General features: G+C 52.1%; 7 protein-coding genes across 9 annotated transcripts; 3 read left to right on the top strand and 4 right to left on the bottom strand.

The window, feature by feature from the left end:
• The first annotated feature begins 26,379 nt into the window (after positions 1 to 26,379).
• Positions 26,380 to 99,177, top strand: CPAMD8 (C3 and PZP like alpha-2-macroglobulin domain containing 8). Its single transcript, XM_048227178.2, is given in 44 exon segments — positions 26,380 to 26,598; positions 30,626 to 30,777; positions 32,337 to 32,359; positions 34,339 to 34,504; positions 34,586 to 34,638; positions 34,909 to 34,926; positions 35,341 to 35,395; positions 37,304 to 37,417; positions 38,857 to 38,941; positions 40,242 to 40,350; positions 41,998 to 42,225; positions 44,696 to 44,866; positions 47,775 to 47,903; positions 52,566 to 52,749; positions 53,833 to 54,005; positions 54,582 to 54,731; positions 55,110 to 55,271; positions 57,093 to 57,235; positions 60,809 to 60,871; positions 66,178 to 66,409; positions 70,344 to 70,497; positions 70,873 to 71,003; positions 72,851 to 72,902; positions 78,262 to 78,560; positions 79,157 to 79,382; positions 80,973 to 81,149; positions 84,709 to 84,762; positions 84,765 to 84,789; positions 88,010 to 88,115; positions 88,117 to 88,167; positions 88,281 to 88,355; positions 89,502 to 89,667; positions 90,591 to 90,677; positions 90,754 to 90,890; positions 91,322 to 91,477; positions 91,578 to 91,640; positions 92,423 to 92,607; positions 94,226 to 94,313; positions 95,226 to 95,300; positions 95,939 to 96,044; positions 96,133 to 96,243; positions 97,048 to 97,257; positions 97,825 to 97,948; positions 98,087 to 99,177. Coding segments are annotated over 44 exon segments (5,511 nt in total). The 5' UTR covers positions 26,380 to 26,509; the 3' UTR covers positions 98,241 to 99,177.
• Positions 99,178 to 101,688: 2,511 nt separating this feature from the next.
• On the bottom strand, positions 101,689 to 106,754 carry F2RL3 (F2R like thrombin or trypsin receptor 3). The gene is made up of 2 exons (XM_026500450.4): positions 103,451 to 106,754; positions 101,689 to 103,170 (listed from the first exon to the last, which is right to left on the bottom strand). The coding sequence occupies exons 1-2, from the start codon at positions 103,728 to 103,730 to the stop codon at positions 102,101 to 102,103; spliced, it is 1,350 nt and encodes a 449-aa protein (XP_026356235.1). The 5' UTR covers positions 103,731 to 106,754; the 3' UTR covers positions 101,689 to 102,100.
• Positions 106,755 to 108,377: 1,623 nt separating this feature from the next.
• On the bottom strand, positions 108,378 to 144,349 carry SIN3B (SIN3 transcription regulator family member B). 2 transcript variants are annotated; one of them, XM_026500449.4, is made up of 19 exons: positions 144,225 to 144,349; positions 143,873 to 143,979; positions 142,455 to 142,608; positions 135,965 to 136,165; positions 133,880 to 134,023; positions 127,119 to 127,241; positions 125,923 to 126,012; positions 125,363 to 125,481; positions 121,102 to 121,309; positions 120,154 to 120,270; positions 118,794 to 119,032; positions 117,867 to 118,050; positions 115,087 to 115,690; positions 114,727 to 114,896; positions 112,288 to 112,461; positions 111,939 to 112,031; positions 110,843 to 110,937; positions 110,410 to 110,614; positions 108,378 to 110,320 (listed from the first exon to the last, which is right to left on the bottom strand). In XM_026500449.4, exons 1-19 carry the CDS (start codon positions 144,339 to 144,341, stop codon positions 110,090 to 110,092), a joined length of 3,375 nt encoding a protein of 1,124 aa, XP_026356234.2. In that variant the 5' UTR covers positions 144,342 to 144,349; the 3' UTR covers positions 108,378 to 110,089. The 2 variants fall into 2 exon arrangements, with proteins under 2 accessions (XP_026356234.2, XP_044240701.3); XM_044384766.3 differs by having other exon boundaries at positions 125,923 to 126,009.
• Positions 144,350 to 148,579: 4,230 nt separating this feature from the next.
• Positions 148,580 to 230,096, bottom strand: NWD1 (NACHT and WD repeat domain containing 1). Its single transcript, XM_026500448.4, has 22 exons — positions 229,997 to 230,096; positions 229,197 to 229,242; positions 215,067 to 216,898; positions 213,206 to 213,336; positions 209,389 to 209,474; positions 207,290 to 207,406; positions 202,716 to 203,013; positions 196,110 to 197,382; positions 189,999 to 190,202; positions 188,836 to 188,995; positions 188,109 to 188,226; positions 187,295 to 187,453; positions 182,581 to 182,778; positions 179,667 to 179,789; positions 173,176 to 173,384; positions 169,163 to 169,435; positions 167,756 to 167,846; positions 163,495 to 163,649; positions 161,495 to 161,771; positions 159,448 to 159,998; positions 156,901 to 157,006; positions 148,580 to 155,352 (listed from the first exon to the last, which is right to left on the bottom strand). Exons 5-22 carry the CDS (start codon positions 209,470 to 209,472, stop codon positions 155,051 to 155,053), a joined length of 4,698 nt encoding a protein of 1,565 aa, XP_026356233.4. The 5' UTR covers positions 209,473 to 209,474; positions 213,206 to 213,336; positions 215,067 to 216,898; positions 229,197 to 229,242; positions 229,997 to 230,096; the 3' UTR covers positions 148,580 to 155,050.
• A 2,556-nt stretch (positions 230,097 to 232,652) lies between these two features.
• On the bottom strand, positions 232,653 to 253,507 carry TMEM38A (transmembrane protein 38A). The gene is made up of 6 exons (XM_026500447.4): positions 253,298 to 253,507; positions 239,395 to 239,551; positions 238,945 to 239,129; positions 236,597 to 236,684; positions 235,064 to 235,181; positions 232,653 to 234,251 (listed from the first exon to the last, which is right to left on the bottom strand). Exons 1-6 carry the CDS (start codon positions 253,419 to 253,421, stop codon positions 234,024 to 234,026), a joined length of 900 nt encoding a protein of 299 aa, XP_026356232.1. The 5' UTR covers positions 253,422 to 253,507; the 3' UTR covers positions 232,653 to 234,023.
• LOC130543602 (uncharacterized) lies at positions 243,376 to 249,372 on the top strand. The gene is made up of 2 exons (XM_057311614.1): positions 243,376 to 243,467; positions 246,502 to 249,372. The coding sequence occupies exon 2, from the start codon at positions 248,353 to 248,355 to the stop codon at positions 249,292 to 249,294; it is 942 nt and encodes a 313-aa protein (XP_057167597.1). The 5' UTR covers positions 243,376 to 243,467; positions 246,502 to 248,352; the 3' UTR covers positions 249,295 to 249,372.
• Positions 253,508 to 253,635: 128 nt separating the features above from the next.
• On the top strand, positions 253,636 to 265,040 carry SMIM7 (small integral membrane protein 7). 2 transcript variants are annotated; one of them, XM_026500445.4, is made up of 5 exons: positions 253,636 to 254,554; positions 254,638 to 254,679; positions 255,163 to 255,215; positions 259,007 to 259,097; positions 263,924 to 265,040. In XM_026500445.4, exons 1-5 carry the CDS (start codon positions 254,529 to 254,531, stop codon positions 263,937 to 263,939), a joined length of 228 nt encoding a protein of 75 aa, XP_026356230.1. In that variant the 5' UTR covers positions 253,636 to 254,528; the 3' UTR covers positions 263,940 to 265,040. The 2 variants fall into 2 exon arrangements, with proteins under 2 accessions (XP_026356230.1, XP_057167598.1); XM_057311615.1 differs by lacking the exons at positions 253,636 to 254,554; positions 254,638 to 254,679 and adding an exon at positions 254,701 to 255,064 and having other exon boundaries at positions 255,137 to 255,215.
• Positions 265,041 to 279,289: the final 14,249 nt, after the last annotated feature.

The raw sequence follows: 279,289 nt of genomic DNA, 5'->3' as shown, positions 1-279,289 counted from the left end.
AGGCTCCCTGCTCATGCGTATCTCCTTTCATTCCCCCAGTAGCACAGTTGCACATTGTTATCGTGGAAGTCTGGGCATTGCTGTCACAAATGGAGTGTCTCTGACACCATCAAAAGCGTGATGGATATGGCGGCTTTCGAGAATATTTTCTATCCTTTAGTTACAGAGGCAGACTTAATTAACCAAGAGGTCTGGGAAGAGAACAAGGAGGTCCATTAGTATTTCAAGGGAGAGGGCACCACTGGGAAATCTCGGGGAGAGCTTAAGAGCTTGCTCCTCTCGGGTGACAACAAGCTTCGTGCGTCCTAAATCCACACCCAGACCGTGCTCACAAACCCAGGCGACGAGCTTCCTGCAGACAGCTGGGAAGAGCTTCTGCTACGCCTCTTGTTCGGGGAGGGGTTTTCAGTGATCCCTTTATCCACTTGTCATAGGCAGTTTCGTATGATCGTTTGGTTTGATATTTTAAAAATAATCCTGTTCTGTGATTGAAGTCTTGTTTCTTTTGTGTACTGGGGACAGCTGAAAGTCATGTTACAATATCGTGACTCACAGTAAGCAATGTGTTTGGTCTTCACCTGCGTTTCTGGCAGAGCCCCTAAAACCCTTGGAATTTACTAAGTGACGAGAACGATAAAGGTGTATTTTGCTGTTAATGAGGCAACTTTGGGAAAGACCCTGGGTAACCTAAGGATGGAGACAACCAACCATGTGGTTAGAGGGGTTGGAAATTTGAGGGCCCCTAACCCCCCACGGGGTCCCCCCACTTCTGGGAGAGGTGGGGGGCTGGTGATTGAGTTCAGTTGCCAGGGGCCAATGTCTTCATCAGTCATGCCTGTGTCGTGAAGCCTCCATAAAAGCCCAAACAATGGGGTTCAGAGAGCATCTGGTGACCTCATGGAGGTACTGGGAGGGTGCACATCCAGGGAGGACATGGAAGCCCCATGCCTTTCCCCTATACCTTGCCCGATGCAGCTGTTCTATTGGGCTGTCCCGGAGCCCTGTCCTTTTAGAATAAATTAGTAACTTCATGAGTAAACTGTTCTCCTTAGTTCTGTGACTCACTCTAGCAAATTAGTGGAACTCAAGGAAGGGGGTCAGGGGAACCTCTGATTTATAGCCCATCAGTCAGAGGCACAGGGGATAACCTGGACTTGTGGTTGGCGTCTGAAGCGGAGGGCAGCCTTTTGGGACTGAACGCTTAGGCAGTGTATCTGATGCCGTTTCCGTGTAGATAGTGTCCGAATTGAGTTGAATTGTAGGACACCCAGCTGGTATCCTAGAATTGCTTGGTATTGTGCAGGGAAAACCCACACATTACAATTGGTATCAGAGTAAGTCTTGTGTTGTCTGACATTTTTCTGACCAGCCGGTCCTGAGCCTTGGGTGTAGGGCTTGCTACGCAGCTTCCGTGTACCATGGGACCTATGTGCTCAGAAAAGCTTTCTATTGGAGGAGGATTAAGAGGTAGACAGCGTGTCGTGAATGCGCTGACTGAACTTATCTTTTCCTCGTTCCCACTTCAAATACTGTTAGGCTGAGGGTAAAGTAAAAAAGGAGGTTTTTCAACAATGGTTTTTCAAACAAAATTTATTTATTTCAAACAAATAAAACCACATGATTATATGAATTGATGCAGAAAAACCATTTGGCAAAATGCAACACCCTTTCATGATAGAAGCACTCAACAAGCTGAGGGAAACTACCTTAATATAATAAAGGCCGTCTATGAAGAACCCACAGGTGACATCATACTCAACAGTGAAAGACTGAAAGCTTTTCTTTCTTTTTTTAAAAGTAGGCTCCATGCACAGCGTGGAGCCCAGTGTGGGGCTTGAACTAACAACCCTGATCAAGACCTGAGCTGAGATCAAGAGTCAGATGCTTAACCAACTGAGCCACTCAGGCAGCCCCCGAAATCTTTTCCTTTAAGATCAGAAACAAGGATGTCCACTTTCATCGCTTTCATTACATGTAGTACTATGGAAGTCTCAGCCAGGGCAAACAGGGAAGAGAAAGAAAAGACATCCTGAGAGGAATTGAGGAATTAAAATCATGGCTATTCACAGATGACATGATGGTATACATAGAAAATCCTAAAGGTTCCACACACCAAAAAAAAACCTGTTAGAGCTAATACATGAATTCAGCAAAGTTGCAGGATACAAAACTGACTCAGAATTCAGTTGTGTTTCTGTTCACTAACAATGAACAAAAGGGGAATTAAGAAAACAATTCCATTTGCAGTAGCACAACGAGAAATACTTAAGAATGAACTTAACTAAGAAAGCAAAAGATTTGTAAACTGAAAACTATAAAATATTACTGAAAGAAGATACAAATAAATGGAAAGACATCCCATGTTCATAGACTGGAAATCTTAATGTTATTAAGATGTCAATATTACCTTAAGTGATCTATAGATTTAATGCAATCCTTGTCAAAAGCCCAACAGCATTTTTTAGAGAAGTAGTAAAATCCATCCCAAAAGCATATGGAACCTCAAGGGACCCCAAATAGCCAAAATAATCTTGAAAAAGAATAACAAATTTGGAGGTCTCGATTTTCTGATTTCAAAACTTACTATGAAGCTAAAATAATCAACAGTATTGTACTGCATAAAGACAAACATGTAAAACAATGGAATAGAACAGAGACCCCAGAAATAAGCCCTCACATGCATAGTCAAATGATTTTCAATAAGGATGCCCAGACCATTCAGTGGGGCAAGGACAGTCTCTTCAACAAATGGTACCGGGAAAACTGGATATCCACTTGTAGAAGAATGAAGTTGAACACTTGCACCATATACAAATAGTAGCTTAAAATGATCAAAGACCTAAACGTAAGACCTAAAACGATAAAACTCTTAGAAGAAACCAGAGGGAAAAGCTTCATTGGATTTGGCAAGGAGTTCCTGGATGTGACATCAAAATCACGTAACAGAAGTAAAAGCAGACAAAGTGGACTGCGTCAAAGTGTAAAACTTCTGTGCATCAAAGGGCATGATGAACAGTGCAAAGGCACCCTATGAAACAGTAAAAAATATTCGTTGAACATATATCTGATAAGGGACTAATATCCAGAATATATAAAGAACACCTATAACTCAACAGCAAAGACCCCCAAATAACCTAAGTAAGAAATAGACAAAAGACTTGAATTGACAGTTCTCCAAAGGTGATCTACAAATGGCCAACAAACATACGAAGATGCCCAGCCCACTCATCATCAGGGCAATGCAAATCAAAACCACAGGGAGATACCCCCTCACACCCTTCAGGTGGCTACTATCAAAATAACAAGTGCTGGCGAGGATGTGGAGAAGTTGGAACCCTACTGGAACGCTGTGGGTGGGAATGTAAAATGGTGCAGCCACTGTGAAAAACAGTATGGTGGTTCCTCAAAAATTGTAAAATATAAAAACCATAGAGTCAGCAGTTCCACTTTTGGATATCTATCCAAAGGAGATGAAAGGAGGAACTTAAGATTTTTGCATACCCATGTTCACAGCAACATTAGTCACACTAGCCAACAGGTGGAAGCAATCCACGTGTCCATCGATAGATGATTGGATAACCAAAATGTGGCCTTTCTACACAAAGGAATATTCAGTCTTAAAAAGGAAGGAGCTTCTGACACATACCACGGTATGGATGAACCTTGAGGACATTATGCTGAGTGAAACAAACCAGCCACAAAAGAATAAATACTTTGTGATTCCACTTATACGAGGCCCCTAAAGGAGTCAAATGCAAAGAGACAGAAAGTAGAATGGCGGGGGGGCAGGGCCTGGGGGAGGAGGACTGGGGAGTCAGTGTTCAGTGGGGACACAGTTCCAGCTTTGCAAAATGGTAGTGATGGCTGTATAACAATGTGAACATACTTCACACCACTGAACTATGTGCTTAGAAACGGCTAAGATGGTAAATTTTTTGCATTTCTTACCACAATAAAAATTTTAAACAATGTGGGAAGGGTAATTATTCACACTCCAAGAGGGAGATAGAAAAAGTAACAGAACAAACTCTGCCAGGATGTGTGTGGTGAAGAGTTAACCTTGCCTAAGAGAGGTTGGCCTTTGCTCTCGGCTCCTGGGAGGTGACCGCTAGCTCTGGAAAGTTCTGCCTGACAGGAGTGTGTGTTTGTCTGAGGGCTTTGGCCCACAGCGTTTCAGTACTGCCTCTGGAAGAGAATGGAGACTAAATGTCAGCCATGTGAGCCGCGTATGACTAATCTCCAACAAAACCCTGAGCACCAAGGGTCAGGCAAGATCTTTTGGTTGGCAAGATGGGTGCGTATTGCCACACAGTGTGGTTGGGAGGAGGAATTGCCATCTGTGACTCCCCTGGGAGAGGGTAACTGGGGCGGGGGCTCCACGTTTGGACCCCCTCTGCACCCTGCCCCATGTGTCTTTTTCCTAGGCTGGTTTTACCCTATCCTTTCACTGTAATAAACTGTAACCATTAGTATAAGCTTCCGGTGAGCTCTGTGAGTCCTTCTAGAGAATGCTCAAACCTGACAGTGGTTTCGGGAACCATTGCGGGAGGCGTCAGAAATAGGGACAGTGATGCTGCCTCTGTTGAAAGCAGAGTAGCAGTTCCTCAAAAAGCTAAACGTAGAGCTACCGTGTGGCTCGGCCATCCCACTCCTAGGTATGGCCCTCGAAGAACTGGAAGCAGAGACTCAGATACATGAGCACGTCGTTTGTAGCAGGACCATTCACAGTAGCCAAAATGTGCAAACAGCCCAAGTGCCGATCGGTGGGTGAATGGATGAACAGAACGGGGTGCATCCAAACAATGGCAGATTAGTCATACGAAATAAAGCCCGGATACACGCCAGCACATGGGTGAACCTGGAAAATGTCATGCTGAGTAAAAGCAGCCAGACACAAAGGCCACAGATTCGTACGATTCCATCTTAACCTTTCTACAAAGTGTCCAGAGTAGGTAAATTCATAGAGACAGAAAGCAGATTACTGGTCAGGGGCTGAGGGGGAAGGGGGCGTAGGATGGGGAATGACTGCTCATGGGGATGGGATTTCCTTTGGGGTAATGAAATATTTTGACACTAGATAGAGGTGATGGTTGCACAACTCTGTAAATACACTAAAAACCACTTGTAGGGGGTGACATTGTGTCCCCGACAAGATACATTCATCCGGACTCATGATGAGACCTAATTTGGAGTAAGTCTTTGCAGATGTAACTAACATAAGGAGTTCAAGGTGAGATCATCTGGGGTTGGCAGTGGGCCCTGAATCCAATAACAGGTGACTTTATACGAAAACATAAGGGGAAACAGACACAAGACGCAGAAGAGAAGGCTGTGAGATGACAGAGGCAGAGGCTGGAGACACATAGCCAAGGGCTGTCGGTGGCCGCCAGGAGCCGGGAGAGAGGCACAGGACAATTCTCCCTTGGAGCCTCCAGAAAGAATCAACCCTGCCCACACTTTGATTTTCATTTTTGGCCTCCAGATTAGTAAATTTCAGTTGTTTTCAGTCTCTCATTGTGTTAATTTGTTGTGACAGCCTTAGGAAACAATACATCACTGAATGATACAATTTATAATGGTAAGCACACACACATAAGCGCACACGTGTGTGCATACAGAGGCACACACACACACACACACACACACACACACGCACACACACTCTGCTCCTCCCGCAGCCTTCCGCGTCCCCACCAGTGACAATCCAGACTTCCGGCATCCAGGGCAAACCCTGTTGCTGCCCTATATGCGGGATGTAGGAGTCCGATACTCCGCCATATACGTGTTCTTCCTTCTGCTCTTCTTCCTTTCTCGGGCAGCTTTTGGACTATTCATCTTTCCTGGAGTTCCCTTCATCTTGTGGGCTCTACTTATAATCGTGAAACTGTGCCTCCCACCGTGTAAAACGGGCAGTGGCGTACTGCATGCTTCAATTAAGCCAGGGCTCCGGACCACCACCAAATGAACAGATGGTACACAAAATACGCTCTGTCGTGTTGGAAACTAAACTTTTAAGTATTTAAGGAGCAACTGTGCGTTGTGACAATGAATCATGGGGAAAGATTGCCGTATTTCTTACATGGAAACAGAAAGGTCAAAATAATGTATAAGCTATAGAACAATTGGTGTTGACATTTCTAAAAAAACCTGGAAAGATAAATGAAAATGCGTTGGGAGAAGCCGTGTCCAAGGTTGGGGGCTGGGGGCTCCGAGGGAGGAGGGAGGGGTGCTCTCTTGTTATTCTTGTTCCATTTTACATTCCCTAAGCATTTCAGTCCAACCTTTCCTCCTCTGCGTGTATCCCATTTCCCCAAGGAATCCATGCAGCGGAACGCGGGCAAGCTGGCTTTTTGATTACATTTTGACTGTTCTGGTGGGGGTCAGGTGATATCTCCTTGTGGGTTTGGTTTGTGGTTCCTTAATCGTTGGTGATGGTGAGCATCTTTTCAAGTGTGTATCGTCCACTTGTATATCTTCTTTGGCGAAATGTTGTGTTAGTTTGGGTTGCTACAACCAATAAGCCATAAACTGGGTGGAAGGAGGGGGACTTAAACAACAAAGAGTTATTTCTCACGGTCCTGGAGGCTGGGGAGCTCGAGATCATGGTTCGCTTCTTGATGAAGGCCCTCTTCCTGATCTACAGATAGTCCTTTTCTAGTTGTATCCTCCCAAGGCAGAATGGAGAGAGAGCATCTCTCTGATGTCTTATAAGGGCACCAATCACATTCAAGAGGCTCCACTGTCATGGCCTAGTCACTTCCTAAAGGCCCTGCCTCTTCATACCATCCCATGGGGGATTTAAATTTCAACCCATGACTTTTGGGGGGACACAAACATGCAGGCCATAGCAAATATCTCTTCAGATCTTTTGTCCATGTTTCTAAAGATTCCACATATAAGTGAGATCGTACAGTATTTGTCTTTCTCTCTCCGACCTGGTTCACTTAGCATAATGCCCTCAGGGTCCATCCACATTGTATCAATGGCAGGGTTTCCTTTTTTATAGCTGAATAATATTCCATTATATATAATATATATAATAATATATATAAATAATAAATAATAGGTACATACATATTATACCACGATTATATATATGGATGTGTGTGCATCACATCTTCTTTATCCATTCATCTGCCAGTGGACACTTAGGTCGTTTCCATTCTTGGCTCTTGTAAATAATGCTGTGGTGAACACAAAGGAGCAGATACCTTTTTGAGTTAGTGATTTTGTTTCCTTTGGGTAGATACCCAGAAGCAGGATTGCTGGTTCATATGGATGTTCCGTTTCGAATTTTTTGAGGAACGTGCATGCTGTTTTCTGGCTTTACCCATTGACATTTGCACTATCGAAGGTTCAAAATAGCCAAAGTGAAGCCAATGAATCACTGAAGTAGTGTTTGGTAAACATTTGTTGTACACACGCCGAAAAGACGGTTTGCAAGCCGGGAGCACTCAAACCAGAACGTGGGATGAGGCTCGGGGACGTGCAGGCTCTGGTGCAGCACATGCAGTGAGAACGCAGTGACTGCTGATTCCTCGCGGTGACTGGTTACACTGTTATAGTCTTCAGGGGTTATCTCATGTCAACCTTGGGAAACAGTTCAAGTTTTACTTGTTATCTCCAGAGGCACAAGCGAAACGATCCAGGTCGAGTTAGCCTTGCAAAGGAAGCTAAATTAAGCTTTGCCTCCACGACTAGACTGGTTTTGTCTCAGGGAATCTTCAAGGCCGGTCTCTGTCCTTGATTTTAATGCTGCAAACAGTGCACAGAGCTTCCCTTTTCTCCACATCCTCACCAATGCTTATTATTTCTTATCTTTTTGATAATGTGGTTTTGGTTTGCATTTCCCTGATGGTGAGTGACATTGAGCATCTTTGCATGCCTCTGTCCACTTTTATTTATTTATTTATTTATTTATTTATTTATTTATTTGTTTATTTTTAAAGATTTTATTTATTAATTTGACAGAGAGAAACAGCCAGTGAGAGAGGGAACACAAGCAGGGGGAGTGGGAGAGGAAGAAGCAGGCTCCCAGCGGAGGAGCCTGATGTGGGGCTCGATCCCAGAACGCTGGGATCACGCCCTGAGCCGAAGGCAGACGCTTAACGACTGCGCCACCCAGGCGCCCCTCTGTCCACTTTTAAATCATGTTGTCCTCTTATTACTGAGTCATAAAAGTTCTTTATGTATTCTAGATAGAAATACTTTCTCAGGTGTGTGATTTGCAAATATTTTCTGCCTTCCATCGGTTGTCGTCTTTTGACTTTCTTGCTGGTGTCCTTTGAAGTGCAAAGATTTTAAATTTGGGGAAGTCTGGTTTCCTATCATCTATGTGCTTTATACAACCTGGGGCAGGTATGGTGCATTTCACAATAGAAACATAGGGACCTAGTGGAGACTCTATGGAGACTTCATTGTATAGGCTGGAACAACACCAGCCTGGAAGAGCCACAAAGCAGAGCTGCGTGGCCACCTTTGTCTGCCTGGAGACAGACAGACTCTAAGTGTCCTCCAGCCATTCAAGGGCCACCTCCTCTGAATATCACATCTTCCAGTTCCAGTGTGGTGGAGTGGGTGCTGCTGTAGGCTCTGGGTTCTCTCAGGAGTTCCCAGTGAGCTGTCCTCAAGGTATGACCCCTGGGGACACACACAGCAAGTCACACGCAGGAGTGAAAGATCCTTGAGCACCGCCTGGAGCCCGTGAGTCCGTTCGGATTCCTCCATTGCCTCCCATCATGAATACAGGGCTCCAGCTTGGACTTCTGAGGTCCTGACCCAAAGCAAAGCCTGCCGCCTATACCAGAGGCTGGGGGTGTTTCGGAGCGGGGGGGCAGTACTGGGGGCGGGCTGTGCTCTGCTCTGTGCACAGCCCCTGTTCATTTCAGGCAGTGGTTCTCAACCAGAACGGTTCTCCGCCCCGACCCCCAGGGATAGGGGTGATGGGCAGGGAATTTTTGGTTGTCGGCTCTGGGGTGGGGGATGTTATTGGCTCCTAGTGGGTCGTCCCAGAGATACTGCCCAACATCCTACAATACACAGGGTGGGCCCCAGCCGCCACCTGCAAAGAATGATCCCGGCCCCAGATGTCTGTAGTACCCAGCTCGGGAACTGCTGATTTAAGGTAATTCCGGCTGAGTGAAGCCCAGTAATTGCTGGGTATCAGGAGGCCTGATGAAGGCTGTAATTGGTCAGCACAGCGGGGACTGAAGCAGGCAGAGGAGATGAGACCCAAAGGAAGACGTCACAGAGAGGCAGCTTTGAGATCCCTTGTGCCTCAGATTGTCCCAGGCACCTGGGCTGGGCGGTGAGATGGCGCCTCTGCTCCCTACCAAGTCCTTCTCGGCCGGGCGGCTGGCAGCTGAGAGGTGAACAGGCGGCCCAGGGGGAGGGGAGCACAACACCCCCAAGGGGCCACTGCCCAGCCAAGTCTTCATGGAGATCAAATCAGGGCACTCTACAGAGGGGTCTTCCACAGCCTTGCCGCCTGGCTCCAAGGAACCTTCCGTCGTCTGTTCCCATTCTCTGCCAGAGATTCTCCCAGAGGACTCTAGGGGGCAGCAAGTGCCCGGCTTGCCAGCGTCCACGGTTCACGGCCCTCTGGCCAGTTCCACCCGCCGCTGCCACCACCCATCAATTCAGATGAAAGGGTTAGTGTCTTTGCAAGCTTTGGAGAAAAAGAAAAATCAATGCTCACAGATTATATTAGTGTTTTAGTATGTCTTAGATCTTAGTGGACTTCTTTTGACAGGCCTATTGCAGAAAATTGAGATAATCAAGGAAAGAGTTCTCAGTCATCTGGAATTGTGACCAGTCAGGTCAGCACGATGCACATTCTGGAACATATAATTCCAATCGAATTTCAGACAAAAACAGAGTGGAAGTGGAAACATTTGTAACCTGCCTCTCCTTTATCTGTAATATCATGGGCATCTTTTTGTGTCAAGTATCCTTGCATGACATCACTCTTAAAGACATAATGTGCTTTATTTTGCATTTTGGTGCTGAATGGCGTCGTCCCAGGTAAGATGTGAGCCCCAGCCCTCTCCTGGAACCCCTCAGTTGAGCACTTCAAGCACTGAGTCCTGGCCTTGCCTGGACTGTCCAGCTCTGTAATGCGGAACATTGGTTACTATGGTGGTTTTGATCCCGGGGTTGTCAATCTTCATAGAGACCTCCACGTCATGAGATTAGGTCTGTTTGGAACACCACCAGGAAGGGAGATAAAACCCAAGATTTGCCCAAAGAAGGGATAAGGCTCAGACAGACACCCGGTCTTGAGGAAGAATGTGCTTGGGGGCCATAGTGGGGTGAATGGCAGCCCCCCAAAATTACATCCACATCCCGACACCTGGAACCTGTGACTGTGACCTGATTTGGAAAAGGGTCTTTGCAGATAAAATTAGGTGGAGGATCTCGAGATGAGATCATCCTGGGTTATCCGTGTGGGCCCTAACTCTGATGCCGGGGTCCTTAAAGGAGAGGCAGAGAGAGATTTGAGATGGAGAGAAGTCTCTGTGGAGGTGGAGGCAGAGACTGGGGGGACACGGCCCCAAGCCAAGGATGCCAGAAGCCACTCCCCCCACCCCGAGTTGGGAAAGGCCAGGAACGACCCTCCCCTAAAGCCTTCCAGGGGAGCACAGCCCTGCTGACACCTTGCTTTCAGACTCTTTGGCGTCTAGAACTGTGAGATAGTAAGTTTCGTTGTTTTAAGTCACCAGTCTGTGGTTATCTGTTTCAACAGCCCTAGGAATCTAATACAGGATCCAGTCAGAGACACAGAGGGACTTCCTTAGGAAAATGGGTGCCGTGGCCTTGGTCATGCTTCTCAGTCAGCTCCTAAGGACTCCACTGCCCCCTGAGCTGACTCCCTTGCTGCACAGATTTGGGGCTGGGGTCCTCTGGCTTAAGATTGTTTAGTGAATTTGAACAGGAAGCAGTTTTCAAACCCCTCCCCAGGCTGCCTCGATTCTAGAACAGGAGCTGCAGCCACCGGTGCAGGCACTGGCATGAACTAGGAGCCTCGGGGAAGAAATGGCCCCCACCTGCGAGAATGCCCTGACCTGACCAGTTAGAGCTGGAGGAAGGCCGTTATTGGGACAGGGTAGAATGACGGATGTCCTTACTCTCTGAATCTGGACTGTCTCACCTCCCGTCACTCAGATTTAGACACTCCTTCCTGAGCACTTGCCTTGGCCGGGGCGCTGGAATTGTCCCTAGCAGGCAAATGGCAGGCTCCACTTGACCCCGAGGTGGGGCGGTAGACGCGGACGGGGGATCAGGGACCGCGGAGCCGGAGGCTGCACTCAGATGCTTGCCCACGGTGCTCAGGGGTGACCACGGGATACATGCTGCTGTCCCCCTGGACCGCACATTTGTCCCCGACATGTGAAGATGGTGACAGCCACTTTCAAGGAAGCCAGCTTTTCTATGCAAGCATCCGGTTTGTTTTTCATTTTGTTTTCCTTTACTGAATGCAGTGTGATAGACTTGACACATAACATATTTGTCACTTTTCTCCTTTTTAAGTGTACAGTTAGGTGGCATTAATGCATTTACAAGGTGTGTAAGCACTATCTGCACCCCCAATTTTTCATCATCTCTGCCGTAAACTCCCTGCTCATTAAACAGTAACGCCCCCTCCCCCCAGCCCCCAGCCCCTGGTAAGTTCTCTTCTACCTTCTGACTCTACGGATTTGCCGATTCTAGGGACCTTGCATTAGGTGGAATCATGCAGTATTTGTCCTTCTCTGGTTTACTGAAACGTAGCTTATGAATGAACAAAGGAACCGTAAAGGGTGGTGTTGCTAAGTCCCCGGCAGCCCCCACTGACCACAAGGCCTGGGTTCCCTCCCTTCCTCCCTGTGCCTGTTTCCATGGGGCAGCCCCCAGGCTGGGCCTCATCTCCTGTAGAGAAGCCCTTCCACCCCTGCTCTGTCTCCAGCCCACATTCCTGCCTTTTTTGGCTAATTGGAACTGATTGGGTTCCAGAGAGTTCCGGAAGCCCCCCTTAGCGATCGGAGAGACCCCTGCAGTGTCCCAAGGATTTGCTCAATGAACTGCTGACCCTGAACAATTAAGAGCATTTGCTGGGATTGTGAGCAGACGCTGCGGACCAGACCTCGGGCCAGATGCCCTCTCTGTGGACCCAGATTGCTTATGGCTTTGTGAACCCAGCATCCAGCTCATTCCCCCTTCCAAAGGACCCAGGCTGATGTTCATCTTTTGTCTTTTTTTTTTTTTTTAAGATTTTATTCATTTATTTTTGTGAGAGAGAGAATTCATTATCCCACGGTTCTGGAGGCCAGAAGTCCAGAACCAAGGTGTCAGCAGGGCCGTGCTCCTTCCGAGGATCTAGGGAGGATCCTTCCTGGTCTCTTGCAGCTCCTGGGGGCTCTGGCGTTCCCTGATTTGTGCCATGTGACCCCAGTCTCTGCCTTGTCTCCTTTTTCCTCCATCTCTTTACACTGTCTTCTCTCTGTGCATGTCTCTGTGTCCAAATCCCCCCCCTTTTAAAGATCTTATTTGTCAGAGAGAGAGAGAGTGAACGTGCATGAGCAGGGGGAGGGTTAGAGGGCAGAGGGAGAAGCAGACTTCCCTCTGAGCGGGGAGCCTAACGCGGGGCTGGAACCCAGGACCCCAGGATCATGACCCGAGCTGAAGACAGACGCTTAAGCGACTGAGTCACCCAGGCACCCTGAATTCTTATTGTTTTATGCCCCCAGTTTGTGGTACTTTGTGCAGCAGGTGACAAAGACACTCAGAGCAGGTAAAAGCAAATGCATCCGAAGTAGCTGACCTTGTATGTCTTACTAAGAAGGTGGTGAGGAGGTTTGCTGTGATGGTATCCAGCTGAAGTGTGTTCCAGGCAGGGGAAACAGGCAGTGCAAAGGCTCTGAGGCATGAATGTCCGGGTGGGATGCGGAGCTTCTGGGAGGTGTGAGTGCTCTGCCATCTGTTTGCAGGATGGGGGCTGGAAGTCTTGTGGGGGGCCGTGTCATCTAGGCAGGTGATGGTGGGGCTGACCTGAGCAGGACAGGGGAGGCGAGGAGAAATGGGCACATTCTGGAAACTTCTTTACAGAGAGAGGCTGCATGACTACCTCAGACGCAGCAGGGGGCTGCCGCCGCACTGTAATCCCGCAGCTTTTGTCCAGTTCTTCAGTTTCCATACCAAAACAGAATGATCATCTTCAGATTGTGTGGTAAACTACAGCTCCCAGGCCAAATCCAACCCACAGCCTGTTCGTGTAAATAAAGTTTTATTGGCACACAGCTGCGCTCATTCACGGACGCATCGTGGCCGCTTTCATTCTCCAATGGCAGCGTGGAGTGGTGAGTTTCCCGTACGGACATACGTCATTTTAGCGTGCCTCACTTATGGCGCTCTGTGGATACTGTGTTTTTTACAGATTGAAGGTTTGTGGCAACCCTGTGTCAAGAAAGTCTGTCAGTGCTGTTTTTCCAACAGCATTTGCTCATTTTCTATCTGGCTGTCACATTTGGGTAATTCTCACAATATTTCAGACTTTTTCGTGTTATTATGTTGGTTATGGTGATCTGTGATCAGTGATTAGGACTCACTGAAAACTCAGATATAGTTAGCATGTTCTAGGGCAAAGTATCTTTAAACTTAGGTATGTACATTGTTTTTTAGACACCGTGCTGTTGCACGCCTGATAGACTACGGTATGGAGTAAACATGGCTTTTAAATCCACTGGGAAACCAAAAAATTCATATGCAGTTTGGCACTGAACCCACAATATCTCTGAGGTGTGCCTCTATCTTTCTGTTCAAAGACCTCAAGTGGCTTCTGTTCTCCCCCCTTGATCCCTGACTGATACACTATGTTATGATACGTAATACATTCCGACACATCCGTAAAACCAGACACGATTTCAGTCACCCTGAAGGAGGAACGTGGTAGGCTGAATAATGTACCTCCCAGTCCGGAGAAATCCGTGTCCTCATCCTTGGAACCTACAAATGTTCTGTCTGTGGCCAAAGGGACTTTGCCGGTGGATGACGTTAAGGACCTTGAGCTGACGGTGAGATTGTCCTGGATTTGCAGGTGGGTCCTGAACGTGATGCCAAGTGTCCTTATGAGAGGGAAGTGGAGGGCGGTCTCACCCAGCGTAGGAGATGAGGCCACAGAAGCCTGAGCTTGGAGTAAGGAGGATGGGGTCACGAGCTGTTTCTACCTCCAAATGCTGGGAAAGGCAAGGACGTGACTTCTCCTCTGGAGCCTCCGGAAGCAGCCAGCCTTGCCAACACCTTGCCTGTAGCTTTGTGCCACTAACTGGGGACTTCTGGCCTCTAGACGGTAAGGGAGTAAGTTTGTGTTGTTTAAGCCCTTAGGTTGGTGGCACTTGTTACAGCAGCCAGAGGAAGCAACTGTAGTTGACCCTTGAACGGGGGGGTTAGGACGGCTGACTGTCATCAAAAGTCTACCGATAGCATTTGACTTCCCAAAGACTTAACTGCTAGTAGCTTCCTCAGAAGCCTTACCAGTAACATACATGGTCCATTAACACACACCTTGTATGTTACATGTATTCTATTCTGTATTCTTTTTTTTTTTAAGATTTTATGTATTTATTTATTTTAGAGAGGGGGAGAGAGAGAGAGAGAATGCGAAGGGGGGAGGTGGAACAGAGGGAGAGGGGGAGACTCACAAGCAGACCCCTCACTGAGTGCAGAGCCTGACCCAGCTCGATCTTCAACCCTGAGGTCATGACCTGAGCTGAAGCCAAGAGGTGGAGGCTCAACTGACTGAACCACCCAGGTGCCCCTGTATTCCGTGTTCTTACAATGAATTCAGCTACAAAAAAAGAAAAGGCTATTAAGAAAATCAAAAGGAAAGGAAAATACATGTCTCGTCCTGTACTGTATGGATGGACCCGCGCATTTGAAATCCACATTGTTCAAGGTCAACCATACAGATTGTTCTGGAAGTCGTTCCTTTGTTTAACAGTCTATCCCTTATCTTTCCATGTCAGCGTATCTGACCCAGGTTGGCTCTTTTTATCAGCTACCTGACTTCTCATCCTGCGGACCAACCTTGTTGACTTAGTCCTTCTCCCCTCCTGATGGACATTTAAGGTCCCTCCACGATTTTGAGGTCGCCCCCATCCGGTCCCAGCGTGGTATGTGAGCGCTCATTAAGTGCATTTGGTCTTTTCCCCTCTTCTTGACTGATTAAAAATGACTCATGTGTGTTCCTGATGAAAAGGGCCCTGGGGCTCCTCCGCCCCCTGCCCCACCCCCACCCCTGGCTGCGCTCCCTCCACGACCGCCTGGGACCCGTTCCCAAACAGCTCACTCAGCAGATATTTGATGATTTCAGAAAGCGAGAGGGTCGCAGGTCACGTCCGTCAGCTCCGTGCAGAGCCCCCCAGGACCGCACCTGCCCTGTTGCCTGGCGAAGCTGAGGCGGGAGCCTTCCCAACATCGTGACCACACGGGTTTCTATCTTTATTGTCTCTTCAATCACTTCCATAGCGGGTTAGCTCGACTTACAACCCCAACAAATATTTTCCTGTCGGCACCACACTTTTCCCCGGGAGAGCTGAAGGCTTCTGGACTCTGGGTCCAGGGGCTGCCCTGGCCCTGGGCCAATGATTCGTGGGCTCACACAGCAGCATCCGATCCTCACCAGCCTCCCTGAGCTGCTGGGAGAGGCGCAGGGACACCGGGCCGTTGGGGTCCACCTCCTAGTCTGTCCTGTTCGCAGATTTGGTGTCAGGAATGAACCAGGGTGGGGGGGGGTGGAGGTGTGGAGTTCCAAGGGGAACCAGGGCAGTGGCCGAGCCAAAGTGCTTTGCACTTATCCTGCAATTATGAAGCAGAATAAGACGTTTCTTTCTTTCTTTTTTTTTTTAAGATTTTATTTATTTATTCGACAGAGATAGAGACAGCCAGCGAGAGAGGGAACACAAGCAGGGGGAGTGGGAGAGGAAGAAGCAGGCTCCTAGCGGAGGAGCCTGATGTGGGGCTCGATCCCATAACGCCGGGATCACGCCCTGAGCCGATGGCAGACGCTTAACCGCTGTGCCACCCAGGCGCCCCAGAATAAGACGTTTCTTATAGAGCTTTGGAGACATTTTAGACAAAAAGATGTGTGAAATGACACGGTGTCCATTGTAGAGAGAGACAAGGCTTTCTATGCTCTCCTTTCTAAACGCCCGTGACCTAATCCCTGGAGAGAAGACACGTGGGGAAGTTATGTGGGGTGCAGCCTGGTCTTCTGCTCTTTCCAGTACCTCTTTGTCACCCCCGTGAATGTCTTGGCATCTCACGTCTCCCTGCGTCTCCTTTGATAACGAGGCATGCAGATGAGATGTGAGCGCTGGGGCCTGAAGACCCTATTTCCAAATAAGGTCACATTTGCCCATTCCAGGGCAGAGATTAGGACCTGGACATAATATTTTTGGAGGGACACACTTCAACTCACTGCAGAGGCCAAGCTCTTTCTTTCCCAATTTTTTTTTTTTAAGATTTTATTTATTTATTTATTTGACAGAGAGATAGCCAGCGAGAGAGGGAACACAAGCAGGGGGAGTGGGAGAGGAAGAAGCAGGCTCCCAGCAGAGGAGCCTGATGCGGAGCTCGATCCCATAACGCCGGGATCACGCCCTGAGCTGCAGGCAGATGCTTAACGACTGCGCTACCCAGGCGCCCCTCTTTCCCAGTCTTAACAGCGCTCAACTTTTTCCTGACAAAACTCTCATAATGTCAAATTAAACAATCGTGATATTATAAAATAGATCATTTGTAGATTATGAATGGTAAATGGTATTTTTTCTCAGAGATTTGATTCTTAGTGGAAGTATCATAGATTTAAATTGGGAACTCAGGGGGTGCCTGGCTGGCTCCGACAGGGGAGCATGTGACTCTTGATCTCGGGTTTATGAGTTTGAGCCCCACATCAGGTGTAGACGTTACTAAAATAAATAAATAAACTTCATAAAAAATAAATTAAATAGATTGGGAACCCAGTTATACTCTCCTAGTATAGTAAACAGTCGGAGGATGACTTAAATTGCTTGTGAGATGCAAAATGTAGTCAGGACACCGATACCAATAAGATTTAAACTTTTTTTGAGATCCTCACAGATTAGTGCACTGAAAGCACTTTCTTTCTTTTTTTTGTTGTTTTTTTTTCCCTTTCTCTCTTCCCTTCTTCCCTCCTTCCTTCTTCCTTCCTTCCTCCTTCCCTTCCCTTCCCTTCCCTTCCCTTCCCTTCCCTCCCTTCCCTTCCCTTCTCTCTCCTCCCCTCGCCCCTTCCCTTCCCCTCCCTTCCCTTCCCTTCTCTCTCCTCCCCTCGCCCCTTCCCTTCCCCTCCCTTCCCTTCCCTTCCCTTCCCTTCCCTTCCCTTCCCTTCCCTTCCCTCCCTTCCCTTCCCTTCTGTCCCCTCCCCCTCCCCTCCCCTCCCCTCCCCTCCCCTCCCCTTCCCTTCCCTTTTCTCTTCTTTCTCTCTTACTTTGTTGAGAACATTCAAGTTGGGGGACAAGTTCTTTGCCTGGTGCACAGTCCCAAGGCTGCTGTGTTGGGGAACACCACAGGTGCAGGGCAGCCAACAGCCTCCCGTCCCCCCACCAGGATAGAACTGGCCATGCAAAGGCTTCTGGGAGCAGTGTTCCCCGCTGAGAGAGCAGGGCCAGGGGCAGAAGGGCAGAGTGTGGCTGGAGGGTGTGGGCGAGATGGGGGGTACGGAGATCCCGCTCTGTCACTGGGCAGCCAGTGTCTCTGGTTTGCAGCCTCCTTGGCTGAGGACTGGGGACAACAGCCCTTCTTGCTGAAGGTGGTTAGGAGAAAAAAAATGCCCTGATTCTTTCCCGGTGCATGGTGCTCACGAGGTGAAGGCCGGCCGCTATTGTGACTGCTGGTTTTATTGTTGCTGCTGTCAGTCTGATTCTTGTCAGGGACTCGAGGGCCCTTGCCTGTCCTCAGCAGAGCCACGAGTGGCTCTCTCCACCAGTTTGCAAGGCTGTGAAGAGGGCCTCAGGAATGAGCCTTGGAGCGTCGTGCTGGGCAAGGGAAGCCAGTCCCAAAAGGCCACACAGTGTGTGATCCCACTGACATGAAACGTCCAGAACAGAACAATCCATAGAGACAGAGGCAGATGGGGGATTGCAGGGGCCGGGGGAAGGGGGTGGGGGGTGACTGCTCATGGGGACAGGGTCTCGTGTTGGAGTGATGGAAATGTTCTAGAATTAGGTTATGGTGATGGTGGCATAGCTCTGTAGGTACATTAAAAACGGTTGAATTGTACATTTTAAATGGATGAAATTTACGGGAAGTAAATGATATCTTGATAAATTATTAAAACCAAAAAAAAAAAAAAAAAAAAAAGAAAGGAAAGAGTGCCATGGGAGAGGTGGAGGGTGGTGAGGCCTGGAGTCTGCCCCCCTAGCGCTGAAGCCGTTGGAGACAAGGCAGGTGATGAGAGATAGGCTGGGGAGGTGGAATGACAGCCCCGGCTCACAGGACAGCAGGAGCTGAGTGCCCAGGTTGGGCTGAGACATGGGCCTGGGGAGCCAGCATGGCGAGGAAGCCTTGGAAGGTTTGCATGGAAACATCTCCTCCCGCAACACCCCCCACCCTCCTGGGAGCTGGTTCCTCCTGCTCCCAGGCTACCTGGCCCCTGGGTCACACCTGGGAGGCCTCTTCCCCCCACTAAGAGGTACCCTTTATGGACACTGAATTCATCCTGGGCTTAGAGCTGGCCTTGCATTCCCAGTTCTAGTCCCTACTGGTCCCCTGTGAGGTGAGTTCTGCTGTCAGAGGTTCTGGAACTCACCTGTTTAGAGCTGATCTGAGGGCGGGGCTGGTATGGTCCACCTCTGAGCACCTGGTTCACTGGCCTAGTGGGTGGTGTCCATAGACACTTGATGAGAGAAGAAGGGGAAGAAGTAGTCACCTTACCTGAGGGCTGTCTGCACCTGCCCACCCGACCCAGGGGGCCTTGTCCCTTGCCCACCTCAACTGGGTCAGGCATGCCATTGGCCAAGGTGGCTGTCTTGGGCTCTGTTCCCCGCAGACCCAATCCCCTGCAAGGCTGGGTGAATCCACCCACAGGGCGCAGAGGGCGCCCAGAGCTTCTGGCAGCCTGGTGCCGCTTCAGTGCCTCCTGGCCCAGGGTGTGTCCGGAATATTCCTGGCACCGAGCTGGCATCTTCCGCAGGACAGAAGTGGCCGGCAGAGCCGAGACGGGCCAGGGCATTCACTGTGGTGCTTTTATTTCCAGCCTGTTTGCCCAGAAGGCAGAACCAGCCAGGGCGCCCATTGGGGGCTGAATTGTCCGGCCCTCAGTGTTCTCATCCACCAAAGCTCAGAGCTGGCCTGAGTGCTGCCTGAGGCTGGTCCCTGCTCTCCTCTCGCTGGAGTCTCCAAGAATGAACGTTGGGCCCTTGGGGCAGCCTAAGGGACAGATTAAGGTGCCTGGTGTTGGTAAGAAGGGTTGTCGATGGGGACGCCTGGGTGGCTCAGTCAGTTACACGTCTGTCCTTGGCTCAGGTCATGATTCCAGGGTCCTGGGATCGAGTCCCGCGTCGGGCTCCCTGCTCAGCAGAGATCCTGCTTCTCCCTCTCTCTGCCACTCCCCCTGCTTGTGTTCTCGCTCTCTCTCTCTCTGACAAATAAATAAATAAAATCTTAAAAAAAAAATAGGGCTGTCGATGGCACCTCTACCCTCCTCCCAGGACAGACACACACATTCCAGCGCCACACTCCTCCCAGGTGAGCATACATTATAGGGATTCAAGTGGAGACACAGCCACGCAGCTGAGGAGCCCCCCCGGGAGGGGCTTCACAATGTCGAAGCACCGGGACAGGATCTAGAAGATGAGAATGAGCCGTGGGAGTGCAGAGGGCACATCACTGAGTGGCCTCCTGAGGGTGGCCTGCGGGGGAGATGCCTGGGGTCCGTCCAGGGGACTGTGGGGCCCAAAGATCATGGAGGGTATAGCGCTTGCCCTTGAAGTGAAAACCTGGAAATTGGGGTCTCAAGGAAGTGATTCTGGGGACATCCGACCCGATCATTCTGCTGCCAAGCCTGGAGTAGCAAGGCTGGTGCGTGTTCCCAGAAACGGAGGCAAGGCAGCAGCAGGCCCCCCAAGACCACCCCAGCGGCCCACGGCTGACCTGAGAGCTGATAGTGTGGCCATGCCTGGCCCGGGGACCCCCTGCCCAGCACTCCCTCACCAGGGCCTGCATCCACGCCCAGCCCCGAGGACACAGGGTAGGACCTGTAGGGCAAGGAGAGGAGCCTGGCTTGATCTCTGGGTCCCTCCACCCCAAGAGGGCCCACTGCAGCTGGATTCAACCTTCCCCATCTCCCCATGCTCCTTGGAGCGGGCACGAGCTCCTTCCTGGAGACAGGAAGCTGTGGACATTGCTATGCCCACGGCAGCCTCAGGGGGCTGCTAGCTTCTCCCCAACCCAGAGCAGGCAGAGGCCAAGAGTCCACGTCAGGCCCACGCACCCCACTTGGCAGAGTTCTGAGATACCTCTGCCTCCTTGGAAGGTCCTGGTCCTGCGACACTTTCTCCTGCCGTATCTCTTGAATCTAAAAAAATTATGTTTCTGGGGTGCCGGGTGGCTCAGTTGGTTAAGCGTCTGCCTCCGGCTCAGGTCATGATCCCAGGGTCCTGGGATCGAGGCCCCTCGGTCTCCTTGCTCAGCGAGAAGCCTACTTCTCCCTCTCCCTCTGCCTGCTGCTTCCCCTGCTCGTTCTCTCTTTCTGGCAAATAAATAAGTAAAATATTTAAAAAATTTAAAAAAAGAAATGAAACCCCATACCCATTAGCAGTCACTGCTCATTCCTCCTTGAATCCTGAAAGTAACCAGCAATTAGATTTCCAGTGTGACCCCCCAGATCTGTACTTGTTGCAAAGGCCAAGGGGTGGTACACCTGCCTGCCCCTCCCCGGCAGGGCTCCCTGTGCTGGGGGGCAGTGGAAGAAGGTACTCAGGCTCTGTGTGTCAGCTCTCAACACCCCAGCCCCACTCATAACTGCAGCGAGAGAGGAAATCCCAGGTCGTGCCCTAAGATTTCCACTTCCCAGCGATCCCCCATGTCTGCAGGGCCACGCTGGCCTGGAGCCAACTCTTCTGCTCAGCACAGACCAGCACAGTCCCCCACGGCCTGTCCACATTCATATGATGCTGAACACCTCAGCGAGATGTTCCCCAAGGGGACGAGCAGAGCCTGTGACCCTTGGAACAACGCCACAGAGAAAAACTTTGGCATTCTGGGGGCGGTGGGGGCCGGAGATTGGGGAGCAAGGCGCTGGGGGTGTGGTGGGGGGAGCTGCTCCAAGCACAGGGATCTGGAGCACGATGGACTTTCTAGCTCCAAATTTCCAAAGCAAATTCGACAGCTCGCACTTGGCCTTCAAGTTGCTGCCCAGGAGGCACATGGGGCCCGGGTGTGGCCGGCAGCGCCAGGCACTCCCAGCCAGCCACGCTCCCGCTGAAGAGCCACGCCCGGGGCTGCTGCTTCTTGAGCGACGGCTTTATTGAGATAATACCTCACATCTCAAACAATTCACCTTTTCAAAGGGTCCAGTTCACTGGTTTTTAGTATATTCACAGTCGTGCAGCTGTCACCATGGTCCATTCTAGAACATTTCCATCACCCCCAAAGGAGACCCTGTCTGCATCAGACTCACTCCTCATCCCCCTGCCCCAGCCCCTGGCAACCACACATCTCCTTGTCGCCCTGGATTCGCCTGTTCTTGGTAGTTCATGGACATGGAATCACCCACTATTTGTCTGTTTGTGTCTGGCTTCTGTCTCGCAGCGTGATGACCAAGATTCAGGCCTTCGTTCCTCTTACAGCTAATACTCCGTTGCACGGGTGGACCTCACCGCTTACCGTGAAGCCTTGGGAGTGGGCTCACGCTGGCAGTGGGGACAGACCACTGACCCTCTGCAGAGCCAGCACCCCTGGTCCTCCCATCTCCTGGCAGAGAGAACACGAGATGCAGGAATTCTCCCCTCCTAGTCTGGACCTCCCCCCACCACCTCAGGAAGTGAAAGTGCTCAGGTCTTGTCGAATTTGCCTTCCTACACCCTCTCCCTGGCTGCTGTTTTCCCCCACACCCTACCTTCCCTGCTTTGGGGGAGGGGGATCGAACGTGGCACCTCCTTCCTTCAACAGCGTGTCCCTCATCGCCTGGATGAACACGTAGGCTGCTCCTGGTTATTCACTGCCCCTTACAGGGCTGCTGGGAACGTTCTTCCCTGGAGCACCTTGGCGTCTGTGTCCTTCCAGTAGGGTCAGAGGTCACATGCAGTTTCGGCTTTGTGAGTATGGCCAGCGGCTGCCCTGGTTCTGTCTCTGCTGTGCCCCCCTGGGCAGCCAACATCATGCCCCCCAGCTGCTCCCACACACAGGCATGCCCTGTTGCTGTCCTGGCTTCGGTGTCCCTGCCATGCTGTGCTAAAACCCTCTACGTTGCGGGCCATGAGTCTGCACGTCTGTCTTCCCGCGCCACGTCCAGACGTCCAGACTCCGGCCCCTCAGCAGGTCTAGGAGCTGGAGGCTCCACGAAAGAACAAATGGCTTTTTAACAATAAGACCATCTCCCTCGCCCGCCCACCCAGACCCGGCCCGGCCCGCTATGCAGTGCATCTCTGGCCCTCTAAGAGATGTTTAATTATCTCCCGGTGGGACACACCCCGTCAGTCCTGCCTTGACCTGACGTTCCTAAAAATGACCATGCCCTGCAAACTGGCACCAACCACAGGGTGTATGGGAAGACGGGGTCAGGGCACCACCCAGAAACTGTGTCATTGACACATTAGAAAAAGGCACCTACTAAAAATGGCAGGACTGCTGTACACACGTTAAGTGGCTTAGAGAGATGTGACTACAACAGCAAACACAGCACTTGACCTTCGGAAGGGACCTGAGATTCACAGGTGGACATGGTGTGGGGAGGTTGTAGCCGGGTTTCCAGGTGGGGCCTGGCATGGTAACTCCTAACAGCTGGGGAAGCCTGTAGATGGTGAGGCGGGGGTGTGTGTGGTGGTGGCAGTGGGGAGGTTGTACGTTCCCACGCACCTCGGGTCAGCCCGGCGCAGCTTTCCGCATTCATCCAGCGTTGCCCCTGGACAAAATCCTGCGCAGGCAACACCATGTTCGAGCTCATCGTGCTCAAACCCATCTCTGACGTACCCACCATGTTGGAACAAATTTGTGCTTTCAAAGCAAATTAGAGCAGAATTGATGGGACTCCCCCCACCCCCGCCCCACCAGTTTGAAGCTACCAGCAGGAAGTCACTAAATATGACCTGGGGAGGGATGTGTAGTATGACAGTCACTTCACCATCAGATACAAACAAGAGTCAGGGATATCCTCAGGAGCACAGAGAATAGTAAGATGTGGGGGAAATGAGGAAGTGATCACTTTAGAGTACTTACAACTTTTATTTTGGTTTATTTTGTTTTATTTTTTAAGATTTTATTTATTTGACAGAGCACAAGCAGGGGGAGCAGCAGGCAGAGGGGGAGGAAGAAGCAGACTCCCTGCTGAGCAGAGAGCCTGACGTGGGACTTGATCCCACGACCCTGGGATCCCGACCTGAGCCAAAGGCAGACCTTTAACCGACTTAACCACCCAGGTGCCCACAACTTTTATTTTTAATACCATATATTTAACTGCAAGTTTGTACAACTCAACTTTTAGCAATGACCCTATGAAACAAGAGCTCACACGCTTCCTAGAAATGGATCAACTGGCTCTTCCCCAGGGCCCCACAGCAGCTTGGGGGCCCGGTGAGGATGTCAGCACAGGTGTACTGCGTGCCCACTTGGAGCCAGGGACCCGGTGTCCAGCAGCGAATGGGGCTGCTACCCCAGGGGGGACAGACAGGCAGCAAGTGTCCCTGGGATAATACGTCATGGCTCCTGTGCAGAGCACCAGAGAGTCCAACTGGGTGATGAGGGCATGGTGGTGTCTGGTCGCCTCCCTCTCACCCCATCAGTGAAGGAGGGATCGATCTCCTGTCCTGAACAGTTTGAGATGGCCAAACACACAACACCCAACACTGGTCTGATGAGACGGACAGCAGTCAGTCATATACTCACAGCCCTGGGTCGGGGGGAGGACCCAGCTGGCCACACAAGACCATGTGGGGGTTGCCCTTGGGAGGGGAGTGAACCGCCCGAGGCTGCAGGAGGCAGACTTTGTAGTAACAGGAGGGTGGGGTGCCCTTGGTTCCCAGGGGAGGATGTGATTGGCTTGTTTGAAACAAGGAGGTGAGATCTGCTGGGTTGAGGCTGTGTGGGGTGTAATTGGTCAGGCTAACAGGGGAACAGGTGGGGAACAGCCTCTTCTGATGAGTGGGGGGCATACCTGGTGAGAGCAGGGAGCTCACAGTTAGGCCTTTGGGGACCTGGAAGGGCAGCCCATCACATCTGAGGCCTTACAACACCGGCAGTCAGGGAAGGAGGGACAGTGGGGCTAGCCATGAAGCGTCGGGGCGGGGGGGCAGCAGCCTTGTGACTCCAGGAGGAAGACCATCCCAGGAAGAGGGGACAGCTGGCTTCTTGGTGGTGGTGGTGGGTGGCAGTCCATGGAATCATGGAGACTAGTGTGGCCAGAGCCCAAAGGAGGAGGGAGCGAAGGGAGGGGCAGGAGGCTGGCTTCGAGGCTGGAGCTGTGGGGCCCAGTTTACCGAAGGGCAAGAGGAGGAGTGGCAGGACAGATGGCTATCAGGAGGGTTATACTAGAAGGCCCTGCCTGATGCCGGAGTGGGCTGAGATCAGAGGCCGGCACCTCTTCCTGGGCTCAGCACCCTCCTGTGCCTGCTGCCTCCCCCTTCCCCCCAGGCTCCTGCAGGGCCCCTCCCACATCTGCTGGGCAAGCCCTGTCTGCCCTCCTGTCCCCTGCCCATGGCTTGGCCTAAAGCCAAGAGAGGGCTGGTGGGGAGGCCACCTAAAGGACCCAGGGTGCCTGGGAACAGGGAGGGTTCAAAGGAAGCTTCCAGGAGGAGCAGGAGTCGGGCAGCCAAAGGAAAAGGGTAGAAGAGCAGAGTTTAAGAGCTCAGCACAAAGCATCTGAGGAGCCAGGGTGAGGCCGAGCCATTAGGGCAGCCTGGAGTTTGGACTTGGTCCCAATGAACAGGGATCCCCAAAGATTTGGGGCAGGAGGGAAGTGTGGTCAGCACTAGAGTTTTAGGAGGGCCCTGGTAGTTGGAGTGGTCCTCCTAGAGGGGCCAATGGTGCCAGTTGGGGGGGGGTGATGCTGGAAGGAGGGGGAACAGGACTTGGACATGATATAGAAGGGAGGTGCGCCCCCCCCCCAGGAACCTATGACAATGGGGCCATTGCTCAATTGGGGGCACTCTGAGGGGTCCAACCCTGCTGTATGTCAGAGGGGAAAGGGAGGCTCAGAGAGGGAGGGGCCTGGCCAAGGGGATTTGTGGACAGCGGCAGGGGTGCGGAAAGGGTAGAAGAGAGGACCCGCAGTCAGGGGCACCCGCAGTCAGGGGCACCGGCAGTCAGGGGCCCAGGGGCAGCTGCGCATCTGGAAGTTTCACCCCTTGGCCAGCCTGTCTCCCCAAAGGGCTCCGCTCCTGAGGCCACGTGCACTGCACAGGTCGCCGGGCCCTGGCTGGAGTGGGCGCCCTGCCGGGTCGGGGCTTGAAGGCGGCACCGAGAGGCAGCTCCCTCCCGGGAGGCCGAGGCGGGGCGAGTCCGCAGAGGGGGCCAGGCGGGGGCGACTAGGGAGGAAGGCTGGAGAGGAGGCAGGGGATGTCGGGTAGGGGGGCAGCCCCAGGAGGAGGTGGGTCCCAGGAGGTTGACAACCCGGGGAGACGGGAGCGCGGAAGATCGGGGGAGAAGGAAAGGACAGCTTGGGTCCGAGGAAGGGGGAGGACTTGGGCCTGGCCTGGGGGTGGGTCCAGGGTGGGGTCCGGCCCGGGCAGGGGGTGGGGCGAGTCCGGAGAGAGTCCTCGGAGGGGATGAGTCCCGAGAAGGGAGCGGGGGCGGGTCGGGGTCCGGAAAGGGGGCGGGGCGGGCTGCCGAGCTGGGAGGATGGAGAGAGCAGTGCAGGGAGGGGGCGGGGGGCATAGGGGCCCAGTCGGGTCCGAGGAGCGGGGAGGGCGTGGTCAGGGTCGGTGGGTGATCCACCGAGGGGTCCGGGCAGGGGGCGGGGAGGGCCCGGGAGCGGGTTGGGGAGAGTGAGTGCAGGGGCTGAGTCCCGGGAAAGGAGCGGGGCGGGGCGGGCGGGTCCGGGAGGGGGCGAGCGGGGCGGGGCGCACCCGGGCTGGGGCGGGGCGGGCCCGGGGACGAGGCGGGTCCAGGGAGGGGGCTGGTCCGGGGCTGCCCCAGCTTGGCCGGCCACGGAGCGGGGCGCATGGCGCCGTGCGCACGGCGCGGGGGCTGCGAACAAAGGGCCCCCGGTGGCGCAGGGGGCACCGCAGCGCGCGGACCCCGACCCTGGCCCAGCCCCAGCCCGGCCCCATCCCTGGGCGCGGCGCCCCCGCGGAGCCGAAAAATGTGGGGCGCCCTGCTCTGCCCGTTGCTCGGGCGCCTGCTTCTGCTTCTGTCGCCGCGGGACGGCTTGTGCGCCGCGCCCCAGGCCCCGTGAGTTGCCCCGGGCGACGGAGGAGGTTGGCTGTCCTCGGGGAGGGGGTCCCGGGGACCGGCTCAGAGAGGTGTAGCGACTTGTCCAAAGCTACACAGCCTCCGCACTGGGCGGGACCTGGAGTCTTGTCCCCTGACTCCTAGGGGTCGGACTGGGAAGGGGGTGCCCTGACCTTCAGAGGTAACCCACGGAGGTACAGGGAGTCCCCAGAGCTAAGGCTGCGAGGCCAGCTCCTCCTCCCCACCTTGCCCCTTTGGTGTGACGGGGGCTGTCGTCCTGGGTGGCGATTTCGAGTTGTCCGTGGCATGGAGGTAAGAGGTGCGCGTCTTGGCCGGGAAACCGGAGGAGAGCCCTACCGTTCCGTTTTCCTTGGGAGGGCGTGGTGGCGGGGAGGGAGTGTTTGTTTGGCTTCCACATTTTTCTTGAAGTTTGACTACAGAGCTTCTGCTGAGGAGGTGAATTAACTAGCTGCTAAGGAGAATTTCCCAGGAGTTGGCTTCACCGGGAGTATTCCCAGACCTGCCAAGTTGGGGTGAGCCCTGCAAGGCTGTGGGTTCAGGGGGGCCGCCCGGAGCTGCCGGAGCTCAGCCGTGTAGTCCGGCCTCAGCCTTGATGAGGTGGCTTGTTCCAGCAGCGCTTGCTTAGGAGTTCCGAGAAAACAGGTCAACCGTGGGATGAAGTGGGTGGTGTCGCTTCCAGCCACGGTGCCTTTGGGATCACAGTTTGAAAAGTAAGACACCATCCTGGGCTTTGAGCAGTGGGATTTACCTCCCCTGGGCCTTGTGACATTGGAATCCAGCAAATTTTTGTCCGGATCTTAAGGCATTCCTTAAAATAGAGGTCTTCAGCCAGGGGGAGATGATTTTTGCTTCCCTGGGGTCATTGGGTAATACTAGGGGCATTTTTGGTCCACATCGAGGGGGAAGCAATGCTGCCCAAATCTACTAAGTGAAGGCTGGGGGTGCTGAGAAACATTTGGCCATGCACAGGTCCACCCCACCACACAGCTCGACTGGGCCCTAAAGTACAGACCCTGCCTTATACAGACCAAGTGTCTCTGGGTTGCAGAGTTTCAAGCTGTTCTCAAGAGTGTTTGCCTCTGACTAAAGTCATCCTGGGATATTACCTTCTGTCAAGGAAAATGGAATCCCTGTGTGGGGCTCGAAGTGCTAGGAAGTGAAGTTGCAAAATTACTGACCTGGAGTTCTAGATTAGTCGGCCTCTAAGCCAGAGCCGTGGCCTAACCCACTAGAGTGATTGGGGTTTAGGAATAGCCCTGGATACCCACTTCTGTGACCCATGTGATTTTTTCTTTAAAGATTTTATTTATTTACTTGAGAGAGAGTGAGAGAGAGAGCGCGCATAAGCAGGGGGATGGGCAGAGGGAGAGGGAGAAGCAGGCTCCCTGCTGAGCAGGGAGCCCAATGCAGGGCTCAATCCCAGGACCCTGGGATCATGACCTGAGCCGAGGGCAGATGCTTAACTGACTGAGGCGCCCTGACCCATGTGATCCTTGAATGAGGAATCCCTGACCCCAGAAAGCAGCACGGATTTGCACATTGTCCTAAGACCAGTACTGTTGAGGGCACCTGGGTGGCTTGGTCCATTGGGGATCTGCCTTCTGCTCAGGTCATTAACCCAGAGTCCTGGGATTGAGCCCTACATCGGGCTTGCTGCTCAGTGGGGAGCCTGCTTCTCCCTCTGCCCTTCACCCTGCTTGTGCTCTCTCCTGCTCACTCCCTCTCTCAAAGAAATAAATAAAATCTAAAAAAAAAAAGACCAGTACTGTCTACTCTTTACCAAACACCACCCTTCCCAGGCCGGGACCTTCTGAGACCTTCTGAGACTGAAACCAGTGTCAGTCCTGATGCCGGGGGGCGGGGGGGGGGGGGGGCGTGTGTGTGCATCAGGTCACCAATGCTTGGCTGGCAAGCATCCCAACAGCTGCAACTCCTGAACCTCAGGGAGAGTTAATTTGGTTCTGTCGGGTTCTCTAGGCCCTTTGGGTGAAAAATCTAACTGAGATCTGGATACAGGCTTTAAGACGTGACCAAGGAACATGAACGTGTGGCTTGTCTATTCCCTGAATTTTCTTCCATGGTCTGCGTGTGCTATGTGGGAGGTCCTGGGGATCAGCTGGGAGCTAGATGGAAAGATTATTCCTAGAGGGGCCTGAGGTCCTGCTGCAGCGGGCAGGACACGTAGGAAGCCAGAGGCCTTGCACACCCGGGCCAGTGTTGGGATTAGATAATACACGGCACTACCTAGTGTGACTGGGATCGCTGTTCGCTGTGTGAACTGCTGAGGCCGGACACTGCGCGTGGGAGCTCAGGGAGCTCCCTGCACGCTCTGGTGGGTGCTGGAGCCAGCAAGACACTACACAGCACGTACAGAACAAGAGTTCCCATGCTTGAGGCAGTATATGTCTCCCCCACTGTCACTGCTTGCACACCCCATTGGCATGAGAATCCGAGAGAACACCTAAGACCCAGGATCCGTCCACCTTCTGGTCAGTGCTGGACCTGGACAGTGCCTTCACGAACCCCAGGGTCACTGATGCCCCAGATGATGCAGTCACATGCCCAGGATGAATGCATGCTCTGTGCACAGCTGAGGCCAGACGCTGCACGTAGAAACCCGGTCATTGTGGGTGGTGGGTGGTGCTGGAGTCGGTCGGAACACTGGACCCCCGGGTCGTTACTGGTTCCAGTCATTGCTGGATGTGGGCTGCGTGCTTACAAAAGTAGGGTCTTGGCACATTGTCATCAGTGCTGGAGTTACATAGGAAGTACATGGTATGTCCCGAGGTTCTTGCAGGCTCCGGTCAGTCCTGAAGTGGGACAGTCCATGTAGGAAGCCAGAGTGCGTGAGCTCTGGCCACCGTTCAAGCTGGACAAAGCATGGTGGGCTCCCAGGGTCAGTGCTGCGGCCGGACGGTACCCAACAGGAGCCCAGTGTGTCTTTTAAAATGCCAGATTTTTCATGAAGTTTTAATGAAGTCCAGTTTATCAATGATTTCTTTGATGGATCGTGCATCAGTACCTTATGCATGAAATCTTTGCCTAACCCAGGCTCCCGAAGCCATTTCTCCTGCTTTCTTCCAGCGCTCTTTTAGTTTTATACTTGCTAGATCTCTGACCCAGTTTGAGTTCACCTCAGTGTATGGCGTTCCGTCAGGGTCTAAATTCATCTCTGTGTGTGTGGACATCCGGTTGTCCCAGAAAGGATTTTTGAGACACGCAAATCTCTCCTACTCTCATTGCCTGGCTTAGTGTTTTCCCTTTTGCCTGTTTCCTCCTGGTGCCTGTAGTTCTCTGCATAGCTGGGTTTGTGCTGCCTTTGCTGTCTGGGCTCTTGGTGCTTGCTTTTGCGTTGTGAGCAGTTTTCACGGTCAGAGATGAATGAGACTTTCTGATTATCCGTGGAAAGTTGTAGAACACCAGGGGCGGGAGCTCAGGTGGGGAGGACCTGTGTGCCTCTGGTCAGGTGCCCTACGGGCACCCCAAGGTTCTCCCCTGTCTGTGGGATCTGCGGCATATTCCTTCTCCTTCTGAAGCGACAGCTTGCCCATCTGGAAAGTAAGATAATGTTCTCTACCTTCCAGGAGTATCTTCACAGTTGGTGAAGCTGAGGATTTTCAGGAAGAGAGGCCTGTTTTGGTGCCACTGTTCACAGAGCTCTTCCTGTTTCCGGCCATTTAGTTTATTTTCAGGGTTTTGTTCTTATGATTAATGCTGCAGGAAGCTCCTTGTTTCTTTCCACTGAGTTCTGGAATCTGGCTGCCTGGGTTTGAATCCTGGTCTCTTACTGGCTCGGGCACGTGGCTTGGCTTTCCAGGGCTTAATTTCTGACTCTGTAAATGGCTTTTTGGCGCTTGTCACAGGGTGGCTGTGAGGATGAAGTGGGATCCTGCCAGTTACTCAGGAGAGTGGTTCACAGTGTTGGTGCGGCATTCGCAAAGGTCCTGTGGCAGAATGCACTGACTGCAAACTGAGTGACCTTCACTGAGGCTCTCCTTTCCTACAGGGCCTACTTGATTGCTGCGCCCTCTGTCTTCCGCTCCGGAGTGGAGGAAGTCATCAGTGTGACCATCTTTAACTCCCCCCGGGAAGTCATGGTCCAGGCTCAGCTGGTGGCCCAGGGCGAGGCGGTGGCGTGGAGCCAGGGAGCCATCTTGGGTAGGTCCCTGGGGTGCCTGACCAGGGCTTCCTCTCCCTTGGCAAAGTGGCCTTCGTGGCTCAGGCAGTGTGGGCATTGCTTTGCTTCTCTTCCATCCCACCTCCCATCAGGGGAAGGAAAGCAGATTTCTTTTCCCCCCACTTTTCAGATGGGGAGAGTGAGACCCAGTAGAGGCAGCAACTTGCCCTGTCTAGGAAATCAGGGTGCATCGTTTCTCTGCAGCCCAGGTTCTGTGGGTGCAGATCTGGATGGAGTCGGGCATCCTTCTGGTTGGAGGTGGGCCTGGGGCCCAGAGGGACTCTCAGGACCTCTTCAGACCTTTGGTCGAGCTTCTAGCGCCCCTGTGGTGTTAGGTGCCAGATAACAACAGTGAGGGCCTCCTGGACACAGGTGGTGAGAGTAGGGAGCTGCCTCAGGGCCTGTAGTCCAGCAGGGAGACACCTGATTCCTCGCGCAGAATGTGATTTGGCCACAGGAGACACAGACGGACGATGTCGGGGTCCTAAGGCCAGCGAGGCAGCACCTATCCCCCAGTGAGATGAGGGAGAGGCTGGCCTGGAGGGGAAACCAGGAGAGGGCTTGGGTAGGCAGGAGTGCAGGCAGTCCTGACTCTGTGGGTCGCCCCAAAACTCACATCAAGTTGGCTTCAGCAACCAAGTGTTTATGGGCTGTCATAACTCGGCAAGTCCACTGGCATCCCTGGCTGTCGTCTCCCAGCCCCACTTCCGAACCGGCCTGCGTCTCCCCCAAGCTGAGAGAATAACAGGTTCTCCAACCCGCTGAGGATGTCCCAGCATTCTCTCTGATTGGCCTAACTTGGGTCATGTATTCAATCCTGACCCAACCCCTCTGTCCAGGGGGGAGGCCTATGCTGATTGGCCCATTTGGGGTCATGTGCTCAACTCTGAACCAATCACTGTGACTGGGGGAAGGCCTATGTAGATTTTCGCAGAGCCCCAAGAGAGATGGGCGGAGCCGCACCAAACCTCCTGAGCTGGGAGCTGGGCAGGTCTCTCCCCCCAAGGAAATTGGGGTTCTGCTAGTAAAAAATGGGGAATGGATACTGGGAGGCAAAAACAGTAAATCAAGTCTTAGAAAGCCCGGACAGGTGTCACAATGGTAAATATTTCGGCTTGGGTCAAGAGAAAGGTGATGGGAAAACATCTACTGGAGGGAGGTCTACTGGGGACCTCAGTCTCCTGTTCTTTCTCTCTACCCTTCTTGTTCCACTGCCCTGGACTCTTCTCTTTGCTCCCCTTACAGCACACCTTGGGCATGGGGCCAGGGGTGAAGTGAATTATTAAGTATGCGGGCTGGCCAGCTTTCCCCTGAATAGTTCGGTTTTGTCCATCCCCTCTGGCCTTCAGGCTCTCACCAGCTTGGAGGAAACCTCTCACTTTTCCCAATCCCAGCCCAGACCGGCATGACCCAGTGTGTGTGTCCGTCCACAGACAATTCCTCTGGGTTGAGAAGGCCCCCAGTTATAAGGCTGCAGCTCAGGGAGGTAGGCAAACCCAGCTTCCAATTTAACTGTTTTCATTTAATTTTTATTTTTTAGATAAAGGGACAATCAAACTGAAGGTAAGCTATGAATTTTTAACATCTTACCGAGCCCTACCTTGGAAGTAACTGATTTGGAATGGAACAAGAGAAGTTTCATGTGTGGTGAGAAAAATCATTAGTGGTGATGTCAGCAATGAATAATGAAGAAAAAATTGAGAAAAGGAGAAAACTCATCCATAATCCCATCCCCCCATACTTTTCACTTTCTCATGTTTCCCATAAATCCTCATCCACATAAAGACATTTCTTTCATAGCTGCAATTAAAGGGTAGACCCCCTTTCACTTCCTGCTATTTTCTCTTAACGCGCTGTGTAAACATAATTCCATGTGTTCAAATCTCTATAATAGTAATTTGCCTCCTATTGTTAACCTCATCCTATCCCATCTCTTTTATGTACTAATTTATTAACCCTCTCCACCTTGTACATGGTTAGATTTTTTAAAAGATTGTTTTCAGGGTTTTGATAACATAATCCAAACATTGCAGGCATCTTTGCACATAAAGATGTCTTAGCATTCTTTTTTTTAAAAGATTTTATTTATCTGAGAGAGTGAGAGAGAGTGCGCGCACATGCGCGTGCATGTGTGGGCATCTGTGGGGGTGGGAGGTAAAGGGGGAGGGAGAAGCAGGCTCCCCGCTGAACAGGGAGCCCGATGTGGGCCTCGATCCTGGGACTTCGGGATCATGACGTGAGCTGAAGGCAGGTGCTTCACTGACTGAACCACTCAGGTGCCCCCAAGATGTCTTAGCATTCTGAATGCCTGCCTTGGGCTGAACACCCCGAAAGAAGAATGACCAGGTTAGGAACCAAGCCTCGTGCTTGGTCCTGCTTTGTCTTTCAAGACACAGCAGTCCCCCTGCACGGCACCACCTGTGACGTAGTAGAGACCAAACTTCCCACAGCTTCACCGGCATTGAATATTATTATTTTAAAATTATTTTGTGAACCAGACCACACCGTAGGTAATTCTCTGATGTGGGTTTTTGAACTGGAGTCTTTGGATTTCAAGGGGTTCACAAGCCCTGAAATTGTCAGTATTTTCTGGGTTAGCTGTTCCTTAACTTTTATCAGGCACTCAGAGGAGTCCCGGAATGAATGGGTGACATCGAGAGTCATTCTGAATTACAGTGTGCCCTCCCCCAGTGATCCGTACCAAGTCTGAAGTGGTTCCTCTCCTCTGCAGGGTGTCCCTAGTGCCTGAGCGCTGCGGGACAGAGGCCTTCCTGCCTTCCTGACAACAGTAGAACCTTTTCTCTAAGGCAGCAGCTCCCACCTGGTGGGGATGTTTGCCCTACCCCCCGCCCCCGGCCCCAGGACATCAGTGTCTAGAGACCATTTTGGTTGTCACAACAGGGGAGGGCACCTCCTGGGTGCTCAGGACAGCCTCCATGTGCTGGGGACAGTGCAGAGGACAGCCTCCATGACCAAGAAAGAGCCAGCCCCAGATGTCAATAGTTGGGAAGCCCTTGATAAGTCTCCCAGAGCTGCCCTTTGAGCAGATCGGCTTTCTTGTGAATCAGAAAGCCGGGCCACACTGGACAGGGGTTAAGATTATGCATGATCCTTGCCCACTGCTCCTCAGAAGGGACACTTCACAGGATCGGTGCTGCGGCTTTGTAGAAGAGACCAGTGAAGGGCTGTATAATTCTAGGAGAGAAGGGGCCAGGGGAATCTTCAGACTAGACTAGAGACTCCAAAAAAAGGTCTTGGGATCCTTAACTCTTAGAATAGCTCCTGAAGAGCAATGCTCAGCTTGGGCAGGGAGGATTCTGGCCCCTCAGGGAACACTGGCAGTGGCTGGAGACATTTCTGGTTGTCCTAACGAGGGGGGGGGGGGGCTACTGGCATCTGGTGGGTGGAGGCCAGGGATGCTGCTCAATGCTGTGAAATGATGGGGTGCCCTGCCCTGCAAAGAATGATCCAGTCCTAAGTGTCATTGGTGCCAACGTTGAGAAACACTCTGTCGTTCGCAAAGCTCTGTGGTCTGCCTGCAGGTGCCCACGGAAGTCCGGGGCCAGGCCCTCCTGCAGGTGTGGGGCCGCGGCTGGCGGGCGGAGGAGGGCCCCCTCTTCCACAACCAGACCTCCGTGACTGTGGACGGCCGGGGCGCCTCCGTGTTCATCCAGACCGACAAGCCGGTGTACAAGCCCCGGCACCGAGGTGGGCGGCTCGCGCAGGCTGGGGGGAGGGGAGGGCCAGCCATGGCCAGAGCTGCCACACGACGGTGTCCTTCCCTTCCAGTGCTCATAAGCATCTTCACTGTCACCCCAAACCTGAGGCCCGTCAGCCAGAAGGTGAGATCGGCTTCTAAAACCCTGTGCCTGGAACACACCCGCCTGGGACCACCTGGCCAGGGGCACTGCCAGCCTCTGGTCTTTTCCCCCCATTCTTTCCAGTTTCGACCTCCGTTCTGGGTTTTGTCCTGTGGCTCCGAGTCCCCTGGGGAGCCAGGGGGAGGTCTGTGGGACAGAGGGAGGCCAGAGCACTGCGGGCGTGTGGCACATGCTCAGAGGGCTGGGGGCCTGCAGGGGGCTGCGCTCACTGCCTGTCTGTCTGTGTTGCAGCTGGAAGCCTACATTCTGGTGAGTGGCATGTGACCCCCTCCGCTCTGACTCGGGGCCCGGTAGCCTGCTCTCTGTCTTCCCCGACCGTCTGCTGCCGAGGTAGTCCCTGCCTGTCCCAGCGCCTCACGAGGCGGGCACGGGGTCCATCGCGGGCCCTAGACCTGCCCTGGGGCAGGCTAAGCGTGTGTCTGTTTGCCTCTCTAGATTTGCACCCAGCTCCTTAAATGGGGACAGATCCGGCCCCTTTGTCCCTGTGTCCTCAGACCAGTGGCTTCTGTGCCCCGAGCTTTCATTTGCTCCCGTGTAAATGGCTCCTCTGGGGGCCTGCCCTCCACGCTTGTCCCACCCTAGAGAGAGGGCTTGGAGGGTGCACACGTGTGCCGGGCACACACCGGCTGGCCTGAGTTGACTACGGGTGTTTGTCCGCCGCAGGACCCCAGGGGCTCGAGGATGACGGAATGGAGACACTTGGAGCCATTCTGCTGTGGTAAGCCTCTTCCCATCCCCTCCCCTTTCTCCTTCTGCAGTTTTGGGGGGCAGATGCAATAAATCTCCAGGGAAACTAGATTGTGCCCTCAGTGCACCCGCTCCCTGCAGCATCACAACCCACCCGTGCTTCTCTGGCCCCGGCATCCAGCTGGGGCTCCTGCACATAACTTGAGGCCTTTGGGGGAACATCAGGGTCTTGTTTGCTGGCACCTCCCGTCTTCCTCCCACTGCAGATCTTCCGCCTCGTCATCCCCTTGAGGGGTCCTGGACCCCAAGTGCCTCTGTGAGTGCAGGGCCTAGATCTAGGAGGCAGGTGGATTGTGGTGGTTTATGCAGTGTTACACTTCCGGGTCCCCTGGTCTGGCCTTGAGCCCTCTTTCCTGTTCTGAGATACTCGGGGAGGGCTGACAAGCAGGGACAGGGCTTCCGTGACTGTCCTTCCTTGAGTTCCGAGCCTGGGGCTGCAGGGGCCACGTGGAGCCAAGGGCAGGACACCTGGACTCTCTTGGTGACCCATCCTGCCTTCTTGCCTGGCACTCGGCCTGCTTTCCTCTACTCTACCCTCCCCATCGGGCCCTTTCGCTCCCTCTCACTGACTGTCTTCCTACCAGCAGATACCTGCTGGGCACTGAAGTAGATGCTGACAAAGGGTGAACTTTCTGCCCAGTGGGGGAAACAGACATTAAACCGCGGATAACATCTGCCATGATGAGTGCTAGCAAGGAGAAGTACAAACTCAGAGAGGGCAAAACAGGGTTCTTGCCCAGCCTGGGGAAGCAGAGACAATCCTGGAAGGCTGCCTGGAGGAAAAGCCTTTCCAGCAACAAAGTGGAGAAGGAGCAGAGTTAGCCAGGCCAAACGAGGGGCCAGGGAATGTGTTCCAGACAGAGGCCCAGCATGCAGGAGGCCCGGTGGATGGCAGGGAGAGTGAGGCCGGGCACAGGAGGGAGGCCCTACGTGTCAGGAGTGCTGACGCCAGAAGCAGCAGTGAGCCCAGGGGGCCTCTCGGGCTGCAAGGAGGTGTACGGACTTGATCTTCAGAACACAGGGGAAGGGAATGACTGGGCCCCCATTTAAAAAGCTCCTTGAGATATGTGTAGACCAGGGGTTCTCAACTGGTGCAGTTTTGCTCCCGTCCTGGGGAGTGACTGGTAATGTTGACCACGGACTAATGAGGCCCCATAGAAAAGGTATGTTGGTGACATGCACCCCCAAACATCCTCTGACCTTCGAAGGCTCAGAATATGTGAGGAAAGAGACCTTTTGCCGTCACGTTTGCCAATTCCACAGTGACGGAGAGGGGCGGTGGGGGCTGTGTAGTCTCTGGGTTTTCCCCGGAGTCCCGCTGAGCTGCCCTCACGGTGTCACTGTTGGGGACAGGCAGAGCAAGTGCCACTCGGGAGTGACCGATACCCACGCGGCATTTGGAGTTTTTGCGCCATTGAGATTCCTCCCTTGGAGCCTCGTGGAAAATCCCAACTCTCCTCCCAGCGTGAAAACAGCTCCTGTCGGGGTTCCGAGGAACGGACCCAAAGCCAAAGCTGCCTTGTCTGTCTGAGGCTGGTGGCATTTTGGGGGGCCCATTTGCAGGGAGAGCGGTGCTCCGTCTTGAAGCCTGTTCAGAATCTGCTCAGCTTGGGCAGCAGTAACCGCCTGGTGGGCGGGGGCAGCGGGGGGGGGGGGGGCGGGATTCTGCCCCCAGGGAACCTTAGCATTATGTGGGAATATGTGGGGTTGCCGTGACTTGGGGGGAGGAGCTACTGGCATCTAGTGCGTGCAGGCCAGCGATGCCGCGTGATGTCTTGGGATGGACAGGGCAGCCCCCAACCATGGAGTATGGTCGGGCCTGGCTGGCTCTCTGCACACGCTCTTGCCCCAGGATGACCGGTCGTCTCTCCGTGCACAGGTGTGGCCAACATGACCTTCCCCCTGTCTGACCAGCCGGTGCTGGGAGAATGGTTCATTTTTGTTGAAATGCAAGGTCACGTGTACAACAAGTCCTTCGAAGTTCAGAAGTATGGTAAGCTGGAGAATCTTACGATCTTAGGATTTCACATCTGGGCGAAACCACAGACCCGGTGACATCGCCGGTGATGGGGGAGCACGGCGGCAGCCCCATGGGCTGGGGCTCCGGGCAGAGAGCTGGGCACTTTGTCATTTCCCTTTTGGAAGAATTATCATAAACCACACGTTACAAAATTTGCCCTCTTCACTATTTGTAAGTGTACAGTTGTGTGGTATTAAGGACATTCGTGTTGTTGGGTAGACATCACCACCCTCCATTTCCAGAACATTTTCATCGTCCTGGACTGAAACTTGGACCCCAGGAAACACTAACTCCCGTCCCCTTCCCCAGCCCCTGGCCCGCCCGCTGTCCTGCTTCCTGTTTCTATGACCGACTCGCCCAGGGGCTTTGTGGTATATGTGCTTTTGGGTCTGGCATATTTCACTCAGCATCATGTCCTCCAGGTCCATCCATGTCGTAGCCTGGGTCAGAATTCCCTTCCTTTTTATTTTTTATTTTTATTATTTTTAAAAGATTTTATTTGTTTATTTGACAGAGAGAGAGACCACAGGCAGGGGGAGCAGCAGGCAGAGGGAGAGGGAGAAGCAGGCTCCCCGCTGAGCAGGGAGCTCGATGCCGGGTCTCAGTCCCAGGACCCTGAGATCATGACCCGAGCGGAAGGCAGGCGCTTCACCGACTGAGCCACCCAGGCGACCCCTCCCTTCCTTTTTAAGTCCATTTCTTTTGGTTCCTTCGTCGTCATCCTGACCCTGTGCACAGATGGGGGAGCTGAGACCTTGAGAGCCATTCAGGAAATGGCTCCAGTAACAGGAGCTGGGGACCGATCATGGACCAGAGCCACTTACTCTGCTTCTGTGCTGAAATTCTCCCTTAACCTGGTCAGGGGTTTCTCTGTTCAAGAAGAAGTCCCCAGAAGGAAAGGGTGTAGAGGGCAGGGCTGTTGGTTGCAAGTGGCAGAAGCCCAGTGCAAGCTCTGGAAGTAAAAGGAAAGGAATTTATGGCCTTGTGTCGTAAGCTGGAAGGACCAGCTTTTTCCCGTTTCCTCCGTGCAGCTTCCCGGTGTTGGGGGTGTTCGTCCCTCCTCTCCAAGCTGCCCAGGGTGACCAGATGGCTGGCCGCTCCCTGGGCTGAGCCACTTGCGCACCTCTGGGCCGGGCTGCACGCAGAGCAAATGGCCTAAAAATGATGAGATGTGGGCCTCTCAGGAGAAAAAGAGTGTGCGTCCCCCCAAAGTAGGAAATAGATGCGGGTCAGCAAAATCCCCAGAATGCTGCCCGTGCTCAACGAAGGGTGGGGGTGTGGATTCCTGTGGTGTTGGCCTCGTGGTGGCCCCGGGCTGCGGCTTTGCTGTTATCCCTCCTACAGCTCCAGGACTTTCTGAGGCCACCCCCGCGGTGGAAGCCGCCCTTCCCTCTCTCTGCTCTCTCCTTCAGTGTTGCCGAAATTTGAGCTCCTTATTGACCCGCCCCCGTATATCCGGGACCTGGACACATGCGAGAAGGGCACTGTGCGGGCCAGGTGAGAAAGAGGGGGTCAGCAGGGGCGAGCCCCTTCCCTTGTAGACACGCCCCCTCCCGGGACACGCCCCCTCCCGGGACACGCCCCCTCCCGGGACACGCCCCCTCCCGGGACACGCCCCCTCCCGGGACACGCCCCCTCCCGGGACACGCCCCCACGGGCAGGCCTCTTCTCCCTCAGACGCGCCCCTCTTGGGGGAGTAGCCCCCTTTTCCCGCCCTTGCTCCCCTCCTCCTGGGGCACACCCCTCTCTCTCCTCTTCCAGTGTCCCCCCTCTTCCTTGCAGACAGTACCCACAACAAATGGGCTGACCCGCAAGGGAGTTCTTGAAGGGGTTGCCTGTCTCATGACCAGGCTAATAACCAGCTCCAAAGTGAGGGTTGACCAGGTGTCCTGTCCCTTTCCGCGGGCCCCCCAGGGAGAGTCCTCCAAGGCTTGTGTTCCTGCCCAGCTCTGCCACGTACTAGAGCTTATGGTGGAGGTTGGCTCTCCTGCCCTCAGCTCCTCTAGCTGTGTGGTTTTTTTGTTTCTTTTTGGGTGTTTTTTTTTTTTTTTTAAGTAATCTCGCCTGTTAACATGGGGCTCGAACTCATGACCCTGAGATCAAGAGTGCCCCCGCTCTACTGACTGAGCCAGCCAGGTGCCCCAGCTACGTGTTTTAAAATTGAAGGATGTTGTCAACTATACTCAAATAAGATTTTGAAAAGCAAAATAAAATCCAAAGATATGTTGGGTAGACACACCTTTTTTATAGTTTAGAAAATACTATCAAAACGCCTGGTGTTACTTTTTAATTCACTGTGATCTGCCATCTTGCTCCCGGGCCCCTGTAAGCAGGTGTCCCCTCTGCATAAGGCATGACAAATGTACACTTAAGTTTTACCAGCATTCTCTGAGAGGATCGTTTTATTCCCACTCTCTGGGTGAGGAAACCAAGCGGTCTGATCCCTGGTTCAAAGTTGAATTCACCAGAGCACTTAGGCCCAGGCTTCCCTGGTGCCCATGGTTATTAGATCCTCTGTACTGTCCTGCTTCAACAAGTGCCAGGCTCTCTGACCCTTGGTCTCTTTTTCTGTCAAATACAAGTCTTGGTGCAGAGGATTGCAGGCCCCTATGCTCACCTATCTATGCTGACTCTGGGCTATGGGAAGGGCTATAGGCACAGAATGTAGGATGGGGAAGCACCCCTGTATCAGCTGACCACACCACGGTGGGGGGGGGGGCTTGGCCTTCCTGAGGCTGACCCCTCCCCTCCCCTGCTGCTCCGTGTGCGATTAACCCCTTTTGTCCTTTTGTTTCAGGTATACCTTTGGGAAACCTGTCTCAGGGACCTTAGCCATCAATATGACTGTAAATGGCGTGGGGTACTACAGCCAGGAGGTGGGGCGCCCCGTCCTCAGAACCACAAAGGTGAGGAGCAGAGACCCCATGCTGCTTACCCAATGGATCCCTTCCTGCAGGGCCTGCCCTTGGCTTCAACTCCATGATCGTTTATTTTATTTTAGTGTACCCGTTCCCTGCAGCACCTAACTAGAAGGGGAGCATCCCGTAATTGGTTAGGGGTGCATATTTGGCTTTCTCAGTTGGTTCTAAGAAGTAAGGGCAGAATGGGACACCTGGGTGGCTCGGTAGGTAGACCGTGAGACTCTTGATCTTGGTGTCATGAGTTTGAGCCTCACCGTGGGGGTAGAGTTTACTTAAAATTTTTTTTCCTTAAAAAGTGGCACCTGGGAGCACCTGGATAGCACTGTGGGTTGGGCATCCGACTCTTGGTTTAGGCTCAGGTCAGAATCTCATGGTCGTGGAATCGAGCCCCACGTCGGGCTCTGCACTCAGCAGAGTCGGCTTGAGATGCTCTCTCCCTCTCCCTCTGCCCCTTCCGCTCATGCACGCACACACTCTCTCTCTTTCTGAAATTAAATACATAAATCTTTAATAAAATAAAGGAAAAGGGGTACCTGGCTGGCTTAGTCAGTAGTGAGTCAGCAACTCTTGATCTCGGGCTTGTGAGTTTGAGCCCCACGTGGTGTGTAACGATTACTTAAATAAATAAATATTTTAAAACATTTTTTAAAAATTTAAAAAATCTTAAAAAAAAAGAAGTAAGGACAAAAATCAGAGAAGTTGTCAGTATTTTTTTTTAAAGATTTTATTTATTTATTTGACAGAGAGAGAGAGAGCACAAGCAGGGGGAGGAGCAGAGGGAGAAGCAGGCTCCCCAATGAGCAGGGAGCCTGATGGGGGACTCAATCCCAGGACCCTGGGATCGTAACTTGAGCCAAAGGCAGATGCTTAACTGACTGAGCCACCCAGGCGCCTGAAGTTGTCAGTTATTAATCAAGTCCCAGCCATTTGGGGCTGGTTGTTACAGGGGTTTGTCTTCCTACTGGTTGCTAGACATGGGGGTCAGACGTCCTTCGAGGCTGGCTCGTAGAGAATGGGTCGGCCATTTTTCTATATGGTCCTGCCATGGTCTGTTTGTATATTCAGGGGTAACTAAGTTTAGCCATTTGAGAAACTCCCAGACTGTTTTCCAAAGTGGCTGCATGACTTCACGTTCCCAAGTATGTAGAGTCTGGGGGTCCTCTGTCTCTGTGGGGCCTCTAGCCCTGGACCCTGTCATCCCTTCTGCTGGTGGTGTCCCTTGCCTTATTCTCTGATTTGTTGAGTAATGTTCTCCGAAGCTGTTTCTGCAAGTGGCTTGTTTGCCAGGCCCCCGGTTGGGTCCTGAGATAGGGATCGAATGGGGGCGTTCTGTGCCCCAGGAGTGGGAGCGGAGTGAGTGTTCCAAAGTGGGGGTGACCCGGTTCAAATCACTGCCCCGCTGTCTGCTGGCGGGCAATCATCTTACTCCAGGGGACATCTTACTCCCCGGGACATTGCTGCATCTCCAGCAAGGGATCCAGTGACCCCCAGTGCAGGTCGGCCGTGTCACTGCGTGTCCCTCTGGCCCTCCAGCCCGTGGAGTGTCCTGCACTTCAGATGTGTTTTTGAGAGTCGTTCCTCGAAGCCACTCCAACCCTGAGTGAACACATTCTGTGCGCTTCCTGCCTCCAGATCCACGGCTTCCAGGACTTCGACATCTGTGTGAAGGACATGATCCCCGCCGATGTCCCCGAGCACTTCCGGGGCACCGTCAGCATCTGGGCCACGGTGACCAGTGTGGACGGGAGCCAGCAGGTGGCGTTTGACGCCTCCACCCCTGTGCAGAGGCAGCTGGTAGATGTCCGCTACTCCAGGGACACCAGGAAGCAGTTCAAGCCGGGTCTGTCCTACGTGGGGAAGGTAAGCGCTGGGGATGGGGCCTGGGGCGGGGGTGGGGGGCATCCGAGGGCGCAGGCTCCACACTGCCTCCCGCCCCAACTCCGCTCGAGGACCACCATGAAACCACTGTGGTGGCATCGTGGGTCCGCAGTGGGGACCCTGCTGAAGACGGCGTCCTTTAATTGCACCGTGTAACCTTTGCTCTCGGGGGACCGAGGGCTGCATTGCTGTGTGTGGCAAGAGCCGGTACCCCAGGGGGAGAGGCACTGGACACTTTGCTCCATCTAGAAGGATGGTCCGCTTTATTCAACATAGACAGACATGCCCGTACCTACCAAGACCCTGGTGTATCCATTTATTAAGTCAGTTTCTCTAAGGCAATGTGTTTCTTATTTCGGTTGACTTTATTTCTGGAGGAACTAGCATCCAAAGGAATGCCCGCAGAGGCAGATCTCCTGCTCCGAGACAGACTGAGTCAGGCCCCCGGGGAACGTGGCATTTTGAATAGGCCTCCACCTCCTACCCACCCACCGTGCCATTCTTAGACAGGGTCAGGTTTTAGGTGACTACAAACCCAAGATCCTTGTCTTAATTGCTGAACTGGGCATTTGTGTCCTGTGGGGGCAAGGCCAGTGACACCCGGTGTTACCCCAGAGGGAAGCTGGCTGCACCCCTGACCCCAGCTCTGCCCGCCACCCACATCCCTGGCCCCACTTACCTTCCGTGGGTCACTCATAGGATCCTGGTGGCCTGTCCTCATGCTGCATCCTGCTACTCCCCCTCTGTTCTGAGACCTCCTTCCTCTCTGTGCCCGGATCCCAGCCCCTACTTGTCTGCGCACAGACACACACCTGTGTGCCCCTGGATTTGAGGGTCCCAGCTTGTATAGAAGCTAAAGCACAAGGAGTGGGGTCGGAATGTGCATGAAGAAGGGGCTTGGGCTGTCAGATCAATGAATGGGAGAGCATTTCACGTAGGGTCGAGACATTACCCACCGTCTGCATTAAGAAACAGAGCTGTAAGTGGGGATTATGTAGTCTGAAGCCCCCGTCACCTGTCACAAGATTTCTGCACAGGCGAGGGACTACTCTAGGGTCCTTCGGGGCCCACAGACCATATTTCTTTCACACCATCCCTGTCTTCTTCTTCTTTTTCTTCTTTTTTTTAAAGATTTTATTTATTTGAGAGAGAGAGAGAGAGAGCACACACATGCACACTTGCGGAGGGGAGGGGCAGAGAGAGAGAGGGAGAAGCAGGCTTCCTACTGAGCAGGAATCCTGTTGTGGGGCTCCATCCCAGGGTCCTGGGATCATGACCTGAGCCGAAGGCAGACGCTTAACCCACTGAGCCACCCAGGCGCCCCACAATCCCTGTCTTCTGAATCCCTTGTTCTGACTGCCTTTTCTACCTGTCTGAATGAGGTCTGAGCATCACACGGAACTATTTGTAGCATTGCCCGTTCTGTTCCTACCTCAGCGTGGCACCAGGCCAATGGCCAACACGTGGTGATTCCTACACTGTGATTTGAACATGGGGACCGTTGGGATAGAATTCAGAGTGCAGAAATAAATCCACACCCTGGTTGGATACTGAGTCCCTGTGTGCTCCCCTAACCGATTGCCTGGGATACCTGCTTCCAGTTAGCCACTTACAGCTTCTCTAGACCAGTAGCCTCCAACTGGGACACACCTGACACCTTCCCTGTTTCTCGCTGTAAGGCTTTCCCACTTCACCTGCATTTGAGCCTCTGCCAAACACCAGTGATGGTGGCTGTGACTCCCTTGCTACAGCAAGCTCGGAATAAATAGCCTTTGCTCATTCTTTTTCAGGTGGTCTTCATTTAATTCCACACCACGTGGCCCAGGAGGTCCAGTTCTCCATGCAGCACCAGGCTAACGGCCAGCACCTGGTGACTCCTACCTTGTGACTTATTTGCCAAGTCCAAGGTCGTGAAGGTCCCCCACTCCGCCCCCCATCGTCTAAGTGTTTCAAAGTTTTAGCTCTTAACTTTAGGTCTGTGATCCATTTTTAACTTTTGTAGATGGTGTGAGGTAGGGGTTCACCTTCATTCTTTTGCGTGTAGGCACCCAGTCCCATTCGTTGAGGAAATTTGTTGAGGAAACTGTTCTTTCCCCCATTGAATGGTCTTAGCACCCTTATTGAAACCAGTTTGCCACGGATGTGTGCGTTTCCATCTGGACTCTCAGTTCTATCCCATCATCGATCTCCCTGTCTCTCCTATGGCAGTACCATATTGTCTTGAGTATTGTAGCTTCTCAGTGAGACTTGAAATTGGGATATGTGAGTTCTCCTTTGTTCCTCTTTTTCATGATTATTTTGGTTATTTGGGGGTCCTTGCAATTCCTTGTGAATTTTAGGATCAGCTTGTCAATTTCTGTGAAGAAGTTGGCTGGGATTCTGATGGGGGATTAGATCAGTTTGGGGAGTGGTGCTGCCCTGACCGTGTTGAATCTTTGGTGACTCCTTCCAGGTGGAGCTGTCCTACCCGGATGGCAGCCCAGCCGAGGGGGTGACGGTCCAGATCAGGGCAGAATTGACACCGAAGGACAACATCTACACCATCGAATCTGTGTCCCGGGGAGGGCTGGTGGGGTTTGAAATCCCCTTCATCCCCATGTCAGCCCAACACGTGTGGCTGGAGGTGGGTGAGTTGCTTGGACCCTTGTCATTCAGCCACCAGATACGGCCTTGGTGCCTTTCCCAGTCCATGCTTGGGCACCACCTTGGTGGACCTGTGGCCTACTGCTGCCCTGAGGGAGTTTACAGTCTTTGATGGGGAGTTTGGGGGATGGATAACCAGCCCAACCCAGGGCAAGATGGGAGGTCATGGAGAGGTGAGGGCTCCGGGCTCTGTCATGCTGAAGGAGGCTGGCCCGAAAGGATCTCATCATGTGGACTCCTGACCCTAGGGAGTGTCATCCAGGCTGCTTCCAGGAAGGTGGAACAGCATGCAGAGGCCCAGAGGCCTCTGTGTAATTGGGTCCTGCAAGGCCCAGCCAGGCTGAGCCCTTCAGGAAGATACAGAAGAGGGAGCTGGAAGGGTGCACCTGACCTCACAGGGGTGCTTGGGGTTTACCCAGTAGGCAGCATTGGGGGACAGAGTGGTCTGATTTTGGATACCCAGCAGTTGCTCCAGTGACTATAATGGGAGAGTACTGGGGGAGGGGGCCACAGGTGGGCAGACAGGAGGTGATGACGGAGAGGCCACCGAGCCTGGAGCTGTGAAGGTAGATTGGGCAGGACATAGGGTCCCATTGTCAGGGGAGGGAAGAGTGGGAGTGATAGAAGAGAGTGTCCCAGCACCCCTCATCTTGTCTCTGTGACGGCCCCACAGATGCTGGATGGCAGGGAAGGGGTGGGGGGCAGCCTAGAGTAAATGTGTAGGTGGGAGCTGAGGACACTTGGGGTGACAATGGCCTCTGTGGGGTGGCATGTCCTTAAAGACTTTTAACCATCCACACTGCAGGCTCAAGAGTCTCCAGGCTACAGCCCTTCACCGGGCTACAAATCCATTATTACAGTTACAGCTTTTTTCCCTTAATGATTGAAAGACATTCCTTCATTTCCATTAGTCCCCTAGCAATTAAGTAGCAGCAAAGCCTCGAAATGACTACAAATACCAGAATTAGCTGAATAATTTTTTATTTCATAGATACATGTCTAAAAACGAGATTTTCTCAAAAATGTCACTTTAGTAGGAAGATGTTCTGTTTCTGTGACTAAATATGGTTAGGAAAAGGCCTTTTACTCTTTTAAAAGCAAAACTAATTGTAAATGTGAATTATTTTTAATTTTTTATTTTTTTAAAGATGTGTTTATTTATTTTAGAGACAGAGCATGAGCTGGGGGGAGGAGCAGAGGGAGAGGGACAAGCCGACTCCGCGCTGAGTGCAGAGCCCGACGTGGGGCTGGAGCCCAGGACCCTGAGATCACGACCTGAGCTGAAATCAATTCGGACGCTTAAGTGGCGGTGCCACCCCGGCGGCCCTAATTATTTTTTAACTGAGGGGTAATTGACACATTGCTGTATGTTCCTTTCAGGTGGACGACGTGAGTCCATATTTGCACGTGTCGTGAAACAGTCACCAAGTGAGCGTGGTCAAAGCTGGCACCACACGTAGTTACACGTTTTTCTTCTCTTATCCTGAGAAATTTTGGAGATCTACTCTTAGCAGCTTTCGAATATACAGTACAGTTGTGTTAACTGGTCACCACGCTGGACGTGCCATCCGGGGCTTACTTTTTAACTGGAAGTTTGTATCTTTGGCAAACACAATTTTATTACAGTGACATGGCAAATTAGGACTAGCCAAAGAGAGCGGGGCAGGGGCGCCTGGGTGGCTCAGTCAGTGAAGCGGCTGCCTTCGGCTCAGGTCACGATCCCAGGGTCCTGGGATCGAGTCCCATACTGGGCTCTGCTCAGCGGGGAGTCTGCTTCTCCCTCTGCTGCTTCCCCTGCTTCTGCTCACAAATAAATAAATAAAATCTTAAAAAAACCAAAGAGAGCAAGGCAGAGGGTAAGAGCTGGGAGGGTCCCCCATTTGAAGCTTCTCGTGCTGTCCCTGTGGAGTCCCTGGGACACACTGCCCTCCCGGCTCGTGACGTGTGACATGTGACTGTAGCCACAGAGAACTGTCAGCCAGGGGTGCACACTCGAGCCCCGGTGTCCATCGGGGTCCATAAGGTAGGCGTGATATAGGCATGAATCGTTGGCTCTGCGCCTCAGCTCTGGTTCTAGCCAGAGCTCCCTCCCTCGGAGGTCCGGCTGGTAGCACAGATCTCAAAGCCCCAGCCCCTTGTCCCTGCCCTGAGTCAGCCTGGTAGCACAGGTTACCAGGACACAACGTGCATAACAGAGATACTCTCATCCCTTCAGAGATCCCAGGGCTTTAGAGGCTACCTCCCAGAAACTGGGCACAAAATGGGCCAACTTCTTTATTCTTGATCTCACAGAAGTCTTTGATCTGCACCTCTGGCCTCTCCCTTGTGTGGCCCTATAGTCTTTCAGCAGCAAGTGAAGGGAACAGGCTCCAACCCCAAGGGAACAAAAGCAGTATAACCACCCCGCATGGCGCACGCGGAGGGGGAGGGCTTGAGCTCAGGGAGCAGCAGGGTCCAGAGCCCCGCGGATGCTCTCCCGCACCGCCGCTCCTTCTCCTGACCACCTTCTCCGTGGTCACTTCCCAGGCCTGTTATCCCCTCTGAGAAGCCACCAGGGCCACTGGCAAGCCAGAGAGAGAGAGAAAGAGAGAGAGAAAGAAAGAAAGGGGGTTGGGGAGGGCTTCCTAATACGCCTGTGATAGAACGGTCTCTTGGTGACCACCCCCGAACACCCTGTGACCAGTCTTGGCCACTTGCTCCCTGGAGCGGAGGAACAGTGCGTTAAGGCACATTGCACCCTGGTCTCTGAGAACTGGGGACGGGGGTCCCCAAAGGCAAACTGGAACATGAGAGGGTCTTGCTGCAGGCCAGGGCAGGCCGAAGCATCGCCAAGACCCCATTCTTCCACCAAGCACCCAGGCCTTGACCAAGTACCCTCTTTTCTTCAGACCAAGGTGACGGCACTCAGTGGAAAGCCCGTGGGGGCCCAGTACCTGCCCAGCTACCTGTCTCTCAGCAGCTGGTACTCGCCCAGCCAGTGCTATCTGCAGCTGCAACTGCCTTCCCGCCCTCTGCAGGTAAGGCTTTCAGGTGTGTGCCTAGGAAGCCGTGAGCTCGTACCTTTGGGGGGATCTGCGCATGCCCCAGCAGGGTTGCTGCTGGTACTGATGCTGGAGCCCCTGTCCCTCCAGCAAGGGGCGATTCCTCGGAATGAACGCCCGTGCTTTAATTATGGTGAACATTTAGGCTGTAGCCCGGCGTTTGCTGTGATAAACCTGGCCCTCAGTGTGCTGTTGTTTGCTCCCAGGCCTTAGGCGGGACCCCTGCTGTTGGCCCAGGTTCCCCCCGTCTGCAGGCTGGCACTTGCTGGGCGCAGACACCGGGTTTCCCCAGTTGACGCTTGTAGACATGGTACAGAGATGAGACAGCCGCGGAGCTGGGTCTCGTGATCCTTCTTCCCAGTCTCTTCAAAGATCCCAATTAAGTAAGATGCTCGGAGATGCGTGTGGAGATAGGGAGCTGTAAACACGGAGCAGAAAGTGCGGAGAGTTCCTCTGGATCTCCTCTCCCCTGCGTGCAGTGTCCCTGAAGATTAGCAGCTTGCCTTAGGGTGTCACGCCTGGTACGATTGGCGAGCCAGTGTCCACGTGTCGTTATTAACTACAAAGTCTGCAGGGTACGTTAGGGGCCTCTCCTGGTATTGCCGATTCCGTGGGTTTGGACAAGCATATAACAGCATGCATCCAGCAGTATAGCCTATCGTACAGAATTATTTCGCTGCCCTAAAAATCCTCTGGGTTCCCCCCACCTGTTCATTCATTCCTTCCCTCCCCGCTAGCCCCTGGCGACTACCAATCTTTTCACTGTTTTGATCCTTCTGCCTTTTCCAGAATGTCTCATCGTGTTGGGAGAAGTGAAAACGGGTTGTTTGGATTGGAGGCACAATTTCAATACACATGCGCAAAAGGAAGTCACGTCATGGCATTTATTTACAGATCTGGGAGGGGGGTGGGCGGGTGCCCAGTGCCCCGGGGGAAGAGCAGTCCTCCGTCCCAGGTCTCAAGCAAGCAGGAGACAGACAGCAGGGCAGCAAGCACCTGTGACTCATAAGGTGGTTGAAGAGGAGGTCACTAATATTTTGGGGGTCAGTGCTAAGTGCTTATTTTCTTTTAAAGGTTTTATTTGTTTACTTCTCAGAGCAAGCGCATGAGGAGGGGGCGAGGCAGGCTCCCCACTAATCAGGGAGCCTAATGCGGGGGTTGATCCCAGAACCCTGGGATCACAACCTGAGCCGAAGGCAGACGCTTAACTGACGGAGCCACCCAGGCGCCTCTAAGTAGTTATTTTAAAAGACACGCAGGGAAAAGTGAGGCAGGAACTTGTAAACTTATGGCCGGAATCCTAAGCTCGGGTCGTCCTATAAACGCCCAGACTCTGGGAGCAGCTTGTCAGGCCATCACATGCCCAGGCAGCAACTCAAAATAGCTGTTTTCCCATCCCACGTATACAGTCGTCCCCCCTTATCCAGGGGGATACATCCCTATATCCCCGGTGCTGCCGGAAACCGCGCATAGTACCAAACCCTACCTGTTCGTTCTTCCCTGTCCGTACATACCTATGACGCAGATTGACGTACAAACCAGGCACAGGAAGAGATTACCAACAATAATTCAAAATAAAATAGAACCACCCTAATAATATACTGTAATAAGAGTCATGTGACTGTGGTTTCTCTCTCTCAAAATACACAGTCCTGTGCTCACAAGGTGGTGTAATGTCTGCGTGAGGGGCTAAAGTAAGGTGAATGGTGCAGGCGTTCAGACGCGGAGTCAGGCTGCCCCTGACCTTCTTATGATATGTCACGAGGAGCATCGGCTTCCAGACCGCCCTGGATGGCGGGTCACCGAGACCACGGAGAAGGGGGACTGCTGTAGTTGGAACCACACGGCACGTGGCTTTTTCACATTACTTCCATCGCTGATCATGCATCGAAGTTTCCGCCTTGCCTTTCCGTCGTATGGCATGGACAGACTGTGGTTTGCCTACCCCCTCATCTGTAGAAGGATGGATGTATGATAGAGCACCCTGTTAGCTCCCTTAGCTGAGAGGCCCAAGGGCAGAGCCTGGCTGCCGTGAGTGGGGGCGGGCTCCCCGACCTTGCTGCCAGGCCTCACCAGCCCCGTAAACCTCTGGCACTCCCTTTCCGAGAGCCGATGCCCAGACCCGAGGCTGCCAGGGGCCCCTGGGAGGCAGCTCAGAGGAATCCTGGCGCCGGGGCTGCCCGTTTTGGGGGCTTAATGGCCCGCTGCAGGGGTTATGAGAATGAGAAACTCGGATGAGATTGTGTCTGGCTTGGCTGAACACGCCGTTCCTGTTGTAATGCTATTCAACCAGCCCCGCGTTGTGGGGATGCTGGCCTTGGCTGCCGTCCCACGGGGGCGGGAAGGAGCCCTGTGTCCCCAGCCGCCGGCACCGCAGTTCCCAGTAGGCAAGGACTTGGCTGGGCCACTCAGACTTTCCTCTTGGAGGGACATGTCCATCCTGCCTGGGTCGGGTCAGCAGGCTCCAGCCAGCCCCTCCCCCAGCGACTGTCACAAGGGGCCCTGGGTGCAACCTCAGGCCTTTGAGACAAGAGTGGCCATTCTGGGTCCAGCCTGGGCTCTGTGTCAGGGTCCTTTCCCCTTCCTCTAGCTCCCAGGCGCATGCAGCGGGGAGCTGCTCTGTAAACGGGGGCTGTCAAGCCAGTCTTTTAGGGTTGCTGTGATGTCATGGGATTCATGCGTGAAGGGGAGAAAGGTTTTGCTCTTTTCTTTTTTCCAACATCTGAAACTCAAGGGGACTTTTGATTAGGTGTCTTTTTATAAGGTGGATATTTACAAACTTAAAAATCATAAAAAACGGTATAATCGTATGCTTTTTACCTAGATTTATGAATTAACATTTTGCCTCTATCCATACGGTCTCCCACTCAACCCGCCTACTTGTCCAATTACCCACCCATCCAACCACCCAGCCATCCATCTATTCCTTCAGATTTTTTTTTTTTTTGCTGCAACATTGGAAAATAAGTTACAGATATCATGATGCTTCACTCTTTAATACTTGACCATAACATGTCCTAAAAATAAGGGCATTCCTCAGCATGATCTCAAGGCTACTGTCCCAGCTAAGAAAATTATGTTAACTCAAGATACCGTTTAATTCACAGGCAATATTCCGATTTTCAAAGATGGCCCCCAGATGTAACTTACATCTTGCGTGTGAACACCCATGCACGACTACACAATCTCGTGCACACACGCGTAAGCATGCAACCACCTGTGTGTGCCTGTGGGAACGCGCATGTGTGCGTGCGTGTGCGTGCGCATGCGTGCAATTCGGAATCACTTCACGTTCTGCATTTGGCTCTTCTGTGTCCATAGTTGCTCTTGCTCTGCAGCAGTCCCTGCCTCTGCCTTTTCATCGCCGTGACTTTCGTGAAGAATCCAGGCCTGTGGTCTTGTAGATGATCCCACATTCTGAACTAGAATCAGGCAAAATTGCTCCGTGCGTGTCGCTCCGGCCGCGCTGACGAAAGGCACAGACTTAGGAGGCCCCGCTGTTGCTGGAGCCGATCTTATCCTTGCGTTGGGTCTGATGCCTACCAGCGCTTTCCCCTTGTAGGTGAGACTGCCAAATAATCGGGTGACAATCCGAGGCCCGTGCCGCAGTGTCCTGACCCCCAACAACCTTTCCCGCGTGGCCTTTGGCATCACTGACCGTTCCTGCTGTAATCCGTTACCGCCATAGGGGCTGCGTGACGGCCGTTCTGAATGCTGTCATTCCTTCTGTGTTTATTAGCTGGGATCCCCCTGGAAAAAAGAAAGAACTTTCCAGTTCTCCTCCCTCCTGTTATTTTTGGTGCTGCGTGATGGTTCAGAGTATGTTACAGACTTAAGGCCTTTAAACAAAATTGCTCAATATGTTATCATCTGTTATCGTACTTCCTTTTTTTTTTATTTTAAATTCTGGAATAATTTTGGATTTTCAGAAGAGCTGCTCGGACTGTACAGGGAGATCCCGCAAATCCTTCCTCCCAGCTTCCCCTGCTGTTTTTAAGTTTTAGAAAATTGTTTGTCTTTTTGCTGTTGCGTTGTGAGAGTTTTATGTGTTCTGGACACTAGACCCTTACCAGATATGTGACCAGGGATGCTCAGGGTCTGGGGTTTTTATGGGCGGGAGGGGGGGTCCATCCCATAGCCCTGGCTGACCACCTGCATAGCTGACCTCAGTCCCAGCCCCTCCAGAGGTCAAACTGACGGAGTGTGACCCAGGCCCCCCAGCCCTCATAAATCATATCGTCAGTATCTCGTGTGGCCTGAGGCCTTGGGTAAACCAAGATACTTATGAGGCAGAACATTTCAGAGGCTTAGAGATCCCCTCTCGGGGGCTGGGGGACAAAGGCCAGACCGCTCTTTGGGCCAAGTTCACTTCTTTACTGCACAGTCGGCCCGTCGTAATCAGCCCGATTACGCTTGATCCGACCACAGTCCCATTTGCAGAGCCACGGCTGAGGCTGCCACGGGACATGGCCACTGCCACGATGCCCAGTTCTCGGCTCTGAGGGTTTCGCCCCTGCCTCAGCCGGGTCCTGGCTTCCCCGTGGCCCCAGAGCAGCCATCTGCCCCAAGGTGGGTGTCGTGTAGGTGCCAGGCTGTGGGGTGCCAGGCGGGGCTCCCCACGCTGCATGTCTCCCCCAGGTCGGAGAGGAAGCCCATTTCCCCGTGAAGTCCACGTGTCCCTGCAACTTCACCCTGTACTACGAGGTGACTGCGCGGGGCAACATCGTGCTCTCGGGCCAGCAGCCCGCCCGCCTCACCCAGCAGAGAAGCAGGCGGGCGGCCCCAGAGACACCCATTCGTTTAATGCACCTTTCTGAGACAGGTGAGCCAGGCCACAGGCAGGAGTTCCTTGCGTCTTCTGAACCATCGAGACTGGGGCGAGTCACCCCAGAAAGGAGGGGTAAGCAGGGCTCAGCCCGGAGGGGTGCCTGCCTCGGGGCGGAGGGCACTTGTTCTGGGCAAGATGGGGCTGGGGCCAGGAGGCGGGCAGTGACCAGCTGCTGGAGGTGGAGAGGTCCTCTCCAGGCTGTCCTCACTGCCTGTCTGCAGGGGAATAGGGGCAGACTGGCCCCCACCATGCCGTGTTGCCATCTGCCAGCGGGCCTCTCTGACTCCGCCCAGGTCCCCCTCCCACTTAGGAGCCCCCCTCCTCTCTCTCCTTGACTCCATGTGCTTCTCACGAGACCCACCGCCTCCCCTGGATCTTCCCCAGCCTCTTCCTGCTTCGTAGCCCTTCTGCCTCAAGCAGGATCCCCACACTGGGCGGTGGGGACACTTGAAGACAGGCCATTTGGGGTGGGGCCGTCCTGTGCGGGGCAAGGTATGAAACAGCGTCCCTGGCCTCCTACCCATTTGGTGCCGGCAGCAACCCATCCAGTATGACAATCTAAAAGGTCTGCAGACATTGCCAGTGTCCCTAAGAGGAAAAGTCACCAGTAGATGAGAATCAGAGCTAGCTAGCTAACTAGATGCATAGAGAGACTGGAAGATAGGGTCCCTCTCGTGGGAAGGCAGTTTCCCACCCCGAGTGCTACTAATGTTCGGGCTGGATCATTCTCCCTGTGCTCTGTAGGGGGAGGCTGGGGATGACGCACAGCCGGGGATGCGCCCTAGATGCACTCCCAAGTCGTGACAGCCAAAAATGTCCCCTGGGGGGCAGCATTGTCCTGGCTGAGAACTGCTGGCCGGGCATGGTGCTTTGGGAATCATATCCCCGCATCCTTTTGGGCTTCCCTTCCCTTCTAGGTGAAGTAACAGGGGCTGTGAGTATCCGTGGAGCACTCACCCAGGGCCAGCCCTTCCCCCTGAGGTGCCCCATGTCACCCCCAGGGCAGCCTGGGGCAGTGGTGGTCCCATTGTGGGCTGCTGGGTTCTCATGCCTTGCGCCACCTCTGACTTGTCCTAGAGCCCCCTCCTGCCCCAGCAGCCGAGGTCAACGTGTGTGTGACCTCCCTTCAGCTGGCCGTGAGCCCCAGCATGGTCCCCTTGGGCCGCCTGCTCGTCTTCTATGTCAGGGAGAATGGAGAAGGGGTTGCCGACAGCCTCCAGTTTGCCGTTGAGACCTTCTTTGAAAACCAGGTAGGACGTGGGGAACCAGCCAGCGGAGCCGGGGGACAGGCAAGCACTGTCCAGGGTGTCTGTCCCTGGGTGGGCTGCACACAGCTGTCATTGGACCCCCAGAGGGTGACTGCAAGGGCCACCCTGCCTTCAGGAATAATTGCAACACAAGTTGCATTTTTACTGGAGTTCCTCCAAAAGTCCCCCAGAGGGGGATTGCATTAATCCCACCCAGGGAAAGCAGTCCGCTGTTCTGTGTCCCCACTGGGTTCCAGACCTAGGGGACACCCCTCCTGTCCCCAGCAGTGGGCTCAGCCTTCTGCCCCCTCTCCCTGCATCCTTTGACTGCCACGTGCCCTCAGCTGGTGCCTGTCTCCTCACCCCTCCCCTCATCTCCCGTCCTCCGCACAGAATGTTCCAGTTGCACCAGCCTTGTTCCTGTCACTCTGCCTCCCGCCCTTGTCCTTGCCTGGGCAGCAAGGCCAGGGTCCCCACTGAGCTGGCGAGGGTCAACTCTTGTTGGCAGGTGGAGAGGGTGGGTGGGTCAGTCAGGAGAAGTGGCCAAGCTCCCGATTTCTTTGCTGTATTTGGGTCCAGGTTTCGCTGACCTATTCGGCAAACGAGACCCAGCCCGGGGAGGTGGTTGACCTGCGGGTCAGGGCTGCGAGGGGCAGCTGTGTGTGTGTCACTGCCGTGGATAAGAGCATCTACCTGCTTAGGTCTGGGTTCCAGCTGACTCCGGCCCAGGTACGTGGGGGCCCTCGGGCACCAGGGTCCAGCACCTCCACGGGGGGCTCTCCCTTTCCAGTAAGTGAAGGGCCCCCTGTGAGTCTAGATTCTGTCTCTTACTGGTGAACCCAGTCCTGATGGCTGCTTTGGTGAGCTGAAAGATCCTGGGGTCAGATTCATCAGACTCTTGCAATATAACATTGTCCGGGTCCTACCTCTGCAACCCCTCTGCCCATCTTTAGAAGGGGCTGATGACACTGAGGCCCATCCCCTAAGATGGTCTCCAAGTGTTTTCGTGAAAGGAGGTTGAGATAGGAGCATGCCAGACCCCCGAGAGCTGGTTTGGGTTGACAAGAAACCTCCAGTCGACCGGTCCCTGTTCCCCTTTGCCTGTAGGTTTTCCAGGAATTGGAAGATTATGATGTTTCTGATGCCTTCGGGGCGTCCCGGGAGGATGGGTCCTTCTGGTGGGCCGGACTGGCGGCCCGAAGACGCCGGCGCTCCTCCGTCTTCCCGTGGCCCTGGGGCATCACCAAGGACTCCGGGTCTGCCTTCGCTGTAAGGACAGATGGTCTTAGACCCACTGCCCCCTTCCTAGCGCCTCTCACTTTGAAACAGACGATCTGGGGGATACAGAGACGGTGGGGGGGGGGAGTTTCCAAACTTTGGTTGGGGGAGAACTAATTTTTGATTCTCCCCAATGAGAGCTCGTAAGCAGACCCCCCCAATATGCAAGGCAGACAAGGTGCAGCACGTTATGAGTGTCGACTGATAACTTGAACTTGGAACGGAGCAAAGACGTCAAGGGTGCTTTGCAGGAAGGAAAATTTCACCCTGGGAAGGCAGCCACCCACCCTGACATTTGTAGCTCACATCCGTCCTCCTCCTTCCTGGCTACGGGGGCCAGGGGTCCCAGGGTGCAGTAGGCGCAAGCATCCTTCTAGATCATGCCGGGAGCCCACATGAGCACGCTGGTGGTCCCCACTTGACTGCACGGCCCATCTGTGAGTGCTATTCATCCCACTGTGAGAATCATTTAAAACACATCTTTTTTCTCCTGTTTTTATTATGGAAGATTTTCAGACTTATAGAAAAGTTGAACAGATTAGCAAACATGTATATACCCACCACCTCGATCCCACAATTAACATTTTGCTGCAGTAGCTAGAAAACACATCACACATCTATGTCTGTCTATGTGTATTGATACGTGTATCTTTTTCTGCATTGGAACAGATGACGTTTCAGTTACACATTTGTTGACCGGGCAGCTTGAACTCCCGGGCCCTGGCAGCTTTTGGAATTAAGAGGCGATGCCTCTGACTTTACATTCCTTGTTCCAGAAGCAGAGCTGGCCTGTCTAGGGTGGGGCTTCTCCGCAGTCAAGTTGCTCCCAGTATTTTTTTTTTAAAGATTTCATTTGTTAATTTGAGAGAGAGATAAAGAGAGAGAGAGAGCACAAGTGGAGGGCGTGGCAAAGGGAGAAGCAGGCTCCCCGCCGAGCAGGGAGCCCGGTGTGATGCAGGGCTGGATCCCAGGACCCTGAGATCATGACCTGAGCTGAGGGCAGAGGCTCAACGACTGAGCCCCAGGCGCCCCATCCCATAATTTAGCACAGTGAGGAAGGTTATTAACAGTCACAATGGCAGTCATCTGTCTCTGGGCTAGATCAGACAGGGTACCAACTGACTTTTTTTTTAATTGTGGAATTCACAATTAGCAGAATTAACAGAAAAATGAACCATTTTTTAAATTTATTTATTTGACAGAGAGCACAAGCAGGGGGAGCAGGAGAGGGAGAAGCAGGCTCCCTGCTGAGCAGGGAGCCTGATGTGGGGCTCGATCCCAGAACCCTGGGATTATGACCTGAGCTGAAGGCAGACGCTTACCCACCTGAGCCACCCAGGTACCCCAAAATGAACCTTTTTAAAGGGGACACTTCGGTGGCATTTAGGACACTCAAGATGTTGTACAACCAGCACCTCTAATTCCAGAACATTTTCATCACCTCAAAAGGAAATTCTGTCCCCATGAGCAGTCACTCCTGCCCCCCCCCCCCCCGCAGCCCCCAGCAACCATGAATCTGCTTTCTGTGTCTATGGATTGACCTGTTCTGGACATTTCACATAAACAGAGTCATACACATGGCTCTTTGTGCCTGGGCTGCAGATGCGCTGGCCTCCCCGCTGCTCTGCCCTGCGTGCTTACTGGGTCCCACCATCCCCTCAGCCCGTGTCACCAAGCCCAGAGCAGAGCACTGACTCCCCCCAGAGCCATGATGCAGCAGTGATGTTGGGCTGGTAGCCCCAAAGTGATGGAACTGTTCAGGCCATCACATCCGCTTCCCCACCGGGGTTCTGGGCATTGTCTGTTGCTTAGGAAACGGGCCTGGTGGTGATGACCAACCTGGTGAGCCTCAACCACAGACAGGATGGCGGCCTGTACACCGATGAGGCTGTCCCTGCCTTCCAGCCCCACACGGGAAGCCTGGTGGCAGCGGGGTCCTCCAGACACCCCCCCAGGTAATTGCTGCCTCACGCAGCGCTGTCTGACCTCATCCCGTGGACATTAGGGGCTGGATCGTTCTCCGTGGCGGGGCTGTCCATGCACCGTGGGTGCCGAACACCGTCGCTGGTGCCCACCTAGCGGATGCCAATAGCACCCCTTTCCCCTGGTTATTGCAAACGAAAATGTCTTCAGATATCGTGAAGTCACTACTGACCTAGTGGGCTGGGGAACCAAGCACTTCAGTCCCCCTCCTCACCTCCCTGCAGCAGGGGTGGGGGGTGGGGTTGCAGAGGGAGCAAGGTGCATCAGGAGCAGAGCTCCCTGGGACAGAGGGTTTGGGGTGGGGAGGGAAGCTGGGCTTTGACCCTCCCTCTCCCAGGGACTGTGCTTAGAACATTCTTTTGATTACCTCTATCCTCCACCTGTTCCCTCCTCCTCCTTCTCCTCTTCTCTCTTCCCTTTTCTCCTTCAATTCTCTGCATTTTTGAGTTGGACACCAAGTAATGCTTTTCAGTCTCTTATTTTAACTCTACACATTTAAGCCTTTGGAGCTTATGAATTTTCCTCAGAGTGCTGCTCTGGCAGCACCCGAGTTGTGCTGTGAAGTGTTTCCATTATTGCTTGTTCAAAATAGGTGCTAACTTTTTGAGCTGTGACTTCTCCAGGAGTGGACATGTTTTAAATTTTTAAAGTGATATTTTAAATTAATATTTTTAATATGTTTTATAAATTTGTATCAAACATGCATTATGGTCAGGGAACGTGGTCTGCACGTTATCAATTGTCTGGTTCTTACTTTGGAGGCTTTTTGTGTGGCCAGTTTTCATAAAGGCTCATGTCTTCTTGAAAAGAAGACCCAGCCCCCATCAATTCTCTACAAGGCTCACTATGCATACTTTAGGTCAAGCCTATCGATGGGGATGCCCAAATCCTCCATATTCTTTTTTTTTTTTTTTTTTAAAGATTTTATTTATTTATTTGACAGAGAGAGAGACAGCCAGCGAGAGAGGGAACACAAGCAGGGGGAGTGGGAGAGGAAGAAGCAGGCTCATAGCTGAAGAGCCTGATGTGGGGCTCGATCCCATAACGCCGAGATCACGCCCTGAGCCGAAGGCAGGCGCTTAACCGCTGTGCCACCCAGGCGCCCCAAATCCTCCATATTCTTGCTCACTTCTTGTTTGTCTGTTTGCTAATTCATCGATGACTGAGAGAGAGGGGTTCACATCTCCCCCTTAGATTTGTGACTTTGTCCCTGGAGTCCTGGAAAGTTTGTTTCGCAGGAGGTGGTGTTTTTTTCCTCTCTCCTGTCTCATCCTTTCTCCCCTCCCTTCTCTCCCACCCCCTTCTTCTGCTGCCTCTCTTACTCCCTTCTCAAGCCCAGCTCTCAGCCCGCTAGCTGGGGAAGGGGGAGTGTTCCGAAGACCTTGGCTCCCCACTCTGTCTGGATTTAGGGGCTGGCATGGAGGAGGCAGGCCTTGGCTTTACTCCCTCCTGCCCACTCCTCCAAGAGGGACACAGAACCAAGGGGCTGGGGCTGGCGTCTGTGTGGTCAGTAATGCCTCAGGATCTGGTCTCTCTGCAGACCTTGAGGGTGGGCCCCACACTCCTCAGCCCTTGTTCTGAGCCAGAAGTGGACCAGAGGACCTCTTGCCCTGGTAGGCCTATCCACAAAAGCCCTCTCCATCTTTCATACCCTCTCTATCTAGATTGAGATGCTGGATACTTTGTTCTCCTGGGTTCTTCCTGCCTGGGCTCCACACTTAGCAAGAGCGTGGCAGACCCACAAGGGTCCCAGTTTCTAAACTCCAAATCATGGAATGGGCAGACCAAGCTCCCCATTGGGTACTTTGGATGCATATGGAGGCATTTCTAGCACGTGGTTGGGTGAGGGCCTCCCACCACTAGAAACCGCCTTGGGGGTCTTGACCCTCTCATGGGGGCCAGGACCCCCAAGAGCTTGACCTAGAGTGGGTATGAAAGTAATTTTCTGAAACCCTAAACCACAAAGGCAATCGTAAATCCCAGTGCAGAAACGCATAAGCCATGCCTTTAAAAGGAAGTGTCCATGCCTTTTTGTAACTGGATCACACATCCATACGTCCATGTTCTGAGGACAAGATACTTTCCTTTACCACATGCAACAGTTAAAATTTTTTCAAGCAGTGTGAAAGTTTATGTAATTAAATGTAAGTCTCTCTCCTGCCTCTAGACCTTCCATTCCCTTATTTAGAGGCAACTGTGGTCAGTATTTTTTTAGATATCCTTCTAGAAATTTTCTGTGCATATACAAGGATTTTTTGTTAAGATTTATATATTTATTTTAGAGGGGGGAGAGAGCACGAGCAGGAGGGACAGAGGGAGAGGGAGAGAGAATCCCAAGCAGACCCAGTGCTCAGCACGGAGCCTGGCTCAGGGCTTGATCTCAGGACCCTGAGATCATGACCTGAGCTGAAACCAAGAGTCAGACGCTTCACCGACTGTGCCAACCAGGTGTCCCTATCTGAGAATTAAAAAAAAAAAAAGCAATTAGAAAACACTATATGGGCTTTCCTTTTTAAAGCCAACAGTAAGTCTTGGAGACCAATCCATCTGAGTATGTCTGCACTGAGCTCACTTGGTTAGACTGACAGGTAGCATCCCATGGCATGAATGTGCTACCATCTGATTAACCCGTCACCCTCTTGATGGAGATTTTTGATTGTTTGCTGCCATGAACCAGTCCATTTGTCTGTCCTGGCACCTGTGTCCATGGGTATTTCCAGGGTGAAGGATGTGAGCATTTTTAATTTTGAGAAGTTTTGCCAAATTTCAAGTAGGGCTTGTTTTTATTATTATTTTTATTTTTTAAAGGTTTTATTTGTCTATTTGTCAGAGAGAGCACAAGCAGGGGCAGTGGCAGGCAGAGGGAGAAGCAGGCTCCCCGCTGAGCAGGGAGCCCCATGTGGGACTTGATCTTAGGACCCTGGGATCATGACCTAAGCCAAAGGCAGACACTTAACTGACTGAACCACTCAGGCACCCCATCATCATTATTATTATTATTACTACTACTACTACTACTATTTTAAAGGATAAGACAGTCCCTGAGGAAGGTGGGCCGTGAGGCTCCTGAGGATGAACCTAGGATGGGAGGTGCTCTTTAGGAAACAGGGAGGGGCTGGGGGGGTGGATAGCTCAATGTGATGATAGGGAAAAACATGGCAAACCCAGGGAGGGAAATTAGCAAAGGGGAGGACATGGGGGGGGGTCCCTGTGACCCTTCTTACCTTCTAAACTCAGGATGTGACGTGCCACTGTTGAGTTAAGGTGATTCTGTCAAACCTTTGATGTGTCACTTCCACGAGTCCTCGTCAAGTAGGATGTTAGCCCTGCCAGGTAAAAGAACTAGCACGTTCCATCCTAATCAGGCAGAGTGTTAACTGACAGCCACGAGAACTAACCCACGACACCCTGACTGAGTCCAATGTTAGTCTTTCCAGGTAAGACTTACTCTGTTAAGTTCTACTTGGGTAGAAGTTTACCTGCCAGGTAACAGAATTAAGGTATGCCCCATGACACTTTCTCATTTCTTTTTTAAATTGTCATAGAGCAGAGAAGAGAAAAAGGACCTTCTTCCCTGAAACATGGATTTGGCGTTGTCTGAACATCAGGTACAGTGAGCTTTTTTTTTTTTTTTTTAACAGTAAGTTGCTGTGCCTTCGCTGTGTTTGCGGGCTGACTCAAGGCACTCAGGCAAATCCAGATCGTTCCCAGTGGATTTGCTTTCAGATCTGACATCAGCATCTGAGTCAGACTTTGGGCATCCTTTTCCAACACATAAAACTCAAAACCATGAAGTCAGCCCCAAATCCCGCTGCAGCCTCAGACATCTGCTCAGGAAATATGAAATGCAGGTTCTTCGTGCCTCTTACGACTCCCACTTGGGGTAACTCTATCTGCTCTGTTTGCATAACGAGCTCATTAAAACAATTACAGTTCCCTGGAACATGAACTTGACCCCCTCCCCACCTCCCTCACTCCTCAGGGGACTCGGGCTCCTGCCCACAAAACAGGCTGCTTTTCTCAGCATATTTCCTTTCCACATTTTCCCCCCTTTCAGTTCTTTCTGAAGAAGCCCTGCTGTGCCAAATTCCTGCCAGATGCTCTTGGATTTTTTTCTTTCAATGCTTGGTGGCAGAACACCAATGGTACTAGTGGAAGGTCATGATGGCCTGCCCTGGGAAACTAGTTAGGCAGGAAAGGTCAGATGCCCCCCAGGCCATGGGTGGGCTTACTGCTGAGGTGGGCCCCCCTTCTAGACACAAGATGCCATGGCACGTGGTCATCACAGAACGGAGCTCCCAGCTGGGGGTTCCTCTGGCTGCTTTCACAAAGATGTGTGTGTCCCCTTTATGGAAAGACTTCACTCCTGGTCAGAACAGATCCAGATGACTGCGTTTCGTTCTAGGGGTCTAAATCTAAGATGGGCTGTCTGTCTGCTATCATTCAAATGTATCTATTTTTTCTGGGGCCAGATGTTTTTGGTGCTGGGTAGTGTTTTTGGTACCAGGGTTGGCACCTTGAACAAGGTGAACTCTCAGGTTGCTCCCACCTTTTGGCTATGACAAATAATCCTGCTGTGATCACAGGTGTGCAAGTATCTCTTTGAGACCCCACTTGCAGTTCTTTGGGGTATATACCCAGAAGTGGAATTGTTGGCTCATATGGTAATTCTATGTTTAATTATTTGAGGAACTGCCATACTGTTTTCCACAGTGGCTGCACCATTTTACACTCCCCCTAACAGTGCACAAGGTTCTTCTTTGAATATTTGATAGAATTTGGGGCGCCTGGGTGGCACAGTTGGTTAAGCCTCCGACTCTTGGTTTCAGCTCAGGTCATGATCTCAGTGTTGTGAGATCGAGACCAGCATCAGGCTCCACACTTGGCTCAGAGTCTGCTTGGAACTCTCTCTTCCTCTCCTTCTTCCCTTCCCTCTCCCCTTCTAAAGCAAATAAATAAATCTTTAAAAATAAAAAAAAAAAATGTTTGGTAGAATTCACCAGTAAAGCCATCAGGTCCAGGGCTTTTCTTTGTAAAGAGATTTTTGGTTATTGATTCAATCTTCTTGCAGGTCTCTTCAGCTCTAGGTCTATTCAGATTTTGGTCTCCTTTGTAATTTAGTCTTGGTTGGTTTTGCATTTCTAGGAATTTGTCCGTTTCATTTAGATTACCCAAGTTCTTGGCATACAATTGTTCATGTACTTTTCTTTAATCTTTTTATTTCTGAGAATGGATAGTAATGTCCCTACTTTCATTTCATATTTTAGTAATTTGAGTCTTCTCTCTTTTTATCCTTAGTCTGTCTAGTTAAAAGTTGGTCAGTTTCACTGGTCTTTTCAAAGAACCAACTTTTGGTTTTGCTGTTACTCTTTTCTGTTCCCTAATTCATTTATCTCTGCTCTAATCTTTATTATTTCCTTCTGTTAGCTTTGGGTTTAGTTTGTTTTTCTTTTTAGTTCTCTAAATTGTGAAATTAGGTTGTTTATTTGAGATCTTTCTTCTTTTTTAGTGGGTATGTAGCTATAAATTTCCCCCTCAGCACTGCTTTTACTGCATCCCATAAGTTTTGATAGGTTATGTTTTGTTTTCATTCATCTCTGGGTATTTTTAAATTTCCTTTGTGATCTCTTCTTGGATCCATTGATTAATGAAGATTATGTTTAGTTTCCACAAATTTGTAAATTTTTCAGTTTTCCTTTTCCTACTGATTTCTAACTTTGTCCCATCATAGTCAGAGATGATACTTTGTATGATATCTACCTTTTAAAATCTACTGAGACTTCATTTATGGCCTCATACATGATCTGTCTTGAAGACTGTCCTGTGTGCACTTGAGAAGAATGTGTGTGCTGTTGCCGGGTAGAGTGTTCTGTGAATGTCTGCTGGATCTAGTTGCTTTATTGTGTTAAGTCTTCTACTTGCTTACTTATCTTCTGTCTGGTTATTCTGTCTGTTATTCAGAATGGGATATTGAAGTCTCCCAACTATTACTGTAGAACTATTTATTTCTTGCTTGAATTCTGTCCATTTATGTATGCTTCCTATATCTCAGTGGTCTCTTATTAGGTGCATACATGTTCGTAATTTTTATATCTTTTTGCTCTACTGAATCTTTTATTAATATATAATGTTCTTCTTGGTCTCTTGTAGCCTTTTTTGACTTAATGTCCATTTTGTCTGATATTAGGATAGCTGTACCTGCTCACTCTTGGTTACTATTGACCTGACATATCTTTCCATCCTTTCACTTTCAACCAATTTTTTGTCTTGAGATAAAGTGAGTCTCTGGTAGACAGCAGATAGTCAGGTCATGTTTTTTAATGCACTCCGTTGATCTCTGCTTTTTAATTGGAAAGGTTAATCCATTTACATTTAATGTAATTACTCATAAGGAGGGCCTCACGTCTGTCATTGTGCTCTTTGTTTTCTATGTGCCTTAGAGCAGTTTTGAGATGCCAGCACAGGGCAGGAACCTAGCTCAGGGTACATGGCGGGGATCAGGGACAGCATCCTCATTCCAGCACCCGGGATGTTCCATCCTCGGCTATGTTACCCACTTCCCTTCTGTGAGGTCTTGGGGATAGTGGCAGTACACTGTGCAGCTCCCGGTTCATAGCAAGAGCCCAGCCAGGCTGGCAGGCAGCTCCCATTCTTGTGGTTGTTTCATGGTTATTTCAGGCAGAGGGAACAGTCTGATCTTGGTGGGCAGAGCCAGGTGTGGTGCAGGCGTGAAAGCAACAGGTAACCCTGAGCAGTTGGGCAAGGCTCAAGGGTCAAGATGCAACAAAGGTGGGATAGGTTGGAGCTTTCAAGAGTTCAGCTGAGCTGGAGAGAGGGAAAGCTGAGCTGTCAGGTGTTGGAGTGGCTAATTCAAGCAACCACAAGGAGCCATGGTGAAGCCTTTCATCATTACCTTGACAGTATAGCCTGACTCCTCCTGTTCTGTTTTTCCCACAGAATGTCACACCTTGCAAGTAGATCAGACATGGAGTTGTCTCATTGTGGAGGGAGCCCTGGGCAAAAGACTCTGACAGTTTTACGGACCCTGGTGTTGGAGGAATGGAGGAAGGAGGGCTCAGAGTGGGAAAGTACTGGGTGCTGAGCCAAAGCGGGGAGAAATGCCTCTGAGATTTCCTCCCACTGATAAGGAGACCTTGGCAATGGTCTTCAGACACCTAAAGCCCTTGGGGCCCAGGCAGGTCCCTAGTGACACACAGACCTAGGAATGGAGGCAGTGGGGCTGGGAAGGCAAAGTGTGGCTGGCAATTCCCCTCAGAGGCCACAGTATGCTGGCTGTGCCTCGAACCTGCTATGGGGAAGGCAGCGTCCCCTGACGGCAGCCAGGGAGAGCCTTTGTAATGACCTGTAGTCAGGACTAGAAAGAATCACACAAAGGATTATTAACTGGGAGTCGGGCTCCACAGGAGTCTCTTGGGACAAGGATACCAGGCCAGGAAGAGTAGATGTACCCTAGTTGGGGGGGCAGGCTGGTGGCACCCAGGGTCCACAGAAAAGTTGGCTGTGACCATATGAAGTGGACAAATGTCCTGCCAACTGGGAAGAGGCCACATGAGTTGTAATGGGGTGACAGCATGTGATCCTCATAGAGGGGAGAATAGAGGCCGCAGGTCCTGTGGGGTTGCTGTGAGCCATAGGCTGGGGTGTCCGGCCGCCCAATGAGGGCCTCCAGGGTCAGGCTCCTGGGAAGCGGACAGAGTCCAGGCAGGTGAGTAAGGAACAGCCTGGCCTCCTGCCAGGCCGGGAGCTGTCTGGGCTTCACTTCCTGGGCTTCTCCCCAGGTCATGGGTTTTCTCCTCCGAGGACTCTTACACCAAATTAAGATAAATCTCAAAAGGACATCCTGGAAATGCAAAGGAGACCACAGCGTTTGTCCTCGCAAGCCGTCCTAGAGTGATCAGGGGTGCCACTGGCCGGGGGCAGGGGGAGCCTTGAGCAGCGGGTGCCATCTGAGAGAAATTGCGCCTAAGCCACGTGCGTCATTCCCGATTTCCTAGTGCCACGTGACAACGGGCAAAGAGAAACAAGTGGAGTTCATTTGAATCATATATTTTATTTAACCCAATAGATATCCCCAAATATTATTGTTTCCACAGACAATCTAAAAATTCTCGGTGGTACGTTTTACGTTTGTTTGTTTTGTACTGCGTGAGTTTCCTACAGTTGCTGTCACAAAGTGCCCCAGACTGGGTGACTTACGACAACGGAAATTTATTCTGTCATAGTTCTGGAGGCTAGACGTCCGAGATCCAGGTGCGGGCAGGGCTGCACTCCCTCTGAAAGCTGCCAGGGGAGAAGCCTTCCGGGCCTCTTCCAGCTTCTGGGGGCTCTGGCGTCCGTAGCTTGTAGCTGCATCCCTCCCATCTCTGCCTCCGTCTCCTCTGTTGTGTCTGAATTTCCTTCTTAGAAGGACGCCCAGCATTAGATTGGGGCCCGCCTTACTCCAGCCTGACCTCATCTTAACTAATTTCACCTGCAAAGACCCTGTTTCCAGATAAGGTCACGTCCACAGGCACTGGGCGTGAGGGCTCGGATGTACCTTTCTGGGAGACACAAGCATGCCCCCAATGACTGGTCCCCTCAATTCAATGTCTTTCTCCCCTGCAGAGGGTGGGGCGTGCCCTACCAGAGTCGGCACGGCTGAACCCACGTGGCGGGTGACCCTGTGTCCACAGCTGTCCTGAGAGCCATTCGTGTTTCTGATTATATGAGTTCAGGCCGAGGGGCGGCTCTCTCCTGTCGCGCGCCGTGTGGTGCCTAAATGCTTATTTCCTGGCTGCGGGGACGCCTACCTGGGCCCCCCCCCCCGCCCGGCCTTGCTGCAGTCCCCCCTTCCCCATCCGGCCGCCTTGGCCTGACCCTGGAGAAGGGCCTATGATTGTCCATCCTTCCGCAGTGACCCATCCGGTGAGGAGACGCTCAGCGTGCAGGTCCCGGACTCCATCACCAGCTGGGTGGGTGACGCCGTGGGTCTGTCCGAGGCTTGGGGCCTGGGTGTCGCCGCGCCTGCCCTGCTGAAGACCTTCAAGCCCTTCTTTGTCGACTTTACACTGCCCCCCAACGTGGTCCGTGGGGAGCAGGCCAAGATCCCGCTCAGTGTCTACAACTACGTGGGCACCTGTGCCGAGGTACTAAACCCGCCCCCTCCCCCAGCCTTCCCTGTGCCCAGGGGTGGGGGTGGGGCACCTGGATGTCAGGAGTCAGGGATGGGGGGGTCAGCCTGAGCGGCTTGGAAGGGGACAGAGCATCTTTGTAAATGGGGAGGGGGACCTGGGAGCAGCGGCAGCTGTGTTACCGGGGAGACGGGCAGGAAATCCTGCAAAGCAGGTGCTCGCCATCCCCGTTTACACTTGCACACTCGCCGACGTGGCCACGCTGTTCCACTGGTTGGTGTTTCGGTTTCCACAAACGTCAGGGACAGAGGAGTCGCCCGCGGTTACGGGTTGCATGGGTCAGCACGTGCTAGGAACAATGAGGACCGCAGACCTTGCTGATGCTGCGCAAACTCCAGGGGCCGGGCAGCGGGGCCCCAGGTTCCACCTCCTCGGAGGGAGGACGTGGAGGAGGTGACTCTCTCCGCTTCCTGCCGCAACAAAGTAGCACCAACTGGGAGGCTGAGGACAATAGAAATGGATTCTTTCTCAGTTGTGGAGGCCAGAGTCCAAGGTCTCGGTGTGGGCGGGGCGGGTTCCTCCCGGAGGCTCTCAGGGAGCCCCCCTCTCACGCCTCCTGCCGCCTGGCTCCAGTCTGTCTGCACGTGGCCGTCCCTCCCAGTCTTCCCCACCATGAACGTCTCTGGGTCTGTGGGTCCTCTTCTAAAGATCCCAGTCCTATTGGCGTAGGGTGGGCCCTCACCTCGCTGTAACGTAGTGACTTCTGCAGAGACCCTGTTTCCAAATAAGATCCCATTGACAGGTGCCAGGAGTGTAGGACTTCAAAATATCTTTCCCAGAGCCACGAATGAACCCGTAACAGCTACCCCGAGGGGGTGGGCTTAGGACTGACCTTGGAGGCTGGGGGGAATTTCAGAATCTGGTGATGAGGCAGGACGGCAGGCGAGGGGGGCCTGTGAGACCAGGTGGGTGCATGATAGGGAAGGGGGCTTCAGGGGACCGGGGTCTGAGTATCAGGGCAACTTGGGGAGGCAAGGACCACTCACCCTCCCCCACCTTTGTGATCCTTGAGGCTGGCTAGACCTGGACGTCAGCTGGTGGGAGGGAGGAAGGGAGATGGAGGGCTCTCCACGGTTAGGAGGGGTGAGTGAGGGGCAGGATCAGGGGTCCAGCTGGAAGCAGGCCTGCTCTCTGCAGGTCTCAGCTTCACCCCGACAAGCCACGTGCTGGGGACATGGCTGACTTCCTCCTGGCCCTGGCCAAGTGTGTGGGGACCCCCAGGGCTGCTGGCTCATTCCACATCGAGGGCAGAAGATGTGAGCTGCAGCCTCAGCCAGACACTGTGGAAACTAGAGATTTCATCCCCAAACCCCAGATTTCCCTTTTTTTTTTTTCCTGAAAAAATGAGGACATCTGGTTAGAGAGCAGTTTTGCTACCTGCAGGGCACCCAAGGCTGCTGGGGGTCCAGCATGTTCACACCTCTTGGTCCCCCAGAAGACTGGACTTTGGCTTGGCATTTCTATTTACGGCCTCAGTTTGCCTCAGTTTGCCTATCTGTAAACTAGACATGAGAGCTCACCTTGGCCCCGCTCACCCCCGCCGCCGGCTTCTCTGGGGCAGGAGGGAAAGAGCAGGCACGAGGGCCCCTCGTGAGCCTCAACAGGGATGGCTGTGGTCTGTGATCATTTCTGAGCTTGGCCCAGAGCCAGGATAGCAAGCGTTCTGAGTCAGGCGCAGAGGGGGACCTGGAGCTTACATGCGATGCTTTACTCCTTTTTTCCCTTTGCAAATGCTATCTGTCCACCGAATGGTTACGCTGCCCAGAAGCTTGTTGCACGCGATGGTGTGTGACAGCCTCAAGGCTCGTAAGGGAGCTCTCGCCCCGGCGTCCAGCGGGCACAGTATGAGTCCGATGCTGGCGTTTACACGTGACTTTCCCTCCAGTGTCTCTTTGACTCTATAGAAGAGCCTCACGTTAATGTGCTGTCACCTAGGAGCTTCTTGTCCCTTGAGCCTTTAATTAAAGGAAAATGTCAACTGGAAAAAAGAAAAAAAAAGCAGTCAGTGCAGATTCTGAAATAGGAATGAAACACCCAGAGGCCATGGGAAATGAGCTCCTCGGTGTGAAATGCTGGTGGTTCTCATTCATCATCCCTTGGAACCAAGTGCCCAAGTCCCCAGTGTGTGCCGGGCCTTGTGCAGACATCAGAAGACCCCAGGGCCCAGGACGTGGGGTCCTCCTGCGCTCAACCTCGGAGCGCTCACACTGCTAACCTCTGAGGCCAGCGCTGGTCTCAGGATTTTGTCCGCATTGATACCAAGTACCTGCGTGGGCCGGGGAGGAAGGGCTGGGGGTGGAATCGTTCCCAGATAGGAAGCTCAGAGATGCACCGTTACATGTCCAAGGTCTCCCAGGGAGTTTGGGGCCGAGCTGTGTTAGAACTGGGTGTTTACAGGGAGCCGGGCAAGCCCCAAGAAAGAGCAGCTCCCCTGAACTCAGGAATCTTCAAGCAACGTTTGAGTCAGGCACCAGGGCCTGGAAGGACATCCCTGGAAGAGGGAACAGCATGTGCAAGCAACAGAGGCAGGAGGCAGCTTAGCCTGTCCTGGGAACTGCCCATGACATGGTCTGGCTGGGCTTTAGGGTCTGATGGGAAAAGCAGGAGAGAGGAGGTCAGAGCCTCGTGCCTTCATCTGGGTGAGAGCCACTGTGCCAGGAACCAAGGCAGTGGCTATGGTGTGGCCTGGAGGGGGCCGAGGGGGACATGAGAAATAGGCTCAGGACAGGCATACGATCCATTCTCTGTCATTCTTTTTTGGTAGCGTATAGCCAGGGGGAGTAAGACCGCAGTCTGAAAAAGCCGGTATAAGTGCAGACTGATCCCTGATCTAGAGGGCGGTCCCCCAAGGGAGGGTCCTCACCGAGTTGGCAGACAGGACCCTCAGGTGCCCCTTTTAGCTCCAAGCCCACACTGGCGGCTGCTTTGTTACACGTCCCCAAGGCACCAGGGAACCAGACCCATTTACCCCCCCAACATGGACAGCTGGTCGTTCCACCCAGGACCTGGAAAATACAGCTCACTGACGCTTGGCTCTTAAGTCTCTTCCCTCCTTGGAAGAGCGCTGACTCAGAGGGACGTGGGGGCTCCAGACACACGCTGCAGCAGCTCCTCGCACTCGGGTCCAGCTGGGCTTGTCCCGAGGCAGGAGTCAGACGCTCTGTCACACTTGCCACTAGATTTTTCTCCTCTCCTTCCCTCCCCATCACACGTGTCTCATGTGTGACTTAGGCGTGTTCATCCTCTGAGGCCCAGGGATCACTCGTGTCCTCTTCGGCTTCATTACTTAAGTACCTAGGAGGGCGCCTGTACCCACTAGGTGCTTCATATGTGCTGATCGGACAAATGGATGTGCACCAAAGAGCCTGCAATAGATTGGGAGGTGTAACCACACATGCGTGTAGACACACTCACATGCGTGTGTGCGCGCTCGGGCACTGTGCATGTGTATGTGCGTGCACGTGTGTGTGCGTATGCCACACTTACACACACGCACGTAGGTATGCACACAGATGCGTGCATGCACGGCACACGTGTGCACACACAGAACTCTTACTATGACACCACGGACCTCAGAGGTGGGACAGAGGGCCAGAAGAAGTGCTTTGTGGGGCAGCAAGTCCCTCCCCTCTGGTGCCCTGGGTGGACGCGGGAGAAGATGCCCTTGAATCCACCTTGGTCCTGAAGGGAAGCTGCCCCCGTGGGGTGTTGGGGGGCTGAAGTAAAGAGAGGGCTCCGAGCAAGACAATGGTAAGTAGCTGGTTCTGATTGGAAACGGGAATGAGCCTGTCCCAGAAGAGCATGGCTCTGGGGGAGGGCTGATGCGGTGGGCAGTGGGACGTGCTGGAAGGGCACCCAGGTGCCATGAGCAGCATCCCGCCCTCTGCAGGTGCATGTGAAGATCTCAGTTCCCAAGGGCATCCGGTTTGTCGGGCATCCCGGCAAACGCCATCTGACCAAGAAGATGTGCGTGGCCTCTGGGGAGACAGAGCCCGCCTGGGTGGTTCTGTCCTTCAGTGACCTGGGACTCAGCAATGTCACAGGTGAGGCCCCGTGCTGCCTCAGGCATCCCCCCTCCGGGCCACCAAGGGGTCCGCGTGCTGAGCCCAGGCACAGGTGAGGGGTGGGCGGGGCAGTAGATGAGGTCAGGACGGCAGCTGGGGAAGCAGGCCAGAGGGACTGGGTCAGGATGGTCAGGGGTCAGGACGGAGGGGTGGGGTGGGGCGGTCCCCAGGGGTGGGACCTGAAGCTTCACCTGGAGGGAGCCGAGCTTAGGTGCCACACCGGCCTAGCATGCGCAGGCGTGCACACATTCCTGCACGTGCAAACACGTTGTCCGAGGGGGAGGGACGGTATGGCTCCCCCCCCAGGTGGAAACCTGTTCTGACAGCAAGCACTGAGCGCTCAAATCTCCGCAGCCAAAGCCCTAGCTTACGGAGAGACAGGCTGCTGCCGGGATGGGAAGTCCATCAAACACTTGGAGGAGAGCTTCGCTGACAGGCGGGTCCCCGTCGGGAGGGATCACATCAGGCGCAGCGTGATGGTTGAGGTAAGCCCGTGTCCTCACCCAGGGCCCTTGGCCAGGGCCTGATTCCATCAGCCATGGGGTGGGGGCCTGGCTGGAGTGTATGGTCCCTGCGCAGGGCCGGGGCAGCCCCCGTGGGTCCTGCTGTCGGTCTGGGGGCAGGTGAGGGGTCTCTGTGTCTCCTCCCTAGGGGACTGCAGCATCCAGCCCCCCTGCAGTAGAGTGAGATTTGGTGGAGCGGCCTGGGACTGGCAAGGGCTGCGGGGAAGTGTCCTCTGACCCCCACGTTGACCATCTTAGAGCGTGGTGTGCTTCCGTCTCCGACTTCCTATTTGTCATACCTGTCATGACCTGGTATTTGGATGGCTGTCATTGGAATACCTGTGCAGAAAGGACACAGAGCCTAGAGCAGAGGGGCCCAGAGGATGGGGTCTTATTGACAACCCCCCCCGCCCCCCGGCTGGGAATCTAGGATCTGCCACTTAGTGTGAGCTGGGTGCCTGTCTTGATATTCCAGCGGTGCTCCCCAAGTCAGGGGTGCTCACACTCACCCCACAGTGTGGGGGGGGCAGAGAGAATGCACATGATCCCTCACAGGGCTGGGCATGCGGTAGCCGCGATGCCCCATCTTTTGGGGGCTGCTTGGACACATCGGAGCCCAGAGCCCTGCTGAGACTCTCACGCTACACGAAGGGTGCCCAGCAGCGCCGATGAAGCTCCTCGAAGCCTCCCAAGGGTCTGCCCCTCCCCCGTGGCCCAGCTGCAAACAGCTGTCCTCCCTCCTGCCCGTGGTCCCGGCAGTGCTGAGCACGCAGGATTTCCCTCGGCGCCTGGAGCCACACGCGCGAGGGGCAGAAGTCCTGGAGGTGGACGAGTCATTGCCACAGCGTGGCTGACAGGACAGGATGGATTCCTCGGGGACAAGCATGTCATCTGATGAGGAATGCAGTCTCCGTGAGCCAGCAGGATGGGATGGCCTCAACAGGAAGCACGGAGACCCCTGGCAGCCCTTTGCTCAGCCTGAGCTTGCTCCCTGGCCTGCAGCCCGCCCTCCTGCGGCCGTAGCAGATGGCAGGCCACCCAGACAGAGCAGCCAGGCGGACTTACAGGCCTGGAGTTCTTGTCTCCTCCATCTGCGGAAGGAATTTCTCAATGCAGAGAGGGATTCTCTGTCCCTGGGCCCCTCGTCCAGGTGCTTGGTGGTCCTCTGCGTGCAGCATCAGCTGGTACGACTTTGTGCAGGCTGTCTGAGAGCAGGAGGTGACGTTCAGGCATCAGAAGACCCGAGATGTCAATGCAAAAAAACTGAAGTGTGAACTGGAAAAATGGATTTCTGGAAACAGGAGGTGGCTGATGTGTGGCTTGATAAAGCAGCAAAACCCTTCTCCCGCTCCACCCCACGGGAGAGCTCTGGGGGCGTGGTTGGTTTGCTGGATCGGTTATTTGGTGGCCGGTCACGCGACACTGCGTGCCGTCTGCTGGGGGGGAAACTGCAGGTGACGGAAATACCTTCCCAAGAGATGTAGGGTGGGGAAGACGTCTGGGAGCCATTGCGTGCGCTCTACGGGATGGAGGAGGAGGCAGGCTCCCTGGTTAGCCTGGGACACCAGGAGGACAAGGGGGGAGTGTGGCAGGCATGACCAGTCTAGGAGCAGGTGGTGAGTTGGTTTGACCAGAGCCTGGAGAAGGGAAATGAGCCTCAGTTTCCCCACCTGGGCCTGGGAAGTAGGCAGCCTGGTCCTTCTCCATGTACTTGTGACGCTGGCATCACCCTGCAGGGTCCAGACTTAGAGCTGCTGCCATGGGAAGGCGGCCGCTCCCCGGAGCCGACCACCCCTCCGCACTCAGTTCTCCCCGTCTCTCTGTTTCAGCCGGAGGGAGCCCCCCGTGCGTACACCTACAGTGCGTTCTTCTGTCCCAACGGTGAGTCCCTGCACCCGCCCTGCGGAGGACTTTGGCCCTTAGCCCCACACTGTCGCAGCTCTCCCGCTGCTAAGTGGATGCCTGCCCTTCCTGGGCTCTGAAAACACAGCAGTGGAGAACTGAGATGTCCGGGCTGCTGACAAGCATGAGCGAGAGTGAGGGTCGGGCATCTGCCATGCAGGAAGGCAGTGCCCACGAATGTAGACTGGAGGCGCCAATGAGAAGAGAGACCCCGGGCAGGAATAAGGCTGTCCGCAGGGCCCGGGGTGAGGAGCTTAGGATCCAGGGAAGGGAGGTCTTAGAGTCGGGTCAGGGGAAAGCTGTGAGAAGCAAGGCTGACCCAGAATCCTGAGCCTGTAGAGAAAATAGGAAATTAAAGTGGGTTCCAGAAGGCGTGTGATTCGGGGTCTGCCTCAGTCCCCTGAAATCGACATTATACTTGTACATGACCCATGAAAAGGAAATGGGTACAGAGTGCCCCATGGGCGCCTCTGCCTTGGCGGGGTCAGGGAGATGCTAAGCAGAACGTGACCCGGGGCTGCTGGTGGGAGGGTCTGCCTTCTCCCTGTCCAGTCCCTCCCAGAGGAACCATTTAGTTTGGAGCCCAGGCCTGGCCGCGCACTGGGCAGTCCCCCACCAGGCTTTGGCAGGTGGTGGAGCTGAGGATCTGAGCTGGAGTCCCTGGGGGTTGCCGTTGCCAAGGCATTCAGCACCACAGGTGCCGTGACCCACATGGACCACTCTGGACACAGGCTTCCTCTTGACGTGTTTCCCCTTTTTTGTACTAAATAACAATACGGTGCATATGTGCTCAAATGATTTTTGACAGAGGTCCAAAAGCGATTCCATGAAGGAAGGAGAGCCTTTTCCACAAACGGTGCTGGAGTAATTGGACATCTATTGGCAAAAGCATGAACTTTGACCTAAAGAGCCCACTTTATACAAGAATTGACTCAAGGATTGTGGACATACATGTCAAACTATAAAATTTTTAGGAAAAAATTCGGGAGATAATCTTTGGAATCTAGGGCTAGGTGAAGAGTTTTTAGATATGATACCAAAAAGCATGACCCATAAAAGGAAACTGAGGAATGAACCCTCATCAAAATTAAAAACTGCTTTGCAAGGAGCACCTGGGTGGCTCAGTCGGTGAAGCATCGGACTTTTGATCTCAGCTCAGGTGTTGATCTCGGGGTCATGAGTTCAAGTCTCATGTTGAGCTCCATGCTGGTTGTGGAACCTACTTCAAAGAAAAAAAAACCTGCTTTGCAAAAGATGCTGTTAAGAGGAAGAAATACAAGCTATAGACTGGGAGAAAATCTTTCCAAACCCAGATCCAACAAAAGACTAGTAGCAGAATATATAAAGAGCTCTCAAAATTCAACAATAAATAAAACAATGCAATTAGAAAGTGGGAAAAAGGAGGGGCACCTGGTTGGTTCAGTCAGTGGAGCATATGACTCTTAATCTCAGGGTTGTGAGTTTGAGCCCCATGTTGGATGTAGAGATTACTTAAAAATAAAATCTTAAAAAAAAAACAAAAGTGGGAAAAAGGAAGTTCAGCAAAGAAGATACACAGGTGGCAAACAAGCACACGAAAAGACGTTCAAATCCTTAACCATTAGCGAAATGCAAAATAAAGCATCATGAGTTATCAATGCACACTTATTGAATGACTTAAAATTAAAAAAAAAAAAAACATTGCCACAATAAAAGGTGGCTGGGATGTGGAGAGAAGGCATCATTCATACATGGCTGGTGGGAATTGTAAACGGTATGGCCACTGCTCGTAGTTTCTTAAAAAGCTACACATGTTCCAAAGAAATTGCACTACTAGGCATTTATCCCAGAGAAATGAAGATTTCTGTTTACACAAAAACCCATACACAGACATTCCTATCAGCTTTATTTTAATAGCCCCAAACTGGAAACAGCCTAGGTGTCCTCTGGTGGATGAATGGTTATACAAAATTCTGGTACATTCATACCCTGGAGTGCTATTCACTGGTAAAAAGGAATAAACCATTGATATATGCAGCAACTTGGGTAAAGGGGATTGAGTGAAAAAGCCTCAATCCCAAAAGGTCTATAAATGATTCCATTTATGGTATTTTTGAAATGACAAAATTTTAGAAATGGAGATCATATTATAAGTCATTGCTGAGATGGGGAGGACGGGTGTGGATATGGTGATAAAGGACAGTAGGAGGGGTCCTGTACAAATAAAATTGGGCAAATCCGAATAAGATTAGTGGATTGTATCAATGTCAATATCCCAATTGTGATACTGTAGTTGAATTTTGTGAGATACCACTGGGGGATACTGGGTCAAGAGGACACAGATCTTTCCGTATTATTTCTTACAGTTGTCTGTGAATCTATAATTATTTCAGTAAAATTTAAATTAAAAATATTTTTTAAAGTGATACATGTGTGGGGCGCCTGGGTGACTCAGTCCGTTAAGCATCCAACTCTTGATTTTGGCTCAGGTCATGATCTCAGGGTCATGAGATCGAGCCCCAAGTCAGGCTCCATGCTTAGCTTGGAGCCTGCTTAGGATTGTCTCTCCCCATCTGCCCCTCCCCACCTCCCCCTCTAAAAAAAAAGAAAGTGATACATGTGTACGAATACTGAATGATCCTACTCATATGAAGTACTTAGAGAAGTTGAAATCAGAGACAGAAAGAATGGTGGGAGCCGGGGGCTGTGGGGAAGGGCTGGTGACTTAGTGTTTAATGGGGACAGAGTTTCAGTTTTGCAGGATGAAAGAGTTCTGGAGGTGGACGGTGCTGGTGTTTGCACAATGTGACAGTATTTGATACCACTGTACGCTTAAAAATGTTTAAGATGGCAAACTTACATTATGTGTATTTTACCACAATAAAAAAACTGTGAAAAGAAAAAGCAATACCTATGTATTACAGGGAATTTAGAAAGCAGGAAAATTATCTCCTCTGGTTTGCATCCATAGATGACCTCTTCTGACATTTTGTTGTATTTGGTTTCATAGGATTGATTGTTGTTTGTTTTAACGTAGTTGTTATTAATGAGCCATATGAGTTTGAATTCTGCCTCGCTCATTTAACATATCCCAAGCACTTTTCCTGGTTACTGTAAAGTCTTTATACACAGCATTTCAAAACAGCTTCAGTATGTTCTATCAAATGACTGCTCCCAGGGCGCCTGGGGGGTTCAGTCAGTTAAGCATCTGCCTTCAGCTCAGGTCATGATCCCGGGGTCCTGGAATCGAGCCCTGAGTTGGGGTCCCTGCCCAGCGGGAAGCCTGTTTCTCCCTCTGCCTGCTTCTCCTTCTGCCTGTCTCTCCACTTGCTTGTGCTCACGTGTGTGCACACACTCTCTCTCACTGTCAAGTAAATAAATAAAATTCTTAAAAAAAAAAACAAAACACCCAAAACGACTGCTCCATAATTTGACCATTATGGAATGTTTTGAAACATTGTTGGACACTTATATATTTTCTCTATTTTTTACATCATAATTTATGCTAGCCTGAATATATATTTGTATTCAAAGTAGAGTCAGTAATATTTTTAACATGTTTATGGAGGTATAATTGGCATACAATAACTCACACGTATTTTAAGTGTACAGCTTGGTAAGTGTTGGCATATGAAACCATCACAGCTAAGATAATGAGGGTTTCCATTAAACCCAAAAGTCATGCTCCCTTGTAACCACTCGCTCTGTCTACCCTTGTCACTAGGGAACCACTGACCTGCCTTCTGTCTCTATAAATTACTTTGCTCTTTCTAGACTTTCTTATAAATGGAATCATGTAAAATGTACTCTTCTTATCTGGTTTCTTTCACTCAGCATAGAAATTTTGAGTTGCATCCATGTTGTGTATATCAATGATTTGGTCATTTTAAGGCTGAGTGGGACTCCGTTGAATGGATGCATTGCACTTTGTTTATTCATTGACCTGTTGATGGGCATTTGAGTTATATCCAGTTTGGGGCTATTTCCAATAAAGCTGCTATGAATATTCATGAACAAGTCTTTGTATGGGTAATGTATTTTCCTTTCTCTTGAATCAGTACCTATGAGTGGAATAGCAAAATCATACAGTAGGTAGGGGTTCAACCTTTTAAGAAACGGTTGCACAGTTTTCTGAAGTGGTAGTACCATTTTGCATTCCCACCAGCAGGGGGTGACAATCACTTCCTCCCTCTCCTCATCCACACTTGGGGTTGTCCCATCTGATTAATTTTAGCTCTTCTTTTTTTTTTTTTTTTAAGATTTTATTTATTTATGTGACAGAGAGACAGCCAGTGAGAGAGGGAACACAACAGGGGAGTGGGAGAGGAAGAAGCAGGCTCCCAGCGGAGGAGCCTGATGTGGGACTCGATCCCGGAATGCTGGGATCACACCCTGAGCCAAAGGCAGACGCTTAACGACTGTGCTACCCAGGCGCCCCAATTTTAGCTCTTCTAATAGGTGTCTGATGATATCTCATTGTGGTTTTAATGTGCATTTCCATCATTCAAGCATCGTTTCATTTGCCTGCTTACTACTGAGATAGATAGATAGATAGATAGATAGATAGATAGATAGATTTTTTTTTTCAGTAAAGCGCCTATTCAGATCTTTTAACACTAATTTTAAATTGAGTTTTGGAAGTTTTAAAAAATATATTCTGGATACAAGTCCTCTACCAGATAGACGCTTTGCAAAGACATTTCTCCCAGTGAGTGGCTTGTCTTTTCTTTCTCTTCATAGTGTCTTTCAAAGAGCAGAAGTTTCTCATGTCGATGCAGTCCAATCGCTCAGTCTTTCCTTTTATGGATTATGCTTTTGTTGTATCTAAGAAATCTTTCCCAAATCCTATGTTCTCTCCTCAGAGTTTTTGTAGTATTAGGTTGTATGCTTATCAAATGGCTGTGATCCATTTCGAGTTGATCATTGGAGACCATGCAAGGTGTGGATTGGAGTTCCCCTTTTCTGCTTCTGGCTAACTAGCTGTTCCAGCACCATTTGTTGAAAGAGTTTTCGCTATTGAATTGCCTTCACAGCTTTGTTTCAAATCAGTTGTTCGTACACGTGTGGGTCCCTTTCTGGACTCCCTGCTCTGTTCTGTTGTGCACCTGCCTGTGTTGACATCGGTACTGCACCGTTGGGATTACTGCAGCTTTCGATTAAGTCTGCACATCGATTAAGTAGAATTGATCCTTGGGAGCATTTCTTCTTTTGTGTGCTGTTGGCAGAACTGTCATTAAGCCAGCTCCGTTTGCTGTTCCTTGGGCCCCCCGTGGTCCTGGTTCTAAGTTCTGGGCACAGGCAGGGAGAGGCAGATGCCTCCAGGGGCGCCCTCAACCCCTCTCTCCTTCCCTCCATCCAGAGAGAGTCCACATCTCCACACCCAACAAATACGAGTTCCAGTATGTGCAGCGGCCGCTGTGTCTCACCCGTTTTGATGTGGCCGTGCGAGCCCACAATGATGCCCGAGTGGCCTTGTCTGCTGGGCCCCAGGACACAGCAGGCATGATAGAGATCGTCCTGGGGGGGCACCAGAACACCAGGTCCTGGATCTCCACCAGCAAGATGGGCGACCCTGTGGCCAGCACACACACGGCAAAGATCCTCTCCTGGGATGAATTCAGAACATTCTGGATCAGCTGGCATGGAGGGTTCATTCAGGCACGGCCGGGCTGACTGGGGTGGGCTTGGGAACGTCATGCTCCTGGGCATTTGCTGCCTCCTGCTCTGTGTCCAGCTCTGGCAGGGGGCAGGGAGGGGGGAGGGTAAACACAGGGCATCACCTCAGGCTGCTCATAGTCTGCCTGGAGTCACTTACAGGGGTGTAGGGATTTGGGAGCTGAGGGATGGTGGGAGGTCATGGAGAAGGAAAGTGGATATAAGCAAGTGAAATGGGGGCTGGTGTATTTTAGGCGCCAGGCAAAGGGGACGCAGAAAAGGAGCAGCTAACAGAGCTTTCTAGAGGAGGGACATAGCCAAACGGGGTTTTGAAACATGAATAGGAGTTCACCAGGCAAACTGGAGAGTGGAAGGTGTTCCAGGCAGAGGGAGTAGCATGTGCAAAGGCCCAGAGATTCCAGGGAGCCCAATGACTTTGGAAGCTGTAGATGCCACACTTGTGTCTCTGTTGGCCATTGAATGGATGAGGTGACCTTTAGATTCTCTATGACCCCCCCCCCCATAGCCAGTGTCATTGCTGCCTGAGCACCACTGTGTGCTTCCTTCCAGCATCCAGCAGCTTTGGCCTCTTTTTCCAGGTTGGCCATGGTCCAGAGCCTTCCAATGAGTCTGTCATCATGGCCTGGACTCTCCCCAGACCACCAGAGGTCCGATTCATCGGCTTCTCCACTGGCTGGGGCTCGGTGGGTGAGTTCCGCATCTGGAAGAAGGTGGAGGTGGACGAGAGCTACAGTGAGGCTTTTACCCTGGGAGTCCCACACAGCGCCATCCCTGGGTCTGAGCGGGCAGTGGCCTCTGTCATAGGTGCGTCTGCCTGGTAACCTGGCCGGGGGAGAATGGGGGCAAGGACTCAGGCCAAGGGGCAAGGTGTCCACTCCAGACTCAACTTCACATCAGCCTCTACTGGGGATCTGTTTCTCTGGGGCTTCCAGCCCCATACCCATTCACCCAACAAGCAGCTTCTGGTGCTTTCTCTGTGCCGGGGCAGATCCAGAGATGACCCCAACCCTGTCTTTGAGGTGTTCCCAGTCTGCCCACGGTGGGTCCAGACCCAGCCTGTCCAAGCCCTATGTGAGGCAACCCCCAGGGGCAGGTGGTGAATTCTGGGAGGGAAATGAGTGTGGGGTGATGTGCAAGAAGACAGAAAGTCTGGGTGAAGTCAGCAAGGTGCAGGGTGGAAGGTGGGGTTCCTGGTGAGAGGGGCAGACATCCAGAGATGTGCTGAGCAGGAGTCAGTGGTTGTGACCAGGGGTCTGAGGGGTGTGGGTTGTCTCCTGTAGCCCAGGTACAGGAGTAGAAAGTGGGGATTGTGTGGTCAACACGGTGTTGGGTGTTGGAAGGGTGGAGATTGGGGAAGAGGCCGGGAGGGGAACACAGACCTGAATGTAGGGGTCTTGGGTCTCTCTGACATCAGAGGACAGAAGCCCTGGGGCCCAGACTGGTTGGTGGTTGTGGCCGGATCAGAAGATGTGGGAGCTTACAATTTCTGAGCCAGGAGATCAAATCAGAGATGGCCCTAGGGGCAAATGGCCTGGGTAGCAGCATAGGGAAGCAAGCAGAAGAGCAGGGATGGAGAGGGGGTTAAGGCCAGGACCTTTGTGCCAGTGCCTTCAGCACAGTGGGATGGAAGGTGGAAAAGAAGCTGGGAAGCCCAGAGGAAGGTGATGAGAATGTAGGCAGGCTCTGCCATGGATGGAGCCTGCAGGAGCAGTGGCAGCCTCTATGGGCAGGAGGAAAAGCCAAGGAAGGAAGGGAGGTATAATCAGGGAACAGCAGGAGTTCTGGAGGGCCCATTAGCGATGTGTGGTATAGAGAAGCCAAGAAGAGGAACGGAGAGTGCTGAAGGGAGGAAAGCACGGGAGAAATCGAAAGGAAAAAAGAACTGAAAAATATACCAACAATGTCATGTGTGTATGGAAACTTAAAAAAAAATCTAAATATTCATGGCTGAAGAGAAAATCACGTTTCCTAATGGAAATTAGAAAAAAATATTTAAAGTGGAACCACAATGGCTGGATTGACCTATCAACACTTGTGGGATGCAACCGAAGTTGTACTTAGAGGAAAATGTATAGCCTTAAAGGCACCCATTTTAAAAGCCACAAAGAAACGAGCATTCAGCATAATGATGAGGTAGAGAAAAAGCACCGAGTTGAGACTAAAGAACACAGAGAGAGGTGTGTAGGAGAGTTCCAGCGGGTGGCTGCCAAGGCCAGGGCCCCCGCTGGGCTAAGTGGGCACGGGGTGCAGTCTGGTCCCAAAGGGCAGTAGCGGCAGTCAGAGGGTGGGTGGCCAGTGTCAGGCCATAGGCCGCCCTGGGGAAAGCTGTCCCTAGGACAGCCAGGGGAGCAGTCAAGGCTGGCCTGCAGCCGGCGCTCATTTCCTCCCCTCCAGGAGACGTCATGGGGCCAACCCTGAACCACCTCAGCAACCTCCTGAGGCTGCCCTTTGGCTGCGGAGAGCAAAATATGATCCACTTTGCACCCAACATCTTTGTCCTGAAGTATCTGCAGAAAACCCGGCAGCTCAGCCCTGAGGTGGAGCGAGAGACCACGGACTACTTGGTACAAGGTACTGGGGATGCGGGGGCGGGGGGGGGTCGCCCCGGGGGGGAGGGCAAGGGGGGAGGCAGCCCACAGGCCCGGCATAGCGGGTGCAGACGAAGGGACCCAAGTGGGTGAAAGAGGCCACTCGGAGTGGCCCCATCTGGTCACTGTCGGCAGGAGTCCTGGGTCTGCCCCTGTTAGGACAGGCTCTGAATGCTGGGAATCAGCTATGGGGAGAGGAACGGCATCTTTTAAAAATGTAGAAATTTTTTTTTTAATGATTTTTTATTATATTATGTTAGTCACCATACAGTACATCCCCGGTTTCCGATGTAAGGCTCGATGATTCATTAGTTGTGTATAACGTGCCCTCCTTACTACCCATCACCGGTCTATCCCATTCCCCCACCCCCTCCCCTCTGAGGCCCTCAGTTTGTTTCTCATAGTCCATAGTCTCTCATGTTTCATTCCCCCTTCTGATAACCCCCCCTTTCTTTATCCCTTTCTTCCCCTACCGATCTTCCTAGTTCTTAAAAATGTAGAAATTTTTTTTTTAATTTTTTTTTTTTAAAGATTTTATTTATTTATTTGACAGAGACAGCCAGCGAGAGAGGGAACACAAGCAGGGGGAGTGGGAGAGGAAGAAGCAGGCTCATAACGGAGGAGCCTGATGTGGGACTCGATCCCAGAACGCTGGGATCACGCCCTGAGCTGAAGGCAGACGCTTAACCGCTGTGCCACCCAGGCGCCCCTAGAAATTTTTTAACAAGAAAAGCAATATAGGGCGCTTGGGTGGCTCAGGTCGAGATCCCAGGGTCCTGGTATCGAGTCCCGCATCGGGCTCCCTGCTCAGCGGGGAGTCTGCTTCTACCTCTGCCTGCAGCTCCCCCTGCTTGTGCTCTCTGTCTGTCAAATAAATAAATCTTTAAAAAAAGAGCAATATAATAGCATTATAAAAAACATTTAGAAAAGAAAAACAATTCCCTAGAATCCCCCTGTCTGTGTGGGCTCTGAATTTACGCTCTCCAGCAACACAGGTTAGCACGGTCGCTCTTGGTGCCTCGTCATGTGGCACACATGTCCTACAGTGTGTCCCCGCCACACGCCGTGTATGTGCAATTTGTCCCCGGGCTGTGGGCGCCGTGGTCCGTGCGCCTCCACTGCTGCGTGACGGGATCGGGGCAGCGTGTCTGATGACGGGCACTGGAGCAGCTTCACGTTCAGGGCTTTTAGAGCCCTGCTGCCCTGAGGCATCCTGTCCGTGTGCTTGGCGAAAGCATCTGAGTTTCTGTGGGGTGCGTGTCCAGAAGTAAAATCGCTGGGTCTCAGCATGTGTTCATAGTCACTTTCTAGGCTACGCTCTTTGTCCATGGCGTACATTTACGGAATACAACGTCCTAAACTCTTAGACGTGGCGGGGGTATTTCCAGTTTCTTCCCCCTACATAATACAGCATTCACTATCTTCAGAAATAAATTAGCACAGAACAGCCTCAGAAATCACGCAGCACCAAGTATCTTCCATCACCAGGAATCAGATCCTTAGGAAAGGGTACAGCCCCCATGTGGGAGGGTTGGATCTCTGAGTGCCCTGACCCGCCCCCTCTGCATGTCTTGGCCCCATAGGAGGGGCCCCGGGGAGGCTGTAGCCTCACCTCTGTCATAGGCACCTGCTGTGTGTCCTCAGGTAGGACCTGTTCTCTGTGCCTCAGTTTCCTATCTGTGTAGCAAGGGAGTTAAGTCAGTTGATGCCAAGGTCCTGAGGCCTCCGGAGGTGTGCTTCTGGCCTTGGGCTGGAGCTGGAGCAAAGGGGAGGAAGGAGAGGATGTGACCCAGCTGTGAAGCTGGCATTCACAGCGGGCAGGTACGTGCACTTCCACCTGTGCTGCCCCAACTTGCCCTCCCAGAAACCCCCAAGTGAGGCTCCCGGAAGCAGCCAGCCTGAGACCATGCAGGGGCGAGTGGTGAGGGCTTCTGAGACCCCAGGCTCGCCTGGATTGGATTGGCTGGCCAGGGCACTAGGTCCCAGCCAGAGTGAGAGGAGAGCCCACCGGCATGACCTTGGAAATGTCTGCCTTCAAGAAGGACCAGCGCGTGCCCGGCTCAGAGGAAGTCGGGTCCCTCTTAGATGGGGAAACTGAGGCATGTGAGCGCCTTGATTCCCGAGGTGAGTCTGGAATTCCTGCCTCCTGGCCTGACAAAGTTGCCTGTAGAAGATCTCCAAAAGCAGTCCTGATGATCCAGAACCATCTGTCCTCAACAGGAAAAGGAAAGCACAAGAGCTCATAGTGAATGTGGAAACTCTGGGACGGAAAGGCAAAGGCAGGGGTTGCCGTGGGCCAAAAATCTGGCTTGATAAAGGCTGGCCAGAGACTGCCGGGAGCCCCCAAGAAGCCCACTCGGTCTGTGCCCAGGGACGCCCAGGTCGCTGAACCCGTCTAGGCTCGGGCCTTGAACGCCACCCCGAGTCTAATGACCCCTAGTCATCAATGGCAGCCGGGAGCTCCCTGAACAGCCAGACCCCGTGCCCTTCAGCCCATGGGCGTTTCTGACTCTACAAGCTTCCCGTCAAGCCCCCTTCCCTGGTTTTCTGCCAGGCTTGCTGGTGTTCGTTTCCTGGGGCTGCTGTCACAGCTGTAGGCATGGCCCCGTGGAGTGCACTTCGCAGACAGGGCCTTTCGTTCTCCTGTGTCTGCGTCTCTTCTCTTCTAAGGACACCAGTCATCGGATTTAGGTCCCACCTTATTCCAGGACGATCTTATCGGAGATCCTCAACATCATCACAACTGTAGAGACCCTTCTTCCCCATAAGGTCCCATCTTGAGCTTCCAGGTGGACATGAACTGGGGGGGGGGGGGTCATGGTCCACCTGGCACAGAACTCCTTCTGCTGCTTTTGCCACCGCTGGGGGCAGAGCACCATCCTTCCAGCGGGTAAGCTGCAAACCTTGGCTCCCTCTGGATCTTTCTTTCCTCCTGCCCTGGCCCAGCTAAGCGGCTCTGCCCATACCGCAGAAACCCTCCCCACCTGTCACCACCACCCAATGCAGGCCCATGGTTGTTGCTTGCCTGGATGGAGCCCACATCCCGGTCTCCCTGCTTCCTCTCCAGACCCTACAGACCATGTCGCCTCGCAGCCCTCCCCAGCTCACCCGGCCCATGCCGCCTGCTGCCCTCACAATAAGGCCAAACACCCAGTGTGGCCCGAGTGGCCGCCTCTCCTCCCTCCCCTGCCCCCTTGCTCTTCTGCTCTGGCTCTTTCCCCACCCCTGGGGACAGAGGGTGCTGCCTCGAAATGGTGCAGGTCCCTGACCTCCCAGGCATGACTGAAGGCCTGTGTGTGACCAGGAGTGAGAGAGGTGATGTCAGGAAAGGAGAGGAACAAAATAGCAGTTTCAGCACACCCGTGGTGTGGAGCCGTTTCAGGGTCTCCAGTGGTGGGTGTGGGGCTCTTCCCAGACTCCAGATGTGGGTGGGGGCCAGTTTCGGCGACCCCGGCTGTGAGTGTTGCATCATGTGGGGGTCGCAGGGACGTTCCCAGGCCCAGTCCCAGCCCAGGACGCTGACCCCTCCGCTTGCTCCGCAGGCTACCAGCGGCAGCTGACCTACAAGCACCAGGACGGCTCCTACAGCGCGTTCGGGAGCGCGACGCCTCAGGGAGCATGTGGTGAGTCCCCACTCAGGGGGCACGGCCACGGGGCTCGCCCACCCGAAGCGGCAGCCTCCCGTGCTGCACCACGTGGCCAGGACGCTTGGGGCCAGATCCCCAGGGTGACCAGGAGACAGCCATGGTCCCGGCCCCCCGGGGTTCGGAGGGCTGGATGTGGGCAGCTCTGCTGGGCCCTGGGTGCGGCGATGGGTGGGTAGTGGCAGTGACAGTGACTTTTCTCATAGTTACTCTTTCCGCTGTTGTTGCCACGCTGCCCGGAACGGAGCCCTTGCTCTCCAGCCTCTTGGGAGCAGGTCCTCAGTGCTCGGGGCCTCTTCAGAGCCTGCTGGACCCTGAAAGGGAGGGTGGGGGTGGCCCCATGTAGGAGGGAACAGGGGAGGCCGTACCACCGCCGGGAGGTTGAGGATGGGGGAGTGTGTGGGCAGAGCAGCCCGGAGTCTGGTTTCCCTTGCACATGGCTCCCTTTGGCTTTTGGGAGACCAGGCCGGGGGAGGGCCCAGCGTGGGGCTGCGCGCCCCTGGGACTTGTTCCCTGGGATCCTCAGAGCCCAGCAGTTTGCGTGATTGAGGATTTGCCATATCCACGTTGGGGTTCGCAGAGACTGTGGGGCACCCCAACTCCTGTCCCCAGATGGGGTTGCTCTCCCCGCGCGCCATCCGGGCCGCCCCTGCGGCCTCGTGGGTGTGAAAACTGCCCTCCCCGTCCTGAAGCGGACACACAGTGTCCATGGCACAGCAGCAGCGCCAGGGCCCGCGGGAGCAGCGACCCAGCTGGCCGAGCTCCGCCGGGTGCCGTGTTGCTCACTTGGCTGCAGCGGACCGACCTGCCCAGGGAGAGGGTGGCAATTCCACACTGCCCAGCCCCCGGGCACCGCACCCCCCATTAGCCCCGCGGCACCGCGCCTGCGCATGCGCACGGTGTCTGGCCCCTCCCTCTGCCTGCGGGGCCGGCTTGGGAGATGGGAGCCGAGCGTGGCCTGGCTGTGCAGGTGCCCCCGAAGGCTGGAGAAAGGATGGGTGTGGGGGTCCGGGAGGGAGAGTGGCCGAGATGAGCAGACTCCTAGGATAGGGGAGGTCCACGCAGCCTGGGGGTTATGGGCTATTTCACATTTTGGCAATTGACCAAACGGCCTTGATTTTCATTCTCGTAATTTTTTTTTTTGTGGTAAAGTACACATAACATACAATTTATCATCTTCACCATTTTTAAGTGTCCAGTCCAGTGGCATTCACTATATTCACGCTGTTGTGCAGCTGTCACCCCCATCCGTCCCCAGAACTCTTTAATCTTGTAAATCTGACGCTCTGTGTCTATTACACAAGACTCCCCAGCTCCAGCACCCCCTCCCCCGACCCCCGCACCCCCGTTCTAATTTCTGTCCCTGTGAATTTGGCCACTTCCGGGACCTCACGTGAGTGCGATCATAGCGCCCTTTTCTGCCCGGCTTGCTTCACGGCTCCGGGTGTGCTTGTGGTTCAAGCGTGCTGGAGCGGGGCTCGGAGTTTCTCCTTCTTAAGGCTGAGTAACATCCCAGTGCATGGAGGCACCCCATTTTGTGAATCTCTTCCTCAGTCTAGACACCCGGGTCATCCCATGTTTTAGCTGCTGTGATAGGTGATAGAGCTGCCGTGAACACGGATGTACAAATATCTCTTTGAGACCCAGCTTCCATTTCCCCAGGGGATGTTCCCAAAAGTGGAGTCACCGGATCCCATGGGAGCTCGACCTCTAACTTGGCCAGGAACCGCACAGCCGGGTTTTTACAGCTGCCGCATGGGTTTACAGTCCCGCGACAGCGCACAGGGGTCCCAGGGTCTGCATGTCCTCGCCACACTTGTTGGTTTCTGCCGTTTGGACAGTAGCCACCTGGTGGACGTGGGTGGGGGAGCCACTTGATCTTGAAGAGGGGGGCCTGCTCCTCCACCCTGTTGCTCGTCCCTCTCAGCTCCTTGCTTTCCATTCAGTGGTTTTCCTGCGTTGATTTTTCACCCCCTCATTCATCCCTCGGCGCCACCAACCTCACTCAGGTGCACCACGATGCAGTGGGGACGGGGGCGGGGTGGGCGAGGCACAGGCTGCAAAGCCAAGGTTGGACAGCTATGACACAGAAGTGGGCTGTGAGGAGGTCCTGGGAGTCCAGAGACACCCATCCCAGAGTGGGGGTGCCCAAGAGGCTTCCTCTGGGGAAAGACACGGGGGCGGAGTGTTGAGACACAAGCGGGACCTCATTCTGTGAGGATAGGAAGGACACACGACTTGCCCAGTGCCTGGACGGGGTAACTGAGGCTAGTGGGTTGATGCAATGTTTTCGACTGCAAGCAACAGAAATCTGGCTGAGAGGCAATTCTTTTTTTTTTTTTTTTTTAAGATTTTATTTATTTATTTGACAGAGATAGAGACAGCCAGCGAGAGAGGGAACACAAGCAGGGGGAGTGGGAGAGGAAGAAGCAGGTTCCCAGCAGAGGAGCCCGATGTGGGGCTCGATCCCAGAACGCCGGGATCACGCCCTGAGCCGAAGGCAGACGCTTAACAACTGAGCCACCCAGGCACCCCTGAGAGGCAATTCTAAATGTCAATTCACACCGCAGGGCTGGGGAGGCTACAGGGCCGGCCAGTCTGGCAGCCCCGCAATGCATCAGGGCCCCCGGTTCTTTCCTTTGGTCCCTGTGGACTCTCTCAGCACAGTGCCTACTCCCCTCGTGGTGGCAAAGTTGCAACAGCTTCTCCCAGCCTCACCTCATGTGCCCATTCAAAAGTCATTCCCAGGTCCAGGGACTGAAATGCCCCTAACGGGGTCCAAGCGTCTAAGACCCCCTGGGTACAGGGTCCAGAGAAAGACTGGAGATCTCTCTGCAAGGCTGGGGATCCCTCGGGCAGTGGCGGCGGAGGGGCAACAAGGAAGGTCTTCTGCACGTGGCAGGGGGAGGCAGGGCTGGACCAGCTCACAGGAAGGCCTCGAGTGCCAGGGCGGGAGGGTCCGGGAGGGAGGCTGGCCTCTGTCGTTGGGCCCTGCTGGGTGCCCACCCCCTTCCCTGGAGCGCTCACAGCAGCCCTGCGAGGGCACGGCGACCCCTCCCATGTCACAGGTGAGGAGGCAGAGACCCGGGGCTGTGCGGGGAGCATGCACCGTTCCTCAGGGGGCACATGGGCGGGGCCCTCCCCTGCACAACCGCCCCCAGCTCGTGGCCCTCCCAGTCCCCGCCTCGTCCTATTTCAGGCTCACGGCCTTTGTCCTGAAGTCCTTTGCGCAGGCGCGCAGCTTCATCTTCATCGACCCGCAGGAGGTGGCGGCTGCCAAGGGCTGGATCGTCCGGCAGCAGCGGGGGGGACGGCTCCTTCCCGGCCGTGGGCAGGATCCTGAACAAGGACATCCAGGTGAGCGGCCCCTCCGCCTCCTTCTGGCACCTTCGCCCTGCCCCGCCTGCTCCCCGCTGCTGTCGGGGCTTGTCCCCTCCGGCTCGGGGTGAGGCTCGGGGGTCTTCTTGCAGGGTGGGGTCCATGGCACAGTCCCGCTGACGGCCTACGTGGTGGCTGCGCTCCTGGAGACGGGCCCGGCCTCGGAGGTGAGCCCGGGGCGGCCGGGGGAGCGGCAGGAGGCTTTCCCCTGCAGGCCAGGCTGGCCATCCTCTGGCGGGCCTTATTTCTTCCTTGATGCCCTCCTTCTACTCCTTCTCGTGCTTTTCAGCGGTCCCAGGATGTCCACCTTCTTGTAGCCTGGGCAGGAGATTGAGAAATTCCTGTGATAATTGGGGCGGGGGGTGGGGGGGCTGGGGGAGCTGTATCCTGAGATCTCCCAGGACGATCTGATGCCCCCAGTCCCTGTTTAGGGACTCATCTGGGGCTAGAGCAGGTTCCTGGCCGGTCAGGGAGTCCTATACAAAAACTTGTGAACGTTTTGGGGGGAAGTGTCTAGAACCTTCATTTACAGTTGGTACTGGAGCCAGTCAAGGTTTGGGTGTCCTGGAGGACTCGGGAGCCATTGCTGCTTCTGTGAAACAGGGGTGGGAGTAGCACGTTCCCTGCAGTGAGGGTGTCCATGGTGGATCTCAGCCTTGGGGGTAGGCACCCCACCATTGCTAACAGCTGTGTCCAGCAGTACTGCATCCTCTGATGATGAATTGTGGGTTATCTTGACACTGTGGCTCCACTGGTGCCCACAGGAACACCAATGCTCATTTGCTAACTTCATTAATGCTTCTAACCACTCATTTTTTCCCACTTAACTGGTATTATTGGGCCTCTTCTCTGAATTAAGCTGTCACTGGATATGGACTCAGTTTCTGTGGTCCAGTGGCTCACACTGGGGTTGGGGGAAGTGTGATCAGGGTTGGTGGACTTCCTGGAGGAGGTGACAATGGAGGTGAGGCCTAGAGGGTGAGGTGGGCCTGGGCAAGGGCTCTCAGAAGCCAGCCTGGTGGTGGGGTAGGTGGGACAGAGTGGTCAGGGCTCTGCCTACTCTTCCCAGAACTTCTTTTGAGTTGCTCTGCTGTGCTCAGACCTCATTCAGAAAAAGTTGGCACCAACATAAAGGGGATGGGGTTTTGAAAGCCAGGTCTGCAGGCTTATGGGAGCTCCATAGGGAGGCAAAATGAGAGTCTGTGAGCCATCCAGCGCTCTCCCTGGGTGCGCCCTGGGAATCTGTGGGTGGGCAGGTGGGTGGGGGAACAGAGCAGCCTCCCAGGGCTCCAGCTCCCCACCCCATCCTGCAGGAGGAGAGGAGCGCCATTGCCAGAGCGAGGCACTTCCTGGAGTCCAACGCGCCCCAGGCCGCGGACCCCTACAGCAGCGCCCTGACCACCTACGCGCTGACCCTGCTCCACAGCCCGGCAGCCCCCACGGCGCTGCGAAAGCTCCGCAGCCTGGCCATCACACAGGGTAGGGGACCCCCGCTGCCACCCCTGAGGCCACTGTGGGGCCAGCCCACAGTGCACCCAGTAGACGGCTCATGGACACACGCCGGCACTAAGGAGGCACCTTTGCTCACTCTGGTTTGTTACTCGTTCCATCTCCATGGTGGCTCCATTTGATGAACTGACTTGAGCCCGAGTGTCATTTTTCTCTCTTGTGAAATAGGGGATAGCAACCCCCACCCCAGGGAGGGCCCCTGCCCTCCATCCCTGGGTGAGCCTTGCGAAGCCTTCTCCGTCTTTGGGATGTCAGTCTCCCCATCGAGAAAATGACTATCCACTATATTTGGGGAGCCCCAGTCGAAGAGGCTTAGACTGAGCCCCCTCCTGTCCCACCTCCGGCCCTCATCCCACTCCCCACCTTCCCCAGCAGCTGCTCAGCTTATGATGTCACCTGAGGAATGCTTTCATGGCTAGGAAGAAAAAAAAAAAACTTAAGCAAAATTCTTTAAAACCAGCCACCTGGATGAGAGTGTCTAGGAGCACCTGCTTCAGATCTTGGGCAGGGAGCGCCGATTTCTCTATGGTCTGAGGCCCTTCTATGCCTCACATGAGCTCAGAATCCTTGGAACCTTTGCAAGTGGCTTCCTCGGTCCTGAGTGGGGTTGGCTGGAGCCCCATCAGGGCCCCATCAGGAGGGAGGCCATTGATGTCTGCCAGGGGTGCGGGAGGGACGGGGTCTGTCACGGAGTTGCAGATCGGAGACAGCCCCAAGGCCCTTCTTCCCCCAACCCTCTGCCCCGGCACCCTCCTCCCCTGGGGTCCACACCGTCCCCCCCCCCCCCGCCCCCGGTTGTCTCTTCTTGAGACCACCTGCGGTGACCCTCCCCACGGGATGCCAGGCCGCACACTTCACTAGGTCGTGGTCCCTGACCTGTCCTGGTCCTGCAGATGGGGTCACCCACTGGAGCCTGACGGGTTCCCGGGACGCGGACAAGGATGCATTCTCCAGCTTCAGTGATGGGGTCTCTCGGTCAGGTACTGGCCCCCTGCTTTGGGTGCTGGGTGCTGGGTCCCAGCATTGAAAGGCCCCAGCCAGCCTCGTCCGTTGCAGTGGTCTCAGCCGAGGTGGAAATGACGGCCTATGCCCTGCTGACCTACACCCTCGTGGGTGACGTGGCCACCGCCCTGCCCGTGGTGAAGTGGCTGTCCCAGCAGCGGAACGCGCTCGGGGGCTTCTCCTCCACTCAGGTGAGTTGAGCAGGGCCAGAGGAAGGGGCTCAGGTCCCAGCGGGGTCACTGAGGCCCAGGCTCGGGGCTCAGAGCCCACCAGGAAGGCACCACTGGCTTCAAGTCCGAGGGTGGCTCCTTGGGGACATGGAGTCCAGGGGAAGGCTGGGGGGGGGAGGGCGCGGTGGATCCCGACGGACAGACAGACACACTTGGCTCTGGGACTGGGATCCAGCCTCTGCCTCTGCGGAGATGCCTACCCGTTGTCGGGGCCCCCAGGCTGTGGACGTCTGCCCCAGATTCACTCTCCGTTCCAGCCACACGGGTCTCTGGCCTTCAGAGAGGGTACACGCATGGTGCCCCTGGTTTGGACCAGACCTCCCGGGGTGGGGGCAGGGAGGCTGCTGGTGACCCGTCCCTGGGGCTGACAGCACCTCCTCGTCTATGCCCAGGACACTTGCGTGGCTCTGCAGGCCTTGGCAGAGTATGCCATCTTGTCCTACGCTGGCAGCGTCAACCTCACCGTCTCCCTGGCTTCGACCAACTTGGACTACCAGGAGACCTTCGAGCTGCACAGGGCGAACCAGAAGCTTCTGCAGACAGCGGCGGTGTGTCTTCCCGGACCAGGGGTTGGGGGCCCCTCCCCGCTGCCCGCCTGCCCACCCTTGTGTGTCTGCGGAGGGCGTCACGGTGTCCTCTCTCTTTCAGATCCCCAGCCTCCCCACGGGGCTGTTCGTGAGTGCCAAGGGCGAAGGCTGCTGCCTGATGCAGGTGAGGCGGCAGGGACATCAGGTGTTCCCTGGGGCACCTGGAACCTGGGGGCGCCCAGAGGGGCGGGCTGGGGGCTCCAGGCTCAACGGTGGGCCAGGCTGAGTGGGGCGGATGTGTGTGGCTGAGAGACACCCTGGGGCAGACTGTCCCCCGTAATGCAGCCCAGTGTGCCCAAGGCAGGTGGCCGTGCCTCCTCTCGGGTGTGGGGGGCCCCCCCAAGAAAATCCATTTGGCCCTCAATCCAGTGGTCTCTGACCATAAACAAATGCCCCACCCCCACCCCCTGGAGTTGGCCCAGGGCCTCATGTTTATTGTCCCTGCGGCGGCCTGGACCAGGATGCCCCACCTGGGTGCCCTCCCTCAGCCCCTGGACCAGGATGCCTCAGCCTCGCCCTCCCTGTAGCCCCTTGGTCACCAGGCCCGGGGATTTAGCTGCACTCTGGGCTGGAGCCGGCCAGGCTTGTGCGCTGTGGCTAGTGATCAGTGGGCAGGTCTGCCTGGAGACCCTGGAAGCCTCAGCTTCCCCATCTCTAAAATGGGAGCCCAGACAACACAGTGGATAGGTGGGAGAGGCCTGGAGGCTGTGGGACCTGGGCTTCACATGTGTGAAAAGAGGATGATGGTCGGACTTACGCTCACTTAGGCCATTGCAGGACTAAATGAAGTAACAATAGTCCCCACGTCTGTCGCTGATGCCACTTCTGTCATCATTCCAGCCATGCCGCTGCCTCTCCCCTCCCCCCACCCCGGGTTCCCTAAGCCTCAGTCCTCCCAACCCCCAGATTGATGTCACCTACCACGTGCCAGACCCGGTGGCCAAACCAGCCTTCCAGCTGTTCGTGAGCCTCCAGGAGCCCGAGGCTAAGCCGCGGCGGACCCCCGCTCCCGCCTCCGCCGCTGATGACGACGACCCGGCGGCCGACCAGCATCACCAGGAGTACCAGGTGACCCTGGAGGTGTGCACCAGGTAAGGCCACCTCCCCGCTGGCTGGCACCCCTGTCTGGGCCTCCGAGGGGGGCCGTATCAGAGGAGCACGGCCTCCTGGGACCAGGGTGCCGAGCAGGTGCTCAGTCTGAGCCTGTGGACTGCGAGGCTGTCAGCTGGAATGCCCGGGGCCCTCCTCGGGCCCCCGCTACATTTCCCGCTGCCGTGGCTGGACCAGCCCTGGCAGTTCCCACTGTGGTTGCAAGATACCGCAGCAACAACCGTCGGGGAGCTTTGAGGGACAAGGTTCGTTACCGGGCAGGCCCAGGGCCACACCGCGAGGTCACAGGTGGAGAGAAGGTCTGGACCCGGGTGGGGCTTTGCCTTTTACTGGGGCAGGGGTGGGGGCCTAGGTTTTCGCCAGTCCCCTCTTACGGGCAAATTTAAAAAGATAAGTGCAGGAATGAGGGAGCAGGAAGGGGAAAGCGGGTCCGCTCTCTCTTGGTGACCCGGGGTTTTCTCAAAGGGGAACTTCCTGTGTGGGGGCGCCTGACCCTCGTCTAGCTTTTTATCTGCAGCTGCGTCACGCAGCTGGCAGTAGGCTGATCCAAGATGGGTATCTTTCAAATGGAAGCTTTTGCAACCAAATGCTTACTGTCAGGCACTTAGACTGCCGATGGTTTTTGAAATGAAGAGGGCAATGGAAGCTTCCAGATGGATGCAGCAGACCCCAGTGACAGGTGAGGCAGGTGGCCCAGGTGGGGACAGCCGTTTGTGGCCCCTGCCGGATACACCAGACCCAGGCCTCCAGGTTCCCTGACGGTGATCCTGGGACCAGGCCACAGAGGGTCCTTGGGGGGGGGGGGCACAGGCAGCTGCCCTCATAGGATGCTCGTTGCCATGGTGACGGTTTGGGAGCCCAAAGGTGGATGGCTGTCATGGCATCCAAAGCCCACTGGAGCTGCCTACACCGCCCTCCTCCGCCATGACCCTCCACCTGCCGTCAACTGGGGTCGGGGGAGCAGGAAGCAGCCAGGCTGGCCCCAACTCTGGCCCCATCAGGCCTGCTGGGGAGATCATTGTTCGTCTCTCAGATGTGTCAGAAAGAACCACTGCCATCCAGATATGGGTGTGCTCAGGCCGCACCCCCACAGGAAGCCTCCCCAGGGGCTGTGGCCACCATGGCCCTTGGGCCCCCAGTCTGCAGGTCCCTCCTTGTCACCAGCACCCGGCACTGGGAGGGCCTGGCATGGAGCAGGCCCCAGAGGCCAATTACGCACACCCCATGTCACAGGAGGGGACATGGATGGCTGGCCCTGGGGAGTGAGTGGGGATCCCTAGTCACCGGGGCTCACCCCACGGAGCTGCTTCCTATGCTGGGGACATAGCTTGGGGTTCGGGGCAAGCACGACCCAGAGTCAGTAGACCTGGATCGGGGCCAGAACCCTCAGCAAAGCCCTCTCCTATGGTCTTAGGGTATCAGCTGTGAAATGGGCTGACCAATGGCCTGGCCAGCTGTGTTTGTACAGGTGGGCCACCCAGCCAAGCCCAGGGTGGGCTCCCCCAGGACTTCAGCCACGGGGATTGTGGGTGTCAGAGGGGGCCGTGAATTCTGCCATGGGGCTTGAGCTCGAGGGCCTATCTCTCCTCTCATTGGAAGGTGGCTGCATGCAGGGTCCTCCAATATGGCTGTCCTGGAGGTGCCCCTGCTCTCGGGCTTCCGGGTGGACATCGAGAGCCTGGAGCAGGTGAGGGGGCGCCGGCAGGCAGGAGCCAGGTGGGGTCTCTAGCTGACCGCCCTGTCCAGGTTGCAACTTCCTAGCCCTTCATAATTTTTTTCCCCCTTTCTGGGCATAGTTGGTGCTTTGGGGCTGGTCGCCTGTTGAGGGGCAGGTGGGAAGGGGTGGGAGCCAGGTGATGGAGAAGGGATTTAGCAAATACGGATGTGCTGTGGGGAGAACGTGGGGTGCCATAGGGTACCCTCAGCCCTGGTTCTCCAGAAACCTGCCACTGCCCTCAAATTCAAAAGAGACCAGTCTCACGTCCCCTTTTGTGTGTAGGAGGCACAAAAGGGGGGTGCTGTCTTGCCCAAGGCCGGAGGAGGTCTGCAGTGTGGGGAGGACAGAGAAGGAAAGGCAGGCCAGTCCTGGGGGTGGGGTGATCAGGGAGGCTGGGCAGAGCGCCAGGGTAAGGAGAAGGGCCCGCACAGAGGCCTTGGGTTTATGTATCAAAAACTGTGACGTCCCAGGCTGGATGGTGGCTGAATGTTGCAGTTGAGGTAAAAGCTGGTGGCAGGGCTCAGCTGGGCACCTCGGGTGCCACAGGGAGGCCTAGCCTAGGGCTGGGGCTGGATCGAGGGATGCTGCAGGAAGGGAAAGGGAGGGAAGGCGGGAGCTCAGGGTAGGGGTAACCAGACTCACATACCCTCTCCCGGGTGCTGGGTGGGCTGGCAGGGTCTGGGTCGCCCTGACCGCCATCCCCTGGCCCTGGCCCTGGCCCAGGCCCATGGGGACTTGCTGGGTGACCATAGGCAAGCCGCCAGCCTCTGGGGCCTTGGTCCACCTCCCACTGACCAGTAGAGGCCCCACAGAGACAGGGGAGGAAGCAAGCGCTGGGGACGTTGGGGCTGGGTGGACCTTGACTTCTGGCTTCCTCGCCAGCTGCTCTTTGACAAGCATTTCACACTGAAGAGGTACGAGGTGGCTGGACGCAGAGTCCTCTTCTACTTCGATGAGGTACTGTCACTGGGGTGGGGGTGGGGGCGGGGGCGGGGGTGGAGGCTTCCGCAGCACCCATGTGGGTGAGGGCAGAGCTGTCAGGGCCCAGGGCAGTTCCTGCAACCATCTCATATCATGAAAAAGAAATGGGGACAGTCAGTCCAGGCAGAGCTGACGCAGCTGGTGGCTTTGTGCCCTGGCCAGCTCACTCGGGTGGGAAAAGTCTGGAGGGGATGGAATAGTATTCAGGCATAAAAAGGAACGTAGTGCTGATGCGTGTAGATGAACTGAAAACGTGCGCAATGAAAGAAGCCAGACACAAAGGGCTTCATGGTGCGTAATCCCCTGTATATGAAATGCCCAGAACAGGTAAATCTGTAGAGACACACAGCAGATTAGAGGGTGCCAGGGTTTGGGGGTGGGGGGGGTGGCGGGGGAATGGGGAGTGAAAGACCAGCAGAGATGTTTTTCCAGGTAGGACGGAAGGACCCACGGAGCGGAGTGGCATCAGGTTTCTGTGTTTCACACCTCCTGGGTACCCTGAAATCGGCCAGTTCTGGGCCCATACTTTGAGGCATAGCAGAGCATAGGGGCTGTAGCTCATCCCTGAACCCAGGGGCCCCCACCAGGCCTAAACCCGTCTGATAACCCCGCAGATCCCCAGCCGGTGCCTGACCTGCGTGCGGTTCCGGGCGCTGCGTGAACATGTCGTGGGCAGGACGTCCGCGCTGCCCATCTCTGTGTACGATTACTACGAGCCTGGTAGGCCTGCGCCCACCCGCACCCCCAGCTCAATTCCTCACCTTGTCACCCCATCGCTTGGTCACTCTTCCCCTGCTTCGTCCCGCAGCCTTTGAAGCCTCGCGCTTCTACAACGTCAGTGCCCGAAGTCCGCTTGCCCAAGAGCTGTGCTCCGGGCCTGCGTGCAACGAGGTGGAGCGCGCCCCGGCTCAGGGCCCCGGTGAGTGCGCGGACCACTGCCTCCCCTACCACCAGCACCCCGACCGTCCTCTCGAACTCAGATCAGAGCGGGGAAGCAGGGTCTCCAGGCAGAGGAGGACAGCTTAGTAAAAGCAGGAGGACGGCGCTCCGTCAAGGGTGCACACTTTGGGGGCAGGGCCGAGCGGGGGTGTGGGCGGGCTGTGGGCAGGGGCGGGGCCGAGGAGGGTGGGGCCGGGAGGTGGGAAGGGGCGGGCCGAGGGGGGCTGTAGGCGGGCAGTGGGAAGGGGCGGGGCCGAGCAGGCTGTGGGCGGGCAGCGGGAAGGGGCGGGGCTGAGAGGGCTGTGGGCGGGCAGTGAGGAGGGGCGGGGCCGAGCGGGGTGCACATGAGATTGGGGAGCGCTTAGGGCGATTGCTGTGGGAGGGCCCGAGAGCAGAACCAGTGGTTCCCCTTCCTCCACGAACCAGAGGTGTAGGAACTGCAGGACCCTGGCCATGAGCTCAGAGAGTGGCCGCGGCAAAGGTCTTGGGCGGGCCTGGGGTGCCTCCAGGGCCCTTTTCTTTATTTTTTAAACATTTTGAAATAGGTTTAGATTGCTTTGTTGATAACTTTTATTTGTTTTCGTAAATAGTGGGCAAATACTTGCATGGCATTCCACCAGGTCAGGGCTCAGGGACTCCCAGTAACTGTCGCGCCCCAGTCCCCACCCTGTGGAAGGTCGTCCCAGCCACCAGGGACTTTCCCCCCACTCCAGGCCTGGTGGGAAGCGCCGGCCAGTTTGGGGGTGGGGTCCCGAAGACCTTTCCGACGTCGCTTCGCCCCCAGGCTGGTCGCTGGGCGAGCGGGGTCCTGCGGCAGCCCCAGAGGAGGGGGCGAAGATTACGCGCTGTGGCTGCGCCCGTGACTGTAGCGCCGGCGGGGACCCTCTGTGCGGCTCCAATGGAGTCGTCTACACAAGCGCCTGCCACCTGCAGGAGGCTGCCTGTCTAGGCCGGGCGAGACTGGAACCTGCGCCCCCTAGCCACTGTGCCCTCGGTGAGGACCCACCTTGGGTCTGGCCTCCGGGACCTCAGCTCCCCATGGACATAGTGCATCGCCCTATCTTCTCCATCGGCCCTATCACCTCCTCCCCTTCACTTCCTCCTCCTCTTCCCCATCACCGGCTCCCTCCTGTCTAGCATCACTTCCTCCTCTTCCTCTTCTCCTCTCTCCTTTCCCCCACCCCTCTGCCCTGACTCTCACAGCCCTTGATTCCCTGTCTCTCCCTGACCCTCCCAGCTTCCCCCCAGCTGTGGCTCCTGCAACGCTCCTCCAGTCTCTTTTCCTTAGGCTTTGTATCCTCCCCCATATCTGGTTCTGTCTGGGTTTCTGCGGCTTCTCAATCCTGCTGAGTCTCTCCCCACCCCCACCCCAAGTTTCTGCCTTTCTGCATCTACCCGTCTCTGAGCTCTGTGTCCCCTTCCCCCATCCTTGTGACCTCCCACCTCCTGTCTGTTGCTCTGGGACATATTATCTCCTTTTCATGGTCTCTCTGAGCTGTCTGCTGTCTAGATCCTCCCCCTCCGGTGCCCTCCTGCCGACCTCGGCCCCCCTTCCTTCCAGAGCAGCTGACACCGGCCTCTGCCTCCTACAGCTACGACTATGACCCAGCTCCCCCAGACGCTGGGCACCTGGCAGCCGGCCACGGCCATGAGGTGATGGACTTGGAGGGGGAGGCAGAGGACAGGTAAGAGCTAAGCACGCCCCCCAAATCCCTGCCCCTACTTGCCCTGGACCTGACAGGGAGTGGGAGTGCCCAGTAGACAGGCCAGCCTGCAGGTTTCCAGGAACAAGGTGGGAGATCCATTCTTTCTTCTGCCCACAGTCTGTCCAACACACATCAGAGAACAGCCTGTACGAGCAGGGTGAGGCTGAGCCCTCCCAAGGACGCAACCCCAGGAGGCTTTAAAGAAAGACATTATTCATGGTGCTTGTTAAGATGGCAAGGAAGACTATTCAAGGGAGGGGACTGGAGATAGGTAGCAGGGTCGTGCAGTGGGGTCTTGAGGTGGAGATGAAGACAGGACCCAGCTCTGAATACTACAAGAAAAAATGGGGGTTTATAGCCAGGGCCAGGAGGGCCAGGGGACTGAGAATCACTGACCGGAAACATGAGGGATGAAGGAGGGATTCTGGCCAAAACCACCTAACAGCATCCCCGCTAAAGGCAGGCCAGGGTCTCAGACAGCGTCCCAGGGCTGGTGGTGGAACACGATTAAATATTAGATGTCGAGGGTGATGAGGTATGGAGCTGGGATTCGGGCATGAACTGACGTAGCAGGGTTCCTGCTATAACCGGACAGTGCGGAGATGAACACCAAAGTCCCAAAGTGGAGACATAGTCGAAAAGAGGAGCCTGAGCGGAGTTTGATCAGAGAATCTTTGTCACCCCAGGGGAAGGAGAAGGAAATGGGTGGGAGACAGAGAGCCCAGTGGATGAGGCTGAGAAGGGGTTGCAGGGCAGACTTCCTGGAGGAGGCGAATCTTGTGGGTCTAATTACAGCAAACTCAAGAGGTTGAAGCAACAGGCTGACTTTATCAGCTCAGGCTGGTGCCAGGCACTGTCAGGCCTCAGGCTGTGTCTGCCCGCGCCCCGCCTGCCTTGGCAGGTTCTCCCGCTCACACGTCAGTTTCAACGGCAGGTTTTCAGCCTCATTCAGCAAACCCAGCGGGACTGCTTTTCCACCAGTACCCACCGGAGTCCCGACAGTTCAGGGCTGCGTCATCCCACACCAGGCACTGGGGCTTGGTCCATGTGCAATCAAGATAGTTATTGGTCGAGCCGGGCTTATGGCTTTTGTTTCAATATTTGTTCAAAATGTCCTCCATGTGCCTCCTTTTGCATTTATGGAATATTTTTTTAGCATTCCACTGTGATTCAGCTCCGGGGATGACAATATACGTCCTGAAACTTTGCAGCTTACTTGTTCATTTCTCCCTACTGTCACAACTGAGGCTGCAGTTTTCCCCCTCGGGTAGCTTTGTGTCATCACCACCATAGGCAAGATACACGACAGCCCTTTTATAGCCACGCCCCCCCACCCCTCCCAGGAGTCTGTCATTCCGGGAATGCTGTGTAAACCGAATGCTCTGGAAATTGGCTTTTCTCACTTCGCGGAGTTCCCTTGCCATCCACCCACATTGTTGTCCGGTGGGGGTGGGCAGGGTCCTGAGGGTCCTCTGCAGGGGTGGGGGGGGGATGCACCTGCCCCAATGGGCAGAGGCAGCCAGGCTGAGCCACGACATGCAGGTGGGTTCAGCAAAGGGCATGCCTTCTCCCCCGCCCCCGAAAGCCTGGCAGCCCACCTTGTCTTTCTCTTTTTCTCTCTTCAGTCAGAGTGGCTTCTCTTCCTAACGCTCGGAGCTGCGAGCTGCGTCCTGTCCCTGTCGGCCCCGCCGGAAGGGGGCCACTAATGGGAGAGCTCCCTTGACTCTCTGGTGGGCGGGCGGACCCCGCCCCAGGTGACCCCAGCCTCCAAATGAACCTGAGACAGAACGCAGACACCTGCCTTGATGGAGGATGGGCTCCTCCCAGGCCTCCGTCAGCAGGAGGGTCAGCCTCGATCCCGCCACCTCCCCAGCTGCACCTGGGGCCGGAGCAGGCCAGAGCAGCACCCCCTCCAGGAGAGGGGACGCTCCTGGGAAGGATCCTGGCCAAAGGCCTCTGCCGGAGGAGACATGATGACATTTAGCCAAATCAGGGACATAGATAGCATCCATGCCCTCATCACCAACTTCGAAGTGAAACAGGCTGCCTTTCTCCAAAATACACAGCTCAGGCCCCCTTTGGGGCACCTGAGCTGCCGAGCCCCTGGACCTAGACCTCGAATTGTCCCATAACTGCCACAGTCCCCACACACCCCCATCTTGTCTCACCCCAGGGGTCCCCGAATGTTTGGTCCTGCTGTGGGCTCTGGGAGATGCCCCTTCAGCTTCCTGCCTCTAGGACTAGGCCGATTCCCACCTCGGGGCCTCACCCCCTGAACCCCCAATCTCCTGGCACCCCACAAAGGGACTGCCCTCTCCCAGCTTCCTGGTGGGGGAGCCCCAGCTCCGCAACCAGACCTGCCTTCCTTGGGGGACCCTCCCAGCTGTGGTCACATTCCTCTTTGGGAACCGCAGGGGATGCCTGTTTCTGGTCCCTCCCGGGCATGGCCTGTCTTCTCCCCTGTGCGTGCGGTGGTATTTATTGCAGCCAGTGCTGCTTGTCTCTGACCTCCAGCAGGGACAGCACAGAGACCCTGAGGGTGCTGCCCAGCCAGTGGGTCCCCCGGCCACTTGCTGAGCCCCTCACCCCCACCAGCCTACAAGGGACAGTTCCTGGGCCCTGGGCCTGCTCCCTGGGGAGGCTGCTCCTAAAATAAAAGCTCATTTCCAGAGTCACAGGCAGGCTTTGGCCTGGGGCAGGGGGTGGCAGCGCTGAGGGCTGGAGCCCCAGCTCCCATCAGGCTCCCCAGCATCTCTTCCCTAGTCTCCAGCTCAGCCTTTCAGAGCGGGTGGGGAGGAGCGTTTCGAACACCTGCACCTCAGCCTAATCGTAGACTCCCGCGCATCTGTAAGAAATTCTACCGGTACAGAGAGGTCCCGGGTACCATTCACCCAGCCTTCCCCTGCGGTAACAACTTGGAAAACTGTATCATCAACCAGGCTATTGACGGGTACACTTCGCTGATCTTACACTTCCCCAGGCTCATGGGCGCGCATGTGTGTTCTGGGGCTGCCTGCCCACTGGGTCATTTTTCCCTAGACCAAACACATATGAGGCCCTGATGGGAAGCCCAGGAATGGCCCCCACTCCCCTCTGTCTTGGGGGAGCCCGCTTACTCCCACAGTTGATGTCTCCGTGGCTCCGGACACAGTGCCCCATGCTGCTTTCCGGGGTGGGGGCACTGACTGCCCTTCCCCATGTGGTACCCCCCCACTTCATTCAGAACGGCTCAGACCCAGGGTAAACAGCTGGGGGTGGGGGTCGCAGGGCTGCAGTCCTCTTCCCCAGGCCCACCTGTCCACCCTCCACTTGCCCATCCGCCTGGTCCTGCGGTGGCGCGGGACGTTAACAAGAAGGATCAGACGTTGGGGAAGGGAACAAGTGCTGTCCTGCCACCAGGGTGACAGTAGGTGACAGTCCTATGGGTCCTAATGACAGGCCGCACCAGGCTTTGGGAAGCAGAATGAGAGCCTCCATTTTTCAGGAGATGCCCCAAACCCCGGAGCCCATCCCAGAGCTAGACCCTGGGCTTTGGGGTAGGAGGACCCCTTCCGCCTGGGCCTCCTGCTGAGGGGGGTCCTGCTGCCAGTCCAGGGCAGCATCAGCCTTGCCTCCAGCCCGCCGTGGACGAGAAAGTGCCGGCTGGGCCTGGGGATGGGCGTTTAACCCCGTCTTCCCTGTTTGGTGCTGCAGTAACCAAAAACCACAAAACAGGTGACTTAAAACAACAGAAATTTATTCTCTGACAGTTCTGGAGACCAGAAGCTTGAGATCAGGGTGTGGGCAGGGGGGGCTCCGAGGGGGAGTGTCTCAGGCTGCCATCCCGGCTTCTGGTGGCTGTTAGCAGTCGTCGTGTTCCGTGGCTGTGGCTGCGGCACCCCCATGTCTGCCTTCGTGGTCAGATGGCCTCCTTCCCTGTGTGTACGTGTGTCCTCTCCTTATAAGGACACTGGTCACAGCAGATTTAGGGTCTCCCCTATGCCAGTGTGACCAAATTTTAAGAACACCTGCAAAGACCCTATTTCCAGATAAGCTCACATCCAGGGGTCCCCAGTAGACGTGGATTGGGAGGGGGGTCCCGATCGACCCCGTACGACCCCCTCTCCGTTCTGCCCACCTTCTGGGGGGCCGTCACACGAGTGAGGTGGACCGGGTGCCAGTGCCCTGGGTGCCCCCCTCCCTGGAGGCTGCGGAGGCGCCCTGAGCCACGCAGAGCAGCCCCTCTCGCACCTTGTCCCTGAACTCCACAGACACGTAGTAGTAGATGAAGGGGTCCACGCAGCTGTTGAGGGTGCTGAGCGCCAGGCTGGGCACGTAGGCGGCGTACAGGTCCCCCCAGGCATCCGGGCGCGGGTCCGAGTAGTGCAGCAGCAGCAGTATGTTGCTGGGCACGAAGAAGGCCACGGCCGAGGCCAGCACAAGCGCGGTCAGCCTCAACGCGTGGCCGTAGCGCGGGCCACCGGCCGCCAGCGCACACAGCGTGGCCCCGTAGCTCAACAGCATGACCAGCAGCGGCAGGAAGCAGCCGAGCACCGCCAGGCAGAGGAAGGCGGGCCGCCAGTAGGAGGCCTGAGCGCCCACGGGCAGCGCGTCGTGGCACAGCACGTGGTCCGAGTGTGACAAGCGGAAGGTCTGCCGCTGCAGCGCCAGGGGCAGCGCCAGGGCAGCGGCCGCCAGCCAGGCCGCAGCGCAGAGCCCGGCAGCCAAGCGCCGGCCCCGCAGGGTGAGGGCTCGGAACGGGTGCACGACGCCCAGGTAGCGGTCCAGGCTGACAGCGGCCAGCAGCAGCACGGAGCCGTACATGTGGCCGTAGAGAGCGGCTGTGGTCGCGCGGCACGCGGCCTCACCGAAGGGCCAGTGCTGGTCCTGCAGGTAGTAGGCAATGCGCAGCGGCAGCGTCAAGGCCAGCAGGAGGTCGGCGGCCGCCAGGTTCATCAGCAGCACGGTGGAGGGCAGCCGCGGCACCCGGGTGGCCAGCACCCACAGCGCCAGCCCGTTGGCGGGCAGCCCCACCAGCAGGGTGAGCCCGTAGAGAGCGGGCACCAGCCTCGTGGACACCCAGCCCAGCAGCAGCGCCCGCGAGCTGTCTGGGATCTCCAGAACGTGGCTGTTGTTGGCCCAGACCTGGCCGGGGAAGCTGCGCAGGTGGGGCGAGTGAGGGGTCTCCTCCTGGGGCCCGGTCAAGGGCCCCAGTGTGCCATCTGGGGGGAAGGGGAGAGGTGTTGAGAGTCTAGGCGTCACCCCCACCTTCCCCCCCACCCCGCAGCCCCGCCGGTGCTGCCCCCGAGGAGCTACGGTCCAGGCCCCAGCTCTCAGGAGCCCCCAACTTGGTGGGTCAGAGCTGGACAGACACCCCCCAGCCCTGTGGGCTCAGGGCTGAGTTGGAGGACCCCCCCCCACCGATTTCCTGTTTCCCACTCATCAGCTCTAGGCCTCCCCCCCCCCCCCCGCCGTCCCAAGACAGGGCCCAAGGTCACTCACCATTAACTCCCCCCGCGCTCCCCATCTCGTCGTCCTCGTCGTAGGTGAGGGTGTTCTGGCTGTCATCTTCCAGGCCGAACCCCAGCACCACGGGCCACAGCAGCACGAGTGCCCACATGCTGCCGAGGCTGGGCGCCAGCTGCTCTGGGCTGCGGCCACTGACCTCAGGCTTCCTGCCTGGCTGACCCCCACCCCCAGCTTCCTGAGTGCCAGTAGAGCAGCGGACAGGGGCCAGTAAGATAAACCAGCCCCTGCCCCCACAAGCCCGTGGCAGGCCCATGGTGTGGCCAGAGGAGGCCTGGTAGCTAGGGTCAGTCAGTTACACCCTCAGGGTCCAAGTGCTGGGCCAGCAAGATGCGGGGGGAGGTTCCAGGCTGCAGTCCCCGCCCTTAGCCCTGTTCAGCCCAGAAAGCCTCTGTGGGCCAAGTGGCTATTTCCTGCTACCCAGTCATGTCTGCGGCCCCTGTTCCCATGACAGCCCGCCAGGTCACGTACTCAGGGGCTCTCGGCCCTTCCTGAAGCCCCCACCCACCTCTTGTCCGTGGCTGGCTAGACCAGAGCCCTGCCTCCCCAGGTCACAGGTCAGAGCACGTGAGCCATCCTCCCCCTCTCCAAGGACCCCAGGTCCTCTGTGGGGGCTGCTCTGCCTTATTGCTGCCTTGCTTATACCCCAACACAGGCCCAAAGTGAGGTGCAGAGAAGGGAAGGAGCTTTGTGAGACTGGGGTCTACAGAGGGGTCTCTGAGGAGGTCTTGATCCTTGGCCCAGATCCCCGACGCTGACCACGTGCTACCCTGGGGAGCAGAGAGGAGCCCAGCTTTGGCCCCCTCCTGGGAGAGGCCCATCCCTGGCTCTCAGAGCCCTTTGGGCTCCCATCCTGGCTCCATCCGCAGCCCAGGGCTCCCGGGGATGGTCATGGCCAGACCTCAGCCTGAGAGGTGGTCAGGCCAGCCCAGGACAGAGGGCCCCTGAGCCGCCCACCCTCCTCTGGCCCCTCCACGTCGCTGCTCTCAGATGGGGCCCACTGTGCAGCTGAAAAAATGCAGAGCGGCTCAGTAAGGAGGTTACTCTTTCTTCTGCACACAATCCCCCCTGATGCCCCTCCTGGGAGAGGCCTCGACCATCTTGCCCTGGGGAAGCTCCGCACTGGGGTTCTTGTCCCGAGTGATCAGGGTTGGGCCATGGTGGCTGCGGGGGAGGGGCGGTCTGAGGGCAGGAGGACCCTGAGGGGACGGTCAAGGAAGAAGAAATGAACTAGGGATGGGAGAAGGGTAGTGATGTGGCCATGTCCTGGTGCTGTGAGCCTTAATCTAGCCACAACCCGAGGTCACAGGGACCAGCCAGGAAGTGACCGAGCAGTCCTAGACAGAGTCAGTGCAGCGGAGGGTGAGATGCTGAGTTCCCTGCCCCCAGCCCAAGGTGGGGGACCGAGGCCTAGAGAGTTCCGCCTGGGACAGGGGCCTAGCCAGGAGTCTCCCCCATTTCCGGACTGTTTCCACCAGCACCAGTGACAAATTCAGCCACACCTACGTCTCTTGGCAGCTGGTGACCAAGGTCACTCTCAGCGCACAGGGAAACCCAGATGAGGACCCCCTGCTGCCCTCCAGGAGCGGAGCAGGGAACCTGTGCAGGGGAGGCCGAGGGGCTGGCAGCTGGGCGACTCTGGGGCAGGGTGGACGGGAGCCCCCAAGGAGGGTGGTTTGACTCAGGAGCCCCATGTCTGGGAATTGATGGCAGGCACGCAGCGTGTAGGAAATCGCCCGTACGGGGGTATCGCCGCACAGAGGCGGGGTGCGTATCAACAGTCCCATCACAGAACCCACCCTGTGCCAGCCGGGCGGGTGGGGGAACCCCCCCCACAGGAGGCGCAGGGCGACCTGCCACGGCGGGGCACTTTTGGAGGACGCTGGGGGCAGCTGCCTTTGGGGAGAGGGACTCGAGTGCCTACTTTTCTCTGTGGGCTTTTTTTGTACTGTTGGAATTTTCTATATCATCTGTCACTTTCCATAAAAACTCACATTTTATCTATCATCTATCTATCTATCTATCTATCTATCTATCTATCTATCTATCATCTGTCTATCTATCATCATCTCCATGCCCAGCATGGAGCCCAGTGCGGGGCTTGAACTCACCACCCTGAGATCAAGACATGAACTGAGACCAAGAGTTGGACACTTAACCAACTGAGCCATCCAGGGGCCCCCAAAACTCACACTTTAAGAAAAGGTAGAATAGTAGCTTTAAAAAGGAGGGAATGGGGCGCCTGGGTGGCTCAGTGGTTGAGCGTCTGCCTTCGGCTCAGGGCGTGATCCCGGCGTTCTGGGATCGAGCCCCACATCAGGCTCCTCTGCTGGGAGCCTGCTTCTTCCTCTCCCACTCCCCCTGCTTGTGTTCCCTCTCTCTCTGGCTGTCTCTCTCTCTGTCAAATAAATAAATAAAATCTAAAAAAAAAAAAAAAAGGAGGGAAAATCTGATACAAGCTCTTCTGCAACATGCATGAGCCTTGAGGACCCGATGCGGAGTGAGATAAGCCAGTCATAAAAGCATCGAAGCTGTATGATGGCAGGAAGATGAAGTCCCTCGAGGGGTCAGATTTTCAGGGACAGGAAGTCGATGGTGGGCGCCAGGGGCTGGGGGCGGGGAGTCCGTGTTTCATGGGGACAGAGTTGCAGCGTGGAAGATGAAGGGTCCTGGAGACGGAGGGTGGGGAGGGCCGCACCAGCATGGGAAGGCACTTAAAGCCACTGAACCGGATTCTTAGAGTGGCTAAATCTTAACACAATTAAAAACTTATTTAAATCGTGGGGGAAAAGAGCAATCAGATCCGAGTCATCAGCTGGTGCCGCATTCCCTCAGCTTGCAGTCCCCCCGCCCCGGCCCCCCAGAAGCCCCCGGAACCCATCCCGGCCCACCTCACTGTCTCCGGTGTTAGATGGAGGTCAGCGCACCCGTCAGACACTCCGGAGTCCTGCCAACACGATGCCTCTCGGGGCGGCCTTTGTGGAGACCTCGATTTCTTTCTGCCGCACTTCAAAGGCAGATGGGCACCGGCAACCGTGCCTCCACGTTCCCTCACTCCCGGGCGCAGCCTGTGGGCAGCGACTTTAAGCCACTTCTGGCCGAGAGGAGGGGTCTCTGACCCCGTCCGGGTTGGAGGTCTGGCTCTCCCAACCTCAGAAGCCCCGTGCCTCCCCCCTGGGACCTCGGTCCCAGCTGCTCCGTCGAACCACGCGCTGCAGCTCCCGCACACAGGGCGCATGGACGGGGCGCTGGAGACCCTCGGGCAACCTTCTAGCAGTTTAGCAGTTCAGACCTCACCCAGCACGCTGGGCCCTCCGCCTCCTACTGGGAGGTCCTAGCTCCCCCGGTCCCCACCCCCGCCCTCCTGGGACTGCCGTGAGGTCAACTTGCTGTTCAAAACAATTGGCCCCCTGACGTCCCAGAACAATCGGCCTCCTTCTCAGCCAGGACGTCAGGGGTGAAGCTGATACCTTGCAAAATGAGACCAACCCCTCACGAATAACAGGAGAGAAATAATAAATAAGAAGTGTTCACCGGGCCCCACTGGAAACCCCCCTACCCTCCCCAAGCATCACACGCCTGCTCCTTCCACCACCCTGGGGAGGAGAGGGCCACCTAGCTGGTCCTGCCCAGGCTTGAAGGAGGTAGGAAGGGAGGTGCGTGGCAGTGAGGACGGAGGGCTGCTTTATTCATCAGGGCTGTTCTTCAACAGCGGCAGGCACGGTGGTCTGGAATGACAGGCCCTTAGGATCGGGCGCCTCTGTGGCTGAGGAGTTCGGGCACCCAGGCTGGTCCCCTGCTCAGCGCCTCACCAGGCTGCAGGCTGGGTGTCCACAGGGCCAGGTCCTCCCCCGCACTGGTCATGCCCCCTTCCCGGCAGGGCCAGCAGGAGACCCTCCCTCCAGTTTCTCTGCCAGCGACCTGATCAACCTGATCGCAGCCATAGGCCCCGCCCCCTCTGTGGGCCGTGCCCTTCTCAGAGGCTGCAGGGCCCAGGGCCAGGGCCAGGGCCGGCACCCCCCCCACACCTCTCCCAGCGCTTCCAACCGGAAGGCCAGTCTGGGCATGCAGGACCCTGGAACCCATCCTCGACGACGGGGGCTTGAGGCCAGGAGGAATCCGGGACAGCACTGAGCCTCATTCACCCAACTCCCCCGGAGCCCTGACTCTCTGGAGGGGGAGGTGTGCAGCACCAGGGGGCATTGCGTGTGTGTGGGGTGCACATAGGCGAGGGGGGCCCCGGAAGGCAGCCAGGGCCACTCGGAGAGATTGAGGACCGCACCTGGGAGCAGACGGGCCCTGCGGGCAGCTCAGTCTCAGCGCAGGGACCTGACTGGTGAGGCCTGGCGGTGGGCACTGAGGGGGAGGTGGGGGAAAGGCCAGCCAGGAGCCTCAAGGGGTATCTGCTCAGAGGACCCTAAGAAGAGCTGTGGTCTCCCACTTCCCTGCAGGCGGGGCCATATGGGAGCAGGCCCAGATGAGTTCAGAGGACACAGTGATGCCGAAGTCACAGGAGGTGTGTTGAGAGGAAGGGGGGGGCCCGGTGGGAGCAGGGAACAGAGAGCACGGAGGGAGGGAGGGTGGCTTTGTGGGGTGGGGGAGGGAAAGAGCCCTGCACTGGGTGGGCGGAGAAAGCTCAGAGCCAACACCAGTCTTTAAATCGGGTTTCCACGCACAACACTAGAAGGAAACACCTCTCCTTTCTAGTGAAAGTAAATGAGCTGGGAATGAACATTCCAGAACACTCTGCGGGTGGGGCGACACGGGGGTGGGGTGAGGGGAACAGGACCCTCTTGGGGGTCAGCCTCGAGGGGGTGGTGCTTGGGGTTTGGGAACTTCGGGGGCGCAGGTGCGGATTGGGCTTCGCGGAGGGACAAGCAACGACCGAGAGGGCCTCGCAGAGTTAGGTCAATATTTAATTTTTAACTTTAATGTGCAAATAAATAGAAAAGGAAAACTACATTCAAAACAGCTGCAAAGGAAGTACAAGCCCCAGAACAGAAATTCTTCAAAAACAGAAGAGACGCTCCCTAGAAGCATGCAGGGCGGGGCTCGGCGGGGTGTGGCCCGCACCCCAGGCCCGCACGGAGGCACGGAAGGGGCCACGGGCTCCCGAGGGGGGCGCCGGGAGGGTCTGGTTCAGGAATTCCGGTAAGTTCCCTTCTTACAAAACAAGGATATGGACAAAGTGCCTGGTAGACTTGAGCAAACACGGGCTAGGAGACCCCGGGCGGGGCACACTGGCCCTGGAATCGCCCAGACCCCGAGTCAAAGGCTTTGCAAACCTTGAGTTCCACAGGTAACTTCTAGAAAACTTCTAGAAACACATCTCCACTTCCCAGAACCGCGGATTTGGCACAGCTCAGTTTTGGGAGGGTGAGGGCTGCCGCTGGGCAGAAAGGAGGCTGTACACGGGGATGGTTCTGGGCCCTCGTTGGTTGATCCCCTTCTCATGGTGCCAGGAGCCCGGCCAGGGCTTCTCAGGGTGCAAGAATTCTAAAGAGCTGTTTCTGCCGAACTGCTTGGCATTCTTGGCACAGAAAGCCTTGCACACCTCGGTAGGACAGTTGCTCAGCGCCTCACGCCCATATCCCGTCCAGGTGGTGGCTGTAGGAACGGCAAGGTCAAGGGCAGGTCTGCAGAGTCCCACGACGAAGGCGCTCACGACCCAGGAACCGTGGACTTGGCTGCTGCAGAAGTCACAACCACTAAGAGAGCTTACGGATAAATATGTGTGTGCGTATACGTATTTCTAGAATGTCCTTCTTAGGTACATGACTGCACCCCTGGGCCCTCCCAGTGTGGGGACACTTGAGCTCAGCGGGAGTTTCAGGCTGAGCCCCTTCCCTCGAGAGCTCAGAGTGAGGCTGCCAGGTCAACACAGGACTTGGAATCTCATTTTTTCCAGAGTGGGGTCTTCTCGACAGTTCTGCTGCTGCCCGCCCACTCCACATCTTGACAACAAAGCGGAACCTCAACAGCGGGCTCCTCCTGGCTTTCAAAGTGACCAAGGACCCCAAGCATCAGCCGGGCCTAGCCCGTGCCCCGACTATCAGATGCAGGCATGGCCCAGCTCAGGAAGTTTCCGGAAGCTTTCAGAACCATTCAGGAAGGACATGCTTTTCAAGCAGATCCACCCCGGCCCGACTCCTTCCATGCTGGGGTCTCCTGAATGCCGACCCCCTCCCAAACACACACCCCCGCATGGTTCATCACGGACCTTTCCAGACGCTGTATGCACAAAAGGACCGGCGGTGCCCCCGCCTGGGGATTTGGCACAAGTGACGAAAGCGGCCCAGCAGGTACATAAAGGCAATCACTTGCTCCTTGGCCAGCGTGTGGATCCTCCCCCTTCCCGCAGGGAGGGAGCCCCCGGAGTTCAAGGGCAGGAAGGGTTCAGGTTTGGCACAGGACAGGCCCAAAGGAAGCAGGGAAGCCAAAAGGGATGGCAGCACGGGGCCACAGGCCGACACAAGCCCACCGTTCTCCGGCGCTCGCGGCCCGTAGCAGCAAGGCTGGGGGACGCGCTGCTCCCCTCAGGCCGTTCGTGAGAGTGCCGATGCAGCTCCAGGCCCAGGCAGCGGCCGCAGCAGCGTGCGCGTCAGGCGCGGACGGTCAGGGCGAGGCGGGCCGGCGGCTGTACTGCACGCGGTAGCGGGTCACCGGCAGCCCGTGCACGTGTGCCGTCTCGCAGAGCGTCTTGCAGGGCACCATGTCCTCGTCCTCCTCTCCCATCAGCCAGTCCTGTACCAGGCCGGCCGCCTCCACCGTCACGTTGTCCTCCAGCCAGCGGCCGTGCCACTCCTCGAAGTGCTGGTGGTGGCGCAGCAGGACCAGGGGCTGCACCTGCGGAGGGGGGCGGGGCACGGGGTCAGGGCGGCCGCCGCCGGGCCGCGGGCTGGAGCCCGGGCTCCCGGGCCGTGGGCGGGGGGCACCTGCTTGGCCCGGCACAGGGTCCCGCGGCGGTACATGTAGTCCTCCGAGTTGACGATGAACATCATCTTGTGGCTGCTGAGCTTGAAGCGGCAGTCCACGTTGCAGGCGCTCTCCACCCCGACCAGCCGCTTCCACGAGCTCTTGGCCTCGCCGCGCAGGGCGCGCGCCTGCTCACACTGCCACCTGCGGAACTTCTTGAGGTTCCTGGAGGCGAGAGGAGGTCTGCGGACCGGGAAATCCTCACGGCCGGAAACAGCCGTGGAGACGTCCGACTTCCCCGGTGTCGGAGAAATGCAGATGGAAGCCGTGGGCACCACCACCCCAGTCCTTCCACCAGCAGCACGGGGAACCCAGTCAGGCCCCGGTGCTGCCAGCGGTGGGAGGGGCCTCCCCGGGCCCGCGGGAAGGAACCGCACCTGCGGGTCCTCTTACCTCTGCAGGAACACGGGCTTCAGGAGGAAGCCCTCGGTGGGCGAGCTGGACGCCCCCTCGGTCCCCACGTACTGCTCCACGTACCGAGCCAGGTGCTGTGGGGACAGAGGGAGACAGGCTTGTGTTTTCACCCGCACCCCCGAAGCATTAGGAGGATGGCGGCCAGAGAAGAGTGGATGCGCAATGGAAACCACCAGACGGCAGCTCTGGATGGAGCACTCGTCAGAGCCGGAGTCCGACACTTCAAGCTTACGTGGACACGTCCCTGCTGTGTACCGTCCTCTCTGTGTCCGTCACGTGACAAGCTCACACGGGGAACGGGGCCCTCGCACAGAGGAGAGCCGGGTCTGGGGAGCACAACGACATCACGACACGTGCAGCACGGCACGGCCAGGGAGGCGCTGGGGATGAGCAGAAGGCAGGCCTTGCAGGGGCCGCCCCGGTCTGGGGTGGGCATGGCCTGCAGTGTCTGGGTGACCTTTCATCTGCTCGCCACCCTCTATAAACGCCAGACTCAAGCCTCACCAAACCACACTTACTGGAAACTTCCTGTTTGGGAAGCCCAGAAACACAGGGAAGGATGTGGTGAGGGAGCCCCCCGCTGGCTGTGGTGGGGGGGGCGGACGCGACCCTGTGAAGCCGATGGGGGCTTACAGAGACCAGGACCCCACGTACAATGTGCATCTCAGAGCATGGGCCAGGGAATTTCTCCATCTCGGAGTCAGGCACCTGGGCTTTATGCGCGAGGAGTGCAGAGTCACGCGCCACAGGGTCTCAAGGGACTGCGGGCCCATGGCAGCGGTGGGAAGAGCCAGGAACAGGGTTGTGCGGGGAGGGTGGCCTGGGTGTCACATGGCCTCCTGCCCCGGGATACCCCCACTGGCCCCTGGGGGGGCATGTGCAGTTGCCATCCCCTCTCAGGCTTCCGAGGACAATGGTCATGCTGCAAGCGAGGCTTCTCCGCGCGGACGTTTTGCAGCCTATGCTTGGCCAGCATGTGCACAGGGCTTGTTGGGGGGAGCCCCACAATGCTGCCCGTGGCTGCCCCTGACCCCCCCGGTGTGCTGAAGGCGCAGAGCACGGGACAGGGCTTCACCTGGACCTCCACGGGGTCCTCTGTCTGGGCCTCCTCGGTGTCTAGAAGCTCGATGGTCATGATCACCTGCCCTTTGCGCTGGAGGAACATCACCTGGGGAGGAGGGGGGCGAGCAGCCTGAAGCCACGGGCCGAGCTCACAACGAGGCTGAAAGGTCAGCTACGACCACCTTCCCCAGGCTCCGGGGGCCCAGTAAGAAGACTGCGTGGTGTCAGGCAGGCTGGCAGCCTCGTCAAGGCCCAGCCCCAGCCTGCCTCCCGCGCCCGAGCAAAGCCGCCGGTCCTCCCCCGCTGTGGGCGCCCTCCGCGCAGCCCCGGCCTCATGTGGGGCAGGCTGCGGCCCCCCTTACCTTGAAGCAGTTCTCGTCTGCCATGCAGCGCTCGGCCTTCCACTGGTAGCTGGTCTCCCTGGCGGCGCAGACGCAGCGGGAGGACAGGTTCCCCCCCGCGGCACCCCGCTTCTTCTCGTTCAGGTAGAGCTCCACCACCTTCAGACAGACGTCGTCGCTCACGAGGTGGTGCAGCTGGGAGGAGGGAGAGCCAGTGGGTGGCCGGCGTGCGCACCCCCCGGGGAGGGGTGAGGCACAGCTGCCGCCCCGGGCACCTCGCCCACAGAGGAGGTGAGCCAAGTCCACGAGGCGGGCCTCAAGGCCAGGGTCCACAGGGTTGTGCTGGGCAGCCGGGCGCTGGGTGCGGACCCGATCAAAAACCAGCCCAGAGCACAGCAGACTGGACCGGACCAGCAGGCCCTGCTTGGGTGTGTGGAACACACAGAAAAAATAGCGAAGGCTACGTGCCAAACCGGGGATGGGATTATCTAACGGTGGTGCTGTGGCAAGTAATTTCCTGGGTCTTCTGCTACAAACAGTTAATTCTTGAGCCCCTACAAGCGTGCCTGAAACCCGCAGGTGTAGGAAGACAGGAGTAAGGGAAGCAGCCGGGCGGCGGGGTCAGGCTGAGCAGGCGGGAGTCGGCGCCCCTGGGCACCAGCCGCGGCCCCGGACGGGCTCCTGCAATCTCGGGGCCTCGGGGCCCTCCCCGCGCGCTGCTTTGAATGGATACAACGTGTGGCCACACGTAAATCTCACATGGTGCCGGGCACACGGCAAGATCCCAGTAAACACCGGCCGCTGCTACGGAAAAGAAATGCTAATCAAACAGGGAACGTGAGGCAAAGAGCGCCCACAGGGCCCCGCAGGCTGCCGACGGCGGTGCAGAGGGCCCCGTGAGCATCAGCCTGCTGGAAAGCGGGGAGCTCGGGGGGCGGGGGGATCCTGGCCCTACCAGGGCTTCAGCTACCTTCATTTTTGTTCCTCCTTTTCTTTTTTTAAAAAAGCGAGTACTATAGAAGACATCTGTCCACGTCCATCCCATCTTGATGGGATGAAGGGGAATTAATTAAAAAAAAACCAAAAACATTCATCAATGTCCGATCTGGTCCAACCCTTTGGGGTGCTACAGACGAGGCCGCTGTCCCCAGAACGGGGGCCCACCGGGGGCAGACTGGACGCCCAGCCCCGGGACGCATGCCCAGCCCCGTAACGGCCAGAGAGCAGGTGGGTGCCTGCCCGTGGGGAGGGCCGGGGCTGTCCGGCAAGACCGAGCGGCACGCTCAGCTTTGGGGCACGCTTCTGTGTGTGTCTGCCTCGATGAGAAGTTTGTGAAGTCTGAAAAGAAATGCCGCTTCTAGCAACTGTATCTGGGTGGGAGGGTGAGGATGCTACTCTTTACTCAGCTTTTTGCTTTATGGCGAATAGACTTCCTGGATAAATAGGAAACCAAGTTGAACAATAACGACTTTGGTGGCCACTGAGCAGGACTTGCGTCCCAAAACCACATTTGCCTCATCGGGGGTTTTGCTCTTTATAATAATGTGCCTGATTCACGTTCCTGATTTCCTCTTGCTGACATGCAGCTGGGGGACGTTTTGCTATCCTCAGCGATGCGGATAACTGGCCAGTAGCCTCCCTCCAGGAGGAGCGGCCTACGGTTCCTCACGTGCCGCTACCTCAAGAAAGGTGCGTCGACGAGGAGTCAAAGGAGTCCTGTACAATCGCCAGAAGAGTGGATGAACCAATGTGGTCCAGTCACACGATGGCGGGGGAGTCGGCCAGAGAAAGCAACGCACTTCTGACACAGGCTAGACGTGGATGAACCTGGAGAACAGTGTACTGAGCTCGAGAGAAGCCGGACACAAAGGCACACGCTGTATGATTCCATTTACACGACACATCCAGAACAGGCAAATCCCTAAGACGAAGGACAGATTGGTGGCTGCCCGGGGCTGGGGGAGGAGAATGCGGGGGTGACTGCTCGTGGGGACGGGGGCTCCTCCGGGGCGACGGAAAGGTTCTGGAACTAGATACAGGTGGTGTCTGCATGACATTGTGAAAGCACTAAACTCCACTGAACTGTTCACTTGAAAATGGTGAATTTTGTGATATAGGAATTCTACTTCAATTAAAAGAACAGAAGAAAGGTGCTGACCCCGGGGCGGACCGCACAGCATGGAATGAAGGGGGGGCGGGCAGGGCCTCTCCTGGAGGCGCTAGAGGCCTCCTGCCACCCTGCTCACTGCCTGGCCCGGGCCGCTCACCTGCCCCGGTGCTCACCTGCCCGCGCTCACCTGCTGGCGCTCACCTGCCCCGTGCCCACCTGCCTGGCTGCTCACCTGCCCGTGCTCACCTGCCCCGTGCCCACCTGCCTGGCTGCTCACCTGCCCGCGCTCGCCTGCCTCAGTGCCCACCTGCCTGGGCTCACCTGCCCTTGCTCACCTGCCCCGCGCTCACCTGCCTGGCGATGCTCTGCACCAGCTTGTCCATGGTGAAGCCCACGTAGGCGTGGATGGTGAACATCTCCCGCAGCGTGTCCTCGTACTGCGTGGGGTCGATGCTGCCCTCCAGCAGGCTCCGCACCATGTCCAGGAAGGCTGGGTAGTACTCCTCCAGCTCCACCTCACCTGAAGGGCGGGGACGGCGGTCACCCGGGGCCAGAGACATGTGTGGCCCGCAGCAGGGTGACTCCGAATCCCCGCAGCACGCTGCCTCCCGCCACAGGCGTCCTGAGGGCGGCCCGAGGCTCCGGGACGGTGGCCCCGGCCGGCCGGCGGAGGGGAGCACCCGTGCGTCCCCCCGGGGCCCAGGCCTTACTTGGCTGCTTCAGCCGCAGCTCCATGGCAGGGTCGCTGCCCCTCTCGCGGCGGCCGTCGCACAGCAGCTTCTCCCTGTCCTTCTCGGCGCGGTGCTCCAGGAGCTGCTTCTGCGCCTGCCGGTAGATCCTGAGCAGGCGGGAGCACAGCGTCTGGTGCAGGCGTAGGAAGAAGTACCAGTTGTTGTTGGCGAAGAACAGGCTGTACACGTCGTCCAGGGGCTTGGGCTGCTGGGGCGGCTGCTCGGAGGCCGGCGCCTCGCCCCCGGCCCCCTTCTCCTCCGGGGGGCTGCTCTGCGGCCCGGGCGCCGGCTTCTTGCGGTCCCCGGGCTCGGTGCTCTGCCCCTGGGGGCTCCCCCGGCCCTCGTCGGCGGAGTCCTCGGACGCCCCCAGCTCCAGCTGCTGGGAGAAGAAGAGGCTGGGCACGAACTGGTGCACCAGCTGGTGGATGGTGCCCTGGTCTTCCTTCTGGATGGCCGGCTGCCGCTTCACGTAGTAGCTGATGAGGGCGGCTGCGTCCTCTAGGATCTGCCTGTCCTCGTACACGAAGATGAGGTGCGGCTCGCTGGAGGGGGCGCTACGGCCCTCGGAGTGCTGCTCCTGGTGCTGGGGGGACAGGGGGCCGTTAGGCAGGAAGAGACCAGCTGGGACAAGTCCAAGATGGGGGGGGGGCTCAGGGCCAGAGGCTCTAAAGGCATCACACTCTGGTCCGGGTGCAGCCCAGCACCTCCCACCTGCCCGGTCCCGGTCACCAGCCCACTCCAACCATTGTCTCTCTGGGTCTGGAGTGATTTGACCTACAGGAGTATGGTCAGCCCTATCACAGCCCCCTAGGCCTTCCTGCACTGCTCATGACAGGACCCCAGGCCCTGGCATGTCATCCTACAGCCCCCCCCACCCACCTGGCCTCTTTCAATGTTTCAGGGGGCTGAGCTCCTTCCTGCTGTGTGCAGGACCTTTGCACGTGCCCTCTGCTCTTTGGCCCTGGAAAACCACAGCTGCTCCTCAGTCTTTATCCAGCTCATGACTTTGCTTCCTGCGAACTGGTACACGATCACACTCCCTCCAGACTACCCTGAACTGCCTGCTGAGGTCAGGCCCGACAACGTTCTCTCCCGGGTGGCACCAATCCCCAGCCACCAGGCACGGAGGCCGACACACACCCTGGCTCTCAGAAAAGTGAGCGTGGATGCTGTCCCTGCAGGGGGAGGGCTCCTGGGGGCAGGGCTGGGTCTCCCTCATCTCTAGGTGACCAGCCCAGGGTACAGCACTGAGGGGGCTCCTCGAACAGCCACAGAAGGCATGACCGACAGAAAACAGGTGCAGTGCCAGGGCCTCGGCTTTCTGGGGTGGGCGACTCCTGTTTCTTTCCACTAGAGGTCGTGCTCCCTCAGTGACGCTGAATTCTGCCGCAGCCCCAGATCTCCTTCCCCCGCTGGCGGGGAGGCCTGAGAGCGGCTGTGCCTGGCTCCTGGCTCTGGCGTGACTTCCCTTCTCCTACAGCTTTGTGAGTCCCCATCTCATCTGTGCCACAAACATCCTCAAAAATCTTTTTAAGTGCTTTCCTTGGAGCCAGTTCCGATGCATGGGATACAGAACTGTGCTCTGCTAACCCCCAACAGTGAGGGCGGACTTCCCTATGCACGAAGGGCTTGCACATGCAGAGCCCTCGAGGCTGGTGGGCTGACTTCTGGCCCCAAACAGTGCTGTACCCCTTTCCCCCAGCCCTCAGGGAAAGAGTGAAGGAACTCAGTGGTGACTGTGGTGGGCCTCACCGGTCACCTCATCCATTCTTTCTGATGCTGTCCCACAGATGCTGCTGGGGGGAGTGGGGGTGGCGCTCTCAAGCCTGGACCACCGACTCGAGGAGTCAAGCGAGGAAAGCGGACTAGCTGCAGGTGGGCCCTGTGGGCTGACAGTTGCCCAGGGCAGGGAGGCAGGAGGGAAGGGGCTTCCATCACAGGCTCTTGCAAGTAACTCACTCCCTGCACGTGTTTTTCTTTTTCTTTTTTTTTTTAAAGATTTTATTTTATTCATTCAACAGAGATAGAGACAGCCAGCGAGAGAGGGAACACAAGCAGGGGAGTGGGAGAGGAAGAAGCAGGCTCATGGCAGAAGAGCCTGATGTGGGGCTCGATCCCAGATCGCCGGGATCACGCCCTGAGCTGAAGGCAGACGCTTAACCGCTGTGCCACCCAGGCGCCCCTGCACGTGTTTTTCGATGCCTAAATGCTCGAAGTCTAGACCCAGCTCTGGCTTAGTTCTGTGGTTCAGGCCCCACGAGCCTGACTGTGCCGAAGCTGGCAAGAAGGCCCAGGGCAGCGGCTAGAGGCAGAGGCCTAGAGCCCGGAGCCCTGGTCTCCCGCGACTGGCCTTGGCAAGTGGCCACCTCTCATGCCTCAGTTTCATCACTGCTAAAATAAGGTCTGTGACTAAGGGTCAGATGGAATGTTCCTTCTCAGGGTCTACCTGTGCCGGGCACACAGCTGGCAGCAGAGAAAGGACAGCTGAAGTCACCTGAAGGACAGTGACTTACCCAGGGGTAAGTGGGAGGGAAGGAGGCAGGGGAGGGGAGAGCCCTTTTCTAGCCACAGCAGAGCCGCCACAATCCTCCCCCTGGACCCGCTGAGTGCCACAGAAACATCCCTTCCACCCCCACAGAGCCCTGCAAGAGGGATGCTAGGGAAACAGAGGCAGAGAGCTGGCAGCCCGCCCAAGACTGGGAGAGCCAGAAGCAGAGCCAGGACCCCTTGCCCGCGCAGCCCTGGGCAGAGAGCCTCACCTCGTCGTAGACACTCTCGATCTCATTGAGTAGGCTCTTGGAGCGAAGGGCCTTGGTGTCGTTCTGTTTGAAGTTTACAGCCTGATGGTCCAGGGACTTGAGATAGGCCTTCTCATACTGCTCCCGCCAGATCTTGTTGAAGCCCTGCTGGGCCTCCCGCCACTCCTCCTCCTTGGCCTTCAGCCTGTGGGGTCAGAGGGGCTCAGCATGGGGACAACCCCGGGCACCCACCCGTCATCCCTGCTGCACGGGCAGCCTGTCATCCACCCACGGGCCCAGCCGAGTGTCCCACACTCAGGGCAGCCGGCTCCTGGCCTGGGCCGCGGGTTCTGTGCTGAAGAAGACGGGAGGGAGCAACGGTTCTGCAGAACCAACGTGGCTGGTTTTAGTTTCTCAAACATCGCTGCCCCAGCACCTCCTCCCTGCCCTGGCCCATGGCACTGACCACACTCTGGGTGGGTGCTGGATCAACCACCGGGCTCACTCGCGTGACTGCAAGCCCCACGAGAAGAGACTGTGTCAGCCTGGCTGGGCTCTGCAACCCCAGGGCTGAGCACAGCACGTGGTCAACGGCAGCCACTTAATTAATACCTGTTCACCAGCACAAAAAAGTTCCTAAAATGCACCGCTAAGTAAAAGGCAAGCTGTGCCACAGAACGATCCTGTTTGTGCTTTAAAATAGTTACATTTCATGTTTGGATATGATTATGTGCGTGGTGGAAAGTTCCAGAAAGACACAGACAACTGTGCAGTTGTGTTTTTCTCTCAGGAGTAGAACGGGGTGACGAAGAAAGATTGGAAACCGCACTAAGCCAGCCCGAGGCCCCGGGGAGCTCCCCGCCCCTCTTCACACTGGTGACAAACAGCACTAATGAGCTCCACGGGGACAGCCCGCAGCAGGCGGAGCAGCGAGAATCTGGAGCACACCTTTTCAGGACGACAGGGACGGCAGTGACGGGGTTTTTCTTGAGGCTCTCAATGATCTCTGGAGCCTTGTCGCCGTAGATACGGTGGATGGCGCGGCGCTGGATCACCTCCGACGTGCCCCCCAGACAGTCGTCCAGCCGGAACTTCTCCTGGTCTTCAGGCGCCATCCGGGACAGCTTCTTCTGCACACTTTCCAACACGCGGATCGTGGCCAGGTTGGTCTCCAGGACGACATCTAACTATGGAAAGGAAGGCAGGGGTCGGCTGTCGGGGGGCAGCAGGGCCCTGGGACCCCGGGGACCAGCTTGGGTTGGCAGAAGAGATGCGCGGACAGAACCGATCAACTTCTGTGTCTCTGGGCGGGGATGACGGACGCCAGGCCGTGGTGGCCCTGAGGCGGCTCCAGGGGCCCAGAGCAAGCACGGTTGGTTAAGGGGCTGGGGTCCGACCCCGGCAATGGTGTGAGCCAGGCACCCACAAAACAAGACTCGTGGGCTCCTCACCCCTGCACGAACATCCAGCGGCTAGAAGGGTGGCCCCATCTGAGGAGGGAAACGGGCCCCGGGCTGGCCCACTTCGTGGGCATCAACGGCAATAAAAAGGGAGTGCTCTCAGGGCACGTGCTGATGGGGAGCCAATCCCCAAAGGGAACGCACTGTGATTCCACTCACGACAGAGTGACAGAGCTGGAGGACAGCGTGGCTGCCAGGGATCAGGCATGGGGTGGGGTGGAGAGGGAGGCAGGGAGGGCCGTCAAGGGCGGCACAAGGGATCCCAGGGGTGGGGGAGCAGTGGAGTATCTTAGTGGTGGTGGAGAATACCCAGGTGCACACGTATACACCACACACACAAACACAAGTTCAACTGTGGAGACGTGAATAAGATCTCGGGGTGTGTCACTGGCAACCTCCTGGCTGGGACACTGTGCCTGCAACTTTACAAGCTATGACCACTGGGACAAGGGTCGCCGGGATCACTTGCTGCATGTAAATATACAACGATTTCAATAAGCACTCTGATGAAAAAAATTAAGGTAACTTGAGTTAATTGATTTAATTTAAATAAATAAATATACTTAAGACAGAAACAGCACCATTGCCTACCCAGCCTGGAGGCCAGCAAGGCAGAAAAGGGACACTTTTGGGTGCTGCCCCCTGCTGGAAAGTGCTGGAATCTCGGATACTGCAAAAGAGACTTGAAGAGGGTGGGAGGGTGGAGAGGATGCGGATACGCCCTCCGCCCCCGCCCCCCCCACTGCCCCTGGGGTGGGGGGAGAGGGAGAAGGACAGACTAAAGTAGAGAAGCGGGGACAGGCTTGCACCCAACGGCTCCCCGATCTCAGCAACACCAGCACACACACCTCGAAACGCTCGTCCTCACAGCGGTGCAGCTGCTCTTCGTAGGGCGTCTTCTTGGAGCTGACGAAAGTGGAGTCCTCTGACCAAGAGGGGAAGGAGACCCAAGTGTCGTTCAGCACCTGCACCGAGAGGAAACGCTGTGACCAGTGCGGTAGGCCTCGGTGGCCAGGACCGTATACTGTGCCGTACAGCATAAACGATACAGAGACAAGCAATATAATCTGGATTTTATAGGAAAGTACCTTCTCATACAGATGGCAACCTTAATTTTAAAGTGGTTTTAAGAGAAAACAGGACTGTGGTCAAGTAAACAAATCGTACTATTTCAGGGGTTGGCAAACGTTCTCTGTAAAGGGCCAGAGAACAAATATTTTAGGTTTTGCGGGCCAGCCCATCCATCAGGACGACTCGACTCTGCCTCTGTCCTGCCAGAGCAGCCACAGGCTCTACGTAAATGAATGCGCACGTCTATGTGCCGATAAAACTTTATTTACAAACGCAGGCATAGGGCTGGATTTTAGTTTGCTGCCCCTGGACTAGATATCCTGAAATTCAGCAAGCACTCTTGAATTCTGGAAACAGAGTAACAGCCTGTCTACTAACCTGAAAAAAGTATTTGATGGTCGGGCTAAACGGAGACATACCCAGGGCAGGGAACCTGGGACAGGGCAGGGTCCTGGCAGAAATACATGTAAATCTAAATGGAGGAATACGCCAAAGCCGAAGCCAATGCCATGTGCTCTGCGGTTTACCAAAGCTGCCGGCAGGGTAAGGAACCATTGTCTCAGCTCAGGCATTTTGTCTGGCCGCATCCCAGCACCACCCATCATTCAATATTTAGGGGGGTCGATGCTCAGTTCTTTCATGTAAACCATGGGGGTGATGGGTGTTTGTGCAGCGTGGGGGGTGACGCATCACGTAAGCCGACACGAGCCGCCAGGGAGCACTACCTCTTTGCAGATGGCCGTCCTCCCACTGCACTTGGGCTGCTGGTAGGTTTTGGGGAGCGCTCGGTAGCTGGATCCAATGCGCTTGCAAGATGCGTAGTCGATTTCCCGGCTTATTCCGTCCCCGGATCGGTCGCTCATGGGTGGGGCGAATGACAGCTCTTTCACCCCCAGGAAGGACTTGAACTGTGCAAAGAGTTCTGGAAATTTCCTTCAGAAATAAAGACAAACAGTAAGTTGGCTTCCCTGGGGCTTTCTGGGAGGGACCTAGCAATTTTAGAATGGCTTCCTGTAGACGCCTGCTAATAGTGGTTAGAGAGGAGGGGCGAGAGGTGGAACCAAGCATCAGGATGTATGTAATGCCCTCAAATGTGTGAGTCAATCTGCCTCCCGCCCCTGTCACCAGCCAGGTCCCAACACTAACAGGAGAGCCTTGAAACATGCTGGAATAGACAATTCAGACTGGCAGAAGCTGGGGTTAGTGATGTTCTTTAACTGGAAAAGGCCGGGCAGCAGGCCAGGGCTTGGTAAACTACTGGCAACCTGTCCACGCCTGTCCTTGCATATAAAGTTTTATTGGTACACCATTGTGTCCATTTGCTTAGTACTGCCTGTGGCTGGTTTTGCACAACAATACCAGAGTTCAGTAGTACTGCTCCTTGGCCCCTGACAGATAAAGTCCGCCAACTCTCGCTCCAGAGTCTTCTTACCTGAGATCCTTTCCCAGGAAACCCTCCACAGACATGATCACGCAAGTCATGATGTAACGGCCAAGCAATGGGAAGGTTTTAATACAACTGGCCCCCAATGTCACCTGAATTTGTGATTAAATGAGTATCAAACCCTACCGGGGGCGCCTAGCTGGCTCAGTTGGTGGAGCATGCATGCGGCTCTTGATTTTGGGGTTATGACTTCAAGCCCCACACTGGGTGTAGAGACTACTTAAAACAATCTTAAAAAAAAAAATCCTACCGCAAGGATGCAGTAACTCTGACACGTGGCACGGCAATCCTGCCTCCCGCAGCTCCCTTTGTGAACCACACACTCCCCTCCTGACATGGCCATCCACTGAGCCCCGCTGTAGGGACCCCGTGCCAACTCCGCTCACAAGGAAAACCCACGAGCAAACGGAAACTTGGAGAGGGAAGACATCAACAAAACCCGTGCAAAGGACATCTAACGTTGCAGCCGTGATAAACGCCAACGTGAAAGCTCTCTGAAGGGGGAACTGTCACTCTGACACAGCCCACGCCAGGCCCAACTCCCGCTGTGCCGTCAGCAGGTGGCAGATCTCTGGGCCCCCCGTGCCTGGCTGCCCCTGGGCGTGCAAACCCAGGCCGAGGCTCACAACACGAGGGAGGTCTTGTGGAGGTGATCGCTAGCCCAGCCAGACGTGACAGCAAGGCGAGCGAGCACAGCCCGTTGTAGTTCTTTGCTGCACACCCCCGTGGGCCTCCCCCAACGCTGCTCTCTGCACGTGGAACTAGGAACAGCGGACCCCCACCCGACACTGCCCCCCTGCTCAGCACCTCCAATTTTGAGCTCCTTTATTCTTCTCCCTTAATCCTACCCTCCCACTCCGACAATGGCAGGAGGTAGGTTTGGCCATTTTGCAAACAAAGAAACTCTCGTGCTGCTGGTAGGTGGCAGGGTCCCAATTCGGACTTGGGGCTGGTGACCCACCCAACTGGGCAACCTGCCCGGCACAGGCCGCCACAGGCCCCTCACCCGCCACAGCACTTCATCCTTCCAGCAACAGCATCCCCTCCCCAGCTGGGACCCAGAGCCAGAGCACTGGATTCTGAGCTCCCAGACACACTGCCGCGGGAGTGAGCGTGCAATCCAAGCCCATAGAAAAAGCCAGCCACGCTTTAGCCGAGGGTGTGTAACAGCGCCATCCCGCTCTGGGCCAGGGATCTTCAGCAGCCTGGGAAAGCGAACCCAAGTGAAAAGGTCACCGTGACGTGTGCACCCTCTCAGGACCTTAGGAAGCACTGCCTGACGACCCTAACTTGACCTCCGAGTATCCCAACCTATGGAGCGTGACCTTAGCACTGACTATAGAGACTGGAGACAGACGTCCTTCGTTACGGGCCCTGCTGAGAAAACCCTGATTCGTACAAGTGAGGGAACAGTGCGCAGTCGCCACCAACGATCATGTCGACTCACAACTCACATGGAAACACACCCAAGAAGTACCGAATTCAAAAAAAAAAAAGGATGCTGCAGCCCAGCCTGACAGCATCACGCCCGGAGGGCAGAGGAGGGGCGAAGGGCCAGCTGCTTCTAGGCAGAGCCACCCTAGACCCACCCGTCACCACGGCAAGCTCTCTGAGGAAAGGGGGACGTTTTCACTCTGGGCCTCAGCCTCCTCGTCTTTAAAATACTAAAACGGGGGCGCCTGGGTGGCGCAGTTCGTCAGGCATCGGACTCTTGGTTTCGGCTCGGATTGTGATCTTGGGGTCGGGGGATCGAGCCCTGTGTCGGGCTCCACGCTCAGCGGGGAGTCTGCTTGAGTCTCTCTCCCTCTCTCTCTGGCCCTCCCACTCAGGCTCTCTCTTTAAAATAAATACATCTTTAAAAAAATAAGAAATATATTGAAACACATCAAATGTGTCTATGAGCCCGTAGGATGCTTTAAAAAAAGGAAAGAAAAAAAGAATTGGTCCCTGATTGGTCCTGATAGGACAGGAATATGACTCATCACCCAACCATTGTGATAAAGGAAGAAATCAAGCATCTACCCTGGGCCGCCAAAAGGTGAATAATACTGTTGAGGTTCTCTCTTTTGCACCCCCACTGCACGCATAAATCCGTGAATGAACCACAGAACGTGGATGCCACTGCCTCCTGGTGGACAGAGGGACGTGGAGGATGGGACTGCAGGTGCGGGGCTGCCACCACAGAAACGGCAGGGAGTCAAGTGGGGAGAGACTCCCAGATGCGTCCTAAAATGAAACCCAGACGAGGAGGCAGGAGTGAGCCGTGAGCTTGACAGGACCCGCGCCACGCCACCCTTAGTGTAGGGAGGCGCTCGCTCCCAGGTGATACGTTTGGGGGAGCATGATGGGATGGCACAGGGAGGGGCTCCGGGGGGCCGGCGAAGGTCCGTGTGTGACTTGGGTGGTACAAGGGGCTTTGCCTAAAAATGACTCATCAAGTCACCCATCATGAGGTTTCCTGGATCTGTGCTTTATTTTATATTTAAAAAGAAAAGTTAAAAAACTTTTTCAAATTAACAGTAAAGGGCTCAGGACGCAGCTGTCCCTGGGGAGGACGTGAGGGTTAACGAAGCTGCTACAGTCATTGTATAATGTGCACTCGCCGCGTTCCAGACGCCGGTTCACAGGTCGTACGTGTACGGCCCCCGTGGAGCGCTCTGAAACCGCGCATGCTGCCTCTAGACATCCCCGTTTCATCACAGGAACACGGAGACTCAGACTGTCTACGGAACTCGCCCGATGCGACAGAGCTGACGAGCAGGGGCGATGCTGGGCCGGCCCACTCCGCTCCTAAAGTGCCCCCGGCACGAGCCTTCGCCTCCTAGAAAACCTCTGTCCTCCCGGCGGCCGCCCAGCCCGCAGGGTCTGCCCCACTCGGCAGCCTGTGCTGGAAGCGGCCCGCTGGCCCCGTGAACAGGGCTTCTCTCTGGCCAGCAGGGGTGCCGAGTGGCCATTTCCTTCCTCCTGGCAATTTCTGATTGGCAGAATTTTTAAAAGCACGCATCAAGTGCATCTCTAGAGGATTAGGCTGGGTGAAGAAAACCCAATCCCCAGAGGTTGTGTACTGTGTAATTCCAGCTACAGAACACTTCTGTCACGCAGGTTAGGGGCTTGCCGGGGGTGTGCGGCTGAGACTGGGGTGGGGCGGACGAGGGACGTGGGTGTGGGTATCACAGGTCAACACAAGCATCCCTGTGGTTCTGAAGCCGCTCGGTCTCTTGACTGTTGTGGTGACACAGGAACCTTCTCAGGTGATGGAGCTATACACCCACGCACGCACACCCACGCACACGCACGCACCAGGAAAACCCGACAGGACGGGTGGATTGTGCAAGTGTCAGCATCCTGGTTGTCACGGTGGGAGAAGAGCCCAGGGCCTGTGTTCTTTCTCACTCTACTGCGGCTTAATCTAGAACGACCTCCGCCACCATGGCGACTTACAAACGAAAATCAAAGAAAGCATTTACCGTTTTCCGAAAGCGACAAGCAACAGAAGGGTGGACAGTTTATGGACACACACCCGTGTGGGAAGTGTCACTCACCCCAGAAATGGGCTGACGAGCTGGAGGAGCTCGGAGCCGGACACGAGCTCCTGGTTGAAGAGCGCGATGCAGCGGAGGAAGTTCTCGTAGACCTCCTGGCTCTTCAGCACCCTGCGAACCTGCGGGGAGAGGGAACGAGGGGGCCCTGGAGGGCCAGGCTGACCTGCACTCCCCCCACCCTTTGGCTCAGACATCACTAGGTGAACAAGGAGCCACCGATGCACGTACTCTCAAGTGACAGGATGTGGCCGGCAGGACAAGGGTCTCCAGACAACTAATTCTTAGCTTGGAGGGTATGTGCACGGGACCAACTTCCTGGCTCCTGCCACCGACCCTGGCTTTCGAAAAGCCACACAGCTTCGGGGAGGCCAATGTGTGTCTTCAAACCTGCGTGCGCTCCGAGCTCCGCCGCCTCCTGCCCGCACCGCCTCCCACCGTGCAAGCTGGGTGCCAGCCCTTCTCCCCAGCCTGCCCCAGCCGCTGCCCACCCTACCGGCACCCTTTCCAGGGGCTCCCGTCCCGCACACCCGAGCTGGGTGAGGCTGGCCTCGACAGCTCACCTTGTCAAAGAAGGAAAACTCCTGCAGAGTGCCATACTTCCCCACGGCAGCAATGGACAGGTCTTTGGTACCTCGGAGTTTCATTTTCTTCTGTGGAGAGAAATTCCGTGCTGTGACTTTGTCAGAGTCACAACGTCGCCGATGATGAGCTCTCCTGACAGCAGCTGTCACGAGGGGCTGGATGGGGTCTGCCCGGGACCCCTGTGGAGGAAATCTCAGGACCACCCACCTCAGCCTCCGCGGCCTAGTGAAGGGTGACAGTCACAGCTGTTCCACCCACGATTGGGGCTCTAAATTTCGGCAGTTTAGGGCTTTTGGTAACAGGCAGGAGTATCACAAAATTGGAATAGCAAGGGAGATGTACCCCTGGATGCAGTATCAGAGACCTCTCGCCTGCCTGTTTTGTCCTGTGGCTGTGATGGTGGTGGCAAGGGGACAGAAAGAAGACAAGATGATCCTAGAGAAGCCTGGGCTTTAATCTCTGTGACACTTTTGTCTCTAAGCTGGACTTAGACCAGAATTGGCTATACTCTTGGGGCATCGAGGACCCTACAAAACCATCTCCCAATGTGGCGATATGTCTAGAGGACACAGAAGCCAGCTGGAAAGGGTCCCACCAGCCAAATCTGAGACAGTTTAGATGCCAAGATGAACAATAAAAGTCACGGATTACAACCCGGAGTCCCTGTTGATGTAGGTAACCCAATAAAGGGAAACGAAGGAAAAGCTCTTCCCTACAGCAGAAAGCCAACTAGTAAACACACAAAAAACGATGGAATTAGACAATCACCAGGATGGGTGATGAGTGCAGCAGGAGCTGGATCTCAGCCCCTCTCACCCTTCAACAGTGCTCCTTGTGCAGTGACCGACCTGCACAACTGCACACGGTGGCCCTGCCCATGAAAGAGCCACCATGGAGTGGACCTGGCAGTACCTCCTGTTTCCACAGGAAGAGGTAACGCTTCTCATAACAATCCTGTGAGCCACGGGTAATGGGTGAACAGCCACCTTAGAGGTGAGCCGACCTCCTAAGGTCCCACGGCTGGTGAATTCCAGTGAGTCCAGGGTCCAGACTCCGCGCATGCCCCGGGCCTGCGGCTTAGAGCCTCTGCCATCGCTCCCTAGGTCGTCTACAGGGAGGGCCAGGTTGCTGGGTGTCTGTGTAGGCGGGATCTATGCGCACAGCTGATGGTTACCTTGGCTGGTGCGGACACCGGACGGAGGAGTGAGGGCCGAGAGCGCTTTTTGCTGTGTTCCAGATTCTTCTCATGCTCACTCTTCTGGACACTGTTCATTTCACAGGGCCCATTTCCTGTGAACTAAGAACACAAACCCGGGCAGTGATTCGTGCTGGAGAGATACAGCTGGGCCGCTCAGTACGCGCTCTTGGTGTGTGTGGGTGTGTGGAACCAACTCGGGCTCAGCCCACGGCCCCCATCTGCACGCGAGGAGACTCTAGCTCCTGAGATGTCCTGTTTACCAGGGGAGAGACCGGCGTACCCAGATTATCATAATCCTAACCTCGTGAAGGTGGGAGAAGGCGCACGGAAGGCCGCGACGGATGAGGGTCCTGCTAGGGAAGGAGGGCACAGTAGGGAGACACCAGCGTTGGGCTTTGGTGTGTAGGGCTCACCCCACACACCACTGACAACAGGAGTCCGCCTGCATGCTTGCATGCCCCACAGAAAGCATTTCAGGCAGGGGACTGAAAGGCACAAAGCCCTGGCAGCAAGAAACAGCTGACGGCCACCAGGTCCCTTGGCGGGCCTTCCAGCCAAGTCTGTGTTCTTTTCTACGAATGGAAAAACAGGTCTTGAGGACTGTCATCCTCCCTCACTGGTCCTCCCAGGCTCTACGCTTCAGACAGGAACGGCCATCACAAGTGGGGTATCCGCAGGGTGTTGGCAATATTTATGAGGAACGGTTCTGGATGAACAGTTCAGGACTGGCATTTATGCGAATGTGCCAGAAAGCTGAGCAGACACGGGGAAGACAGACAGACCTTGGGTTCTCTGCAAGATGTGTGCTGGGCCAGGGAGGTACCTCGCAAGTCACCCCACCACCGGACCTGGGATGTGGAGATGCCACCTGAAGGGAGTACTGCTGGCCTGAGGTGTGGGCTGGGTAAGTCGTGGTGTATCCAAGCAAAACAGCCAGAACTACCAGATACCAGCGAGCTAGCTCTGTGTCTGTGTCCTCTGCCCCCCTGCTGGGGACAGGCATACCTGATACATTCTTAAGGAACAAGAAAAAAACCCAAGGAGCAGAATAAACAGGATACCATTTAGCTTTTCTTAAAGGATAAACACTTGTTTGTCCCTGTGTAGGAAATTTCTAGAAAAATACATGGTATAAGACACTTGAGAGTACCTGAACTCTGAAGAGAGCAACCAGGAAACTGAGACAAGGGGAAGTTTACTTTTCACACCTAATGTCCTAACTAGTGCTTGATTTTCTCATGAACGGGCATGATTTTTATGATAATAATTACAATGGTAATATTAAAGACCTATCATTTAACTATATGCAAAACCTGGCCCTTAGGGGATTATGCTTCTCTGGAGAACAGTCTTCTGAAGATTCAGAGCTACTCTAAGAACCTTAAGTGGAAACACTTTCAACTATTCCATTTTGTAGATGCCGGAACAGGTGCAGGCACCAACCCGTAAAGGAGGCGGCCAGGTGGCACCGTGAGGTGCTGAGTGGACCAGGGGCCTCCCAGGGAGACAGACCCACTGCGGCCCAGCCACGCTTCCCCAGCTGGAAGGCAAGCTTAGTCTTACCCAGTGTCCTTAACACTTCAGGCAGCTCTTACTTTTTATAGTTACGTGTCCCCACTTGTGAACATGTGAGCTAGATGGACCCTTAAAGACCCTCTGGGTAGGGGCTGACATAGTCACCATGCTCAGCCCCCTTTTATAAATAAAGTTTTATTGGCACGTAACCATGCCCACTGGTTGACATACCATCCAATGCTGCTTTCCCAGGTCTTTGTGATAGAGACCCACCGGCCTGCAAAGCCTAAGACACTTACTATCAGGCCCTTCACAAAAAAAAAAAAAAGTTTGTCGACTCTGACTTAGCCCACTTTTAATTAGAACAGTATCAAATTTCATCTTTGGTTTCTTTTTCCTGCTGTTTTAATAGAAATTCAAAATTTAATATAAAGGACGGTGAAGATAAAGATCAAATTATACAACAGATTCTATGTGGGTATTTTGAATAATTTTTAAAAAACTGATTCAATCGCTTAAACTGTACAAGACGCTCTAATCAATAAGCCCTGCTGAACTGATAACGAATGCTATTTCCAGAAACTGTGTGGGCAGGTGCTTTTCTGAGGGAGATGCTTATTTCTCCAGGGCAGGCTTTGTCGGGGTCCAGCTTCGTAAGTGCTGAGTGGTGCCCAGCAGGGGGCGCCGCGATCACAGCAATCAGAGGACGGGGGCTCCACTGCCCCCTGCAGCCCGCCCAGCACTGAGTCACCGACACCAAGAGGAAATCACAAGAGGGAACTAATTAAGGCTGTCCTTGTGGCAGGCCTGCAGAGCCCCACAGCCTGCTTATCGGTTCCCGAGCCTCTGCCGTGCCCTGGCCCCCACAGCTGTAGCAGAAGGGGCTCTGCTCGCAGCCCCTCACCCAGGCCAAGCACTTTGCTGAGGAACCTTCCAGAGGGCTTAGGGGGAGACATCCTCATGGCCGCTTCCTAGAGGAGGAACTGAGGTTCGGGGGAGGTGACCTGCCAGGGCCCTTCAACTGTGTGCCCTTGGTCCAGCTCCTGTCCAGGCACGGTTGCTCTCTCCAGCCTCCTTGGGGTGTAGAGAAAGGGCACGTCCCTGGCCCCTTGATCTCTGCCAGAGCGGAGAAAGCTTCAGCCAGGCCTTCCTTCCCAGGGGGATTGTGGGGGGGTGAAGGAGGGCTGCCCCTGTCTCCCGCGCTGCCCCCAGCGAGGGCAGGGTTCAGGGAAAGAGCCGCCATCAGAGAGGCTGGAGCCGAGATGTAAGAGGCAGATCCAAGAGGATGACAGCGGACCAAGGACAGAGGATGACCAAGCGGGCCACACAAGGGGGCGAGTCAGGGTCAGCCGGCACGCGGCAGCGCACAGCCCCAGCTCTTGGGACCTGGAGGCCCGAGTGCCTGCAACTGTGCCTCAGGCCGCACCCACACAAGGGTGCGCAGCGGGCAGGAGGCAGTGAGATTCCTCTGCTCCTCGTCTATGTGGCCCCTGGAGCCAGTTAGGAGGCTCTCTGGCAAGCAGAGAAAGAAATGAGAGTGATGCCAGGACAGCACAAGACATTATTTGGGAAAAGCGCACCAAGCCTAAGGAGGGATGCTGTGCTTGGGGAGGGGGGGGGCGGTGGCAGCTAAGAGTGGACATGAGGGTGGGGACACGAGGAGATGGGCTCAGCTGGGAGCAAAGCTGTCCTTGGTGGAGGTGAGCTCCCTGTCCCCCGGGGAGGGGTCGGGAATCGCACACGAGGGCTTTGCCAGCCCTCCCCAGGTACTCCTCAGGGGCCTGCCACAGGCAGCAGGCCAGTGGGCCCTGGGGAGGCAGAGGAAGGCCCTGCCGCCTGGGTGGACACTTGGGGAGGGCAGGGCGGCGGGCGACATTGGCACTGGGAGGGGGCGGGGACAATCCATCTGGATCCTCTGCGTACTTTTCCTCAACAGTCAGAGCTGTTCTTCCTGCAGCACTGCACACGTGCTGGGCCGAGTGCGAAGCACTTAGAGGATGACGGCTCGCCAAGGCTGAGCAGGGGGGCCTCCATCGCCATGTGAGAGAGAAGGCAACTAGGCCCGGGAAGTGAGTGACGTGGTTGGCTCAAGCCCTCCTGAGCACCTGCGGACACAGAGTGAGCGTCCTGGCCCAGGCTGTGTGCTCCCGGGGCTCTGCCTAGCCCTCCAGCCCCTAAGGACACCCAGAGCTCCAGGCAGGGTGAAGGATGGGCGACAGCTCCAGGACCTGACGTCAATCCCGCAGAGGCACAGAGCTTCTCTGACTTTGAGTCAGGAAGTGTTTCTGGGTGGCATCCCGACTTTGAGGCAGCACTCATGCACACTGGAAGGTCATGTGATTCTTGATGGTACCCAAACCCAGACTCCTGCACCCACCCCACCAAGCCCCTCCCACTTTGATACTGCTGCGCCCCCCAGCCCTGCCCCCCACTGCAGCTTCACTTAGAAGCAGGACCCAGGAGAGGTGGTAGTGATGCACTTTGGTGGGGGGGGTGGTGAGGGGACCTCTCATGTGCGCAGGCCCCAGGTCACCATCCGAAGCAGAGAGGAACAAAAAGAGGAAAAGGAACAGTCAACAAACTAGGAACAGAAGGGTATTTCTTCAGTTGGATTAAGGGGTGTTTATGAAAAGCCCACAGCTCCCAGCACACTCAGGTGGAAGATGGAAGGCTTCTCCTCTAGGATCAGGAACAAAACAAGGGTGCCTCCTCTCACCACTTCTACTCAGCTCAGTACTAGAGGCTCCACCACAGCAATTAGGCCAAGAAAAAGAACTAAAAGGCATTCAAACTGGAAAAGAAGAAGGAAAACTATCTCTATTAGCAGATGGCATGGTAACATGCATATAAAAAATCCTAGCGAATGTACCAAGACTATTAAAGCTGGTAAACAGACTCAGCAAAGCTGCAGGACACACAATCAACACACAAAAATCAGTGGTATTTGTACATACGTACATGACGAACAATACAAAAATGAAATTAAGAAAACAAGAATAAGATATTTAGGGATAAATTTAACTTAGGAGGTGCAAGACATGTACATCAAAAACCACAAAATGTTGCTGAAAGAAATTAAAGAAGATTTAAATAAATGGAAAGATGCCTCATGTTCACAGATCAGAAGACTTAACATTATCAAGATGGCAACATTCCCCAAAGCACTCTAAAGATTCAGTGCAATCCCTATCAAAATCCCAATGACTTTTCCCCCTTTTTTGCAGAAACGGAAAAGCTGATCTTCAAGTTTATATGGCATTCTGAGAGGCCCTGACTAGACAAAATAATCTTGAAAAAGAACACAATTCAAATCACTTCTTCATTTTAGACTTAAAACAAAGTTACAGTAATCAAGGCAGTGTGGTGCTGGCCTAAGAAGAGACGTGGGAATCAATGGACTGGAACAAACAGTCCAGAAACAAATCCATACAACTATGGTCAACCGGTTTTCAACAAGGGTGCCAGAACCATTCAATGGGAACAGAAAAGTCGCTTCAATAAACAGTGCTGGGAAAACTGGATCTCCACTTGCAAAAGAATGATGATGGATCCCTACCTCACACCATATACAACAAAAACTAACTCAAAATGCATCAATGACCTAACTATGAAAGCTAAAATTATAAAAACTTTTAGAGGAAAATACAGGGAGAAACCTTCCTGTCCTCAGATCTGGTATAGATTCTGAGACACTAAAGGCATGAGCAACAAAAGAAACAATAGATAATTGGATTTGATCAGAACTAAAAACATGTGCATTAAAGGACACTAACAAGGGGTGCCTGGGAGGCTCAGTCGTTAAGCGTCTGCCTTCAGCTCAGGTCATGATCCCAGGGTCCTGGGATGGAGCCCCGCATCGGGCTCCCTGCTCAGCGGGAAGCCTCCTTCTCCCTCTCACACTCTCCCTGCTTGTGTTCCCTCTCTCGCGGTGTCTCTCTCTGTCAAATAAATAAAATCTTAAAAAAAAAATAAAAATAAAGGACACTAACAAGAAAGTGAAAAGACGACCTACAAAAAGGAGAAAAATTTTTAATAAGGGCCTAGTACCCAGAATATATATATAAAGAACCCTTACAGCTCAATAATAGAGACAAACTAAAAAAGGGGCAAAGGACTTAGTTCTCCAAAGAAGGTATACAAATGGCCAACAGGCACGCCAGACACTCAATATCATTAGTCACCAGGGAAATGGAAATCAGAACCACGATGAGGTCCAGCTTCACAATGACTCTGCCGTAATTTAAAAAAACAAGACACCAGGTGTTGGGGACAATGTGAAGTACATGGCTAGTGAGAACAGAAGATGGCGCAGCTGCCCTGAAGAGAGTCTGGCAGTTCCTCAAAAAGTGAAACAGTCACCGTATGACTCGGCAATTCCACTCCTGGGTACAGACCCCGAAGAAGTGAAAACAGGGACTCAAACAAATCCTCCTGCGCCCATGTCCACAGCAGCGTCATTCACGATCACCAAAAAGAAACCACCCGAATGTCCACTAACGGATGGCTGGATAAGTAAAATGTGGTCCGTCCACACAACGGAGTGTGACTTGGCCACATAAAGGGATGAAGCACCGATGCGCACTGCGACGTGGATGAACCGCGAAAACCTCACGCTGCGCGAGACCCAGACACTAAAGGCCACAGGGTGTGGGATCCCATTCACATGAAATGTGCAGAACAGATCCATCTCCAGAGACAGACGCAGGTGCGTGGGTGCCAGGGCCTGGATGAGGGGGAATGGGGAGTGACTGCTCACAGGGACGGGGTCTCCTTTGCGGTGATGAGAACGTTCTGGAACTAGACAGAAGTGCTGGCTGCACAACACTGTGAATGTACCAAATGCCACTGAACGGTATACTTTAAATGGTGCATTTAATGTTATGTGAATTTTACTTCAATTTTTAAGAAAGCCTTATGTTCATAGAAAATACAATGAAAAGAGGATATGGAAAGCGCAACCCAGCAGGCCTCAGGCCATGACGGGGTGAACAAGGCTGATGATGCAGTCCGCACCCCCAACCTCCCCATCTCAGGCCCCTCCTCACCCTCTCTGCCCTCTGCCCCCACTCCGCAGTCACTGCCAAGCCTCAGACTGCCCCCACCGGCACCTTCCCATAGGCACTGGTTACAAGCAGGTCTCCACAGCGGGATGCTCTCCACCTCCCAACAGGGTCCCAGCTGAGGAGGTGGCCCTTGGGCCAAGGTGGGCACTCCGTACTCACCAAAGACCGCTTGGCTTCAGGCAGGAACTGTCCAAACTCGGACAGCAGGTCCTCCTGGCCCCGGAAGAGGTTGGCCACCTCGGTAAACACCTCCTCTTCAGACATGCCGCGGAATGGCCGGCCCTTTGTGCTTAGCTGCTCCTTCTGCCGATTTTCAGGAAAGGGAAAATGAGTCATTAGCCAAGGAACGAGGCACCCCAGGCTGTGACATTCAGGCATCCCACCGTGGAGGGGACAGAAGGATGACTCACGAAACAGAGAACCGCCTGGCAGAGCCCATGCCCGCCACCGCTGGGAGAAAGGAACCCAGTCCACCACCCTAACAACTCGGGGTGCCCTGAATGCTTCTGTCCTCGTCCCACCCCACAACAGAGCCCGAGCCCTGGCCAGGGATGGGGCTTACGTGGGAGTGGGAGGGGATGTGGTCAGGGACACAGTCATGGAATGATCTGGCCTCAGTCTTTGCGTGTGCTCAACCAGAGGCAGGGGAAGTACATGGTCAGTGACGAACCCACTGCCCTCACAAGGGCAAAGGGGGCCCTTTAAGCTGGACAGGGGGCGGGGAGTGGGGAGCTGGCACTGGGCCTTGGAAACAGGGTGACGAGGGAAGGAAAGGCACTACCAGGACAAGGGACCTGGCCACCCAGAGTCAGAAAGACCCCAAGAGTTCAAGGAAGATGGCCTAATCCAGAGCTTAAAGCAACAAGATGAGGACTGAAGGGGACCCGGGTCGGGAGGGCAGGAACTCAGGAAGCAGAACTCAGGATGGCCATTAGAAATACATCCCTGTCAACTTTACCCCCGAGAATGTGACAGAGCAAGAGGTGGCGGTACTGGGGCTCTCCCAAAGCACACAGCTCGAGATTCCCACACCGTGGCTGGAAAGGGCATGAGACGACCCCTCAAGAGCCCTTGATGTCTCCCTCCCCTTCCCTCAGGTCCCCTGAAGCTGGCGGTCTGCTCTGACCCCCAGGATTTTGCATAGGCTGTTTCCAGTACCGAGAAAGTCCACTCTTTGTCTATACTCATTTGCCTGATGGTTCTGACTGATTTCTCAGGATTCAAGCTGAATCGGCCCTTCCTGACAACCCCACCCACCGGCCCCAGTCGGGGCTCGCAACCGTGAATCCGGACAGACTTCTACACGCTTCCCTTTTTCCCACCCCATCCATCTCTAAGTCTCTTCCACATCCCGACTGAACTAAGCAGCAGCCATTCATCTCCGCTGCCCCGCTGCCTGGCCCAGGGCCCACTTGTAATCCACTTGTAATCAGCATCAACAGAGGGGAGCTGTGTTGTCAAAACACTAGCGAAGCCGTCTTATAAAAAGAAGACCATCTTCTCAGGTTCTTTCTAAATCCCTGTACTGTGAGTTTCCTAGCACTTCTTGGGATGCACAGGGGCCTCGAGGAGCAAATGAAAATCCTAACAAAACCAAACTCCAACAGGTATCTGGATGCCCCTGTTCACAGCAGCATTATTCACAGGAGCCAAAAACGGGAGCAACTCCGGTGTCCAGGCATGGATGAACAGATAAACACAAGTGGTGCGTCCAGGCCATGGAATGTTCTCCAGCCTTAAACAGGAAGGAAGTTCTGACCCAGGCTACAACACGGATGACCCTCCGGGACATCACCGTGAGCCAAAGAAGTCAGACACAAAAGGACAAGTACTGTATTATAGGAGGTCCCTCGAGCTGTCGAATTCACAGAGACGGGAAGTGCGACAGTGGGAGCCGGGGCTGGGGGAGGGGCTGCAGGAGTTACTGCTCAATGGGGACAGTCTCAGTTCTGCACGATGAACAAGCTCTGGGGATGGATGGTGGGGAAGGCTGCACGCATGAATGTACTTAATGCCACTGAACTGGACACTTAAAAAGGGTTAAAACGGTAAGTTTTATGTTATGTATACTTTATTACAGTAAAAAGAAAAAGATTAATGCAAAGGGGAAAAAAAGGGAAAAAACGCATTGGAATTGTACAGGATTTCATGAATTTCAGACCAGAAAATGCGGAAGCCTCAGATGCCCCCTGAAAGCGGGATGGCACCACCTGCACCCACCCAGTGTGATGCGGGGCCTCGTACCTGGTAAGTGTGCAGGATCTCCAGGAACGACCTATAGATCTCTGGGTGGTCTAGAAAACGCGTCTTAATCTTGTTCACGTAGCTGATGGCGTTGTTGAACTCCACGGAGTCCGACTCCAAGGGCACCTGCGGCTTGTCCTCCTTATACAGCATCTGCGGCTTGAAGTTCTCTGCACAGTCGCTGTGGCTGTGCGAATTCTCCTGCCAACAGCACGACAGTGAGTTACGGGCAGTCCCGACCCCGCAAACAGATGTAAGAAACACCAGAGCCACGGTCTGTCTGAGAGCAAGCGACACCCAGCAAGGAGCCAAGGTTTTTAAGGAGATGCAGGAGAACGTTCCTTGTGGGGGCCTGGAGGGAGGGAAGCGGGGAGGGGGGGCCGGGGGGCACACACAGGCAGGTAACCCCTCCCTCACTGCGCCGTGGGTCTGCCCCGTCCTCGGTGAGTCTCATGAACCCACCTCCCTCTGATCAAAGAGCATGGAAGTTTGACGGACACCCGACACCTTGAAAAATGAGCATGCAGGAGAAATAAACGCGAAGCGGGATCGTTTAATCCCCTCTAGAGTGGAGTTTGGGGCTGTGTTTACAAAAGCCACCTTCCACATCTCCTGCCAGCCCATTCAGCAAGACTGTTTTGAGGCGTGAAAGCACCTGCTGTCAGCAGCGCTGGGCAAGTGGGGACCCTGGAGGTGGGGGGGGCCCACCGCCCAGGTTGTCTAGGACCGTGGGACTCTTGCTGCTAAGCCGGGGGTAAGTCACTTAAGAGAAGAGACGGGCCCTGACCAGTCATGGTGCTTGCACTCCATCTGTGTGCTTTTCTGTCCATACAAATAAAAATAGAAAACAGACACACACGTCTCTCTCTAGAAACCCAGAATCCTGATTTGGGGTGGGACTGATCCCACCCCCCTGAAGGACGGGATGTTTATGTTTCTAAACTGAAACTTTATGCATGTCTGATGACTCCCCACAAACCACGACTGGGCTGTCAGGAGTGACCCCCGGCACCCTGCAGGTCCGACACACACAGGGGCTGGTTCTCGAGCAGGTCAGGAACCCCCCAGCGCAGCTCCAGGCATCTGTCAGAGGACACCTTCTCAGCAAGTCTTCCAGAACGCGGGGCTCCAAACCAAAATGGCCTCTGTCTCCCAGCACTCCGAGCCCCTTTTTTGCTCTATTTTTTTCTGTGGCACATGTCACCTTCCGACACACACGTATTTTACTTATTTTATTGTCTGTCCACCCTTGACCAGATGGCAAACGCCCTGAGGGAAGACAGTCCACACTGTTCACTGCCATAGCCCAAGTGCCTGGAACAGTGCTTGGAACAGAGTGGGCTCCAGCCAGTGTTGGGAATAATCAGACGAATGGATGAAGAACAGACAGCCTGGTGTTTCCATCCCCCTCGGCACGGGGCACCAACCACGGACCCGAAGACTCCAGCAGGATGGGGAACGCCGGGCACAAAGCTGCAGAGCTGTCATCAGGATAGACGCACTTGCTGGGCATGCTCGCTCTCACCGGGGCGGGTGTGTCCCACTCTGCTCAGGCTGCCGTAACAAAACACCAGACTGGGCGGCTTACACAACAGAAATTTAGTTCCTCACAGTCCTGGAGGCTGAAGTCCACGATCAAGGTTCAGCAGAGGTGGGATCTCTGGAGGCGTCTTGGCTTGTGGGCGGCCGTCTTCTGTGTCCTCACGTGGTCGTCCCTCTGTGTGGGGGTTGCTCCACGTGTCCAAATGTCCTCTTCTTATAAGCACACCAGTCAGACTGGATTAGGGGACACTCTAAGGGCCTCATTTTACCTTAATGACCTCTGTAAAGGTCTCCAAAAACAGTCCCATTCTGACGTACTAACAGTTAGGACTTCAACCGATGAATTGGGGTGGGGGTGGGGGGTTGGGGAGAGGACACAATTCAGCCCAAACTGTAGGTGAGAGGCAACTCTAGAAAAGTCTGAGCTGAGACAAGCAGAGACACAAGAGACCCACAGCAGCCACAATTCTAAATACCATCTCTCCCTGGCAGTGGGACGCTTCCTAAGGCCCTCTGGGGACTCTCTTACTGATTACCACATTCCTTCCAGGTGTGCTGGCCTGGCAGTGGAAGGAGCTAAAAGGAGCCAGGGAGGCGGGCAAGGGGGCAGCCTCGGAGCGGAGATCTGGTTCAGAGGAGGCTGTGAGCTCGTGGGAGCTCCGCACCACTCCTCAGGGGCATTTTCAAGCTCCGTGCACCCCTTCCCATGCCCTGGACTGAGGCGCGGGGACAAGATGGAGAAGCCCCTCAAGGCCAGGGCTTGGCAAGGAGGGCCAGACAGTAATGGTGCAGCTGCCGCCGCCAACAGCCTGGCAGTTTTCCACAAGTCAAACGTAGTTACTGCGTGACCCGGCCAGTCCACTTCCAGGTATCTACTCGAGAATCGCGAACAGGTGTGCCAACGACCCAAACGTCTACCAAGCGGTAACGGATAAACGCACATGCCGCATCCCTACGACGACCTATTCCTCAGCTCTAGAAAGGAATGTAGCTCTGACACGGGCTGCGAGGATGAACCTCGACACCATCATGCGGGGTGGGGAGGGGGCCAGACACAAGGAGTTACACACGATTCCACCGAAACAAAACGAAACGTCCAGAACAGGCAAATCTGCAGAGACAAAGTGGATTAGTGGTTGCCAGGGGCTGGTGGGAGAGAAGAACTGTGAGATACGGTTTCTTTCTGGGGCGATAAAAATGTTCTGGAATCAGGGGGGAGTGGTTGTAAGATACTGTAAATACGCGCAAACCTGCTGAATTGTATACTTTAAATAGTTACAAAAAGTGAGTTTATGTTAATATTGTCATAATTTAAGAACATTTATCTCTGGAAAATGTAAAAACCACTCTCCTACAAATACAAGCTGGCTCTGGCTCCTTGGCCAACCCCTGCTCTGACCCTTCCGGAACAATCCAGTTTCTTCTCTTTTGTGCCTGCCCTGGGCGGCCTAATCCAGGCACAGTCAGGTATACTCCTAGACACCGATGGGCAGCCCTGCACAGCCCACCTCTGAGTGGCCACACACAGCCCCCGGGATACATACGAGACACCTCATCCAACAGCACATTCCAAACACAGAGTGGCGCCCCTGCCGTCCCCACCGCTGCCAGGCCTCCCTCACCCCAGCAGGTGCTGCCACCTTCACCCAGAGCCTGAGGCATCCTAGAATCTCCTTGGACTTCCCACTCTGACTCCCTGCCCCCCCCCAGTCTTCATCACCACCCACTCTGCCTGGATCACCGGGGCGGGGGGCGCCCCCCGTCCACTTCTGGCACCACAGCCAGAACGGCCTTTTTGGAACTCTCTACGGGTTCCCCCATGCTCCTGGCTCTCTCCCCCACCCTCTCCACTTTACCTCTCAACCCCACAGGCTCCCTGGGCGTTTCTCAAGCACACCCACTCATTGCCACCTCAGGCCTTCAGACCGGGCCCAGGAAACCCCCGCCCCGAGACACAGGCAGGGTTCCTGAGCTCTCACGTGGCCTCTGCCCATGGCCCCTCAAGCCCTGCCCCTGCCTTCACTCACTAAAGCCCCTCACGTATTTCTCATCTGTCCACCCGCATCTCACGAGTCCCCACCTTGCCATGCAAGAGCCCCGAGCAGACTCTGAATAAACCCCAGCGCCTGGCACAGAGGAGGCCGCCGACACCTGGTCCGCGTGTGACTAAGACACATATATGAGAGACAACCCACCAGGGACTCACTGAACTTCTAAATGACCCTCCCCCCGAAAGAGAACACGGCAGGCCTGCCTCTGAATGTAAAGGGTCACTTATCGTACGAGCTCAAGGGTTAACCTTTACCTGTGTTCAAGCCGGCTGGGGCCGGCTCCCAGGAGGCAGGGTTGGCTCTGAACGGAACCCGGGAGCTGAGATTCATCACCTTCCCACCGACACACGGTGTCTTGCTCCTCCAACACGTGCCTGGCACCGCCCCAGAACAGGGACACAGTCATGAACTGGACAAGGGTCCTGCCTGATCTGGGCTCAGTCGGCCAGGCGAGGCCGACCAAGACACACTGGATTTCCAATTTCAAACCCTGGCTTTGCAATTTTACAATATACAAAATGGGGCTGTACAAGAATGACTGGGGGGTGGGAGCAGAGGGCTCTCTGGGGAGTGATGTTACAACCAAGACCCGATGACCAGCTCCAACATGATGCTGACTCAGGAGGCTGTAGCCCCAGCAAGGGGACATTCTTCCCACCATGCTGCCGTGGCTTTCCTGGGGCGACATGCCCCACATCATGGCACATGTCTGTCTGTCTTCCTCTTAGACTTGTGTTCTCAGAGAGGCCCGTTCTGTCCCCCAGAAGGCACTTAGCGACGTGTGGAGACACTTCTAGGTTGTCACATGGTGGAGGGTGGAGGCCGGGGCTGCTGCTCAGCCCCGTAGAGTGCACAGGACAGCCTGCTCCAGAAAAGAACAATCTGGTCCCGAGGGCAATAGGGCCAAGGCTGAGAAACCTGCACCAAGGGCTCCCCACAGCCTGGGACTCCCCGGCTTCCTCTTCCCCAGCACCTCAGAGCTATTCCCTCCCTGCCTGGAGTTGACAGGACCCACGAGGAGATGAGAAATGAAAAAAAAACAATGAAGGTGAACCTCAAAATACGGAAGCTAGAAAAACCAGTAAAACAAAAAAATCACCGGGGCATGGCACGTGGGGAGCCCTGAGCCCTGAGAAGTTCTCGGGCTACTGTGGCCTCTCAAAGGACTCCAGAATGCCAAGAGGCCTTCTCGCCTACGCCTAGTGGGAAGGAGTGCTGAGAAGCAGGGCAGGACACCTGGCAGCTCAATCGATGTGGACAGAAACAGAGTGGGCAGCGGAAGAAGGGGGCCCTAGACGTCGTGGTTTCGGGCTTTAGCAAGACCACAAAGCCGGGTTACATAGTAGCTGTGAAGTCAGGAGGAGACAAGGCCGGTCTGGTCTCGCTCTGTCCGCAGCACCTCTCCACGGAGGGAGCACAAGAGCAAGGGCCTTATGGCTACTGACCGGAAGGGCACCTCCAAGTGACCACGGTGCGGTTCACACGGAGATCCAGCCGCACAAGCTGAGCTGCTCCAATGGTCCGGGACTGAGAAAGGCGATTTCTACAACTGAGGTCTCCGACCTCCGCTCTTTCTTAGGGAGTGATGGTCACAACACACCCATGTTCAGACTCGTCCGAGTGCTCCCTGCGCACCGCTGCAAACGAGCCTGCTTTTCTTCCCAGCCGTGATGGTTCCGCAGATGAATCCGTGATGGCTCTTCATCGTCCGGAGCACCGAGCCCTCCAGCTGGCTGGCCGCGCTCCATCTGTAAATGTGAAATGGAAGCAGCTCTCTGGAGTTCAGCGGCCATGCGCTTGCGAATTCCTTTTCAAAACTGAGACGCTCTCCTCGGCTTTAATGAGGCAACATGCTGGTGGCGGAGCTTGCCTCGCATAGAGAGAAGGCAGAATTGACATGCGGGTCCCTCTCGGAGAGGGAGGTCACTGTCACACTGCCTCTGGCTGTTCTCCTTCCAAATGCGACTCCTGTGTTGATACAACACCGCAATCTCCTCCATCAGAGGCAGAACCAAAAGAAGGCTTCCTGGGGTAGATTTTTATATCCCCACTAAAACCCAAAGCCCTGTGGCAGAGACAGAAGAGGCTGAAAGAGCTGGTTCACGGAGACCAGGGGTTCTCGATGTTGGCGATGGGGCTCCCAGCAGTCATCTGGCAATGTCTGGGGACGCTTTGGCTGTCGCCATGGGGGAGGGCCTCGTGGGTGGAGTCAGGGACCCTGCTAAGGCATTACAGCGACGGGGCCAAGGTGGAGGAAAGGCAATGGCTACTTTATAAGAGGAAAGCTCATGCAGGCTTTCGTTTCCTCAGGGGGTCTGGTGGGCTCAGGCAAGAAGGGACTGTAGGGACAGAGGAGGCAGCAAGCCGCCACCAGAGACAGAAGGAACCAAGCCACAAGCCTGAGCTGAGCCAACGACCCTGCTGGCAATGAAATGCGGCCCAGAGACAACAAAATGGTAATTCCCACACGCAGCTCAACAGCTTTATTTTGTGGCTGGCACCTGGGATGATTAGAGAGAGCCCATACCGGAGTACAAGTGCGGCCTGCCTGGCGCCCTCACGGGGAGAGCCTCAGGGTAAGAGCCTGGTGATGGTGGGTGGTTATTTCGACAGGACATAGAACTGTTAAAGAGAATGCCCCCCTGACACAAACAACCATATCCACTCTTGATCTGAATCCTCCAAATGGATCAATGGGGGATAAAAAGGCTGGCTGGGTAGGGATTTTGATCTGTTTTGACCTGTGCTAGAAGGGAGCAGCGTGTCTAGAAAAAGACTAGATCTTCGCTGGCTTTCCGGCAACAAGCTACACAAGACGGGCTGCCTGACCTGAGTACCTGGGTACCAGGGCGCGCCGTGTTAGGGCCAGATCACTCCAGACCACCAGAGCCGCATACCTGGCTAGACAGAGGCGACTGTATGTTTAACTTGCCGTTCTTGGGAATGTCTATTCTGTACCCGAGGGGAAGGAAAGCGTTGAATCCAACAATGAGGTCAGGGTGTTCGTGGAAGAGCTGCGACACGCGTCGGATGACTCCAGGCGTATCGATGCTAGAACGAAAAAGAATAAGAGTGGGCAGAACAGTCCTGGGGAGCACCTGGAAAGCGAAATCTACTCCCAGCTCGCTTGACAGTGCCACCCAATGAGCTTCTCGAAGGACAACAAAACACCCTGCAATGTGACCAGTGTGATTCAGCCAATGTGTTATGTGTCATCTACTTCCATGGTAACCAGGCTCGGGCTCCCGGTGCCCTCCTAGCGAGAACCACAGGACATTTGCATGGCACAGCTCCCCCAAAACACTCCGAGCACACACGCGCTCAGTTCTGAAAATGTCAGGAGAGCCAAGTGAAAGTCCAGGACTCCAAGAAGTGGCAGGAGGCCACAGCCCTCTAAGCAACGTGATGAACTATGACACAGGTGCTGATCCCAGCAAGTGATGGCAAGGCATAAATACCAAAGGCCTTGCGAGTATGGGTTACACAACAATGCCAGGGGTCTCCCTCATGGCTATAGGGGGGCCCCTCAAGGCTTTAGCTTGTCTTTCCTGGAAGGAAACCAGGCTAGCCCTGCCACATTTCCTCAGAGGGGGGAAGCAGCCTGATGGGGATGAGGCCATTGAGAATCTAAGAGTCAGAGTGCCCGCGTTCTAGTCCTGACTGCCCCTAAGGTTGGTCTGGGCAAGCCCTGGCCCACTCTAAGCATAAGCGAGCCTCCTGTCTGAGGATGGCATGATCTCCAGGTCCCCCATCTAGCTCTAACCCTCCTGTGTGCCTACAAAATCAGCCAATGTGTTTAAAACCCTTTCTATGTGCCAGGCCCCTTACAAAGCATTTTATGCGCATTACTGTCCAACAGTGCTGGGACTAGGGTGCCGTTGGGTGAGGCACTCACCTTGGTGACAGGATTTAAGGGGGAGAGGGAGCCAAAACACTCAGTAATCAAGACAAACAACATTTTAATGTAGTGCTTAAAAAAATTAAAATTAATTTTAAAAAATCCTTGATGAACAAAATTCATTTAAAAATCAATTTGAGTAAAGACAGGACCGGACTCTCGCGCTTGCGGACTTCTCTCTTGCTCTCTCCTCACCCCATCCCTGCTCTCCTTCCAGGAATCCCCACAAGAGCTCCACAGGGGGATACTCTCCACTCCCATTTTTTAGAAGGAACTGAGTCTCTGAGAGGTTCCACGACCTGCGCAAGGTCATCCGACTGGGGCGGAGAGGCAGCCGGGATGGGGGGTTCCCACCCCGCTCAGCCGGATCGCGGCCCAGGGCGGCCCCCCCGGGGTGGGGAGGGGTCCCGCGGGTACCTCTGGCTTTTGAACTCCTTCATGATCTCCAGGAAGCCGTTATAGGTGGCAGGGTCGCTGCCGAAGCGGATTTTCACCTGGTCCAGGTACGTGAGGGCGTCCTCCACCTGCGGGGAGGGGGAGGGTCCCGGTGGGCGGGGGTCGGCAGAGGAAGGGACGGAGGACAAGGGTCCCTGGCGGGGAGGGGGACGGGGCGAGCCTCCGAGGAGCCGAGGTAAGGGGTCAGGGGACTAGGGTCCGGGGCCGTGAGGATAGGAGGCCGAGGCGGGGCCGGGCGGGGCCCGGGCGAGGGGCATCGGCCCCCGGGGGCCGGACGACAGGGTTCCCGAGGGAGGGTGGGGGCTGCACTCACGTGCACCGGCAGCTTCTCGTGGCCCGCGGAGCCCGAGCGACCCCAGCGGGCGCCGCTCAGCCCCCGGCCCGCGGGGCCGCCACCGCCGCCGCTGCTGCCGCCGCCAGCGTGCGCCATGTTGGAAGTCGGAGCCCCGGCCCGCCCCGCCCCCGCCCGAGGACCAGCCGCGCATGCGCAGGCTCCGCCCCGGAGGGGGCGGGGGCTTGATGATGTCGTGTGAGGGGCGTGGCTCCTTGAAGGACTTGCTCCGGGATCTTACTCCCAAAATTGAAAAGCTAACCAATGCCTTATATAGTGCGACTGAGCAAGCCAAGTCCTGCCGTTTGTTTTGTCCGGCTCCACTAGCGAACTCATAATGGTCTTCACATTTTTTAAAGTTGGAAAAATTTCAAAAGAGAAGGCTATTTCGTGACACGTGAAATTTCTGGAATTCAAATTTCGGTGCCTGTAAAATAAAATTTTACTGGAACACAGGCACACCCACTCGTGTACCTATCATCTGTGGCTACTTTTGCGCTACGACAGCAAGGTGAGTAGCTGTGACAGATCCTAGGATGTGCAGACCGTCATATATTTACTAAAAAATATTTGTGGACCCCTGCTTTATAGGGTTCATATGACAATGGGCCAGGGACACAAAGCACCACAGGGGATCTTGCAAAGTGCGTTTTTTGCTAACTGACTGCTGACATAGTTCCCTTTCTCTCTTCACTTCCCTAGCCCTGATCGCATCATTTCCCCAGTGGACCGGTTCAGGAGCCTCTTAAGAAGAAAAATTATTAAATTTCTCTAATACTTACAGCGCATTAACAAGTCCTTGAAACAGGCAGAGTAACCTTCCTCTAGGGACTCAACTGCCTCAATGTTGATACTTTGTTAAGGGCAAAAAGCAGTCTTAGCCCGACCCCCAGGATCCTGTAAGTCTACTTAAACATATAAAAATTCCTTAGGAAACTTCCTTTGTCTCTAAACCCCCCAAGATACATGTTGGCAATCATCCCCCAAGCATATGACTCACCTATATACATCTGAAGGGTCTCAGGACTCAGGTTTTACTAGATTGTAATAAAGACTTTCCCAGCAGTAGCTAGCCCCCTCAAGGTCCTGGAAACCTTGCTTCCAAAATTCCTTAGAGACTTACGCTATCCCTAACCCCCTCCCAACCTGAAAGTATATTATCGGCCACTCCTCATGACCTCGGGGCAGCTCTTTCTGCCCACGGTCCCATCCTGTGCTTTAATAAAATCAGCTTTTTGCACCAGAGACGTCTCAAGAGTTCTTTCTTGGCCATCAGCTTCGAACCCTGTCCTTCCTACATCAGCAAGAACCTCGCTCTTACAAACCTTTTCTTGCAGAATTTTCCACTCACCCTCACTACCTCTGTGGAACCTCTGTCAGTGCCTGCCCAGCCTGGCTGCTTCCCGGCCCCATGCATCAGCAACACACCATTTCTCTTGTCAGAAGCCCTGTCCTATCTCTTCATTACCCAGAAAACACCTACGCATTCTTCAAAACACAACCTCAGGACCCCTCCTCTGCCTTCCCACCATCCCCTACACCTCACCTTCTTTTTGCGCTTCCTCTCTGACACAAATCCCTGACATGGAGCCACATTGGTGAGAGTTTATCAAATGAATGAACATTCAAGCAATGACCAAATGGCATCTCTTTTTTTGTGTGTGAGGAAGTGCGGGAAAGCTAAGAACACCTTGGCAGGGAGGGAGTCATTTGCCAAACTCCGTGTCAGGATTAGAATGGTGACCAAAACGGGCAAGGCTTTTGCCCTCATAGAGGTTTCAGTGTTTCCAGAAAGACAGGGATCAAATAGTCACACACACACACAACGAAGTTTAAACTGTAACAGTTCAAAGAAAAGGTACAAGTGTTAACACTTATTATATTCCAGTTACTGTGGCTGAGACCAAACCACCCCAAGATTTAGAGGATTAAAATGACAACATTTATTTGTTCTGCAGTCTGTAATTTGGGCAGCCGGGCAGGGAAAGCTCATGGCTCTGGCCCCTCAGTGTCCGCTGGGTGGTTGGAAGGCTGGGGCTGGAATCTTCTGAGAGTTTACTCACACATCTGTCAGTTGCTGTTGGCTGTGGTTTGAAATCCGCGCCACGGCTGTTCCCAGAAGCACCTACCCACGTGCAGCCTTGAAGCCCAGGAGAACGAGGTTCTTGTCTCACAGAGTCGAAGGATGAATCTCACGGACAAAGGAGAGTGAGCAAAGCGGTCGAGTTTTATTAAGCAAACGTACAGAAAAAGCTCTCGGGAGTGAGAGGGGTCCTGACAGTGTTACCAATGAGGGCTTTTCATCTCTGGCCTTCTATTAGGACTTTCTGCGGAAATTTGCCCGTGGTTAGGTCAGGGGCCTGGAATTAGAGAGGATGCTTGTACATCGCGTGTGAGTCTTTGTTTCTTGTGACATCTGTGATCTATAGATGTGTTTTGCTAGGTCTGGTTAATCTTTATAGTGAACTTCTCCTTTGAGGCTGATCCTTTTTTGTGGTTAATTTCTATTTTCTGTGGTTACAGTGTAATTACTTAGAAAACCATGTGAACCCTAGCAGTTGGGACAGGGGTTCTGGTTTTTCTTCCTTATCTCTATTTTTGTTCTGTCCCAGTGTCTGGATACCTGAAATACCCTCAGAACCTAGTCGGGGCCCCTGTTCTTTCCCTACCTGAAGCCCCACCTTTCCCTGTTCAGCCTGAGCATTATGGCAGCAGTGTTCTAAGAACGATTGTCCTGGATCATTGCCCTGATCCAGCCTCGGAAGTCACAAAGAATCATTTCCATGGTAGTCTTTCCGTGGTGGCTGTTACAAATTTTGTCCCTGACAAATTCAGGGCATCTGGGTGGTGCAGTCGGTTAAGGGTCTGACTCTTGGTTTTGACTCAGGTCGTGATCTCAGGGTCATGAGATCGAGCCCCACAACGGGCTCCACGCTCAGCATGCAATTTACTCGAGAGTCTCCCTCCCTCTCCCTGCACCTCCTGCTTAAGCTCTCTCTCTCTCAAATAAATAAATCTTAAAAAAAAAAAAAAGAAAAAGAAAGTCCATCCCAAATTCAAAAGGAGGGGAAACAGACTCCAGAACCTGGGGAGTGACCAGGCTCTGGAATGGCACAGGGGACAGGAAATATTGCCATGACTGTTTTGCCACCCCAGGGATTTAACCCAGTCTAGCAGGGGATGAGGAAGGCTTCCTGGAGGAGGTGGCGTTCTAGATGAGTTTTAAAGGTTTCGTAGGCATTCACCATGAGCTGTGCGAGGGCCCATCGATGGGAAGCAAGGTGGTACATTTGAACTTAGAGCGAGAGACAGAGACCCCAGGGTGGTGGGACTGCAGAAGAGTCAGGGGTGGCAGTGGGGGCAGGGAGGTGCGGATAAGTGTGCTGAGGCCAGAAGAGGCAGACCACTCATCCTTATGGAATGAATTAAAAATTTTGGTCCTGGGTAGAAATCGCGCATGGGTTTTCTGTGAGGAGCTGCTTGAGCAGCTTTGAATTTGGAAGTGAATGCCCTGGCTGTTCTGCAGGGAAGTGATTGGAGGGTGGCCAGGCAGGGTGCGGGGAGGCTGTTTATCATTTAGAAGGACGATGGTGGCTTAGACCAGGAGGGGAGCAGTGGAGGTGGAGAGAAGGGGGTGGAAGGGAGCGATATTCAGAAGGTGAAGCAGAGAGAATGTGGTGCTGGGTAGATGGGGGGGGGGGGTGAGGAGGAAGAAAGCCTCGAGGATTCAGGGCTCCCAGCCCAGAAAGGGATCCAGCTCAGTTTCAGCGCATTCCTGTATGAACATCCGCTAAGGCGGCCTGCACCTCTTGAGGCCACCAGATGTCTGGACTGTCATTCTCACACCAGCACCCCCTGGCAATCTACTAGTCATTGTCCTGGAGGGCCAACTGCACGTGTGGGCTTTGGACACACCGCGGGGTCCTCCCTCGGTGCCTCCCCGCCTCCAAGGCGGATGAGTGTATTCACATTTCAAGGATCACTTGAAGTTTTCCATTCTTTTTACAGATCTCACGTGATCTGAGAAAGCCCTCACTCATTTGGAGAACAGGAAACCACAAGCCAGTTCTACCTCGGATATGTGTGTGCGTGTGCGTGCCTCTGTGTGTGTGTGTGTGTGTGTGTGTGTGTGTACATTCAATATGTGGACAACAGTACACAGACATCTTTCATTTTTATTTTTATAAAGCATAAAAAATGATGAGTTTTTTTTTCCTTTACTGTTTTTGTCTACACGGATGAAATGAAAAACCTTAAAGTTGACAGTTTAGATGGACCAACACACATTTTCCACCATTTTACAAGCGTAATAGCATTATGGTAAGATTCATAGGTAGGTCTTTTCTTTGGACAGTATTTTGGCAGGGTTAAAAAGATCAAAGGATCCTACTTTGAACTAATCTGAATCTTTCCGGATAGCAAACTTTATGACCAAAATCTCTAAAGTCCAGAATCACGTGTTGCGGCAGGATTCTAAAGCAGGCCCCAATATTTTCACCCCTGGTGTGTGTACCCCATCTAATCGCCCATCCAGGAGTGTGGGCAGGACCTGTGAGTATAATGGATGTCACTTTTGCAACTACATCACACCGCATGACAAAGGATGAAAGGATTTTGCAAGTGGGTTTAAGGTCCCCTTGAGTTGATTTTGAGGCACCAGAAGAGAGATTATTTGGGGTGGGCCTGACCTAATCAGGGACATCCTTTGAAAGATGATCTGGAGGTCAGAGCCTCGAAGCCGCAGACAGGTGCGATCCTTCCTCTTTTAAGGAGCCAGCTATGTCGTGCATGCCTATGGACAGAGGCAGCCTTTTGGAACCGTCCTGCAGCAATGAGAGCTCAGTTCTGACAACAACCTGAATGAGTGGGGAGGAGGGCTGTGAGCCTCTCCGTGAGATCCCAGCCCGGCTCATGAGACCCTGAACAAAGGACCGAGCCACAGTGAGCCTGGACTCGCGACCCACAGAAACCGTGAGATCATACACGGCTATTACATGCAGCTGCTAAGTGTGGGTACGTTGTCACACTGCAACGTGTAACCAATCCTTTATGAAGTCGTCTTGCCAAAAATGTTTACCTTGTGATGATGATGTGTTAAAAAACAAAATTCAGCTGAGTAAATTTAAAGATCACATTGACTTCATTCAGTGATTCATGAATTGGGCAGTATCCCGTCTAGCAAACAGAAAAGAGCGCAAAGGAGCTGTAAAAAATGGAAGGATTTTATAGACCGAAGGGGGCAGGAAACAACAGATTATCTTTCTTTGGGGGATGGAGGGGGTCCTTCAGGTGGATTACTTCACTAGCGCGGACCAGGAAATTCCAGACTGACCGGTTAAGAGTCCAGTCCTGGGAAGGGCTATCGAATTAGGTGTTAAGGGTTGGTTTGCTGGTGTGGAGCTTAGCCCAAGTGACTGTTTTAGGCCTGTTGTTTCTTCTTTAACAGATGTGTCAATGCAGGTTTATCAAGTGTAACTAAGGTACCATTTGATAGTAGGGAGGCTGTTCGTGTCTTGGAGCATGGGGTATGTGGGAAATCTCTGTATCTTCCACTCAATTTCGTCATGAAGCTAAAACCGCTTTTAAAAGTCTGTTAGGGGCGGGGCGCCTGGGTGGTTCAGTCATCAAGCGTCTGCCTTCGGCTTGGGTCATGATCCCAGCGTTCTGGGGTTCTGGGGTTCTGGGATCAAGCCCCATGTCGGCGGGCTCCCTGCTCAGTGGGAAGCCTTCTTCTCCCTCTCCCACTCCCCCTGCTTGGGTTCCCTCTCTCGCTGCCTCTCTGTCAAATAAATACATAAAATCTTAAAAAAAAAAAAAAAAGTCTGTTGGGGTGCCTGGGTGTCTCAGTCAGCTAAGCGTCTAACTTCAGCTCAGGTCATGATCTTGGGATCCTGGAATCGAGCCCCACCATGGGGCTCCTTGCTCAGCGGGGAGTCCGCTTGCCCCTCCACCACTTTGTGTGTGTGTGTGTGTGTGTGTGTGTGTGTGTGTGTGTGTCTGCGCGTGCACACATGCTCACTCTCTCTCAAATAGATAAATAAAATCTTTAAAAAATCTGTTGGGACGCCTGGGTGGCTTGGCTAAGCATCTGCTTTCAGCTCAGGTCATGATCCCAGGGTCCTGGGATCAAGTGCCGCATCGGGCTCCCTGCTCCACAAGGAGCTTGCTTCTCCCTCTGCCTGCCACTCCCCCTGCTTGTGCTCTCTCTCTCTCTCTGACAAATAAATAAATAAAATCTTAGGAAAAATTTTTCCTCCTACCTTATCCTTCTTTAAGGAAAAAAAAATCTGTTAAAAAACGTTTTACTTTGAATCTAATCAAGCTTTAAGACCAGGATCAGCACACTTCTGTAAAGGGCCAGGTTGGCTTTTGGAGCCATACATTCCCTGTCACTAATGAAAGCTGCCATAGGCTATATGTAAATGAATGGGTGTGGCCATGTTCCAATAAAACTTTATTTACAAAAACAGATGGCAGGGCGCCTGGGTGGCTCAGTCGTTAAGCATCTGCCTTTGGCTCAGTGTGATGCCAGATGCCAGAATCCTGGGATCGAGCCCCACATCAGACTCCACCACTGGGAGCCTACTTCTTCCTCTCCCACTCCCCCTGCTTGTGTTCCTCTCTTGCTGGCTGTCTCTCTCTCTATCAAATAAATAAAATCTTAAAAAAAAAAAAACATAGGTGGCAAGCTTGATCTGGAATATAAGAGATGAAAGAGACAAAACAACCACGTGCAGTATGTGAACAAATCTTGATTGGGCTCTAGTTTGAAAAAAAAAACAGCAATAAAAAATGTTTTAGGGCTGATTAGGAAAATTAGGGATGCCTACTGAGAGATATTAAATATTAAATAACAACTTCATTTTCATTGGTGTGTGGTTATGCTCAAGAATAACTTTATTCCTTTTTTAAAAAAAGATTTTATTTATTGGACAGAGAGAAACACAGCGAGAGAGGGAACACAAACAGGGGGAGGGGCAGAGGGAGAAGCAGGCTTCCCAATGAGCAGGAAGCCAGATGCAGGGCGTGATTCCAGGACCCCGGGATCATGACCTGAGCTAAAGGCAGACCTTGAACTGACTGAGCCACCCAGGAGCCCCGAGAATAACTTGATTCCTGAAAAGATGTCTTCTGATGCATTTTGACAGTGAGGTGTCCTGACATCATCAGAGCCGAAATGAGGGTAAGAAGCAAGTTCATTCAAGTGCAGGGTCAAATCCCATCTATAATTTAAACTGTTGATATTTTGTTCAACGTGCATTTTTTAATCCATTTTGAGTTTTTTAAGAATATGGAAATAAAATATTACTTCCTTTGATTGCTGAGTTTTTTGGTGCACCCTTAAGACTTGTGCCTGAGGGGTCCCCCTGGGTGGCTCAGTCCGTTAAGGGTCTGACTCTTGACTGTGACTTGGGTCATGATCTCCAGGTCGTGGGATTGAGACCTGTGTCAGGCTCCGGTCAGAGAGTGGAGCCTGCTTGGGATTCTCTCTCTCCCTCTGTCCCTCCCCTAACTCTCGTGTACTCTCTCTCTCTCTTTCACTCAAAAGAAAAAAAAGCTTTGTGCCTGAGATGAGTACCTCAGTATCCTCGCCCAGTCCTGGCCCTCACTTTTGAAATGTTTTAGCAGAAGATTGATAGTGATAGGGCGGTTGTTGAACCTTGATGGTGAGCAAATTCATGTTTATTGTCCACGTATTGCAACTTGGCTATAGGTTTGACCATTTTCACGTTGGGATAAGTGAATAAATAAGAAGTCTGTAGACTTTTCAAATAAAGTAAAATTTTAAAAAATAAATTTAAACTTCAAACTTAAAAAATAAACCCCAAACTTACAGATACAGAAAACAGATTGGTGGTTACGAGAGGCAGAGGAGAGGGATGATGGGAAAAGTGGGTGAAGGTGGTCAAAAGTTATAAGATAAATCCAGTTATAAGATAAGTAAGTCCTGGAGATGTCATGTCCAGCACGGTGACTGTGGTTAATAATACTGTACGGTATATTTGAAAGTCGCTAAGAGAATAGATCTTAAAAGTTCTCATCACAAGGGGCACCTGGTTGGCTCAGTGGGTGAAGCATGTGACTCTTGATCTCGGGGTTGTGAGTTCAAGCCCCACATTGGGTGTAGTGATTACCTAACTAAATAAATCTTTAAAAAAAAAATAAAATCTTTAAAAAAAGTTCTCATCACAAGAAAAAAAATGTGTAACTATTGTGGTGATGGATGTTAACTAGATTTATTGTGGTGATCGTTTTGCAGTATATGCAAATATCAAATCGTTATGTCATATACCAGAAACTGATACAGTGTTATAGGTTAATTATATCTCAATTTTTAAAAGTCTCTGGAATTTCGTATAATTCCTGCTGCTACTAAAGGGGTGTCTATTCCACTCATCTTGGGACAATCCAGTTTTTTTTCAATGGTCGGGAGTAATCTTTTAAAGCCCCACCTTTGCTCTCAGAAGTGTTCCAGTTTGGATGCTATGTTACATGGTCCTGCTCAGTGTAGGAGATCGAGGTGGAATCGGATTGCCGTAAGCTTGCTTTCATCCTGGCTCCGCCATGGCTGGAGGACCTTGGCTAAGTCATACCTCCCTAAAGCACAGTGCTTGTCAAACTGTCAGAGCAACCAAACTCTTTCTCGAATAAATGAGAGCTCACTGCAAAGAACTCCAATAGAACAACAATTCAGAGTCACATTTTATTAGTAAAATATCTCCTCCTACGTTCAAAGTAGTATTTACGTACAAGCAATGGATTCTCACTGAGGCTGTTGAGCTGGACACACACATCTTTTTTTTTTTTTTTTAGGGTTTTATTTATTTATTTGACAGAGAGAGACAGCCAGCGAGAGAGGGAACACAAGCAGGGGGAGTGGGAGAGGAAGAAGCAGGCTCCCAGCGGAGGAGCCTGATGTGGGGCTCGATCCCAGAACGCCGGGATCACGCCCTGAACCGAAGGCAGACGCTCAATGACTGAACCACCCAGGCGCCCCTGGACACACACATCTTAAACCTGAAGTTGTGGCTGAAGTCTTACTCTGTCATGACGTCCTCTATTTCCGCAATGGGCAAAGCCCCCGGTTCACAGAGAAGTAGTGGCCAAGAGTAGCTCTCCTCAAGGGCTCCCATCAAAATCTCAGTTAAACGATGATGGAGGGAGAATCCTAAGTGAGTTTTCTCCAGCACCTTAAAACCTGCTGCCTCACCCAGCTGACCATGCATTTTAAAATTACAGTTTAAAATATTTTTTCAAAATGGAATTTGATGCTAACATCTGCAGAACTGCCAAAGCCCCACCCCCACCCCGGGAACCCTCGTTTGGGAAATGACTGAAGAAGACAGTCAACGGGGTCACATCTAACTTCAAAGCCTCTGTTTCTAAGGTTGCGTTTTCTGAAACTGTCTGGAATCCGACAGAGGGGAGAGGGCATAGCACCTTGAAGTTTGGACTTTCCTATCTTTATAGCGCAAGCCCCAGAAGCAAGGGGGAGCTTTCGGAAGGCTGTGGGCAAAGAAGCAAGATCCATTTTAGTGGAACAGAAACGGTTCCCTCTGCTGAACTTGGGGAGAGCAGAGCTGGTCCAAAAGCTCAGCACAGAGAGGTCGGGAGCTCGTTTTGTCCACTTCCAAGAGCCTCCAGTTTTTGAGATAAAAGAGGATCTTTAACCTCAAAGTTTGGGAGCCAGGGAGTAGGGATGGAAGAATGAAAACCGGTTTATTGTTTTCATGCTGGCTTGGGTCATGAAGTCAGCTCCTGAACTAGAGACACACAGGCTAAATGTGCCTGTGGATGTAAATTTGAGCCAATCGCCGACTTTTAAAAATGGGAATATTTTGCATAGAAATCTGGGCTTCTGGCTTTGTTTACAATAACAGGAAGCTCTTGCTGCTTTTCCCCGTGGCCATTCTGGGGTAGAGTCAGGGTGCCAATGTCCACCCAAGGCAGAGCACCCATCCTCCTCAAGACCCATGGTCCCCATCAGTCTCTGCTGCTCACCCGGGTGCACGGCAATCATCTCAATTACTCGCTGGCCCCGTGGGCATGTGAGTGTGTCACCTGTGGAATAGTCATGCTTCCGAGACTAAAATTAGAGGGGGGTGGTCCAACAGGATGGGGATAGGACGTCTCCTGGCTCTCTTTTCCCAGACCTCTTGCACTTCAAGCTTGTGAGCCTGAGAAAATCACAGCTACCTACCAAGGCTCAGTTCCCTTGTCTGTAAAATGGATGCAGAAACTCCCACCCTCCCTGAAGTATGGGCTGTGATAGGATCAGACCATAGCACCTAATGCTTTATAAATTATAAAGCTCTATGGTCCACATCTGTGGTTTGATCAGTCTCACATCCATCCACCCTCCCTTTGCCTTGTACCAGCAGCCCAGTTCCCCTCCCAGGATTAGCCTCTCCCACGCTCAGGCAACCTGGGTGGGTGGTATTTACTCTATCCTCAGCCCTGGTGGGCACGGGGTCAGGCTGGCCAATCACAGCACTGCATTCTCCCAGAGACAGGTGCATGAGCCCACTGGGGCCAACAGAATCAGGGCCAGCATTTTGGTTCAGACTGCTGGCAGGGGGAAGGTCTCTTTTCTACTGACCTTGGCTGTCATGTTGCTAACCTGGGGGTAGCCAGTCTTTGACTGCAGCCAACAAGGAGAGAGGAATAGAAGTGTGGCGAGAAACAGGGTCTGAGTCATATAATCTGAGGCTTTGGGTCCAGATATACATCAAAACACACATACTCTTTGTGTCAGCCAGATTGAATGGGGTGAACTCACCGGAGTCCCATGCCCTTATCAGGGGGTTCTACACTAGCAGGCAGACTTGTGAACGTTTGTTCGATTTGCATTCATTTCTCTGGGCACTTGCTGATCTTGAGCCTTGGTGTGCTCCTGCAGCAGCTGCCAGCTCTTCTCTCTGTCTGGATTTGACCTTCCACACTGCCTTCTTGAAGTTCTTGAGAGGGTCCTGCTGCAACGTCCTTGACGAAGGGCACTGGAAACGCTCGCGGATGAGATAGCCATGTCTAGTGGGGGCGATGAATCCATTGGAAGTTGGAATGATCCTGTTCACCACAGCGTGGACAAACTGGACAGCCAGCAGGGTGCCTTTTGGGGGTAGAGGGCAGGGCACTAATGAGAGAGTGGGGGCTACAGAGATCCAGTTTCACCCATTGGAGAGTTGGCTGCATGGGGTCAAATCCTTGCTATGTTCCTTACTAGCTTGTGCACACATTCTAAACTCTTGGAGTCCCTCTTGCTTCATCTGCAATATGGGGATGATAACTAAACCCACCTGCAGAGGGGAATTCTAAGACTCGAAGAGGTCACGTGTGTCAGGTGCTTTGGTATTAGTTTCAGCCCAGAGTGAGTTCAGTAAATATTATTAGTGGAGGAGGAGGAGGAAGAGACTTTGTGAATCTGCCCAGGATGGGCTTTTACGGCCACAATCTGCAGCTCTCAGCTTCTGAACCATCTGTGACTTTTTGCCAGGCATCTTTGCCACAAAGTAGTAGACTACACTATATTTGATTGCACTGTATCTGATTACAATGTATTCAAATCTACCTGATCTTCATTCACTCACTTGCTTTGTGACCTTGGACAAATCTCTTAATCTCCCTGAACTTCAGCTTCTTCACTTTGGCACCTGCCTCCCTGCCAGTGTCATAAGGGGTCCTTTCTCTATAGGAGACTATGTAGGAGGGTGACAGGTGACCATGGGGACCAGGCAGACCAGCTGCGAACTACTGCCTACCATTTATTCACTGTGTGACCTTGGGCAAGTCACCCCATCTCTCAGAGCCTCAATTTTTGCTCTGTAAAATGAGGTGGCTGTCAAGAGAGTTAAATAGCTTAGTGACAGTACCCAGTACAAAGAAATGTTCACTCTCATTAATATGCCTTTAGGGTAGCACTGAGCAGACCAAGAGATGTGGCGTTTTCAAAGCAGTTGGTCTTAAGCAAGCTGTCCCTATCATTTACAAGACCTGGCGCAAGAGAAGGAATCAAGGCCCATATCCTATAAGGCACAATACGTAAATGTTGCAAACCTAGCTGATAAACTATTAAGTGAAATTTGCTCTGTCCTCCTACACTGATGGATGTACTTTCAGAATCACGTGGAAGGTCATGTTTGGGTAGAGAATCACCAGGCTTTTCAGTTCCATTATAGAATGTAATGGTGTGGGAGAGCTAGTCCCCAGCTTTATGCAGCTTGGCCCCCTTCTCTTCCCATACCCAGCTCTGTTCTGCACTCCTAGGGGCCTCACACATATGCATGCAAACCGCCTGCCCAGCTCACGCATCCAGACTCCATGCTCATCACCCCATGGCCACCCCCAAGTCTAGGGGTGCTCCCACTAGGGGGCACAGTCCACCCTCAGAAGGATGAGCCTGGGGAAGAGGACTGCTCAGGCCCTAAAGAGGGCACCATCCCAGGTGGGGAGAAGGTTTCGGGGTTCCAGGTACCCAGAGCATGGGTCTAGAAGAGGAGATGTAGCTCCAGGGGGGCCTGTCCCCTTCACCTGCAGACACCTCTCTCTAAGCAGCTCCCCCCCAGCTGGGGAAGGCCAGGGCAGGGCCCTCCAACACCCAGAACCCAACACAAGGCCTAAGATCTAAGCTCAATCTTCCCCTCGAAGCAAAATGACTCACCATCCTGCACACTCCAGACGATGATGGAGCGATCCTTTAAGCCCGCATACACATAATTGTCATCCATGGAGAAGCAGACACACTGGACTCCTCTACAGTAAGAATTCTGTAGAAAAAGACAATGTGATCTGGAGTTCAAACTGAGACACCCAGGAGACCCACCGCAAGGCACTTGTATCAGAAGCCAGGCATGTAAGCCTCCCATGGGGATGGATCCAACGAAACCCTGGAGAGATGGGTATATTCCATCACCAAGATTCCCAGGACCAAAACACATTTTCATAGGGATTGGACTGAAAGGTTTGCAGACAGTTGGCACTGGAAAGCAGGAATTACCAGATTTAATTTCCTAAGTGACCTCAATTCTACAAGCAAGCGTTAGCTCTCATGGTCTCTAGTTAAAGGCTATATGCTAATTGCAATAGGGCATCCTAGATCAGATCCTAGACCAGGAAAAGGAAATTCACTGAAAAACGTATGATCCCAATGAAGATGGTAGTTTAGTTAACAATCCTGTCCCCGTGGTAATTTCTTAGTTTTGACAAATGTACTCGAGTTACGTAAGATGTTAACGTCGGGGAAGGGGGGTGAGGAAGAGGTAGAGGGGAACCTTGTACTATCTTCATGACTTTTTTGTAGATCTAAAATCGTTCCAAAATTAAGTTTATTTAGAAACAAAAAGGGAGGGAGTGCCTGGGTGGCTCAGTCAGTTAAGCATCCTACTCTTGATCTCAGCTCAGGTTTTGACCTCACAGTCATGAGTTTGAGCCTCACGTTGGGCTTCACACTGGGTGTGGAGCCTACTTAAAAAATAAACAAACAAACAAACAAAACCAACAAGCTAGGTGTGTTTAACTTCTATGGTGGCATTTCCCATCTCAACAAGACAAAAGATGACTGACAGCTCAGTATTAGAGTGGTTTCATAAAAGTAAAGGTCAGATGGGACGAAGGCCTTTTAAGACAAAACTATCTGTACTCTCTTCTCATAGTTACAAGATCGTCTCCCTAGGTTTATGAATAGTTTTTACATCTTGCAACCAAAAGTATGGTCTTCATTCCCCATTTGAAAAACTGGAATAATAACACCAAACTTATAAGGTCGTTGTGAGGATAAAACTTTAGGATGATATTTTAATATATGCATTTTATATAATATGTAATATGAATATATGAATATATTTATTAAAGCCCTTAATTATATGGATATAAAAAAACTGTCACAGCTTCTTATGAGATGGGCAGCGTGGACTCTGAGATACTTCTGTTAAGGAGTCAGTTTCCATCTTCAGAGCCTTCACAGCTGCTGTTCCTTTTGCCTAGAATGCTCTTCCACCAGACTTATTCTACCTTCTTTTTTTTTTATTTATTTATTTATAATCGCCACACCCAACATGGGGCTCGAACTCATGACCCCAAGATCAAGAGTTGCATGCTCTACTGACTGAGCCAGCCAGGCGCCCCCAGACTTATTTGACCTTCCTAAATAGCGGCCCTTGCCATTCTACCCCATTTACCTTGTCCTATTGTCTCCTCAAAGCTCTTGTCACTCCACAGCCCATCATGTTTTTGCTCTTTTGTTTTTATTTTTTTATTTTATTTTTAAAAAATATTTTATTTATTTATTTTAGAGAGAGAGAGCACAAGCAGCAGGAGCGGCAGGCAGAGGGAGAAGCAGGCTCCCTGCTCAGTGGGGAGCTGGAGGTGGGACTCGATCCCAGGACCCTGGGATCATGACCTGGGCCCGAAGGCAGATGCTTAACCGACTGAACGACTCAGGCGCCCCCACTGCCTTGTTCATATTCTACAAACATTTACGGAGCCCTGAGGACAGGTCGGGAGCTCTCCTAGGGATGGGGGCCACCTCTGTAAGCAAAACACAGAAAGATCCTGCCCTCCCGGAGCTCACGCAGTGTCCCCTCCGAGAGCGGGGCTCTAAGAGGCAGGACGGTGTGTGCCCTGGCCACGGCTAGAAAGGGGCCTACTGCAGACCAGGCAATCAAAACTGTCGGACGCAAGGACGGTGGGCAGGATTAGGGTAAGGAGGGGCAGGCAGAGGTGTGCTGGGGCAGGACTTGATCCCGTCTTTATTTAAAATGATATTTTGGGGGCGCCTGGGTGGCTCAGTCGGTTGAGCGTCTGCCTTCAGCTCAGGTCGTGATCTCAGGGTCCTGGGATCGAGCCCCGCGTCATTGGGCTCCTTGCTCAGCAGGGAGTCAGCTTCTCCCTCTCCCTCTGCCCCTTGTCCCTGCTCTCTCTCTCTCTGTCTCTCAAGTAAATAAAATCTTTTTAAAAATGGTATTTTGTTCTTTGTGGATTTTTTTGTATTTGTTTCGATGTTGGTAAACATTGCATTAAAACAGCATCTCTCTTGATTGCTGAGTTTTTGGCTGCCCCTTAAACTCTGCTCCCAGGGTGAGTGTCTCTCACTGGCCTCACCCCGCTCCCGACCCCGGGCGACAGTTCGCAGTGTGCACTTAGTACAGGACACCTGTCCTCAGCTTTCTAAGGCGGGGACCTCGCGTCACGTGGTGTGTGGGCCACGCACCGTGTAGTTCATCTGAAACCTCCACTTGCAGGCCTGCAGGTCCCAGAGACACAGCAGGGCTTCCTCGGACCCGCTGACCGCCAGCTGCTCCTGGTGGCTGACCTGCATGCAGGCGACCTGGCTCCCGTGGGCCTCCAGAGGGAACACTTTGGAGTTCGCACACTCGTAAAGGAAGAGGTCGCCGTTGGTCATGCCGTAGATCACACGGTAGTCGGCCAGCACGGCCACGCTGGCTATGGTCTCAGGCAGCTGGGTGTAGAAGGTGTAGGTTGGCCCGTCGATGACGGGACAGGGATCCCCGGGGCTGATGTCCAGCACCAGGACGATGCTGTCATAGGCGATGGCCAGGCGCTCCTCGCCGGTGCTAAGGGCCATGCAGTTGATGGCTTTCCGGGCCTCAGGAGGGGGAATGCACATCACATCCTGTCTGGAATTCAGAGGGAACACCAGGACCACCCCCGAAACGAGGCCGGTGAAAAGGAGATTGGCCCGCTGGGCAACCTCCAGACACCTGACCTCATTGGAGGTGTCCAGGGCATCTTGTTCCTCCCCTGCCACGGAGAGAAGACCACGTCAAGAGCAGCTCGGAGGAATGCTCGTGCCACAGTTTTCCTATTTCTAAGGATTTTAAAAACTGCTTTCCTGATCCGTACTCCCCAACGTGTCCACTGCCATCCCCTTGCCTCCACTCCCGTCCTGCCATCTCCTCACCGCCCTGCCTACCACCTTCCAAGGATATTTTGCTCCCCATCGGGACAGACGGACAAAGGGACATGCATGACCTCTCATCCCAGACCTTTCCTTTACAAACGTCTGGAAAGGGTCGGAGAGTAAATATTTTTGCCTTGCGGGCTGTATGAGCTGTGAGTGCAAGCTCTTCACAAATGGGCTTTAGTTTGCACACTTCTATCTCATGCCCCACTGTGCCCCCTACCTTTGTGCCCGGCTTCACCCCACAACTAGCCACAAGCACCTCAAACATTGTAACCTCATCCGTCTTGCTCCCTGCCAACCCCAGAGCCCGGCTCCACAGCTGGCACTAATCAAACATCTGCCAAACCCACGAAAGCAGGAGGGTGAGAGTCAATCTCTTTTCTCATAGTATTTTATCATTAACAAGGAATTTCCGTACCTCCGTTCGCCCCATGGAGATTACAGCAGACACCATTGGTGACGTGCCCAGACCCCCTTTACCGGCCAGGGCGCCCAGCCCCAAGGCTGCCCACTGCCTCCAGGGGAAGAGAGCCCCTTATCTCAAAATGCTTGGGGGGCTGGGCTCACCACCCAGAATGGCCTGCAGCCAGAGACTGCCCGATATGGGGATACAAAAGATTGGCCCTCTTGCTTTGAGATGGAACAACTCTGAGCTGCAATTTATACTCCAGGCCCCCCCCTGAGGTCAGGCTGAGCCCACCTCCTTGTTCAGCCCTCCCCCTGCCCCTGCCTGCTTCCCTCACTCCCTCTCGGGTTTCTCCAGGAGCACCCCTCCACCCACCCCTTGTGCAAATATCCCCGTCACATGCCCTGCTTCTGGGAAACCCGAACTAACACAGGGATTGATGACCAGATGGCCAATTACCCGCACGCTGGAAAAGGTATTAAATCAAGTCCTGTCTCTATTAGCCACTTTCAAACTCACTGGAGGTATGGGGGTGTTATGGACTGAGTGGGTCCCCCCATAGTAACATGTCAAAATCCTAACCCCTGATGTGATAGTGTGGGGAGGTGATGAGGTCAGGAGAGCAGAGCCCCCACGATGGGATTAGTGCCTTTACATAAGGGACTGGGGAGCTTGCTTCCTTCTCTGCGCTCCTGTGAGGACATAAGAAAGTGGCCATCTGCAACCAGGAAGCCGGCTCTCACCAGACACTGATCTGCCGGTGCCCTGGCCTTGGCCTTGGCCTTCCCAGCCTCCAGAACCATGAGAAATAAATGTCTATTGTTGAAACTGCCCAGTTCGTGGTGTTTGGTTCTAGCAGCTCAAGCTGACCAAGACAGGGGCTCTGGCTCTTCCCCACAAGAATGACCATGCTTCTATCTTACCAACCTTCCGCTGAGTCCCAAATGGTGACTTTGTTCTTGTCCCCAATCTTGGGGAAGTAAACGTAGCCTCCATTGTGTGACACTGCAGTGAGGCCGGTGCGATCCAGAAACGGGGTGCAGGCCCTCGGCTTCTGAACGTCGGTGAGATCCCAGACTTTAAAAGACGAGGACTGCTGGGAAGCAGATGCCACCAAGGCCCCACACCAGGCCAGCAGGTTCATGGGGGCCCCAACGCCTTCCAGAATGTCCAGCAGGGTCCCCTGCTCTGACAGACTCCACACCTAAGGATGGACAGCAGAGGGCCAGAGCTGACTTCTTCCTTCTGCTGTCATAGCTCAGAAATAGGCATAAGTCTATTTGTCCACCCAGGGTGGAGTCTCAGGCTGCAGTTCAGGGGCCTTCACCAGCCCCTCGAACTTCCCCACACCTCCTCCCATCCACTACCACAGCAATTCTCAAAGTGTGTTCCCAGGGAACCCCTGGAGGGTACCTCCAGGGATCGTCAGGAAGGCGTGCAAAGGCAAAACTGTGTTTATAATAATTCAAGACGTTATTTGCCTTTTCTACCCTCTTCCTCTCACGAGTGAGCACTGCAGTTTTCCAGAAGCTACGGGACATGTGCTATCATAACAGATAAGAGAATGCAGAGTCAAATATGAGAAGCCGGTTTATCTTCTACTAAGCCAGACATGAAAGAGATTTGTCCAAACGTGCAACAATGACGCTCTTCCCATAAGTTTGTTTGTTTCAGAAACTATAGTTATTTTCACAGAAGTCTGTTGTTACACTGACGTGTAATGTTCATGAATCGATGGATATGTATTTTTGGATTTCCTCATGTCTAATTTTTAATATGGTAATTACCAATAGATACTAAATACAACGTGGGATCCTAGATTGGATCCTGGAGTAAAGAAAAAAAGGACATTGGTGGGAAAGCTGGTGAAATCAGAACAGAATCTGCAGATCAGTTAATAGTATTATCTTAATATAATTTTTTAGTTTTGACAAAGGGCTCAGGTGGCATGAGATACTAATATGGAGCAAGCTGGGTGAAGAGTAGATATTTAGATATGGGGCTCTCTGCTTTTTTGGCAACTCTTCTGTAAGTCTGAAAACTATTCCAAAATAAATCATTTGGTAAAAAATTATCAACCAAAATGATATAACAGACATAAACAAAAGCTCTTTGGGGTCCTCAATAATCTTTAAGAATGTAAAGCAGTCCTAAGGCCAGAATGTTGGAGAACAGCTACTTGTGTTATTTTTTTATTTTTTTATATATATAGACAGAGAGCGGTGGGGAGGGACAGAGGAAGAGAGAGAGAATCCTCAAGCAGACTCCCTGCTGAGTATAGAGCCCCACATAGGGCTCGATCTCAAGACTCTGCGATCGTGACCTGAGCTGAAATCAAGAGTCAGATGCTTGACTGACGGAGCCACCCAGGCGCTCCGAGAACCGCTAGTTTATTATGTACTTCTCTCACCAGCAGGACAACTTTGAGCTCAATGGGAATTTTCCTCCATGTACCCCCAACCCTGCCCCACTCTGAAGGCCAAAATCCTCCCAGGTTTTCAGGTTTCGGTGGGAACGCTATATCCTTTGTTGAACATTTTGGTAATTCCCGCCCCCCACCCCCAGGTCTGTCGCTGGGTCTCGGGGATCCCTCCCCCACATCCTCCCAATGACCTGCCTTGTTTCACCTGTACTAGGGTTTTTTTTTTTTAATTTTATTTATTTATTTGACAGAGAGAGAGCCAGCGAGAGAGGGAACACAAGCAGGGGGTGGGAGAGGAAGAAGCAGGCTCCTAATGGAGGAGACTGATGTGGGACTCGATCCCAGAACGCTGGGATCACGCCCTGAGCCCAAGGCAGAAGCTTAACGACTGCGCCACCCAGGCGCCCCTCACCTGTACTAGGTTATATCTCTATATTTTGAAGCAAAAAGACCCCTAAGGAATCATACTTTCTATGTCAGAGGCGGAGTGAGGCTGATCCCTCACCTGAATGAGTGCGTCCCGGGAGCTAGTAATAATCAGATTGTTCTCAGGACCAAAACCGGCTGTCTCCACTATGTCCTCATGTTCAAGGTCAGTGGCCATGAATCGATGAAACCCCTGTGAGTCGGCCAAGAATATCCGCACAGATCTTCCAAACCCTGAAATGCAAGGCATGGGATTACCCCTTTCACTCCTGGAGGAGCTCGAGAGTAATTCAGTTCAGTCAACAAAGATTTTTCTGAGCACCTGCTACGAGGAGGTGGGAGGAATACGGTGTTGAACAAGAGAGACATCCTCACCTAGCCTGTAGCTGCGGAGAGGGGGGCAGCAGACCGCATTGATCAATAACCTCACAGGAAACAGCCAAGTCATCTGTTATCACAAGACTATTTGTTTCTGGAACCCTGGGACTGCCTGTCTGGGCTGCTCGCAGCGTCCCAGAACCAGCACAAAACTGGACATACGTAGGCATGTTTTGAAGATGGAAGGGAGGGAAGGAGGAAGATAGGAAGGAAAAGAAAGCAGTTACAGTCTGTGATGAGGACAATGAAGTCAGGGGACTGGGTGCCGTGAGATATGACGACACAGAGACACACATGGCGGTGAAGGCAACATGGAGGCAGAAGCAGAGACCGAGACATGTGGCCACAAGTCAAAGAATCACAAGGCAGAAGCTCAAAGGGCAAAAAAAGAGAGAGAAGGATTCTTCTCCAGAGCCTTTGGAGGGAGCGTGACCCTGCCCACATCTTGATTTTGGACTTCCGGCCTCTAGAACTGTGAGAAGAGAGATTACTATTGTGTCAGAGCCATCACGTTTGTGTGGTCGTTTGTTACAGCAACCACAGGACATTGGAACAGCCATATGAGAAGGGGGCAGGCACTGGAAGAGCGGGAACAGCATGGGATGACCAGGAGGTAGGAGAGGCCTGGGTATGTCTCAGGAGCAACACAGAGGCCAGTGTGGCTGGGGCGGAGTGGAGGAGCGGGAGATGAGGGAGAGAGAGGGTTGCTAGATTTAACACAAAGCAACACAAAGCAAAAAACCCAAGGGACAACTCCATTAAATTTGAATTTCAGATAAACAGTGAAATTCTGATTAGTATAAGTATATCCCAAATATTACATGGGATATACTTATACTGAAAGCTTGATTGGTTGTTTATCTGAAATTTAACTGTATTCTGTATTCACAATGGGCGTTCTGCATTTTCTCGGGCTCCCCACCCAGGGCGACTAGCTCATGTGTGTTCCAAAATGGGGTGGGTGAATGCTTTGTTGAGAGGACCCCTGGCGGTGCAGGAAAGTGGGCAAAGGCCAGGTTATGCAGCTCTTCCAGGGCCCGCAGCCCTGGGGGTGATGGTTTGGGGCTGTGTGCTATGCACCTGGCCTGCACCAACTCAGTTCCATTTCCTGGAAATGCCGGAATCAAGTCGGCGCAGGAGAAGCTGGGGGCTGACAGCCCATCTTACTGCCTCTCCAGGCCCTCCATGGAATTGTTTCGCTGAACTCGACTGGAACCTGAGGCTCACACAGAAGGACGTTACTGGAAACGGATCAAGTGCATCAGGACATCTGCTATCCAAGGATATCTGCATTCCATTCTTGAGCGGTAAAGGATTAACTGAGCAGCTTGGTGTTGTTGACATCCCGCACACGCATGGTTTGGTCCTTGCCTGGCTCCTGAGAGCTGCCCTCTAGGCCCCTGGAATGCCCTGCTTGATCAAAGTCTCCTTGTTTTCTGAGGCCTTGGGCCCACGGGATGGCGTGTGCTCACATGTGATTTATGGTGGGAGCTTTGGGACACGTGGTATCGGCTTGACCTCAGGGGGTGTTAGAGACGGAGGTCAGCTGTGTAGGTGGTCAGCCGGATCCACATAACAGACCCCCAGGAAAAATCCTGGCCACCAAGGTGGGGTGAGCTTCCCTAGTTGGCGGGACACTGTCGTCACACCCTGTTGTTGAGAGAAGTAGGTGCTGTCCCCGTGACTCCACGGGGAGGGGACAGCAGGAAGCTCGTGCCAGGTGCCTTCTGGACTCAGCCCCAAGTGCCTCTACCCTTCATTGATCTTCATCTGTATCCTTTCGAGCACGAGCCTGAGTTCTTTGAGCCCTAGCAAATCATCAGACCTGATGGTGATCTTGGGGACGCCAGAGCCGCAATTCCGTTTATGACACTTGGAAGAAATCCCTGCCTGATCTAAGTTGGGATCAGGGTACATCTCCTGAGCAATGGGTGGGGTCCCAACATTGTGGATGGGGAAGCCGTTCAGGCCCCTCTTCACTGGCTGCTGGACAGAGCCCCACTGGAGACCCACTGTGATGAGGCTCTAGGTCACTGAGGTCCTCAGTGCCTTTGGCCTTGGTCCTGATTCCATGGTGTGCCTCTAGCCCTCGTTTTTATTTCTTCTGTCATTCCTATTCCCCATGCTGCATTTCACACATACTTACACCACCTAAAATTCTTCTGGAAACAGGATGGAAGATGTATGATCAGTCAATCATCCATCAGTCAGGCTCAGAGGCTGTTTATTTCTTAGACCTGCGCTCTCCATGTGGGTATGGTCACCACGAGCCACGTGTGGCTCTTACTGTGGCTGAGCCAAGTTGAGACGAGCTGTCAGTGGACAACATGTGCCAGGTTTCATATCCTTCGCACAAGAATTTTTTAAAATGTGAAATAGACCATTAATAATTTTTATATCAATTTCATGTCGAATTTTTGGATGTGTTGGATTCAACAAGATATGTTATTAACACGAATGACACCTGCATCTTTTTGCCTTTTTCAATAGGGTCATGAGGACACTCGGTTACAAACGTGGCTCACGTTTGTGGTTTGCCTTACTGGACAGCACTGGTCTACTGTTGTCTTTGATTGCTGGAAATGGCTTTATAAAAATCAGGCTGGGGGCGCCTGGGAGGCTCAGTCAGTTAAGCATCTGCTTTTGGCTCAGGTCATGATCCCGGGGTCCTGGGATCGAGCCCCGTGTAGGGCTCCCTCTCTTCCCCGCTTGTGCTCTCTTTCGCTATCTCTGTTGCTATCTCCACCTCTTTTTCTCAAATAAATAAATAAAGTCTTTAAAAAACAATCAGGCTAATTTTAGGGCAGAACAAATACCCTGAGATTATGATGGTGAACATATATCATTACACATGAGATTACGTCTGTCCAAACCCACAGAATGTACAACACCCGGACTGAACTCTAAGGTAAGCCACGGACTCTGCGTGACAATGACGTGTCTATGCAGTTCATCGTTTATAGCAAATGCGACCCCCTAGTGGGGGGGGGTGCTGATATTGGAGGAGGCTGTGAGTATAGGGGGTAGGAGGTATAAGGGAAATCTCTGCACTTTCTGCTCAATTTGGCTGCAAACCCCAATCTGATTTTCTAAAAATATTTATTTATTTAAGTAATCTCTACACCCAAGGTGGGGCTTGAACTTACGACCCTGAGATCAAGAGTCACACACTCCTCTGACGGAACCAGCCAGGCACCCTTCAAAACTGATCTTTAAAACATAGTCTTAAAAAAAAAAAATCAGGCTGAAGAGTATCTGTTGGTCACCGCCTAGGAAGCCTTCCCTGATTGCTTCAGACTCAAGAAGGGAAACCCGTCACACCCTCCTGTAACCCTTGATTCTTGTCTGGTCATTGCACCAACCACTCTTCCTTGTGGCTACCTTACCGTCTGCTAGCCTGAGAGCCCCTAAAAGCAGGGGTCGCGTGGGCTGGCTCACCCCTGAGTGCACCCCATCCTCTCACGCGGCACCCCTCCATCCCTGTACCCGTCTGGCAGGGATAACCACCCCATCTCAGAGATAACGAACAGGGGTTGGCAAGCTACAGCCCATGGGCCACAGCTGGCCCACCATCTACTTGTGTATGACCTGTGAGCTCAGAAGACTTTTCACATTTTTAAATAGTTTCACGAAAATAAAAATATGATTCCTGTTTTCTGACAGGTGAACACGATACGGAATCCAAATTTCCGCCTTCATAAACGAGGTCTGACCGGCGCGCAGCCACGCCTACGTGAGACAGCATCTGTGGTGGCTTCCACGCTACAGGGACTGGCTTGATTTGGGTCGACAGAGACCACCGGGTCTGCAAAGCCAAAAATGCATACCGTGTGGCCCGCTGCAGAAAAGGTTTGCCAGCCGCTGGTCTAAGACGGCCTCCCTGCCTTGCCCCAAGCCCGTCTGCTCTTCCAACCAAACCCGGGGTTGCCTCCTCATGGCTCCGAATAAGAGCTAGACGCTACCTGCAGCAAGAAGGGACTCGTCTTCAGAGAGTACCAGGAACCTCACGGCTTCCGGAAGCTTCTCCAGCAGGCTGTCTCCTTCGGGGGAAACCTGTACAAAGTCAAGGGTGCCTATCAAGCATTTTCAGGGGTAAAGGGTCCAGGGTCGGGAGCTTGGATGCAAGGCTCTGCCACTCATCAGTTTCTAAGCAAATGCCTTAGCCCTTGGGTGCCTTAGTTTCCTGATCTGTGAAATGGGCAATGATACAAGACCACGGCACAGGGCCATCATGGCCTGAGAAGTGCGTAGAATGCCCACCCCTCCCACCCCCGGCACACAGTCAGCCTTCAAACCCTGGCAGCTAGTATTATTGTTGTTGATGCTGTTTTTGTAATCAACTCAGAGACCTGGAGAACATTCCAGCATTTGTTTTCTGCCCCTGGGGGAGTGCTGGAGATCTCAGATAAGATCGAAACACTGGTTTCTCCCCGTTCCCGAGTTTCAGAACTAATTTTGTTCAGACCTAAGAGGATGGTTCATTCCTCAGTCCCGCAGCCCCAGTCCAGCTACTGACTTCTGAGTATCTGACCGCCACCAGTCCATGAGCCAAAAGCTGTCTGCTAGTTATCTCAGTGAGGGGCACAGACGGGACACATGGGGGGGCCAAGAAAAGTGAGTTGTTTGCACCAATCCAAGCCAATACTTAGAAAATATAAATTTGTTCACCTTTATTTAGCAGGGGTAGGAGAAAGTGAATTTCCCCGTGGCTGTTATTGATGATTTTTTTTTAAACATGTTTCTTGGGGCGCCTGGGTGGCTCAGTCGGTTAAGCGTCTGCCTTCGGCTCAGGTCATGATCCTAAGATCCTGGGATCGAGTCCCACATTGGGCTCCCTGCTCAGCAGGGAGCCTGCTTCTCCCTCTCCCTCTGCCCCTGCCTGTGCTCTCTCTCCTTTCAAATAAATAAATAAATAAAATCTTTAAAAACATGTTTCCTTTAAAACTTAAAAAATTAAACAACAATACCGTATAAGGTGGGGGGAAAAAAAGAAGTATCCAGAGCACACCATGAACCTCTCTTCACCTTTCCTGCCATCCTCCCCTCCCCCCAGAAGGGACCGTTGTCTGCTTTGCGGGGCATCTGTTTGCAGAGATGAGCACTTGCACGACCCATCAGAGACACTCTTCTGCAAGTTTGCTTTGTTCACTTTATGTGTCCGGGGCAGCGGTTCTCAAGGGGTGGGGAGGGCAATTTTGTGCCACCCCCGCCGGCCGAGGACAATTGGCAATGTCTAGAGACATTTTTGTGAAGACACCAAATGTCATTTATGAAATGATCAAAGGTGAAGTGGCTTCTCCCCACTTCTGGGACCCCTGGGCACGTTGGAGCTGAGCGGTGCGGGCACCACATTCAGGAGAGGGACTTACCCAAGAGATGGAGCCCTTGCTAAACCCCGTCACCATCTTGCCCTGCTTCTGGACCGAGACCCCACAGGTAGGTGTTTCTTCTCTGACGCTGGACAAATGTTGCTTCCCCTGCAGTTTTCCTGTGGCTGAGCTCCACAGACTGACCACGCCAACCTCAGACACGGTCAGCAGCGTGGCCCGAGAAGCCAGTGCCGCTGTGCACATCCATCGGTCGGAGACATCTCCCAGGATACGGAAAACCAGCTCTGCAGTTTCCAGATTCCAAGCACTGACCTGATGGAATCATGCCAAGGAAGAGAAATCTCAGTGAGAGACTCTGGAGTCGGCTGCAAAAACTGTGTTTTTTCATAGTGCGTGCATTTTATTTTCAACAGTTAGTGCCAAAAAAAAAAAAAAAAAGGCAGAGGGGAGAGGTATCCTGGATTAGATCCTAGAGCAGCAAAAGGACATTTGTGGAAAAACTGATGAAATCGGAGTCAAGTCTGAGTGAGGTTGCTAGAAACTTTACCAGTATTCATGCCTTAGCTGTGACAGATGTTTCCTGGGTATGCAAGATGCTGACATGACCGAAGACTGGATAGCAGGGTATACGGGAACTCTCTATAATAGCTTTATAACATGTCCATGAACCTAAAATTTCTCCAAAATAAATCTTAAAAATGGGGGAAAAAGTCAGCCATACTGTATGCATTCATGTATCTGTCCACTACAAGTAATTATTGAATACGGCAGGTTTCATAGTTAACCTCACCAAAAAAAGTACCTTTTAAAATCAATAGTAACCGGGGCACCTGGGTGGCTCAGTCAGTTAGGAGTCTGCCTTCAGCTCAGGTTGTGATCCCAGAGTCCCGGGATAGAGCCCCTCAGGGGGAAGTCTGTGTCTCCCTGTGCCCCTACCCCCACTCCTGCTCTCTCTCACTCTCTCTCAAATGAATAAATAAATAAAATCTCTTAAAAAATCAATAGCAACCATTTAAAGAGTAAACATTTGCCCATTAATTCTACTTTTGGGGTTTACTCTAAAGAAATAAGGAGAGGGGCGCCTCGGTGGCTCAGTCGGTAAAGCGTCTGCCTTGGGCTCAGGTCATGATCTCGAGGACCTGGGATGGAGCTCCCCGCTCAGCAGGGAGTCTCCTTCTCCCTCTACTCCTTCATCCAACTCGAGGGGGAGGGCACACATGTGTGTGCACTTGCTCTCTTTCTCAAATAAATAAATAAAACCTTAAAAAAATGAGAGATACAAAGATCTATGTATAAGAAAAGTTGTCTCAGTTATTTGAAAGTACAAAGAACTGGAAACAACCTATATGTCCAGTAGGAAGGGATCAGTTTAATGAACTGATAGTGGAGTCAATGCAGGACATCTCACAAAATCACTAAGCCTGCTGTTTCTGAAGAAAGTTTGAGGTATGGGCAAATAAAGATAGATTTTTAAAGCTGCATAGCTAGCTTTCTATCCCCATTTTTATCCCCATTTTGTGTTATACTTACACACACATACACACTTGTATGTGCACACACATTCCACAGAAACAAACTCATACATATGTTAAAACAGTGGTTGTCTTTGGGATTAATTCTTATTTCTTATTTCTTTTTTTTAAAGCCTTTTTAAAAATTTTTTAAAAAGATTTTATTTATTCATTTGATGGAGATAGAGACAGCCAGCGAGAGAGGGAACACAAGCAGGGGGAGTGGGAGAGGAAGAAGCAGGCTCCCAGCAGAGGAGCCTGATGTGGGGCTCGATCCCATAACGCCGGGATCACGCCCTGAGCCGAAGGCAGACGCTTAACGACTGAGCCACCCAGGCGCCCCTTTTTAAAAAAGATTTTATGTATTTATTTGACAGAGAGAGAGAGAGAGAGAGGGCACAAGCAGGGGGAACAGCAGGCAAAGGCAGAGGGAGAAGCAGGCTCCCTGATGAGCAAGGTGCCTGACATGGGGTTTGATCCCAGAACCTTGGGATTATGACCTGAGCCAAAGGCAGACGTTTAACCGACTGAGCCACCCAGGTGCCCTTATTTCTTTTTTCTTTTCTTTTCTTTTCTTTTCTTTTTCTTTTTCTTTCTTTCTTTCTCTTTCTTTCTTTCTTTCTTTCTTTCTTTCTTTCTTTCTTTCTTTCTTCTTTCTTTTAGATTTGTTTATTTTAGAGAGAGGGAGAGCAAGAGAGAGTGACTGAGTGAGGGAAGAGGTAGAGGAAGAGAATCCCAAGCAGACTCCCTGCTGAGTGCAGAGCCCAACACCGCCTCGACCTCACAACCCTGAGATCATGACCCCAGCTGAAACCAAGAGTCAGATGCTCAACTGACTGAGCCACCCAGGTGCCCCTATTATTTCTTATTTCTTTATTGTGTTTCCCAAACTTCTGCTGATAAAAAAAAATGATTTCTTTAACCAGTTTTTGAAATCAGTCAACACGTCTCTAATATTTAAGCCTGCACTGTCAAGAACAGTATAATGCAAGCTGTGTGACTTCAAATTTTATATTAGTCCCTTTAAAAAAAGTAGGAAGAAACAAGTGAAATTGATTTAAATAATGTATTTTGTTTAACCCTATGTCCAAATGTTATCATGGCAACATGTAATCAATATCAAATTCCTATTGAACTCTTTTACATTGTTTCTATGGTACTAAGGCTTTGAAAGCCAGTGTGTGTTTTGTACTTACAACACATCTCAATTCAGAATAGGCACATTTCAAGGGCTCAGTAGCCACATTTGGCTGGTGACCTGCCATATTGGACAGCACAGTTGATAAACCACCAATATTATTTATGTTAACAACTGCCCGCTACTAATAAAATATAATAATTAATAGCTATTGAGTATTTGGTGCTTACTATGCACCAAGCACTATGCCAGGTGTTTCAGTCACAATCTCATCAGGCAGATGAAGAATGGAGGCAGAGCGGAAGGGTGACATTCAAGATCACTCAACTTGCAAAGAAGTCAACTGGGAGTTAGGTACAGACTTTCCCCCATGCCTTTAGTTCCTAAACTTTCTTTCACCCGCTGTGCTACTGTGTCTCTATTCATCACACACTCAGATCATAGGGTTATAATTGACATAAAGGAATAACACAGCAGAATACATATTGTTTTCAGATGTATGGGGAACATTTACCAAGAGAGACCCTAAAATGAGTCTCAATACATTTGAAAGTATTCATCATACAAATGAAATTAAGTTAGGAAGGAAAAAAGTAAGCTACCTGGGAACTTTTCAAATATCTGGGAATGAAGAGCATACTTCTAAATAGCCCACGGACCAAAGAGCAAATCAAAAGGGAAATCTGAAAGTATTTTAAACTGAAGGTAAATGATAACATGACAGAGTAAGGTTTGTGGGATGCAAGTAAGGCTGTACTCAGAGGGAAATTTATAGCACTAAAAATGACCAATTAAAAAAAATTAAGTGTACCTGGGTGGCTCAGTCAGTTAAGCCTCCAACTCTTGGTTTCTGCTCAGGTCATGATCTCATGGGTCATGAGATGGAGCCCCCCGCCCCATCAGCTCCCTGCTGAGTGGGGAGCCTGCTTGAAGATTCTCTCCTCTGCCCCTCCCCACCGATACTTTATTTATTGATTATTTTTAGAGAGAGTGTGTGTAAGAGAGTTCAGGGAGAGGGGCAGAGGGTGAGGGAGAGAGAGGATCTCAAGCAGACACCCCGGTGAGCCTCAAGCCCAATGTGGGGCTTCATCTCATGACCTTGAGATCATGACCTGAGCAGAAATCAAGAGTCAGAGGCTTAACCAACTGAGCCACCCAGGTACCCCAATAAATATATCTTAAAAAAAAAAAAAGGTGAAAGATCTCAACTCTTAGGGTCGGAAAGAACTGTCAAGATCATCTAATCCAAGTTTGAAACCCTTTATGGCATCCTATCCAGCGATTGTGCACCCCTGTTTATGCCCGCCCCGTATCGGGGAGACCCACCTCCTAGAAATAGCATATGCAGTCTTGGAATGTTCTGGTTGCAGCTTTCCTTTGCAAACAGGGCAGGTGTTAGTTACCTTTGAGCCAGATGCCACATACACAACCTTCTTTGCTTCATCCATGTGAAGACTCCAGATCTCAGGGTCAGTGGGAGATTTTGAACCTCCATCCCAAATGGTGAATTTCTCCTGCCCAGAGAGTAAATCCCACAAACGCAGTGTGTGGTCCTTTGAGGCAGAGAGGGCGAGCGTCCCTTTGGCAAACACCTCCACACACCTCACCTCTCCTGCAGTAGACCAGGGTTAGGGAGAATATATTAGCTGGAAACATTTTTGACTTCCAACTCCCAAAATGCCTGTTGGTTTAGAAAAGATGATGGATTCAAACATAAGCAAATTACAAATAATGGAATGTGGCAAAACTCAATTAAGAGCCCCAAACTGGCTGTGATTAAAGCAATTGTCCATATGTGAATGTGATAAACAGAGATCGCTGAAATTTACAAAAGTTCAGCATCATCCAGGGAGTGCTTAAAATCAATAAACGTGTAAAAACAAGATAAGGTTATAGAGAAGACTTTACAATCTTGGAGAGATATTTTCCAAGCAAAACATGAAACTTGGAAGACATAAAGAGGGAAATTTGATCAACTGGATTACGTAAATATGCAAAATTTCAGGAGGATAAGTTGAATATATAGTTGAAAGTCATATGACAGATGAAGAGAAAATATCTGTAATATATAACAGAAAATGGATACTCTCCTTAATAAACAAAAGTTTCTTCCAAATAAGCAGGGAAAATGCAAACAACCTACTCAGAAATTGGACCAAGAATATAAACAGGAAATTTACAAATATAGTACACGTACACAATAAGCATTAGAAAATGATATGCAACCTCACTAGTAATCACAAAAATGCAAGATGAAATACCAATATACCATTATTATGCAAAATATTGGCAATTTTTTTAAGAGAGAGAAAGCACGCGCATGTGTGCACGCACAAGTTGGAAGGGAGGGGCAGAGGGAGAGGGAGAGAGTCTTAAGCAGGCTCCACGCTCAGTGAGGAGCCCTACACAGGGCTTAATGACCCTGAGATCATGACCTGAGCTGAAATCAAGGGTCAGACATTTAACCTAGTGAGCCATCCAGGCTCCCCTGGCAAAAATTTTAAAGATTGATCCCTGGACTGCTACCAAAGATACAAGAAATAAGTTACTTTCATACTTTGCTGATGGAAGTATAAATTGATATGAATTTGTAGAGGGTAATTTGGTAACACTTACTAAAAGTTAAAATGTGTTGTCTCTTGGTTTTGTTAATACACTATAGTTACATAAGATGTTGCCATTCTGGGAAAGTGATACAGGGTACGAGGGACTTCTCTGCACTATTTTAGCAACTTCTTGTGAGTCTAGAATTATTTGGAAATAAAATGCTCAGAAAAAGAGGGGAAAAGGGAAAATGTCCATACAATTTGCCTCAGAAATTTCACTTCCAGGAATGTGTCTTTGCTGAAATAATAGCATAGGTGGGTAAAGATATAGGATGTTAGTTGCAGTGTTGTCTTCTAAAAATAAAATTACAAACCACCTATTTATGAAAAGGGAGTTGTTAAATAATATCGTACATCCTTATAAAGAATGTCATGCAGCCATTAAAAATAATAAGATAGATCTACATATACACTTAAACGTAATAAATTATTACAACAGCCAATACTTACCGGGGGTTTTCTATGTGCCAAGTGTAGTGGTTAGTACTTTGCATACATTAAACTCCTTTAATCTCATAAAAATGCTATGAGGTACTATTATTATCCCATTGTACAGATACGGAAACAGAGGCACAGCTGAGTACAGTAACTTATCCAAAACCGCATGGTTAATAAGTAGTGGAGCCAGGATTCCAGCCCAGAGCCCAAGCTCTCAGCCGCTACAAAGTATCATTACAATACATTGTGAAAAAAGCAAATTACAGATCACTGTATAAAATAGCACCACCTGCTTTTGACAAAAACTCAAAGTACATGAGCCTATACAGAGCTATGTCTGCATAAGCCCAGAAAAAAATTGCTTATGGCATATAACAAACTGTGAGTACTGATCACTTCCATGGAGACTGACAGATGGGAGAGACCAAAGGGAGTTTTACTTCTTTATAATTCAAATAACAGGAGGAGAGTGGGTAATTTTTATTTGTTACAATTTGGATATATATATATATATATATATATATATATATATATATGTATGTATATATATTTATATATATATATATTTATATATATAAATATTTTAAAGATTTTATTTATTTATTTGACACAGAGAGAGAGACAGCCAGCGACAGAGGGAACACAAGCAGGGGGAGTGGGAGAGGAAGAAGCAGGCTCCCAGTGGAGCAGAGGAGCCTGATGCGAGGCTCGATCCCAGGACTCTGGGATCATGCCCTGAGCCGAAGGCAGACGCTTAACGCCTGAGCCACCCAGGCACCCCAATTTGGATATTTTTTAAACCCAAAGTGTGTATAAATAGTAATGTGTTACAAAATATCCCCATACATGGAACACTATGCCACAGTTAAAATGAATTAGATATATACGTAATATGGAAAGAGGCAAAATATGTGATGTTACGGGAAAAAAAAAACAGGTTATACAAGCAAAAGCTTACATGACTTTCTATAAAACCACATATACTTATGTATGCCCAAACAGTCCTTGGGGGAAGGGACTAGAACAACAATATGCTAGTAAATGTCTCACAACTGGCTCTCCAAGGAGTTTGGGGAAAGCCCTGATTTGTGGCATTTGCCAATTTCCTTGGCATAAATATTCTCACCCCTGGTTGATTTCAAGCCACTAACATGATGTCATTGAATGTAGGATTGTAAAGAGAAACCAGTAGCAAGCACCCCATTTCCACCACACGGGTATAGTAGCCAAGAGCATGGGTAACAGAGTGTGTACAATACCTAGAAAGTGCTGAGTTTTGGACACCTGGGTGGCTCAGTTGGTTGAGTGACTGCCTTTGGCTCAGGTCGTGATCCTGGAGTCCTGGGATCGAGTCCCGCATCGGGCTCCCTGCCCGGCGGGGAGTTTGCTTCTCCCTCTGACCCTCCCCCATCTCATGCTCTCTCTCTCATTCTCTCTCTCTCAAATAAATAAAATCTTGAAAAAAAATAAAGTGGGTAGGCAGTGAAAGAGAAATATCCAGGAGAGAGCAAGGTCATAAAGGAGGAGAGCCAGAGAATTTGCCTCAACGTTATCACAGAAGGGAAAAATGTAAGGACCTGGTGTTACAATGTTAACTCTTAAAAAAAAAAAAGCGATGAGTTTTGTGTATTTATTACCTTGTTTTAATAGAACTGATTTAGCTGCAAGCTTCTATAATTGGATATTTTATAACGGCTGTGTTTGGGGCCCCGGGGTGGCTCAGTTGCTTGCTCAAGCCAACTCTTGATTTTGGCTCAGGTCATGATCTCATGGTCACGGGATCAAGCCCAGCATCGGGCTCTGCTCACAGCACGGAGTCCGCTTGTCCCTCTCCTCTCTCTCTCCCTCAAATAAATAAATAAATAAAATCTTTTAAAAAATTTAAGAAAATAATGGCTGTGTTTGACAACCGTCGCACCACATTCCCAAAAACTTCACCATCATTCCTCACAAGCCAGGACAAACAACATCCAGCTTGCTAGCATGTGATGGGAAACATTCACTTTCCTTAGTACATATGCCTCTAATGTTCTCTGTTTTGCCAATAAACTGATTACTAAGTTTCCCTAATTACAAAGTTTGATGACTTTTTCAAAAATAAATCAAGGTCCATTGGTAAATGGGTTCAGGTCTTGAACAGACGGCTCACACTCACAAAAATAAAAATATTCAATAGACCTATACAGAATTAGCCATCCCGATGATAATAAAATGAATGGAATCTTATTTGACAGACACTCTATCAGGACCCACCTCACTCCCAGCCCTTGGAAGAAAAAAAAAAAAAGTTGAGAACATCTGATGCTGGTGTCTTTGGGGTTGGGGAGGGTGGTTATTTTGTTACATACATAGAGCCTATTTGGAAAGCAATAAGATACCACTTCTCAAAACCCGCAGAAATGCTCCCATCCTCCAATTCAAGACTCCTACTCACTGGAAATATTCAACAGAAGGGAAAAAAAACATCGATGAGAGTAAAAAGAGATTCGTCTCAGTGTTATCCGCAATAGCAGATAACTAGAAGTAGCCTAAAATAGCAAGAACCAAAAAATAAATAAATAAAGCGGAATAAAATAAATTACAAAAAAGTCATGTAATACATTCTGGAACATGATCTGTTGCAAAGAATGAACTATTTTTGCTGCATTTCAACATGATAAAGATGACACCCGATGGATCATAGCAGCGAGACTCATACCAGCCTCAAACTGGAAACCATGTAAATGTCCTTCAACCAATGTGATCAACTGATAAACACAGGCTGTCCCTTCCATGCAACGATGGACTCGGCAATGCAGAGGACCAACTACTGCCACATGGCACAGCGAGGACGAGCCTCACACACGCTGGGCGGTGCACCAAAGGATCACATCACGTGCAATTCCACCTGCACGAAATGTCCAGAAAAGGCAAGTGGATAGACCCAGGAAGCACCTCGGTGGTTGCCACGGAGCTGGGGGTGGGGGTGGAGATGGACTACAAAGTGGGCAGTCAGTGCAAAGAGAACTCCTTGGGGTGCTGGAAAGTTCTAGGATTATGGTGACGGTAGTGCAACTCAGTAAATCTACCAAAGATTGTTGTATCCTACGCTTAACACGGGTGGAATGGTATGCCAATTACAACTCAATAAAGTTGTTGAAAAAAGAGTCAATGGAAAGAGAAGAATGATTATGGCCAAATGTTGAGAAAAAAATGATGAAACAGTATATATACTTGGTTCACAATGATATAATATTTTTTAACACCTTTACTGAGGGACACCTGGGTGGCTTAGTCGGTTAAGCGTCTGCCTTCAGCTCAGGTCATGATCTCAGGGTCCTTGGATCGAGCCCCACATGGGGCTTCCTGCTCAGCGGGGAGTCTGCTTCTTCCTCTGCCTCCCCCTCCCAGCTCATGCTCTCTCTCTCTTTCTCAAATAAATAAATAAAATCTTAAAAAAAGACTTTATTGAAATATAATGCACAGGGGCGCCTGGGTGGCACAGCGGTTGGGCGTCTGCCTTCGGCTCAGGGCGTGATCCCAGCATTATGGGATCGAGCCCCACATCGGGCTCCTCTGCTATGAGCCTGCTTCTTCCTCTCCCACTCCCCCTGCTTGTGTTCCCTCTCTCGCTGGCTGTCTCTATCTGTGTTAAATAAATAAATAAAATTTTTAAAAAAAAAGAAATATAATGCACAAACATAAAATTCACCCATTACATGGACAATGGTACAATTCATTGGTGTTTGTATGGTCACAGAGCTGGGCAACCATCGCCACGGTCTAAATTTAGAATATTTTCAAAACCTGGCATTCTCTCCCCTTCCTCTCCTAACATGTACACCATTTGGAGGTGTGCAATTCAGTGGCATAATAATTCACAACGTTGTGCAACCATCACCTCTATCTGATTCTGGAACATTTCCATCACCCCAAAAGGAAATCCCATCCCCATGAGCAATCACTTTCCATTCCTCCCTCCCCAACTAGCAACTGCTATTCTGTTTTGTGTCTCTCTGGATCTGCCTGTCCTGGACATTTTGTATAAATGAATCATATCCACAATGTGGGCTTTTGTGACTGTTTCTTCTATTTGACACAATGTCTCAAGCTCCAGCCTCATGGCTTCCTTGCTGTTCTGCAAACACGCCAACCTCCTTCCTGCTGTCAGGGCCTTTGCACTGGCTGCTTCCCATTCCTGGGATGCTCTTCCTCTCCCTACCCCTCTGCCCTCCGCCCACCTCTTTCTTCGCACCCTTTGTGTCTTGGCTGAATCGTCCCCACTGGAAGAAATGCCTTACCTAACTGCCCTAAGTGGGTCACTTTGGTTACTGTTGCTGATGACACCCTGTTGTCCTCATTACAATATGTAACTATATTTTGCCTTCCCAAATACCGGAGTCTGACTTGGGCCAGGATTAAGGTAAGGCGAGCGAGGCGCTCATCCCGGGTGCCAAGTTTAAGCAGGTGCCAGATTACTGAGTTTCCCTTTTGCCGCTGGCTCCCATATGGCTTGGCACAGCCCTATTGCTGATCCTGTCGTTAAGACAGCTTGATATTTATTCATGGTGGATTTTTTGCATTAATTTTGATTTTTTAAAACATGGCGTTGAAACATTATTTATCTTTTTTTAAAGAACATTTTATTTATTTATGAGAGAGAGAGCAGGAGTGGAGGAAGGGACAGAGGGAGAGGGGGAGGGACAAGCAGACTCCCCACTGAGCAAAGCCGGACGTGGGGCTCGATCCCAGGACCCTGAGATTACCACTTGAGCCGAAGTGAGATGTTCAATGGACTGAACCACCCAGGCGCCCCGAAATCTTATTCATCTTGATGACTAAGTCGACAAACCCCACTTTCCGAGCCTCACCTGTGTGTCCAGTTAGGATGTGAATCACCTGCTGTTCTCCCATGTCCCACACAGCCACGATGCCGTCCTGGCAGCCAACAACCAGAAGCTTCTCCTCCAGGCTCCACGCCATGGCAGTGATGCCTGCGGCCACACAGACACAACAGTGACCACATCAGCTCCTGTGCTTAGCTACGGGGTCCTCTAATGGGCCTCTACTTCACAGATGGGGAAACTGAGGCACACATTCAGTTCCCTGTCCAGAGCTACACTCCTAGAAAGTGGCAGAGCCAGGATTTTGAAGCCAGCGCTGTCACAGGCCAGATTCAGATCTCAGCTGTAATGTTTATGTTGCTCTTAGGGACCAAATCACATCGAGGTCATAAGTGTCTCTCAAGTTCGGTGGTTCTCACCTAGGGGCGATTCTGCTCCTGGGGAATGTCTGGAGCCTGGGGACACTGGGCAATGTCTGGAGACATTTTTGGTTGTCACAACTGGGAAGTGGGGCGCTACTGCCATCTGCTGGACGGAGGCCAGTGGTGCTGCGGACCACCGTGCAGTGCAGAGGATGCCCCCTACCTCCCTGCAGAGGATGACCCAGTCCCAAATGTCAAAAGTGCATGGTTGAGAAACCCTGCCCTAGTTGGACAAGACGCAGAGATGGAATTATATTGGCTGAGAACAAGGACTCTGCTTCTGACTTCTCTTTGAGTTCAACATGTGTGAAAAAATAAAGGCTGGCGCTCCAAAGAAACAAAACATCTGCCGATAATTTAGGCAAACCCAGCCCAGGGCTCGCTGCTGGGTCCTGATTGAAACATCGCTGAGGAGAGAGAGGCACCAAGTTACACGGGAGAAAACACTGGCCCAGGTAGCTGGAGACCAGACTTTCTGAACGCCTTCAGGTAATTCCTTCCCTTGTTTCGTGCCTCAGTTTCTCCAGATGTAAAATAGTCATGGGGGAAGTGTTGAAATCAGAGCCAGTCCAAGTCTGAGAAGCCCGGATTTTGTTCTTGCCTCATTGGGACAGGGAGTGAGGACATGGGATCTTTCTTTCTTTCTTTCTTTCTGTTCTGGTCACTTACGGTGTGACCTTGGAAATGTGAACTCAAATTTTCATTTACAAAATGACCAAACTGGAGCCCAGAGTGGGTAGAAACTTTCTCAGCTTCGACAGGACTGGGGCTTGTATGAGAGGCACAGTGGGTCCAAAACACAGAACATCTCCCCACCGGAGGGATGGCAAAAACAAAACTTCGCTCTGACTGTAACTTCTACGCCTGTGCTCCGCTAGACACCACGAATCAGTGACTGCACTATCTGTGATTTGTCCCCTGGGGCCATTCTGTTGTGTTTCCTTTTGTAACCAAGCCCGCAGCGCACAGATGTTAGCAGAGTCCGCACTCACCCTGACCCCGTAATTCCCAGGCTCCCTTGCAGCTGGAGATGGCCAAGTTCTTGCCAATGAGACCCTCCTCCCAGGGGTGACAAATTCTGCTTCCAGAGCACGCCCTCAAAGAGAAGAGATGTGCCATCCACCTCCCCTTCCCACTTCCCACTGGCTGGAAGGCCATGGTGTGAGTCAGAGCGGGAACAACCATTTTGAACCATCAAATGGAGGTTTCGCATTGAAAATGGCAGCAAACAAGACTGAAAGAGTCTAGGTCTCTGACCCCTTGGAGACTTGGAGTTTCACCTCCGCTTACGCCTGGACTATTATGCGAGAGGGAAATGAACTGCTATTTTACTTAAGTTACTGCTATCCTGTCCTTTATTATATAGCATTTGAACCTGTAACCTAATAAATACAGAGCCTTACCCAGGAAACTAGATTCGGCCTCAGAAGGCTTCTTAACACAGCATTCAAGCAGCTGTCCCGAAATCAATTCCTCCATGCATCATACTTAGTCTCTTAGAATTTCTATTTTGGAAGCTCTGTGCTGTGGGAACGTAGCTTTCCCTACAAGGCCTGAGTTGCATTAACTGACATTTGAACCACAAGTTAATTGTCTATTTGGTGGCCTTATAGTTATGCAAAAGATTACGGGGGGTAGATGAAGGGCTGGAGGAGTGGAGGTAGACTGGTGCATGAGGGGATAGCTAGATGGCTGGCTGGATAACTGGGTGAGCGGATGGATGGGTGTGAGAGGAGTAGATGGATCAATCAACTGATAGATGAATGGGCGAGCTGATGAATGGCTGGGTGGATAGATGGCCGGAGGGGTGAGCGGATGGAAGATGTCCAGAAGAGGGAAATGGAAAGATGAGTGGTGTGGAGAGAGGGATGGAAAGAAGATAACTAGTGAAAGTATGGATGACTGATGGGTGGATGGAAGGAAGAAAGGAAGGAAGGAAGGATGATAGATGGATGATGGATAGACAGAAGGACAGACAGGAGAAGGAAGGAAGGAATGTAGGAGGGAAGGGAGGAAGGAAGGGTGGATGGACGATGGATGGATGGATGGATGGATGGACAGAAGGACAGACAGGAGAAGGAAGGAAGGAAGGAAGGAAGGAAGCAAAGGAGGGAGGGAAGTGAAACATACAGAGTGAACTAATCAGAGTCTTGTCTCTCTGATGTTCTGGTGACCTGGGGAGGGGGAGGGGCAGGGGCGGGGTGGAATCTACTAGTTCCACCAGCCTCTCAGGGGCCCGTCAGGCAACAATTCCTACCTTTGGACTTACTAGCACGAGCCAGTGAATCACAGAAACTATCTGTAGGCAGTCAGTACCCCTTGCTCTGGGCTCATTAGCAGTATTTACAATACTAATCTACCGTCCCTGGGGCGCAGAGACAGTCGAGTCAGCGTGAGACAGCAAGGGCACACCCTGATGGGACCCTCGGGGCCTCCCTACCAACAGAGGGGAGCCCCAGAGAGCTGCCCTCAGGCACGACGGGACCTGGCAGGACTTTTGCTGTGCTGGGGAGACTCACCCTTGTGACAGCCTGTGAGGGTTGCCCGGAGGGGTCCTCCTGGGGGCTGCAGGAATCCCCCAAGGGGTATGAGCACAGGGTGGGGGCACACCCGGAACCAGCTCTGGGCCTGTTGGCACAGCTGTCCCACCAGTGCTGGATGTGAGGCGGCGAAGAAATGGAGTCTGGCCAGGAGTTCTGTATACAGGACGCACCTCTCTGCAACAAAGTGGACTCAGGTTAAGGGAAGGGCACTGTTGACGGTCGAGTCCCTCTCCATCTTCTCCTGCCTCCTTCGGTCCTTTCCAAGGATACTCACCCCTACTTCAAGGGCACCAGGTGGTTCCTAGCCCTGTTGGCCAGGCAGTTCCCTCTGCCTGGAACACCTCCTCCCCCACCCCTTTCTCATGCTAAATATCTCGTTTTGGCTCCAGGGTTATTTCTCCAGCGCAGCCCTCTAATCCACCGGCCGCACTCCCCCAAGCTCATTAGAGCTGCAATCGACATTTCTTTGTGTGTTTATTCCCTCACTACCCTAGATCTTGATTTTCCCCAAGAACAGGGATGATGTCTGTCTTGTTCATTGTGTTCTTAGCTCCTAGAACATCACAGACACCCAGTAAATTGTAGAGGTTGCTTTTCAGCAAGGGGCTCGAACAATTGAATGCAGAGCAGGGAAAGGGGCCCACAGCGACCACTGAGCTGAAGACAGGTCCATCAGGCGAGTCACCACAAACTATCCAGAAGCCCTAGCTGACCAGAGGGCTACTGACAACCAGGCACAGTTAAAAAAAAAAAAAAAAGGCGGGGAGGGGGGGCGGGGGGAATTTCCATATGTCCCATACCGCCTGACCTTTCCCCTTTAAATACAGCTCCTCCCACTCTCTTGGGGCAGACAGCCTCCCCGGTGTGGTCCTGCGCAAAGCTCCCTTGGTGCGTATTCAATAAAATTTCATCTCCTTTGTTCTCGAACCTTCTGTTTCCTTTGTTCTAGAAACTTCTATCTCCTTTGTTCTGCCTCAGGTGAATTCTTTCACTGCTGGAGCCTGAGCCACCAGCTTCCACCCGGTCAACATAGCCCCACTCTCCATCTCAAGTTCCTTAATTTAATCCGGCCCTTTGCCATATAAAACAAGAGTCACAGATTCCAGGGATTAGGAAGTGAATATGTCTTTGGAGGGGGGCAGTGTTTTCTGCCTACCACAACAGAGGTATCATCATTGTTATGCCAAGTTCATAAAGGGGGAAATTGAGGCTCAGAGAGGGTAAGCAACTTGTGCAAGGTCATACAGCCAGTAAGAGGCAGGAATCTTCCTCGAATGAAGACCAGGGACACTGAGGGCAGGTGGTTCATTGTTCCTGTTGTTGTCTTGTCCTAACTGTGGGGTTTGGGGCAATGGTGATGATGCCCTGTGCCTCGGTTTGCTGGTGGGTGAAATGAGGCAAGGTCAGGACCAGGGGCAAGTGCCCCACTCACCATGGCTGCAAAATTTAAGGTGGCACCACAAAACAACCATCCAAATAAATACTATTTTAATGCAGTATTTTTAAAAATAAAAATTAATGCCCCCAAACCCACGACGAACAAAATATCAGCTTTTAAAATAAAAATAGGGTCAGAAACAGCACCACACCAAATCATACCGGAGCCTGAGGCAATAGGAGAAATCTGGTGGGCTTTGCCTAGCAGGCTCAAAGTCCTGGAATGTGCTGGAACTCACATTCACCACTCAAGGTTGGCCAGCTGCGACCTCTGGTGGCAACATTCATTCCTACACTTTCTCGTGCAGGCCACAGGTGGTCAATCAAGGATTGTTGAAAAGAACATGCCCTGATCCGGGCTTTTAAATCTTCCCTCAAACTGGGCAGTTGTTCCCAATGCTGTTTTCCTGATAAATCACTCCCTGTGAGGTTTACAACTGCTGAGCATGAATGCACAAGAAAGGCCAGACTGATGGTGGGCACCGGCGTCTTCCACTTGGGACATACTTTTAGTTCAATCCCATATTTTGCAGATGATGGAAGCTGAGGCTCCATGCAGAAGTGACTCGTCCAACAAAAAAGCCAAGGAAACAAACAACAACAACAACAACAACAGAAATGGCTCGTCCAAGGCCGTTCACCTCAACAATATTGATGCTATCATGTGACAGTATTAGGACTCTTGGATGGCGTCATGGGGACAGGCTCTGCAAGAATTGACCTGCGTATCTTTCCTTGAAGCTCCAGGTGGGGAGGGTGACCAGCATGCCCATTTTGCAGATGGAAAGACTGAGGACAGCAAGGTGGAGGGTGGGGTGGGGAGCATAAGGGACTTGCAAGGTCACACCACCAGTAAGTGGAAAAGCCCAGATTTGAATCAACACAGTGGGGCTCAAACTCTGAGTTCTTGGCCAGGACCGGTCTATGTGGTAGGACTGGCAATTTGGCAGGGAGCAAGTGGGTGATGCCCCTGCCGTCGCAGAGCTCAGAGTCTGGTGGGGCCCACAGGTGATACAAAAGAAAACTGGCAGAAATAATAATTAAGAACTAAGACAGATGGAGAAAGGGTGCGGTGCTGGAGAATGCAGGGACTGGGGAGCCGGAGGGGGGGGGGTTCAGGTTCAGTGGTAGCTGGACAGGCTTCTCCTAGGAGGAGCATTTGGTTAAGCTCCAAGGGAGCCCCGGAAGGGATATAGGGACTTAAACACCTTTATAAAACTCCTTATAAAACCCTCGAATGAAAACCACATGGGAGTTGTATAAGAAAAACCGCCCTGGGGGCCCCTGGGTGGCTCAGTTGGTTAAGCGGCTGCCTTTGGCTGGGGTAATCATCTCTGGGTCCTGGGATGGAGCCCCCTGTCTGGCTCCTTGCTCAGTGGGGAGCCTGCTTCTCCGTCTTCCTCTGTACCCACCCCCCACCCCCTGACTTGTGCTCTGTCTCCCTCTCTCAAATAAATAAATAAAATCTTAAAAAAAAAAAAAAAAGGTACACTGGCCACCTCATACTCATTAGGATGACTATTATTTTTTTTTTAAGATTTTATTTATTTATTTGACAGAGAGAGAGACAGCCAGTGAGAGAGGGAACACAAGCAGGGGGAGTGGGAGAGGAAGAAGCAGGCTCCCAGCAGAGGAGCCTGATGTGGGGCTCGATCCCAGAACACCGGGATCACACCCTGAGCCGAAGGCAGGCGCTTAACGACTGAGCCACCCAGGCGCCCCAACTATTATTTTTTTTAAAAAATCAGAAAATTGGGGCCCCTGGGTGGCTCAGTCAGTGAAGCGTCTGCCTCTTGGTTTTGGCTCAAATCGTGATCTCAGAGGCGTGAGATCGAGTTCTGCACGGGGCTCCACGCTCAGCATGGAGTCTGCATGAGATTCTTTCTCCCTCTCTGCTCCTCCCCCTGCTCTCTCTCTTTCTCTCTCTCTCTCAAGTAAATAAATTTTTAAAAATCCAAAAGAACAAAATCAGAAAATTAAAAGTATTGGTAAGGATGTAGAGAAATTGGAACCCTTGTGCTCTGCTGGTAGGAATGTGAAATGGTGCAGCCACTGCGGAAAATGGAATGGTGGTTCCTCAGAACAAAATAATCAGAATTACCATTGGATCTAGCAATTGCATTTGTGGGTGTGTACTCCAAAGAAGTGAAAGCAAGGACTTGAAAAGGTATTTGTATACTCGTGTTCACGGTGGCATTATTCACAATGGGCAAAAGGTGGAAACAGCCCATGTGTCCATCAAGGGATGAATGGGCAAACAAAATGCTGTCCATCCCTACCATGCAAGGTTATTCAGCCTTGCGAATGAAGGAAATACAACATGGACCAACCTGGAGGACATCATGGTGAGTGAAAGAAGCCAGTCACAGAAGGGCAAATACGATACGATTCCACTGATACGAGGTCCCTACAGTGGTCAGATTCATAGACACAGAAAGTAGGATGGCGGGTGCCAGAGACTAGAGGTGGGGGTGGGGAGTTGGTGTTTCGCGGGGACAGAGTCTTGGTTTGGGAAGATGCAAGAGTTCTGGGGATGGATGTGGTGATGTTTGCACAACACTGTGCACGTGCTTAATGCCGTTGAGCTGTGCACTTAAAAATGGTCACAATGGTAGATATTATAGTCCGTGTATTTTACCACAGTTTAAAAAATGAAGATAAAAACAGACCAACGAAACACCATCCTGGACAGAGCATCAGAGATTCTTCAAGCTCTAGGGCAGAGAGTGGACCAAACCCAGCCCCACGGCTTACCCCGGGAGCTAAGGATGGTTTTTACGGATCAATATTTGCAATGGACGGGGTGGCAGGAAACGCTGACTTTGAACCCCAATTAAGCAAAACGTTTCTCCCAGAGCAAACACTCCCCTCTTCTTTCTCTTGAGTAGACTCGTGTTGAAAAAGTCATGTTCAATTATTATGATTGTATTTTGGATGTTATCAATAAAAAATTGTAGGAATGTGTTTTCTCTCTTGTGATATTAAGTACTGACATAATTTCCTCAATTTTTGCCTGAGATTTTTCCTTTCTGGCCCTTTCTAGAAAAAGGTGTGGGGCCAGGGAAGGGGGTGGACACTGCTTGGGGAGTTTTCATTCCAAAGCTCTTCCAGGTTCAATTCAAAATTCTAGAAACCCTGCATGTGTAGACAGGAAAGGTGTGCGGGTTAATGAAAACCCAGCTGGGGGCTCAGTGAGGAGAGTGGGCTTCTAGAAGTCAGTGCAGAGTGGAAGCCCCCAGCTGGGCTGACTTACCCATGCCTCGGAGCTCCACAGCCGGGCGGCACAGCTGGAGAGCGTCCCGGACCAGGCTGACCTCGGGACAGTCCAGGTGAGGGGCATACAGGTCAAAGTCGTCCAACAAGCCCTCGATACCCCCAGAGATGCCCCGGCAGGAAATCCAGTTCATGCTGCCTGTAGGGGGAAGGGGGCGTCGTGGGGGCAGGTGCCTCCCTCGGGTTCACACTGGGAGTCGGGTTCTCACCTGTCCATTTCTCTGGGGGTTCTCAGCCTCGGCACTGCGGGTGTTTGGGGCCGTGTACTGTAGGATACTGACCAGCACCCCTGGCCTCCACCCACCAGACGCCTGTAGCGCCTCCCCAGTCATGATAGTCAAAAACGGGAACATTGCCCCAAGAGTCCCCTGGGTGCAGAACCACCCAGAATCACAGGGGGGAACACATGGCTAGATAGATAGACAAATAGAAAGATGGATGGATAGGTGGATGGGTACACAGGTGACGATAGATGGAGATATAAAGATGAAAGATGATAGATATGATAGACAGACAGACAGGGTCTCATTCTAAGACCACATTTCTCACCTCTGCACTATCAACTAGCACTAGATGCCAGTAGCGTCCCCCTCCCCCAGCTGTGACAACCAAAACGTCCCCAGACATTGCCAGGTGTCCCCTGCTGATTGGGGGGGGGGCACAGAATGACCGCTCACCAGGAGGAGCCAAGGGTTCTGACTTTTGCCCTTTACCCTTGCCAAGCCGCGGGAGGCGGGAGCACAGCGGAGGGCTGGCACCCGCTCCCTGTCCTCTGCAGCGGGCGCGACTCTTACCCAGCACCTCCTGTTTCAGCTCTTCGATGCGGCCTGAGTGCACCAGGTGATGGGGCAACTCCTTCAGCTTCCGCAGATTTGCCACCGTGTCTGAGAACCACAGGGGCTGAGGGGCCACCTGTAGGGGAGGAGGGGGCTGGCAGTCAGGCCGTGATGACACAGGCTCATTCATTCACTCCACAAACACGGGCCAAGCCGCCACGCGTGGGTGACACTGGAGGGGACGGGGACACAATTCCAGACAGAGATGCCCCTTGCCCACCCCAGGCAGGGCCAGGACAGAGGGAGGAACTTGGCGCTCAGGGAATCCAAGGGGCATCAGAGCTGGGTCTCAGAGTTTAAGTAGGAGTCTGTCTGGGGAGCCCTATCGGAAAACAGTGGTATTCCCAGGCAAGGGAATGGCACGTGCAAAGGCCGGGCGGGGGGGGGGGGGCGGTTTCCAGGAGTTCAGGGTGGTTCTGTATGCTCCTGAATGTTGTGATTCTTACCCTGTACCCTGGAATGTTGGGGGTGGGGGGCATATTCTTCATCTGCTGCTCCCCATCCCCCCCATTATGCTCAGAGGCTGAGGGGACATTCTGCTTTCTGTGGGAAGGGAAGGGATGGGAAGGGAAGAAGGGCAGGAGGGCTCCTGGGTGGCAAAGAAGGAAGGATCGAGGTGGTCCTTGCCTGCACAGCAGGGTGGGGCCTGCAGGTTGAGAGCAGGGGTCCCAGACGGACACCTCACCTTACGGTCCAGGTTCAGGGGCTTCCCCACCAGTGGCAGAGTGATGAGTTTCTTGGTGCCCTGGCTCCAGGCCCCTGAGAAGAAGTCAGCCAAGACTCCGTGCCTCTTGGCTCTCTCGGGCCCAGGCAGGTAGCGCTCTTGGACCACCTCGGCCAGCTGCCTGCAGAGAGGGGACACGGGCTCATGGGCCTGGGGGATAGAGTGAGCTCAGAGGGGGCCACCAGCCTTCCAGGAAGCTGTCCCCAAATGCAGGATCCTCCTAGACCACCTGTCGGATGCTTACTGGCTCTGCCGACCACCTGTCCTACTTGTTACCTAATATTCATCTATAAATTGGCCCAACTTCCTTTTTTGCCCTTAAATATATTTACTTCGAAAAGGAACATTTGGAGTCCTCAATAAGTTAAACTTCAAATGAGGTACTGTAGGACCCAGCAACTCCGTTCCTGGGTATAGACCCAAAAGAACTAAAAAAACAAAAAATGAAACAGATGTTCAGAAGAAAACTTGTGCTCACGTGCTCACGGCAGCACTGACCACAATCCCAAGGAGTGACCCAAGTGTCCATCAGTGGCTAAACAGATAAACAAAATGTGGTCCATCCACGTAATGGGGTATTACTCGGCCGTGAAAAGGAACGAAGCCCTGATTCATGCTACATCATGGGTAAACCTTGGAAGCCTTATGCTGAGGAAAGCAGCCCGACACTAACGGCCACATGTTGTGTGATTCCACATATATGAAACGTCCAGAATAGGCAAGCCCACAGAGACAGAGAGCGGATTCGTGGGTGCCAGGGGCTGGGGGCAGAGAGGTGGGGGGATGGGGAGTGACTGCTGATGGGGACCAGGTGTCCTTTTGTGGGGATGGAATTGTTCTGGAAAGATTTAGAGGTGATGGTTACACAACACTGTGGGTGTACTCAATGTGACTGAATTGTACACTTTAAATGGATGAATTTTATGTTATGGGAATGTATCCTCAGTTTAAAAAGCAAGTTAGTTGTATCAGAGTCAGTGGTGTGGAACCCCCTGAATGCTGTCCAAAGCGCCCTTGTTTCGCTGGGAACAGGGATAAAAGAAGGATCTGGAACAAGGAGAAGCCTGATGAGTGAGCCCTCACTCCCGGAAGCCCAGGCAGCATTACCACCATGCCGGACCCACCTGTGGGCGATGGCCAGGAGCGTGAAGCCATCCACGGGCCGCCGGGCCAAACAGTGGCCCAGATCCCGGCGCAGCCTCACCCACAGCAGGGGTGGGAAACGCAACAGCTCCTTGCTCGGCAGGCTCCAGTCCTGGTACACCACCTGCAGGACCTCGTCGTCCAAGGACAGGACGTCCTTCAGCTCTGCCTCCGAGAGCCCATGCCTGCGGGGAGGAGGGACGGGCACTGGGACACGCTGTGTCTCCTGTGGTCGGGGGGTGCAGACGCCCAGGGACGGGGAGACGTGGCCAAGAGCACAGCATCCCGCCCGTCACCAAAGGGTCCACCCCAAGGGTCTGCATTTGGACAGTGCCCAGCAGGGACTGATGCCCGGTTACAGCCATGCCCATGCCCTTTCCTGCTGTACACACACCTGCAGAGCCATGAACCAGCCTCTCCCCAGACTCACATGAGTCAGGCAGCATAGGGAGGGAGACAGGAGGTGATTTAGAAAAATAATGCAGAAATCAACCATGCCCACCCTGGCCTCGCCCTTGGTTCCAGGCCCCAGAAAGGACAGAGTGAGAGAAGGGAAGCGGCCCTAAAGGGAATGAGTGATGGAGTTTCGGTGCCGGATCGCAAGGGACTTCCTAATACCTGATGGCATCAAGTTGGAAAAACTGGATTTGCCTGCACATTTCATCCGGGGTGGATAGTAATCAGAGCGCCCTTTGCAGCAAGGGAAAGAGGGAGGCTGGCTTCAGTGGGCAACCTGCATGTGTGTGTGTTTAACTCTCTGATGTGGATCGAAATCTTCATTTTGATCAGAACACCTGCCACATATATAGAACACCTGCTCACTTCGTGTTTTCCAGCGTATAACACGGTGGGTGTCCCCTGGGGTCTCTTCTGCGAGATCAATCATCTCAGACAATTCCAGCTACAAGATCACAGTTTTCTCCAAATCAGAATTCCTGGGAGCCACACCTCAGGTTCCATTTGATAGCACCTCTGTGTGGTCCTGTGCCTCCCCAGAAACCCCCTCCTTCAGAATAGCAGCTTCTTTCCCACTCTTTGACAACCCCTCAGTACACATCAAGCCTGGGTCCCCTCCTTTCAGGCTCAGGTTCAATGGCTCGTCCCACCTGATCAGGATGGAACAACTCGGCAGGTGTGCCGAATGGCTATCAAGGAACCTGCAGTCCCATAATTCCCTGGCATCGTGTCTCTGCACAGGGCCCTCTGGGGAGGGGCCAGGCCAGTCCATTCATTCTCAGAGAAGCAGACGCCGGGTCCTGGGTGGTCAATGGCTCATCAACAAACCACTGGCAGGTTTGTTTAACCATTACTCATGGAGTGATGGCTTTGCGCAAGGCACCACGCTACTCCTGAGCGACAGAGAGCTTCGACCCCCCCAAAGCTTATCTTCTCATCCACAGAGCCAGGTAGGAAGTAACAGGAAAAGAGCACACAGAAGTTGGGTAACACCAATGGCTAGGAAGAAGGTAAATCACGTCACATGAAAAAGAGCCACAAGGTGGGGGGGGGGCAGAGATGGTTCTTGGAGGAGGTGGGTCCCTCTGAGAAGGTGTCACTGCAGCTGGGATTGGGTGGGAGGGAAGGGGCCGACATGAGATCTGGGGCCAGGGTGCTCCAGGCACGGGGTGGAAGGCAGCCAGGTCCAGTTGGCCTTGGTAAGGTGGCTGGATATTTTTCTCAAAGCGGGGAAAGTCACTGGAAGGGTTAATCAGGGCAGGAACTGAATCTGATTTATGATTTTAAAATCTCCCTCTGGACAGATGGGACTTGCACACACATGTTTAGAGCGGCAAAATTCACAATAGCTGGTGGAAACAGTCCAAACGTCCATGCATGGGTGTGCGGAGAAGCAAAATGTCATCGCTACGGACTCAGTGTGTGTCTCCCCCAAAGCCATAGGTTGAAGTCCTAATCCCCAAGGTGATGGTATTAGGAGGTGGGGCCTCTGGGAGGTGGCGAGGTCATCACAGTGGAACCCCATGCATGGACTTAGGACGCCACAGAGCTCCCTTATCCCTTCTGTCACGTGAGGACGTAGCAAAAAGATGCCCATTTATGAACCAGGGAGCCAGCTCTCACCAGACGCTGTATCTGCCGGCACCTTGACCTTGGACTCCCCAGCCTTCCAGAACTGTGAGAGATAAATTGTTTCTAAGCCACCCATTCTATGGTGTTTTTGTTACAGCAGCTCAAATGGACCAAGACAGGGGTGTATCCATACAATGGAATATTCTTTGGCCATAGAAAGAAACAAAGTACGGACACACACTGCAACACAGATGAGCCTTGAAAACAGTACGCTCACTGAAAGATCCGTCACAAAAGACCACACAGTGTATGATTCCATTTACTTGACATGTTCAGAGCATGGGATCCAGAAAGCCACAAGGTAGACGAATGGTTGCCAGGTGCTGGATAGAGAAGTGGGGGAAGGCACAAGGCGTGCTCCTCCCAGCTTGACTCAGCCTCGCACTGCTGACATTTGGGGTTGGATCACTCTTGGTGGGGACTGTTCTGTGCATTGCAGGGCTTTTAGTAGCACCCCTGGTCTCCGCTCACTAGATGCCAGCAACATCACCCCCAAGCTGTGACAACCAAAAATGTCCCTGGACGTGGCCAAGGGTCCCCTGCAGGCAGAATCTCCCCAGGCAAGAACCACAGGCCTAGAAGGACCTAGATCTGCTCTGAGAGCTGGGCTCTCCACCATCACAGCACACTAACTGCGTGGGGGAAGCATGATGTGTTTTCCTGGAACAAGAGGTACTGAAATCACCACTCATACAGGCTCCCTCCCTAAACCACCTGCCCCGCCAGTCCCTGGACGGTTGGTTCGACCTTCCCATCCGTCCCCCCCCAAATCACTGTGAGGCCCTCGGCTTTACTAATTGGACCAGATGTGGGACCGAGAAGGTCAATTATTTTTGTCACCCCAGATTTTGGAATCAGGACTCAGGAAGGAGCCAGTAGGGTGGTGCCAGGTCTCTGAAATGGGACCTAGTGATGCCAGTAGGAGCTCGAGGCGGGTGGAACAAAGGAAGAGTCCAGAACAGAAGCCAGTGGGCAGAGAGGACCCAGAGGGCCAGGGGGTGAGAAACTTCTGGTTCTCAGGCCTTTCTGGTTCCCATGACAACCCTGCCTCCTCCGCGCAGACTGTATCAGGTTGGCCTGATGGCCCACCCCTTCACCTGGAACATTACCCAGTCTGTCTTTGTACTCTTAGAGAACCCAGGCTCAGCCTCCACTCTGGGGGCACCAGTCACAAAATCTGGGGTATGGCATGAGATCAGGCCTATGCCCCCCTGGAGTTGGCCAGTGGGTGGGTGGTCCTGGATCCCCTGAGCTCTTCCCATGGCCTTGGCATAAAGCCCTTACTTCTTACGCAATCGTGTGAATGGGATTCTGTGTCTGGCAAACAAACAAACAAACAAATGAACAAAAAGCCGCCCTTACTGGTCTGATCACCATCATCTTGATTGATGGGGGCAAAAGACAAAGGTCTGGAAAAAAAAAACCTGCCCCTGAAACTGAAAAGAGGCAAAACCAGCTTGTCCAGCATTTCTGATGGTGGGCTTGAGTGTTGGCTTTGTTGCCGTGTGTCTGCTAATTGGCCTTCGCCCCGCCCTCCCAGGGGTCCGGAGTCTGCCTGCTGGCTGCGGGATGGACACACTCCCCTCTCCCGCTCCTTATTTCCGACTGTCTCCGTCCCTACCCGGCATCTCGGCATCTCGGAGCAGCAGCTCCTGACCATCACATGCGCAGGTGCAGCCCTGAGACTTTCTCTGGGCCGAGCAGCCAGATGTAAGCATTCAGTCCTTCAAGCTCTAGAAACACATTGAAATTAGATTTTCCTATTTGCTCTTTTGCTGATTCCCATGCAATAAGCTTGGGCCGAAGTGTCGATGCATGCTGGTGGTCAGTCCTTCAGGGTAACTGGCTTTAAAAAGGTTTTTCTGGGGCGCCTGGGTGGCACGGCGGTTAAGCGTCTGCCTTCGGCTCAGGGCGTGATCCCGGCATTCTGGGATCGAGCCCCACATCAGGCTCCTCCGCTATGAGCCTGCTTCTTCCTCTCCCAATCCCCCTGCTTGTGTTCCCTCTCTCGCTGGCTGTCTCTCTCTCTGTCAAGTAAGTAAATAAAATCTTAAAAAAATAATAAAATAAAAAGGGTTTTCTGAGATCTCTCTATAACATTGCCTATTAAATACAGAGGCGAGCTCACAGATTTACAACGGGGAAAAATAACCTGTGCCCGAGAAGGGCTGAGCATCCCTCAGGTTCAACCTGAGTGTGATCACGAGGAAACATTAGACCAACCCAGACGGAGGGACCTTCTATAAACTGCTCCCCCCAGCCCGGGTGTGGTCCCCCAGACCAGCAGCAACAGCATTGTTCTCGGGGAGGGGCGGGGCATGGGATTCCTGGCCCCACCCCAGACCTGCTGAATCAAATTCTTTCTGCAAAAACAAGACCCAAGATACGCATCCCCAACGAGGGTTGAGAAGCACTGATCTCATCGACCAAATAACTGGCCTGGACTCTTCAAAAGGACAAAACCAGATGGTGGAATGTTCCAAATTAAAGGAGACCCAAGCAACTTGACAACTAAATGCAACATGCTATCCTGGTTTGGATCCTGGATTGGGGACAAAGGGGGGGGGCAGTGGCTGTAAAGGATGTTTTTGAGACAATCGGCAAATTTTCACTGTAAACTGTGCTTTAAATAATATTATTGCATCTGTGATGTATTTCCTGAATTTTGTCATTGTCCTGTAGTGACGTGGGGTTCTGATTGTCCTTGCTCTAAGGAAACATGTAATGTATTTAAGGGTAAAGGGGAACAATGCCTGTAGTGAATTTGCAAAAGAAAGAAAGAAAACCAGAGGGGGTTAGGGAGGGAGGGAGAGAGAAAGCTAACGGCCAATCAGGGATTCTGGGGGAAGGGTGTATGGCAGTGGTTCTCAGCCGGGGCTACTCTGCATGCAGGGCACTCTTGGCAATATTCTGAGGCAGTGTTTGGTTGTCACAGCTCAGGGGTACTACTAGTATCCAGGGTCAAGGCCAGGAACGCTGCTCGACAGCCTACAGTGCATAGGACAGCCCCCTAGGACAGTGATGTGGCCCCTGGTATCAGTAGTGCCCAGCCTGAGAACCCCTGCTGTGTGGGCCAGTCTTTGCACTAGTTTTGTACTATGGGAATTCCTCCACTAGTCTATACTTTCAAAGTATTTATTTATTTATTTAAGATTTTATTTATTTGAGAGAGAGAGAGAGCAAGAGAGAGCATGAGCAGGGGGAGGGGCAGAGGGAGAGGCAGAGGCAGAAGCAGAATCCCCACTGAGCAGGGAGCCTGATGCCAGGCTTGATCCCAGGACCCTGGGATCATGACCTGAGCCGAAGGCAGATGCTTAACCTACTGAGCCAACCGGACGCCCCTCAAAGTATTTCAAAGTAAAAATTGTACAAAAGAAATACCACCGGCAGGCCCATAGAGACAGGAAGCAGGCTGGGGGCCGCCAAGGGCTGGGGGTGGCGAGTGGCTGCTATTGGGGATGGGGTTTCCCTTTGGGGTGATGGGAATGTTCTGGAGATGGACAGCGGTCACACTGTGAATGTCCCCAATGTCACTGAAGCATACACTTTGAAAGATCGAACTTTATGATACATGAATTGCGTTGGGTCGAATAGCGTCCCCCAAAGGTCATGCCCACCTGGAGCCGAGGAAGGTGACCTTATTTGAAAACATTCTTGAGAGGAGCCATCAGTGTATGATGAGGTCATTCTAGATCTGAGTGGGCCCTGAAGAGGGAAACTGGGCCAGGAAGGCCCGCAGGGAGGAGGCCACGAGATGGGCAGAGGCAGTGGTGGGAGGGATGTGTCTACAGGCCAAAGGTGGCTGGCAACACCAGAAACTAAGAGAAAAGCCTAGACCAGCTTCTCCCCTAGTGCCCTCAGGGGGATCGTGGCCCTGTCAATGCCTTGGCTTCAGACTCTGGCCTCCAGAGCTGTGAGAGAAGACATTTCTGTTCTGAGTCCTGAGGGGCGAGTGCATGAATTCTGTCTCAACTACAAGGAGGGTGTAGACAACAGAGACTTACCGGGAAGACACGATGTAGCCCAGCACGTGGGCCACCAGGAGCTGCCCGTGTGTCTGCTCCAGCCGGGCACACAGTTGGTGCATTGCTTCCCTAGCGGTGGAGGCCAGAGGGGCAGGTATGGTGAAGGACGCCCATTTCCGGGCCTCCTCAAAGGCCAGCCTCAACCGTCCCGGGTGCCCACACTCTGGGAGGCTGGCCCAGAGCAGTTCCCTCTGCTCTGGGCTCAGCGTCCTCCTCGAGGATGCCAGCAGGAGCTGGATCATCTCTTGCCCTTGGTTTCCAGAGAGGGGCTTCACCTCCCAGTAGGCCTCTGGGTCCGTCAGCGTCTGTCGCATGGTGTCGAGAACCCCCTGCCGCCCTGAGCAGGCTGAGAGGATGAGGTGGACCCTCGGCGGGCATTTGGGAGGCAGCCAGGGGACCCTGCGGGCGCGGCGGACAGAATCCACATCATCCACGGAGTCCAACAGGATCACCAAGGACTCGAAGTTTCGGCAGGAGACAGTGTGGAGGAGGGTGTGGAAAAACTGGACCACCCTGGCGTGGGCCTCCAGGACCTGGGCCGGGGGCAGGGGCAGCCCATAGGCCAGGCAGAGCTGGAAGCAGATGCTCTGGAGGAGGCCCCGGGCGTCGGTGCTCATCTGGGACGTCCCCAGAAGCCGCAGGACGGTCACCGTCTTGCGGCCAAGCAGTCCCGGTATCTGCTCCGCCAGCTTGCACATCAGAGCTGTCTTTCCGATGCCTGGGGGCCCAAAAAGCACCAGGGGTGAGTGCGGCCGCCCGTCGCTCTGCCGGAGCTGCTGCCCCAGCTGGGCCAGGAGCTCCCGGCGCCCGCAGAAGATCCGGATGGCTTCGGCGCTCAGCCCCAGGTGGTGGCGGATCTCCTGGTAGAGCCACGCCAGCTCCTGCCGGCCCGCCTCCAGCTCGCGGAGGTGCTCAAGGACCTGGTGGTTAGCCCTGGCCACAAACTGCTCCCCCAGCTCCTTCAGGTACCGAGCATGAGCCTTGTTTTTGGGGTTCACCAGGTCTCGGCTCCATGGCAGGTGGTGAGCCTTGAGGACTCCGGGTTGCACGTCGGCAATGCGTCCCTTGAGGCCACTGAGAAGGTTCTGGGCATCCGTGTCCAGGCAGCCGTCTGCGAGCCGGTCCACCATCTTGAGGGCACAGTCTTCCAGGATGTGTTTGTTGAGGTCTTGGATCTCTCTCAAGAAGACGGTCGCCCCCTGGTCTCCGTCTGTCAAGCTCAGCAGGCCCCGGTCTATCTCCCATTCAATGACTGAAAAAGTGGGGGAAATGGGAAGAGAGTGTGGTCATCATTGTGTGATCAGCTGGCCCAAGTGGAGACACTTGAGAGACATATTTGGCAGGTGGGGACATTGGTTCTCCTGCTTAATGTGAGCTGGAGTCACCTGGCATAACCACAGATAATATGCAAACTAATGCACTTACCTGTGTTCCAATAAAACTTTATTCACAAAAACAAGCAGTGGGCCAGATTTGGCCAGAGGACTATAGTTTGCCAGAGTCTCCTGGGGGCTCAAAACACCCACATGGGTGGGCTCTGCCTCCAGGAGTTCTCATTCAGGAGGTCTGGGTGGGGCCCCTGGGTTTGCATTTCCAAAAAGCTCCCAGGTGATGCTGAGGCTGCTGGGCCGGGGCGGGGCCAAGAAGAGCGCTGATTTAGTCATTAATAATCAAAGAAACCTTGGTATAGGCAGCACAGAGATTCGATGTGAGAAGTAGCCCCGTCATAAAACAATACCATCAAATGCAAAAAGTTAAATATGGAGTTTCTATAGGAATTCCACTTCTAGGTATGAACCCAAAAGAGCTGAAAAGATAGGCAAACAGATAACACGTGCACCCATGCTGACAGCAGTATCGTCCACAGTAGCTCGAAGGTGGAAACAATGCAAGGGTCCATCAAATGGTGAATGCATAGACACATGTGATCCATACATCCAACCGAATAGTATGGATGAACCTTGAAAACATCGTGCTGAGTTCAAGAAGCCAGACATAAAAGGCCCCACGCTGTCTGATTCCATGTACACGAAATGTTTAGAACAGACAAACCCATACAGACAGAAAGCAGACTGGTAGTTGCCAGGGGCTGAGGGTTGGGGGAAGGGGATGGGGAGTGACCGTTAATGAATATGGAATTTCTTTGGGGGTGAGGGAAATGTTCTGGAACTAGATAGAGGTGGTGATTGCACAACATTGTGAATGCACTAAATGTCACCGAATCTTTTACTTTACAAAGGTTAATTTCACGCCATGTGAATTTCACTTCAGTTTAAAAAAAAAACAATGTCAATTTTGGGCGCCTCTGTCATCACACAGTCATTCAACAAACATTTATTGAGCTCCCACTTGTGCCAGCCTCTGCTCTCCATACTGGGATGTCTAGCAGTGAGAAAAATGCCCAAAGGTCCCTGTTGCCTTTGTGGGATGGTTATTCCAGTCTTAGTGAAAAAATGGACACATAAATGGACAAACGGCAGAAAAGAATATCTGTCCATCCTGGGTGGAGTAGGGCAGGCAGGGCATTTGAGGCCACAGAAAGCTGCTGCAGATGTTTGGACGCCGGGGAGAAAGTTTTTAATGAGTCTGGAGGCTGAGAGCAAGGGTCAGTGTGCTTTTCTGTAAAGGGTCAGATAGTAAATATTTTAGGCTTCACGGGTCGAATGGTCTCCATTACAACTAGTCAACTCTGCTGTTGTAGTGTGAAAACAGCCATAGATAACATGCGAGCTAGTATGTCAAGTGTGTTCCAATAAAACTTTATTTATGAAAACAAGTGGTGGGCCGAATTTTGCCTTTGGGCCATGGTTGGCTGACCCCTGGCCCAGAGCACACAGCAGCTGCCCTGAGGACCTGTATTTTCCAGAGCCAAGAGCAGACACTGATTTCTCCTCGGAGGCCACTGTTTTGAAATAGCAGTCAGACCTGAGGAGTTATTTTTTTAAGCCGCCCTGGGCTCAGCAGAGGCTCCCAGGTCTCTGGAGCTGAGGGAGTCAGGCCCTTGGAGACAGGATTCAATCTCAGAGCCAGAGATAGGAGCCACTCAAAAGCCTTCCTTGGAGTGATACCACACCCCCCTCAGGCCCTCGAATGGAAGTCAGGGATAAAGGCAACTAACAGTCCTGAAACGGGATCCTTCTGGGACACATCTCAGCAAGAATCAATGCAAGACCACCTGCTCTGCCACCAGCAGGCTGTGTGACCTTGGTCACATCACTGTGTCTCTCTGAATTTGTTTCCTCTCCCATAACATGGCTGTACTAGTTTAACCTTTTTTCTTTTTTTTAAGATTTTATTTATTTATTTGTCAGAGAGAGAGAGAGAGAGAGCACAAGCAGGCCGAGCGGCAGGCAGAGGGAGAAGCAGGCTCCCCGCTGAGCTGGGAGCCCAATGCAGGACTGGATCCTAGGACCCTGAGATCATGACCTGAGCCGAAAGCAGATGCCCCACCGACTGAGCCACCCCGGTGACCCTGTACTAGTTTACCCTTGGTGAGGCTACCGGCAGGATCGTCTATGAAACAGTGCTTGTGAAAAGCTGAGCTCGTTACCAAAGGAACAAAGCCAATCTCCAAAGGTTGTAGACTGTGCGATCCCGTTCTGTAACATCGTTGAAATAACAAATGATAGAGATGGAGACGGATTACTGGTTGCCAGGGACTGGGGACTGAGGGCAGGGCCGGGCGTGACTCTAAAGGGGTAGTGGGAAGGACCTACGCAGTGAGGAAATAGTCCCGTGTATGGCCTGTGGCAGTTATTCAAAGCTACACAGGTGTTAAAATTTCTTAGCGTGAAATACACATGTGCACGTGCACACACACAAATACACGTCTGGAAAAGTGGTGCTTTGTCAGGGGTGCCTGGGTGGCTCGGTCGTTAAGCACCTGCCTTCGGCTCAGGTCGTGATCCCGGGGTCCTGGGACCGCGCCCCGCGTGGGGCTCCCTGCTCCGCAGAGAACCTGCTTCTCCCTCTGCCTCTCATGAATAAATTAACAAAATCTTTTTTTTTTAAAGTGACACTTTGGTTGTCACAACATCCACTTTTTGGTTGTACTATTGTACTTTAGTTTTGCAAGATGCTACCTTTGAGGGAAACTGGATGAAGGATACATGGAATTACTTCCTACTTTTTTTTTTTTTGCACTGTCCTGTGACTATTTCCAAATAAAAAGGCTGAAAGGAAGAAAACTGAGCAAGGGGCTGGAAATATGCTCTGAGACACTGCTGTGAGCATGCCTTTGTGCTTCTGCTACTTTCAAGAAGTTTCTGTTTGTTCTTTCAAGTGGGAATTCTTTTTTTAAAATCTGTTTATTTGTTTGAGAGAAAGGGGGAGAGCACGGGAGGAGGGGCAGGGGGAGGGAGGGAGAGAGAGAGAGAGAAGCTCAAGCTGACTCTGTGCTGAGCACAGAGCCGACACAGGGTCCATCTCAAGACCCTGAGATCATGACCTGAGCCGAAATCACAAGTCGGATACTTAACTGACTGAGCCACCCAGGCGCCCCTCAAGTGGGAATTCTTAATGGGCTAGGTTTGATCGAATGAGATCATGGCTGGGACGAGACCATGGGACAAGCTCCCCACAATGACTCTGTGAGCAATAACACATGTGGCTTCAGGTCACAGAGCAAGCAATACCAACACAGTAAGTGCTCAATAACGTTATTATTCACATAAACACTATATTCAAAATTGATATGTCATTTGTAGTCTTAACCAAAGTATTGGGTTAGCATCACTTGTGATGTCAGGGGGGCATCAGGTACCCCTGATCTGATGGGAGAGAGAAGGAACTTCACCTCTGTGGTCTTCCTCCCGGAAACCTATAACCCCCGTCCGACCATGAGAAAACACCAGACAAGCCCAGATTGAGGGACATTCTGCAAAAGACATGGCCAGGGCTCCTCAAAGTCATGAAAAACAGGGAAAGGCTGAGACACTGTCACAGTCCAGGGGAACCTGAGACGTGACAACTAAACACAACGTGAGAACCTGAATGAGATCCTGGGACAGAAAAACATTGACGGGAAAGCCGATGAACTCTAAATAAAGTCTGGAGTCTGTACTGATGTTAATTTCTTACTTCTGGCAAATGCACTGTGGTCACCTAAGACGTTAACTTCTCTGTGTGAAAAACAAACAGAGACTCTGTACTTTTTGCAAATCTGAAATTATCCCCAAACAAAAAGTCAATTTTTAAAAATTGACATGTGGTTACTAGGATTAATATATATAATAGGTAATAATCAATATATTTCAGTACAATTAAAGTACTATTGACATAAATTACTACATTCAGTATCTTTAAACAAGCCAATATATTTAATATGTTCATACTATAAATCCATATATTTAGGGGCACCTGGGTGGCACAGTGGTTAAGCGTCTGCCTTCGGCTCAGGGCGTGATCCCGGCGTTCTGGGATGGAGCCCCACATCGGGCTCTTCCGCTATGAGCCTGCTTCTTCCTCTCCCACTCCCCCTGCTTGTGTTCCCTCTCTCGCTGGCTGTCTCTATCTCCGTCGAATGAATAAATAAAATATTTTTTAAAAAATCCATATATTTAATATGTGGATAAAATCAGATCATGTTTTTAATAATTTTAGTAAAAGAAATTCATATACTATAGTTTTGGTGATATAAATGGACATATCTGACATATTCCTGAACCCATGAACAATAATTATCTGTTTCTTGCTGGCAGTGAGCAGTGGGGGAAATGGCGTGGCGACATTGCCATTTTTTTTAAAAGAGTTATTTATTTATTTATTTATTTGTTTGTTTATTTATTTATTTTTATTTTAGAGAGCCAGAGAATGTGAGAGGAGGGGAGAGGCAGAGGGAGAGGGAGAAAGGGAATCCCAAACAGGCCCCACGCTCAGTGCGGAGCCCAACGCGGAGCTTGATCTCAAGACCCCGTGATCATGACCCCAGCCGAAACCAAGAGTCGGACGCTTAACTGACTGAGCCATCCAGGCGCCCCGACAACACTGCATTTTTAGAAAAATCTTTCTAGTAGCCAGTGCGGAGGATGGAAGGGCCAGAAGTTGAGGCTAGAGGTGGAAGGTAAGGGGCCAGCTGGGAGCTGGGTGATGGACTCTGGTCGGATCCCTATTCCCCATCTTAGGTGAAGGAGACACCTTCCTGTGCCTCAGTTTCCACCTTGAGGCAGGTGCAGGGAGGTGGGAGGACTCAGTGTCCCCAGCAGAGCGTGGCTCCTGGGCTAACATAAGGTGACCCACTGTTCCCGTTTTTCCAGGACTATCTGGGTTTAGCCCTAAAAGTCCCAGACAAACCAGGATAGTGGTTATCTTAGAACCCTTCCTGCAGAGCCAGGAGTCTCCCTGGGAGAAGGGGAGAGGGACCTGGAGGAGGACAGGAAAGGAAGGTCCTAAGAGATAGAGAATTAACCAGGACGCGGCTGAACTCTTGGATCAGTACAGTAACCTCTTGCGGAACCAGGGACCCAGGAGCTAGGCTGGTCTGGTAATTACAGAAGTGTAGGCTATGGCATTTGGACAGCACTTGACGCGTGTATTTGAATGTGGGGCATTTCCTGTGGACCCTGATGGGGTTCCCGGCAGCCTCACCTGACCAGTGGTAGCGGTGCCACTGTTCCTGGGTGATGAGGCCCAACCTCCAGGCCTCCTGGGCTCCGGAGCGCAGCACAGAAGTCAGCGTGACCTCGTCGGGCCCGTGGGCCTCCACGGTGCCTAGTGCCTGCAACAGGTAGGTGGGGGGCACGGCATTCTCGTCCCTCCGGAAGCGTCGAGCCACCAGCTCCAGGTCGTGTGGCCTGGAGGTCAGCTGGGCTCTCAGAGCCTCCCACTCCTTCTCCTCGATCAGCGTGGGGACTGCACAGGGGCCGTACTGGTCACCTAAGAGGGCCTGGCAGAGAGAGGGGCACGGTTCAAATCTCAGCTTGGGCGCTTAGCTCCGTGACCCTGGGTGAGATGCACTGAGCCCTCCCAACGTGGGCCCGGCTGTGGTGTCACGGTGGTGAGCACATTAAGAAGTGCAGGCTAGAGGCTCACTGGAGCACCTGCGTGTGAAGGTCCCTGAGAGCAAGGGACATCGGACAGGTACATCTGATCATGTACCAAGCATCAAGGAATCTTTTGCTGGGAAAACCCTCTGCGGAAGCTGAAATAACGGCCCCCAAAGACAGCCAACTCTAATCCCTGGCCCCTGTGAACACACCTTATACGGAAAAGTTGTGATGGTTATTTTTAGGTGTCTGTTTGACTGGGCTGAGGGATGCCCAGAGAGCTGGTCGAATATGATTTCTGAATGAGCCCGTGACGGCGTGTCTGGAGGGAAGCCGATGGCCCTCCCCAATGTAGGTGGGCATCACCCAATCCACCAGGGGCCCAAACACGACCCAAAAAACCAAAACCAAAACAAAACCAAAAAATGAGGAAAGATGAATTCCCTCTCTCTGCTTGAGCTGAGCCACCCTTCTCCTGCCCTTGGCCATTGTTGCTCCTGGTTCTTGGGCTTTGGGACTCAGATCGGGACTTGTATCTTCAGTCCCCTGCTTCTCAGGCCTCAAGTCTACCACTGAATGACATCGCCTGCTTTTCTGGTTTTCTAGCTTATCGATGGCAGATGGTGGAACTTCTCGGCCTCCATAACAGTGTGAGCCAATTCCTGTCATAAATCTCCTCGTATCTCTCTCTCTCTCTCTCTCCTCTTGGTTCTATTTCTCCGGAGAACCATGACTAGCACCAAGGTCTTTGCAGATGTGATTAAGTGAAGGATTTTGAGCTGGGGAGATGATCCTGGATTATCAGAGCCCCAAATGCAATCCCAAAAGTCCTCAGTAAGAGACAGGCAGAGGGAGAGAAAACTACAGCTTCTCATACAGAGGCACCAGCTTGTCCTGGAAATAGAGCTGTGTCAAGAGCTAAGGCTTCCATTGGCCCTGCCCAAATCTCATGCTATGATGTGGTCCCTAGGACAGGTGGGTCTCAAAGGTACAGGGCAGACCCTGTCTTTATTTAGATTTAAGGATCGAGCTGAAGAATAAGACACGAGAAAGTGTGCATTAGGCAGAGTTCCTTGAAAACAGAGGGGACAGCACGTGCAAAGGTCCTGTGGCAGGAAGTGGCTCCAAAGAGCCAGAGCAGGAAAGCCGGGGTGGGGGAGGTGCTTGAAACACCAATGAGGAGGGGGCAGTGGTGAAATAAAAGGCCACCCCCTGTGCTCACTTCGGCAGCACATATATTAAAATTGGTACGAAACAGAAGGCCATCCCCGTGGACAACATTTTGCGGTGGGTGGGGGTGATGAGACCCTAAGACTTTGAGGCTTTTTTTTTTTTTAAGACTTTGGTCTTAATGCCAAGAACCCTAGGAGGCTCTCTCCCTGCCCCAACAGAAGGGGCAAACTGGAATGCTAGAGAATTAGTAGAGGAGGTCTAGGACGCCAAGACTGAAGTCTTGAGTTTCCTCATCATAAAATGGAAGCAGTCACCTGTCTTCTTTTCACTGGGTTGTACCAGAATCTTCCAGGGGTGTGCACGGAGGAAACCTGGATAAGTGGATCCTGTGATGACGGGAGGCTGAACAGGAGGCCACTCTCTGGGGGTCTTTCCCCCAGCGGTCAGCCTTGGAGCAGTGCGAGAAGTTGGAGAAGTCAGCAGACCACAAACCACAGATCTTAGGAGGGAGACAAGATGGAAAATGCTTCTGCCTGAGGGACCCAAGCAAGAACAGGAAGAGCTTGAGAGAAAAAGGTCAGGGCCACCAGGAGCAACTCTCTGGAGACGCTGGAGCTGCAGGTGGCCCAGGAGAGGCTCAGCCTCTAAAGGAAGTACCGTGGGGAGCCGTCCTCTGCTACTCACGCTGCCTAATGACTTATTTACCGGAGAGACACCTCTCCAAGGGCCGCCAGCACAGCTCTGATCTCCACAGGAAGAAGACCCCCCATTCGGAGCCACTGAAGGAGAAGGATGCCATGACTCTGGGGGACAGAGGGGAGATGCCTAGTTCAAGAGGAAAGCAGGAAGCGGGTAGAGGTCAGCCAGCCACCCAAGGAGCCCTTCGGGAAGGACAAGCAAGGTCCCCGGGCCGGTCGGGCCTGGGGGAAGCTCAGAGATCATCATGCCGTCCCCCATGCCACCTGGAAGCTGCGTTGCACTTTTCACTGCCTGCAATTTGGGTTGCAAAATCAAATTCCTCCTGGAGTTTCTTTTTTCCCCATCGCTCATTTTTCTTTAGAAAATTTCTTTTCTTTCCCCCCCCCTTTTTTTTTGAAACTCCTCAAAATGATCAATCATCAGGCTCACTTGGAAAACGAAATTGGAAGACTGGGGGGAAATGTATGAAGGAGATATACAAGCAGGAGGGTAGAGCCCTCCAAACACTAGGATCCATTTTCAAGCAATAATTGGAGCAGGGAGGTTCAAAGGGCACAGACTTCCAGTTACAAGAGAAACAAGTCCTAGGGATATAATGCACAACAGGAGTCCGGACCATAGCCGATGCTGCTGCACGTGTTTTCGAAATTTGCTAAAGGGTAGATCCCGAGAGTTTTCATCACAAGGAGAAAACCCACCTCTTTCTTGCCCTTTTTTTGCTATCTATAGGAAATGATGGATATTAATTAAATTTGTTTTGGTCATGGTTTCATAATACAAGTAAGTCAAGTCATTAACGCTGCATGTCTGAAACTTACACACCACTGGATGGCAAAAACAATGCAATCAAACTCGGAGAAAGAAAACAAAACAAAAAAAAGCAGCGCCAACAGAGAGAGAAAAGCACAGAGTGAAAGACTGAACATGGAAGCCTGACTCTATCGATCGCACTTCATACATAATAAAGAAAGCTTCTCACACATGTTGGCCAGGTCGGAGTTTCTTTTGGGGGGGTCTCATCTCTACGGCACCCCTAGAGGCTTCGGGGGAGGGAGAAGTGTGCTCATCTGTGGCATCCAATGTGGTGGCCGGTTACCACATGGACTATGAAGCCGTTGCCATGTGGCTGGTGCGACTGAGGGACTGAAATTTGAATCCTACTCGATTTTCATATATTTACCTTTAAATTTGCCTTGTGGGCGTTGTGGCTACTGCGCTAGATAATGCGATTCTGAAGCCAAGCGGCCCTCAAATATTTCTCTTTATTTCCCTAGAAAACAGCTTTATAATGGGGACCACCCTCTCCTACACTCTCCTCTATCTCCAGGAGAGGTTCCGGGGAGTTTTCTTTTTATTCGGAACTGCTCGAAGCTTCTTGGTGACCAACGTGTCTTGGGCAAAGATTCTTCCTTGACTTTTTCCCTGTTTACGTTTTAGGACAGAGGTCAGCAGACTTTTTCTGGGAAGGGTCAGATAGCGAATCTTTTCAGCTTTGCAGACCAGGAGGCTTCTGCCCCAACTATTCGGTTCCATATGTAAATGAAGGAGTGTGGTTGAGTGCCAACAAAGCTTTATTGACAAAAACAGGCAATGGGCCGGGTTTGCCCCGGAGGCTATAGTTTGCTGACCCCTGCTGGAGGATTTATGAGCTCAAATGTCATAGTTCTTGGATGTACCTGGAACCTGGTCGTGTAAGAAATCAGGACTGTGGAATAGCATTTGCAGATCCGAGCCCAAACCACTAAATGTGACCTGGGAGTTATTTTGGGGACAGAGAGGGTGCTGTTGGGGTGGGAGGAAAGAATACCCTGGAACACGGAAAAACTGGTCGCACCCAGCATCAGAGGAAGTTTGCCCTGAGGCAGGCTCTAGACTGAGCCACAGAGGCTGTTCCTGACACCATGAGGCACACAGGAGAAAAGAATTCCCAACATCCTGTGGGTTTCCATCCTCTCTATGCTTTTCCAGGATCCCCAAATTCCACACACATGAGGTAGATGAGGTGGGAAAGCTGGGGGTAGGTCCAGAGCAAATTCTAAGATTGCCGGGGGCTTTTACCCTCTGCTTTCGAGCTCACCTGCTGCTTCCACTTGGCTGCTAATGTCTGGATCCCAGCTAGCTCCGTAGAAAATGAGTACTGTGATCGATTAGCAATGTCTGCCACGAGCAGGCTTTGGAGATTAGGTACTAGAGCAGAAATGCCACCCACATCCCTCCACGGATGGGTTTGGCTAGTGGGTAGGAGCTGTATATTGCGGCTGGAATGAGAAGTAAGCACCAACCCATCCCTCCCAAGAGACTCACAACAAAAGCGGGGCCTATGGATGTTTTCCGACACCGGTCGAGCTCCTCCAAGCAGAGTTCTGTGGTCATGTGGTCAGTGGCCTCGGTATTCCGAATACCCCACCTCAGATCAACAACCTGGAGATTATAAGCGTGGGTGGGTCAGGGAGGCGGCAGAATGGGTGATATTTTTCAATTCTCTTTGACAAAGGCATGAAGTTTCTTTCAGTGATTTTTGACAGTCTCTCCTCTAAAGGGGGGGTGTGTGTCCAAATTGAAAGAACTTGAATGAAGCCCATAACCAGGATCATCATGAGATAAACATCAGACAGACCCAGATGGGGGGCATCCAGGAGGACGGCCAGTCAGCCCTCTCCAGGACGGCCAAGGTCATGAGCAACAAGGAAAGACTGCCTCAGACCAGAGGGAACCCTACTGGGTTCCCTGGACAGGGTCCTCGGCCAGAGAGAGGACCCAAACGGAAGAACGGGTGACATCTGAATGAGGCTGGCTCATAGCATTGTGATAATGTCCATTTCTTAATTATGACAAGTGTGCCCCGATGATGTAAGATGTTCACAGTAGGGGGAAAACTGGGTGCAGAGCACATGGGAACTCTGGACCGTAGGCCACCTTCACACAAATTTCAATCCGAAATAAAAAGTTAACTTAAAAACAACATATCAGGGGCACCTGGGTGGCATAGTCATTAAGCGTCTGCCTTTGGCTCAGGGCGTGATCCCAGCGTTCTGGGATCGAGCCCCACATTAGGCTCCTCCGCTGGGAGCCTGCTTCTTCCTCTCCCACTCCCCCTGCTTGTGTTCCCTCTCTCACTGGCTGTCTCTGTCAAATAAATAAATAAAATCTTAAAAAAAAAAAAAAACATAACATATCAAAAAAAATGTGTTTAAAGAACTTGGCCATATTCAAACTCTTCCTTTCTAAGTGAAGGCATGTCCACACTTGTTCCCAGAGCTTTCTTTGCAAAGGAGGGTGTTTAGTTTGGCCAAAATCAGACTTGGCAGAGTCTCCTTGGCAACCGCGTGCTTGCGGTCCACTTTCGCCTGCTTGCCTGAGGGGGGGGGCGGGCAGAATGGCTCAATTCAGGTAGCAAAACTGACTGGCAGAAAGTTGGGATAAAGGGGGGTGGGCCGGGACTCAGAACGTTCCCTCCTTCCCTAAATTCTTTTACCTAGAGGGAAAGACGCAGAAATTCCTAACGAACTGAAACATGGGGATAAAAGCACCCAACTACTCAATGTGGCTGAATGGAGAGGGAGAGAGGGTCAGCCCCCGGGCTCGGGCAAGAGCCTTGGGCTCTGTGGCCACCGCCTCCCATCTGCGCATTGAGGGTGTTTTCAGTGCTTGTCATGGCACCTGTGTGGACCTGAAAGGCACAAGCATCAGTTCTCAGCATGTACGTTTCCCTTGTTAGCGCCTCTGCCATTGAGCTGCGTCTCATGATCGATGGCAGGTGGAGTGGAATCCCCTAGCACGGCTCCTTTCTTAGTAATACAGAAACTCCGGTGCGTCTTATAATCAAGGGGGCCTCTGACGGCGTGGATCGCTGTCATACAGGTCAAGGAGTCAGGGTCAACTGAGGCCAACGCTCCAAAAATGCTTTGTTGATTTCCGCAAGAAAACGTGCAGGGGGCAACGTCCCACCTCCGGATTGGTGCAAGAGCCAGAGGGGCCTCTGTTTGGGGACTGCAGTCCACTGTGCCCCGCAGGTGCACCATCGGTGCTCCCGAAACAGGCACCTCCCGCTTCCTCGTACACCCCAAACACCCCACAGTCCTCTTAGACTCCCCCTGAAGCTGCCCCACTGCGGGGAGGGCCAGGAGCGCAGGACAAACCAACAAGGAAAAGCAGTTCAGTGGCATGCCCAAGGAGCAGGGTCGCAAGGTGGCCACTCCTGGCCCTCCCACACCTCCTGGGCTCCCTACAGTGCCCATGGCCATAATCCCCCCTCCTCCCTTTTTAGAGGACTTTCGTCTCCACCGTGCATCACCAATGTGGAGCCTCTCGGAGCAAAAGGTCCCATATGACAGCATGGGTGGCACGCCCTTGGTCCCTCATTTCGGGAGGGGGGGACACCGAGGCAGGGAGGAAGCTATTACCTCGAACATGAGCCCGTGCTTTTGGCAGAAGGTTTGCACTTTGGGGAAGGCCGTGCTCTGCAAAGCTTCTCGTTCTGCATCCATATCTGCAAGGAACAGCAGAGAGCACCTTAGCTGGAAGATTCCAGAACCCTTTCTTGCCCCCAAGGCTCTGCTTTTCGCCTCATTTGTCCCCACTAAGGCTAGCACCCTGCTGGGCAAATGAAAAGGTACAAAAGACTCGAGGTAAACCAGGGAGGGACTCTCCCACATCCCAGGAAGCCCCTCAGTCCCAGCTAACCAGGATCGTTGGTCAGCCTCGCTGAGGGTTGCCAGATAAAGTACGGAATGCCCAGCTGCATTCGCACTTCAGATAAGCAACGAAAAACTTGATAGCATAAGTATATTCTGTTCTATGCACAATTTGGACACACATCTGATAAGCCCAGTTGAATCTGCATTTCAGATAAACAACAACTCATCTGTTAGCGTATGTCCCATGCCATGCACTATTTGGGAAATGCTTATACTAAAGGATTATTCATTGTTTATCTGAAATGCAAATTTAACTGGTGTCCTGGTTTTTGCTGTTTGTTTTTGTTTTTTTGCTTTTGCTAAATCTGGCAGCCCTACCCGGGGTAAACCTGGATTCTAAGACCTTCTGCACTACTGACTTCACCTTGTGGCCCAGTGCCAAGTGTCAGGCTATGCTCAGTTTTCCCCTCTGTAAAATGGGGGTGATGCTTCTACTTTGCAGGGCTGCAAGTTCCCCGAAGTCAACGCCTCTGCTTGTCTTGGTCATGGCTAAATTCTTAGCACTCAACGCAAGGGCTCAGTGGTAGTGGTAGTTGAGCTGCTGAATCGTACAAGTAAAAGCACCTAGCATGAGATAGACATGGAGGACATGTTCGCATTCTCCCCCTGCTCAGGGGGAGGTCATCGGAGGGCTCAGGGAAGGACTCCCAAAGCTGTTGGCACAAAGAAGCCTCCCAGGCCCTGGGACGGGAGCTGACCTGGGTTCCACTCTTGGCTGTGCCTCCTACCCCTGCCCTTCCCATGCCTGTCTAATGCATTTCACCCGTTATTCACATCTGTCCATAAAGTATTTATTAGAAAGTTGCTTTGTGCTCAGAACCTTGCTTAACCATCGGGGGCACGGTAGCAAACGAGACATCATGGGGATGACGCCATGTGCTGGAGCCGGCCCTTACTGGCTTGGAAGAGCCGAGTGCTAGATCTGGAGGAATTTTGTGAGCCAGTTTTTCGCGTAGCCACTATGAGCAACGAAGTCATCGGAACTTAACAATGGAAAGGGCAGATTTGGCAAATATGCAACACTCATCACTTCCTGATTATTTTATGGCACTTGACTGTGAGCGCTGTTCTGGAGTTTGGTCCTGGCTGCTGATGTGTGTCAGGGCAATATTAGAGAAGGCTGAATTACCGCACATCTCTGCCTGCCTCTGTGTTTGGAAAAGTCCCATCGGCAGCTCGAAATGGACCCTGGCGGAAGGATTTACACCACGGAAATTGGCAGACAGTACAAATCGGGTGTTTTGGTGTTGTTTTGTTTTGTTTAGATTTGGGGGGGAATAGGCTAGTAAACATCTGCCAGCACACTACTGTATGTAGTCTTTGCCCCCACAGGGCTAGCAGCCTGCTCGGAGGAGCCAGACACGAACCACCCACATCCCTGACTACCAGTTATGCCGCCCGGGGCTTCAAGGGTCCCACGACCTGCTGGAGCCCAGGGTGACTACAACACGGGGGTGAGGGGAGAACCCTATGAGATTAAGATGGGAGATAAGGAGGGTCAGGTCATGCAAAGCCCGGTGTCTGAGGGGAGGGAGGGAAGGGCGCTCACACTTTTTACGCCTGGCGTGCAGTACATTCATCATAGATGTTCGTTGCCATATGATTTGCTACTCACAGCAACTCTAAAGTCAGGCTCTCAGCTAGGCGTATTGAGGAGGAAACAGGGTCTGGGAGGCTCCCCCTCACCAGTTCCCACATGGGTCACTGGCCAGGCTGCATTCTTATCCAGGTCTCCTAGGGTACCCTATGAGCCATGCCCTGGCCACCTTGCCCCTCCCAGGAGTAGCTGCTTGCCTGTCACCCCCCAGCCCTGCCCTGCCCCTTACCCGAGACCGTGGAGCTGATGAAGATGGCCACACTGCTGGACAGAGGCGCTGGGAGGGGGCCTGCCTGACCCTGGAGAAGCCGCCGGCGGGTACCCGGGCTGAGGGGTCCCACGCTCATGCTGCCTGTCCACCTGGATGACGTTTCCCCAGGATAGGGCCTGGGATTCAGAGACTTCAGGCTAGAGGCCAGGTGGCCCTCCTGGGAGGGCAGCCAGGCAAAGCCTTCTGGAGTGGGGCGTCCATGTCACCCCCTCCGTGCCCTGGAGTCCCCGCCACCTCCAGCGCTCCTGGGGAGCTGCAGCAGCTGCTCCTCACTGCTCTGCTCGGTCTGCAAGCACCAACGGGGGGACGTTGGGCAGCGGCCTCCCAGCCAAGGCCCCTGGATGTTGGGTCCTCCAGGCACTGGAGGCTTTTGCCCCTCAACCAGCCAGCTCTTTACCCCAAGAGCTCAGCAGTCGCCACGGCAACTACGGTTTCCTGGAGCCCTGCGTTGGAGCCTGGGGACCAGCCAGCCTCTGGAACACCTAGGTCCCCTGGGGATCCATGAAAGTCGAGCCTGGGCCCAGGTGTGCGGAGGGAAGCTGTCAGATGCTGGGCGTCGTGCCAGCCTTGGCGGGGTGGGCCAGAAGGACAGACACCTAGTGGAACCCCCACCTCATGCTGCACGCACTGTCCCTTCCAAAGGTGGTCCAGGCACTGGGTGTACAGTTCGAACCAACAGTGCTCAACAGGGGAATATTCTGCTCCCCAGGGACCCTTGCCACGTCTGGAGACAATTTGGGTGTCACAACGTGGGGGAGGGAGAGCTGCTGGCATCTCGTGGGTAGAGCCGAGGGAAGCTGCTCGGCCCCCTACAAGGCACAAGACAGCCCCACCCGAGAGAATTATCCGTCCCCGAATGTCCACAGTGCCGAGAAACTGAGAAACCAGCTCTCAATCAACTCCAGCCAGATCTCCTTGCTGGCGGGAGGCATGGAGCCTGAGGCCAGCTCTCTCGGATGAGAAGGGAGATTAGCAAGTCTCCAGGGGCAGTTCGGGACCTACCCATATCAAACTGAGATGTGCTCTTTGAAATAATCCCAAAATGCTACTTGTGATAACATGAAGAGACCTGGAGGGCATGATGCTAGGTGAAATAAGGCGGACCTAGAAAGACAAATACTGTAAGATCTCACTTCTACGTGGAATTGAAAAAAGCCAAACTCATAGAAACAGAAAGTAGAGTGATGGTTACAGGGGAAAGGGGGTGGGCAGATGGGGAGACGTCAGTCAAAGTTTACAAAATTCCAGTTAAAGGACGAATAGGACCGACCTAGGGATCCAAAGCACAGGATGGGATCACAGCTAACAACACTGTATTATACGCTCGAAAGCTGCTAACTGCATAGATCTTAAAGGTTCTCACCATGAAAGAGAGACAGCAATGAGGCGCGTGGTGGAGGTGTTAGCTAACGCCACTGCGGTAATCACCGTGCAAGATACAAGAGAGAAGTGCATCGAATCAGCATGTTGGATACCTTAAACTCACACATACACCGATTATCCACCAATAAAGCCGGGGGAGAAAAATGAACCAAAAACATGGCCTCCATGACCAGGGAAAGACCTTCTCATTATTTGACCTTACTGAAAATGCCCTGGTGATCTGCCCACTCACCTCTCCATGGTCACAAACTGCAGACAGAAGGAACGCGTACCTGAGCGTCCGTGGGCCTGGGTGGGATGCTGGCTCGCCCATGGCTGTCCTGGAGGAGTTGAGCAAGTGGCCTCCCCTGGGACATCAGCCACATCATCCGCGAGATGGGAGTGAGAACCGCTCGAGGATGGGCTAGGATCAGGAGAGAAAGGCGCTCTGCTTGGGATCAGCACGTAAGGAAGCAGGATAAGCCTGAAAACCAGAAGGAATGCCAGACACGCCCAGGATGACACCCCGGTGAGCGAGGCATTTGGGAGCTGGGATGTCAGGTCCCCGCTTTACATACAGGCACTTGAGAAATGGTGGTAACAGTTCAACCAAACAGCCCGAGCTTTTTATACCTTTTCCTTCTCTGCCTCAACTTCCCTTCCCTGCCTCTCCCACCCAGGAAAAGAGTCCGCCTTTCAGGGGTCCCCAAGACCCCCCTCAGATTCGAGGATTCGTTGGAAGGACTCAGAGAATTTGGGAAAGCAGTTCTCGTGGTGATGGTTGATGACAGTGAAAGTACGCAGATGGAGGGCAGCCAAGGAAAGAGGCGTGCAGGGCTGTGTCTGGGACACACCAGGCTTGGGCTTCTAGTCGCCTCCCAGCAGAGCTGCGCGAGCAGCGCTGGATTTTCACAGCAACAGTGTGTGACAACACGCTTGGAGGACTGCCAACCAGGGAAGCTCACCGGGGCCTTGGTGTCCAGGTTTTTCCTGGGCATTGGTCACACAGACATGGCTGACTTCAGAGTCCAGTGCCCCCTCCCCCCGGAACCCCTCCAAAGAGGCTACCACGTGACCCAGGGTCCCCATCAGAAATCACATCATTAGCATAGACTTCCGATGTGTTCCAAGGCCCCCAGGTAAACAAACACACTCCTATCAGGCAAGACATTCCAAGAGTTTAGGGGCACGTCCTACGAGCCAGTCAAGGGCCGCACCGTTCATGTGCAGACTGTGGACAACCCAGGCCTGCTAAGGGAACCTTTCCTGCACAGACCTAAAAAATATTGTACCATAATCGACTGTCACCATTTTACAGAAGAAGAAAACTGAGGATCAGAGTGAGAACTTTTTCAGTAGCCTGGAAGGGTAGGGTCAGGGAGTGAGTGCTGGTCTGGCCCCTTCTTCTCCAGGGACCCTCTCAGAGCCAGGCTGACCATCCACCCACCTTCCCACGATCCACCTAGACTCTCTGATTTAGCTGCACCCTGTTGACCTCACCTAAGCCCCAACTCTTGACTCCATGGTCGGTCTAGGCCATTTCCTATCACCTCCTCACCAATCTCTTGACCTTGAATTTGCCTCCCACCAAATCTCTGTTTCTTCCTCCATTTATCTCAGTTCCCAGTAGGCCCCTTCAACTTTACCCCCCACTCGAGTACACGGCCACATTCCCTTGTTCACAACCTCCTGACTTCACAAGAGGATCGGAAGGTTTTGGCCTTGACGCTCACCCTAGGCTTTCTTTCTATCCCTGTAGCCCAGACTTTTCCAATATCTGCATTCCTGGCATCTGGGGCCAGATCGTTCTTTGCAGTGGGGGCAACCTGTGCACTGTAGGACTGTTGTGGACATCAGTAGCAGGGGTCCCTACCCCTTGCCAAAGCTGTGACAATCAAAAATATCTCCCGACATTGCCAGCGTCTGCTAGGGGACACAGTCATGCTGGGTTGAGAACCCCCAACCGGCTTCTTACAGCCTCAGGGCCTTATGCCGACCTGAACTCCGGATTCTGAATGCTTTCATGTCATCCACACCTCGGCTGGAATACAGCTTCCTAAGAGGCTCTCCAGGCCATCCCATTGCTCGAGGACCACCCTCCCCAAGTCACTCCCCAAGTCATCACCCTATTTTACTTCTCTGCATGGTACTCACCACCAGCTGATATGTTTCTTCTTGCTTCTCTACTGCTTGTCTTTCCACAAGAGCGTGAGTTCCATGAGTGCAAGGACTTTGTCCACCAAGGTCAGCATGCCTGGCACATAGTAGGTGCTCACTAAATAATCATCCCATCAACGGCCTCATCCAGAACTGTCCATCTTCCTTGACTCCTATTTGTCACCACAGGCAACTGAGCAAGATTGGATTTCCCCAGGAAGGACAGAGGCCCCTTGCAGGGCCCACCTTCTGGTGTTTCTTGGGGGCTCTGGCCTCCCTCTCACTCCTGGCCGTGGTGGAAGGGCCAACTTCAAATCCTCTGGGGAAGTAGGCTGGAGAAGAAAGTTTTCTGGGCACAACAGTGCCCGGAAGCCTGGCCCCCGGCAAGCCTAGAAACTTTTGTCTTAGGTACTTCCCAGGTCTCTCCCTGCCAATTCACCCAGCAACTGGGATAATGAAAGAAATTGTGTGGCTCTCAGGCCCTGGCTTAGCTGGGCACTTAGCCAGACTTGACGGTTAACCGTTGTGTGCCGGGCTAACACACTCATCATAGAAGAGGCCATTTGTTAGGGGTCCATGAGGTCCCAGCTGGTTGGCACCCCGCATGGGCAGTGTGCCTGAGAAGCAGACATTATGATCCTGTTCCACTGATGAAAAAAAATGAGGTCCAGATAGATGAGGCCCCTCGCACGGGCCACTTGACCTCTCTGGGCTTAAGGTTTTCTTCATGATCTCCAGAGTTGGCGAGACAAAACGAAATCCACTTACACGGTGAGCCTAACGCCATGTCTGTGGCATGCAAAGGGCCCATGAAATGTTGGCCATGATTAATTAACAATCATTTCCAGGCTCACCCAACAAGTGCCAGAGTCAGGAAGCAGAGCGTCCAATGTCAATGTCCCCGCAAGCGTTAAACGAAATCTAAGTTTCTAGAACAGGGTTTCTCAATCCCAGCCCTGCTAATATTTGGGGTGGGGTGTGCACATTGGAGGAGGTCATCAAGAACACGTGACTGCAGATTTGACCCGCCAGCTGGACCAAGGCAGTGAGAGGCTCCCCCTCCCCTTACACCACCCCCCACCCGCCCGTCCTTGGAGTGCTGGCTCCACTGGCCTTCCCCACACTAGATGCTCCCCAAGGACACAGCCTTGAGGTAGTGATGTGGTGTTAAGACCATCTGGATGGCGTACGAGACTGAACTCAGTTGAGGCCTCTATATAAATGTTAAGATTCTGGCTGGTAGGTCTACTTGTCTGTGGCCACTCAAGACAAGCCTGGGAAGGAAGTTCCCTCACTTATCAAGCCTGCCACCTACCCATCTGAAATGGCCTGGTCTTGCCCTGCCCTCCCAGGGTGGGGGCTGGTTTCAGATTACATACGGGAAACTCCCACGAGGAGGGAGCAAACTACTGTGCAGGCATGAGCTCTAGGATGCTGAGTAGCTTCCCCGGGCTCCACCAACTAGATGCAAGTAGCACCACCTCTCCCGATCACAGCAACCAAAAGTGTCTCTCCTGACATTGCCAAGTGTCCCCCGGGGAGCAGAATCCCCACCTCCACCCCCTGGTTGAGACCCACGGCTCGATGGTGTTACTAGATTCCTGTGACCATCATCATGTCATTACATGATGAGGAACTCTTAGCTTCAGGTGCTAAGATAACATACAGTCTCGAATTCTCCCTGTGACCTGGAGGCTTCATTCGGCTACCCTGGTTTACCAATGATGGAAATAAGCTTCCGAGGGGCACCCGGCTGGCTCGGTCGGTAGAACATGTGATGCTTGATCTCGGGGTTGTGAACTCAAGCCCCACGTTGGGTGCAGAGATGACTGAAAAATAAAAAAAAGAAAGAAAGAAAAGCTTCAGAGAACTTCCGTGATTTGCCCAAGCTCCCTTGGCAAGGGAGTGACAGCACTGAGCCTCAAAACCCAACATTTGTCAGCTACATAGGCATCTGTAGGGATTAGAGAATTCTTGGCGAAGTTTTTAAAGTGTGATGATGGTATCGTGGTAACGTTTTTTTTAAAAGAGTGTCTTTATCTTTTAGAGATGCATAATAAAATATTTATAGAATAATAAGGTTTCTAGAATGACTGGGATTTGCTTTGGAATAATAATCCCAGACGGCAAGGTTCATTATACAATTCTGCCCACTAAAGTGTTTCAAATTCTCTTCAGTGGAAGTGTAATATATTCTTCCAACCCTGCTCTTAGGGAATAGTTACAAAGATCATTACGTGTTGGGAAGGGGCTGAGCCCTAGGCGAGGGGATTTCCACACCTCTGCCTAACTATCATTCCCATTTTACAGGAGAGGAACCCTGAGCCAGGGAGGTGTTAATAACCAAATGAAACCCTTAGTTTGGAAGGAGGTGCCTGGGCTGAGGATGAGCGGGGAAGCAGCGCCCCCTGCAGGTCAGCGCAGGAGCTCCCGCGTGAACGGGCAGAAACCGCTAGAGTGCAGGACAGAGTGGGAGGGGGAAGCAGGAGAGGGGCTGGCCGGCCTGGTGTGCCACATTTTGGAGGGAGGGCACACACAAAAACCCTGCAACAAAAATAAATAATAATTTTTTTCATTTTTATGGTGATACAAGTGTAATGTTTTAAGACAATATTTAGAAAAATTAAAATCAATGCAGAGAAATCCACAATGAATGAACTACCACCATTTTACATGCAATGAGGCAAGTGAGGTAAGTATACACATGCTGGGGTGGATCTCGTTTTCATTAAAATCTTGATGTTTTGTTCAGGCACGGGTTTTTTTGTGCGGATTTTGGTTTTTAGAAAATATTACTTTAAAATATTATTTACCTGTAAATCAAAACCACAATGAGATAGCATCTCACACCTACTAGGATGCCAATAATCAAAAAAGTAGAAAATAAGTATTGGCAAGGATGTGGAGGAATTAGAACCCTTGTGCACCGCTGGTGGGAACGTAAAGTGATGTGCCCGCTTTGGAAAACAGCTTGGCGCCTCCTTGGAAAGTGAAACGTAGAATTACCGTATGATGGGGCTACTCCATTCCTAGGTACACACCCCCAGAGAACTGGAAACAGGTGTTCAAACAAACCTGTACAAGGATGTTCAGAGCAGCACTAATCAAAATAGCCAGACGTGGAAACAACCCAAATGTCCATTGACTGGTAAACGGATAAACAAAATATGATCAATCCGTACAATGAAATGTTACCCAGCCTTAGAAAGTCAGGAAGCGCTGACATACGCTACAATGTGGAAAGAACCTAGAAGACATTGCGCTGAGTGAGAGAAGCCAGTCACAAAGGGCCACAGAGTGTACGATTGCATTGATAGAAAACGTCTGGAAGGCAAATCTGTGGAGACAGGAAGCAGACTGGAGGTTTCCAGGGGCTGGGGGAGGGGGGAGGGGGAGTGACCTGTCCCGGGACAGGGTTTCCTCTGGGGCCATGGAAATGTTCTGGAACTAGACAGAGGTGACAGTTGTGAATGTACAAAATGCCACCCAATTATGCACTTTAAACTTACTTCTTTTAAGATTTTATTGTTAAGTAATCTCTACACCCAATGTGGGGCTTGAACACCCCAAGATCAAGAGTCGCACGCTTTACCCACTGAGCCAGCCAGGCACGCCTAAGATTATTTATTTTATGTTATATGAATTTTACCTCAATTTAAAAAATGGATTTATTTATTTTGTATTTTGTATTTTTTAAAAATGGATTCAAATAGGAAGCAAATACTTATCTGGTCGTCACTGGTGTTTTGGGTACCCCCGCAAGTATTTTGCCCCAGGCGAGTGCCTCTCCCCAGTCCTGGCCCAGCTCACAACTCCTTCTAGGTGTGGCCACTGTCATCATTCCTAGGTTACAGATGGGGAAACTGAGACCCCTGGTCACACAGCTAGTAACTGTGTGTAGTAACTGCATAGTAACTGGAGTGGTGTATGAAACCAGATCCTGTATCATCCGTACTTTGAATTACAGAAGGGTCCAGAATGACTGCCCAGTGGAAACCGGCCATTGGCCTCATTTTTGCCCACTGGTTCCATCAGTTTTTTGGGGTTACAGACCACACTTCAACATCCTTGATAAAAGCTCTGGACCCTCTCCTAGAACAAGACATGTACGCACAATTTTGCTTACAGTCCCAAGAAGTCTGTGGAACCTCTAATTCCTCCTGTCCTTGACTGGAACTGGGCCAATGAGATCTTGGTTAAGAAGCTCAAAGTCAGACAAATACTCTGAGATTCAACCACTTAAGAAGAACCAAACGCATAATTTGTTACTAAAGAGACACTCACCTGCAGGTAGAAGAGACATATGCCGAGAACAGCTGTCACTTCCTGAGTGTTTACACGTGCGGAATAGACTGGTCATAGTGGCTGCCTCTGGGATGGGGGGTTGTCGGTGAGAGGAGAGAAGTCTCTCTCTCTCTCTTTTTCTCTTTATGCATTTCTCTTAGTTTGCATGTTTGACAACCAGACTGTATTCTTTTTATACTTAAAAAAAATCTGAGTGGCACTGGAGTGGCTCAGTTGGTTGAGCGCCTGCCTTCCGCTCAGGTCGTGATCCTAGGGTCCTGCGATCGAGCCCCGCAGCAGACTCCCTGCTCAGCGGGGAGCCCGCTTCTCCCTCTCCCGCTGCTCCCCCTACTTGTGCTCTCTCTCTGTCAAATACATAAATAAAATCTTTTTAAAAATCTGAAAGATGCACAAATAAAAGTCGTTGCTTTTACAGGGCTTGGAAAACAGTGCATGCCTTCAGGAAACAGTCTAGGATGTTCAGTGGGGACATTTATGTGACAGTCCAATAGCACGTGCCCGTCTGCGGGTCCAGACAGAACCGGCCTCCTCACTCACTTACCTACTTGGAACTTGGTTCCAGGTCCATGGTTCAGGGAGAGGTTCCTCTTGGCATTTTGTCTAATGGGTGTATCCGTTTGCTGAAACTACCATAACAAAGTACCACACCCTGGGGGGCTTCAACAACAGAAATGGATCGTCTCACAGATCTGGAGACCAGAAGTCTGATAGCAAGGTGGCGGGAGTGTTGCTTCTCTCTGAGGGTTGTGAGGGAGGATCTGTTCCAGGCCTCTCTCCTGGGCTTGCAGCTGGCTGTCTTCTCCCTGTGTCTCCGTGTCGTCGGCCCCTATGCAAGTCTGGATGTCCTAATTCCCTTTTCTTACAGGGACAACCATCACATTGGGTTAGAGCCAACACTAATGACATCTTGAACTTGATCACCTCTTTAAAGGCCCTCTCTCCAAATAAGGTCACATTCTGCAGTACCGAGGGTTAGGACTCCATCCTGTGAACTTTGGGGGACCCAATTCAACCCACAACAGTGGGTTTTGCTCACATATGGTTGTTAAAGTGTGAAGTTGGATATGGGCCCCAATGGCTCCACGTTGGGATATATTTATGGCCACCATATCAGTGAACAAAACCTTCACTACTGGGGTGCCTGGGTGGCGCAGTCGTTAAGTGTCTGCCTTCAGCTCAGGGCGTGATCCCGGCGTTATGGGATCGAGCCCCACATCGGGCTCCTCCGCTGGGAGCCTGCTTCTTCCTCTCCCACTCCCCCTGCTTGTGTTCCTTCTCTCGCTGGCTGTCTCTCTCTGTCAAATTAATAAATAAAATCTTTAAAAAAAAAAACAAAAAAACCCCTTCACTACTGCCCACCACATCCCACCTGGACCTAGAATTCCCAGTGAAAGGGACATGCCATCTTCAGGGAAACCCAGAGATCCTTCCAAGAGATAACCGCTATGAACAGTCCTTGTATTATACACACATAAACACATGTAGGGAAAAAGTTTTTTCTGTTTTGACCAAACTGAAATCATACCATACGCTCCCTTTGGCACCTTGCTTTTGTCACATAATAGTGTAACACGGACGCCTTTTCATGGCGGTCTCCTGGAGATCTAGTTCAGTCATTTTAATGGCTGGATACCATTCTATTGAGTGGATGGGCTGTAATTTATTGATCCAGTCTCTCCTGTCTGAGCCCTGAGGCCTAAGAATCAGGGGCCTGAAGGTGTAAGTCCAGATCTGAGTCCGAAAGCTCGAGAACCAGGAGCGTTGCTGCCCAAGGGCAGGAGATGTATGTCTCAGCTCCAGCAGAGAGAGAGAATTTGTCTTTCCTCTTTTTTGTTCTATCAGAGCCCTTGATGGATTGGAGGATGCCCACCGGCACTGGGGATGGCCATCTGTTTCACTCAGTTCATCAATTCAGATGCTAATCTCTTAGCATTAGATACCATCCCAGACAGAGCTGGAAATCATATTTGAGAAGCTGACTGGGCATCCCTTAGCCCAGTCAAGTTGACACCTAAAATTAACCATCACAGTGATGGCATTTGGAAATAGGGCTTTTGGGAGGTGATTAGGTTTAAATTATTGGGTCAAGAGGATGGGCCCACCCTGTTAAGCTCTGTCTGAGTCCTCATACGAAGAGGAGGACAGAGCGGAGAAGCCATGTGAGGACGCAGCAAGAAGGCGGCTGTCTACAAGCCAAGAATCAGGCCCTGACAAGACACCAAATCTGCCAGCACCTTGATCTTGGACTTCCAGCTTCCATGCTGCGAGAATAAATGTCTGTTGTTTAAGCTGCCCAGCCTCTGGTATTTTGTTGTAGTGGCCCGAGCAGACCGAGACACGGAGCTTGCTGCATACCAGGTCTCTCATGGTGGAGCCCAGACCGGGCCTGGGGGATTGGATTCCTGGGGCTGTTGTAACACAGTTCCACGAAAGAGGCGGCTTAAAACAACAGAGGTGGCTTCTCTCCCAGTTCTGGAGGCCAGAAGTTGCAGTCAAGTTGTCAGCAGGGCCGCACTCCCCCAGAAGGTTCTAGACGAGGCTCCTTCCAGGCCTCTTCCAGGTTTTGGTGCTGGCTGTCCTCGGCGTTCCTTAGCTCTCTTGTCACACGGTCTCCTCCTCATATCTCAGTGCAACTTTTTCTCTTCCTGTAAAGTCACCAGTCATATTGGGTTAGGGCCCAAACTGGTGTTCTCACCTTAACTCGATGACACCTGCCAATAACCTATCTCTAAATAATGTCGCATTCGTAAGTGCTGGAGATTGGGGCTTCAACATCCCTTTTAGGAGGACACAATTTACCCCATAATGGGCGAGTGCATGTCTTTCAGATATTTTGTGTGACAAAACGGGAGGTACCCAGAAAGCCCTTCTACTGAGAGCTAACTTCAGTGGTCATCTCCAGGAGAAGCCCTTGAAGGAAGGCTGGGCTCTGTTTTCAGGGAACATCATTTTCATTGGAAATGTCTGACCAACCATGATTCAGACTTGGCTGTTTGGCGACATTTACTCAAAAATGAACAAAATGAGCCTGTCACTCCAAGGAAAACAACTCAGTTCTGTCGCCAATGATAAAATTCAAGCTTTCAAGGGAAAATAAGAATTTTGGAAAACCTGCATCTGCTGCTATGAGCGGGACTGCTTTCTAACACTCAAAGAGAGGCTTTTCTGATAATATGGGCAGCGATTTTAATGACTGACATTCTGATATTGAAACGTGACAAGCTCTGTATCACCAGATCTAATATTTTCCAAATGACCAATGCATGATGTTACAATCAATGTAGGAGATCCATTCAGAGTGCAAGACAGATGGATAGCTTTTAATGCAACCAAGTGTTGGGGGTTGCATGGTGGCTCCCAGAAAGTTATACTCAGGTCCTAATCCCTAGAAACTGCAAGTGTGATCTTATCTGGAAAAGTCTTTGCAGATGTGATTGAGTTAAGGATCTCAAGATGAGATTCTTTTGGATTACCAGATGGGCCCTAAACCCAAAGACCAGTGTCTGTATAAGAGTGGGAAGAGAAGAAGGCACAAACAGAGAGGAGCAGAAGGCTATGGCACAGTGAAGGCAGAGATTGGACTGATGGAACAAGAGGAAGCTGGAAGAAGTGAAGAAGGATCTTCCCCTAGAGAGGATGGCACGTGCAAATGCCCCGGGGGTGAGGGAACGTGCTGTATTCTAGGAATTGCAAATAGTTTGGTGAGGTTCAATATTAGATATAATGAATTCAGATATAAACTATGAATAATGAAATATAATGAAATATATGAAATTTATATAATGAAATATGAATTCAGATATAAACTATGAAAATATGAAACTAATAATACAGTATATGTTAACTAAATAGAATTTAAGTTAAAAAATTTTTAAAAACTATAAGAAATAATAAGATGGATACCCATGTATCCACCACCTCGTGAAGTTTTTCTATAAAGGGCCAAATAGTAAATATTTTCAGCTTTTCAGTTCAGACAGGCTCTGGTTCCGCTATTCAGCTCTGCCACTGTAACTCGAAAGCAGCCGTAGACGATACCTAAACAAATGGGCATGAATGTGTGCCAGTAAGACTATTTCTGGACACTGAAATTTGAATTTCATATAATTTTCACATACCATGAAATAGTCTTCCTTTTCTCCCGCCCCCCCCACAACTATTTAAAAAAAGATGTGAATCCATTCTTAGCTCTGGGGTCGTACAAAATCAGGCAACCTTGATCTAGCTTAAGAAAGAGAATATTTCCAGTATTTGAAAGCTCCCTGCACCCCTCCTCGTTGTCTGTCTCCCTCTCCTGACAAAGGGCAGCCTTGGTATTGCTTGTGCTCACAGTCTCTCAGCTTATGTGATGATTTTACCATAAAAATACGTATCCTGAAATAATATATCATTAGGTTTGTATGTTTTTGGCTTTCATGTAAAGGAGAACAATGCCACAAGTATTCTGATGCAACTTGCTTTTTACATTCAATATGTTTTTGAGATTTGTCCCTGCTCTGGTTTGCTCATTTTTATTGCTGTATGGTATTCTGTCACATGAAAAGCAATTTGTTCATCCTCCTGCTGTCAATGGAATTTGCATTTGTTTCTAATGTTTTTTTCATTAGAATTTTCTGGAACATTCTGGAAGGGTTTGAGTCAAAGTTGGAGGTGGTCAGACTGATGGGTTAGAAAAGGAATCCCCCCAACCCCCAAGCTATTTGTCAGGCAGGCCTCAGTTATAATAAGAAGCAATGGTTTGTGGCTCGGATGGATGGACAGATGGAGAAACAGGCTGAGGTATTCATGGGGAGAAACAGTACTCACGGGTGTGGCAGGCAGCCTCTAAGATAGCCCCTGGTGACCTCCCCCTCCCTGAGGCACTTTTTTTTCTTTTTAAGATTTTATCTATTTATTTGAGAGAGAGAGAGAGGGAAAACAAAGGAGGGGAGGTGTGAAGGGAGAGGGAGAAGTAGACTCCCCGCTGAGCAGGGAGCCCCACGCTGAGCTCCATCCGAGGACCCTGAGGTCATGACCTGGGCCAAAGGCAGACGCTTAACTGACTGAGCCACTGAGGCACCCCTGCCTGAGGCACACTTCCATGGTAGCCTTCTCCCACACTGCCCCAGCGTTAGTCCATGTGACCAGTAGAATATGGCAGGAGTGGCGGGATGTCACTTTGAGGATTAGGTCATAAAAGACTGTGGTCTCCATCTGGGGCGCTCTCTTGAATGCCTGTGTTCTCCTTGGGTGTCTCCCCTGGGAGAAGCAGCTGGCACTTGGTGAGTGGTGCTGTGGTGAGGACTGCAACCTGCGTCCATCAGCCAACGAAGAGCCGAGGCCTGGAAGAGCTGGGGGAGGGATCTGGAGGGCCATTCTCTGTCTGTAGTCCGGTTTGTAGTGACTGCTTCTCTGAGAGAGACTGAGCTGAACCCGCCCAGCTGAGCCACTCTGGGATTCCTGATGTTCGGAAGCCATGTGAGATAATAAATGTTTGTGGTTTTAAGCAGCTACAATTTGGGGTGTTTTCTTATGCAGCAACAGCTGACTGATACAGAAGTTAAACCTTTCCGCTCCTGGTCTAGGCCCTGATAGGATGCCCTGCTTCTCCTGGTCCGAGTCTGTCTGCCTTATTCCCACAAAAACTCTTTAATGACCATTTCCTATCATTTTTCGGCAGCAGAGACACACTCTTGGGGGCTCTCAGGTGACCCACAGACGGGATGATAAAGGTGAGGCTCTAGACACAATCACAGGGAGGGACTGGCCAGCCAGGAGGGACTCTACAATACCTGGTGGAGCAGGGGCCTGCAGATGTCTTCTCGACCGGTCCAGCCAGAGAGTCCTCAGATAAGTGTTTTCTATACATTCGCACATCCCAGCCACGCTGTGGTCTCTGTCTGGAATGCTTTTCCCAACATCTTTTGATCCTCCCCGTGTATTTTAAGGCCCCAGATGAATCTCTCTCCTCCAGGAAGCCCTCCTTGACTCTCCATGACCCCTCTGAATCTCCCCACGGCACTTCCTTCTGTCTCTCAGGGAACTCCTTGAGAGTCAAGCTCGGGCCTTTGCATCTCTGTGGCCCTGGGGCACAGCACAGGGACAGGCACACTGAGCGTTGGCAAGCGTTTGTTGAATGAATTCGTGCCTACTTTGATGTTATAGACTCAATATGTATACACCCCTGGCCCCCAAACTACATATGTTGAAATCCTAATTCCCAGCGTGATGCTATTTGGAGGCGGGGCCTTTGGGAGGTGATTAAGGTTAGATTAGATGGGGAGAGGAGAGCCCTCATGAGGGATTAATGCCCTCATACAAAGAGAAGCAGACACAGGATCTCTCTCTCTGCGTCCCCCTGTGTGAGGATACAAGGAGAAGGTGGGTGTCCACGAATGAGGAAGAGAGCCCTCACCAGACAGCAGATCTGTCAGCACCTTGATCTTGAACTTCCCAGCCTCCAGAACTCTGAGTGATGTCTGCTGTGAAGCCCCCAGTCTATGGTAATTTGTTGTAGCAGCTTGAACTAAGACACCTGATGATGGTCTGCTTTTACCGAGAAAACGTGGACTCTTGAGGGATGGTCAGATGTCTATTGGTGGCGTGACACAGAGTTCGATACAGCCCTCTCAGCTGTACCTAGTTAATTGTACTGTTCATTTCTTGTATGAATTATCAGGTTTTTAGATTTAGAAACCATCTTAAAAATCATCTAGTCCAGGGGTGCCTGGGTGGCTCAGTGGGTTAAGCATCTGCCCTTTGGCTCAGGTCTTGATCCCAGGGTACTGGGATCAAGTCCCGCATTGAGCCCCGCGTCGGGCTCCCTGCTCAGTGGAGAGTCAGCGTCTCCCTCTTCCTCTCCCTCTGTGATCTCTCTCGCTCTCTCTCTCTCTCTCTCTCAAAAAAAAAAAAAAAAAAAAGCAAACCAAAAAAACCCATCTAGTCCAGGGGTTGGAGAACTTTTCCTGCAAAGAATCGGATAGTCAGTATTTTCAACTGCGCGGGCCAGGTAGTCTCTGCTGTAATGACTCAACTCTGCTGTTGTAGCTTAAGAGATGCCAGCAACGGTATATAAACAAATTAGTGTGTCTGTGTGCCAATAAAACCGTATTTATAAGCACAGGCAGTTCGCCAGGTTTGGCCTGTAGGCCATAGTTTACCTACCTTTGACCTAATCCAACATTTTCATTTAACTAGGAGGGGTTTGCCCAGGGTCACGTGGGAAGTTAGGAGCAAAACCAGAACTCATTCTCAGGCCTGCCAACATCCTACCTGGCCGCCTTCGCTTTGACCTCTTGGCTGGCTGTTACGGGCTCAGTTCAACTCTCATTTCCTCCACTAATTGAGCTGGGACTTTTTCCCAGACGCCTCTGGGCAGATACCAACCAGAAAGGGCAATGTAAATGCGCTTATAAGCACCTGTGTCTGCGGTAACTGGATGATTGCCTTATCTTCTGAGAGTTGGAGACTGCTACACTCCTCCCACGCGTGTATCTTAGGCTTCCCTAAAGAGACTCAGAGAGGTGAAGTGTAAAGGGAAAAGCATAGGATTTGGAATGAGATACACCTGGGTCCTAAATCCGCCCCACTGTGAGCTGTGTATGACTGCTGGCAGGTCACTTTGCCACGGAGCCTAAACGTTTTCCTATAAAATGGGAGGAACAACCCACCTCAAAGACAGACCGCTTGTAAAATATCTGCTTTTGTGCTTGGCATGTTGTGAGCACTTAATAGGAATTCCTAGGTGCAGTCGTGGCCCGGATTTGCTTACGGCAGAGTGGGCGGCTTCCGGGGTGGTCCCTGTGGATCCCCCACTCCTGGTACTCATGCTTTTGTATAAGCTCTATCCTTGAGTGTAGAGGACTTGGGATTTGCTTTTAATGAACAGAATATGAAAAAGGGAATTAGAATGTGGCTCCTTAGACAGTTAAATATACAATCATCCCACATGATCCAGAAATTCCCACTTCTTGGTACATATCTCAGTATATATCCAAAAGAATCACAAGGAAACTTTTTAGATGATAGAAATGTTCTCTATCTTGATGATGGTGGTGATTACATGGGCGTTTACATTTGTCGAAACTGGGTGAATGGCACGGGGTGTGATGGAGGGGAAGGTGATGGGATGTTACTTCCAAGATTAGGTTGTAGAAACCTATGACACAGAAATTCTTCTCCGAGCTTTATAACCCAAAGAACTGAAAAGAGGTGTTCAAACAAATGTTTATAGCAGCGCTATCTGCAATGACCCCAAAGTGGAAATAACCCAAATCTCCAACAATGAACAAAAGGATGAACAACAGGTCATAGATGCATATAATGGAACATTATTCAGCCATAGGAAGGAATGGAGCTCCGACACATGTGAAATGTGGAGGAAGTTAAAAATCGTGATGCTGAGTGAAAGAAGTCAGATGCTGAAGGTCATAGAGTGTGTGATTCCATGTATATGAAATGTCCGCAACACGTAAAATCCAGAGACACAGAAAGCGGATTCGTGGTTGCCAGGGGCTGGCGGTGGGGGATGGGGGGTGACTGCTATGGGCACGGGGTTACTTTTGGGGTGATGGAAAGGTCTCGGAATCAAGTAGAAGTGATGGTTATACAACATCGTGGACGCACTAAATGCCACTGAATTGTTCACTTCAAAATGGTTAGTTTTACGTTATGTAAATTTCACCATAATTAAAACAAAACAAAACAAAACCAAACAAAAAACCTCTATGACTTCCGTTTTTCGAACAGGAAGAAACTTCTTGCTGGCTTTGATAAAGGAAGTTGCCGGGTTGGAGAGGCCCCCGTGGCGGGGAATTGAGGGCAGCTGCCTGCCTACAGCTGGTGAAAACCTGAGGCTCCCCGTCCAACATGCCACAAGAAACAAAATTCTGCCAACAACCGTGTGAGATCGGGAAATAGATCCTCCCAGGACGAGATCTCTCCACTCTTGTCGATCCTTACAATGGCCCACTGTGGAGACGATGGTTGAATTTCAAGAGGTAAAGTCACCTGCTCCAGGTCACATTGTTGATGGGTTTACCTGAGCCCAAGGCTCTGCTCATACCCCTAGCTCTGTGACTCCTGTGGCTAACATCTTTAAGAGGCACAAACAGCCAAGGTACAGTTGTTCGCTTGATAAATATATTTTTTTGATTCCTCCTTCCCTTTCTTTGGTAGGGAGTGCAGAGAGCATCACTTAATGGTTAAAAGAAGACTGCAGATTTCTCCCTACAGGAGAAGACTGTAATATACCCTGCACTGTTGGGCTGGAATTGGAAGTTTCCTTTCCTTTTCTTTCTTTCTTTCTTTCTTTCTTTCTTTCTTTCTTTCTTTCTTTCTTTCTTTCTTTCTTTCTTTCTTTCAGATTTTATTTATTTATTTGTCAGAGAGAGAGAGTGCGAGGATGTGAGTGCACAAGCAGGGCAAGTGGCAGGCAGAGGGAGAAGCAGATTCCCCGCTGAGCAAGGAGCCCAATACGGAACGTGATCCCAGGATCCTGGGATCATGGCCTGAGCCAAAGGCAGACCCTTAACTGACTGAGCACCAAGGCGTCCCTGGAACTGGAAGTTTCTATGCAAACTCATGGCTGATGATAGATATATATAACTGAATACAGATATGTGTGTATCATATTCATACGGACCCAGAGGCTCTGCTTCCTCCCCACCTTTCCTGCTTCAGCAACCTTCCTCTCAATTGAAAGCAGGGTCTTCAAGAGACAGTTGCACACCCATGGTCACAGCAGCATTTTTCATAATAGCCAAAAGATAGAAACAACCCGAGTGTCTGTTGATGAAGGGATAAGCAAAACGTGGCATAGCTATACAATGGAATAATATTTACCCTTATGAAGGAAGGAAATCCTGACGCAGGCTACACACAGATGAACCTGGAAGACATTGTGCTGAGTGGAAATAAAGCCAGTCACAAAACGACAAACACTATATGATCCCACTTACATGAGGCACCGAGAAGAGTCAAATCCATAGAGACAGAATATAGAATGGCAGGGGGCTGGGGGGAGGGACTGTGGAGTTTGTGTTCCATGGGGAGAGAATGTCAGTGTGGGAAGATGAGAAAGTTCTAGAGAGGGATGGTGGTGGTTGTACAAGGTTGTACATCAGTGCATCGTACTTAATCTCACTGAACCATGCATAAAAAATGGTTAAGACAGAAAATTTTATGTTGTGTATTTTACCATAATTATAGTAATAATGATAATGATAGTGATGATGATAAAAGAACATTTCTTTCAATCCAGGACGGAGGAAGCTACTGAGCATGACTCCTGCAGCTATAATTAGGCTGGACTTGAGAGCCTGGTCTTCAGAGTTCTTACACCTACAGGGGCGGCAGGGTCAGCCTGCCCTGCCAATCATCTCCCAGGCAGACGGTGGCCTCCCCACCCCCTTCCCAAAATAGGGGAGGCTATTTTGGTACAATCTGTTCTCTCATAAAATGAGATCCTAGAACATCCATCGGTGCCCCCGGGCGGAGAGCCGGCTTATCACCCACACCCACCAGGTACTAGATGAGCCCCAGCAGAAGTGCTCCGAGGAATCTGACTCCGGACACTCCCGCTAGTCATCCTGAGAGGAAACTGAGGCTCAGAGAAGGGGAGTTACTCCCCCAACGCCACGCACCTGGCAGGCGAAAAGCCAGGATGTGAACAGGTCCGAGAAGCTTCGCAGCCTCTTCTGCTTTTCCTCGCCTTTTTAGATGAAGCTGGAATTCTCAGCATACATTTCTGGAAGTTTTGACAAAGACACTCAGCTGTGGACTGCCCACCACGATCAAGATACAGAACCGTCCTATCCCCCCACCCCCTTCTCCTGGCCCCTTGGGAGGCAGTCTCTCCCCCTCCCAGTGCCCGGCCCTGGAACCACAGATCAGTTTTCTGTCCCTATAATTTTGCTTTTCTGAAAATATCCTCTAATCAGAGCACACAGGATGTAGTCCGAGTCCGGCGGCGCTCGTGGGGCAAATGCCTCTGAGACGCATGCGCGGGGCTGTGCGAATCAGCCGCTTGGTCCTTTTCACCGCTGAGCACTAGTCCGTCGTGTGATGGGACCCTTGGGCGAGCTTCAGCCACTCACCAGCTGCTGGACATTTGGGATGCCTCCACTTTTTGGTGATTCCCCCAAACAGCTGCTTTGAACATTTCTTGCGTGAGCACGAGTCTGTATCTCACTGCGGAATGGGATTGCTGCGTCATTCGGCAGAGAGAGACCCCCCCCCAGCTGTTTTCTACCTGCCGTCTGTGAGCGCTGCGGTTGCTCCGTGTCCTTACCAGCACCCGGCTTCGTGAGCTATTCTTATTGTAAACATTCGAGACAGTATCCTATTAACTTGCTATGGCGGCCATAAGGACAGCTGAGTGGCTTTTTTGCAGAAATTTCTTTTCTTACAATTCTGGCAGCTAGGAGTCCAAGCCAAAGGTATTGGCGGTTCTTCATTGCTTGTAGATGACCATCTTCTCCCTGGGCCCTCATAGGGTCTTTGCTCTGCTCATGTGTGTGTCCTATTTTATTTTATTTCTAAAAGACATTTTATCTATTTGAGAGAGAGAGATTGACAGAGAGAGCACAAGCAGGGAGGAGGAGAAGCAGGCTCCCCACTGAGCAGGGAGCCCTATCCCAGGGCTCGATTCCAGGATGTTGGGATCATGACCTGAACTGAAGGCCACGCCCAACTGACTGAGCCACCCAGGCGCCCCTGTCTGTTCAAATCTTTTGCCCAATTTTTAATGGATTTTTTTCTTAAGTGAAAAAAAAATTTTTTTTACATTTTTATTGATATATAATTGACATACAATAAACTGCACTTTTTTTTTTTAAGTAGGCTCCACGCCCAACGTGGGGCTTGAACTCACAACCCTGAGATTACCAGTGGTGTGTTCTACCGGCTGAGCCAGCCAGGTGCTCCTAAAATATGTAATTTGATCAGTCGTGGTGTGCATGTAGACCTGTGAAACCACCACTACAGTCAGGATAGTTAAGACTTCCATCGCCCAGTTTCTATGTGCTTCTTCGCCATCCCTCCCACCCACCCCGCCAAGCATCTATTGATCGGCCTATTACTATAAATTAATTTGCCTTTTCCAGAATGGGCTCATAGAGTATGTATCCTTCTTTATATGGTTTCCCCCACCCGTTGTAATGCATCTGAAGCTCGCTGATGTTGTCCCATGCTGGTTCCTTTTGCTAATGGAATCGCTGAGCACGATTTCACTGGATGGAGCAGTTACTCACTCACCCCCTCACTTTTTTTTTTTTTAAGATTTTATTTATTTATTTGACAGAGAGAGACAGCGAGAGAGGGAACACAAGCAGGGGGAGTGGGAGAGGGAGAAGCAGGCTTCCTGCTGAGCAGGGAGCCTGATGTGGGACTCAATCCCAGGACCCTGGGATCACGCCCTGAGCCGAAGGCAGATGCTTAACGACTGAGCCACCTAGGTGCCCCATCGTCCCCTCACCTTTTTTTTTTTTTCCGTCCCCTCACCTTTTGACGGACATTTGTTGTTTCCAGTTTGGGGCTATTACAAAGCGCCCGTGCACATCGCTATACGTGTCTTTTGGACCCACATTTTCACTGGTCTCGGGCAAGTACCTGAATAGCTGGGTCATATGATCAATGAACATTTAAATTTTTAAGAAATTGCCACTGTCTCCCAAAGCGGCTGCACCATCTTATATTCCTGCCCAAGGAATAAGAAAGTTCCCGTTGCTCCACATCCTCGCCAGCACTCAGTATGGCCAGTCTAGAGAGTGTAGTGTGTACTTTCCCACCCGTTTCCCTGATGGCTAAGGATGCTGAGCATCTTTTCATGTGTTTTTTTTTTTTTTAATGCCACCTGTATATTCCCTATGGGCAAGTGTCCATTCAAACCCTTTGCTTGGTTTTAATTGGGCTGTTTGAGTTTTGGGACTTCTTTATATATTCTGGATACAATCTGTTTATCTGATGTGTGATTGCCAGGTTGTTCTCTTAACAGGGTCCTGCACAGACTCTTAGCTGCAACCCCCAATTGCCCCATTAAGTCTCCCATCTGTCTATAAAGGGCAGTGATAATCATTACCCCCTATTCCCCAAGAAGCAAACAGGCTTGGAGAAGGGAAGGCCCCATGACCTGTCGGTGGCACAGTAAATATATGATCTCCAAACTTGAGACTCTACCAGCAGGCTCCAGGGGGGCCGCCATGAGCCTCATCTCCCGGGAAACTCTGAGTGTCTCTAAGGACACAGAACCCCACTGCGTCCTGAGGCCGAAAGAGCAGGAATCAATCAGCCAGGCCAATGTGCTTCTTTCACCACAGATTTATTTGCTGAACCTTCATGCCGAGCCTTGACAAACATGCAAGAGGATGAATTCGGAGCCTCAGGACCCACCCGGCTCCCAGGTGTCACCACATCAAGGCACTTTACCAACAGCTGGGCAATACCTGGGACCCTGCCGACCCTGTGGTGATCTTGATGCAGCTGTAGCCTGCTGCTCTGATCACCCCGGTGCAGAGGACAGCTCTAAGCCAGCCCCGCCTGGGCCCAAACCCCACCTGAGACAGGCCACACTGCATCTACCCACCCTATCTCGGATGTCCTGGTCACACAGGCTGAGATGAAGATGGCCGGTGGGGGTGGGGGGATGGGGGTTCAACTACCATTCCCGTCACTCACCCTGAAGCATGCTCCGGGCCCGCCCAGCAGCAGCACAAGGCTCAGCACAGAGCAAGCCGACTCCTCTGAAAGACTGAATGAGCGGTGGAGGACGCCAGCATGAGGGAGGCCCGAAGCTTCTAGGGCCTGACAGCAAGTGTTCGGAAGCCCTAGACAGAGCTGGATCTTGGCACCCCTGCCCAGCCAGCTGCATTTCTTTGGTTTAGGGGTGGCCTGAAGCCAAAGATCAAAAGAAGCCTTCCCCAGCCCCCCCGCCCCCAAGCTCTCATGACTGGCCCAGATGTGTCTACTGAAGGCCTCCTCTGTGCCAGGTAACTTGCAGGGGTTCTCCGATCCACAAACACAAATAATCTAAAATGCAAAGCTGTTCTCAAGCAAGATGAACATCCGTCAAGGCCTCCCCTCCCGACTGCACGGTGCTTAAGAGTTGATGAGGCTGGTTCACATCCAGGCGCGCGCCAGCACTTCCGCTCGGAGGAGGGCTGGGGGCCTCCACTACACAGATGGGGAATGCAAGGCTCGGAGGAGGCAGCTTGCCCGGTGCCGTCCAGGAGGAGTGGGCACGAAGAGACGGAAGTTGCAGCTGCGGCCTCAAAGCAGACACTTAGGAACCATCCGTCAATTTCATGAGTCTCAACCTGACCTGAAGTTCTTTCGGAGTCGAGATATAGTTTTAGAGGGGAAATAGTAGAACCAAGAATATAACTGCTAGGGTTTCTGGCTGGGGCCACTGCCAGGATGCTGTGGGCCTCCTCCCAAACACAGCTGTGTCGCTACAGTGGCCTGGTAGAAAGAGAGAGGGGACCCCTCCATTCCTACAAATGCCCCTCACCCCCATATCTCATTTAACCCGCCCCCAACATGGCCCCAGTTTGCAGACTGGGAAGTCGAGGCCCGGAGAGGGGAGAGCTGAGCCCAGGATGCCCCCACACCAACTTTGAGGGTCCTGAGTCCGGGTTCTCTCCCTGGCACCCCTCAAGGCCTCTGGGCCATCCACTAATCTGCCTTTTTGGTCTTCTTCTTCCTGGAGCCCTCACTCAGCTCCTCCTTGGACTTAGCAGGCAGGGCTGAGTGTGGCGAGCCGGGCCCACCGCCGCCATGGGACCCACCGTGGTTGTCGTGGTGATGGTTGCCCCCCCAGGCGGTCCCAAACAGCACAGGGCAGATGTAGCCCTCCAGAACATCAAAAGGGGAGCTGTGGGAGTGAGTGGCCGTCAGGAACACCTGAGGTGGGGTGGCAGAGGGATAGGGAGATAGCGAGAGAGACAGAGGGAGACCGAGGCAGAAAGCAAAGTGGGGGAGGGAAGAGGGGAGAGAAGGTCAGCTAGGTCAAGGCCAGAGGTAGCCCAGACCCATCCTTCTGGCTTTATGCACCCCCAGGAGGGTGACTACCTGTCCCAGGTTTCTTGGGATACAGGACTTCTGGTGCTGAAACCCCAGACAGCATTGGGCACACGGGGACAGCCGATCTCCCCCCTCACCTCAGGGGCCCCCCAACACCTGGGCTCAGAGAAGAACAGTGCTTGGCTTGAGGCTGCTCACTCCCTTCCCCTTTTCAGTGGCCTATGGGTCCCCTCCCAGGGAGCCAGCAGCGAGCTCCCCAGATCCATGGGGGAGGAACAGTGTGGTCCCTGAAGACCCCTCCTGGGTGAGCTAACCCCAGCTCAAGGCCTTAGGATTAGACCAGCACCATTCCTGATCTAGCCTAAGTCCCTGGTGTCCTGAATGTGCCTTCCTGGGTCCTGTCCCTCAGCTCTCCACCACCAAGGCTCGAGGCCCCAATTGTCTGAACAGACTCCCCGTGCTCCTGCCCCACCCCCAGGCTGGGCCCTCTGCCCAGAAGGCCTTATGCTCCTTACCCTGTCCCCACCTGCTGGACGCTCCTCTTATCAGACCGTCCTCCCATGCACAGACCTACTGGGACCCCTTCCCTAGCCCCCTGCCTTAGGGCTGTCCTTTCTGGGACATGAGACTGCAAGTCTGAGCTCCCAGCGTGGAAGCTGTGGGTTGGTGTGGGGCAGGGCAAGCAGACTTACCTTACAGGAGACCATGAACATGGTGAAGATAAAGATGAGGCTAGCTTTGGACACCGGGAGCCAGCGGGTCTGCTGCAGGGTGAAGAGTATGGCTCCATACAGGCTGGCCTTTGTGGGGCTGGAGGGGGCAGCTTCTGTTACCGCGAGGCGCCACGCAGCTCAGGCCTTTTCCCCTCTGGCCCAGACCCCGTTCTTCGCCTGCCCACTGCCGGCCCCAGCTCCCATCCCCGCTTCTCCCGTGTGTGTGGTGGGAAGATGCCTGTGTGGCATAGATCAGGTGGGTTTTCCCTGCACAGTACAGGGTTAACTTGGCCCAAAGAGAGGTGTGGCTTTCCCCCCTGGCTCCTGGGAGGTAGCCTCAAAGCCCTGGAAATATTCTGCCTGATAGGAGTGTCTTTGCTCACTTGGGGACTTTGGGTCATACCAGTTAGGAACGAGGTGATTTAAGGTGGGGTCTTGGGCCACGTGGTATCAGTTCGACCTCTGGAGGGGCTGGACACAGGTCAGGCAAGCAGGCGGTCAGCTATGTCTGTGTGACCAAACCCCAATAAGACACTGGACACCAGCATAGTCCCCCAGAAGGTGGGATTACAACACACGATTTATCGTAACTTTCCTTTTCTTTCTTACGGGATAGGTTCACAATATTTTAACTTGTTCTGGAAGAGAGACCCATGACTTCTGTTCCCGATGTCTGTTGTTCATTGCTGTCCTTCATGGTGATAATCCTGCCTGATATTTCCAGAGCACTCACCAGGTACCAGGGTCGGGGAGTTTGTGAGTGTGATTCCATGGAACCCTCACCCTCAGCTGATGAGGCCGAAATAGAATCCAAGAGGGGCAAACACTTGCCCACTTAGTAGCAGGCAACACAACATTCTGGGTCCCCGTTTCCTTGTCAGCGGACTGAGGGTGGGACTAGACCTCTAGGAGGGATGAAGTGAGATAACGCTCTTCTCTGAAGTATGGAATGGGAATTTTCATTTGCGTATGGGTGAGCCTTTTTAAAAATCTTGTCATTTTTTAATGGCCATCACTTTCTTTATTGTAGATTGGGAGAAAATTTGATTAGCCCAAACCAATGAGGTCTTTTAAATACACATAAGCTAAATGTAGCACGGGGCCCTAGGTTGGATCCTGGATGTTGCCCCCAATGCTCTGTACTCCTCCCCACCCACACTCTGCACTCTGACCCTGCAGAACTGGGCGGAATCACTGCTCTTTTCTGACTTGACAGCTGGCAGAGGTGCTGGCCTCTGTCCGGAGGCTCCTCCTTTGCCCGAAAACTCCTACTCACACTTCAAAACCCAAATCAAGTATCTCATCTCCCTGCAGCTCTGCCTGCCCCTCCCCCCAGGCAGAGCCATGGTTCCCCTTCTGCTCCATGGATGTTCCATGACCTCTGGAAGCTTCTGGAAGACAGAATTAGTGGCTGCGGCTTCCAAGTTACCAGGAACATCCAACCCAGGGTCAGGCCCAGGAGGCACCTGTACATACAGGAGAGATATGGGGGGGGTGGAATGGGATACTCACAAGGACATGTGCAGGATCTCATTGGTCTCTGGCTTCCAGACTCCTCGGAGCAGCTGCTCAACATTGGACATGAGGGCGACACCAGAGCCTAGGAGACAGGGTGCTCCTGAATAAGCCTGCCGCCTCCAGCTCCCCATTCTGCTCAGCTGAGTTCCCAAGGAAGCAGCTTTGCTGCCCCTAGTCTTCTCCAGAGGGACGCTGAGCCTGGGTGTATGACCATCAGTTACAGCGGGGAGAGTGAGGCTCAGCAGGGTCACGTGGCATATTTGGAGCAAAACCAGCATGAAGGAATTGAGGTCATATCTCACCTGCAAGGTATGTCTTTGACAAATCTGGCTTGTCTGCCCTGATGCCTCTAGTCCAGGACCCTGAGCTATGCATAAGGCTTCTAGAAGGCTTCCCATTCTAGGTGCTCTCCTTCCTCAGGGCTCTGAACTTTCAATCCTTCTTAAGCCACTGCCCTCTGGGAGTCATGCTATACCCCTGGGGAATTTATTCCATAGCACAGGCTTCCTGGAGAGTGAATTAAGGAGACCCATATGGGACATAATGGTTGAAGTTCTAGAAGAATCTTCCCATTTATCCCCAATGTACTGGCTAAAGAGGCTTGAACACCCACTCTAGGAATGGCTGTGCTGAGGTGCCTGGTATGCACCACTGGACCAGGGGTTCATATCTGGAGTGATTTTGCCCCCAAGGAGGCACTTGGCAATATCTGGAGACATTTTTGGTTGTTGCAACTGGGGCAGGGCTGCTACTGGTGGGTTAAGACCAGGAACGCTGCTCAAAATCCTACAGTGTATAAGATAGTCTCCACCACAGAGCATGATCCAGCCCATGTGTCAGTGGTGCCAAGTACACTGTGGCTCAGTGGAGCGTGTTCTGGGCCCTGGCATTTTGGCAGCACCCACTTTGGTTTCAGGGAGTAAGGATAAGGCACCCAGTGGTGTTAGCACTTGCTTGAGCCTTCTTTCCCAGTCCTCCTGTTACTCCTTGGTCCACCTCTACAACTATTATTGTTGAATTGTTTATTTCTCCTTTAACTTCTCAGTTTTTGCTTTATATATTTTGGGGCTGTTTTTAGATGCATATATATTTATAATTGTTATACCTTCCTAGCGGATTGGTCCATCATTGTAAAGTGCCCTCTTTAATTTTTAGTAACATTTTTTGTTTTAAGGTCTCTCTTGGTCTGCCTCTTAACATAGCTAGAAGAGAAGGAAAAAGAGGACTTCAAAAGTAGTTAAGAAATTGGATGTTGAATTCAGAGAACCTGGAGTCAAACGTAGCTGCACCCCCTTAGCTGTGTGACCATGAGCAAGTCATTTCATTTCCCTCCTCAGTAAAGAGGGGATGATGTTAGATTTTTCCTAGAGCAGAGTCTTAAGAATCAAATGAGATAAGATGCACAAAGGCCTCAACTCAAACCTGCCCTGAGGCATAATGTCTTAACCTGGAGTCCATAAACCCAGACAGGAAACAGAACTACACCTTCATTTTCATGTCCCTCACTGCAATACAGCCCTTCCTTCCACTGTGAAGGGAGGCAGTAAGCTGAGAAGGACCTGCAAGGCTGTGACTCCATCACCAACAGAATTCATGGATTTTTCCCTTTTCACATTCCCATTGTTGCAGATAGTTTCATAATATCATTTATGCTTGACAACACTTCAAAAGTTTGAGAAATACCTATTTGCTAAGTGAATGGTCTCTTATTTAATGCTTTGGTAAAGACGTATAAAATGACTATATCATATTAAAATTTTTTGGGTAACTTTTATTAAAAAATTTTTTTTGATAGCTATTTTAAAATAACGGGCCTCTTTTATCATCCTATATATTTTATCTTGTGCACTTAAACACGTAAAAGGCCTTCCTGGACTCAAAAAGGACCATGGTCCACAAAGGTTAAGAACCCCTGTAGTTATAGGGGTGTGATTTCTTCTCCAGGAGGCGTTTGGCAACACCTGGAGACATTTCCGGTTGTCCCACTGGGGGCGCTACTGACATCTGGTGGGGGGAGGCCAGGGATGCTGCTCAGCTTTTTCCAATGCCCAGGACAGCACTCGCCAGAGGGTGACCTGGCACCAAACATCAGTAGTGTCACAGCTGAGAACACCTGCCTGAGAGACAGCTGTCATTGTCGCGTGGTCCTATTTATCTTTGACAGTTAAATTCTGGAAGAATCTTCCCACTTACTCTAAAGCTGTTGGCTAATGAGGCTGGACTCCCACAAAAGTCCTCTTAGCCTGGAGCAATGCCTGTGCCAACCTGGGGGCCTGACCCGTACCACTGAGCAGGGGTTCTCAACCGAGGCGATTTCCCATTGTTACTAGGGTCCTATTTACCTTTGACCCAGCCAGTGGCAATCATGACGAACCACCCGTGGTGGTAGTGGTGATGGGCATGATGGATGCCCACGGCGATCTTTCGGACTCTCACTACCTCCTTCATGGCTACGAATATAAGTTTCACAGGCAGGAAGCAGACACACTTGTAAAAGAGGTCCAGGGGGCAGAAGAAAATCAAGTACCTTTGGGGAGAGAACACAGAGTGTCAGGGAGGAAGACAGACCATCAGGGGTCCCTGGGAGGTGAGGCTGTGTCCAGATCCCCCTCCTCCGCCTGCCGGGTCAGGATAGAGCTGGGCAATGGAGAGCAGTGCGTTCAGGACCACTGTGGACATTGTGTGGATGGGTCCTATTTCCTCCAACTCCCTACCTCCCACCTCCCCAGTGGCTGGGTCACCCCCACCCCCAACTCTGCTCTCCCAAGCCCCACCAGCCTGATGGTGCTTACCAGACGGCTGAGGCCAGCAGGATGCTGGAATTGTTGCTGAAGTAGTCGATCAGGGGCTCCCCGAGGAGCAGATCAGCCAAGATGTAACTCCCGAAACAGTGCAGCATGGCACACAGCCAGGACGCCATGGGATGGCGCCGGGACAGCTCGACGGCTCCTGGGGGGCACAGAGGTGTCCCCCACCGTCACCAGGGTGCCAAGGGCATGCTTTGTCCCCATGCCCTCTAGTCAGCCCATCCTAATTCAGCTGCCCTGCAGTTTGCCCATTTCAGAGGAAGAACCCAGGCTCAGAGAGGCTGGGCACATGCCTGAGGTCACACAGAGAAAAGGCAGAGCAGGGTCGGGGCTCTTTCTTCTGTGCTCAGAGAGGTGGCAAGGATGGTAATGCCAGGTCCCATTTAGCAAGCACCTCCAGGCCTCAGACACTGGGTTTACATGTATATGAAGGACTCGCTAAATCCTTATTGATAATCACGGCCAAGCGATCACTCTCCTTATCCCTACAAGAGAGGGAGGCGTGGAGAGGGAGCAGTGTGCAGATGGGAAGACTTTCATGCGGCTGCTTCTGCCTTGGGCTGATGCCAAGATCCCTACAACCTCACTCCTGTCCTCTTGGTCTCTCCCTCTTTTTACATTTTTTTTTTATTGCGGTAAAATATACATGAAATGTGCTACTTTAACCATTTTTAAGTGCACAGCTTGGTGGCATGAAGCACATTCACACTGTCATGCCCATCACCGCCATCCATCTCCAGGACTTTTTCAGTGTTCCCAGCTGAAACTCTGTCTCCGTTAAACACCAACTCCCCATTCCCTCCTTCAGCCCCTGGTTCCCACCATCTACTTTCTGTCTCTGTGAATTCGACTCTTCTAGGGACCTCATGTAAGTGGAATCACACAGTATTGTCCTTTTGTGTCTGGCTTCTTTCACTTAGCATCATGTCCTCAAGGTTTGCTCATGTTGTAGCAGGTGTCAGAATTCCTTCCTTTCTAAAGTTGAATAATCTCCCATTATATGGATATATACCACATTTTGTTTATTCACTCATCCATCGATGGACACTGGAGTTGTTCCCACCTTTTGGCTATTGTGAATAATGCTGCTAAGAACGTAAGTGTACCAGTAGCTATTTGAGTTCCTGCTTTCAACTCTTTTGGGGATATATACCCAGAAGTGGAATTGATGGGTCAAATGGTAATTCTATGTTTAATTTTTTTGAGGAACTGCCATATTGTTTTCCATGGCAGCTGTACCATTTTGGATTCCTACCAGCAGTTCACAAGGGTTCCAACTTCTCCGCATCCTCCCCAACACTTGTCTTTTGTTACAAACTAGTGGCATAGAAGGAGCAAAGACACAAAAGCAGAAATGGCCAAGCACAAATGCCACCTCTCTAGGAAGGCTCCTTGCTCTGCTGGGTCAGTCACTCCTGCCTCTGGGCTCCCACAACCCTGTGGACTGTATCCTATTATGGGTCTTGGTATTTTATTTAATTTTTAACACCAAGAAAAAGTAGATTAGAGGTTGCTTAGGGCTGGAGGGAATGGGGGAGATGGGAGGGTGACAGCTGAAGGATACAGATTTCTTTTGGAGTTGATGGTTGCACAATTCTGTGAATATACTAAAAACCAATGAATGGGATGCTTTAAATGGGTAAATTGGGTGGTATATGAATTATGGCTCAATAAAGCTGTTATAAAATAAAAGGGACAACAGAAGAATGTAACTTATTGCAGTTTCTGTAACTGAGGATACACACTCATAAATGATAGTAAATTGATTCTTCCTATAAACCCAAGGCAACAAAATACAAAAAGGAACGGTCTTGCTTAGTGAACAGAAATAAATCCCGTTCATCAAGAAAATTGCTCAGTGCATTGGCCTCTAATTTGGCTGTACATCAGCATTACCTGGGGACTTTACAAACCAGACACCTGAGCCCCACCCCAGAGCATCTCAACTGGCGAGTCTGGGGTGTTGCTGGGGTTAAGGATTTTTTTAATGCTTCTGGGCGATTCTTGCATTTACTGCTCCATCTCCATGCTCAGGACAAGACTTTGTTTCGTTTTAAAGTAATCTCTACGCCTAATGTGGGGGTCAAACTCATGATCCCGAGATCAAGGGTCACGTGCTCCACTGACTGAACCAGTCAGGTGCCCCTCAGGACAAGATTTGGATTGAGAAAGGGAATCCGGTGTTCACAGCCATGAACACGACTGTTCATAGCAGCTTTATTTGTAAGTAAGTAATTTGTAGAATGGCTTCAGTGGGCAAAGGGATGAACAAACTGTGGTACACCTATATCATGGAATACTACGCAGCAACAAAGAACCAACCCGGGATACATGCAGTAACTTACATGGATGTCAAGGGCACTCTTCTGAGTGAAAACAGCCAATCTCAGAAGGTTATATACTGGGGCACCTGGGTGGCTCAGTCGGTTACATGTCCAACTCTTTGATTTTGGCCCAGATCATGATCTCAGGGTCAGGTGATCCAGCCCCACATTGGGGTCCACACTCAGCTTGGAGTCTGCTTAAGACTCTCTTTCCTCTCTCTCTGCCGCCCCCCAGCCCCCGCTCGTGCTCTCTCTAATAAATAAATAAACCTCAAAATAAAGAGAAGGTTCCATATTATATGATACCATTTCTATGAGTTTCTCTAAGTAACAAAACCATAGTGATGAGTGACAGAGAGCAGACCAGTGGTCACCAGGGGTTAGGGCCTGGCAGAGGATATAACTATAAAGGAGCATCACTAGGGAGTTTCTTTGGGTGGCAGAACCATTCTGTACCCCAATTGTGATGGTGGTTATTAGAATCTACACACATGATCAAATACAGAATGGTACAGGGGCGCCTGACTCCCTCAGTTGGCAAGCACGCGACTCTTGACCTTGGGGCTCTGAGGTGGAGCCCCTACGTTGGGTGTACAGATCACTTAAAAATAAAATCTTTAAAAAAATACAGAACTGTATTTAAGAAACTGTAAATACTGCTGAATAAAGTCAGTAGTTGGTGTTAATGGGATTGTACTGATGTCAGTTTCCTGGTTTTAGCAATGACCCACCATTATGTAAGACGCTGTCATTGGGGGAAGCTGGATGAAGGGGATTTGAGAACTCTTCACACTACTTTTGCAACTTCTTAGGAGTTTTAAACTTTTTAAAAAATGTTTAAATCCCACACTAAATAGAGGGGAAGAGTTCTCAAAAAATAAGTTTACAAAAAACACTAGGGGTACAGGATTAATGTCTATTAGTCAAAGTCTTACACTTTGTATTACCCACTTGAAGTCTTCAGAATTTTTATAAACAGGTCCTATCTGTATGTTAAATTATTTATTTTATTTACGTTTAAGTAATCTCTGTGCCCAATGTAGGGCTTGAACTCACAACCCAGAGATCAAGAGTCACACACTCTACTGACTGAACCAGCCAGACGCCCCCATCTTTATGTTAATATGGTCATAATCCCCTATGGCCACACCCCAGAGTTGCAACCTGGGTGTCTCCTGGTGTGACAAGTGTTTCTTCATCTACATTCCTTCCCTCCCCCATTAGTTGCACTTTCCAGATAATGCTTTTAGGATTAAGTTGTAAGGCACAGCTACTTAGCTCTCAGGGCCAGAGCTGGTACCAATAACTCTCCTTAAACAATTCACTTGAATTCAATGACAACTGCCCTCAATGTGGATGTGAGATGACAAGGTTACTTGTGATCTACTAATCAAAGACTAATCAAGGGGCGCCTGGGTGGCTCCGTTGGTTAAGTGCCTGCCTTTGACTCAGGTCATGATCCCAGGGTCCTGAGACTGAGAGCCCTGTGTTGGGCTCCCCGGTCAGTGGAGAGCCTGCTTCTCTCTCTTCCTCTGCTGCTCCCCCTGCTTGTGCGCATGCTCTCTCTCTCTCTGTCAAATAAATAAAATCTTAAAAAAAAAACAAAACCCAAAAACTAATCAACAGAAATGATCTATTCAGGTTTTGTGTTTTTTTTTTTTTTTTTTTTTTAAGATTTATTTATTGAAGGGCCCCTGGGTGGCCCAGTCGGTTGAGCGTCTGCCTTTGGCTCAGGTCATGATCCCAGGGTCCAGGGATCGAGCCCTGCGAAGGGCTTCCCGCTGAGCAGGGGGTCTGCTTCTCCCTCTACCTTTCCTCCCTGCTTGTGATCTCTCTCTCTCTCTCTCGCAATAAATAATTGATTTGACAAAACCACACGGAGATAGCACCTTACTCCAGTTAGAATGGCAAAAATTGACAAGGCAAGAAACAACAATTGTTGGAGAGGATGTGGAGAAAGGGGATCCCTCCTACATTGTTGGTGGGACTGCAAGTTGGTACAGCCACTCTGGAAAACAGTGTGGAGGTCCCTTAAAAAGTTAAAAATTGAGCTACCCTATGATCCAGCCATTGCACTACTGGGTATTTACCCCAAAGATACAGACGTAGTGAAGAGAAGGGCCATATGCACCCCAATGTTCATAGCAGCTCTGTCCACAATAGCTAAATCGTGGAAGGAGCCGAGATGCCCTTCAACAGATGACTGGATTAAGAAGTTGTGGTCCATATATACAACGGAATATTATTCAGCTATCAAAAAGAACGATTTCTCAACATTTGCTGCAACATAGACGGCACTGGAGTAGATAATGCTAAGTGAAACAAGTCAAGCAGAGAAAGACAATTATCATATGGTTTCTCTCATCTATGGAACATAAGAACTAGGAAGATCGGTAGAAGAAAGGGATAAAGAAAGGGGGGGTAAACAGAAGGGGGAATGAAGCATGAGAGACTATGGACTCTGAGAAACAAACTGAGGGCTTCGGGGGGGGTGGGGGAATGGGATAGGCTGGTGATGGGTAGTAAGGAGGGCATGTATTGCATGGTGCACTTGGTGTCATACGCAACTAATGAATCATCGAACTTTACATCAAAAACCAGGGGTGTACTGTATGGTGACTAATATAATATAATAAAAAATATTTAAAAAAATAAATAATTGATTTGAGAGAGAGAGAAAGAGAGTGAGCTTGAGTGGGGGGGAGGGGCAGAGGGCAAGGGAGAGAGAATCGCAAGCAGACACACTCACTGGAGCCCAATGCAGGGCTCGATCTCATGATCCTGAGATCATGACCTGAGCCGAAATTAAGAGTCGGATACTTAACTGACTGAGCCACCCAGGCGCCCGGTTTTTTGTTGTTTGAAAATGTCACTTTGGGGGCATCTGGGTGGCTCATTCGGTTGGGTGTCTGCCTTCAGCTTGGGTCATGATCTTGGGGTCCTGGGATCCAGACCCGCATCAGGCTCTCTGCTCAGGGGGGGAGCTGCTTCTCCCTCTCCCTCTGTGCTCTCTCTCTCAAATAAATACATAAGTCTTAAAAAAAAAAAAAAGAAAATGTCATTTTGTTTCTAGAAACTGGATTCCTTTTGTCTCTAAGCTGTCAATTCTGAACGCTTGGCCTCTCCATGACATGTGCCACGGATGAAGCTATTCACCTAAATACCTATACATACTGTTGATACACGCAACAAATTGATTTGATCCTTTTTTTTTTTTTAAGATTTTATTTATTTATTTGACAGAGATAAAGACAGCCAGCGAGAGCGGGAACACAAGCAGGGGGAGTGGAAGAGGAAGAAGCAGGCTCATAGCGGAGGAGCCTGATGTGGGGCTCGATCCCATAACGCCGGGATCACGCCCTGAGCCAAAGGCAGATGCTTAACCGCTATGCCACCCAGGCGCCCCCAAATTGATTTGATCTTAATCCTTTGGTGAGTATGGGGACCTCATCAGTCTTGCCCGCTGCTGCACCCCCAGTGCATGGCACTATGCCTGACACATAGTAGCCGCCCAATAAATAGTTGTGAGTGAATGAACTCCCACCCTCACGGAGCTTACATTCTAGTAAATGTGGACGGAACACCTCCTAGGCATTGAGGTTGTGTCAGGCACTTTGGGTCGTACGATAACAACACCTCCCTTGCTCCATTTATTTATGGAGTTACTATTTTGTCCCAGGCAACTATATGCCTTCATTCCATCCTTGAATAATATAAGGATCAATATCCCCACTTGTAGGGAGGTATATGGGGGCCCGTGTCCCCCAGCCTAGAATTCATGTCCACCAGAACCTCACAATGTGACCTTATTTGGAGCAGGGTCATTGTAGGGTCTTTCATTCCAAGAAACATGAAGCCTACTCCCTCTATAGAAGGGGCTTCTTCGCTTGGTCAACCTCACGGAGAAGTGGGGATGGGGGTGGTGGGAATATCTGCCCCTCCTCCAGAGGGAAAAAAGCCCAAATTTTCCTCCAGCACACGGTTGGGAGGATCTACAGGCATCACCACCTTGGAGGCCATATGGCAATAAATCTGAGCAAATCTGAGACTGTGCATTGCCCGTGTCTTAGCAATTCCGATCCTCACTCCTGACCCAAAAGAAACTAGCAAAGGAGATGTGGGGAGGAGGATTTCACTGCCACACTGTTACGGTAGAAAGGTAAAGTCTACCATCTCTCAGGGGCAGGCTGGAGAGTCACACACAGAGCTGCTATTTAGAAGTGAACTAGGTCTACACCCAGGCTCCTCAACTGCATCTGGCAGTGCGTTCCTACGGGGCTGTCTTGTGCCCTGGCAACGCGCAGCAGCCCGCCTGGCCTCCCCCCACTAGATAGCAGGGGCATGCCCCCACCCTGCTTGGGACAGCCAGAACTGTGTCCGGATATTGCCAAATATCCCTGGGGACAAAATCCCCTCTGGTTGAGAAGCACCACTCTAGAGAAATCAACACGGATAAATCCCATTCGGTTATTACTGAGTAAAAAGGTTAGGCTGCAAAATGATACCTATATGTATATCTTATGCATATATTTAAAACACAACACACTCCATGTAGTTCATAGACACATATATAGCAGAGAAGGTGTAAATACAGGCATGAAACAATACAGAAGGATTTTAGGGTGGTGGTCACATCTAGAGAGGGAGGGAGGGAGAAGGGACGAGGCTGGCTGCGTCTCTCAATCTATTTATCTATTAAAAAACCATCCGAAGACGGACACCTGGGTGGTGCAGTTGGTGAAGCGTCTGACTCTTGGTTTTGGCTCAGGTCATGATCTCAGGGTCGTGGGATGGAGCCTTGCGTCAGGCTCCACGATCAACTCGGAGTCTGCTTGAGATTCTCTCCCCCTGCCCCTCCCTCCACTCGCACTCTCTCTCTTTCAAATAAATAAATAAATAAATAAAATCCTTAAAAAAAAAAAAGAACATCTGAAGCAAATCTATGTTCACATCCGTTCAGTCTCTGTGGAAGGGAGAGAGGTGTCTATGACATTTATTCTGTGTGTATGAAATACTTAATCATCAAAACTAGCAAAAACAAGAGTCCCCCGGAAAGCTTACAAGCAGGAGGGACATGAGGTGCTCAGCTGCTTCATCACACCGGGCTCCACAGGCCCCCTCATCGGACCCTCACTACCTGCCCCCTCTCTGATGGCCATGATCAGAGGTCCAGGAACAGGAGGTGGACAGTGGGGAACCATGCTATATCCTACTGAGAGAACCCAGCAAAAGGTTCCGGAAGACTCTTAAAAAACAGTGTTCACAGCAGCACTATTCACAATTGCCAGAGGGTGGAAACAACCCAAGTGTCCACCAAGAGATGAACGGTTAAACAAGATGTGGGAGATCCAGACGATGGAGTATCATTTTGCCTTAAAGAGGACTTAAAGTCCTAACACACGCCACAAACATGGGCAAATCTTGAAAACACGCTAAGTGAAAGAAGCCAGACCCAAAAGGTCACATAGTGTGTGATGTCATCTACATGAAATGTCCAGAACAGGCAAATCCACAGAAATGGAAAGCAGACTGGTGCTTACCGGGGGCTGGGGGAGAGAGGGATGGGCAGTGACTGCTCGTGGTTTCTTTTTGGGGGGAGGAAAATGTTCTGAACTTACATATTTCATATAAGTGGAATAATATAACATAGCCTTTTGCCTCTAGCTCTTTCACTGAACACAGTATTTTCAAGAGCAATATTCATTTTTCTCTGCTGTCAGGTATTCCAACATAGGAATAGATCACAAGTTCTCTCTCCATTCTCTTGCACAAACTACAGTTTATAATCAGGAAACATGCTTAATAAAAGTTGTTTGAGAGAAAATCGTAAACGCACTCCCCTTTCTCTTCGCCACCCCCAACTAACTATGTGACCTCGGACCCACCATTGTTCCTCTGTGTCCTGCTCCTTCTGTGAAGTGCAAACCCCAATCCTTTCTTTGCCCAGCTCCTTCAAAGGCTGGAACTGAAATTTCCCTCCTCCATCTCCCCCACAGTGCATCTTCTCCCTGCCCTCGAGGTTGTCCTAAGTCTCAGCATTTACAAAGGTCCTACAGGTTGAAGCAGAATGTTCTCTTCTTTTCTCCAGGGTATCTATTTAAAATGCTGCCAGCTGAGAGTTAATCCTTCAGAGCAGCTGGTGGGTCCTGCAAGGGCTGGGTCAGGTGAGGCACCCATGTTTTGCAGAAACGGATACCTCTGCATCTAAAAATAATCCTTAGGGGTTGAATTCTTTCCAGGGTCATTCTTGTGCCCTCTGGGACCATCCCAGGGACTGAGGCTAGGGAGCTGGCCGGGGGGGGGGGGGGGTAGGGCGGGTTGTGGGAGTAAAGCAGGCTCCCATGTTTGTACCATGGGTGAGTCCTGGTAGAAAAGTCACAGACCCAGGTTTGGCTCTGCCGCTTACTCTGGTGTGGCTTTGGGCAAATGACTGCTCCCCACCAGCCTCAGCTTCCTCTGCTTTCGAAAGAAGAGGATGAGGGCACCCCTTCCCCAAGCTGTACTGATGATTCAACGTGGTGTGAGTGATTATCAAGATGATTCTTAGCTTTATCAAACTTACTTATCTCAGCAACCCCAGAAGAGCCAGATCAGTTTCCCCATTGCCACAGAGGAGAAGATGGAGGCTGATGGGGGATGGGCCTGCCCTGAAGATCCACAGCAAGGTGATGCCAAGAACCTTCCCTCTGGCTCTTTCTTTGCCATAGTCCTTCCTGGCTTCTCTTGCTGGGTTTTGGGGCAGCATCAGGAACCAGGAGAATGTGGGTTGCAATCCCAGGTTTGCCACCAAAGCACTCCCCTCTTGCTGGGTGAGCTTTGGCCAGTCACTCCTCTCTCCGGGCTCCAACAGGTGTATTTGTGTATAACGGGGGTGCTGTCTAGAGGGACCACCCATCCCGGTTTGTCTGGGACCGAGGGGTTCCTGGAACGTGGGGGTTTTGGTGCTTGTCTTAATGGAACCTGGGTGAGGTGGTCACCCCAGTGCTATTATTCATTTCAAAGGGCGCCAGTGAGGACAAAAAGAAATTGCTTAGTGCTTAGCAATTATGCACGAGTTATTCCTGGAACTGAACTGAAATGGAAAGTACCTGTGGGTGGAAATTTTAGCTGGTGGATTTATAAAAATCTGCTCTGCCTGAGGAGGGAGAAGGAAGCCCTGATCGCATCCCTAGTTCTGGCCTGGGATGGGCATCACAACATTCCCTCTCTGGGGGTCAGAGTCCTGTCTATGGAAGGCAGGGAAGCCCTAGAATGTTCCCTGGGGCACTTTCAGCACTGCCATGGCTCCGCGCTATTTAGTCTGAGGTCTAAACATGGGAGGTGTATTTATAGAGCTTCTCAGGGACTTGAAGGCAAGTCTTCTCCTGAGCCTTCAAGCTCAGGTGTCTGCCTTGGTTTCTTCCCCTGTGAGAGATGGCAGCCCCTGCCTCGCAAGGTTGGAGGAGAAAAGCTTACGGTTCATGCCAGAGGTCTCAAAACAGGGCTCAAGGAGCTGTCTCGTGAGCCCCACAGCATTTTAGAAGATGTTCAAACCGCAACCAGGATGCCTTTCATTAGGTGAATGACTAACTATGGTGCATATGTACCATGGGATATTACTCAGCGATGAAAAGAAATGAGCTCTCAAGCCACGAGAAGACATGGAAGAAACTTAAATGCATATTGCTAAGTGAAAGAGGCCAGTCCGAAAAGGCTACACACTGTATGATTCCAATTCTGTGATATTCTGCAAAAGGCAAAAACCATGGAGATGGTAAAAAGATCGGGGGTTGCCAAGGGCTTGGGGGAGGGGGCAGGATGCTCGCGTGGAGCGTGGGGTATTTTTAGGTTAGTGACACTACCTCTATGATACTGTAATGGTGAATACATGTTATACATTAGGTGAAATCCACAAACTGTACAACACAAAGTAATCCTAATGTAAACTGTAGACTTTGGTTGATATGTGATAGTGCTAATATAATAATAATGATGTGGGCTTGTGGATTATAACAAATGTACCCCTCCATGCAGAATGCTGATGGTGGGGAGGTCAGAGAGTACACAAAAACTATACTTGCAGCTTAATTTTGCTGTGGATCTAAGACTGCTCTAGAAAATGGCCTATCAATTTCTTAAAAAGAAAAAAAATGTTAATTATTTTTATTTTAAAAATGTTTTTATTTTATTTTAACGACTTTGTTAAAAAAATGCTTGAACAGCCAATATATACACATAGGGAACTGCATATCACATTTCCAGCTTCCCTTGAAAAATCATTTCTGGTGGTTCTTGCCCCAACCAGGCAAAGATGTGCATGGCTGGATCTCACCTGGGGACAGTCCCCACCTGGCTGGCTTACTGCTTCCCATACATCACCTGCCTGGCTCTTGAAAGCGCTGGAGTTTGAGACTCAGTCTAGATCACTGGTTCTCAACTGGTAGCAACTACATCTGGGGATATTTCTGGTTGTCACAACTGGGGTGTGCTACCAGCATCTAGTGGGTTGAGCCAGGGAGGCTGCGAAATATCCCAAAACGCCTGTGATGGCCCTCACCCCAGATAACGCTCCGGCCCTCACTGTGACTTGTGCAGAGGCTGGGCAACACTGGTGCACAGAATTGATTCTCATCTGGGGAACTTTAAAAAAAAATACTTACGCTGGTACTGCGCACAGCGATTCTGATTTAAATGGAGGGATGCTGCAGGAACGAGAGGATTCTGAAAAGCTCCCCCGGTGAGTTTAATGTGGAGGCATATTATTCCAGAACCACTGGTCTGGAAGATTCTTGGGATATCCAGGACTGTCATTCATTCATCCAATCATGTAGCCGACGTCTAGCATAGAGCTTCTCTTCTTGCATAGAGCTAGCGGTCCTGGAGGTGAGCCAGACCTTCTCCTCCCTGCCCTATTAAGGAGCTCCAGGTTCTAATAAGGAGCTCCTGCCTCTTTTAGTTCATCCCTTCTTACACGTTATGCAGATTCTGATTCAGCAGGTCTGGGAAGGGGAGGGCCTGGCATTCTGCATTTCCTAACCAGCTCCCACCTCTCAGATGCTGTTCACCTGAGTACTGCACTCCAAGCTCTGTCCTCATTCAGGATTCTCATGAAAGCCTGACCCAGAAAATGCCTGCGTCCCAGGAAACACATCCACCCACGGCCTTACAAATAATTGTAACCACCTTTCCCAAGCGCCTTAGACCCTACTACTGACAAAGTTCTCAATACATCTTCACAAGAGCCAGGCAGGAGAGTTCAGGATCATGTTCCGATGAGCCTATTTCATAGATGAGTGAGCTGAAGCTCACGGAGGTAAGGTAACCAGCCCGGTGTTTAGTGGTGGAGACAGAGCTGACTCCTAATTCAGAGATTTTTTTTCCTAAAAGCCAGCTTGGCTCTCAGCTCCACAGGTGTGCTACCTGTGCCGTTGCCCAGGACCCTGTGATCAGAAGGGTTCCACGTTCAGTTTAGTGCTCTGTTGTCCCCATCTTGAAATTCTGACTTCCTGAGTGAGGGGCCCTGCAAATTCTGTAGCTGGTTCTGCAGTCAGCACATAGATTCTGAGAAGAAACCTTTGTAGAGGCTCCGCTGGGGGTGGGGGGATGGGCAATAGCTAAGTCCAACTCCTCCCTTTTCTAAAGGGAAGCAAGTACCCCAGAGCAATTGGAGTGAGTCTTGGGGTCCAGCAGATCTGAGTTTGAATCCCAAGGCTGTCATCTACCAGCCACAGGACCACGGGCTCGCTGTGTATGTAAATTAGCTTAGCCACTATTTCCTATTTCCCCAGTTACAAACAGAGGGGGTTTGAACTGGGCAGGGGTTTCTCAATCTTGGCAGCATGCAGCAATCACTGGGGAGGGGAGTTTGAAACATGAGCATGCAGGGCCCTATCCCGGATATACTGATTCAATTTGTCTGGAGTGGAGATGAGATGGGGGTTTAAGGGCCCCTAGGATCCCCTAATAAGCAGCTAGGGTTATGCACCACTGAATCTTCCCCACCTTCAGGAACCTTCAGGCTCCAGTACCTCTAGTTCAGATGACTTATTTACTCTGGCAGAAATTTCTAGACCCCTCCAGCATGCTCCCAGCCAGGCTGAAGACCTCTTTCCTTCAGACACTTGTGTCCTACATCCCTATGAGGCTCCAGCCCTCCACAGTTTTAGATTTCTTAAGGTATGCTAGGTTCTGTATTTGCCCAGGGGACCGGCCTGAGCCACCAAAAATTTGTCCTGGACAGGAAATGCAGTCCTGTGTTCACGATAAGGCAATACAAAGCTTATTTTGCTTTGCAAAGTAACTGAACTGCAGAATAGCTTTTAAAGAATAGGCTCTGGCTTGTGGACGGGCAAAAATAAAATGGAACAAAGACACTTGGCACACAGAATATGATCCTATTTGCATAAAATCGTGCTTTACCATCTCTAACTACAGGGTTACAAATGCATAGAAGAGAGGTCTGGAAGGGTCGGCAATACGTCAACTGTAATGATCTCTTTTCTCTTTATGTTTCTCAGCCTGATTTTTAAATACACAGAAGCACCTATTTTTATAATCTGAAAAAAAAAGCAATTTCAGTCCTGAGAGGAGAATATAGAGGTAATTTACATAAGTGGGAGAAAGGGTCACAAAGTTTCGGGATGATCGATCCCTTTTCTAACACTAAATGCTCTAGTCCCTTTCGTTTGCAAGTGTGCTATAATAGTTAAAAGGCTAGAAGATGAACAAGAAACATCAGTGAGCCTTACCTAAAAATAGAACGTATTCTAAGGAAGCTATTTACCATCATCTAAAAAAATGCTCTAAAAAACCCCCAAGAAGCAGAGTCTTTCTTCCCTTCCGCGATTCTCCGCGGGGGTCTGGAGCTGGTGGGGTTAGCTAACCCCAAATCACCCTGCCCTAGGGCGGATTCTGCTCAGTAAGTGGAAAGGATCCGCGCCACGGCTGGAAGAATTCCCGCCGGGCGCGGGAGAACCCAGCTTCGCTCGGCCCGAGGAGGGGAGATTGCCCGAGAGCCGCAGAGGAGCGGGGGCACCGGTGTCACTTTCTCTGAACCGGATTACTGCCCCCAGCACTGCCGGCCCTTATATAGACACTCAACAGCCGCTCGGGCTCCGCGCGCCAAGGGCAAGGAGGGAGGTCACGGCTGCGGGCGGCCAGGACATCTGGACTGACCCACAACACCGACCCCCGCCTGCGCCCTCACCACGACCTATGCCGCTTGCTCAAGTTCATGCGACCCTGCCGGGACCCCTGACCTTCTCTCCCAGCCCCCTCCCCAGCACCTGCTCCCCCTCCTCCATACAGTCGCATTCCTCTCCTGCCATCCAGCCCGCATCTACTCCCCCTCCCCCAGCCCCACCATCCTGGGGGTTTCTCTCCTTGCCCTCCCTCTTGTCTCTCCCCCTCCCCCGCCCACTCCATGTGGAAGAACCGCACGATCCCGGCACCTGCTGCTCCCCCAAACAGTCCCTGGGGCTGTGCCCCGCCATGATCCAGGGCTTCCCCCGCCTCGCGACCCGCAGGTTTACCCCCGCCCCCCGCCCCGCAATGCCAGCCCCCGTGGGCTGCTGGCTCTGGCTCACCTGGCTCATACTTGAGGTAGAGAATGGAGACGATGAAGTAGCTGAGGTCGAAGACCGGGAATAGCGGCACCCGCGAGAAGCTGAGCGCCAGCTCGCCTAGGCTCAGCGCCGAGAGCAGCTCCATGGCGCCCGCTGGGTCCCACCCCAGCCCCCGGCCCAGTACTTCCCGCAGCCCGCGGCCGGGCGACTGCGCCCCCGCCGCAGGACCCGCCCCCGCCCGCCAGGCACCGCCCCCAACCCGGCCCCTGCGGGAGAGGAGGGACGACCGCTGGCCCCGGGGCGGGTCGTGGGGCCGTCCTGTCCCATAAAGCCCAGCAGGGTGTCCCATACTCCGTCCCTCGGGCGATCACGAACCCCTTCAGCCCAGCGAGGCAAGGTGTAGAAGGCCCTGTGGTGTGAGTTGGGACAGGGTAGCTGTCTACTGGGGGTCCTTCCCGTACGGAGCTCACCCAGAAGGAACGAATCAGTCAAGACCCTGTCCCGGTGGGACTCAAATGGGATCCATGTCCTCTCGAGCCCTTGGATCGGGATCTGCATCCTCTGTGGGGTCTCGACCAGTTGTGAACCCCATCGTCCCGTGCCCTAGAGGGTCAAGATCCCGGTCCTCTTCGGAGCTGTCATGACCCTAGTCCTCTATGGGGCTCTGTAAGTCATGACTTCCATTCCGTCCCGGGATCCCTGTTCTCCGAAGGGACAGCTCGGTCGGACCTCCGCCCCCCGTAGCTCCAGGCTAGTGGGGAACCCTGCCTTCCATTTGGCCCAGGAGGAACATCCTCCCCGCGGGAGTCCATGCCCGGGAGAGCCCAATGCATCAGGATCCATTCCCCTGCGCAGCTCAGTGGTCAGGAGGCCGGGTTTCTCCGAGAGCCGCGTGCGAGACCCCAGCCCAGAAGGCAGAGCTACGGCGCTAATTCTCCAGCTCGCAGGGGCCTCACGCCTGCGCGGCACGCCTCCAATGCGTAACCCAGTCTCGCCCCGGATGACTCCACTCCCGGGTGATGTCACACCCTCGCCCCGCCCCTCTTCGCTACCCTCGGGCCTCCCTAGCGAGAAGGGGCGCTAGTTCTTTCCTAAAGAGGCCTGGCCTGCAGAGGGCGGGACCCTGCCTGCCTTGGCCTTCGATTGGACCAGCCCTCGCCAGCGCAGCTTCGGGATTGGTCCTCTCGTGCTCTTCTCTCCTCCCCCTCCGGGACTTCCGTTTCCGGTTCTGACGGACGCTTCGGCCGTAACGATGATCGGGGACATCCTGCTGTTTGGGTAATTAGGGGGGGCCAGAGGCTGGGGTAAGAAGGGTTAGAGGTACGAGGGGCGGCCCAGGTAACCTCATTCTCCCTTCGCAGGACGCTGCTGATGAACGCAGGGGCGGTGCTCAACTTTAAGCTGTGAGTAGGCCGCTTTGGATCGCGGCTCCACCCAGGGGACCCGTAGCCCCGCCTCTCGAGCGTGGGCCCGCCCCGCGCCGTAGGCCACGCCCTTAAGCCCCAGCCCTCCCTCTGGCCACGCCTCCAGCCTGGTCCATCCTCCTGTGACCCTTCGCTCCACGGTGGCTGGAAATAGAAGCTCTCCGTTTCCCGAGGATCTCTCTTCTCGCATCCCGGAGAGCCCCCAACTCCCCCCCAAACTTCTTAGCCCTATTCTGTACCCACGGACCAACCTCTCCACCTTGGTGGCTGCAGGCCTGTGATTGGCAGGTAGATGATGGCCCAGAAAGGGGCATTGAAACACCCGAGGTCACACAGCAACCCAGCTGCAGGGCTAGAGCCGAAAGTGAGTGTCCGAGGCCCTCTGAGCTGGAGGTCAGGGCCAGGGGATCGAGTGGTCTTTATGTCCCACCAAAAGTGGACATCATCTGTTCCTCTTTGTAGGAAAAAGAAGGACACACAGGGCTTTGGGGAGGAGTCGAGGGAGCCCAGCACAGGTAAGGCCTCCTTTCTGGACTCTGAAATTGGTCCATTTCAGAGAGGACAATTTTTTCTCACCAAGCCCTACCTTAGTTTTCTTTTCAGTAGTGTGTGTGTGTGTGTGTGTGTGTGTGTGTGTGTGATTGCGAGAGGGAGAGATGGGCCTGCCAAGATGTGCTGTTCTTTCTGCTCACCTCCGTCACCCTCTTCTTTGTCCTGTCAAACCTCCCTGCATATGTCACCACTCATATAACTTCCTACAGTCATGATTTTCCTTTATGAATACTATCATTTGGCTAATACTTGTCCCTCATACTTGCTCTTGCTTGTTTTGGCCCATTCCTCTGTCCTTGTGGTGCCCATCCTCCAGCATGAATGAATGAATGAATAAACAAGTAGCCATTGCTTTCAGAGTGCTGAAGACGTAATTAGATGCCAACATTAGCTTTCAAATAAATCAGATGTCACATAAAAATTCAGATGTCTGGTTTATCAAGAAAAATCTGAACATCCTACAGCTCAGGGTTCAAGCAACCTCTTGGCACGTATTGGATGAAAATGAAAAGAAAGGATCCCATTGAGGCAGGGCCTGTGGTCTCTACCTCATCCCAGCCCCAACCCCCTCATCTTTATATCATCTCACCTGTCCTCGGGGCCCTGGAATTTATTCATGTAACTATTTGAAACCTAATGGACCTGCACGTGACTCCTGTGTCCATGCATCATTCACCAAGCATTTATCGAGCATCTGCCACATGGTGGCCACTGTCCTGGATGCTGGCGATATGGCAGAGAACAAGACACATGAAATTCCTGCCTTATGGGTTGTACTACTCGGGTTGGACAAGCAGTTCCTAAACAAGGAACAAATGGTGACGGAAGTGAGGAGAGGTGACGACAGGGATGGGGTTGCTGCTCCAGCTGCAGTGTGTGGAGGGAAGGACCCCTGAGCAGGTGGCACTGCAGCCAGGGCGGTGGGTGCCATGATGGAGTGTTGCATGGGAACGATAGGAACCCCGAGAACAGTGACTTGAATGACGACCAGACCTCTCCCTTTTATTGGGGGCCTACCTGGTGGTGTCTGTTTTGTTAGCTGCTTCTTGTGGGTGTGTCACTCCACCTCCAGCCCTAAAAGGTAAAAGGCATTTTCCCATTTTACAGACAAGGAAACTGAGGCTCAGGGCTGTGGCTTGACTTGTGTGTGGCCACGTGTGAAATCAGTGACAGCATCCTGATTGCACCTCGATTTTTCTGACCCCAGAGGTTGTCCCTTCAGTCACTAGAGCATCCATCCATTCGTTCTTTCGTTCATATGTTCATTCAGCTGTATATATCGCTTACCCGCGTTGTGGAAGGTACTATACCAACTCCTGGGGCTCTGGTCTAGATATCTAAATTCGGGGCTGGGGTAGGGGGTGGGAGGGTAGAAGAGCTTGGTGGCGGTGAGAGTGTCGGTGACAAGGACAGTCACAACAGTGACTTCCCTCTGATCAGGGGCTCTCTGCACATCTCCTTCCAGCCAGCAGTCTGTGCTTACTGCTGCTACTGCAGAGAATGCCCCCCTCCCTGTGCCTGGCTCACCCTCGATACCATAGTGGCTGCATTTGTTGAGAGCCGTCTGTGTGCCAGGCACTGCGCTAGGTCTTCCTAGTCGCTCGGCACTCCCATTTACATAGGAGGAAACCGGGACATATGTAGGCCGGGGACTGAGCAAGGTCACCTGGGTGGAAGGGCAGTAAACTCCTGCCCGTGTTTAAGGTCAGAGCTTATGCACTTCCTCGAAGCTTTCTGACCCCCCACTCCCCGACAAGGGCGAGGTTGGCATGCCCCCATTGTATGCTCCCATGGCACTGGCCATGGTGAATAATCAGGTGTGTGATTACTTGTTTAGTATTTGTCCTGCGTGTGAGCTTCTTAGGGCAGGGATACCTGCCTTGGTCCTCCCTGTATTCCCTGCACTTGGCTGTGGCCTGGAACAAGTGGCCATCACTTAGCATCTGTTAAAGGTAGGAGAGCCTGTTTTTGTGATGGTGGGCCCAGAGAAGGACCTTGTCAGGCAGCGCCTCTCAGGCATCCTGGGGCTGGACCCCTGTTTGACATTTGCAATCTGGGCTGGGCTGCATGTGGCTATGCCCGTGGGTTGGATGATACCAGACTCGTCTAAACTGTGTTCAGCAAGACTGTGTGTGCTTATCGTGTGCTTGGATGGTGCAGTGGTGCCAGGTGGCTGTGTGAATTTCTGAGTTCCCGCCTGGTATTCTGTACTTATGGGACAGCCCTGGTCTATAGATGACACTTTAGGTAGCACCCTTGTAGATTACCCCACATGGACCCATTCATTTCACTCTGGAGGATTAAAGAGGTGAGTGGCTTAAAACCCTGGAGGAAGGGTCTGGAACCCACGCCTCTGGAGTCTTAATGTACCAAGTTGCTTCCTCTTGGAACAGGTTCTGTTCTGTGGCAGGGGACTAGAGTTAAGTCACCATCAAAGCAGAACTCCTCTTTTACTTGCCTGAATTAGTATGCTTTTTCAGGTGCCAACACTGAAAACCCAGCCCAAAGTCTTTAGAGCAAACAGAAACCTCCAAGGGTGGGACTGTTTTCAGGCACCCCCGGCCTCAGGGCTCAAACCAGCCCTCCTGTGTGTGACCCCACCAGCTCTCGTTCCTTCTGGGTTGGTTTTATTATCAAGCCAGCTTGTGTTGACAAAAGATGACCCCAGAGCAGGGCTTGGCCCAGGGTTCTGTAACGGTCAGATCATAAACATTTTTGGCTTTGTGGGTCATTCCTTGTCTGGTGCAGCATGTCAGCTCTGTTCTTTGAAAGCAGCCATGGGAGATACAGGCATACCTTGTTTCATTGTGCTTCTTTATCGTGCTTTGCAGATACTGTATTTTTACAAACTGAAGGTTTGTGTCAACCCTGTGCAGGCAGGTCTCTTGGCACCATTTTTCCAACAGGTTTGCTGACCTCGTGTCTCTATGTCACATTTTGGTAATTCTTGCAGTTTTCCAAACTTTTTCATTATTGTCATATTTGTTCTGGTGATCTGCGATCAGTGATTACGACTTGCTGAAGGCTCAGATGATGCTTAGTGTTTGTTAGTGGTATTTTTGTAATTCACGTACTGACATTTTTTAGTTGTAATGCTACTGCACACTTAATAGACCATAGTATAGTGTAAACATAACTTTTATAGGCACTGGGAGATCAAAACATTCATTTGACTTGCTTTCTTGCGGTGTTCTGGAACCGAACCCACAATATCTCCAAGGTATACCTGTATATAAATGAGCGGGCATGGGTGTATTTTGATACATGTGAATTTCATGCAATTTCTGTGTCTCACAAGATACTCTGTTGATTTTCTTTTTAACCATTAAAAAGTCTTTAAAAACATTTTTAGCTCGTGGGCCACACAGAAACAGGTGGTAGGGGCTGGCTTTGGCCCATGGGCCATAGTTTGCCAACGCCTGCCCTAAAGGACTGGGCTTACGCCTTCCAACCCAGAAAGGCTGACAGAAGCAAGTGCCTCCTCCCCAGTAGTTGGAACAAAAGTCCCAGGACTGACTCTCACTGGGCAGACTTGGGTCACGTGCCCCTCCCTGAGCCAGTCAGAGGCTGGGGTCTCTCAGGGGTTGCTCAGTGGCAAGCTCTGTCAGAGTGCCAAGGGCTGGGGAGCAGAGGCGACCCGCAGGAAGTGCCGTGCTGCCCCCAGAACGGGGCGGATGGAAGCTGCAGAAGCATACTGCAGCCACGACAACAGAAATGTCGGCAGTGCTTGTAAAAACGCGTTCTGACTTTCCAGGTGACAACATTCGGGAGTTCTTACTGAGCCTCAGATACTTCCGGATCTTCATCGCCCTGTGGAATGTCTTCATGATGTTCTGCATGATCGTGTAAGTCTGACCTGCCCGTCCCCTTCATTGTCCTGTCCTCGGTGTCATTCTCCAGAATGACCCACTGGATGCCCATTCTCTGTCTTCTCTCTCTGCGCTTTCACGTCCCGCTTTCTGCTTAGAAAATAAGAACTCTCCCCATCTAGAGAGGGAAGCAGGGTCTACAGAGGTTAAACTGTGTCACTGTGGTCTAGGCTGGAGCTTTGATTGGAACATGGTGTTCTCCAAGTCCTGGCTGTTCTGGTGCCTCAGCAGAGGCTGCCAAGAGATGCCTTCCCTCAAGCCCATGGCCCTGTTGACCTCTTGCCAGCTGTGCTGTGTTTAGCCTATACTTGGTGTCTGCCAAGGTGGAAAGTGTGGCTTAATGGCCAGTGTGCTGCTGGGTCCTGCTCCTGTCCCGCTGGTAGCCCTCAGAAGTGTATTTCAGACTTTTCTCTGTTTTCATGCCCGTTTTTCATTTCCTCGTTAGGCTTAAGAAAATCTAATCAGCTTGGTTTTCCTTCCAGCATTGGGGCCTTAACGATTCTCATGAATTGTGAGACTCAAGAGTAAACAGGCTCAGGGGAATAACCGTAGGAGAATCTGGCGTGTTAGCATCTGGGCTAATCGTGCTGGGCTGGTCCCATTCTTCCCACTGAAGAGGAAGAGAATGAAAAGTCGGCTCTCCTGAGTAATTGAGATGCTGAATTTGGGGTTGCTGGGTGGTCCTTGTGCCAGCCCAGTGGCTGTTTGAGGGGATGATTCCAGGACTTAGGAGTTTCACCATGCCACCGGACAGTGTTTTAGAGCCCAGAATGAGCACCGTGATGTATGTCCAGAGAAGCCCTTTTTGGGAGCTCGGATGAGACCTGCGCAGGTGCAGAGAGGGCTGGTGAAGAGATCAGGGAATTTGCAGAAGAGGATGGGGAATATAACTAGGATTCATGGGAAGTAGAACAGCGTTGGTCTTTCCAGGTTCCCACCCGTCCTTCCTTCCTTCATCTATTTATTTACAACTATCCAGCGTGGGCTGCGCCTTGGGCTTATAGCTGACACCAAGATAGCCATCGTCCTTGCCATCAGCGAATGCACAGTATAGCAGATGGGACAGGGACCGAGAAACAAATAGGGAAAAGTGACTCATGAGGCGAATGGGAGGCCTTCAGTTTAGGTGATGGTCGGGAAGAGGCTCACAGAGAAGTGCTATTTAAATCAAAACCTAAAGAACGAGAGGAAGCCTTGCTATTTGCAGAGCTGAAGAGAGGCATGGGAGCACATGCACAGGTCCGAGGCAGGGCAGAACTCTGTGTGTTCGTTATTCTTTTCTGTCTATTGGCTTCATTCATCTTCTTGCCCAACTAGCTCCCTTTACTGCTCATCTGCTGGCCCGTGACCAAGATGGTCACCTTAGGCTCTGTGACCTCCTAGCTCAGCTCAAGACTATCTTTGTCTGTAGCCTGGTGTCCTGATTTTGCTTCCTGGGAGCAGAGCCTGCTTGACCTAGCTAGGTGTGACCCAGGTCCAGTGAGATTGGAGCTATCCTGATTGCAGCATAATCACTGAGGTCGAATCAGCAAACCACGGCCCATGGGCCATATCTATCTGCTTCCTGTTTTCATGCATGAAGTTTTATTGTCAGGCAGCCACACCCATTTCTGTGACTGCATTTGCAGCAGAGGGGTTGACACCATGTGACAGAAACTGCCTGGCCTGCAAAGCCCAGACTACTTACTGTGGCTTTTTTGCCAACCCCTGACCTGGGCCCCCCTATTCAGTAGATGCCACGAGTGAGGGAAGATCCTTTTCAGAAAGGACTCTGTTCAGGGAGGCAGTGGCCGGCTTTCCCAGGGTATGAAAAAGCTGGAAATCATCTAAATGTCCAAGAACAGGGGAAGAGTCAGGTAGCTCAGAAGGACGCCCAGACGAGCCGCCATCGCGGCTTCATCACTGATGATGTGCTGCACGTTCTGTCTGCACAGGGGAGCGTTTCGAAAGCAAAGAAGGCGGGGTGTCACTTACATGCACACTCTGGCCTCCGCTGCGATTTACATGCAGTAAACACTGAATAAATGCCCGAAGTCTGTGGAGAAAACACTTCTGGCCAGGGAATTGGAAGGATCTACTTCAGGCTGTCCACAGAGGTGACCATGCTCGGATCACTGAGGAGATTAACAGGGCCTGAGGGGGTCCTCCCCACACCCACTTTTATATTGCTTGAACTGAGCTACTTGGGAAATTTTAAGAAGTCATGAAAAACTTGAAATACAGAGAGAAATGTGCCTGGGTGTTTAGGGACCGAGTATTGGTATCTGCAATTTAACTATGAAACATACCAAGAATAAGGTAGACAGATAATTGAATTAGGTACGCTGTAAGGCAGTTATTTTTTTATTTATCATTTATTTATTTGAGAGAGAGTGAGTGAGAGCATGAGCAGGAGGAGGAGCAGAGGGAGAAGCAGACTCCCCACTGAGCAGGGAGCCAGACGTGGGGCTGGATCCCAGGACCCTGGGATCCTGACCTGAGCTGAAGGCAGACACTTAACGGACTGAGCCACCCAGGCGCCCCAAGCAAAGTTCTTTGTTGTTTTTTAATTTGACAGAGAGAGAGAGCGCATGGGGGAGGGGCAGAGAGGGAGAGAGCGAATCCCAAGCAGAGTCCCTGCTGAACCTGGAGCCGGATGTGGGGCTCCATCCCACGACCCCCGAGATCGTGACCTGAGCCGAAATCAAGAGTCGGAGCCTCAACTGACTGAGCCACCCAGGCGCCCACGTAAAGCAAAGTGTGAATTGTAGAATGGAGGTGGTATATATGCGGGTGTTCACTGAACTGTTCTTTTAACTATTATATAAGTTAAAATCTTCAAAATAAAGTACTGCGTGGGACAATACGGAGAAAATGTGGGTGTCAAATCATGGAGCAAGGTTAATAAGTGAAAAGTAGAAGTCAGTCTTCACAAGTCAGTATTTTGTAGTATATTCACAGGGTTGTGAAACCACCATAATGCAATTCTAGAACGTTTTCGTCACCCCAAAGGGAAACCTCATCCCCATTAAGCAGTGACTGCCTCTTCTTCCCTCCAGCCTCTGGTAACCACCTATCTGCTTTCTGTCGTTATGGATTTGCTAGTTCGGATATTTCCCCTACACGGAGTCGTAACAATACATGGCCCTTTTTGTGTCCGGCTTCTTCCACGCAGTGTGATGTCTTAAAGGTTCCAGCGTGTTGTGGTGTGTGTCAGCACTGCATTCCTCTCTGTGCCTGAAGAATAGTCCATTGTATGTCTGTGCCGCAGCTTGTTTATCTGCTCATCAGTCGATGGTATCTGCAATGTTTCCATTTTTTTGGCTGTTTATGAACATCGCTGATACAAACGCTGGTGTTCAAGTTTGTGGGTAGGCAGACTTAAGTTTTCGGTTCTGTCTGGTATATACCCAGGAGTGAAATTGCTGGGTCATATGGTAACTCTATATTTATCTTTTTTGAGGTTCTGCCAGACCATTTTTTAAAAGTAGCTGCAGCAATTTGCCTTCCCACCAGTAGTGTGTGATGGTTCCAATTTCCCCCACATCCTTGCCAACGCTTGTTATTGTCAGTCTTTTTGATTAGAGCCATCCTAGTGGACACGAAGGTTGATGAGCATTTCCCTAGTGGTTAATGACATTGAGCCTCTCTTCATGTGCTTATTGGTCATTTGTATACCTTCTTTGGAAAAATGTCTATTTAGGTCCTTTGTCCATTTTTAAATTGGGTTATAACTGAGTTATAAGAGTTCTTTTTATAGTCTAGAAACCAGTCCCTTTTCAGGTAACATGCTTTGTAAGTATCTTCTCCCATTCTCTGGGTTGTCTTTTCACTTTCTCGATGATAGTCCTTTGAAGCACAAAAAAAACCCTTAATTTTGATGAAGTCCAGTCTATCTATTTCTCCTTTTGTCGCTTGTGCTTTTTGTGTTGTAGCTAAAAATCATTGCCCAACCCAAGGTCATGAAGATTTAGGCTTAAGTTTTCTTTTAAGAGTTTTGTAGTTTTAATTTTAATAGTTAGGTCTATGATCTACTTTGAGGTAATTTTTGCATATGGTGTGAGATAGGGATCCAGCTTCATTCTTTTGCACGTGGTGATCCTGCCCCATCTCTTGTTCTTTTTTCACAAAACCTTTTTATCTTGAAAAGAGTTTAGATTTATAGAAATGTTGCAATAACAGAGTTCCCATGTATATATATCTTTTTAACAGCTCTATGGTTTTCCCCTGTAGACCTCTGTCATAACTTACGTACCCATTCTCAACTTCATGGGTTTTTTTAATACACTTTCCAGGCCTTTCCTATTCAGATTTCCTTCAATGAACAGAGTTAACTGTAATCATCTGTTTACTCAAAAAAAATCATCTTTTTTTTCAATTTACGAAAGTCATCATTGACGTGAAGTAATAAAGAATGGACTAAAATAAAATGTTACAGATTCTGATGAAGTAGATACTTTCTTAAATAGCTTTTTTCTTTTTAAAATGTACCGGTTGGGGGGCGCCTGGGTGGCTCAGTCAGTTAAGCATCCGACTCTTGCTGTTAGCTCAGGTCTTGATCTCAGGGACGTGAGTTCAAGCCCCACATTGGGCTCCATGCTGGGTGTGGAGCCTACTTAAATAAAATAAATAAAATAAAATGTACCGTTTGGTAGCGTTAAGTATATTCATGTTGTGTATCAGAAGAGTTACTTATAAAATCGTAAGTAATATAAAATCATCTTAATAATAGTAACATAAAATATTTTCTGAAAGTGTTTTCCGAGCTATAGCTTTACATCCTTCCTGTCCTCACGGACATCTCTGCCCTCTGAATTTTCCAGGCTGTTTGGCTCCTGAGCCCCAGATACTCACCTTCCTGGGAACCAGGAACCAGGAAACACCTTCCCAGATGCCGAGTCTCCCTTTCTCCGTTTGTGACGACTTCAAGAATGGTTTTGACCGGAAAACCAGCGACCTTCCCAGAAAGCCCAAGTTCGTGGTGGGTGGAAAAAATGTTCACCAAGCTGCACACGGCTTCCCAGCCACGTCATTGTTTTCTTTTCAAAGATATTTTCACTTTGGTCTCTGCGTTGAAATACTGTCTACTTAAGGAGTTTTAGGAGGGTGTATGGAAGGGAATGTGATAACATTGCATTCCCCAGGTAAAAGAACGTCGTGTAGATTGTTTTTTTAGATTGGAATTCCTCTTCTAGCAAGCTTCTACTAGAAACTCATTTCTGGATATTTCTTGGTTTATTTTTAATAACCATTCTTTTTGGTTCAAATTATACAGATTTTTCAAAATAATTTTTATCTGGGGATCTGAAACAGAAAGGTTGGCTTTTAAGATTAATGCAGCCTCTTTATTGGACTGTGTTGAGGAATAACAAGCGAGTTCATTGTTTCTGGGCCTGTGTCCAAATTCCTTTCCTGTCTCGATGGGCTCTGCTTGGCCACTGAGTGCCTCTGAGGTCATCCCCAGGACTTGAAGGGTGAAGCATTACTGCTTCCCGTGGAAGAGAGGTACAGAACAGTTGGCAGGGGCAGATATGGGTGTTATGAGAAATTTTGCCCTGCCTTGCAGCCCTCTGTGAAAGTAACCCTTGGGGCCATTAAATGTAGAGTTTCAAGAATGAGAGTGACTTACGTGGGGATACTGGGACCCTAGTTGTGAAAGTTTGGAATTTGAGTCTTCTTTTCAAGTGAGCGATTCCAAGGTTGAAAAGCAGTGAGCCTCAAAATAACAGCATTTTGCACAGAACCTCCTTGGAAAGGCAGGTCCTTTATCGCCAAAATGCAATGCCAGTGGTCAACACCTAGATCCTACAGGTGTTTTGACTTGTTTGTTGTGGGTTTTGAATTCCTGATTTGCTGGTAAACCCGGTGGGAGGAAAAACTAAATATGCAGACTTTTCAGAACTAAGAAGTACTGAAAATAAAGCTCATTTCTAAAAAGGATCTTTTGTTTATACATTTTTTTAACCAAGAAATTATCTGACTTCCAACTAGAGTTGTTTTGAATTACACTGTGGGGAACATGGAGGATTCATTTTGGAGGCTGTCAAAAAGTCAGAAGAGAAGCAATGTTAGATTTCCCATTTTGGATTTTCCTTAATAATAACCAGGCCAGAATTGGGCAAAAGGTCTTTTGACTTGGTTGCTTTGGGAAGTATTGAAAGAGCCAGTCAGAACAGTGGGGTTTTGCTAGATGAGGGGCAAATCCACTTTTACTGCTGCTTAGCTGACGTCATTCTCCTTCACTGCTTCTGTAATTTATTCCCTTGTCAAACCCGGGCCTATGGTTTGTTAGTAGCTGGGAACGTAGCTGCTGAATGGAGCTTCGCACAGGCCTGTGTCCTTGTCGGCAAGAACAGACGCGCAGAGATCTTGGCTGGTCACTCCTCAAGCTGTGTCAATGGTGCGAGGAAACCTCACTGCCTTATTCAGACTGGTGCTGAGGTTTCAATGAGGCAAGGCACTCGTAGGTTACGGGGATGAATCATGCGCTGAGAAGAGAATGCTGTCATTGAGATTTTGTTTCAATAGTTGTGTTTTTTTTCCAGAGAACTGTTATCTCATTGTTAAGCTTTCACAAGCAGTGTAGCTTCAGAGGCGGCTGTCCATTTTAAAAGTTGCATCTTTAGGAAGCTTTTCAAGAACCCTCGTTAACATCACAGGTTATCAGAGTTTGAGTTTTGGGTGCCTAGTGTTCCCCAGCATTTAAGGGCTCAGTGCTCTGGGCCAGTTAGACGTGGGTTCAAGTCCCTTCTCTGCTTCTTACCAGTGGGACCTTGGCCACTTGCTTCCCCACTCCCTGCCTCAGTTTCCAAGCTCCAAAATGGGTCTGCAAGTCCCACCTGCCTGAGGTTGTTGAAAGGCTCAGCACGCTCAAATGTGGGCTGAGTGCTTGACTGAGTGCCTGGCACCCAGGAAGCGCTCAAAACCTGGTGTCCTCACTGCCAGCATCTTCTGTTCTCTCGCCTGTGTTTGTGCGTGTAGTCTGCACACACGCCGTGAAAGAGAGACGGCATCGTTTAAAAATATTAGAAATAGTTTTCCAGCATGAAAAACCTTTTCCCGCCTTCCTGTTTCCTTTCCAACATTTTCCTTATACCTATCAGTATACAGGCATACCTTGGAGATACTGTGGGTTCAGGTCCAGACCAGACCCAATAAAGCGAATATTGCAATAAAGCAAGTGAAACGAGTGTTTCGGCTTCCCGGTGAATATGAAAGTTACGTTTACACTGCATTGTGGAAGTGTGCCGTAGCATCACGTCTAAAACACCAGCGTGCGTGCCTTAATTAAAAAAATACCTTATCGCCAAAAAATGCTAGTCATCATCTGAGGTTTCAGAGAGTCATAATCACTGATCACAGATCACCAAAGTAAATACAGTCAGCATGAAAAAGTTTGAAATATTGTGAGAATTACCAAAGTGTGACACACAGACAGGAAGCGATCAGACGCTGTTGGAAAAATGGAGCCAAGAGATTGGTTGCTGCAAACCTTCGGTGTGTAGCAAACACGATGTCTGCGGAGTGCAGTAAAATGAGGGATGCCTGGATATGACATAGTTTGATCGTGGTTAAGGCGGCTTAGGTTCTACTGTGGATTTCGGCATAATTTCCTTCATATCTTGCGGGCTGCCTATCTTCATGGTGCCAGGTTTTCATTAATTGTCAGTAAATCTCTCTTTAATCTTGGCCCTCTTGCTGGTCCTCTCGTACGTGCTTTGAACTTGTACTTTGCCTACTGTTATAAATGCCACTGCGACCCCCATTGTCGTGACCTTGGTTGGCTCGCTTTGCTAGTACTGGTGCATTAGCTAGGAAGGCCACGTTGGTATATACCACCATTGTAGCTTCAGTGGCTTTTGTTTGTTTTGTTGTCAAGTGTCTTACTATCAATGCTTGTTCATTATAGAAGAATTATAAAATGTAGCTTTGCTCTAAGGGGTAAAACCACCAATAATCCTCTTCCCTCAGAGAGCATCACTCAAGGTACATCCTTCTGGCTCTTCCTCTATTCATGTGCATTGGGGGTGGTGCACACATTTTCGTGACGTAAATTGTATCTGTGTGCCTTCTAGCCTGCTTTTCTCATCTGAGCATAAATTTCTATTTTTTTCCCTACAATCACTGTTTTTCATAACTGCAGATAAGTCATTATAATGATGTGCCATAATTACTTGAACTCATCCCCAGCTGATGGAGACTTGTCTCCAGTTTTTGTCTATTATAAATAACACTGTGATGAACATCTCAGTATGTCATCCCTAGTGAATTTTTGGGGTCACTTTTTTTTTTAAAGAATTTATTTATTTATTTGTTTATTTATTTATTTATTTATTTGAGGGAGAGAGCATGCACGCATGAGTGTGGTGAGGGGCAGAGGGAGAGGCAGAGAGAGAAGCAGACTCCCCACTGAGCATGGAGCCCGACGTGGGGCTTGATCTCAGGGCCCAAGATCACGACCTGAGCCTAAGTCAGGTGCATAACCAACTGAGCCACCCAGGCGCCCCTTGGGATCACTTTCAAAAAGATATCTATCTGGACAGCTTTGGGCTAAGAATTCCAAAGAAAAACGCACCTTGGATGACTTGCATCTTTGTTTATTTGTTCATACATATGTATGTTCATACGTACAAGAACTGGGTTCTGGATCCCCATCAGCTTTGATCGAGAGTGGTATTAGCCTACTTCAATTTGCTTAACCTGTTAATAAGGACGAGAATTAGGTAACAGTTTCGCTGTGCAAGTGACTGCAGTTGACATCACGCCAGGTGGCATTCCACCTTGGTCCTGATGGTTAGGGATCTCCACTACCATCTAAGTACTAAATGCCCACTACTGCTTGCCGCAGAGCATGTTACATGGAGTCACGGCCAAGGTGAGAAGCTGCACGTTGAGAATGAAAACAAGGCCACAGTTTGCAGCACCTGCCCTTTGGGGTTCATGTTGGAAACCCCCTTTCGCTTCCTCCACCTTGGCATTTCAAGAGGTGGAACATGTCCCTCCTCTGGTGGGTTTCTCTTTGCACTTCAGTTCCAGCTATTCTAGAGCAGAAGTTGGAAACTATGGTTCCCAGGAAGAGCCTGGCCTGCCACCTGTTTTTATAAATAAAGTTTTATTGGCACCCAGCCACGCACCTTCCAATATGTATTGTCTAAGGCTGCTTTAAGCCTGCTACAATGGCAGTGTGTGACGGAGACTATCTGGCCCATGGAGCTGAAAATATGGTCTTTCTGGCCCATTTATGGGATGCATTTGCTGACCCGTGAGCTAGGGGTGATAGAGAATCTCGAGGTGCTCTTTCCCCCCAGAGCCACTCAAATGGAGTCATTGGCACACCTTGTGGTCTAAATTTTAATAAACACATTCGAATTTGCTGAAAATCAAGCCAGCCTTTTCAAGCATGTGCTTAATAGACCAAAACGTAATTTTATTTCTCTTGGTAGTTAGGGGAGAGATCTCTTCTGGGCTCCCTGTGATTCTCCCGAGCGGGAGTTCCTCTACACCAGCAGCACAATGTGTTAATGAGATCGGCTCTCCTCTGAAGTGGTTAGATTTGAAAAGCCAGCGAGGCTGTCATTAGCGAGGCATTTTCTTTTCATTTCAACTGTTTCATTATCTCCTTCTTAACTGCATTTGTGTTTATGAAATATTTGACAAACCTCCCGATGTTTTCCCGTGTTGATGAAACACGGACGCTGTTTGTGTATAAAGCAAAAGGCCCGGTCTTTTTAAAAGGAAGATGTAAATTCAACTTGGGGGTTTGTTTTCATCATTCCCTTGATTTCCATTATTGCACAGAGAAGAGTACTTGATCTGCTTTGAGCCCTTCTCTGAGAGTTGCTGGAAATGAGAGTTTGGTAATAGTGAGCATTCCTGCATGGGAAATTGGGCAGAGGCCCAAGAGCAAGTTAGAAATTCGAAATCCACATTTTTCAATTAGAAAACAGCAAGAACTAGTTCAGCGTATGGCTCTGTGGTTTTCCTTTTGACCAGTAGGTGGTTTTAGATCAGACCAGGGGTCAACAGACTGCTGCCCACATCTGGCTTGCCACCTGTTTTCATGGCCTACAAGGTGGAATGGTTTTCCCATTTTTAAATGGTTGAAAAAGGATCCAGAAGAAAATGGAAGGAAATTCCGGTTTCTTTGTCCATAAATAAAGCTTTATTGGAACTCTGCCATGCCCCTTCATTTACGTACCATCAGTGGCCGCTTTCAAGCTGCAAGAACACAGTTGAGTCCTTGCGACAGAGACCATCTGGCCCGTAAAACTAAACATATTTACTGTCTGACTCTTTGGAAAGGTTTGCCAACCCCTGGACTGGACAGTTTTTTTGTTTTTTGTTTTAAAGATACCTTAAGAGTGGATCATGTTCACCTGTGGTTGGTTCGCATTATTGTTGTGGCCATTAGTGATAATGTGGGCCACAGGGTACTGGAGTATGCTAGGGAAGTTGTAGAAGTTATTTTAAGGGAAATAAAGCGTTGGTGCAGTTAATTAGAGTTTACTCTGTGAATCAGAAAAACGTGGAGAAGATGGTTATGGTAGAAAGCAAGATGGCGGTCTGGGCCAGATTGCAAACACCTCTGTCCCTTACAGAGTGTGATGTGGGGCAGCGAACTGGCATCTTTGCACCTCCATGTCCTCATCTGTGTTACGGGGACAGTGAGGAAGAGAGCCTTGACACGTACCTATAGCCTGCCTCATACGCGGCCGGCACTCAGTAAGTGGTAGTATTTTCATTGCTGTCATTCCTTTTATTAAAAGACCTCCTTGATGGGGTTTTGTGAAGCTTAAATGAGATAGTGTTTTAGTTTGCTCAGGCCTCCATAACAAAATGGCACAGGCTGGGCAGCTTAAACAACAGACGTTTATTTTCTCATAGTCCTGGGGGCTGGCAGTCCAAGATCAAGGTGCCAGCAGTGTTGGTTCCTGGTGAGGACTTTCTCCTTGGCTTGCAAATGGCTGCCTGCTTGCTGTGCACATGCGCATCTTTCTTCTTACGAGGACACCAGCCATATTGGATCAGGGGCCCACCCTTGTGACTTCGGTTAACCTCAGTTACCTCTCTAAAGGCCTTATCTGCATGTGTGGTCACTTTGGGGGGGTTAAAGCTTTAACATAGGAATTTTTATGGGACACAATTCAGTGCATAACAGATGGTCAAAGGTCTGCCCTGTAGTAGAAATTCAGTAGCTGTCAGTTCATGTCCTTGGCTAATAGTATGCTTCGAGGTATTAAATACTTCAGAGAACTCCCTATGGTCTAGGAAAGCTGACCCTGACACCTGGTACAGAGGGATTTTGCTTCCTGATGTTCTGTAGTATTTGTGTGGAAGTGGGGTGATAGCGTCTCAGACCTTGGTGTCCCCATGAATCCCCTAGAGGGCTTGGCTAAGTGTAGATTAGACACAGCAGGTGGGAGAGGGGCACAGGCTGCGGTTCTGCGTTTCAACTAGCTCCCAGGTGATGCCCATGCTGCTGGTCCCCGGACCACACTTTGAGTAAAACACTGTGTTCAGTAGCCATAGCCCCACACGTGGCTTTTTCTGTGTCCCTGTCAGTTAACTAAAATTAAAACCCCAACCCCTGAGTCACGAGTACATTTCAAGTGCGTTTCATGGCAGAAACCTCTAATTGGGCAGCACTGCCTCTAAAGAGAGAGAGTGGTAAGCTTTCCTCGTCAGGAGCCTGCATGAGTTAGTTGCCCTGTGGCTGCTGTGACCAATGGCCACAAGCTTCATGGCTTAAAATAACACAGATTGATTATCTTACAGTTCTGGAGGTCAGAGTTCCAAAATGGGTCTCACAGGGCTAAAATCAAGGTGTTGGCAGAGCTGGTTTCTTCTGGAGGCTCTAGAGAATCTGTTTCCTTGCTTTTTGCCGCTTCTAGAAGCTGTCCGCATTCCTGGTTCGTGGCCCCTCCCTCTACCTTCCAAGCGGGTAGTGGCTATGCAGGTGTTTGTCATGATGCCATCTGATTCTGCTTCTGCTTCCTTCTTCCCCGTTTAAGGACCCTTGTGATTACATTGGGCCCACCCACTGGGATCGTCCAGAATCATCTCCCTGTCTTAAGGTCAGCTGACTAGCATGCTTACTTCTATCTGCAACCTTAATTCACTCTTGCCATGTATCATCATTTATTTACAGGTTCCAGGGATTATAACCGGGACATCTTTGGTGGGGGGGAGGTGACGTGGCTTAACACAGGGCCAGTGAGGAAATACTTTTGGCTTTGTGGACCACACAGCCTCTTCCTCAGCCATGCAACTCTGCTGTTGTAGTGTGAAAACAGCCAGAGACTGCATACACTGACCAGGCCGTGCTTGCTGTGTGACTTCTTTTTCCATCTTTAGCTTTCGTTTTTTCTTTTTTTCTTTTAAGATTTTATTTATTTATTTGCTAGAGAGAGAGAGAGCATGCACAAGAGCATGAGCAGGGGAGAGGAGCAGAGGGAGAAGGAGAAGCAGACTTCCTGCTGAGCAGGGAGCCAGATGCAGGACTCGATCCTGGGACCCTGGGATCATGACCTGAGCCGAAGGCAGACGCTTAGCCGACTGAGCAACCCGGTGGAGAGCACACCGCAGGTTCAGGAAAGGCCAGGAGGAATTTTGATAAACGGCTTGGTCCTGTGCACGTGTGTGTGTGTGTGTGTGTGTGTGTGTGTGTAAGAGGTGGAGGTGTGTATGCACAAGTACGTGTGACATATGGGGTATGTGTATGGCATGTGTCGTCTGAGTTTGTGGCCTGTGTGATGTGTGTGGCGCACGCATATGATGTGTTCTAGGAGCTGCGGTGTGTGTGCTTGTGCTGTGTGTGGTGTGAGATTCTGCATGCGGTGAGGGTGGTGTGGAATGTGCCCATGTGCAGTGTGTTGTGTGTTACCCGTGCTGTGCGTGACGTGCGTGAGACCTGTGTGTAGTGGAGCTGGTGTCTGTGGTGTGTGCGGTATGTGCATCGCCAGAGGTGGGAGTGGGTTTTTTTTTTTTTTTTAAAGAATTTCCCTTTGCTTCTTTTTTTTTTTTTTAAAGATTTTATTTATTTATTTGACAGAGAGAGAGACAGCCAGCGAGAGAGGGAACACAAGCAGGGGGAGTGGGAGAGGAAGAAGCAGGCTCCCAGCGGAGGAGCCTGATGTGGGCCTGGATCCCAGGACTCTGGGATCACGCCCTCAGCCGAAGGCAGACGCTTAACGACTGAGCCACCCAGGCGCCCTGTGGGTTTTTTTGTTTTGTTTTGTTTTTAAGATTTTATTTATTTATCTGACAGAGAGAGCACAAGCAGGGGGAGCAGCAGGCAGAGGGAGAGGGAGAAACAGACTCCCCGCTGAGCAGAGAGCCCGACATGGGCCTCGATCCCAGGATCCCGGGATAATGACCCGAGGCGAAGGCAGACACCTAACGGACTGAGCCACCCAGGTGCCCCTGGGGTTCTTTATTGAACTGCCCTTTATCTCTTACTACATGAACAGAAGTCAAAGTCATTGTGCCCTGGCTTTACACGCATAACCTTTATGCTTTGGCACAACAAGGGGTGACCAAAGTATCGCTGTCATCCTGTGTTTCCCAATGAGGAAATTGAGGCCAGTCCAGGGAAGTGACTTGCCCAAAGTCCCCAGGGTCATCAGCAGAACTGGCATGAAACCCTGGTCCCCTGACCCTTCTCTCCTTCGATGCTGCCACACTCCCACCCGAACACTTTTATTTGGGCTCTGCCATCCGTTTGCTGGCGTGGATTAGGAAAGCACATGGCTCGTGCCCAGCACACCTGGGAGACCTGTCCAGAAGCCTGGGGTACCAGAGCCAGTTCCAAATTCAGAACTTCCCTTGCTTTCCGGCAGCACGTGCTGTATATGCCATGACGTCCCAAGGCATCTGGGCCAGCTCTCGCTCATCAAAGAGTGATACTGCTGCAGCAAAACGGCCTCACGTTCACACAGAGCTGGGCCAGCAGAGACTGAATGGCCTCGGACAAGCTTTGCCAACCACATGGGTCCGATGCAAAGTTAAATTCTTTGGGTTGTTTGAGCTGTGGGTTTGGGAACGGTGGGGAGGGGGTCGTGGGCCTGCACTGAGTCTCCGCCTTGTCCCTCACTTGCCAGCAATGTTGGGGACAGGTCATCACTCCTATTTGTGTGTCAGTTTCTCTATCTGTGACCCTGATGGCTTGGGACCCAGTGTTGCCAGGACTTAACACTCCTTCTTCTCTCTGTGTAGCCTGTAGTGTTTGTAGGAAATACTTTCTGAATCATATTACCTCTCATCATGTCGCTTTCTGCATTGAGGCCCAACACAGCCTTTGTTTCTGAGACATTTCCATGGGCCAGTTGGGGACCTTTTACTGTGGCTCCTGTCTGCTTCTGTCAGCTCCTGGTGGCTTTTTGACATCAGTCCCTTGGCCCTGTTCTGCTCCTTGGGGAAATGGCTTGTACCTGACTTGACTTGGCTCATGTGTTTTCTCTGCCAGTCTGGGAACCCTGAGCGCTGGGCTGGAGTCATCCTGTCCAAAATCCAGTCACATGACTTTAGCCAGATGCCTCCTCTGAGGAACAAGGACCAAGTCACCTGGTTGCCTAGTGAGGTCAGCAGTGTGACAGGAGGGGAGGAAGCCCACTCCTAGGGGTGGTGAGGCATAAGGTTGGCCAGGAACGTGGGCAGTGTGTATGTGTGCGACATGTGGTGTGTGACAAGGGGGTCTCACAAGGCCAAGGGCTTAAGTGAGATGAAATGGGAGGTCTCTGAGTTTTTGGAGCGGGGGACAAGAAGATCCAAACCGTGCTGCAAGAGATGGTTACTTTATCCTGCAGTTCCTTTACTGAAGAAGAAAGGATTATCTCATTTCTGTAGACACGTAAATAAGAATGTTTATCAAAGTCATTCACTAGAGAATTAGAACAGTTCCTGATTTTGTGTCTTTGCTTCATAAGAGTTACTGAGAGAACAGAAAACTGCCTTCAGCAAAATAATAGCCTCTAATCTAACAGTGATTCAGATCACCTGAGTGAGGGATGAGATTATTTGAACATTTCAAAAACACTACTTTAGCAAGTTTTTGGAGGTCTTTTTTAAAAAAGAAAAGGCAAGAAGAATCATTTTCTGACTACAAACCAAAAACAGACAAAATTGCTTGTATAGGTTCCCCATCATATTACCTGTTCTGTCTTCTGAAGAATTAAGTGTAAATGAAAGAGATCGATAGGAGTGTTCTTGTAGCTCTCAGGAAAAAAAAAGCGTGGTCCACAGTGGGAAAAGTGGAATCAAAAGAGAGACAGAGTGATCCTGTATTTTCTTTGTGTGTACGTGTATCTGTGAAGAGATGTGTGCGGCGTTGTTTTTCTGTATGTTTATTCATTACCCCGTACTTAGCTGAAGGTCAGCTTAATAAAGGAGATGATTACAGCTTTAAAGAAAGTAAGCTGCCTGGACATGTGTGTGCTGCAGATTGGAGGAGAGAACTGTCAGCAGGCGAGAAGATTGGGACGGGGCATGGGTTCAGGAGAGGACAGAAACACGGGGGACACATGGCCAAAGACAAAGGCCAGGTGGGAGGGGCCCAGGAATTAAGGAGCCATGAGGGCTGGAGAGCATGGTCCAGAATCAGAAAGATCTAGCCTGGAATCCCCGCTGTACCACTGGGGGGCAAAGGGGCCGTGTGTGTCTCCTCACTGTCTGACCTCAGGGTCTTCCTCGTGTGTCACTTGAGGATTACATTAGCAACTGTCTCTCTCTCTGTTAGCTAGCACTGAGTAACAAATGATCCCAGTACTAAGTGGCTTAAAACCTCTCTTACTGAGTCACAGTTCTATGGGCAGGAATTGGATGGGGCACAGTGGGGGCCGGCTCTGAGCCCCAAGGGCTTCTCAGCTTGTGTGCCTGGCACCTTTCCCAGGGCATCCCAGCCTGCTGGGGTGAGGCATATGGGGCTCAGTGTTCTCTGTCACTGGGGACCTTGTTCTCCTTCACAGAGGCCTGGGGCCCCTATCTCTTGCTGAGAGGCCTTCCAGCACAGTCACTAGATTCTGACATGGCAGCTCCCTGCCCCCAGGTCTGCAAAGGTGGATGCTGCCAGGCTGCTGCTCCCTCTTTTTCACTTCTTCTCATTCCTTCTTATGGTTGAATAATAGTCCAGCCTGTGGATGTACGTTTCATTGATGTGTTCACCAGTTGATGGACATCTGGTGTTTGTACCTTGTGCCTATGAATCATCCTGCTGTGGACACATTGACCTGTATAAGTCTCTGAGTGTAGGTTTTCGGTTTTCTTGGTGAGGTTGATAGCAGTGGATTTGCTGGCTTGGGTGATAACTGCTAGGCCACCTTAAAGCTTCAACCTAGACCATGCAGAGCATGGTTCCACTGGATTCTCTAAAGCAAATTGTAGCACCACTCCCCCCGCACCCCCAGTCAAGAGGAGAGGCTGACACAAGGGCCTGACTGCCCAGAGGGGTTCATCTGGGTCCTCAGGTAAAGCCCTCAGCGTAGTAGGTACTCAATAAATGGTATTCTCTTTATTGCTAAGACAAAACTGGGGCAGTAGGCCAAACAGACTGTTAGGACTTAGATGGATATCCATCATTAGGCCTGATAGTAAATCCCTGTTCAGGATTTTGGAGATTATGGGCACGCTTCAGATTAGCGGTATCCAAGTCAGAAGATGACAACTAGAGGCTACTAGAGGTCAGAATAACCCCAGCACCGGAGGAGAGGGGGAGGCGGCACCGTGTGTTCATTCTAGAAAATGTGGAACTTCAGGGACAAGTGTCAGAAGAAAAATCACCTGTTTTTCTGTCTGTCAGACCTGTAAACATTTTGGCTTCTTTCCTTCCAGTACTTTTTCTGTGCATCAGGTACATTAAGCGTCCATATTTTTATAAAACCAAAACTAAGGTCATAATGTATATGGTTCATATACTGCATTTTAACATTTAATATGAAATTGGGAGCATTCTGTGTTGTTCGATACTGATTTCAGTGGTTAAGATTATCTGTCTATATCTAGATCCTTTTATTTATGTATTTTTGAAGCATAATGTCCAGCTTCGTGAATTTGTACATGTTGCATACACCCGTAAGACAAGACGACTACCCGGTGGAATTATAAAATCCCGTGGTCCCTTCCCATCCATAACCTTCCCGTTTGCACGAATCGACCCCTAATTTCTTTACATACTCTCCTTTTACTGAACATTTGGGTTGCTTCCAATCGTTTGCCCTTATAAATGATGCTGCCATCAACTTCCCTGTATGTACGTGTTTGTCTGCATCTGATTGCTTTCTTTGGATAAATTTCTAGAAGTTGGGAAATACTGGGGCAAAGGGTATGAACACATGGAAATGCTGTCAGACATCTTTCTTGGTACTCCTGGCTCCAGAGTGGCTTTGCCCTCCTTGGTGCACCTGCACTGCTCGGACAATGCAGTTAACAGCAGTGTCTTACTGGGCCCCCAACCTGTTTCCAGTGCTTGGAAACTTCAAAACTAGATCCTCAGAAGCAGGCTTTGTGCCTCTTAATGTGCCTTTGTATCCCCCTACTTGAAGACACAGTAAAATTATTTTGAGTTGTCTTTGGAGCCCTTCCTAAAAGCAGTGACATTTCAGGGCTATTCAAAACTAATTGAAAATTTTCTCACTTTTAGAATAAATAGGACTTGCTGCAAAGCCAAGCGGAACTCTGAAACCCATCTCTGGGTACTTCTGAGATAATTGATAGGGTTGGATGAATTAATATACGAGAGTGTTTTTAAAAAATTCCCACCAGATGTTAAATTCAGAACAAATAAATTGGTCAAAGTGGGGTGGTGGTTTGCTTGCGTTCATTTTTCCTATTAATCATCGAAGCCCTCACATACTTTATTGGGGTAAGTCCAGTCACTTTCTCGCCTTTGAATTGCCCAACTCCGAGGGGTGTAGGTGTCTAAGGGGTCACAGCTGCCTTTCACTTTCTGAATGCATGAGTCTGCCTGGCGGGTCCCTGCTGTTGTTCTTGCCACCATGTGGTGTCGCTGTTGAAGACTGGTCCTAAGCAGTTGTGGGAGCTGGCCTGCTCACAGCTTCCTTCTCTGATGCCCTTGCCTATCCGGCTTGAGCCACTGCAGTTCATTGAGGAAGAATGAGCCCACACCCTCACTGGCAAGCCTGGCTGAGGAAGCTGTGCACCCAGGTTCCTAAAACTACCTTCTTGCTGCTTCCCATGGCAAGAGCCAAGTCATGGACTCAGAGCCTCTTACCTTTTGGGGGGCCACTTCACTAGGAGGTAAGGCAGCCTTTTCAGGAGCATCACAAGCACAAAATATCTTGTCTTTTCAGGACAGGGGGGTGGATGTTCTCTGAATCTAATGAATTTAAAGGGCACGTTGCTGGGCAAGAACCATTACAACAAGAGGATTTACCTTGAGCCCCATCTTTGTATGACTGATAGGAGTCATTTCAAGTATCTCTTCCTTGAAGCAGAAGGTCTTGCTAGGTGAACTGCAGTCAGTATCTATCCTGGACCTAAGAGAAGCTAACATTTTCAAGATTCCCATTGAATGGTGATCTGATTTAATTTTTACTACATATATGTTAAATGTGGAATAAAACTATATATCTTATCTGTGTCTGTGTGCATCCTAATGTGTATACAGTATATTTAATATTGCATTCATTCATTAAATATTTATGGAGCCCCACTTTGTGCCACATCTATGGAGCTGAACTACATACCTATGTCCGGGTGTGTGTATACAGTTGGCCATGCAGAACTCAGTCATCTTAATGTTGCTTCTTAGTTTAAAAAGAGCAGGTAAGTTGAGGGCTTTCCACATCTTTCTTAAATGACCTGACCCGTGCAAAACAAATTGCTTCTGTGTGATCCTTTATTAAAAAAATATCTTGAACATCTGAGTTAGAAAGGCAGAACCAGAATATGCTTGGGGGAGAGCTTGTTTATTTTGCTTATCTAAAGTGAGATAAAGAGTATCTCTAAACGGGCTGGTTTCCAACCTGGACCATGTACACAAAGCACCTCATTCTAGGAGAGAGAGTAAACTGAAGGGAAGTATTTTGCCTGTGTTTATTTTCTTCTGCAAGTGTGATGTAAAACTTTTCGCATGTCCAGAAGGAAGCAGCTACAACCACGTGCAGAAACAGCCGTTTTTGCAAATAAAAATGCTTCCCAGAAGCATGACAAATGTAAGACTAACAGGTGTAGCACAGATCCAAGGCACGCGTGTGGTTCTCATCAGCTGCCTCCCTCCTGTTTTAAATCTAGGTCTTCCTGTAACAACAAAAAAAGTTATTTCTCCGGAGGCTGCAGCTAATAATCCACTCAGCCTGCCTTCTCACCCCTTCTTATAACAGTATTTCTAACAGGGCTTCCAGAGAGAGAGAGCGAGCAAGAGCGAGCAGAGGAAGAAGGCAATAAGGTGGGGGTGGGAAGGGGACTCCTTAGACTTGACATTTAACAATTCTGGGTTTGACCTAGAATTCTGGGTGACCTTGGGCCTCAAATTTCCTTTGTGAAAGGTTTTGTTCAGAGAATGAGGGTTTCAGTTTTCCAGCACCTCCACGCAAAGCAGGATGGGTCTTTTAAACCAGTGGTTCTCAACAGGGGACATCTGGCAATGACTGGACATTTTTGGTTGACCTGACTGGAGGGGAGAGTGCTACTGGCGTTTAGTGGGTAGAGACCCAGGACGCTGAATATCCTAAAATGCGCAAGACGGCCCCTGCAACAGTGATACGGCCCCAAATGTCATTGGTGCTCAGGATGAGAAACCCTGGCGTTGACACAGGTTTGCAACCCTGGGGTCGGTAGGCTCACGGGGCTGGCTTTGGGGCTTTCCTAGCTGGCGGTACGGCTCCCCTGAGGCGTTTTGCGGTCTCATGTTTTCGTGATCCCAGCACGCGAAGCGCTGCAGACCCCCGCCCTACACCCCCTCCCTCTGGAAGGGTGGGGCGGCCCCCAGCGCCCCTGAGCTGACCCTTCCGCGCACATTATCATAACGTGGACTTTCCTCCCTCGCCCCCAGGAACGGCGATCAAGGGGCTGAGGACCCCCGGCTCGGAAAACTTGGCAGCTTCTCCCGCCCGCGACTCCCGCCACCTCTGTCGGTACGGGGAAGCCTTTTCTTCCCAGTGGGGAGTCCTTCCGCCGCCCCCTCCCCTCAAGCGGCCGCCTGGAGCGCCCAGGTTCAAGGACTCGGCGCGCATCGC

This window comes from Ursus arctos, unplaced genomic scaffold (assembly GCF_023065955.2).
Source record: "Ursus arctos isolate Adak ecotype North America unplaced genomic scaffold, UrsArc2.0 scaffold_14, whole genome shotgun sequence".
NCBI classification, from domain to species: domain Eukaryota; kingdom Metazoa; phylum Chordata; class Mammalia; order Carnivora; family Ursidae; genus Ursus; species Ursus arctos.
This window is presented reverse-complemented; position numbering and strand designations above follow the sequence as displayed.

What these genes read in the sequence shown, in the direction of transcription:
- F2RL3 (XM_026500450.4), bottom strand. Translation starts at nt 103,730, where the DNA reads ATGGGCCTGCCACGGGCTTGTGGGGGCAGGGGCTGGTTTATCTTACTG. An exon ending in GAGCGCGGGGGGAGTTAATG is followed by an intron (nt 103,171 to 103,450) that starts GTGAGTGACCTT and finishes CCTTCCCCCCAG; the next exon opens with ATGGCACACTGGGGCCCTTG.
- SIN3B (XM_026500449.4), bottom strand. Translation starts at nt 144,341, where the DNA reads ATGGCGCACGCTGGCGGCGGCAGCAGCGGCGGCGGTGGCGGCCCCGCG. An exon ending in ACGAGAAGCTGCCGGTGCAC is followed by an intron (nt 143,980 to 144,224) that starts GTGAGTGCAGCC and finishes CCCTCCCCGCAG; the next exon opens with GTGGAGGACGCCCTCACGTA. An exon ending in TCGAGAGTGTCTACGACGAG is followed by an intron (nt 115,691 to 117,866) that starts GTGAGGCTCTCT and finishes CTGTCCCCCCAG; the next exon opens with CACCAGGAGCAGCACTCCGA.
- NWD1 (XM_026500448.4), bottom strand. Translation starts at nt 209,472, where the DNA reads ATGGATGCAGAACGAGAAGCTTTGCAGAGCACGGCCTTCCCCAAAGTG. An exon ending in CTCCTGGCCATCGCCCACAG is followed by an intron (nt 188,996 to 189,998) that starts GTGGGTCCGGCA and finishes CCCTCTCTGCAG; the next exon opens with GCAGCTGGCCGAGGTGGTCC. An exon ending in GCAAGGGCTCCATCTCTTGG is followed by an intron (nt 167,847 to 169,162) that starts GTAAGTCCCTCT and finishes GACTTTGTACAG; the next exon opens with GTTTCCCCCGAAGGAGACAG.
- LOC130543602 (XM_057311614.1), top strand. Translation starts at nt 248,353, where the DNA reads ATGGAGGCTGATGGGGGATGGGCCTGCCCTGAAGATCCACAGCAAGGT.
- TMEM38A (XM_026500447.4), bottom strand. Translation starts at nt 253,421, where the DNA reads ATGGAGCTGCTCTCGGCGCTGAGCCTAGGCGAGCTGGCGCTCAGCTTC. An exon ending in TGCCACTGGCTGGGTCAAAG is followed by an intron (nt 236,685 to 238,944) that starts GTAAATAGGACC and finishes CCTGTCTCCTAG; the next exon opens with GCTCTGGTGTCGCCCTCATG. An exon ending in GAGATCCTGCACATGTCCTT is followed by an intron (nt 235,182 to 236,596) that starts GTGAGTATCCCA and finishes TGCCCCCTCCAG; the next exon opens with CCCCACAAAGGCCAGCCTGT.
- SMIM7 (XM_057311615.1), top strand. Translation starts at nt 254,993, where the DNA reads ATGATGGCCCAGAAAGGGGCATTGAAACACCCGAGGTCACACAGCAAC. An exon ending in CTGCAGGGCTAGAGCCGAAA is followed by an intron (nt 255,065 to 255,136) that starts GTGAGTGTCCGA and finishes TCCCACCAAAAG; the next exon opens with TGGACATCATCTGTTCCTCT. An exon ending in GTCGAGGGAGCCCAGCACAG is followed by an intron (nt 255,216 to 259,006) that starts GTAAGGCCTCCT and finishes CTGACTTTCCAG; the next exon opens with GTGACAACATTCGGGAGTTC.